The sequence below is a fragment of the Sceloporus occidentalis genome, unplaced genomic scaffold (genome assembly GCF_023333645.1).
Source record: "Sceloporus occidentalis isolate IW3139 unplaced genomic scaffold, rSceOcc1.0.p SCAF_5, whole genome shotgun sequence".
Taxonomy (NCBI): Eukaryota; Metazoa; Chordata; class Lepidosauria; order Squamata; family Phrynosomatidae; genus Sceloporus; species Sceloporus occidentalis.
The window spans coordinates 104,522,927-104,811,284 of record NW_028316985.1 but is presented as its reverse complement, the minus strand read 5'-3'; the positions used below and the strand labels follow the sequence as shown (position 1 = coordinate 104,811,284).

At 39.4% G+C, this 288,358-nt stretch overlaps 1 protein-coding gene across 2 annotated transcripts; it reads left to right on the top strand.

The window, feature by feature from the left end:
- Positions 1-67,463: 67,463 nt before the first annotated feature.
- On the top strand, positions 67,464-275,769 carry LOC149312619 (semaphorin-3E). 2 transcript variants are annotated; one of them, XM_089525013.1, is made up of 17 exons: positions 67,464-67,773; positions 176,223-176,383; positions 186,808-186,867; positions 193,457-193,576; positions 224,905-224,998; positions 233,052-233,171; positions 238,814-238,956; positions 241,660-241,774; positions 243,387-243,456; positions 246,100-246,244; positions 251,151-251,373; positions 254,454-254,545; positions 257,280-257,321; positions 262,806-262,972; positions 266,026-266,093; positions 271,461-271,600; positions 273,329-275,769. In XM_089525013.1, the coding sequence occupies exons 1-17, from the start codon at positions 67,662-67,664 to the stop codon at positions 273,782-273,784; spliced, it is 2,328 nt and encodes a 775-aa protein (XP_089381139.1). In that variant the 5' UTR covers positions 67,464-67,661; the 3' UTR covers positions 273,785-275,769. The 2 variants fall into 2 exon arrangements, with proteins under 2 accessions (XP_089381139.1, XP_089381138.1); XM_089525012.1 differs by having other exon boundaries at positions 233,052-233,180.
- The last annotated feature ends 12,589 nt before the right edge of the window (positions 275,770-288,358 follow it).

Genomic DNA, 288,358 nt, shown 5'->3' with positions numbered 1-288,358 from the left:
CATCAGCATACCGCATGTCGACGGATGATCTCACCCAGCAGCTTCATGTAAATGTTAAACATTCTGGGGGACAGAATGGCACCCCGAGGGACAGCAGATGTCAGCTCTCTTTTACGAGAGCAGCTGTCTCCCAGCATGACCATCTGGAAACTGCCTGAGAAGTAGGAATGGAACTACTGGAGCGCAGTTCCCCTGATACCTACCTCTCTCAGGCATTCCAGAAAGATACCATGGTCGATCATATTGAAGGCTGCTGAGATGTGCAAGGGTACCAGCAGGGTCACACTTCCCCCATCGATGCCCAGATGGAGATAATCGACTAAGGCAACCATGCCCTGAAACCAGTTTGAAATGGGTCTAAATAATCGGCTTCATCCAAGACAACCTGGAGCTGGTAGGCAACTGCCCTCTCAATCACTTTGCCCAAGAATAGTAAAAGGGAGACCAGCCTATAATTATTCCTCACCAGGGGATCCAGGGAGGGGTTTTTTAAAGCATTCTAACAACTGCCTGCTTTAATTTCGATCAAAATCTTCCCTCCCTGAGGAATGCATTAATTACAGGTTGTAATAATATTTTTGTTGTATCCCCTCCCTGGGCGATCAACCATGATGGGCAAGGATCGAGGGGGCATCCAGACTGGCCCTTATCTGAGAGACTTTATCCACAAAAAAGTCATTGAAGGCATCACAGCAGGCTTTAGTTGGTTCCAATAATAAGTTTAGGGTGGGAGGTAGTTGGATTAACTCTTTAACCATCCTAAACAACTCTGCTAGATGAGACTCTGCAGACGCAGTATGTGCAGCATAGAAAGAATTCTTTGCTACATCTATTGCCACTCAATCACAATGACTTTTCATGTGTACTAAAGGTCAAGTTCCCAGGAAAACAGGAATCATTTCCCCCAGGCATGTGTACATCCAAATAATCAAAACCTTCAAATCTGAAGTGCTTCTTCCTTCCCTCAAATAGTCTTCAATTCTTCTTGAAAATCAAGACAAAGGATATTTTTGCACCTAAAATAGTAAGTCAATCTCTCTCTGCCTACCCACTATCGTGATCCCAGCCAAACGTTTCAGTTCACTCATTTCAGCGATAGCCTGATCCAATCACTGCTTTTGTTTAAACCATCAACCAGCCCAGAATCCAATTGTTGATTCCTGGGACAAGTCATTTAGCCTTTGTTAGCTACCTGATCAGATAACCAATCACCAAGGGCTTGTTTCAAAAAATGGTTAAAAGAACACAAAAATGATTTCAAAATCTAACCTCTGTGCACACAGCAGGCATATACACCGACACTCTGTGCATGTTCTGTGGAACCCTCAGACCTCCCAGTTTGAGCCACTACAGCTTTCTACTGAATTATCTTTGGACAGGTAATTATAACCCTATAGCAACCCCCTACAAAGTCTACTATACCTCTTCCATATTTCCATTTCTATTAGCTCTGTATGCTATGTTTGTTTGAATCACTATCTCATGTATGTGATTGCACTCTGCATATTTTTTTCTAAATAAAAACCTTAATTTACTCTGAACCTGGAGTCCTCCCAGTTAATACAATTATATATTGGTTCACAATGATTCAAAGGTTATCTAAGCCTCTCACTAAGCTAATTTCCTCAACATGTGACATATCATTGACAGCTGGTTGGGACCCACAGCCACCCCATCCATTCTTTGAGTAACATTTTTTTCTCACTCACTCACTCATTCACTCACTCATACAACACAGAGAGAGAGGAGACTATTGTTGCTTGTCTTTTGTGTTATTACCATTTGATACTGTGATGACTGGGTATATAATCTTACTTGTAGTGACTATATGGAGTATAAAAACGTTACACCATAGTGATGGGAAAATTACAGCTTCAGAGCATATGCTATTAAGAATTCTAATACAATATTACAAAAGGTATTTTAAAAGTCAGGGAATAGTGTGGTTCTGTCACTGTTTTTAGCCCTATACCTCCTATTTAGACTTGCACAATGGAACTAGAGATGAAATTAAAGTTGATATTCATCCATAATGTGGTGTCAAAACCTATAAATCTGAACTGAGAATTTTATACCTTTTTTAAATCAAAACTACATAACTATTTAAATTCCTTTTTTAAAAATAGTAGTATATTGAAATTTCATTAGTGACTAAGTAGAAAAGTGTCTGTCTACTGAAACATACTACAGAAAATTAAAATAAACAAAATTCAGAATCTACTGAAGGACAATATCTTTATTACAGAGGCCTGCACAACATCACAATTTAACAGGAAGCCAAGATGTACTCAAGTTAAATGCAGTGTCCACAAGAAGGACATAACATATTATAAGCAAGATAACATGTACTTCATTTGGGGAGGCGTTAACAAATGTAATATTTTGATCATACCACATATTTCCCCTTATTCCATGCCCCACTGAATGTATTATTTTAACAGTGTTTTAGCCTATTGTGTGACATTTACTTAAAACACTGCTTTTGGGAATCACTTGGTGGATTATTGGTAAATTCTATATTCTGAAGGTATATTCAAACTTTTTAAAGCAACCCAAAATCATGAGAAATGTCAATGAAAAAAATCGAGTGACAAATTTGTTTTTAAAAATAATATTCTGAATTTTGAGAGTCTCAATGAGTCACACATCAATCATTTCAGGGAATTTTTGCAGTGAGAAAGAATACTACATCCAAGTGAACAAACACATTTCACTTACATATTGCTGTGTTTCATGTTTGTGTACAACTTACACCTTCACTGCTGGAAAAGTAAATAATATTGTTGCATTTAATATATGCCTCTAAATTTCCCCCTGTATTTAATTCTTCCTCCCAAAATGATAAAGCACTATAAATAAAGCAATTCAAAAATGAAAATTTTGCAAATTCCCACCTGACACCCAACACAAAATCAAGCATTCAAAATAAATAAGGAAAATGCAGTACTACATGTATCTACTCAGATATCAAGTTACATCATGGTCAAAGGGATTTAGGCCCAGCTTATGGATATAGGATTCCAGCCTCAGTTACTTTAGTTACTCAATTGAAAACGACTTTTTAATTTTTTCAGCAAGAACAAACAAACAATAAACTGGGAACCTGAATTTTGAGGGCTTTTAGAAAGTTAAATGTTATTTCAGTCCTGCCACAAGATCTAGAGACTGCCTTTCAGGTAGCATTCTTGAATCCTACCTACTTGAATTCCTTTTGTGTATTTTCAAGGCTAAAGCTGTTCTCCATCCCAGTGTTCTTTAAGAGTATTGTTTTCAAAATGTCAGACACAAATCTGCTGGGCATTTAAAAAATCAATATTAATAAACCCAATATGTATCTATGACTGCGAGCATCTCCCCAAACTGTATTAATTTGTATGCTGCGTATCAGTTTGATTTTGGTCATACCATGTATTTTTCCTTATCCTATACATTGTTGAATATATTATTTTATGCATGTGTTTCATTTTGATATATATTATTTGAACACACTGTATGCCAGAACAAAATTATATTCACAATATCACCTCGTAAATCTGTAAAAGCTGCAAATATTACCCAGTACATATGCAGAACCCATTTTCATTAGCAAAGCCACATTTTTACAAAGGGTAACCAGTGTAAACAATAATTTTCTTAGTGCCTGAACTGAAGATTTTTCTCAATATTTTGGAGGGAGGAAGAGGTGTTTCCCTAAATCCCCATCACAAGGCACAGCTCTTTATCAACATTTATCATGTCATTCTCTTATGATTAAAAATGCCATATTGCATTGCTATATTGAAAAAAAATGATATAAATTTAAATGTTTCATTAAGTGTACCATTTACAATATTGTTTATCATGTCTCATATCTGAAATATGGTATATTGATCATTGATCAGAAATTGTATATCATGCACTCTTGAAAGAGAATGATGATGTCATCAAGTTAACAAAGGCTAGTGAAATCCTACAGAATCATCAAACAGAACATTAAAAAGGCTGTATTTTTAATATGTATAATAACTTCTACCTGGCCACCATGTCTCCGATTCAGTGAGTGGTCATAGAAATTTACACTAAAAGCTAAAAACAATAACATACAATTCCACTCAAAACCAGAAGTGTTAAAATACGTAGCAACAAAACAGGGAAACTGCTTAGATCAATAAGCTGCCTTAACTAGTAAATACTGGATGGAGCAATCTAATTTTTGCTAGCCTCCAAAAGCCAATACCCAAGAGGGTTAACAACAACCACCACCTCCTCTTCCTTCCTAATATCCTACCTTCCCTCAAAAAAAATAGGATTATAGAGACTCCTTTCATTCCCTGGAATGAAAATTCCACAATTGAGGTGCCTCTGTATGAAATCAGTGATTCTCAGGCCTGTTACAGACTGCCAAAATAAAGCTGCTTTGGGTCTCTTTGGAGGTATGCTGTTTAAATGATGCATGGGTCCTAAGAGTCCGGAGGTCGCGCCAAAGCCACACTCCATTCCTAAGCACTGGAGTGCAGCTTTGGTGCAGCTTCCGGATTCTTAGGATGCATGCCTCATTTAAATAGCATACTTCCAAAGAGACCCGAAGCAGCTTTATTTTGGCAGTCTGTAACAGGCCTCAGACTAACTTGAGAGCCCATTTTACTGCTTATGTATGTGGATCAAGGTGTCAGGTAAAGTAAGGTTGCCAGCTTCTTAGTGGCACACCAGCTGCTGCCTTCCAGGAGTTCAGGTTTTGCAGGCCTCCTGCATGGGTGGAATTGGGCATTGAATTGGAAGTCAGTTTGGCTGAAGTGGGGGATACCTTGCTTGTAGAGATCTAAACAAGGAGGTTTCCTGCCCAGTCAACTGGAGAAGCTTAAAACTACCCCCATCATGCACACTGCCCATATGCAGGCTTGGATCATCTTTCTATTCTCCCTTGCCTCTGGTATTAGATGCAGTTTAGATAGGTTCAGATCAATGTTTTCTACACCGTGTTTTTTTTTTTTCTTTTGTCACTATTTGTGAGGCAACTTTTGATATAGACTGGATACAGTTTGGGAGGAAGAGACAAGGCCTATGTTCCGATGACCTCCAATTTCAAGGGCTCCTTGTGGAATTTTTGGACTAAAGATGGACAGTGTCAACCCCAGTTGCATCTAACAGGGAAATCACACAGTGCCTTGTGCCAATGTAAAATATCACAAATATTGTTCTATATTTCTCCCAGCAACTGGATCAGGAAAATGGGTTTTCATCAGTGAGCAAGCAGGTCATGACATGCATGGATCCATGCTCATGCTAGGCCAAGATTCTTCATCTGTAAATAGTAAGAGCTGGACAGCAACATGCTCTCTGTTTTTGTTTTTGTTTTTGTTTTATTTGTTTTATTTTGTTGGCTTGCTTTTTGGAATACCAAGTATTGACCAGCCTCATTGCTAAGTCTGAATAAATTTATTGGAAGATCGGTTATGCACCGTACCAGTCTTGATAGTACTAGGTATGTCATAGGTGCAGAAACAAACTCATCCAGTGAAATAAAAAGTTGTTTGCTCTAGGCATATCCCAGAAATCCCATGATAGGCAAACCAGCATGGAAAGTTCTGTGAAAGCAGATTACTGCCATTAATTACATTCTAATAGCAAAACATTTGAAAACTATTCTCTTTGTAGCTTTGTGAATTGCTCTTCTTCAGATATTCATGAATGTGGATATTTCAAAGTGGAGTTTTGGAGAGAACTAATGGGAAGCAGAAACATAATTGATTTGCATTTTTTCATTCTTTCTTCTTCTTGTTAACTGCTGTCAAGTTGACTTTGACTCATGGCGACTCTGTGCATGAGACATTTCCAAGACTTCCTGTCCTCTACCTGTCTGCTCAGGTCTTGCAGGCTCAGACCTGTGGTCTCTTTGATCGAGTATAACTATTTGGCATATGGTTTTCCTTTCTTTCTACTGCCTTTCACCTTTCCTGCCATCATTGCCTTTTCTAATTATTCATCTTTCTTCTTGCAAAGAATAAACTAATTGTAATTCTTTCGGGTGATTTTTTTTCTGTGTCTACTAAGAATTCAGTTCTGAAGTACTGCCAGTTGTTCTTAAACAAATAGACAAAAATGAGGAAAATTCTCCTGGTGGCAGAAGAATATCACTGTTATCAAGGTAGCTGTTGAAACAGAAAATTATGGAGATTCAGTTGTATGAATTAATAAGCATAACACTAATACATACAGATGATGCACTGCAGCTCCAAATTTAATAACTTGTCTAGAAGTCAGATCTTCTTTCCCACATGGGATTTCTGAGAAGCTGAAAGAATTCCTTTGCATGCATTACAGCAAGCCCATTTTGATTTGGTTTAGTCCACAATATTTTCATGCATATTTTAATCTTGGAAGGGACAAAAGCAAGCATAACTGACATTGTGATGTCAGTGCTGGCGTCTAGCTTAATCCTGAATATCTCCACTGAGATTGGGAGGAGTCGCTATGAAAGTTGCCCTCTTTGGGCCAGTTTACATATGCATGTTCATCACAGCTTAAAGTGATGACTTACATGTGGAAACAGGTCATCACACATCCAACACCATGAGACAGAACTGTCAGATTCCTCAGTGTTGCAAACATATTGGTGGAATCAGATCACTTCTTTATTTGCAAGACATCAAACTCTGCTGCGGCATCAACATTCCTTGCTATTCCTTCTCTCCTGCAAACAAAGTTTTAGCATATCCAAGAACAATTTTAGATGTGAGTGCTCACTGACAAAGAGTGATATAGCAGTCTGTCTCCAATATCAGCAGCCTACTCCAATGACCTTACTGAGTGATGGGAGGTAGTACTGTCCTCTGTGACTTTTGACTGAGTAAATTATCACATGGGGGCAAGTGTCCTTCTCCTGTCATCAAATTGTGTTAATCACACAGTTGGAGGGGGGGGAGAGATTATCACACATCCCCACACTTATCCTGTTCTTCTCCCATCCATAAACAGTAATGGACCTGTCATTTGGTATTAATGGAAACTCCCATTAATACCAAATGACATGTCCATTACTGTTTACGGATGGGAGAAGGACAGGATAAGTGCAGGGTGTGTGATAATCTTCCCCCTGATCATATGGTTAACATGATTTAATGATGGGAGAAGGTCACTTGCCTTCTCCATGTGATAATCCCCTGTAAAACAACCACTACTATAATTATCCATAGAGCTCTGATGTTATATTGTTCTGGACCAATTAAAAATGACCATTACCCAAGCTACATTATAAGCCTGAGACTGCTGTGCTGCTGGAGTCCTATCTGGAATAGAGTTTCAATTTGATTTTTAGCACAGTTTTGCAGAGGCTTAGCTAATTTGTGTAACTGGACATTCTTTGGGGACTTGACTATGAAGACTGTAAATCCAAAACACTGGTGTGCTATTTAGCTGCTGCTATTCATTATTATTAATATAGTGATGCTACAAGCAACATTTAGAGTGCTATCTTTTTGAAGCAATTAAGATTACACCTCATAAACCAGTTTTGAGGACAGGAGAGAACTATGCCAGCAATGCATCTTTGACTGAAGCAGCTGTTCTCCTTTTGTATGGTCACCATGGCTTTCAAACTGCAACTCCCTCTCATCACATGCATTTGATTTGTGAGGAGCTCCAAGCTTTGGGTATTTGTTTTTAATCACCTGACAGAGTAGAACATTATAGAAAAGAAGCAGAACTGAATTGGTGCAATGTCCACTGATATAGCCCCCAAATCACAACAATTGCTCCCTAATTTGTGGTATGGTTTGAACACATGGTGTAGTCAAAGTTGCAGAGGTGAGTATCTGATTCTGCATGATATTGATTGTTAGTTATGCCTATGGATATTCAGATGGAGGACTAATGTGTAGGTCTTTAACATTTAATAAATTCCTTAATTTTGAAACTTTCTTCTATCAAGAGATCATGTACTTATGTTGGGTTATAATAAAGCAAAAACTGTTATCACACATAGAATTAAAGATATTGACCTACAAACCCACAAAAGCAAAGCAATTCTCTATCCCATAATTGGGGGAACTAAAAGAGTTTCCATACAAAGTTATACTTTGATAACTTAAACATCCCCAAATTCAGAAGAGCATTTATTAATATCATTCCGTCAGCTGTAGTTGAAGGCAAATATAAAAAGATACCTTATCAGTCCAGACTATGCCCCTGCAGCTCTGAGGAGGTTGAGTCAATTGGACATGTTCATTTTTGTTGCCCCCTTTATCTAGAATCTCGTGCCATATATATATATATATATATATATATATATATATATATATATATTCCCTCTTTTACAACACCTACCTGGCAGAAAAGAGCAATTTTATGTACATTATCTTCTTTCAGACCACAAGGAACTGGTAACTATAAAAGTTGCCAAGTTCTTTGCAGCTGCAATTATCTGCCGTAAAAACTTTTTAATACAGATGAAGTAAGAAAGCTTTAGAGTTTGGCCATAATGAGCCATCATCTTGCTGTTTTTACATATTTTATCTTTATACCATTTTATATAAAATGTCACAGATATGGCATTGAAAAAGTTTGTTGATAATTGTATAACTATGCCAATGTTTTAATTTTTTTTCTTTTCCTAAATCTTGAAAAGGTTTTGTGGAATGAGGATGTGGTATCTGACTGTTGACTGTGCCAATGTTTTATAATACTTGACTATGCCAATGTCTTATAATAATGTGTGAATTTTGTGATGCTATGGGGGATGGGATTGTGGGCATTCTCCCCTCCTACTTGGATATATAGAAGATATAGATCTTCATTCGGAGTAGAATGTAGATATATTTGTGCTACGGCAGTACACCTGATGTTACATGTTTTATATGTTTGCCATATTTTGGTGCTGGCCATGTATCATAATAAATTCATTCATTCATTCATTCATTCATTCATTCATTCATTCATTAACATTTAATGAATTTAATCAATTATCATTGAAGCTAAAAATTTTCAGTGAGCTAGTAATAATGAGAAAAAATAGTAATAGTTTGGTGTATAACTCAAGTTCAAGTATGCTTGATTCTTAAGACTGTATTAAAGGATGGCCATTCCTTCCTTAGGGGTCATCCACACTGGCCAAATAAAATGGCTTCTAAGTGCTTTGAAGCCTGGTTGCTTAGACCACACACAAGGTGAAACAGGGTGGAAATCAACATAAAGCCACACTCCAGAGCTAAAAACTAGAGCAAAAAGATGTTGGGGTGTTCCAGTTCAAGGTGGGAAATGTGCATCATCTCACTGGAATATAAACAGTCCAGCACCAGTGGGGAACTGCAGCAAAGCAAAAAGACTAAAGTATATCAAACAGGGCATGTCACCAATATTGCAATGGATGTAATTACAACATGCACAAACCAGACACTCCAACAGAGGGGCATGAGGTGAAGGGGGCATGTATGGAGGTGCCTCAATGGTTGTGCTTTGACAATGTATCACTCGACACACTGATGCTCTGATGTACTGTACAGGTGGTGCATCGCACGTGTGATGGTGTGGGTAATCATAGCAGGTGTCCAATGGAATGGCATCTGGATGGGAAGAGGGAGTGAGGTGTTTGTGCAACAGTGCACAAGCATGGTGAAGAGATGACAAAATACAACAATTGTGCAGCACAGTTTGATGTTTCATGGTTGGACTGCCAGTGGGTGTTCGGCTTGCCTTTGTAGCAGGCTGTGTGTGGATAGCAGGGTTTTGACCCACTTTCAGAAAACCCAGGATTGAGCCATTTTTTCCTGCCTATCTACTCTAGCCCATAGTCATATTTATCAACATATGGCTTGGGTCCAGACCTACATGGCTTGGGTCCAGACCACTTGCAAGGACGCCTTCTTCCATACAGTCCACCCTGCACCCTTTGGTCCTCTGGAATGAATTAATTACAGTTTTTAAAAATCAAGATTTTCTTATGTGACCCAGAGGGCCTTTTCTACTACTGCTCTTAGACTATGGAATGACCTGTCAGAGGAGATCCTCCATATTACCACCTTGATGGCCTTTAAGATGGATCTCCTCCGGCAGGCCTTTCCTAATTAGTTACCTCCCCCTCTGAGCAAGTCACCTGTCTGCCCTGCAAATATAGACTATCCCACCCCTCTTTGTCTTTGATTATATTTGTTCTTATTTACTCTAGTTCCTTGATTGTAATTTTTAAATTGGGTTGGGGGAACTTGTTTTAATGGCAACTGATAGTTTATTGCGTTGTATGTTTTTAAGATTTTGTAACCCGCCTTGATTCCTTGAGAAAAGGTGGACTATAAATAAATCATATTATTATTATTATTATTATTATTATTATTATTATTATTATTATTTAACATAGGCTTAGTTCCAGACTATTTGAGAGACCGCATCTCCCCATATAAATCTGCTAGAGACAGAAGATCTTCAGGAGAAGGCTTTCTCTCAGTCCCACTACCATCACAGGCTCACCTGGAGAGGACACAAGAAAGAGCATTCCCAATGGCTGTTTCCTCCCTTTGGAACTTCCTTGCGAAGCAAAGCTGGCCCCCTCCCTACTAGCTTTCTGTCCGCAAGCAAAAATGGTTTTATTTAGGCAGGCATTTAATGTGTAATTATGAGGTGGCTTTTTTATATGGGGTGTTTGCTATATGGAGTGGGCATTGTGGTTTTATTGTGGTTTTAATGTTTATAATTTTATATAGTTTTAATGTGATGTTTCAGTTGCTTTATTGTAGTAAGTTTTTAAAGAGTTTTTATTTGGGTACCACCTTGGGTCCCTTTCAGGGAGAAAGGCTGCATAGAAATTCATTAATTAAATAGTTAGAACTTAGTTGGATCAGGCCAAATGTCTGTCTTGTACAATTTTCTGTTCCCACAGGTGCCTATGGAAATGTCACAGCAAGAGATGAAAGGAATCTCATCTTCCTATTGATGTTCCCTAACAGCACATATTCACAGGCATTCTGACTCTGATACTGGAGGTAGTATAAAGCTATTGTGACTTGTAGTAACTGATGGCCTTTGCCATAGTTCCTATAGTTATAGATACTATTCAATGCCATAAGAAACATGTCTACACAATGGCACACAGAATTTTCAACATAATCCATCAATTTCACGTTTAATAAGCTCTAACTTTATAAAAGTCATAAATATTTGCTATAATTCTGATAGGTAATTGATCCATATGCATTTACAAAATAAATACTGCAACCATCAATGTGTGTGTGTGTGTGTGTGTGTGTGTGTGTGTGTATCCCATTTCACTTTTTATTTTATTATAATCAAACAGTCCAACATATACATACACTACTGCCAACAAAACAACACCACTGAGACCAGTGAGCAGAACTCACTCATGGCTGTTGCTGGTGAATCAGGACATTTGTTATACCAGAAGCAGTGGCTGAAGAAAGTTCAGAAATTTCAGTGAAATCTAATTAGTAGCCCTAAAGGACAGTCTTGGGACTTATTATGCTTCCCCAGCATTACATTTGGCATATATGTCATGATTACCAAGATAAATTAAATGTTATTTTGGAGCAGTGTGTGCATGTGTATGAATATTTGTGTGCATATATGTGTAGAGATACAAGGCCTGAGTGGGGGAGTAAAAAATTAGGGGGAAAAATATTTTCCCTTTCTTTTTCCTGAAGCTTTTTTCCCCCAGTCTTTTTTTTTTTGGGGGGGGGGGGGAATTCTGGATCATGGAATATTTTCTTTAGAATGATAAATAAGGACAAATTGTCGCCATGTAGTTCATTCCCATTCACTATTTCTAAAAACTGTATAGCAGGTAGACTTTAATATACAACTGTACTGAATTTCCCATATCACTGTAATTCTTGCTGACTCTTCCTTTATACAGATATTTGCTTGGAGGCAAAATAATTTTCTTTGTTTTACTAATGTTGACTGTTTCTTTGGTTTTTACTGAGTTGGGTTTTTTTTTTGCCCATTCCTCAAAAATTGTCAAACCCAAGAGATTTTTTCCAGTTCAGCAATTCAGAGCTCGATAGATAGATAGATAGATGATAGATAGATAGATAGATAGATAGAATTGACTACTGCAGCTTCTCCTATGGATTACTGTGAATTGTCATTCTTATCTATAGAAAAAGAGTGAAATATTATGCTTGGAGAATTGTTCCACAAGAGGCAATATGAGCATTGTATTGGATGGCATAGGGTTAGTAAAAAATGGAAAGAAATTGAAAAATTGTCAAACACTATGTTCCCCAAGTGTCAGGAAACCATGACATGAAAGAACCTACTGTAGACTGATGAAAATATTTGTAGTTCAGAAGTTATTCTGAAAAGGGTTTACACATTTTGTGAAGACAGCATTTTCTGTGCAGAAAATAATATTCCTGTACAAATGTTATGTTCAGTGCAGAGAATGCTGTTTTCTGCCCCGCAAAAAGTGCAAATGTTGTGCTGAATAAGTGCTGAAATGTGTAGTCTTGCAGTGGGAAGTAAATTGTTTCATTTACCTATTGCTTCCTTCAAAAAATGAAATTGGCCAAGAATTAAATCCCTAGAGTGGCATAACAACAAGCAGACACCACACCACATACAGGAAGACTATCCCTCATATACCTTTCTGAAGGCAACGGACTGGGGAACAAGAACAATGTATTTTTAAATTCCCATTAACCGATCCCATTGACAGCCACTAAAAGATATAACTCATTATCAACATCACTTTATCTTAAATGCAGCTTCTTGCTTGGGAAGTAAGTATTCCTTAATCTTTATTTCTTTCTTAGGACTTGAAAGCCATGGTCTATTCAAGACTTGGGAAAGTGGAAGAGTAACGTCTGGAAAATTTAGACTAGTTTAGGCCTCTCTTCCTCTCTCTGTAGATACAGTGGACCCTTTCCATCCATGGAGGTTTGGTTCCACCCTCTCTCACAAATGGGAAAAATGCAGACAAGTCCACATTATTCAATGGGCAGTGGCATGCAAACATCTACATCAGTACATTTCCAATCTGCAGATCACTAGCCCACCAATATGGCATGACCACTGTATTTAAGAACTAGAAAAGACTTACTAACATCAGAGCCTAAAGTTAAAGCTACTCTTCCTCCTTTCCTCTCTGTCTTCAAAAAGTTGGCTCATAGGCTTTCTTAGAGGCTCAACAGACAGCCCCTTTAGAGTGGCCTGCAGCTGCCTCTTTCCTCGCGGGATTGGGGCTGCAGCAACTGCAGTGATCCCCATCTGATATTTTCATGGTGCAAAAAGAAGCCGCAAAAAGTGGCTTTTTGTGCCATGGAAAGGGTGCCTTTGCTACAGCAGCAGCACTTTCTAGCGCTCCTTTTGGCACGTGTCATCTGGATGCAGCACCAAAGGAGTGCTGTGATGCTACCCGCTGTGCGGTCAGGCACACGGTGTGATGCCAGCATTAGGGCAGTGTCAGGGTGCGCATCGTCTGGACACCACACCCCCACTCTCCTCCCAGGCCACTGTTTAGTGCTGGTCTGTTGAGACCCTTAGCCCACTGGAAAAGGTTTGAGAGATGCATTGAAGATTGCAGTAGGGAACAAATATCACCTCTCTCCAAATCCATAGAGAGAACCATTTGGATCCTAGCTGTGATCTCAGTCTCCACCATCCAATAAATCACTGCTATTCTGGAAAGAGGAAGGATTGGATCAGGCCACCTTCTTCATGGGAGAATAGGCATATAGGGTGGTATAATGAGTAGGTTTGGAGTGAAGTCTGGAATTCTCCATACTTACTGCCTCTTTCTATTAAATCTGAAGCCTTTTTACCTGTCCCAGTCTGGGCAAGCAGCCAAAGGGTGATTGCTACACAGTTGATATCCAGGAGCTAATGAGCAAGCCCAGTCACTGAATGGCTTACAAGGTAACACTTGCTTTGCTTTTGTAAATATAAGCCTTAAGACAGGTAAATGGCATCCAGAATCAACAAACACAGTTCAAGTCAACCTCATTATTCAGGAACACAATGGAGAGCCAGGTAGTTCAGATAATCTCCAACAACTCCTGGTGTGCAGGGCTGGGAATTTATAAATCAACAGCTCTATGCAACTGCTCTTTAATTAATTGTTGCTTCCTGTAAATTTTCTGAGACCTCCTCAAGCAATCTCTTTGTTGTCTCTACTTGGTGAAAATAGGTAGGGATAAATGGTCTTCTATATCTGAATTGGCAGGACTCTCTGCCAGAGCTGGTACTGAACATTGATCTATCTCTGAGATGTGTGGCTGTGGAACCTCCTCCTGCTCTGATTCAGCAGCAGGTACCAGCAAGTCCACTGCTTCAGTCTCTGAGTCAGAGTACATGTTGTGGAAGCAGGGCATGGCATTACCATTATAATTGTGTTGGAATGGATAAGCACCATAACAGGATGAAATTTGTGCAAAGAAAAACCCATGGGACACTGCAGCCATGTGTAAGAGCATTGGGCTGTAGACAAGTTAAGTTTCATTGGCTAAATGAAGCAACCACTCTGTCTCATGGACAGACAGTGGTAAATTATTGTACTTTTAGTACAGGTACCATAGAGCTTTGAGACAGTGCAATAGGTCTCATATAAAAAGAAAATGCTCAAAACACCTGCCATGTTCAATTCAGGTTCCAATAGTGAATAATCTTTAGGGAAATACTATCCATCCAAGAAAGGATATGCAGTAATAATATGTTTGTTTTTCCACATATAAACTTAAGAAAAGTGGGGGAAATGCCTAAGAAAGAAACTATACTGGGCTATACTGTTCCTCAGTTCCAAGATATGTTTTGGAACTGAGAGTAATATCTTTCTTCCAAATTGTTCAATGCATTGTGGTTCTCCAGGGAGCAGTTAGTCTTCTTTCATGTCATATTAAATTGGCAAGGCTGGAGTAAGTTTATCCATCACAGCTGCTACCAATAGAATTCTACTTTGTGCCCCTACTTTACAGGTAAGCACTTAAGTAGAAATTGCACATGTTTTACATGTTCAGGAAATATATTCTCCTAGCAATAGCCACTAAGGCAAAATTTATGTAAACAGGATGTCAGAAGGAGACTACTGGTCCCTGTGGATATCTTTGGTTTGGATTCTCAAATGTTGCAAGTTATGATAACATTCTAATAAGTATTTTGGAGTTACCATTTTCCACTTGGCAGAAGGACTACAATAGACCTTTCATATATTCTACTCATTATGTCTTATTAGAATCAGACTACTCAGCATAAATCTTAATTCAACCAGTATTAATAGGTACCCCTGTTGGGTAATGGCTCTTTACCAAGAGACCTCTAGGTTTTATTATATTTCTATGCCTGACATATTTCTACACTATGTTAATAAGCATACATGAATGCCCAAATAAATACACTGTGGAAAATACCAGATATTCTCTACTGCTTGAATAAATTAAGGCCTGATGTTAACTCAGCTGTTTCTGAAGTGATGGACCATGGTTCCATCACATGACATTGGAGTGAGCGGAGAAGTCTAAAGATTGAAAGCATGAGACTGTTGCTAAGATTACTAAATTTCTGGACAATACATGAAAAGTTGTTAAAAGACTATCTATGTGTTTGCAACATAATCTCAGCAACATGGAAAAGATAAGGGTGTTGTGTGACAATTTTCACAGGGAGTGGAGGCAGAGACCAAAAATGGAAGGGAGCAGAAAGGCTTTGGGGGGATGGGGAATTCATACGTTGTGGAGGAAAATACCTCCCTTGGATTGCTATTTAAATACAAAACGTTTTGTGAAACTTCCAAAAAAGCAAATCAATTTAAAATACAATGTTTTTCACTTGCAAAATAGTTGTGTAAACTAAAGAACAATTGCTCAGAAGTAAATACAATATTGTGCATTAATCCTACTGTTAATTATTTGATCTGTTAATAAAATCCAGTGCATTGTGATTTCTATGCAAACTCTTTTAGTTGATATTCCTTTCTCTGATGACAAATTAAGTGTCTTTATGGTGTCAGAGCCAGAGTTGTGTAATAGAACACTGGACTTTTATTCTGGAGACCAGGGTTCAAATCCCTACTCAGTCATGGAAACCCTAGGCTTGCCACACTCTCTCAGCCTTAGCGGAAGGCAAAGGCAAACCCTTTCTGAATAAATCTTGCTAAGAAAATCCCATAAGTTCACCTTAGACTTGCCATAAATTGGAAATGACTTGAAAGCACATAAAAACAAAAATGAAATATTCCATCAGTTCTGAGATTTAGAAATACAGTTGAGCATTTAGAATTAGCCATCCAAAGAAAAGGATATGGTATGCTCCTGCAAAACTTCAGTGCTTATGATTCCAAACTGGGTGAAGTTGTATGTGTATAAGGAAGCATTTCCATGAATGTAGATTTGTATGTTTCAAGATTCACCACTGCTGCATCTACAGCTCTGTGTGAAAAATCACCCATACCTTTGACACATGTAATGACACCATTGCTGTTCTTGTTCTATGGCCAAGGAGAGGTTTGAAACTTGATCTCAAGAGTCATAGTCCAGCACTCAAACCACACTGGCTCTCAATATTTCTCTGAGGCAGGGCAGAAAAAATGCCCTCACTCATCCCATTACACTCCTGGAAAAGACCATGTTGTAGAAGTTCCCATCCTGAAGAGAATAATGAACTCAAGTAGCCAGGGTCCAGAGTTCATAGTCAAGTTCTATAAAAAAAAGAGAGAGCAGGATCAAATATCTTCAGGAAGAATATATGGTACAGTGGGACCTTGGTATGATCGAACTTGCCATCTGTGGATTCGAGCATCCGCTGATGGCAAACACATGCTGTCATCAATGGTGGTACATGCACACAGCCATGTCATCATTGGGGACAATGGGGCAAGTTCTCCTCCCCTCCAAGGCTTCTACCCCAGGTCTGCCTTTTGGGGTGAAAGCTGCAGCCCCATTGGCTGGAGGGAGCTGGACCCAGCACCAGGTCTTGAATCTTGGAGCCTCCCCTCCACCTCCAGACCCAACACCCAGGACAGAACCTCCAGGCTCTTAGACCCAAGCTTCAGTGCCAGCTCTGTCTCCCTCCAACCAACGGGGCTCCAGCATCTGCCACTGAAACCAAGTCCAGGGCAGAAGCCTTGGTCTGGGAGAGAGGGAGGACTTCAGTCCCATTGTCCCCAATGGTGGCACAGCTGTGTGCACATGCCACCATTGGGGTCAGTGGGACTTGAGCATCAGTGGATTTTGGTATCTGTAGGGGGGTCCAGAAAGGATCCCCCGCACATACCAAGGGCTGACTGTATTTAGGACCACTATAATTACCATATTTTAAACTCACCTAAATCTATATTAATGTTATGGTTTTAGTATATATTTAAATGTTTTATTGTACAATCTTAATTTATATTCACTAGTCATTACCATGGAACCTCTTGGTTCAAGACTGGAATGATAAACATATAAGGACAAATTCAGACCAGTTAAAGTAAGTCCCAGGGAATTCCAGTGTGGTTAATGAGCACAGGCAAAGGGAGAGGTCATTATATCATAAAGAATTTTTGTTAAAATAAATTGAAGAACAGAACAGAAGTCCTTCTCAAATGAGTTCAAATGGAGTATGACTGTGGGAAAACAATGTAAATACAGTAAGGCATTTGGCAAAAATGAATGGAGGAGCATATGTGCTTTCTCATTATTTCAGAAATAGGAAACTAGGTGGGCAATCAGCCATATTATTAGATGCGAGTGCTGTGAGAGGATTCCCAAAAGAGAATATGAAAAGTGTCAATTGCAGAAAAACCATTAGAATGTATTGACTCAGTCTGGTGAAACTGTTGGATAGATATCTCTATTTATTTATTTATTTATTTATTTATTTATTTATTTAAAATTGTTATTTTTCCAGAATGAAGTGAGTCAAATACAAGTAACAAGAAATGCTCTAGGATTCAGTTCACCTGAAAGCTGAAGGGTTCCAATGTGGCTGCCATTGTTGATGATCAAAACTCCAAGCTGGATTAGATAGAGCTTTGGGCATATACTCACTTAATCAATATTAATTTGGTAACTCAACAATTATGTAAATCTTATTAATTCACGGGGTCTACTGTTGTTAGACTAACAGGTATATTATGCCTTAGTCTTACCCAGCAGAATTTACAAGCATATATTTTGGGACTATTGTTCTGCTCTTTTGAATGCTTAATGAAAAATCTGGACATGACACCATTATCCAATGATTTGATAGAAAGTCACTGATCTAAAAAGTAATCAGTCAATTATAATCATAAGAGTTGCAATTAATGGCACACTGTAATGAGATGTGGAACTGAGAGGGAATCTAAAACATATTCTCAAAGACTAACACCTACTATCCTTAGGTCCAGAACACACTGCATAAATAATCCATCTTGAGGCCACTTTAACTGCCCTGGCTCAATGCTATAGAATTCTGAGAACTGTAGTTTTGGGAGACATTTAGCCTTCTCTGTTAGAGCTCTGTTGCAACAATAAACTACAGTTCCCAAGATTCTCTAGCACTGAACCAGGGCAGTCTCAAACTGGATTATTTTTGCAGTCTCTTTTGGACCTTAGCAAAGCTCACCCAGGCCCTTTAATTAAGTCTACTTGAAGTGCATTGATTTTCTACATATCCTGCTCATGCCATGAAAATTATAGTTGCTCTGCACACTCAAACAAAAATGTGAATAATCTATTTTTAAGGGATTTTAATAATATCTTTTTCTTTAAAAAAATTAAAAATATATTTTATCCGGAAAGTTCTGAGATCAAAGGATTTTAAGACTATAAATTTACAGTTACTGTACTTCATTGGAACAAGCCTGGACATAGAGAGACTGGTTTGAAAAGTGTGATGTTGAACTTGTGAGAACAGCCATCAAACAGCTCATCTGCTCTGCCTTCCTTGATCAAAAAAAAAAGTAAGTGAAAATAAAACCAGCTACTCTTAATTGTGTGTGTGGTTTTTTAAAAAAAGTAGATATACCTACTTGCTATGTATAGCAATAATAATTTTTGAAATTCAAAGGCCCAAAAGACCGATAAATAGGTCCTTGATCAGATCAATCCTGAAACCTCCCTGGAAGCCAAGATGATCAAACTGAGATGATCAAAGTGTTGTAGTTCAGTCATATCATGAGAAGGCAGAAATCATCAGAAAAGACAAGGAAGGTTGGAAGGAAGTAGAAAGAGTGGAAGATCTCATGCAGGACCTGAGCAGAGCAGTGGAGGACAGGAGGGCTTGAAGGTGTTTCATCCATAGGCTCACCATGAGTCAGCGTTGACTCAAGGGCAGTTAATGATGACAATAATTAGACAAAGAGTGCCGTATAACCTCTGAAAGTGGCGTGTGTTTGAATTTAATGTTCCAAGATTTAATAGCACTTCAATCTATGCAACTATTTTCACAGAGAATACAGGGAGAAAAGAACTATACACACACACACACACACACACACACACACACACACCTTGAAGACTGGCATGTGCAATAAATAAATAAATATTAATATAAGACAATTTCATAATCAAAACAGAAAAAGAAATTTAAAATTCAGTGGTTTTCTTGGATAGATAGAATGATCAAAATTAAGTTTTGGGTTACATCGTTCATTAAATCTATGGGGACACACTTAGACATTGGTGTAGATATTCATATCACTTGTTGATGTTACTATCAATTATTTCACATTAGTAATTTGCACCAAGATAATACATACCTAAACCTGTGCAGTGAGGGTTGCAGTGGGGAAGATATATTTTTGACTGCCTTCTTGGATAGAGGCCAGAGGTTGTTTTGTGTGGCACAGAGCCTGTATGTGATGGGGCAGAAACAGATTTAAAGCCTGACAGCCCCTTCTCATGCTAGGGCCTTTGTCTTACTGTATCTCCATTACAATATTTTATTTGCAGTTCTCCATGTAGCTGGTATGGATAATGGGATAGCTGACACTCTTTCTCTCCAAAGATAGAGTACTTTAGACAACTAGCTCTGGAAGCAGCTGCCTATCCAGTTCCAATGTCTGTAGACCTGTGGAGTCTGTAAGGGGTGAGGTTGTATAAGCCATTGGCATCTCATTAGCCCCTAGCACCAGAAGTAGTTCTAAGAAGGCTGGTAAGAAATTTGATCAATTCAGCCTCTTGACCCATTCCAGCTGAATATATTTTTGCAGTTCTGCGTTTGTTTAGAAGAAAAGGTGTTGGCTTCACAGTTTATCAGGTCTTAGCTATCAGAAGTGGCTTTGCCTCTAAGGCTTTAGCAAATACATGGAAGAGATTCAGTCAGTTGGCTTCCTTCCTCTCAAAAATGAAAATTATTAGTTGTAATTATGAAAACCTCTGGGAAAGGGATACAGGGAAAACCATAACTAAGGACTGACCTTGATCATATAACACTATAGCAAGAATGTGGTCTCTATTGCCCTCAAGAAAAGCTTGCATAAGATTCAGTTTCATTGGTATTTAAACCCTTTGAAACAAATTTATAATCTTTAACAAGACAAATATTAGACTGTAGGATCAGATATTGTACATATTTTCTGGAATTTCCCATTGATACATGCCTTTTGGAAATAAATTTTGGAAATAATAAAATTGCTAGCTGATACAAGATACACTAAAATCTGTTTTTGCTTTAACAGTTACAATAGAATCTGATGAATATCCACTCAAATATAAGTCCTACCGAGATCATGATTGCAGCATTACAAATTTAGTTAGTAGGCAGTTAAACAATTAGGAATAGGCAGATGTATATATAAATACCCAAGTGTACACATTACTGCTGTTGTGTGACTTCAAGTCATTTTTGACTTATGACAACCCTAAGGTGAATCTATCATAGGGTTTTCTTGGCACATTTCTTCAGAGGTGATTTGCCATTGCAGTTTGACTTGCCCAGTGGGCATTTATGCTCAAGCAGGGAATCAAACCTTTAACTCCACCAGGGGAGCCCTGGTGGCACCGTGGTTAAATGCCTGTACTGCAGCCATTCACTCAAAACCACAAGGTTGTGAGTTCAAGACCAGCAAAAGGGCCCAAGCTCGACTCAGGCTTGCATCCTTCCGAGGTCGCTAAAATGAGTACCCAGACTGTTGGGGGCAAATTAGCTTACTTGCTAATTAGCTTACTTGCTGTTCACCGCTATGATCTTTGGAATAGCGGTATATAAATAAAACAAATTATTATTATTATTATTATTATTATTATTATTATTATTAAAGATGTAGTCCAACACTCAAACCACTACATCATGCAACAGAAGAATGTTGTACAAAAGCAGTGTACTGTAGTGCAACCAAATAATTTGGCAGTGTCTGTAAATACTATTACACACACAAAACAGAGAGAGAGAGAGAGAGAGACGCTACTTGCAGAAGGCTACAGAAAGGAGGAAGAGGGAAAGAAAGTCCCAGCATCACATGCATAGCATTAGCTTAGCCCTTCTGCCTTCTCATTTTGTATGATGTATCAGCAGCCATTCTATATAGTACAGAACTAACAGATCTAGAGAGAACTTTGCAATTATGTGATGCCACATCACTTTTGCTGCTCATATCCCTCAAAACCTACTCTTTCCCTGGTATGTAGCATAACCTCCTACTTCCCTTGCCCTATAGCAATTTAGCCTGAGCCTAAGCATGAAATAGTCACATTTTTAGTGCCCAATTATCACTGCTTTCACTCTCATTCTTTCTTCCTCTATTGTTTTCCATATGTGCAGTTTTCCACTGGGTCAAGGCAAGGACTTTCACACTTTCCTCTGCATTGCGGGAGACATGCCAGTGCTGCTGCACAAGTAACTAAATAATAATGTTATTATCTGATGTCACAGCTGATAAAAATATCACTGCTGTTATTAATATATTGCAATAACAACAGTCATCTCAGATCGATTAAGCAGGAATAGAGCTCCCTGATTTCTATGGACCTCATATTGAAGGCAGTGGCTTTTGGATTACAAAGAGAATTGGACAGAAATGCTACTTTTTCTGTGTGAACATTACTGTCAAGTTGTTTTTTTTATATGTTTGTCTATTTATTTGCTTTTTTGTGATTTCTGCATCTGCTTAGTAAAATAATTTTCTTAACAATAATGACCAAATAAAAGTAAAATAAAATAAAAATTGCAGTGGAATCGGTATCAACCATCTGTTCCTGTCTTTACTGGCAGGTGCTAATTGGCATAAACAAAGGGATTAGGTAATCAACCGTTAGCTCCGTCAAGCCAGGCACAATATTCATTTGCAAAAACAACGTTCTTTGAACTTTCCCAGTTGATTGAGAAATGGCGTTCTGCAGGATATCAAATGCTTAGAGCTTTGTACCAAGCCTTAAAAGCAAATCAACTTGCAAGAGTTGGAGACCAGATGAAGTGTGGAAGCTTGCCTTCATGATAAGCTTTGATTGGAAGTGAAAAGAATTTCAGTACTGTTCTATATTTCAAGCAGTTAATTTTTCTTTTAGCATTTCCTCGGCATGTTACTCCTAAAGGAGAGAAAATCCAGAAAATTAGAACTTATTCCAGCACAGGCTGGTCTGATCTTAAATGGCCATAGCTATCTTTTGGCTTCTTACCAGAACTTTAATTTCATTGCAAGGTTATATGATGCAATAAACCATAATGCTTATAGCTCAGACCTCTGCACTTTTATTTGGAAATAAGCTCCACTGATACATTTATTTCTTTTATTTCCCTTAAAATCTCTATCCAATATTTTGACATATAAAATGGGAGCTCAACACTCCATAAAATTAAATACATAAAATCTATTGCTTGGGTTTTAAGTTGCTCCTCTGTTCATTTTATATAGGGAGGGGGATGTTTTCCATCAACTCTCCCTTTTCCTGTACCTCTGCACTGCATCCCACCCCATTCCTCTGGAACAGGGGCAGAAGGCGAAGGTGCATAAAGAGCACTTAGCCTTTTCCATCAGAGTTCTGATGTCACAACAAACTACAGAACCCAGGAGTCCATAGGAATGAGCCATGGTAGTTAAGTCAAACAGGCATCATGACAGTTTAGCAAGTTTAAACAAGTGTGATGCAGTGGTTAGAACTGAATGAGGACTGAGGAGACTCAGGCTGCCTCCACACTGCAGAAATAATACAGTTTGACACTACTTTAATTGTTATGTCCCAATTCTATGTAATCCTGGGATCTGTCATTCTTCAGCCATGAAAAACTGTCAGTCACTTTTGCTCTGTTTCTCCTTTCAGTGTATCCCCCTTGCACAGTTTTGCTGTGAAGGTAAAATGTAGACCCTGTAAATACAAGATGCTCTTTTAGGAGAAGCCATCTTGTATATTCTGTGAATTCCTCAGGAAGACTTATTTGTCCCAAATGTTATCACTCTTTCAGCATCAGGTTAAGATATTGGTCCCAGACACTTCATTAGATATTACTATTTCATTAAAAGAAAAAGAAACAAAGAAACAAAGAAAGACCAGCCTTAAGCTGATTATTATTTTATGTTTTGTTGTTTTTGGAGGGAAAATTAACTTATATTGCACTTATATTCTTTGTATTATTTTTGTATTTAGCTGAAACATATTTTAATATAGTGAAATGTTTTGTGTGTATGTTTTAGAAAAAGATGTGACATCTCCCCCTTCTTCGCCAGCTCAAATCCAAAGGACATGAATCTTCCCATATTTAGGCTCAAGTATATAAATAAATATCTTTTATAAAAGGAAACCCCAACCTAGCAATACAAGTACAGACAACTCAAAGTACCAGCATCCTAGTGGCTGTTTTCTATTACCAAGGCCTACATAAGAAATAAAGTTGTAACTAGTCTTGGAAAAATACCTTGTAAACCTGATCTAGTTTTTCTCTTTCTGCAAGGAATTGTACACTATGGGAAAGACTGTCTCTCATGGCATCTTCCCTCTTAGATCCATTCACATTAGACAGTTAAGCACTTGAAATATGACGACCTCTGCTGAAGATGGCATGCATCGTATGAGCAAGTGAAAGTACTGCCAATATTGTGGGTGACATTTTTAGGTCCTGTGGTGACATTTCCTGAGTAGATGTATGGCCAGAATTGGTATCTGGGTTTATGGTAAGGTGTTGTACCCCGTGGCATCAATGGGGACAGGGTGCAGTGGGTACTGATTGCACCAGGTGACACCTTAAAGGGGGTGACACCACTGCTCCTCAAGCTACTACCTTTCGGCAGAAATGGGCTGTGCCATTCATCTGTTTTCCTTTAAAATGATTTAAGAGGCGGTGGGAGTAGGGTGAAGTGCAATGGGAGGAGAAAGGAGAGGCCCTAGATTTAAAAAAATAATAATCAAAATTTCACTCCATGCATCTGAGTAAGCAGTAAGATTATTGTACTACCCTCTTGGAGTGTTGCTATTCCACTTTAGCTGGTCTGGCTGCCTCCTTTTGTATTCTGGGGTTTTCAGTTTAGGGAGGGGCATTTAGAATATTCAGCCAGAGAACTTTCAGGCATCACTGAACTACAAAGCCCAGAATGCAACAGAAGGTAGCCCAGACAATTAAAGTGGAAAAGCAATACTTTAAGAGTGTACTGCAATAATCTATTGAAGTCTATGAAAGCTTATGCTAGCAACTTCTTTCTTTATCTCACTTAGGGCCTGTACACACACTTAGAGTGTGTACAAATAAGGCAAGACCTGCACCTAGGACAAATTTATTACAGAGCAGAGTGAATACAGAATACAGCTACATATACACATACAGTTCCCAACACAAACAGCCCCCAACCAAGATCACTCATGTTACAGACTATTCTGGACAATATAGGCAGAGTCAGGGCTCAGCATCCTGATGATGCTTGCCCTAATTCCACCCGCATGATGCCATGATGGCATACGCCACTCCAGATTGTGCGCATCATCATGTTGCACCTCCAGTGCTGCGCTCAAATGACACAGCACCGAAGGGGCAGCATAGAGCTGGGCCGCCATGGCTATGGCGCCTCATGCAGGGCACAAAAAAAAAAAAAAAAAAATTGTGGCTCTTTTTTGTGCCCCCCAGAAGCTGGATCAGGGTCATGCTGTGAGGTTGACATGGCCTCAATCCAGCCAGGAAAGGGGCTGCCTCCCCTTAGTCTTAAAGGCGCTACAAGATTCCTCTGCATGCTTTATAGACTGATCCAGCTATGTCTTTCAATTCTGCTATCAAGAAAATAAAGCTTATGGTTTCCTCTCCATGATGGGAAACTAAAGTGCATGTGTTACACTTATGCATTCTGAACCCATGTAACCAGATTTTGCTTTTGATTGAGGCAACAATGGAACAAATGAAATGAGTTTCTATACCATGGTCTGCTAGCTGAAAACATTTAATTAACTCAGAAGTTATTGTCTGTCTCCATAATATGTTGAGAACCTCAGACTGTTTATAGGCATGACCAGCAGCATTCCTACTTAAAACAGTGGAAGATGATCAGTGAAAAGTGAGAGATGACTAACCCAAGGAATTATTTTCCTAACCAAAAGTTAGAACATGACAATTGGAAATCCAGAGTGTGGCAGACCTACTGAATATCCTGGAGGTAAAATATGGAAATCTTTATTGTCATACTCTAGACATAAGAAAAAATGTGTGAGTTCTTGTTTAAAATTTATGAACATTGGCATTGTGTAACCAAGCAAAGATGACAGAGCAGCCTTAAAATTAATCTCTGAAATAACTGACTCTATCTTTCTCAACTTCATATGAGAACATCTGTGTGTTTTTTCCTTTAAATATTCTCCTGTAAACTCTTTAGTTATTTTTTCTTTCTTTCGTGAATACACTGAATCAATTCAATTGTCATATGGAGAGGGAGAAATGCATATAATCAAATGGCTTTTGAGGTAGAAACAATCAGGGAATAACATGGAGAAACAGGAATCAATTGCTAAAAAATTGTTGTACAGTAAAGATTATGTAGACACAAAGGAACACTTTTTGCCTCTTTTAATAAAAGGATTCATTTTCCTGACTGAAGGCTTAATTTTTCTAATGATTTTATAGAGCAATTAATGAAGAGACACTTTATATTTGTTATTTATAAGCCCTGGTTATTTGGTCTCATTTTAGTCTCCTTTCATTTTAGAACATTTTCTTCTGGTTTCAGTGAAGACTTGGGCTAGTAGAAGTGCATTTTTCATGGATGTAGAAGAAATGAAGAACATCTATAATGAGTCTCAATCCAGATTTTTTTCTGTAGTTGCAGACTAAACTAAAGAGGCCTTTCTGGTCATAGTGATTAAAGTATTCTGGGAGTTATAGTCCAAAAAGCTAACTTCCAAGCTCTGGTATTTGCTAATTATTTCTAAATCTGCCAGGCTCAAACTGATCAAAAGTATCATCTCAGTGAGCAACTCATTTTGACTTGAATCCATATAAGATTGCAATCCCCTTTCTCTTTCACCAAACTTTCAATATGCTTCCATATTCTATTTAGTTATTCTGCAACACTGAAAATTGCCTCTATCTGTGAACTGGATGGCTGACACTAATCAGCTCTGCTTTTTGTGAGGGGCTTATACCTCACTTCAGCAAAGGTGGAAAAAATGTCACCTCCTCTTTAACACATTGCATGACAGCTTCAAAACTGAATGCAGGTAACAAGATTTCAGGTTCTTCTGTTTTTCTTTTCTTTTCTTGAGCTTCTGCAGCCTGATCAACAGTTCTGCCCTCTGGATAGGAATCTGATCTTGTGCTGCAGCAGAGCAAGTAATATAAATCAAAACAAAAAAAAAGGTCATTCCTTGTGCATGATTAATTAATTTAGCATCTCTTGCCAGCAAGGAAGCAGTGGGAGGGAGGCTTGGCACACCCAACTAAATAACTGGAGAGCCTTCCAAATCTATGCCAAACCTTCAGGAAATAAGGTCAGAGTTTGAGCTCAGGCTTGAGGGCATGAAAACATTAACAAAGTAATAATTCTTCAGCTCTCTTCACGGTGACAGCCAATTACTAATTGGAGAAAGCAGGATGCAATACAACTTCCAGCGTTGGGTGTTTTGGGTTTTCCTCCTTATCACCTCCTTCTTGCAGGACTGGTACTATTGGCTGACAGTTCAAGTGTAGTATTTTATGTTGCTTTGTTTATTGTGTAAGAGACAGAATTTCAAACAGTACGTGCAGCAACACCTGAAGAAGAGCAGTCAGTGAATATTGCTTCCATTTCTTCATTGTTCTTGGTTTTAGCTGAAATGAATGGTGGGGATACTTTAACTCAAGCCTGCACAATTTGGAAGGACGTAGGGGCCGAAATTAAGATCGGCTAAAGTTGTTCGGGCCGCCAATAGTTTCGGTGAACTCAAGTAAAATGGAGGACATGACCAAATAAAAGCTAGAAGGATATAAATGTAAATCCATACTTCTTAGCTATGCTCATTCTGGAATCCCTCTTCCTGGACAGGAAGGCTGAGATGGGGGACATGTCTGGTAAAAGAAAGGAAAGTCTGGTCACCCTACTAAGGGGCAAGGCATCCCCTTCCTTCCTTCCTTCCTTCCTTCCTTCCTTCCTTCCTTCCTTCCTTCCACCCTCCCTCCCTCCCCCTTTCTTTCTTTCTTTCTTTCTTTCTTTTGTTCCTCCCCTGCTTCTTCCCTCCCTTCCTTCCTTCATTAATCCCTTGCTTCTTTCTTTCTTCCTTTCCCTCCCTCCCTCCCTCCCTCCCTCCCTCCCTCCCTCCCTCCCTCCCTCCTTTCTTTCTTTCTTTCTTTCTTTCTTTCTTTCTTTCCTCCCTCTCTTCCTGCCTTCCTTCTTCATTTCCTTGCTTGTTTCTTTTCTCCCTTTCACCTGTTTTCTTTCCCTGTTTCCTCCCTCCCTCCCTCCCTCCCTCCCTCCCTCCCTCCCTTCATTCTTTCCTCCTTTTCTTGCTTCTTTCTTTCCTCTCTCCCTTGCTTACCTCTTTGCTGTGGCAACAGTGTCCTTGCCAGCTTGCCGGTGGCAGCGGGGGCTGGGTGCAGGCCTGGAGAGGCCTAGCAGCTTGCCAACAACAGTTGGGGGAAGGCCCAGGCCCCGGAAGCCTTGTCAGTTTACCATCAAAGGTGGGGCAGCGTGCTCGTAGGGGACCAAGGAAGAGATAGAGGCCGTTTTTGCAGGGTGGCCTGGAAGAGGAGGCTGAGTGCCTCATTTTTGTGTGGGGAGGGTGAGGAAGAGATGGAGGCTGCTGCTGCCACGAATGCCTCCTCAGGGCCAAGCCACCTGGCTGAGATCTGCACAGCTCCTCTACTGCTGGCAGTAGAGAGGCCATGGAACAGAGGCCTCCCTCCTTGGCAGGGCTCAGCTGGCTGGCTGAGGCCCCATGTGGCAGGTGGCGGCCTTCATCTCCTCCTCGGCCCCAGCACCTGCCCACACCAACAGACCCTCTGGGCCTTGCCTGACCTCTCTTGCTCTGCTCTCTCTGTTGCTCTTTCTCTCTGATTATCTGCTCTGTCTCAATCTCTGCTCTTGTTCACTCTCTGCTCTCTCCCGCTCTCCATTCAAAAAGTTCCTCCTCCTCCTGGCCAATGAGCAGCCAGAAGCCTGCCCCATGCAGCAGCTTCCCAGCTGGAAAGTCTGAGGAAGACTTCTATTACTTCTGAGTCCTCCAAAGCCCCGCGTGATTGGAGCAGGACTCTGGGAGTTGGGACATCTTCCTCCTCCTCTTGCCCGGGGTCTCCAAAAATCCTTTGGGGGCCACATGTGGCCCCTGGGCCATGACTTGTGCACCCCTGCTTTAACTGAATATTTTCATCATGTAAGGGAGTGATAATTCCCTAACAGAGTTTGGACTGTCTGTGACTACAAATTGGTGGCTTCCATCTCTGTGGAGTGGTGAATATACTCCTGGCTTTAGTCAACTTTATATGAGCTATCTAAAGTGCTGAAATCTACGCCCAAACATAGCTTCAGAGCCATGGATGGCTTCATTTAGGATTTAGACTAAAACCCAGACAGAATTCACCATCCTTGTGACCTTAAAGCAAGCCGGTGCCACTGCTCTGCACAGGTATATCAATTTTATTGGCCTAGCTGTAGAAATTTATAGAGCTTCCTAGACTCTTGAATGCTGTAGTGTTCTTGTTTTCAGCAGACGTAGCTATGCCTGCTAACATGGCCCTATTGCCACTCTGCAATTGCAAGATGCATAGGACACTCAATACAATCACCCCTCGACATTTTTTCATGGATTCAGGGCTGCTGCCTGGTTATTCTGAAAGTTGTGAATAGTGAATGGCTAAATCAGAGATTTTAAAGACATCTCAGAGTGTCTTTAACCAAATACAGCCATGACTACATAATTGTGCCTACATGGATGTGACTAGGCATGCTTATCTGTCTACCATTTTCCCTTGTCAAGTAGCCAACTGGTCTTTTTAGGATTGTGAAAGGGCTAGTGAATTCATAACTGCTTTGTGGGGAGGGGTCATTTGAGGCATCCATGGCCAACTGTGGCACTCCAAGAGTAAAGCTGCTCAAATTCACATGGGGCTGGAGAAACAATATGAGATTGGAGAAAATCTAAGATAGCAAGTGGTTGAACTGCCCAGGATCATTTTCAGATGCTGTAGCTTGAGAATGTAGGCATGACACTTCAAGGATATCTAATTAGCACATTGTATCTAATTAAAATTATCTGGAGGGGATTGACTGTTTCAGTCCAAATAATGGTAAATGTTTCTGTGTTGGAAATAATGGTCTTGACCTGGTGTTCCTTCTCTTAAAGAGACTGTCCTTACATCAATAGGTTTAGACAAGCTATACAGTGGTATACATCCCCTTTTGGTACAAAAAGAATACAGCAGGTGATAGCTGATCTGCTACAGAGGGACTTGGGTAAAATTGAAGTTTTTTGACCCATTTTAATCTGGCTTCAGACCTGAGTTTGGAAATGAAGCACCTATGGTCACCCTGGTAGATTATCTGTACTCAGAAGAAGAAGAAAGGAAAAGTGGCACTTAGAATTCTTTGATAGCTCTTGACAGCTTTTGATATTATTGATGGTGAAAACCTCTTGGATAGGCTGGTGCTTCTACTCTTTCCTTGAGGACTACTTTCAGAGACTCATGCTGGAGCACTTCTGCATAGCTCTATAATGTAGGGTCTGCAGGGCCTCATCTTGTCTCTCATGCTCTTCAATTTTATTTAAAACTTCTGGGTAAGGTCACTTGAAGATTTGGAGAGGGGTCAAGATTTAGAGTCCCTGCATGTAGTCCTACCTCAGTCTAAGTGAGAGCCTTCTCAACTGTGGTACAGTTCTTCTTGAGTTTTGAATCTTTACAGATGTGTCAGGCGTCTTCAGTAACTGTTCAGGGATGTAGCCAAGGGGGGGGGGTCTTGGGGTCCAGACCCCCCCCCCCTTCCATTAGAAAAATGAATGGTGTGTGCTGCTGCGCCGCCACACCCAAGCCCCATTATAATGGTGGCACTTAGTCTGGACCCCCCCCCCTTCCTAAAATCCTAGCTATGTCCCTGAACTGTTCCATCTGTTACTTAAGATGTACCTCTCCCTCTGCAATCTGCACCCTCCCGCAGCTCCCTAATGACAGCATGCAGATAACAGGCCTTAAGAAAACCTGGAGTTTGCAAGTTTTGGGAAAACCCAGGATTTGCAGAAGATTCGAGTCTGCAAACATGGGTCTTAGGACTAGCAGTTTGATTTAGGCCCAAGTACGTACTTTATGTAAGCAATATGAATTGTGGGTGTGTTTTCCAAATCAGAATGAAAAAGCCAACAACTCGGATTAGTAACACATTGACATTATTTATGCATCAGTTTAAAAATTATTAACTATTCCATAGAATGTGATACAATAATTTATAGAATATTCCAATAACACAGTAAAATATAAAGTTATAATGTCACATTCATTTAAAGGAAAACATCTGTACACCAGAAACCTCAACTCTGTGTGAGAGCTAAAACTTTTCAGTGTGCTGGACCTAGGAGGGAAGCTGGAATTTTAGTTTATGGTGTGTCCTGGGGAAAAATTACAAATCTTGATGGTTCTTGTGGAAATTTACTGACTGCTTTGAAAGCTGGTGTTTTCAGCTTTCTCACTGTGAATTACTGCCAACACTGTGATTTGGTCCCATAATTAGTGCTAGTTCATAAGCAAGTATGATCTATTTTTAGAAAGTCTTTCATAGCTGGCTATTCAGACTTCTTTTTCAAGTTTTTTCTACATTCACACAAGCTCAGGCTTTTGTCTGACTGTTTCCTACCGAATAGTGGTTAATTTTTCCAAGGACTAAGCAACTTTGAATCTGACAAAACTCTCTCTCTCTCTCTCTCTCTCTCTCTCTCTATATATATATATATATATATATATATATATATATATATCACATTAGACGTTCTTGTGTAACCCTCCTCACATCAGAGCTATAGCAAACTCAACTATGAAAATCTATTATTATTATTATTATTATTATTAGACTGTTTCATATTTTTGATTCCTATTTCTGTTTTACCATTTCATAGCATTGTTGAGTGATAACATTCAAGTATTTAAATCTTTTATTAAAACTCAAACACCCTACTTCAGTTCTATTTTAGAACAAATACAGTGAATTAGAATATCAGTGAAAACGTCATTTGCATTCATGTACAGAAGCATGTCAAGTTATATTATTATTATTATTATTATTATTATTATTATTTGAAGGAGTCAATTTAATCAAACTGCTGTCTACCTTTATCTTCTCTATTTCCCACAATTTTAAGGTAGGACCTTTCTGTCTCTTTGACCACAGATAATAGTAGGCAGCGATGTCATGATTTAAACAGGGGATCTCACATCTGCCAATTGCATAGTACATTGTCGAGATCAACACTCATGTTGGTCCCACAAAATCTGTAAGCATTCATTAGGCAGTGTTATCAGTATTTTGTGGCATTACCACCAACTAGTCTGGAGTCTATCTACAGCTCCTTCTCTCCCATTCATGTGAGAACCAGCTATCTGATGAAACATATAATGCAGTTAGAGAAATATATACAATATATATAATATATTGGAGAAATGCATACCAAATTCATAGCAAGTTTCATGTAGAGCTTTTTATTTTTATTTTTTTAAAGCAAGCTGATGTAGAACCAGGGCAGAATGGACAGGCTTAAAAAGATCTGAAGCTTAAACAAAACAAAACAGACTTAGTCATTTTTCTGTAAAACAAGCCAACCAGTTTATTGTTGAGACATAACATTAAACTGTAGTTAAGTTAAAACAGAAGTGATTACTTCTGAGCTCCTTAGAGATATGCAGAGAAATGAACAGGGAAAAGGTATGTACATGGACCTGAAGCTTCTGCACATAACAATAAAACCATAGTTTAGTGTTACGTTCAAAGGAGGCCTTTCTTATGAGAGCTTACAAGTAATATACAATTGGTGATTATACAAATGTTTACCTCAGAGCCATAGGTTAAGCCCTTTGCCTGCTTTTTATGACAAGTGGGAATTCGTTCATTGTAAGAAAACTATGAGCTAGAAGAGATCCCAAAATAAAATATGTGGTTGCTTGCAAAGAAGTAGTCATGCTAGACTCTTGCAGCACAAAAAGGAGGAAGGAATGAGGTAAGAAATAGAGGACAGTCTCTGTGCAAGAGGATAAATGGGCATAAATCTGACATTAAAAATGGCAATACAAAAAAAAAAAAAAAATCCAACCCAACTTGGAGATCATTTCAGCCATCCTGGACACAGAGTAAGGGATTTACAGGTTGCAGTCCTTGAATGAGGAAATTACAAAGGAAGACTAGAAAGAGAAACTGTTGTACAGTCGGCCCTTCTTATACACGGATTTTTTATACACGGATTTAAGCATACACGGTTTGAAAATGTTCCAAAAAAGTATAAATTTACCTTGATTTTCCATTTTTTATAAGGGACACCATGTTGCTATGTCATTATATGTAATGAGACTTGAGCATACACGGATTTTGTTATACACGGGAGATCTTGGAACCAAACCCCAGCGTATAACAAGGGTCCACTGTATTGAATTATATTCACAAATGTCAACCCATTAGGAGATGTATGAACAAAGACAATGGCATGATGGCATACCACATATACTAATACAAGAATCCTCACTTCTGCATGTATAATAAAAGGAATCTTCTCCATGAGAGTTTTGAAACCCGGGAAACTGACTTTTGGTAAGCAGATGTATTGCTTTCACATATCAATACTAACTGACCACTGTAAATCTCTGAAAGACCTGTTTCACCATATGCACCATTGAACAGTTGGGATAATGGTTGTGACTTGTATCTTTATGTATCCTATGCTATTCTATCCCACTTCTGAGCTTTATACCTGAGGCCTTAATACCACTCAGTATTGAATCCAAAAAAGTGGGTCTATGTCCATGATAGCTAATGCAAAAATAAAAACCAGTTAGTCCCAAAGGTGCTGTCATATTTCTTTTGTTCTCCTGATGCCAAATGTATTCACTTGAAGCAATTCCCACTGAAAAGAATGGAAAAGAAATCTTCATATAGAACTGGAGTCAGTGCCTTACACAAAGTGTGGAGCACATGTGCATTTCATCCCACCTTCTCTTCAGTTTCTAATTCAAATTCAAATAAGATATTTTAACCCATGAAGCAGAACATTTTGCCACTTCTTAAAGTGGTGAGCTAGTCTTATTACTGTATATTTTAAATGTTAATATTTAATAATGGAATATTGCCACAGAATGAGCTTAAATTACTTTCTTTTTCCACTTAGAAGGCAATGGAGGAGTTCTGTACAACAGGAGTCTTGTTTCTAAAACATATTTTTGCCACAGTTCAGTGTGTAGTTAATTTGCACAAAACTGGAGGGAGGAAAGAAACTGTGAAGGAAATAGGTTTCAGTTTGGATGATATTTATGCTTAAAATTATAGTTCTGAAAGGTTTCAAGTACTGAATTTTATACTGCTGTGCAATGACTTATAGAGAAATGGGTGTCATTTATGAAATTTGTTTCCATGCCATGTTCTTGGATTTGAAATAACGCCAATGTTTTGGTTATTAGAACCCAATTTAGTTGGGAAAAAAGCTTTCACCCGATCACTTCCAGTACAATTAAGTTGTATTTAAAGAGATTAAATGTTTACTGCATTTTAACAACTTAAGTTGTCACAATCTGGCCAGAGTTAAATATTTTTACAGGGCAATCCAGTATCCATTTATTTGGGATTTGGCCCCATTGAACTTGCTGATTTATTTATGCATAGGCATGCAATAGGATCATTTTGTTGTTCATTGATTTGGGAGAGAAGAGATACAGTGAAATCCTAAGAATGTTTTTTTTGTTGTATGAAGATTCAGGTTGACTCCAAATTATTGTGACCCCATCCTTGGGGTTTGTTGGCAAGGTTACAAGGGAATGTGTAGGGGTATCTTGGCAAGATCCCAGAGCATGCTTTATTTGCATCCCAATTGGAGGTACCTTTGAAGAGTGTTCAGAAACTTCAGCTGGTCCAAAGAACTGCAGCAAGACTTTTAATTGGGTATTGGATACAAGGAACATACAACTCCCTTGCTTTAACAGCTCCACTGGCTGTCAGTCTGTGTCTAAGCAAATTTCAAAGTGATAATTATGACCTATATAACTTGGGTCCTAGCTACCCCAAGGACCATAGCTTCACATAGCTGCTTGCTCAAGCTCTAAGATCTTCAGGTCTATCCCAACAACTTCACAGTCCCATGTGGTGGGAACATGGCCCATGGATGCTTCCACATTTTGGAGCTTCTTTCCTAAAGGCTAGTATCGTTCTTGATTTGCTCCCCTTATTGCAGTAGGTGAAGACCTTGTTATTCAATAAAGCCTTTGGGAATTATTGTTTTACAAGAGGAGTGCTTTGTATAGTGCTGCATGGCTTTTATTCTTTGTTTCAAAGTAATATTTTAAACAGTTTTGATTTTGTTGTTAGTTTAATACTACAGTAATCTCAACTTTCTCTGCATATTTTAACCATATGTTTTTATTGTAATTTTCTCTCTTTTGCAAGCCACTTGAGTCAAAATGTGAGGGAAAGGTAGGTATAAATAAAGAAATGAATAAGTTATTCTGGTGAAATTTGCCATTGACTTACTTTTAGGCTGAGAGACTTGCACAAGGTCAACCAGTGCATTTATATGGATGAGCAAGTTTGAAGTCTGGTCTCTCAGAGACCTAGGCCAACACTCAGACCACTGCATCAACTGGGTTTACTCTGAATCAAATTCCATGAATCTTACCTAATAGTATCTGTGCATCAGCTAATGAGCCCTGGTGGCACAGTGGTTAAATGCCAGTCCTGCAGCTACAACAATTTAAGTTCAATCCTGGAGGGCTTCAAAGTTGACTTAGCCTTCCATGCATTCATAGGTTAGTAAGACGACTATCCAGTTTGTTGGTGGCAATTGGCTTACATGCTGTAAACTGTATACAGAGTGTTAGTTCTCTGATAAGCAGTATAGAAATGTACTTGCTATTGCTATCAGTTAAGAATCATAAAGTGTAGGTTATTCCAACTAGAACAAATTAGATTTAAAAAGATTAATGTGTCATGTTCAGTATAATTACAAACATCACAATGCTAACATGTTGCATAATTTTCAATACAGTCAGAAGTAATAATATCAAATTAATTAAGGATTTAATTCTCTTTTCAGATTTTCATCAGAAGCGGATTTAAACAGTTGTAATTATGTGGTTCTCACTTTTTTTGTGATGGTTCTTCCTGAACGCATGCCCATGGTTTTATCAAGCTCAGCATTTATCTTAATGAGATCATGTTCTAACAGAGCTAGGTGGAGCAGCTGCTACTAGTGTATGCTAATTGTCACACCTTTCTAGCCCTTGAATTGATGTGGTTCCTTGGTTGAAGGTATCTGGTGACTTCTCAAAAGATGCCTTTACAGTTATTGCTTTGGAAAACTGTATTCATTTCAAAGTCTTTAGAAAAAGATATAAAAATCAGGATCTTCTCTAAGACTGATCTCTTAAAGCTCCAGCTCAGCCAGAGGAAAAAAACATTGAAGCCAAGTATCAGAAGTAAACTTAACTAAGTTCAATGAAGCTTATAACAAAGTAAGGGGTGTCGGCAATTTATTCTCATTTGGCATTCTAATACATCCTTTCTACTTCCTCCAAACCAGGAGCAGGAAGATTTTGACCTCCAAGAAAATTGTTGGACTGAAGTCCTGTCATCCCTGAAACAACACACCAGGAACATCTGATGAACCACTAGCTCCATACACATGCACACCCTGCTGCCTTAAATCATGGCCTTTAAACTACACAGGAAATTGATAGGTGATGTTAAAATGAGTTTAAAATAAAACGGTAGCCATCATTGCCACAACTTCAAATGATGACAGTATTAATATACAATACTTTTTGTCTGCCTTATAAACACTTAGACATGCCTCAGTTTCTGATAGAAAATCCATATATGTGGGAGAGTACATCCATTAATGCATGTCAGTTCTCTGATCAGGCTCTACATTCTTTTGGATCAAATAGTTTAAGTCACAGCCTTCTGTATGCAAATAGCAATAGCAAGTACATTTCTATACTGCTTATCAGTGCACATAAGCACTCCCTAAGTGGTTTACAATTTATAAGCTAATTGCCCCCAACAAGCTGGCTACTCATGTTAACAACTTCGGAGGGATGCCAGGCTGAGTCGACCCTGAGCTCCTGGCTGGGATTGAACTCACAACCTTGTAGTTTGTGAATTAGTAGCTGCAGTACATGCATTTAACCACTGAACCACGAGGATTCCTATAGAGAAAAACATACATTGCTTGGAAGAATGTATATGCCATTTTGGACTTAAATAATGAAGAAGTCAATTTTTCAATACTAGGTTATCCAAAATTCAGGATAGCCCACTTCACAACTTTACCAGTTTGAAATTTATTTATTCAGTCATTCATTTGTTGAATCTCACCTTTCTGCTAATGTTGGGGTGCAGTGCATCTTACATAATATTAAAAATGTAATAAAACAGAATCAATTATGCACATGAAAGTATATAGTAATTCAAAACTGTCATTAAAACACTACATTCAAGGAGCAAAAATCCAGCATACCATTTACACACAGTCAGTTATTGATGGTAGGCCTGACAAGAAAGGTCTTTGCCTGTTGAGGAAGAACGTGGGATGGATGTTCCATAATCTGGCTGTGGCCACCACAGAAGTCCTCTGACTGAACCAATAAATTTGTTCAAATAATAATGGTGGGAAAAGTTTATGGTAGGGTACTAATATGGGACCAAAGTGCTACTTCTACTTCTACCTACACCAACTAACCATGGGATGGAGTATCCCTTTCCCGGAATTGATAGGGTTATCATCATAAGGGCAGGGGGAATGGATTTCCATGTTGCCAGAGAACAGGAGAATAAGCAGAGATGTATCCTGTAACTGTATGCATAGTAACCGACATCTGCAGTGGGATGTCCTGCTGCAGTATATCCAGGTATAACAAAGAAGTTGAACACATCTTAGCTAATTTCCCCAACCTTCTGATAACACAGAAATGGCTGTGTTGGAGGAGGTGCACTAGATTTTATGGGGAGAAGCACCAGGAGACATAGGGGTAGGTACAGAGAAGTAGAATCCCAATGCAGGATCTTGGCCAAACTAATAGAATAATATTAAGCAGGACAAGAACTACATAAGGATAATCATGAACTACTTTTCAAAAATGTAGACAGATCTTGTGGCACCTTTGAGACTAACTGAAAGAAAGAAATTGGCAGCATGAGTTTTCGTAGACTCCAGTCCACTTCCTCAGATGCATTTGATGGAGTGGAAGCCAGGGACAGACATATATAATTAAATGTGAATGGAAATGAAGTTGCAGGTACAATTTTAATGTTGGTTGTTAGTGCACAAAGACATAGAAAACTGGTCTTTGTACATGGGAATGAAGTGGCAGATCCAGTTTTGCAATGGGACTAGCCTGTGGTGAGGAAAATAGATGAATGTAGGGCACCCCCCATGAGGCTGGGGTCAGATAGTTCATGTAGTGTGTCAAGAAACCATTGTCTTTGCTCAGTCCATTACTGAGGGGCTGTAATTTGTGGATGAATCCCAGCTCTGCTGTTTCTCTTTCTAATAAATAAATAATAAATAAATAAGATTTTTATTTCTATCCCACTTTTTGTCAAGCAATCAAAGCAGCGTACAGCAAGTTTCTAATCTACCTTTGTAGTTCTTTTGTTCAATGACCATTGTTCTGAGGTCTGAGATGGTATGCCCAGGGAGACTGAAATGTTCTGCCACCGGTTTTTGTGTATTCCCATTCCTAATATCTGATTTATGTTCATTTATCCTCTGGCGCAGGGACTGGCCTGTTTGCCCAATGTAGAGTGCTGAAGGGCATTGGTGACACAGTATAGCATAGATCACTCTGGAGGATGACCACATGAAGTTTCCCCTAATATTGTAGGTGATACCATTAGGTCTTGTGGTGACATTTCCTGGGCAGAGTTGGCATCAATGTTCATTATTAAATAATAGTCAGAATATTTCAAAAGTCAAAAATGATTCATTACCTAACTTACTTAGGGCCTCTACAGGCTCCCTCTTTTTGCACCAGATGAGGGCTACGGCAACCTCATACCGCGGCCCTGGTCTGGCCTTTTGAGGGTGCCATAGCTGCAGCAGGATGGCTATATGGCACCCCTTTGGAGCTATATTATCTGGATGCAGCGCTAGAGGTGCACCATGTTGATGTGCACCATCTGGAGTGGTGCATGGCATCAGGGTGCCCTGGAGGGCAGAATTGAGTGTGTGTCATCAGGATGCTACCCCCTGACTCTGCCCCCAGGCTGGTCTTTCAGGCTGGTCTGTAAAGGCCCTTACATTGATTTCAAAATCAACAACAACAACCTCAGAGTATCCCGGTTAAGACAGCAAATAATCACATAATTAAATGGCAAATGATTTCTTTTGAAAAATAAGAAAGCACAAATTGTGTTAATTTTACACAATGAAGAAAATTTGGATTTTTTAATGTGGATACAAAACCTGATATATTTCTAAAACAGAATATAAGAAGGCATTAGTAATAACACATGTTATTATGGACCTATAAAAATATAAAACCACAAGAACTTTTTATAGGAGACTCAAAATCTTAACTGACAGGTTTCCAAAATTAGGAATAAGTTCAAAAGATGGTAGATCATATCATAGTGCCATGGAAAAAGTAAAATATTTTCATGTCCAAGCAGTCAATCAAGAGAGTTTGCTTCCATATCATTTGGAACATTCTAAGTTACAGTATGTGGGCTATGTCATATTCTGCTATAGGTAGAGAGTAAAGTTACACTTGGTTTTCTATGGGCCTGAACAGACAGGACAAAATGAAACTGCTTTGGGTCAGTTTGGAGGTATGCTATTTAAATGACACATGCATCTTAAGAGGCCAGAAGCTGCTCCAAAGCTGTGCTCCAGCCCTTAGGAATGAAGCATGGCTTTGCCGCATTTTCCAGCCTCTTAGGACACATGAAGCATTTAAACAACATACCTCCAAACTGACCCAAAGCAGCTTTATTTTGGCCTGTCTGTTCGGGCCCTTTGTTACTGTTCTTGCTGTTGTTGTGCATCTTCAAATTGACTCCAACCTCTAGCAACCACATCTCAGCATTTTCTTGAGAAGTTATGTGGGTGAGGGAGACTGTATTTTGGAAGGTAGGAGTATATCAAGGGCTGGAGATACTGGTCAAACTGTTACAGAGGGAACAAGGCAAATAGTGCAAGGAACCAACAGTGGAAGGAAAGAAACTTTACACAGGCAGCTAGTGGGGAGGACCCATGGTCTTCGATGTCTCTACACTAATGCACAAAGCATGGGAAATAAACAAGATGGGGTTGGACTGGATAGGACTTGTGATCTCTTTTAACTCTGTGATTCTGAGGCGCGTTACAGACGCGCCGAAGGGGCGTGCTAGGGTTAGGAAGGGGCGTGTTAGGGTTGAGAAGGGGTGTCCCTTCCGGATGCCCCACAACCCTAATACGGACTGAGTCCATACAAAATGGCGGCGCCCGTCCACACGGGGGCCGCCATTTTGACGTCACGGACATGTAGCATCCAGACGTCATGTGGCAGAAGTGACGCCGCGAGTGTGCGACTAGCGCCTTGCGGCGCCACTTCTGGATCGCAGAAAGAAGCGCCATTTCAGCGCTTCTTTCTTGCTGTGCCTGGGAACCACGTGGTTTGGCCGCTGTGGTTCCCGAACATAGCAAACGGCGGTGGCGGCAGAGTGCCCTTCTTGGGCGCTCTGTAACGTGCCTAAGTTTCATTTAAGGGAGGATTGCCATTGCCGTACGCAAAGCTTTGAGAGAATGTGGTTTGCCCAAGTTCACCCAGTGGTTTCCATAGCTGAGTGAGGAGTCAAACCCTGGTGTCCAAAAGCCCTAGTCCAAACCTCAAACCACTGCACCATGCTGATTCTCTGTTATTGTGGCATTATGAGGATTTTGCGTAAAATATCAGTGGCAGGCTATTATTGCTCTTTAATACCTGGAAATGTCACTTCAGCCATAAAGTGTACTGATTGATTGGGTGAGATAGAACAGAAAAACAGATCAGAATCACTTTGTCATTTATCTTGACAAAAATGGTGCAACCAAGATGTGTGTGGGCTACAGATAAAGCACATTGATTTGCAAAGTGTTAGCTGTCTTGCAAAGTTAGCAAGAAAGAAGTCCTTATTCTTCCAGGACAGCCTTTGTCACAAGAAAGGCATCAGATTGGGGAAGCATATGTTACCCATCCTCAGTCTGCTTGCAGACAGCTGAACCAGCTTTCAACCTCCTTAAGATAAGACACAGCATGTGAGAGAAACATCTTTTTCAGAGATGAGACAGCTTTTTTTCAGGTGCTCCAACTAACTGCTAACAACAGAATGACACCAATTAACTGATAAAGACCAAGGTCATGGTAACACTAAAAAGCTAGTTCCAGCTACTTTGTTCAGGTTCCAAAAGCTTCTTATTTGCAAACTTGTTCCAAAAGGTGGTGAACTTCTTCTTCAAAAAATTGTTAGTTAATAGTTGTCAAGAGGATAGAAAGGAAAAATGGCTAAAGAAATAATGTCACTTCCCAGTGAAAAGTATAGGCATTGGGGTAGACCGCCGCCCGCCCGCCCGCTTCCATCTGAGCTGCGGCCCAAGGGACTCCCTGTTGCCGCCGTGGCAGCATTTTTGAAAGGGGATGGGCCAGGTGAGAGCGGCCCCTCATAAGCCGGCTCGCCGGCCCCCCCGGAGATGACGCCGCCCTCCCGCCCGCCCGCCCACCCGCTTCCATCTGGGCTGCGGCCCAAGGGACTCCCTGCTGCCCCGGAGGACGCCGCTGCCTTTTTCCACCTGGCAGCGGCCCAGTGAGGACTCTTTGTTACCTCCGCGGCGGCGTTTTTGAAAGGGGAGAGGCCAGGTGAGAGTGGCCCCTCATAAGCCAGCTCGCCGGCCTTCCCGGAGATGACGCCGCCCACCCGCCTGCTTCCATCTGGGCTGCGGCCCAAGGGACTCCCTGCTGCCCCAGAGGACGCCGCTGCCTTTTTCCACCTGGCAGCGGCCCAGTGAGGACTCTTTGTTGCTGTCGTGGCGGCGTTTTTGAAAGGGGAGGGGCCAGGTGAGAGCGGCCCCTCATAAGCCGGCTCGCCGGCCTCCCTGGAGATGACGCCGCCCGCCCACCCGCTTCCATCTGGGCTGCGGCCCAAGGGACTCTCCTTTACCCCTATACCATCGGGGAGGAGCGCCAAGGACAATTGCCTGGCGCTGCCGTTGCGGCCTTTTTGGAGGGAGGGAATTTGAGAGGGGGGGTGCAGGTTTTATTGTCAGGGGATTGTTTTTCTGCATTGTATTATATTGTTTTTTCTGCATTGTATTATGTACTGTAATTATATATTGTTGGCATTGTATGGTATTGTGTACTGTTTTTCCGTGTGCATTGTTTGCTTTGTATTCTGAGATTCTGTTGTAAGCCGCCTTGATCACACTCCTGTGGAAAGGCGGGGTATAAATAAAACTATATATTATTATTATTATTAGACGTGTGTTTAGTTAATCACTAATATACAGAGAAAATCTAATTCAGTTATGTTTTATGTTTACATAAAAATAGGGGGGAAATAAGTTGAATTTCTGATTAAATTCAATTTAAATGCTTTCACTGAAACCTTTATCGGAATGAAACTGATAAATGTCATATAGGATTTCACTTTTCCTTTGCACAACTCTTCTTTTATTTTTTTATTTTTTGAACTTGGGAGTGTGAAAGAGCTGCATGAAAACCCCATTTCACACCTACTCCATCCAAATCCTGTTCTTGTTTTCCCATTCACCTTACTTTATAGTCTCATTGCCTTACCCTCTCCCTATTCCTCACTCTGCTTTAGCTTCCTGATTCACCTGTGGATGCCAGCAAAAGACCTAAGCTTAAAAACCTCAGGATTCAGGTTCCTGGGACAGATGAAAAGCCCCAGAATGGTGGCTGGTGTGGAAAATTGGAAAACTATCTAGATGCAAAGATGTCTATTCCTCTCCCAAACTAGTCTTATTACTAATTGGATTAAATTTTATTGGAATAACTAAATGATTATATTTAATTATAAGTGCATCGATTTTTAACTGTAAAGCATAGATATGTTTGTGAAGTTTTCCTACTGTACACATTTTCATATTTCCTTTTTTTCCAGACAGTATGACTATTTGACTGATAAACGCTTCATTTTTGGCATATCTTTTCCCATAATACACTTATTTCAATATGTATTTATTTTCCACTTTGGATATTATGTCTTGAAGTGCAAACTTTGTTAATTGCTCACTGAAATACAAACTGAACAAAATTCAGTACAACATTTCTTGAAAACACTATGAACAAGAACAATACAGATGACTAGCATCTAAACCTCTAAAAGGTTCACCAGTTGCATCTACAGATATTTTGAAGATTTAGCCTAATTCATCTAGCAGTATGATCTGTTTGTGCATACAAGCTAATTACTACATTTCTTCACCTACCTCATATACTAATAACAAGCAATTGTGCTGTTCTGGAAATTTAATGCAACATCATCAAATCTGGATGTTATTGTGTACCTTTAAGTTTTTTTCCAACTTATGACAACCCTAAGGCAAACATGTTGTGTGGTTTTCTTGACATAATTTATTCAGAGCAGATTTGCCTTTGCCTTCCTCTGATGTGGAGAGAGTGTGACTTGCCCGTGGTCAATAACTTTCAATAATTTTTTGTATATTGATACATGAAGCAGACATAAGGCTGACATGAAATTCCTTTGTGGTTGGTTGGGAAAATGAAATGGGAAAGCACATTTTGCCAGTTCTTATGGATGAGATTATGATGATAGTATCAGAAAGGGAAGATTGCTTTTCTAAAGCCTGTGGCAAAACAGCTCTTTTCTTTTTCATGGAGAGGTGGTGGAGAAGGAGATGAACCATCAAATAATGATATAGCTAGAAGACAGAAACCCAAATGGTGTGCAGTTCCTGCAAAGACCCAACCAATCAGCTAAGCAGTTCAAAGTATATCAAGCCATTAACAGAGATGGAGAGTTAGGATATGGTGAAAGATAAAAGGTTTCCATGTCCTTGTGGTGGCTATTTTATGAGCAACTGCAGAAGTTTTATTCCCTGAGGCTCCCAGCTCATCATCTTATAATTAATGGAATGCTAAATTCATTCAAAGATGACAAGCATAAAAAAACCCAGTCTTAATTGTTCTAAATGGGGTCAGAAATCCCTGTAAAATGAATGGTTGTAGCCAGTAGGGGGATACACCTCTAGCCTCCCCATTTCACACGAAATAAAATTTTATTCATAGAAAGAAATTCTAATTGTCTATAACTGACACAAATGTTTGTATTAAGAATTCAGAAGTAGTATCATGCTGCCATGCTAATAATTGGTCAGAAAAAAAGTCAGGGTGGATTTTACAGAAGCCTTCTGTAACAGACTTTTCACCACAGCAAAGTCTGGGCTAGCTATACACTCTTCAAGATCCCTCAGGGATTGAGCACTCTGGAACATATGCTAGGAATGGAGTCCCAGACAGGGATGGGAACAATATTCCAAAAATATTTTATTTAAAGGTTGGAGAATGTTTTTCTTGACTGTCAAGAAACTGATAAAGAGAATCATAGGGCTGGAACAGACTGGCAGTAAGCTCCAACTTGGGGGTGACAAGGGGGTGTGACATTTAGATGACACATGGCTCAATGCCATCCCCAAGCTGGTGTCACACTGCTCGCCTTCCCAGATGGCGGTCATTGTTGCACACTCTGGTGGTGTAGTGTTCAGGTATTGCATGCTGCAGGAGCGCTGTAAAGCTGCAGCAGCAATGGCGGAAAGAGCACCCTTTTGCCCTCTCAAAAAGGAGTGGCATTTTGCCACCCCTTTTTGAGTTGTCAAGTAGGTGGATTGGGGCCATGGTGTATGGTTGCTACAGCCCCAATTTGGTGCTCAAAGGGGTGGTGTCAAACCGCCCCTTTAAAACTATCTGTTTCAACAGGGTTCTTGGTTCAGGACCAATTCTTCATAGAAAATGCATGTGCTTTTCTTTTCTGCACAAAATGGCAGCATGTACGAGAAAACATTCTGCAGAATTTTTCTATGCAAAAATTAATATTTATGCATAGAAAATCCTATATTTCTGTGCAGGAAACTGCCAGTTTATAACAAGGGTTTTAAGGGAACCATATGAGGGAAAAGAAAAGGGCCTATTTGATTATTAAATATCTTAATTCCTTTTGTCTGTGTTTTATTCCCCAAATACTGAATACATAAACTCTTCAGTGAAGCACTGAGTACAATGTAGAATTTTCTACTTCCCGTTTCACTAATATTAAAATTTGTCCAATCAAATTTACTTCATGACAGCAATAGATTAGAATCTCCTGAATAGGTTCTCTTTTTAGAGGTTTATCATAGTAGTAGTTATGGTACTTGCACTGAGTCATAAATTTCTGCAGTGAAGTGAAACCACTTATTGACACGTAAATCAGGGTATTCCCCAGGGGGCTATATTTTGTCCATCTTTCTTTTTCTTCCTACACTTACCTCTATATTTTAGTTGATGGCCATGTGTTTTGTGTTAGGGACAGCAAAGGCATAGCAGACTAGAGTGTAGTCTGTGTTTTCCTGTTTTAGTCATGTGTTCCTTTGGTGTTTGGAAGAAAAAGACCACTTCAATACGAACACAAATGAGTCAGAAAATTGCAACTGAATTAAAATTTAAACAAAAGAAGTATTTTTTTCCCTGAAATAAAATTTGATATATTTTTAAATGCTTTGTGCTAGACTTAACCAAACTGTCTTGTCACTCTATTAGGAAAAGACTGGTCTCCCACAAAGGTATCAGTTGCCAGGCTGTAGGGCTGAACTGGGGCTGCATATTACAGGGTGTTTTTTCCTATTTGTGTCCTTTCCATTATTGTGCAATGTGTGCAGAGACAACTACAGCCAAACAGGCTACTGCCATATTTCAAACATAGGATCCAATTGGGGAGTTGCATCACAGAGACTGTACACAATGGGCAAAAATCAAGTTTATCATTGGAGTTAGGAGTTCAAACCATTCCAGCAACTATTTCTTTGTTGGCCTCATTGTCACATACCATATACCATACCCTCTCTTTTGATATCCCACTGCAATTCAAAATTAACAGTGCAAGTAATGGGGAGAAGGTACTACCAGTGAACTGACAGACTCACAGCATCTTGGAATGGGAGAGGATTCAAGTTTTCAGTAAGCTAAAACAAAATTATGAATTTTATTCAGCCACTGCCAGCCTGTGAAAGGTGGACATCTGAGGCCTGAAGAAATCTGTTTATTTAAAGAAGATGAGTTAGTGTTGTATCACATAGCCCCAAACAAGCAATTATTTTCCACCTGGCATCACCTGCCTTTGTTGGATCAGTGGTCTCTTGGTTTAGACAATTGCAGTTTTGTTTCATTGCCTCCAAAATATCAGGGTCTATTCACAATTGTAAAACTATACTTTAACTGTCATGGAACTATCCTATGAAATCATTTGTAATTTGGTGAGAGGTATTAGAGTTCTCTGCCTGATTTTAAACTGCAAATCCCAGGATTACATAGAATGCTCTCATGACAATTAAAAGTGGAATATAGCACTATAATTTTGTAGTGTGGAAGGACCTTCACACTGTTTTTCAATTTTCTGCATCTAGAGATCATCTGTAATACGTCTGGCCTTGGCACAGCTGTTGATGATCACTACAAAGTGGCATGCATTCCCCTATATTCTAGGCATAAGAGGAAAAATGTTTCACCATTAGGTCCATTCTGCGATTTGTATATACAAAGATATACAAATTGGTAGAAAAAGTTTCCTGATAGAAATGAGGAACCTCTATGGGGTGTCTAGGTTAGAATACAAAGGATTAATGTAACCTCCTTCTGACAGGGCTTCCTCTTTCACACCTCCATCCTTTAATCTCTGTCCAGTATTCAGCTGCCCGTATTGTCACATCCGCTCGCCGCTTTGACCATGTTTCTCCTCTTTTATCCTCCCTTCATTGGCTCCCCTTCCCCTTCCGCATCCGGTACAAGCTTTTGTTATTGACTTTCAAAGCCCTCCATGGATTGGCCCCTCCTTACTTATCTGACCTTCTTTCTCCTTACATTCCTACTCTCACCCTCCGCTCTTGTAGTCAAGGTCTCCTGTCACAGTGTAGGACTACCACTGCCCCCTCCCGAATTCGTCCCTTCTAGCTTTCTGCCCCTTACTCCTGGAACCTTCTTCCCCCACATGCACACCTCATCACTTCTCTACCCAGATTTCAAATCTAAGTTAAAGACTATATTGTTTAGAGAAGCATTCCCAGAGGCTAGCCCCTCTCTGACCCAGTAAGCCTCCTTTTAACTATCCATTAAGAAGCCAAGCCCTTCCTCCAGTCCATCTGCCTTGGTCCAGGCCTCAGAGGTGGAGAAGAACTGCTGGACCTGATCCCATTCCCCACCACCACTCCCTTCTCCTTTTGTGTCATGTCTTCTTAGATTGTAAGCCTGAGGGCAGGGAACCGTCTAACTAAAAGATTGTATGTACAGCGCTGTGTAAATTTACAGCGCTATATAAATAAAGGTTAATAATAATAATAATAATAATAATAATAATTAATAATAATAATAATTTGGCTTCAAAATGCTAAAAGGTTAACAAAAAGGAAGAAGTAGTTTTGCAAAAATCCAAGGGAACTAGACAGGAGCAAGCTGGCAAGTGTACAATTTTGTTGTCTCTTTGGCATTTTCTCTCATTTAATCAATTACTAACTTAGTTAACAACTTAATATAGAAATTCCAAGTTAAATCACTTTCTTGAATTGCAAGTAAATTTAATTTGTGTCTCTTTGTTAGAAAATTTCCAACTTAATTTATAACTAAAGTGATTTTAACTAGTTAGTTCCTATCTCTGGCTATCAGATGCAGTAGATTGTCTCTAAGCATAAACCTGAGCCCCATTCTTGCTGTTTGGGGGTCTTGAATAGTTTCCTATAACTGTGCTCAGAAGGGAAGCTTGTGTATTTCTTTTCACCCACACTCACTCACTCACTCTCTCTCTCACTATATATATATATATATATATATATATATATATATCTGAATACTTCCTTTCTACACAGCAATCCAATTTACAGAGCTATTGTTTGGCTCGTTGGTACTTAGAGCCCCAACAAAAGTCTGATGTGGCAACCAAGAAAAGTGTGCCTCAGAGACTATAATTGTACCAGATATTATGTCAATGAGATTCGCCAATTGATTTAGTGGCTTAATATCCCTCCTTTCTTCAAATGTGGATGCAAGGATCCAAGATTAAAATGAAATAAGGTACCGCTAAAAGACAATGACTACAAAAAATCTTTAATAACAGATATCCTATTAAAAGCAGCACCAATGTAAAACAGTTTAAACAGTTTAAAAGCACTTAAAACTTAACAATGAAAATAAAAATATGGCGTACACACACACACACACACGATAAAAATATTTTTTCTTGCCACATAATAAAGAGTGACCAGCCTAGCTTTGTTTGGCAGAGAGTCCCAGAGCGTGGAAGTAGCCTCTATTTTACAAACTTGTTATTCCTTTGTTGTGTGTATAAAGTTTATTAGGGATACATTCTGGTGAAATGTCATGATTTTCTCTAAATAAGTTACATACCTTACGTCATTTATCTCTTTTGCCTCTCTGTCACAGGTTATTGTGCAGGATCACCACCTATGAGGATTTTGATAATCTAGATTAGATCATTTTGTGATTTTTCTTTGAAATATCAGCCACATAACTATATTTCAACAACACAAAAATATATTTTATTCTCAATGTGCCAAGTATACCCTTTAGAAGACTGCAACCCTATATTCATTTTAAAAGAGCTAGGAGGCACCTGTGCCTTCTGGGGCTTTCTATTAAAGCTTGCCTTCAGCACCCCTGGAAATCAAATCCCTCCAAGTACCCAAATTATCCAACTATAAATTAAGCATTGAGAAAGAACAACTTTGGTGTTGCAACAGATCAGTAGAGGAACCAGAAATAGATGTCAGTCTCTTTCCACCCAATTGCACTATTGAAAGATGTGTAATTATCTCCCCAAGATGTGCGACTAGGTCTTTCTTTGCCAGCCCAACCAAATACCATTCAGTCTCTGTATCACATTATTTTGGCAAGTTATATTCAGTTTTTATTCTTCGGTTCTGTGTCTGATGCTGTGACACTGTGTGAGGATTTTTTAGGTAGGGAGAGCTGGACTTCAGTGCACCAATTGGTGGAACGTAGCTATTTTTGACAAAAACGAATGGAACAATATTCATCCATTGCTGCTAATGATGTGTTCTCAGCAGGGTGCAAACCAATTCCCTCAAGACAGAAGTGTTCAAATGTCTAGCAACTGAAACAGGAGGTACTTTTTCCTACTTCATCTTCACAAGGTCATAATTTAAAGGATTACTCACATGCTGTTTGATGTCTTGTCATATATCCTCCTGTGAGCAGCTGAAGTGCATGGATCACCACTAAACCAACCACTGGATTTTTAAAAGTAGTAGTTAAATGTCTGCCCAAGTAAATATACATCTAGCCAGCTGATGTCAAGGGTAAAATGTAACAGTAATAACAATGATCAGCAAAAATGTTTCTGGTAGAATGATCACCCAGGAGAGGCTCTTGCTTTCAAGTGATGCAGAAAAAAGAAACAACAAGTTGTACTCCCACAATATGTTCTGTCTGAGAGGAAATACACACTGTGTTTATAGTGAGATTCATGTGGCAGTGTTTTCAATCCACATAATAATGCATAGGGAATATGAATTTACACCTCAGTGGATTATTCTGGTTGAGTGCTCAAGAAACCATAGATTTAAAAGTGATTGCTGATTTTTATTGAACCATGGTGTGATATCCTTCTGTTTCCTCTGTGCATGGTAGGGCTGAGGGAAGGTGGAGTATTTACACACTCCTAGCCCTTCTTCCTCCACCGAGATGCCATCTTGGTGCACACCATTTACACGAGGCGCATCATGATGACGTCCCTCATGTGCAGTGCACAAATGGCACTGCGCATGAAGAGCATCATAATGATGTGCTGCAGCAGTTATGGTGCTCCTATGGCACAAAAAGAAGCCCCCTTTCAGGGCTTCTTTTTGCACCATGTGCAGGTTGCAGCATGTGGTTGCTGCAACCTGCTTCCTGGACAGAAAGAGATGGCGTCTCATCACCCCTTTCTGCCAATCTGTCGAGCCCCTATTTCATCAAAAAAACCCCAAATGTCTTACGGTATCTTAAAGCAGAAGTTTTCAGTCTGTAGTCCTCACAAATTTTGGACTACAGCTCCCAGAAATCCCAGCCAGCATAGCAGTGGTGAGACATTCTGGGAGATGAAGTGCAAAACAAAGATAGAGAAGCATGGAATTAAAGTCTAGTGAATGGATTGTGGCATGAGCTTCCATTAATTCCATGAAAGCTTTTTTTCCCCCCAGACATACTGAATGAAGCTTAATATTCCACTTTCAAGCCTGTAACCAATAAAAAAATTGAAAATTTTTCAAGATCAAAAGTGATCTTCCAAATTGGTCCTTGAACCTGAAGCCATTGCCTTCACCTGTTCTATACTGCTGGTCCTTTGACCAGAGTTTAAAAAATGAATGAGGCACATGTCCTTGCTATCTAAAATAAAATGATCAGATTTTTTTATTCTTTTCCCATTGTATTGTTAAAATGTTTGTGAATATGTTCTACCTTTAGTGAAAGAACAAAGCTGACTTAATCCTACCTCCACTCTTCTTTTAAAGCTCAGGTAGATGCGACAGTCAGGAGCACTTGTTATCAGCTTCGGCTGATACGCCAGCTGCGCCCCTTCCTGGAGCAGGGAGACCTTGAAACAGTTGTACATGCGCTGGTCACCTCTCGATTGGACTTCTGTAATGCGCTGTATATGGGGCTACCCTTGTGCCAAGTTCAGAAACTTCAACTTGTACAAAATATGGCAGCCAGGTTAATTACAGGTACTCGTCGTACCGACCACATAACACCGGTTTTGAAATCCCTTCACTGGCTGCCAATTAGTTTCCGGGCAAGGTACAAGGTATTGGTGATTACCTTCAAAGCCCTACATGGCTTGGGTCCAGAATACTTAAGAGACCGCCTACTTCCATACTGTCCGTCCCGCACTCTAAGGTCCTCGGGGAAGAATCTACTTCAGCCAATAAAATCTAGGCTAACTTCAGTCACCCAGAGGGCCTTTTCCATCGCAGCTCCGAAGCTATGGAATGACCTGCCGGAGGAGATCCGTGACATTTCTACTCTTACAGCCTTTAAGAAGGCTCTTAAAACGGATCTCTTCCGGCAAGCCTTCCCTACCTAGTTCTACTCCCCATTTACTGTGACTTATGTCACTCTGTCCACCAATTCTTCTCTTAAATTTAATGAGAAGAATTAAATTAAAATTAATTAAAATAAAATCCTTGCCTCAAGAAAAAGAGCCCTCCCTCCATGACATCATCATCAGACCTGGGAGGGAGTGAAAAAGAGAGGCCCAACTTCCATCAGGCCTAACTGTGAATGTACTCACTTCGCTCTCTGTAATTTTGTTGTATTTTATTTATTTATTGTATTTTATTTTATTATCTTTATTTTTACTGTTGTAACCCGCCTGGATTCCTTGTGATTGGGCGGGCTATAAATAAATCATTATTATTATTATTATTATATTATAAAGTGGAATTACCCTCACATTTTGTGTTGCGTAACTGGGAACATATTCCAGCAATATTACAAGATAGCCATTTTACATTATTTACTGTATTGCCAGCTTTATCAAAACCCCAGGAAGATATTCTTGGGTCAGATCCTGGCTTCCATGCAAGGGAGGCAGGGGGGCTCTTATATGAAAATATGCTGGTTATTTTCAGACTGTGATCCATACATTACACATAAAACAGCCTTATTTGCTAAAGCTGCAAAAAGTTTATATGCTACCTATCTGAAAGATATTGCTATAGTTTGTGCATGATATTTCTATGGATATATATATATGTATAAGCTTATGTATAGGTATGATTTTTTTTTTACTGGATATGACAGCAATAACACAAATACCACTGTTCTGATGATATCAAACAATGTTACCAAGTACTAGAAATCAAGTATAAAATGTCAACACATCAATGAACTCAGGAAATACTGAGTACTGACTTTAATTCTCACCTCTGTTAAGTGGTAATTACATGACCCTAGGCTAGCCACTACCTTCAACCTTGCCCTATCAACTAAAATTTGGGTCTAATAATTTGATATTTCTCAGTGGTTGTTGTAAGAATTACTACTTAATTAGTACATAATATGGTCATTTGAGCAAAGAGCTTTGTACATTTCAATGTTAGCATTAACCATTGTCAAACATATTAAAACCCATTGTAGGAAGTCTGCCAAAGTTACCTTTGTGGTATTTCACCCTGTAAAAGCATGCATTCACCTTCCTGGAAATCTTCAGAAGAGGCAGCTTACCTTAGAGATGTATATATTTCAAAACTGAAATCATAATTCATTGGCTGTCAAAGACAAATTCAACAGCAATTTGAAGAGCAAATTTGTTGTTGCGCTTCTTGACTACACACAACTGACAATAGTTAAATGATGTAGTAGTCAATCTTACAAAATGGTGAACAAGAGCTTAAAACAGGCTTGTAGTTCAGTTTTGACTGCGCCAACATTATACTACAACTGGGGCTGTTGTATAAGCCGTTCTAACTAAGCTCATGTTTGTCAGGACTTACCACCACAGATACAGCTTCACAATAAAACACAAAGCACTTTATAGCAAGGAAATGACAGGAGAGAGCAGGGTGTGATAGTAGTGTGACATAAGCAAGACTCCTGGAACCAGAAATGGTACAGTGGACTTTTGTTATACGCTGGGCTTTGGTTCCAAGATCCCCCATGGATAACAAAATCTGTGGATGCTCAAGTCCCATTAAATATAATGACATAGCAAAATGGTATCCAAAGTTGGATATTTGAAATTTATACTTTTTTTTAACATTTTCAAACTGTGGATGCTTGAATCGGAGTATAAAAAATCTGTGTATAAGAAGGGCCGACTGTACTTGAGCATCAGAATGCTTTCTATCAGTTTCTTTCCTATAACTCAGAAATTCTCCAGCTACGGATATGGGCACACAAGGGGGGTGAAATGTTCCTTGAGGCAAAAAGCTGCCAGATTGCACCAACTATTCTGTCTATTTAGAGTCAAGAGGTTCCCTGTGACATTCACTACCCCATCCAACTCTAACAGTCTATTGACAGTAGGAAAAAAAGGAAGATCACAACTCAGGTGGACTGACTGAAGCACAGAAGATACAAACTTGAGTGTAACTGTTAATAAAAGGAGTCCTGGTTGGTCTTTAATTCATAGGATTGCCATTAGTCAATGTTGATTTGACAGCAATTAACGATAACAACAAGGGCTTCCAAGTTTAGTACAAAGGGGAGGAAGGCAGTGCTCCAAGTATCAGAAGTTTGTGAAACACTGATTTTTTGATCAGTTATTGTGTTATTTATAATGGCTATCCTTGAAAACTTTCTATTTGCTGCCTGAATAAAATGTGTAGGATTCAGTGCCATCCTTCTTTATTAGTTTCAGTTATTTTCATCCCATCCTTCAGTCACAATATACTTTACCCTCTACGTTTCCTTTTTTTAAAAATCACATCAAGGTGTCAGTAAGCTTTGCCATGTATAGGAAGGCACATCTCCGTCATGGCTGCAAATGTGTTGGCACGTGCCACTATATCTTTGGGGCCAATTATAGTTAATAATAGGTGTAAAACCTGCTCCTTTTTCATGTCAGTCTCAGGAGCATCCCATTAGTTATTTGAGCAAGAGGGGAATATCTTATTTCTAATTGTGGAGTGTGTGTCTCTCCTTGCTAATTTTTATCTCTCCAAGATTTTGGCTGTTTTTATAAAGGTCCATAGGGATTACTGAATAGTTTTAGTTTGTCCATATGAGATTTTTCCTTTCATTTTTCCCCTATCAAAAAGCAGATGTAAAATTTTATGTGCATTATGGCAATGTGGCAACAAAAATTGTTAACCAGTTTCAGTACTTATGGATATTTCAATACTTGGCTCACTGACAACAATTCAGTATAACTAGATTCACACTCTACAGATTTCTGAAACACTCCAAAATCTAGATCATTTTTCATGGGTGGCTGAGACAGTGACATCTTTGCTTTCTAATCTTTATTGTGCCAGACTTTGTTTCATGCCCAAATTTATTAAAAATATTATGCAAAAAATTACCTTCAGGATATGTGTATAAGATGTCTTTGAAACTTAAATGAATGTCATGTTTAGACTTGGGTTTTACCTCCAAGGTATCTCATTATGTATATGCAAATGTTCCAGAAACCCCCCCCCCCCCCACATACAAATTCCAAAATCCAAAGCACTTCTGGTCCCAAGCATTTCAAATAACAAAGACTCTGCCTGCATTCCATCTCTGCTCCCTCATATTGTTTAGTTTATACAAATGTTTACACATGTAGACATGTTCATGCAAGCACACACATAAACACAGAATAAACCAGAATCAGATATAAATTTCTAGGATAATTATTCAGAGGCAGCAGAAAAACAATATCCGTGTTGGAGAAATTATCTGGTGGATTATCAGATAAAGGTGTATTTATGAAAAAGAGATGTTTTTATAGTTGCTGGCAAAAGTATCTGCTCCTACAGCCATTTTAATTAATGCATTCTTTCACTGATTAATGAACCTCTGTAGTATTTTAGTATGTTTCGCAAAACTGATTAATCACATTTCTTTTTAAATCGTTGTTAATCTGTGTGATACGTTTTTTGCCTCTCTTCTTGGTGTCTAAGCAAAAAAGGCTGGTTAGCTATTATGCAATAAACTGTACTGAACTGAAGAGAGATGAGGGCTAAATTGAGAACTGCAACTTATATACTGGCACTGAATGATGTTATACAGAAAACTAGATACTGCCTAAAAACATCTACCTATGAAAAACTCTGCATTACTGGGAGAAATTGGGCAACCACAAAGAGTTCCAGAAGATCATGGTTCAGCAACTGATGTCAACTAGATTTAGGAAAGGAGTGCTTGATGGACTTCGGATGTTGCACTTAGAAACTGACACAGTGAATTCCACAAAGCCATGGGATGGAAGCAGAATGGCTGAGGAAATGTAGATGCCCGAGGGGAATCCTTAATATCAACAGTACTTAACTGGGAAAGCTTGACTTGCCTTCCCCAGCACTCTGCAGCAAATGGGAGAAACAGTGCATGACATAATGCAACAAACAAAAATAAAAGTCTAACCTCTGTGGTGAGTCTGGCAAATCGTAGGGAAAGAAATACAGAACACAGAAATGTAGCAATCTTGCTGTGTCGGCCAGTCGTTAATTTTAAAAGTTTTACGGCTTTGGCTACCTTTTCCCACCGCTGCTGTGGCCCAGAGATTGATGGTATTTGTTTGTGTATAAAAACCACACTGTGATATATAGTATGCACTCCTGCCTCTGTGAACTGCTTTAGTGCTTGATTATGTAAACCTTCCTGTCAGGGATCTTGATAGTGTATCAGTGGCACTGTAAGTAATGTAAAGAAATGGTTTATATGAATGCTTACAGAGTATGAAGTGGTGGTGTGTGAAAACCATCAATTACATTATTTTTATACCACACTCAAGATGGAATATTTGTATTTATTAAAGATATATACTCTTCTGACTTTTACATGTAGAATTGTAACTGTTACCTAGGAGTATTTTTAAAAATATTAATTTTAAAATTGGAGCTTTCAAGATATCTGTCTGTGGCCTTTAATTGCTATTTGCTTGTTACTTGTTAGAATTTAAACACCAGTTTTAATTTCAATTATCAGGAAGATTTAGATGATTTTAAAAGATATAGATCATTTAAAATAAAGCATTTAAAAATTAAGCTAAAAGCAATTGATACAGCAAGCAGATAAAGCAAAACAAGATGAAGATGTCAAGCTAAACTGAATAAATAAACGACTATAGTAATGAGGGGAAAGACACCAGCTGAAATTTTATGGAGACCCAACAATGTTGGGATGTCATCACTGAAACTATAATTTCCATGATGGCTACTTGCTGTACCTCAAACAGTAGAAGATCCTGAGATAAGAATTTGATTCAATACATTTTTGTTGTAATTATTTTATTGTTATTTTTTATTTTGTTGTCAGCTACCCAGGGAACTATTTGGCTGAAGGACTTCACAGAAATAATTCAAACAAATGCAGACAAAAAATAGGACACTGGAAATATACATAATACAAAACCCACATACTGTTGGATATTATTATTATGGGATCAGAAAGGATAAAAAAGTTAGGTACATTTAAATATTATTGCACAGACAACAGACTGGTTAGATCATCCTTTTGTAGATGATGATACATATATAATTATACATCAAAAATATGGATTTGCATTAAGTCTTCTTTGTATTTGTCCATGTGTCCCACTTATCAGCAAGTAGGGGGGGCTAAAAACAGTGATAAATGTAAACAGCAAATGTTGCATTTTTGTTTGATTTTGCTAGGAAACAAGATGACTACCAAATAAAAAATGAACTACTGATCATAAAATGAGACAACATAATTCTCCTATATCCTTCTTTATCTTCTTCTTCTATAATTATGTCTTCATTTTTAACTAATGGTTAGGATTGCAATAATTATGTATTTGAAATGTTTTTGTAACTCAAACTACAAAAAAAAAAAAAAGACCTTAAACAACTTAAAAACAAAATATATAGGAAATAAAAAACCTGAAGCAATTTTTAATCAAACATTTGAACCAGAACCCCATGTTAGAAAGGGGATTGTCAGGCTAATGAGAAGGTGGGCTTGGATGAAAAGACCATAGGAATAAATCATAAAATCATAGAGTTGGAAGAGACCACAAGGGCCCTCCAGTCCAACCCCATTCTGCCATGCGGGAAATCTCAATCAAAGCTTCCCCGACAGATGACCATCCAGCCTCTGCTTAAAGACCTCCAAGGAAGGAGACTTCACTACCCTCCGGGGGAGTTTGTTCCACTGTTGAACAGCCCTTACTGTCAGGAAGTTCCTCCTAATGTTGAGGTGGAATCTCTTTTCCTGGAGCTTGCATCCATTGTTCTGGGTCCTGTTCTTTGGAGCAGCAGAAAACAAGCTTGCTCTCTCCTCAATATGACATCTCTTTAAATAATTCAACAGGGCGATCATATAACCTCTTAACCTTCTCTTATCCAGGCTTAACAGCTCCAGCACCCTAATCTGTTCCTTATAGGGCATGGTTTCAAGAACCTTTACCATTTTAGTCACCCTTCTTTGGACATGCTCCAATTTCTCATCATCCTTTTTGAATTGTGGTTGATGGCATAAAAAGACACACTTTATTGGTTAAAGCTGTTGAAGCCTTGATGAAGCATAAGGCATAGAGCCCAGCATTGGATAACCCACCTGCCATCTGATGACAACCACCCTCAGCCTTTCTGTTGGGGAAGAGCCATGGAATGGTGGTAACTGAGATCCACAAATGCAAAAGGCACTGCAGAACTCTTGCTGCCAGGGATGATACATAAGCCCTCAAACTGAGCCTCCCCAAATGTCTTGACTGCCAAGATGCCCCATTGGGATCAGCAAAGCTGGAAAATTGGCACACAAACATTCATTTTCCTACACAATGAATCCAGCCTTATGCCCAAAACACCACTCCAAAGTTGTGACAAGAATCAAGCACAGACATAACAAAATAAGCAACCTAGTACAGGATGTTATTACAGTAGAATCTACATATTCAGTGAAAGTTAAGGGAGGGAGGGCAAGGGTACCCACTAAAGAAAGACTGTCTGGAATCCTAATTTATATTTGTGCCTCCAGCCAGCCAAGCAACCTCTAGATTGGCCTATTCCACTATTTTCAGGCCTCTTATGCTTGCTGCAGGACTCCCTGGGGAGAACACATGAGGTCAGGTATAGACAATTGTGGTTCCTTTCTTCTCTGCCCATCTGCAATGAAGAAGAACTCCAGACATGTCAGGAGCCCACATTTCTCCCGGGAATGTAAGTGAGTTTACAACAGACATGTTTCTTTAAAATATTATTAAGTCTTACAATGACCAGTTCTTAAGCTTAAAAGCTTTGCAGTGTCACATCATGTTTTTATTTGGTTTAAGACAAAGAATTTGCAATAACTTTATGTTGAAAACAGAGTCAAGATATAAATATATAACGTAAGTAAAAAGATACAATAAATCTATTATTAATCATAAAAAACATACAGTCCAAAGTTAAAAATAGCAGTAAGGCTGAAGTGAGGCATAAAGACATAACTGAAGGAAAGTAGATGGTCAAAGGTTTTGGCAGGTCTTCATAAAGATAGAGGCATTTCTCCCTCTTATGTAACTGAGACTGATAACATTGATAACAACTATTTCTTTCCTGGAAACTCTTTATGAACCATCAGCCAATGGCTTGTGAACCAATACTGCTTCATGGACCACCATTTTGAATAGCACTAGAATGCGTGATTATCAGAAAAAAAGAAGTGGCCTGTGCAATTGATAGGTAAGCTATAATGATGCTTGTTATAGTGAAATTAGTAGATTTATTTATTTGTTGGTTTATATTTTATATATATATCCCACCTATCTCCTAATATGGGACCCAGAGAGGCTCACAAGCAGGTTAAAACACACTACAACTAAAAACCTGATTGATACAAAGGTTGAAAACAATTAAATTAGCTTTCATGTTAAAACCCCTATAATTTAAAACACTATAAAATATTTTAAAACCCAACAAGAAAGGTAAAAATGCCATACAACCACCATTCAAAATCCATTCTGTAAAACCAATTAGTTGCCTAAAGCTTGATTGAATAGAAAGGTCTTTTTCTGCCAGTTAAAGGAGAGCAGAGAAGAGAAGAGACCAGCCTAGCCTCTTGTGGAAGGGAACTCCACAGCCTGAGAAGTCCCTGAGGCACATATCCTCAGGAGACAGACCTGTGACTATGGCCAATCCATTAGAAATCTCTATTTCCAGGATCTTAAGATTCAGGCCAGCTTGTGTAGGGAGATACCATTTTAGAGAGATTCAACATATTAAAATAATATGAAAGCCTTCAACTTCATATTAAAATAATTGTTTATATCTTTTCAGCTTGCTAGTGTCCCTAAGGTGATGTAGGACAGATGAGACCGTTCTTTCAAAATAAACCAAAAAATTATTTTAAAAAAAAGATCTACACAGCTAAAACAATCCCAAAAGCCATTCTTGTTTTTAAGGAGCACAGGCCATAAGACTTGCCTGCCATCAGCTTAAAAGCGAAAGAGCCAGGCTGACTTCCCTTGGGAGGGAGTTTTACAGTCACCGTGGTGCTACGCTGAACATCCTGTCTCGGGTGACCTAGGAATGCATCTACACTGTAGAAATAATGCAGTTTTACACCACTTTAAGTGCTGTAGCTTCATCCTATGGAATCCCGAGACTTGCAGTTTTACAAGGTGTTTAGCCTTTTCTGCCAAAGAGTTCTGGTGCCTCAAAAAAATGAAATCCAAGAATGTTGTATGGTGGAGCTATGGCAGTCAAAGTGGTGTCAAATTGTATTAATTTTTGCTAATTTTTGCACCCTTAGACTCTCATCTTGGTAGGAAGCACAGCAGGGTATCCTTTGAGGATCCCATATTCCAGGCAAGTTCATGTGGGAGCAGGTGATCTAATACTTTTACAGCAAGGTAGGAATAATGTGGCCCTCTAGATGCTGTTCAGCTGAATCTCTCATTAGCTGTAGCCAGCAAATCCAGGAGTGAAGAATGCTGGGCTTTACAGCACAAAGATATCTGGAGAATTGGGTGATTCATACTCCTGCTTTTGAGGGTGATCAGCGCAACAGGTTTATTTCTATAGGGTGACCAATACAAGGGCTGTTTCTTGACTTAATACTGTAACAGAGAGAAATAATGGTGCAGGGAACATAAGGTAATATTGAGCCCGTACAGCAGCCGAAATAAAGCTGCTTTGGGTCACTTTGAGGTATGCTGTTTAAATGATGCATGCCCCCCTTTTCACTTTTTGTAGGATTATTCTTTGCTGGATCATTTCATTCACATATTATAAGATAAAAACACCAAAGCAAGTTGTGAAAAAATCCACCTGTATGTAATGGGGCAAATCTGAGGTCATTTTTGGAATCAGAAAGTCAAAATTTCTATAAAACCAACATACATTTTTTAAAAAAAAGGTTTTATGTCTCTCGTTTTTTCAGGCCTGTATAATGACAATCAGGAGCAATATCTTTTCAGACCTATCTCTGCAAACATAAGGTAAACCACTTTTAAGATGGAAGGAAAGTCTGGAATTGTCAGGGTTTCAGCTCATCTGCATTAATAACAACTGTGTACAAATTCTTGTCTGTTTATTTGGGAGACTGTCATTATATGCAGGCTATAAAGATGGCTGTTTATTAGATGTACCTCAGGAAATTGAAAACACCTCTGAGATTCCTAGTATATTCTGTCATGTTTTCTCCAGTGTCCTCTCCTTTGAAGACGTAAGAATATAGCAACAGCACTTCAGGCAAAACCCAAAGGCCATTCTGCTGTTATTCTTTTTCCAAACCTGAAATCATCCACTTCTCTTCTGGTTGCTACTCATCTGAGTCTCTGGATTTTGATGCCAATTAAAATTTAACAGAGATCCACTGTTGCTTGAGTTTTCCTATCACACGCAGGAGAGTTTATTTAGCCTTGGCTGTAGCGGACTCCCAAGGGGAGCCAGTGAGCACTGTACAGCTTTCATCCCTTGCTGGACACTTCAGAGACTGGATTTTACAGTTGCTGAGAGCACATCTCGCTGAGATAGTATTTTAACTTCTTCGTTCTGACTTGAGGTAAATTGTTAGCCATGAGGAATATGATTTAGTCACCAACAACCTTGCCTCCAGAGCCTCATTTGTGATACACTACCTACTGATGTGGCATCACTGGGAGGGAAGAGCCATGGAAGAAAGGAGCTATATTGTGAAGTAAGACTGATAAGCTCCTCCATACATTTTGCTCTTTAATTTTCTTGAAAAACTTCTGCTGAAATGGGAAAAAAAATATTGGATACTCCAGGACAGATCTGCACTGTGATTCACCAAACTTGATATTCAATGTACCAACAGCCTCTGTTTTCCAGTGCTACTGCCAGGCACCTCTTTGTAGAAAACTAGTTCAAAGGTGTTTGGGGTATTAAGAAAAAAGAACATTGTTAGTTCAAATTCTTAAAGTGACCATGATCTGCAACTGTTACAGAAAGACTAGAGTTTGAGAAAGCTAAACGTTTGGACCACAGGTGCCAGAATCATCCAGATCCATACTGAATGAGAGCTGGGAGTTCAAAAGGGTATATTTTCTAAGTTCTATGTAGGGGCTACAGGATAGGAAGCTGTCTTACCAAAAGCTAAGCAGTGATCCATCTAGCTCAATGATATCCACATTGGTTGGCAGTGGCTCCCTCCATCTCAGACACAGGTTTGTTTGTTTTTTCCTACTCTGCCTGGAGATATCAGAGATTAAACCTAGGCCCTAAATACCATAAATAAAGGCACCAGATCCTGTCTGATCTTCGAAGCTAAGCAGAGACAGACTTGTTTAATACTAGGATGGGAGACCTGCAATGAATACCAGGTGCTGTATGCTATATTATAGAGGCAGGAACTAGCAAATCACCTCTGAGCATTCCTTGCCTAAGAATACCCTATGAAAAGTTAATGGGGGTCACCATAAGTTGGCAAGCAACTTGACGGTACACATATTCAATATGAAAACTTATACTTTATCAAAGCCCTTCAGGTAATTCAACTCTTTCCCATGCCACTTAGTTGCAACATATGCATGAGAAAATGAACAGCAGCAACAAAATGCAGAGGGCTTTAAAAAAAGACAACAGTTAAAACTGTTCAAGCAAGTAGTAAGTAATAAGCTAGCTCTGTGGAAAGCAGATGTCTATGGCAGGAAGCATGATAGTTTAGCAAAGAGATCTAGAATTAATTGTCTTTCATGGAAAGCTGGGCAGTCAGAAAAGTGGCAGTTAGGAGGCCATAAATCTGAACAGCTGCATCTTGAAAGAATGTCTTGAAGGGAACAGGAGGCAAATTTGATGTCATGCACACATGGGAAATGGGATATGGAATTCAAGCCTTTTTCTTATACCCCTTATTCATGATCTGTCTTAGGAATACTCACAGTTTGCAGTGTTGCCCCATCTTTACCATACAACCTAAATATGGATCTGAGTAGCCTCAGTGAATGAAGCCCTTTATATCACACTGTTGCAATTCATGTGGGGAAACATGAACTTTTTAAAAACAGAAGAAGAAGAAGAAGAAGAAGAAGAAGAAGAAGAAGAAGAAGAAGAAGACATTACCAGCTTGATAGCCGTCTGATGCCACTTTAGTTCTTTTCCCTACCCACATCATTGTCTGTTTGAATGTTAGTTCCTGACATTTGCTCTCTTTGTCAAACTCTTAAAAGCTAAGGAGCCCTCTAACTTCTGTTTGTTCAGAAGGTGACATTCAGAACTGATCCAGCCCTCTGAGCAGTTGAACGTTATGTGACAATGTAAATGCAAACACAATCCAGGATCATGTTGAAATGGACAGAGAAAAACAACAACAACAAAACTGGGAAGCACAGATTCACAACGGAAGAATGAAATGAGATGAAGTCCCATTTGCTATATGATGGTCAAAAACTTTTATTTTAAAAAAAAGCCCAATGCTATTCTTCAGCCTTCAAGTTGTTTCTGGCTTATTGCAAACCTAAGGCAAAGCTATCATGGGGTTTTCTTAGCAAGGCTTGTTCAGAGGAGGTTTGCCATTGCCTTCCCCTAAGGCTGAGAGAGTGTGACATGTCCACAGTCAGCAGTGGGTTTCATGGCTGAATGGGGATTCGATCCCTGGTCTCCAGAGTCCTACACTCAAACCACAATGCCATGCTAGGGCAAAATAAAACTTGTTGAAAATGTCAGGATGAGGAGAAAATGTGATGTCTAAGCATGATAGAACATGGGAAAGTGTGTGTGTGTGTGTGTGTGTGTGTGTGCATTTTTGTGTTTTAAAATTACATCTCCCACACATACTCAACTAGTATGCTGAGTGTCCCAAGCTCAGAATGGTATATGAACGAGTCCCAGTTGACAGGTACTATGGAGGATGGCTTGTGTCTGTTGAGGTCACCAGGAGACATGAGGTATGAAAACCAAATTTTATCATACCAGGTGTTGTAGGCTATATTTCAGAGCAAGGAATTGACAAAACCATGTTTGGATAGTTGTTGCTTAAAAAAAACCTATGAAATCCATGGGGTCGCCATGAATTGATTTCAGTAAGGCCTTTGACAAGGTTTCCCATGATATTCTTGTAAACAAGCTTGTAAAATGTGGGCTAAACAAGGCAACTGTTAACGTGGATTTGTAACTAGTTGACCGGCTGAACCCAAAGGGTGCTCAACAATGGCACCTTTTCATCCTGGAGAGAAGTGACTAGTGGGGTCCCACAGGGCTCTGTCCTTGGCCCAGTGTTATTCAACATCTTTATCAATGACTTGGAGGAAAAAATTGGGGGAATAATTATCAAATTTGCAGATGACACCAAATTAGGAGGAATAGCTAATACTCCAGAGGACAGGATCAAAATTCAAAATGACCTGAATAGACTTGAAAGCTGGGCCAAAGCTAACAAAATGAAATTCAACAGGGAGAAATGTAAGGTACTGCACTTAGGGCGGAAAAATAAAATGCACAGATATAGGATGGGGAATACCTGGCTGACTGAAACTACATGTGAAAGGAATCTGGGAGTCCAAGTAGACCACAAGTTGAACACGAGTCAACAGTGGGATGAGGCATCTAAAAAGGCCAATGCAATTTTAGGCTGCATCAATAAAAGTATAGTGTCTAGATCAAGGGAAATAATAGTGCCACTCTATTCTGCTTTGGTCAGGCCCCACCTGGAATACTGTGTCCAGTTCTGGGCACCACAATTTAAAAAGGATGTTGAGAAACTGGAGTCTGTCCAAAGGAGGGCGACAAAAATGGTGAAAGGTCTGGAAACCATGCCCTACGAGGAACAACTTGGGGAGCTGGGGATGTTTAGCCTGGAGAAGAGAAGGTTAAGAGGTGATATGATAGCCCTGTTTAAATATTTGAAGGGATGTCATATTGAGGAGGGAGCAAGCTTGTTTTCTGCTGCTCCAGAGAACAGGACCCGGAACAATGGATGCAAGCTACAGGAAGAGATTCCACCTCAACATTAGGAAGAACTTTTTGACAGTAAGGGCTGTTCGACAGTGGAACACACTCCCTCGGAGTGTGGTGGAGTCTCCTTCTTTGGAGGTCTTTAAACAGAGGTTAGATGGCCATCTGTCGGGGATGCTTTGATTTGGATTTCCTGCATGGCAGGGGGTTGGACTGGATGGCCCTTGCAGTCTCTTCCAACTCTATGATTCTATGATCAGTTGTCACGTGGCTTGTAGGTATACAAACACACCTGCCCTCTGGGATGTAGCTATGTGGAGGAGGCAAAATGGGGGTGTTGCTCCCCATAAGAATACCCCCCCCCATTTATTTCAATCTAAATATCTAACACCGAAGAAAGTGAAACACTGAAAATCATTCACACCAGAGGTAGGCAACCTGCGGCCCGCGGGCCAGATGTGGCCCGGCAAGGCCTTGGGACCAGCCCCAGCCCGGTCCTGCCGCCAATTGCCGCCAGAGCCTTTGGCATGTCGCACGAGGAGCAAGGGGGGCAATTGTCTATAGAAGCCTCAGAAACATGCATTTATCTTAACATTTTTTTAAAAAATCAGCAATTTTTTTCACGTGTCCGCCATTTTTTTATTTAAAAAGTGTCCTCCGTTTGAAAATTTTGTCCTACATTTGTCCCAGTTTATTTAATTTTTAAAAAATTATTTAATTATTTATTTTTGGCTCCCCCCCCCCCCCCCAGTTGTCTGAAGGACAGCAACCCGGCCCCTGGCTCAAAAAGGTTGCCTACCCCTGATTCACACCTACTATTTTTATATTTCAGAGCCAGTGTGGTGCAATAGTTTGTGATGGACTAGGGCACTAGGAGACCAGGGTTCAAATCTTCATTTGGCCAAGGAAGCCCACTGTCTGACCTTAGGCAAGTCACACTGTCTCAGCCTCAAAGGAAGGCCATGGCAAACCCTCTCTGAACAAATTCCGCCAAGAAAACCCTTTAGGGTCACTGTCAGAAATGACTTGAAGGCACACAACATCATCTCTTCTTGCATTTGCTGTGTTTGTATCCTCTTGAGAACAATGCCTGCCCCATTTTTTTCCTATGGCTAAACTATATTTCTAAATATTCAGCTGGAATTTTAAGTTAACAGCAATGTTAGAAATCTGGGGAGCAGAGAAAAATCTCTCTGGGCAGGGGGCAGGATTTAATTTGGGGGACAAGGCCCTCCTACCCGAATTGTCTGGAGTGTTGAACCCTTCTTCTTTTATGACCTAAGATCCAATACAATTGGAACCATACGAAGTCCTTGGGGGCTTGACTTGGGAGTGAATTTGCAGGAGGAGGGGGGATTATATACCACAGATGAAACCTTTCACTAACCTCATCTTCTAGGACTATAATTGTCTAATCAATAGGAGTGCATTTTAATCAAAGGAAGAAGCATTTAAATCAGTGGGTCCGGCAATTATTTTATTAGCCTCTGTCGGCCTGCTTGGACTGGAGGTCTGATATGAAAAGACAGCCATTCCTCCATCACTGTGTGGCGAGTTGGTCTAAATGGGGTCTCCTGCAGCTTGATACATGAAAGGCAACTCTACCCATTTTGGGTGAGATACACAGGGTTCGACTCCCAGCTCGGCCATGAAACCCACTGGGTGACCTTGGACAAGTCACAGGGTCTCAGCCCCAGTGGAAGGCAATCACAAGCCCCCCACTGAACAAATCTGGCCAAGAAAACCCCATGGTAAGTTCACCTTAGGGTCGTCATTTGTCAGAAACAACTTGGAAGGCACACAACACACACCAAACGGGCTATTTAAAATTAAGGACTAGCAATGGAAAGTTCGAGGGGCTATTCTTTATCTAATCTGTCTGTCTAAATACACAACACACACACACACACTTTCACACTCCTTCATCCGGGTAGGAGAGAGATTCGCCAAGACCTCAAACTGTGAATCAGAGCAATTTGCTCTGTCTGGGAGTGAAAGAGAATCCAAACCGGGCTTCGAAAACCTCTTCCTGCTGCTACACACATCCCTTCCAGGGATATTTTATGTGTGTGTGTGTGTGTGTGTGTAATTCTCAGTGCTAGTCCAATATGTGTAATGTTCAAAGCTAATCCAATGCGCAAACCACTATGCCACACTGGCTCTCTATATGTGTGTGCATGTGTGTAATTATATATATATATATATATATCACACACACACATATTGAGAGCCAGTGTGGTGTAATGACTGGAGCATTGAACTAACATTGAGCATTATATACACACACACACAATATGTATATACTATGCCACATTGGCTCCAATAGGTGTATGTGTGTGTGCGCGCACACACACACACACACACACACACACCTATTGAGAGCCAGGGTGGCATAGCGGTTTGAGCATTGGACTTGGACTCTAGAGCCCCAGGTTCAACTTCCAGCTTGGCCATGAAATCCACTGGGAGATCTTAGGCGAGTCACAGTCTCTCAGCCTCAGGGGAAGGCAATGGCAACCCCCTCCCAAGAAACCTAGCCAAGAGAACCCCAGAATAGGCTTCTAATAAGTTGGAAATGAGTCGAAGGCACACAACACAGAGACACCACGAATGGGCTGTTTCAAATCAAAGACTGGTAGTAGTGATGGATAGACGGAGGGCCTATTCTTTATCTAATCTGCCTGTCTAAACAAACACATGCACAGAGTCACACTCTTTCATCCCAGTAGGAGAGTGATTCTTCTCCAGGGTCTCAAATGGCAACTCTGAGCAACTCTCTGACTATTCTCTGACTTGGGAGTGAAAGGGAAGCCAAACTGGGCTTTGAAAACCTATCCCTCTGGTGCATATATCCTTTCCAGGGATATTAAAATATCTGTCTGTCTGTCTGTCTGTCTGTCTGTCTGTCTACCTAACTTCCTATCTATCTATCTATCTATCTATCTATCTATCTATCTATCTATCATCTATCTATCATCTATCTGTCTGTCTATCTATCTATCTATCTATCTATCTACCTTCCTTCTTTCCTTCCTATCTATCTATCTATCTATCTACCTACCTATCATCTGTCTATCTATCTATCTATCTATCTATCTATCTATCTATCTATCTATCTATCTATCATCTGTCTGTCTGTCTTCTATCCACCTACCTAGCAGAACCTAGCTATCCACCTAGCTATCCACCTATCTACCTACCTACTAAGAGAGAGAGAGAGAGAGAGAGAGTTGTAGTGGTTTGAGTGTTGGACTATGCCCCTGGAGGCCAGGGTTCGATGCCCAGCTGGGCGATGAAGCCCGCTGACTGGGTGACCTTGGCTGAGTCACACTCTCTCAGCCTCAGAGGAAGGCAATGGCACGCACAGCAACCACAAGATAAATTGGAAAGGAGGAGGAGGAGGAGGCGTCGAGGAAGCCGGACCTGGGACGCCTCAGGGTTGCTGGGCTCTTCCCCCCCAGATCCTCCTCAGAGGGGAGGCAGAAGGGGAATTGGAGGGAACTGGGGAGGGGGGCTCTTTGGCAAGTCCCAGCCAGGCAAAAGCTGCCTTCTGGGGAGGACCTCCTCCTCCTCCTCCCTTCCCTCCTCTTCCCTCCCCTCTGACTGACTTGCTTCGGAATTGAATTGCTGGGGGGGGGGGAATTGGCCGCCTGCTCCTCCTCTCCCTCGCCGGCTTTGCTGCAGGAAGACAGCAGCCCTCCTTCCCTGCCTGCCTCCCTCCCTGAAGGCAGCGCTGCCTCCTCTCCTCTTCCCCTGGCAGGGAGTGCTTCCCCGCGGAACGTGGCAGGGCTCCTTCCCTGCCCTCCAGGGAGCTCCCTCGCCTGCCTCGCTAAGGAAGGAAGCAAGCAGGCGCCCAGAGTCCCAAAGAGTGGAAAGTGGAACTTGGCAGGCTTTGGCTCTCTCAGCTGGAGAGGCGCCCTTCCCACCAGAGAAGGACATCGTCCCAGGGGCTGGAGGACAGCCATGGCAGCCCAGGACCACTTCCTCCTGGCCTTGTCCGGGGTTTTCCTACACTTGTGGACTGGAGGGCACGCCAGCGACACCAGCCAGCCCAGGTTACGCCTCTCACATAAAGGTAAGCCTGCTCCTCCACCCATCCACCCACCCATCCATCCATCCATCCATCCATCATCTCTCTCTCATCTATCTGCCATCTATCTATCTATCATCCAACAATCATCTATCTATCTATCTATCTATCTATCTATCTATCCATCCATCCATCTATCTTGCACCTAACCCTAAATGCCACTTCCCTGGAAAGCTGTTATGGTGCCTTCCTTCTCTTTCTTCTTTGGCAAGAGTTGGCTTCAGTAAACAATTTAGGGTCCCATTTGGGGGCCTCTCACATAAAGGTAAGCCTGCTCCTTGATCTATCTATCTATCTATCTATCTATCTATCTATCTATCTATCTATCTATCTATCTGTCCATCCATCCCTCTCTCCATTCATCCATCTATCTATCTATCTATCTACCTACCTATCTATGCATCAATCCATCCATCTATCTCTTGAGGTGTCCCTTGAAAGATGCTCTCCCTCCGCCTCACCCTAAATGCCACTTCTCTGGAAAGCTTTTATGGTGCCTACCTTCTCCTCCTTCTTTGGGAAGAGTTGGCTTCAATAGACCCTTTGGGGTCCCACGTGTGTTTGAGCCTTGCCAGCTGGGAACTTCGGAAACAAAACAATTGCTCCTTCTTTCTCCCTAGCCAGGCATGTCTTCAAGGGACAAGTTAATATGCAAAGAGATTGACAAAGTACAATTAAAGAGGATCTTTAACAAGCAGAACTGATACCTGTTTAGAGATGCCCGTTTGCATCAGATGCCCATCAGATTACCTAATCTTTGTGTCAAAAGTTGCTTTCTGCACAGATAGCTTAACACTGGCAATCCAATCCCTAAAAGCCGTAGGTACCCAGCAACAACTGGTGCCCTCCAGATGTGTGTTTTGGTTGCATCTCTCTCATCCTCCTTGTCCACTACGTTGGGAGGGATGCAGCTTGGGGCAACCATCAGAGTTGAATGCACCAATGCATGTCATTTGTGTGGGTTAAGCTTTCCGCCTGGTAAAGTGCAGACTCAGCCTGAATATCGAACTGAACTGTGCATCTCTCCAAAACAAGCACCCTGCATTGGTGTATAAACTGTACTGGAAGGTTAGCCTGTGGAAGATTCATGAGGAATCCCATTTTCCCTGTGTACTTCTCTAATGGAGGGATGGAGTGGTGTGTGAATCCCTAAGCAGCCAAATGAATCATTTCCCCAAAGGAACAAGTGTCATCACACTGTAATTAAACCGACAAGCTGCCAATAAGCCCTCTGCTTCCAACTCTATCGCCTAAAGTAAAATGTTGTCTGGATAGGAAACATTTCTCGTTCTCCGTGGAGCTGTTTTTGCCACTTTTCTTTTTTAAGGATGGAAAGGAACCCCCACATCTTTGCCTCACTCAAAGTTTTAAAATTGTGTCTGTTCATATATATTCGGTTAATGCCAGAAAAGCTTCCTGTACATAAGAGTCTTGCAGTTTTGTTACTGACTGTGTCTTTTAGTCAGCAAGAATTAAAAATCATAATTGTAAGCTGTTCTGAGAGCCTTTAGGGCTGAAGGGCGGGATATAAATACCATAAATAAGTTCATTTAATGGTTTGTAACTGCAGCATGAGCCTTACGTTGAAATGATATACACTGGCACCACTGAACTCTGTGGGACTTAACTTCTGAGTAAACACATATACAGTGGGGTCCATCCTGACTTACGGCATACACAGAGACAACAGAAGGTGCATAAATGACAAAATAACACACAAACATACATGCCTGTCCTTTGTATGCTTACCTGGAAGAAAGTGCCACTATGTACACTTGGAAGTGTTGTGTATATGTGGCTGCAGCCCAGTCTTGTGTGTAGATGCTTAAGACCGAGTGCAGCTGAGTTCAGTGGGGCTCATATAAAACTCCGCATAGAGAGGTTACAATCATAAGCATTACTTGGGGCTCAGCGTAAGCTCAATGTGACTCCATGGAACTTGCAATTATGTATAAAATTAGATTGTTTGGGCTTCAATACTATATACATTTGGCTGGGAGTAAATCTCACAGGATTAAGTGAGTCGTATTTCTAAGGAAAAGATTGCTGTAGCTTTTGCAAACCGTTTACTCTAGAGTTGGTAGCTGGACTGTAGTGAGGAAAGGGCAGTCTTGGTGAAGATTGCTGCATTACTCTACAGCTGTTTCATACGATTCTTCCTTCAGTTTGCTCAGTGGGGTATCTTGTAAGTGGAGACTATTATTGGCAGTCCTGAAGCTGAATAGCATACTTTCGTCGTGATGTGGAATTCCCACTTCAAGAACAGGCATGCAGGTAAAAGATGGGATGGGTTGGGGGTGAAGGATCAGCTCCATCAACTAACTTGGTCATAATTACACAGACAAGTTGTTTAAAGTGCTAAGAAGGAATTGATGCTGGATAAAGCTGTGATGCTACTTACCTGGGAACTGAATGGGACTTCTTTTGGAATAAACATGCCAAATAATGCCCTGCAAGTCAGTGGTAGTCCCTGGACTTGGACCAATCCACGAACCATCAATTGCTGGTCCCTGGAGAGTTTCCAGGGAAACAAAAAGAAACAATTGTAGCCAACAAGCACAACCTGGCAGAGTGGGTAAAAAATATCACTCCCTCATGTCAGAGAGCTGGACTGGCATTTTCGCAAGGAAACCTCAGTACTGTATTCAAATATAAGAGTATTGTAACAGCCAGAGGCATGTGGAAATATTCCCCTAGAGATTACTTTTTAAGAATAGGGGGAACTGCTGGTTATAAAGGGGTGTGGAAGGGGAAAGATGGAAAGAAAAAGAAGCTGGTCCAGTCTGCTTTGTCTAAGGGTTTCTGCTAAAACAATAATTTTGGTCAGGCTTGATTTTATTGGCCATGAACGTGTGTTAAAGCTTTCTCTTACGTGTGCATTATGTTCTTGGCATTTGGGTTCTAAACATCAGGGCCAATAAATGTGCCTGCAGCAGTGCTGGTGGAACATTCCAGAAGTGCCCACTTCAGATGTCTTGAAATTTCATTCTGGCCCATAAGTGAAGGCAATGCAAACGAGCAGGTATTGCATTAAGGGTATTAAGTCATTGATTGGCCTTCCTGAAAGGAAATGGCTTGGTTGACATTCCCCCTACCTCATGCTACAAACACACACACACACACACACACACACACACTTGGTATCTCTGTGGTTACAGGGATTTTAAATTACCCTAGCAACTATTAACAAGCAATTGTGCTTGCTGGGAATAATTGCTGCAATCAGACACACACATAAAAATCCGATTGATCTCAAGTACATTTGCAGTCCTTTATGTGTATACATAATCTATCTATACATACAGTACTGCATACAGTATGCATACAGTACTGCAGCAATCCTAACATGCTGTAGCCATTTCCCATAAAATAGACATCCTAATGCAATACTGACCCTTTTCTTGATGGCAATGAAAGCAGGATGGGGGGAGAAGGGTGGGCTGGTCCAACCTTTTGTATTTCTCCACAGCACTGTATTAGTTGACAGTTTTGGCTGGCTTCCCATTAGAATGTTGCTGGCTTCTGTATTGACTCGCTGGCATATATGGTTTTCCACTGGTTAAAAATTTCACAGTGTTTTACTTCAAAAAGTTCCAGGAAAGCCACAACACATCACAATTCTGGCAGTATTTTTAACATCCAAAATAATTCTCTTCTAGAACAACAATACAAGCCAATTGGCATTTTTCCAGTTTTTTCCCCAGCATTGAAAAATTATCCACAGGGGTAAAGTCCTGCTTTCCTATATATTTTTAGTGTTTAGCTTTAGGATTTAGCAGAATACATCTATACAATAACACTTGTGCTTTAGTATTGTTTGGGGGGGGGGGGGGGTGAGAGCTTAGAGCAATTTGTATGAGTGGCCCAAGCAATTAGATGGAGCATACATGTCTCTAACCTTGGAACACTGTTTCCCATTACCCAGTCCAAAAAAGTGTAGCATTCAGCCACAAGAACAATAGACACATGCTCTGTGTGCTATTCAAACATATATAGCCGGATCAGCCTCATCTCAGTTGCGCAGACTAGGAAAAGTGACTGTGATGTAACTGCAAAATAACATGGAAAGGGCAGCATACCCCTTTCAGCAAAGACAGAGACTTTGCATCATATTGCCATTTTGTTGCAGTTAGTAACATTCAGGGTGTAGCTATGTGGGGGATCAGGAGGGATAAAAGAGGGAACTAAGAATCTGCCCTTGCAAGTGAAATTTTCCTTCTGTCCCCATACTTTTAGCATTGCAAAGAAAGAGAGAAACATTGAAAATCATTCAAACTTAGAATTCATATGTCTATTTATTTTTTATTCACTTGGTAAATGTGCCTGTCCCTTTTCTTTGGATGCCTAACCTGAATTTCCAAATGCCCAATTGACATTTTCCATTACTACAGTGCTAGAAATTTTGGGACTGAAGGAAAATATCAGTTGGAAGTGCAGACATTTTATTTGGGAAGGTAATACCCTCCTCATTTTACCTCCCCTGTCACCTACTCCCTGGCAACACTACATTTCTAAACACTATACTAACATATTGAGTGCAGCATTAATATTGGTACTTAATATTTAACAAATATGAAAGCTTTGAGAGTTCTTTTTATGCAGTGAGCAGCCATGGAAGCCAGTTTCTCTAAGCATGACGTACCACTCTCTGTCACATCACAGGATGGTTGTTCTCAATGAGCAATTTCTGCATCAGATGTTCTGTGTTGAATTGATATGGGAATGCTATTCATCAAAGAGGAACCTCTTTCTTCTTGAGGGTCAAATTCAGTTTCAGAGTATTTCTCAGGGACCACATTCCATTTACAACCAAGGGCAGAACTTTGGCATCAAAAATGCCAGTACATTTTAGCTTAAAGCACTTTTTTATTGTTAAGAACTAAGTACTAGGACAGGCATTTCAGCTGTTTATAAGGGGAGGAGGGACCTGTACCAAAACCAGGGAAACTTCAAAGCAGTGGTGCCATAGGGAATAAATTTGGTCATCTGGGAACCCCAGAAAGTCCGGCTTGGGTCCCCTGTTTGAGGTTGTTCACCTCTGCTCTGTGTGCTAGTCTAGGCTAATATCTAGTGTTGTGAGCCCCATGCAAAACAAAACAAAACAAAAAAACTCCATTAAGGGTCACAGTAGTGTCTTTCCAAATATGTAGAAGGCATATACAGTCGGCCCTTGCCTTACGTGGGGGATCCGTTCCGGACTCCCCCCCCCCAGCGTAAGGCAAATTCCGCCTATGCTCAAGCCCCATTAGAAACAATGGGGTTCATGCGCGGTGATGTGCGGGGCACCATGGGCACGCACGCCCATTCATTTGAATGGGACGCACCGCTCCTTGAGCCCCGCATGCTCCCCACGGCTTGAGTGTGTACGTTCAAGACCACGTAAAGTGCGCCCGTGTATAACGCGGGCGCACTGTACCAAGGATGCTAAGTGCAAGGGATGCTTAAAGAGAAGATATTCTAGTTGTCAGATTCTCCCTGGCATACCCTCCTCCTACTAGAGGAGCCCAGAACTGAGATACGAGTGGCTCATTCTCTGCAGTCAGCCATAGTGTTGAGCCACGTCACAGCTCTGATCTGTGTTGCAGAAAACACATTTGAATGGGCTCCTGCTTGATAATGCTACTATAGACTGGGCCTCAGCATGTGCCATTTTGCTAGAATTTTAACTGGCATGGCTCTGTCTTATGGAATCCTGTGACCTGTAGTTTCATGTATTTATAATTCTTTGTCAGAGAGCACTGGTGTCTTATCAACCTACAAATCCCAGGATTCTGTAGGGTGGAGCCATGGCAGCTAAAATGGTATCAAACTTCTATAATTCTGCAGTGTGGTTGCACCCTCAGTTCCAACTACTGTGGTGTGGTCTAGAATTGGCATGACCCAACCTTAAACTCTATGTGAAATTGCCTGAATGAATATTTAGATGGATATTCATGTGTGTAGATGTTAACAGCCTACCTTTTGTATTGTGGCACTTTACACAAAATTCATAGAAGAACAGTTATGATGATTTTTGCCTTAAACCAAATACTCTTCATATCTACCCAACCCTATTTGCAGTGCACTATCAGGACAATGTTTAATGTCCAGCATCTACAACAGGCCTCAGGGACAAGCATTTGCTTTTAGTGGCAGCTTGGCTTACTGGAACAGTAAACTGTAATATCTTTTTTCTGTGAAATGTGGATAGTTGGGATCCAGGTTACTTAACTTAGATTTTATAGAGAGATCTTGTGGCACATTTGAGACTAAATGAAAAAAAGAAATTGCCAGCATGAGCTTTCATAGACTTCAGTCTACTTCCTCAGATGCTTCCTCGGTTATATTTTGTAATATTCAAATGCTTCTTTTAGGATGTTTCACCCATCCATGTATTTAATGGCCCTATCAATCCACATTGCTCCTGAAAATGAATATGTAACTGTTTAGAATGAATAGGTTTTAATCTGTACAGGCTGAATCTGCCTTATCTGAAATGCTTGGGACCAAAAATGCTTTGGGTTTGGGGTTTTGTTTTTGGTTTTTGAATTTTTTGATCATTTGCTTATACATAATGAGAAATCTCTGGAAATGGGATCCTTGCCCCATCTCCAACACTGAAATTTGACAGTAATTTTATACATGATATTTTAATAAGGTTTTTAAAAAACAAAGCTTTTGTACACTAAACCATCAGAAAGCACAGTTGTCACTATCTCAGGTATCCATATGGACCATTTTGAAATTCAGACTCTTTCGGATTTCAGAATTCCCGAGAAGGGAGACTCGGCTGTCTAAGAAACAGTAATGAAGGGAGAGTTTATACAAAACAGGCTTAAAATAATTTCTTCCACACTGTTGTAACAACTTTTTCTTTCAAAAGATTTGCCTTGCTGGTGTCTTATAATTTGTTCCAAGGACTAGTTTAGTTGATAATGGACTTTGAAGTATTACTTCTCACTAAACTACAGTTGTAACATGTAACTTGGCAAAAAGCACTGTTTCATCTTGCTTCTCACATATAATGAGTGGCATAAAGTTAGTGAGGTAAGAAAAGAGGTCATATCCATTTCTTGTTAGTTACCTGCCCAGTCCTTCAGAATGCATTTGTAAATATTAGCATTTTTGCACACAGTGGTAGGTTGCATTTCTCCATGACTCCTTCCCTGGTAGTTGCTTTAGGTGATATCAAAGATAAATTGACAATACTGAATGGACAAGCACAAACTTGTTAGGAACAGTACAACTGGCACCTACTGCCTATTTCCAGACAAACAGGATACCAACAAATGCAGACTTTCAAGATACAAAATTATCATATGAATGGCAATAACTTCAAGGCTCATTTGGTGCAGTGGAATGTTCTTTAAGAGGCCACAAAAAGTATGACAATTCCCGATGAGCGCTCCTCCCCTCACTCACTGCTTCCTACTAGCCCTGCTAGTAGCACCTCACAAACTTAGGTCTGCCTACCACCAGTCTGACTTACCACTATGCTGCCACTCTCAGATACCTTGGCGTACCTTTGTTTCTAAATCATGGAGACAGAGTAAGACTGTCCACTGTCAACCAGAGGGCCTTCTCTATTGCTGGTCCGAGGCTATGGAATGACCTGCTGGAGATGATCTGCCACATTACCACCTTAGTGGCCTTCAAAAAGGTCATCAAGAAGGATCTCTTCCAATAGGCCCTTCCAAATTAGCCTCCCCTCCCTGAGCACAATAGCATCTTCTCCCTCCTACTATAGAGTCCTTTCCTCTTCTCCCCAATTCTGTTGATTTGATCATTATAACTTTTTATATTGTAATTTATTTAATTTTGTTTTATAATTTGGGATAGGAGATTGGGAGGGGGATAAATTTTAATTGGATTTGATATGTAACACATTGTTTTTACATGTTGTAACCCGCCTTGATTCCTCATGAAAAGGTGGGCTATAAATAAGTCATATTATTATTATTATTATTATTATTATTATTATTATTATTATTTTCTGCACATATAAGGATTAAACAGTGTAGGCGGTCAGAGCATGCACACAAAACCATCCAACCTTCCTTGGGTTCATCAGGTTATTCTATGTTGTATCATCCTATTCCCCTCCCCTGATTCTACTCCATGATATACTTCAGTTTCTTTGTGAACAAGATTTTAAGTATCCATAAGGTACCAACAATTTATATATAAATTCTGAAAATCAAATCTTGATTTTGCATTATATATAAGGAACACCATTTTACTATGTCAATATATTTAATGGGACTTGAGCTTCCATGGATTTTGGTATCCTGGGGGGTGGGGGTGGGGGGTCCTGGAACTAAAGCCCAGTGGATACCAAGGACCCACTATATATGTGAAAGTTCATCCCTTATACTGAGTATCTGGACTAGGGATGTCAATATTTGACTTTCATCATCACAAATGAAGATGAATAATTTCCTGTTATCTCCCTGCTACAGACCCTCCCCTCCCAATATTTCTGTGCAGTTCTTGCCTGGTATTAACATACCCCAAAGTGTCTCAGGAAATTCTTCTGCACAAAAATATGCATGGGGTTATTTGTGTGAGAAGCACAGCTTTGCTTTGTTTTTGTTTTGTTTTTGGTGTGTAGTCACTTTTTCCAGGTAGTCACTCTAGGATGTGTGAATACTTGGTGAAAATGGCATAAAATTCTCATCATTTTGTTATTTTTTCCAACTGGGTTCCATAACTATTTGGACAACCATCTTTCATTTAGGAAATGAAGAATTTAATATTCTTTCCACATGGACCTGCATGGATCCCTCCTCCTTTGGTGGCTGAAATGTTCTAGTAAGGCTAACATGAAAATGAAATATACTGATCTCAGCTTCATTTACATGAAATTTGGGGGCAAACAGCAACCTTGTTTGGGGGGAAATAGTTTTGTAAAGTGGACTCTGAGCCATGCTGAGGTTATACCATTTCTGTCTGTTCTTTTTCAACAGTGTAATCTGAAATCTTAGGATCAATTCACATGGGCAATTCATATCCCTTCATGGGGCTTAGATTTGCCCTCTTCTGGTACTAGTATAGTGTGTAAGCTATGTACAAGGTGGATGCTTTGATTGTGGATGCTTTGATTGTGATTTCCTGTATGGCAGGGGGTTGGACTGGATGGTCCTTGTGGTCTCTTCCAACTCTACAATTCTATGATTCTATGATTCTGTGATTCTATGGAGAAGTAGGGCCAAGCACAGTAGTTTCTTTTGTTTTCATCTCCCCTGTCATCATGCTCACTGGCCTTCATGCCCTTGCTGCCACATGTAGAGGACAACCGTCTGTAGTAAGAAGCCTCTTATACCCATGGTGGCTTGTCATGTGAGTTAGAACTCCAGAAAATCAGAGTTCAAGCTCTCTGGGGGAGCTTCTGTGAGCAGAACCGATTCCCTATTACAGACCATTTCTCTTTACCCTTTGAAGGTGACAGGAATGACTAGGGGTGAAGGGAGCTAACACCTTCATTACTGGCATGTAGATCCTGCAGACTGAAAATTCCTACATTAGAAAGGGGAGAAAGGAAGCTTGCCTAGGGGGCTGTGAATACTTGAGTGAGGCCATTGACATCCACCCATTAAGGTGGCAAAGAAACCAAATGCAGTAGCTCTGAAGGAAGTATCTTCCATATCTCTCAGGGAAAATCCATTGCAACCACTTTGTACTTTCTAGCTAATTACAGTTAAAATGAAACAAATGTGATCATTTCCTTTTGACTTCTTGAAAAAGTTAAATGTTAGAATCTTTAAATTTTTCACTAGGGCCTGAAAACCACTCAGAATGCCCTCAGCATCCCTCTTATTCCTTGTTAGGCTGGTGTTGTGGATCTCGCTCTGCTCTGGCAATCTGATTGCTAGTGATAATTTTTATGCAGCTTAATTATTCACCCAGGGAGACAATTGTACATTTATATTAAGCTGTAACAGTGACAGTTCACTTAAAAAGACTGTACCTGAAGATGTAGAACCAGTAAACAAATATGGAGAACTTTGGGCTAAGTGTGCATACTCTTTAGGCTGCATATTTGAGAGTTTGGAGAGGTGTTTACTGTATCACAACTAGAGATTGTGTGGAATGTGAGAGCAAACATGAATGATAACCAAAACTCTTGAGTGTTTCAAGGAGACCACATAGCAAGCAGTCTGTGGCATTTTCTATCTTTCTCTTGCTCACTAAATTGTAGGATCCTCTAAGAATGTGCTTTGAAGGTGGCTGTCTTTTTTCCTATACTGGCAGCGTAACCCAGATACACAGACAGGCAGAGACAAACTTAATGCCAATGATGAAACCAAAATTACATTCCTATTTAATACTTCAGACACTTTTTCAATTTCAGCAGAATTGCAAGATTTGGACTAAGATATTCTTGGTATAAGGGGTACCGAGGTACAGGGATTAAATGCCTCTACTGCAGCCACTCACTCAGAAACTATAAGGTTGGGAGTTCAAGACCAGCCAGGGGCTCAGGCTCGACTCAGGCTTGCATCCTTCCGAGGTCGCTAAAATAAGTACCCAGCTTGTTGGGGAAAATTAGTGTTCAGTTGTAAACTGCTTAGAGACTGCTTAGACAGTATGAAGTGGTATATACAGTAAATGAAGCTGCTATTGCTACTGCTACTGTTTCCAGACCTCAGCTGGTTTAAAGGATGACTACCAGAAACTTGGGAAGGCTGTGAATACTGCATATCCACAGCTTCTCCCAACCCCTACCCCAAATCTCTCCTTCTCCAGTGTTAGGTCTGCCAGTGTTGATGAGTAATATGAGATTCCTATGGTAGCTGGATATTGGGTTATGAGATTGGAACTTTCCTCCTAAGCAGAGAACTTGAAAGAGAGGAGTCTTCCCACTCAAAGTGGAAAGTGCAGAATGTCTTCTGATTTCTGGGTGCGCCTTTGGGACCATATGATTGTATTTATATTTATTGTAATCTGTTCCTTTATATCCATGAGAAAGTATATTCATGTGCATTCTGGAAATTCAAGATATACTGTATATTAGAGATGTAAATCTTTACTTATTTTATTTTTGCATTTAAGAAATATCAAAATTAGGCCTAGCCTATCTCAAAGCATGTATCTCTCCATATAAGCTTGTTTCATACAACCATCCTCCCACACTATCTGGTGAAGACACTGGAGAAAGGTTTCTCGGTGATTGCTCCCTAGATTATGGAACATCTGCCACAGGTAACCTGGGTGGACCCCTTTTCTGTTCCCATTTTTGCAGGCAAATGCCTTCCTATTTCAATAGGTCTTCAGCTTTTAACTAGTTATGATAGAGGTGTGCAAGGGGTGTGCTTTTTTTAATGCTTGTTGGCATAAATACGCAAAAAGCACCAGATCCCATTTAATCTTGGAATCTAAGCAGGATCAGACCTACTTAGTACTTGGATGGGAGACTGCCAATGTTTTGTCCAAAACAATTCTTTGCAATTTTTTTTCATACAACACCCTTCATCCTTCCACAATTTTTGTGAAAATTTTGTGAAGATCTTCTTCTCAAGGGCAAAAAAAAAATTGAGAATATTCTTTACATTCCTGCTCTATACAATATATTCATCTTGTTTTATTTATAGTATGTTGCTGTGTTAAGTTAAGCTAAGTGCTTTGGAAACTAACAGCCTGTACAGACCAATGTTATACACTGGCCACAGGGCAGAGTGGTGGCATGGCATTCACACGACGCATGCCCCAATGCTCCCTAACACTGCCATCATGCCGTGCACCTGACTGCACAGCAGTCAGCATTACGGTGCTCCTTTGGTGCTGTGTCCAGATGATGCAGCACCAAAAGGAGCACAAGAAGGTGCTGCAGCTGCGGCAAAGGCACCCTTTCAATAGCACAAATAGGAGCAGCTTTTTGTGGCTCTTTTTTGCACTATGGAAATGCCAGATCAGGGCCAAGGCATGTAGTTGCTGTGGCCCAATCAAGCACTGAAAGAGATGGACTGTTTAGCCACTAAGAAATAGACACATATTCCCCTCCCACCCCCTGAGCCATCAACAGAAAAACACTGTTCCCCTTAACAAAACCTCTGAGAGTGAAGCTCCTTTCAAAAAGTGTTTTAAAGCCTGCCCACCCCCACCCCCACCCCCACCCCCTACATTTCCTCATTATCCTTTTCCAGCTGGAAGGTTTGTTTTAGAAACATTTTCTTAGGATAGTGGTTCTCAACCTTCCTAATGCCGTAACCCTTTAATATAGTTCCTCATGTTGTGGAGATCCCCCAGCCATAAAATTATTTTCATTGCTATATGCAAATATGTGTTTTCTGATGGTCTTAGGTGACCCCTGTGAAAGGGTCATTCGACCCCCAAAGGGGTCCCGACCCACAGGTTGGGAACCACTGGCTTAGGAGGATAGTGAAATAAGACTGAAGAGCAACAGACTTAAGTGCTGAGTTGCAACAGTAGATCTGTGGTAAATAATGTGTGAAAGCTTGACTTGGGAAAGACTGCGATTCTGCTCTAGTTGATCCTAGTGAAAATGTGTGTATCTACTTACAAGAGACAAGGTAAACTAAAGCTGCATCCAGAATTCCCAAATGAACATGTGTGAACAGTAAAACACAGAGAAAAGAGGAGAACAGATAAGTCTGCCTCACCACCTTACATGGTACAAAACGTAGATCTGTAAGTCTGGCCATCAAAATACAAACTGCAAGGAATGTGAAAGCTGGTGAAAGAAAAAGCCATTCTTTTGATATATTTTGGAGGAAGACTTGAACCAATCTCTAGAAGGTTCAAAATATTTTTGCATACATATGCAAGGCTGATCTGGTTGTTTAATTTCTCATGTGCATATTGTTAATTTTGAAGAAAATGTTTGCTGAAACATGTTGAATTCCTCTTCTTTTTTGAAGCAATGAACTTTTCCATATTCTTTCCATGTTATTTCTGTCTTTGCTACAAAATTTGCTGTTAAAGAAATGATGGCCAGGAACATGTCTACTTTGTTAACTCAGAATATCTGTACTAACCTAAAAATTTTAAACCTACCAACATGCCACTAGATTTGATGAGCTGACTCAAGCCCACTCACTGGTGGAATCATTTTTTTAAAAGCAAAGAACTTAATTTTTCAAGCCAATCTGAGAATCACAAAATAAACTAATCTCTATTACTCTATGTCATTTCTTCCCAATCTGCTAAACACCCTCTGCAACTTTTCCAATAGGCCACTTGACCCTTGTAGTGGTGCAACCCAGAGGAAGGAAGACACAGATTTCCTTGTTGCCAGATATCTCAGCATTACCCTTGATCATCTGCTCAAAAGGTCTCGAAAGGGAAGAGGTGCATTTTGAGTACTGGGTAACTGAAAGGGGAGAAAGAATTCTTTTCTGGCTCAGATTCTGATCTGAGCTGATGAAGAATTTTAAGATTCATGAAAGTTAATTCCCAACATTAAATCTATTCAGTCCCAGTGAGGACATCAGCAAAGAAAACAAGTTCTAGTTAGAAAACAAGTACCTTAACACTTCTCATGGTTATATTAAGTATGCTGTATGACAACTGAATTCCCTTCCCTGTCATCTCACTGCTATCTAAGCTAAGTACAAAATAAGCAGTGCATTATTGTTGTTGTTGTTGTTGTTTAAAAAAAACAACAACCGTGGTCGTATTTTCGTAGGCTTGGAGTGGAGTGGCCTTTAGGATACTAGTAGTGCATTCAGGACTGTTGTTTTCCTGTTTATGAAAAATGGCAATAATGTTGTTTTTAACTGTGCCTTGTTAGTAACAGCTTCTGTGGGTTTTCTGCAGCAGGACTTGAAATGGTTTGAAGTTCTTTGGCATGAAGAAGATAGCAAGGTGCATTTGCTTCATTCAGTATGCTATTTTATTTTACATTTCCGTCAGAGAACTGAGTATCATTCTTAGTTAGAAAACATGAATGGGCTGGATATGGCTGTTTCTATTCTCTTATCTCTGCTTTCAAAGTGACAACACCATCTGTTGGAGGCTTTATGGTACAATTTCGTTGGAAACAAAAAGTTTGACTTAATGTAGAATTAATATTCTCAAGGTGATTTACTGTATGTTATTCAGCAACATGCATCTGTTTTCAACCTTCCTGAGAAACCTTGGGTCAATGAATATTATAGAACGTTGCATTTGGGGATACTTAGTGTTATTAAATCTAGTGTCCTGGTTCTTTTCATGCTGCCAGACAAAGATGATGAAACTGCAGTGTGCAGTCAGCACTAATTAGGAAATCCTCATTTTTTAAGAAACATGGATCCCTGGGAGAGGAAAGACAAAACAAGTACAAAAGAGAAAAAGCTGGAAAATCATAGAGGAAGGAAAGGAGGAGGAAGACTATGAGAGTAGATAGAAGTTTAAATCAGGGGAAAGAGAATGAGAGACAGAAAAGAGAAACCAGGAAGGAAAGAAAATAGATGTAGCCAGGAGAACTGGGGAGTGTGGAGGAAAAATGAATGAGGCGCATGCACGTGGCCGTGCCGCCACACTGCTGTGCCACTGCCACCACGTGCACGAGTCCCATTCAAGTGTATGGGGCTCGAGCATATGCACATTTTGGCTTATGCGGGGGGGGGGGGGTCCAGAACGGACCCCCCGCATAAGCCAAGGGCCCACTGTATGTTTAAAATTTGTGACAAAACAAATATAATTGAAATATATAAAATGTTTAGTGTGTGTGTGTGTGTGTGTGTGTGTGTGTGTGTATCTTATAAAATATTATATATGTGTGTGTGTATGTGCGTGTGTGTAAAATATGTATCAAAACTTTACAGCCAAAGTAAACAAGCTTTAGATATCCCTCTTACTCCTGGGGCTATGACTCGCATTTAACACCTCATACAGTTTGGGCCAGAAGGCCATCCTTAAATCATTAATGTTTATGGGACGTGGTCCTTCGGGTTTCGGCTTCAGAAAAAAAGAACTTCACAACACTCTTCTGTTATCTTTTTTAGTATCTTCTAGCAGATATATAAGATACCATTCTGAAGCTCTACCTGGGAAATTCAAAGAGGTGTAACTAGTCATAAGTATGGAAAAGACTATAGGGCTGATAGGAACATGAGGATAGCCACAGTTTTGGATAAAGAATGCTTGGAGGTAAGAGAGATGAAATTGGAAAATCAGCTCATTGACCCATTTGTTATCTGCAGAAAATTCAGAGGAAAATATCATAGATGGAGGAACAAAAATGGCAACATATTGACACTGTTTGGCTATGCCTACCTGTATACACCGTTACTGATCATTGTTATGTTAGCTTTAAAAGAAAAATAAGATTTAAAATAAACTGCTGAAAAATGCAGCAGTCTCCCACGCCCAGTGTACCCTCAAACCTTGAAAAAAGCTGAATTTGAAACCAGAAGGAATGCAGTGGCATTTCCAGTTGTCCTGTGTGTGGGTCTCTAGGGTGGTGGTGGTGCAGGCATAAAAATGGTCCCCACCGCTGTTGGAGAGAGAGATTACATACTTATACTGAGTATTTGTAACCTTGTAGATGTGCAGTCATTGACCCCATATTACTTCTTTAAAAAATGTAAGAAAGGATGCTGTGATGAAAAGCATCTGTCCTGATTGATACTGACACCATTACTGGTACTGAGAAGAGGTGACTCCCATCCCATCCTATCCTATTTTCTGGTTAGTTGTTTGGAAAAGAGGAAGCCAGCAGGATCCTGGATAACAATCCTGAGAGTGGCACTATTATTTCTGGAGCATACATGCTGCAGTTTGTACTATATACATGTTGGGATAGAGCATGAAGTTCTTTGTGAACTATCCCAAAGTCTTCTACCATATACTTAGGGGATGTACTTATATAATGATTTAAAAGAAAAAGCTTTACCTTGTTAGAAAAAGTGCACCAGCCAACTGTTTGGTAGAATTAAAAAAAGAAAAGAAAACCTTTTAAATTGTTTTCATGGACATCATGAAGTAAAACTGGAACAAGGGTATTTGCCTTGAGCTGACAGTTTCTCAAGCGCGAATGACTGTGACTTAGAGTGAAAAGAAAGAATGCTGAAACACTCTTCTGTGTGCCTGAGACATTGGTTTTGCCCTTGGGTCTAGATAGTTTCAGAGGTCATCCAAGTGGCAATAGTGCAACCAGACCTTTGCACAATTTCACTAAAGAAAGTGTTAAGTTTGTGCATCTCTTGGTGTTTCTGAAATGACCTCAGACCATTTCTTAAATCATATGCTTATATACATTCTTGTATACATTGTATACATATGAAGAGGGTATCTAAATAAGCAGGTTTGTCAATAATTACAGGTTCTTATAGTCTCTTTGTAACATGCACATGAATAAATGTGCAGGGCTGTCAAACATCTCTGCAGTGTAGGCAAAATTCTCACAACAGCCAGAGGAAATGTAGCTGTAAAAGTCTTGATGTAGGTGTTCTGTGGGCTATGTTCTAAATATATGTACATGAAATTATAGTCTGTATGCCTTTCCCTCTCGTCTGAAATGTGTCCCTTGTAAGACACAGCTGGATTTATTGTTTATGGATCTGCATCTTAGTGCCATACCTTCCAATATCTCACAGATGAAAACCAGGACACATGTGGACAAGCAACATCAGAGTGTGGTCAAGGCAGCAAAATGTATTAAATGAGGAAAAACAGACAGGCTAGGAGAGACTGTACCCATTTTCCTTTGCCTGAGCTTACTGGTAAGGGCAAGATTCTACTTCTCCTTTCCTTCCTCTGCCACTGCACTAATTGAGTGTAAACTACTTTTGCATTTTCAACTTGGTTTGCAGCAATTGGAAAAGCAAAGTTAGGGCAAACTAGACACATATGAATGTATCCCAGGCATTGGAGGAGGAGGTGGGAGGGGCTTGCATGCAGATCGCAAATAACCAAATTTGAAAATGCCACGTCCATGAATGTGAAGGGCCGACTGTACCACTAATGTAAAAGGGCAAGGTTTCCTGTGTCAGCACATAGATTTGTACCTCAGATGGAACATTGTGCCAAATGCACCGCAAGACCTATCCTACATATTCCTTCCTAGTCTAAGAGGTCAACAAGGGAGCCTTTTCTACTTGGAGAGATCTAGAGAGAATCTTCTTGGTTATTGTACTAAGTCCTGTATTTTGGAGTTAAACTGTAACTTGATTAATTGAAAGAGCTGACCCTAGGACTGGCTACCTGATTTAGTTATTGAGATATATGTTTCCTCTAAGTTCTTGTTGTTACTTTGTTGGTGGTGATGTTGTTTTTACTGTTTCCTTATGGTTCTGTTGATGGATATATGATTATAAATTCCATTTGTAAAGACTGTGTAAGCTACAGCCACCTTAGAATCTCTGTTGATGGATGATAAAACATTCTTATATAAATATTATTTTATAAATATAATTTTAATAATATACTAAATTTAATAACTATCATTAGGCCCAGCTAAAATGTACTCCTTGCATTTCAAGCAAGCATTGGAGCAGAATCTGCATTGTAACCCATGATGTCAGTATCAAATTCTGGCATGATACTAGATTATTAAACTGAACATTATATCTGTGTCTTCTGCATTTATGTGCTGTGATTTATTTAATGGGCCAGATGCATATGGTTTGTAGGCTATTATAGTTCCTTAACTTATGTTTCCTTCCTGTTGGTTTTTGATAGCTATGTTTGTGTTGTAACTATCTTACAGTCAAAGAAGAGGTATAATGATGTGTACAACCAATCTAAGCTTAACATAGTGTGAATTATTGACCTTCAAGGCCAAGAGTAAGCTGAAGTATCACACAACTGGAAACTGCAGTCTGCTTCAGGGAGGAAAGATAATTCACTGAATAATGTATTTGTTAAGAATTATTAGCTCAGCATCATAATAAACTCCCTTCCTGTGGGTTGTAGTATATGTGTTTGGTTCTATGCCAGTACTCTGAGGGATGGGGAGATATGGTCCTCACTGGGCTTATGGGCTCCAGCAAAACAGCAGCTGTTGAGGAAAAGAAATTTCACAGTATATGTATGATCCTTATGAAATCACATTGCTTGCATTCTTCAGAGTTTCATCAACACAGGAGCAGCAAAATGTCCAAGCTATAAGGTCTACTGAGTGAAGCTTCTGAACATCATCAGCTTTTAGGCTCTCTCCTACCCTCGTTTCCCAGATTCTCTAAGAAAATTAAAATTTACTAATAGATGTAGAAGGGACTTAAATGAAACACTTTCATATAGTAAGAATTATTTTTGGCAAAGCAGCTGAATGTGGTAGTTCTGCAAGGCCATGAACTAATATTTGGAAGAAAGGCTTATAGAATCCCAAGTCTTTCTAAATGGCATCCGCTCCAAACTTCCTTCTCTTCTGTTTATTTTGTTTCTATCTACAGGCCTATTGGCTTCAAGCTGTGAAGCAATTAAACTTCTATTGGAAGTCAAACAGGAGGCTTCTTAATGATTCTAAATTTGCTTTATATGGATGAGGAATAGCAATTGTTCATGGTAATGTGCAACAGATTTATTTACAGGCTTGCTGCTAAAATAGAGGGAGGCAGCTGTAAATCAATTTGACTTGTGGCTTGTGAAAATGAGATGGAAAAGCCCGTAGTCAACTTCCCAATGAGTCAAGCAACCAAGCAGAACCAATTCTATAATGTCACGATCTTTCATTTTTGAGGCTTCTGAAGGAGTATGTTAATAGAAAGTGGATTGGTGATTTGGGCTGTTAGTCATTCTGTCCTCTTTACCACCTTTTCCCTTTGTTATATGTTTAAAAATGTCTATCCAGACCATCTATATATAACTTAGCTAAGTGCTCACTGCTATTGCTAAACCAGTGATACCCAAAGTGGGTGATATGTCCCACCAGGGGCAGTAGAAAGATCTAGAGGTGGTGAGCAGAAAAGGTGGTGACAGGGGAATGGTGAGGGAGAAAGAGTGTGGCAAGGGGGCTTCGGTCAAAGTATTGGTGCACAAGAAAGACAAAGGGAACCAGTGGTCTGTAGGACCATAGTGGGGATGAAGGTTGCTTGAAACTTCTTTTCAGGGTCCCTTGAAACCATCACACAACTTCACTGATTGCTTTGTGTGGTGGTGTCTCCCACTTTCTGCCTCCCCTCATGAGCTCACTCCCTCAGTTACATATTTCACTATTGGCATTTGGGAAGCTCTTGCAAGGTTTGGGTGTGGGGCATCACTTCTGTGTATTGGAGCATCCCCATTTTGGAACAGACAGACTGACTGGAGCAAGGAGCTCATGGTGATGTGGGAGAAATGGTGGCAAAAAAAGATTTCAAATTTGAGACCCTGCTCAAGCTTTGCTTGGACTTTTCTGGCAGGTTGGAGCTGCAATGCTGCTCCTGTTTTCATTCATTGGGCATGATGAGAGAAGAGGTGGCAGAAGAAACAATGATGTTTTGGGGGGTACCTGAAGCTTTGTGGGGAAGGCATATCTCTGAGAAAGGAGAGGGAGGAGTATCCAGCATTAATTCTTGGAAAGAGTCCTTCAACCTTGGAGTGGCTTCTGTAGTTAAAATCTCTCCCTTTCCCCATCTGCACCAGTCTCCACACCAGAGCATGTAGCTTCTGTAAACCTCCTACACATATACCAACTGTGCTTTTCTCCACTCTGACAAAGGACTGGGAGTCCTTCCTTGCCAGGGAGAAGTGTCTCTTTTTTCGTTCAGTCATCTGGTGAGCAGCAACCAAGAGGCTTCTCACCTGTATTGGCCCATGCTGCAAGTCTGGCATGGGCAAGAGGCTTCTTGGTCACTGCTCAGCCAGCTGTTTGGTTGCTGCTCCCAAGGTGACTAGGAGCAAAGGGAGCAGGGACTAAGACTGGTTGTTTTGAATTTGCAGTAGAACAGTGGACCTAATATCAAGAAATATAAGCTGATTGGAAGAGGCGGGTGTGCTAGGTTTCTTGTCCAAGAGGAAATGGTGTGGTAGTCCAAAAAAGTTTGGGGGAACACTGTACTAAACAATATGGTATTGCCAAAGGTGATGCTGCCAACATCTATTTGGGGAGGAGGGAGCAGTAGTACCCAATCCTCCTTGCTCCAAAGTCACTGATGCCACTGTCAAAATCAACCATGAAAGTAATCTGGACTAAGAGTATCCTTCTCATATCATGGGATGGAGCTATAGAGACACTTTGGGCACCACTTGAGAAGACAAATAGTGAATGTGGAATTCCCAGTGTTATACTCAATATCTGATCAGCGATATTGGCAAGATTCCCCACTTCACTGTGCATGTACCAGCAACTGGGAAGGTAGGCAGTGGATGGAATACTCCTGTTACTATTGATCAGTGACAAAAGATAGCAGTGGAATTCCAATGGAAGTGAGTTTTCCATTCTCTGCACAGAGAAGATGCAAGTGGATATCAGGGAAGGGAGATGGGCCAGATAAAGTCAGCAGAGGAGAAGGGCTTGAAGCAGAACCTGGCCCCATATCATTGTCCCCTGTTTTACTATTTTTCCACTATATACTGTCTATAGTTATGCATTTTTGGTATGTATATTGTAGTCAAGTATACTTGTGGCTTTTCTATGTGGCTGCAGCATAAACCCAAAGAGAGATTAGGTAGAAATGATTAAATTTATGCATTCATGAGGTTACTTGTAAAGTGAAACATGTGAGTATAAAACTATTCATGCTTTTACAGCTTATAAGCAATTGCTTCTCAGTATTGTAGACTTTACTTGCAGCTGTCATTTATAATTAAGCTGATAGTTTCAGTGTGGGTGGGTGGATAAGGCAAGAGTAAAAACACATAAAATAGCTTATTTTATTTATCATGCATCAGTAAACCTGGCTGAGAATAGGATGATACTCAGAAGGGGAACAGATTACAATAGCAGAGAAGATAAAAATGTAATAAAGCTAGCAGTGTTGTGTTTAGAAATGTAGTTTAGCTCACAAATTCCTCTTGCAACCAACCTCAATAGGTCTGTATTTGAGTTGTGATTACATATGTATGTAGTCCATCAGTATTTCCTCTTATCTCTCTACTCTTCTCAAATCTCTCACACCTTCCATTTACAAGTAAATCTCATTTGATAACCTGAAAGGCTACAAATGTGGCATGGGACAAGTTTAGCTCCTGGGTTTCTTGTAGTCCAACCCCATTTCTGCATTCCTCAAGGACACCCCCAAAGCCCTTAGGTGAAGGTAAAGTTTCCCTTTTGACATGATTATTGTCTCCAACTGTAGGGGCTGGTGCTCATCTCCGTAACTAAGCCAAGGGAGCCAGTGTTGTCAAAGATACTGCAGATGACTGCATGGAATGCTTTTACCATCCCACCAAAGTGGTACCTATTTATCCACTTGCACTTTTACATGCTTTCAAACTGCTAGGCTGGCAGAAGCCAGGACTAGTAATGAGAGCTCACTCTATCATGTAATGCTTAGATCTTGAACTGCCAACCTGCCAGTCTTGTGGACTTTAGAGTCAACATCTTAACGGCTGAGCTACTACATCCCAAAGCCCCTATCTCACATTTTTATTTTAAAAATAAAAGTAGTTTTCTACCTCTAAATAAAGCTAGATAAACAAAACTATCCAAAATGGAGTAGTTTACTTCTCTTATCCCCCACAACCTATAACCTCCCAGCTGATAATAAACCAAGAACTAAGCCAGAAATGTTGTTGTCACTTTCAGGTTGAGGCAGGGCCATAGGGACAACCATTGGTATTCCTCCTGGCATAGTTGCTCTCTGAATTGTCAGTACTGCATCATGGGAAATATATTTAACTTCATATATTTAACTAGCATGCAAAGAGAACTTGGTTACAATAAATATAATGAGGTCTATAGGCCCTTTCATGCTATACAATTACAGTATCATGATTCCACTTTAACTGTCATAGATGTATCCTATACAATCATGTGATTTGTAGTTTGGTGAGGTACCAGAAGTCTCTGGCTGAGAATTCTAAGTACCCCTTCCTAAACTGTAACTATTAAGATTCCATGTTCAGTTGCAGCTTGTGACTTTCATGTCAGTGTGGCAGTAAATCCATTCAGTTCAAACTTGAAAGGAACTATCCGTGGTGCTTGAACTATTTTGAGGATTATGTTCAGAAGCTTTGATAGTTCCTTTAAAGTCTACATGAAAACCAAAGTTAATTCTCCATCCCCTAACTTTGAAGCCATCAGCCGCCATTCTATATGCCACAAGCCTGTGTTGAAGTTGGTTCTTCTCTATCCAGCATTTAGAATGATTTCAGCCATCCTATCTTCTTGGTTTTCTTGGCCCTTGCAATTGTGTTTTTGTAGAACTATGAACAAGAGTCAGTGTGGTGTAGTGGTTTGACTGTTGGATTACAGCTCTGGAGATCTGGGTTCAATGTTCCCTTGGCCATAGAGACCCACTGAGTGACACACTCTCAGCCCCAGAAAATCCCATATCAGGTGCACCTTAGGGTTGCCATGTCAGAAAAGACTTGAGGGCACAACAACAAAGAACCATAAACAATAATTATCAAGTAGTATGTGTATTTGTAATTCCCACCCAGGGTTATGGGAGTTAGAATTTAATACGGATCTTCATTTAAATTCCTCAAATGTTTATTTCTATAGCCCCCTGCCCCTGTCCACCCCAGAACTCAGACCAAGGAGAAAAGGAGGTGGCAGGATCAGCATCCTTTCTCCCAGTGTCCATTTCCCAGGAATAAAAGGACTGGGATGGGACTCTCCAGCTTTCCTTGTAGGAAAATAAGACTATGTTCACTTCTGCTGTAGGGTTGTCCCAATCAGCAAAAATTGAAAATAAATTCCCTACAGGTAATGCTTGGACATGTGAATTCTTTATTTTGTCTATGGCAATTGCATGATTGGAGCTGCATACCTTTGCCACCCCTCCCTTCTCCTGTCCCTAGGTGAGATTCGTGGGCTTGTGAGGTAGACAAGGGGATGGTTTTTTTGGTTTGAATGTCTGTGAGTGTTTTGTGCATACTTAGATCACACTTAAAGAAGCAATCTCCTTTCATGTCAAACAGAGAGATGGTCACACACTGTTTTGTTTTGTCTTTCTTAAAATTTTCCTTAATTTCTCATCCCAGACTGGAATTGCATTTTTGGAAGAATTACAGATTCCTACATTAATTGTCATATTTTGGTAAACAGATGAAAGGTCTACTTTGTCTTGAAAGCAATTCAACAAATAAGGATTCTACAAAATTCCCTAGTTTATCCTTAGAGCAGAGAAATGTTTAAGAATGATGAATTCTAGGGATGAGAAGGAGGTTCACTGGAGTAGAGATATTATTGAAGTTTCTGCTTTACATTTACTGGAATTCTTCAAGAGAATCCATCTTGTAAATATATATATACTTGCAGGGCTGGCAGAGAATTCTGGAGAAATAAAATACATGTAAAAACCATGACATTTTAAAGATGCCATTTTTAGTAGAAAATGTAGAGCTGAAAAATACAAACACATAATTTACTCAGTATACCTACAGCTGATATGAGATAGGAGCTAGGTGTAGAATATAGGATCCATTTTTCTGCAGGATTCTCTGGACCCTCTTCTCTAGTCCTTAAGGTGAGGGAGAGAAAATATCAGAATGAGAAAATTGTTTTGAAAGGTGTGCAAATATATACTTTAAAAAAAATCATTTGAATGGCATACTCTGGGAAACTGTGATTGATGTTTAAGGTATCATTATATCAGCAGGGGTTTTCCCTTGTAACATCACCAGGGCCCCACTCATGTCACATCTCAAAGGGTCATCTCTAGGCCTCATATTTCAGTCCCAATATCTCAGGACTTGGGATAATCTTGCCTTGGCAACCTAATTGGCAACTTTGGTCATGCCTTCAGAATAGGAAGAGGAGAAGAAAAAAGTATGTGTGGAAGGGAATGAGTAAATGTTATTGAAACTAAGAAGGGAGGGAGGTGTGCTCACCACAGGGAGATGAAAAATACTGCTAAGAGGAAATTGCATATTTTCCATAAGAGATTCAGCAGCCTTCATCCAAAACTGAGACTGTCAGCTATCCCGTTTCATTCTTGCCATGCCATAATTTTTGCCACAAGTTGCAAAGAAAGTCATGTTCACTAGAGAAATGTCAATAGAAATAGAAGAGTCTCAAAGCAATGCCCTTGAAATATCTGCCACATGGCAAATGTCTTATGTAAATAAGGTCTGGTAATCCCATGGAACAGAATCTCTGGAAATAGGTCTTGTCTGGGTCATGTTGGATGATTCAGATTTGCTGCTGTTTACCATGGTGTGGGATTAACCATGAATATAAGGCTCTCTGTTTCAAAGCACAAGGATACATGTGTTGTGCTAATGATACTTGTTTGTACTTGATGGAAAACTGGATGCAATTATTTGTCTTATTACAGCTGTGTAGAAAATCTCAGCAAGATTTTGAGAGGTCGCTGTCCTGTATATCGTATTGTTAGTTTTGGACAGGGCCAGTTCTGAATGCAAGGAATCACTATTGGCACTCATTCTTGGTGCCACTGCCAGCATCTAGGGTTGCTTTGAGTATTTAGAAGGGAGAGTTTGCAATGTAGATATCCTTATCTGATTATGAACATGCATTTCCAAGGCATATAGGGCCCTACTTCCTTCCCTTTCTCCTTACTTCTTTGGGCCTATAAATTCTACCCATTCTCTAGTGCCATATTATTTCCTCCTGGGAAGGAAAGCAGGTAGTATTCCATTTGTAGTCCCAGTGTAGATTTGGAAAAGTTACTTTTTGGACTATAACTTTCAGAATCCCACAGTTAAACAAACCTAACATTACCAAATTCTGGTCCCAGTATCTTTGTGGAGAGGTAACACTAATCATATCTGTTAGTGCTATGGAGAAAACCCTCTGATGTTCAGATTAGTAAATTCTGCTTATGTATCTGTACATATCTCTATTTCTCTCTGTGTGTATCTTTCATCACAATAATATTTTTAATTTAAAAAACCTGCTTAAAATAATTCAGATCTGTTCCAAGGATTGGTGGGAGTGGGATTAATGGCATCTAAAATACTAAGTAGTCAGCATTATTCACATCTAGTATTTCCTTCAAAATAACACAAACCTTCCGAATTTGATCTTGGACAATAGAGGTGTATTTGGACTAAATGTCAATTCAAGTCTTCTGATTGCTCCAAAAATGTTAAATCTGTTTGCATCCTTATTATATGCACATTGTACATGCCCATTTATTCAAACATTATGGACACTATACACATGGATTCCCACTTCAGTGCACACGTGTGTGTGCATGCATGTGCGAGCGTACACACACACACACACACACACACATTCACATCCCTGGCTATGGCCTGCAAAGTTTTCTGAGGCGATGAGGTGAGGAACATTTGCTTGATCAAATGTTGACTCCATTACCCCATATGCTACTGTGTGTATCTGATTAAACAGAGGATAGGTCTGCACTAACACCTCAATCAGTTCTTTAAACATTATACAGTTAATCAGATACTGCTAACTGATTCTTAAATAAATTTCTGAATTTCCAAAGCATGGGTCAAGCATAAAACTTCCTCTTATTAGGTCTACTTGGAAAAGAGTTGTTAATATCATATTTCTAAAAATCCCACCATACTATATATGCGAGTGCTAAATTTATATTCAGTGAGTTAGCCACCCACTATTCTGAGTTTATTAGTTCTCTTTGCCTCTTTGATCTCTTTCAGGACTACTCTCACTCAATATCCGATTTCCCTAGTTGGACAAGTACACTATTATGCCTTTATTCTCTGCCTTGGGATTTATACCCAGATATTTTCCACTGCTTTACAAGGCCCTTTTCATTATATGTATAAGCCCAGACTGAATATTACTGGAGACTATCAAGGTAAGCAAGGAAAATTTCATAATTCAAGAACTAACAGTCATTTCACTTTAACTACCCTCCTATGCACACTCACATAGAAACTTACAGAAATACAAGGTATACAAGTCAAAATTTCCATCATTTTCACGGACAGTATTCGCATTGAAGTAGAGGCAGGTCTTTAGCAAACCACTCAACAGCTTATCTGCTGCCATCCCACACAACATCAGCCTATTCCTTGGTCCATTCTATTTGGATAGGTCGACATCTTACAGAAAAACATGATTGCTTTAAAATGTATTTGCTTACATTTTCATTCATTCTGTTTCTTTAAATCAAGTAACAGTAAGCCTTGGGAAAGCCTAGACTCTACCCCCCCCCCCCCAACCCCCTTGACATGGTCAGGAAACCTGGTCCTTTTAAATCAGTCTTTGAAAACTTTGCTGGGGCTAGTTTTGAGTTTTTAAAGGACCATTCCTAAATACAGTTAAAGACAATTCAAAGTGCTGTCAATGATCTGACTTGAATCCAGGTTATCTGAAAGATTTCATCTCACTGTGTGAACGTGCCTTTGGAGATTATCACATGGGGATAAGAAACAAGAGAAAAGTGCTGTGGTCTCATCATGTCTGCATGATTGCTAGAAAATTTTCACATGGCGTCGTACACATACTATACTTGTCCTGCCATATGAGCATTTTGCTAGTGCAACTTTTCATTAACAGCAAAAGAGCGTTAATGGCTTGTCAATAGTGCTTCATTAGTGCTATCGCAAACATGTGAAAGGCAATCCTATTTCAATAGCACCACTGAGAAACCTTCCGGAAATAAATTGAATCTCCCAGTCCCCCAGTGTGCCATTTGGCAGAATCACTTCCTGTGTCACATTTATGAGTCACAGGAGAGTTCCTCAGTGGTGAGAAATTACCCATTTTTTCTCTTTGATCACAACCCCTTCTTTCGGCATGTGGAATGTAAAAGCACTATTTTATCATTCGTGAATTGTTATTGTGACACCGTGTGAAAGTAAGTGTTGGAATTTCACCATTGTATCTTTCTTGCTAAATAACGTTAGAATAGCATTATTAAAGTGTAAATAGTCCTCATGTGAAAATCGTTGTATTCTTGAGATCTCCATGCGTGACCCTCCTCTCTGTCCCACCACCCTCAGAGGTACACTTAGTGGAAATGCAGGAGATGGCCATCTTGGTGGCTGCTCTAGAACTCCCTTCCTAGAGTTGACCCTGCGATCCTTCCATAGGCATGTGAAGGTCTCTTTGTTTCAGCAGTTCTTTGGGGACTGATTTTTCAGGGGGAAAGGGCCTTTTAGAATGTCATGTACTGTTTGTTGTTTTCTTTTTAATAGGCATATTTTTAACTGTATTTAGTTCAGTTTTTGGTTTAATTATGTTTTTAACATTTTACAATGCATTTTTAGCTGTATCTGTTTTATCCTTTTTAAACCACCTTAAGTCCCAGACTTGGAAAAATACAATATGTTATTGTTCCAAATTTTATTTCTCTGAGATCCATATGGACCCAAATGTATAGGAAGAGGAGGTCCCATATGAGCTGAGAGCATTCTTCAGAGGTAGGGAAGACGATGGGGCAGCTGGAGAACACCCAGCCACAGCCAACAGGAGGGAAAGGTGTGCTGCTGGGTTAGGGTGAGAAAATGCAGAGATGATTCAAGTGTAGATATACATTTAAATTGCATCGTTTTACATGGTTCACTCCATCATTGTCTACATTCTTTTAAATACTTCAAACCAGGCTTTAATGATGCTTTCTTCCAGTTCAAACATTCTCTGTGCCTTTGTCACAATTGATTCCTTCCAAGTGACATCTCCCAAGTATTAAAAAAAGAGCCTTTCCCAATTCCTTTGCCACATATGCCCTCCCTGTTCCCTCGCCAGCTATTCTGGTAGTGAAAAGGAGACAGATGACAGGGAGCTGCTATCATTTCCTTCAGTCATATTGCTTAAGAAGCTAAAAATCAGTGGGCCAATCAACTGCTTCTTGGAAAAAATGGAATTCACTCACACAGAAATAAGCAGGATTGTATCACTGAAATGCTTGAAATGAAAGGTTTGCCTAAACCAAATGCTATTTGCTAGGTGCACTGGATTAGCTTTGCTATCAGAAGAGATAGATGCAGGGATGGGAAGAGAAACTGTCAACTCTGCAAGACAGGAATACCTGTCTGTCAACATTGCTATACACCTTTCAGCTGCCGTCTTCTCCTCCTCCTTTTTTCCCCCAGGAGTGTTAATTATATTTTTTCATTATTTTCATTGCAGTTTAGATTTAAATTGACTGATATTTCACTTTCTCCCTCAGTTTTAATGTTCAGATTGGACATTTCCTGAATTTATAACATTAGAACTATATCTATTTGTTGTCAACACCTCTCTTTTTTGGTTTCCTTAAAAAAAAGTTTCAGTCTTGTTGCACTTTACAGAACTGACAGGTTGTTGTTGTTTTTTTCCAGAGGAGGCAGGGATGAGCTTTTGTGACTTAAAGCCTATTAGATATGTTTGCCTAAAGCCATTATGACAAAATAGAGAATGTCCACTAGCATGATGGGACCTTCTTCCTCTTAACATCTGTCTCTGTCTCACTCTCTGAGAGTTTGTGTGTGTGTGCAAGCGCACATGCACATGCACGCACACACACACACACACACACAGAGAGAGAGTGTATGGATTATCCCCTCCTCATTCTAAATAATTATTTCCATCTGCAGAATGACCTTTTTGGCTCCTGCCCATATAGTGTTAGGTTTAGTTGGCAGTTGCAGGTATGTAGAGGAAAGAAGAATGTAAAAAGTGAGCCAAAAAAACCCATGGAATGCAAAGGGTGTGGCATTAAGAAGGGGAATGTGCAGAAGAATCTAACTTCATAGGTTCAGATTTATCATAATAATAACAACAACATTTATGTCTTTCCTCCAAAACTGGGGCTCCAAGTAACTTACAAATTGAAATGATTGCAGTTCAATTAAAAATATACACATGGTTGACACTGATGTAGAGTTAAATTATTAATTTAAAACATGCAAACCAAAAGGGTAAAAGTCTCTGCCCTACTTGAGTAAATTATTCAATGAAACACAAAACAAAACACAATCAAATCAAATCAAATCATATTTTGGCTAAAGCCAAAAGCCCCATTCATGTACTACCTACACAGACAGTCTGATTAAAAACAGACAGTGGGAGATGCTACCCTGTCCTGTCTGAGGTACTTACACATTGCTATGATTATCTGCAAGATAAAAACTCATATATCTTTCTCTGAAGATGCCAGCCATAGATGCTGGCGAAAGGTCAAAAATAAACTTTTCCAGAACACTGCCACATAGCCTGAAAACCCAACAAAAACTATGCTCATATATACAGTATGCTTCTGCATATTCAAGATCTTGATGAAATCAGGAATCTTAATTGTATATCCTCCATTGTCCCATTTTGACTAATTCTTTGTCATCCCACCTTCTGAGCTGCTTTTAAAATGTCCCAGATACTCTCTTCTTATCCCACTTTCCCCCTTTGTCCTCAGGCTTCTGCAAATGGAATCCAAAGCACAAAAATAATTTTCATTAAATTAATTTAACAGGGGGTAGGATACAGGATACAGAATCTTTCAGACTTCAGCAAAAACAAATTCCTATAAGCCTCTTCTAGTATGTGTTTTTGTCCTTATGAATAATGTTTGCTATCTTGATCACATTCTGATACTGTTTGGCCACACATGTCCCAGTTTTCATCTGTGAAATGTTGAAAGGTATGTAATTGTTAGAAACCTGCACATGGGTCCCTACCACCAGCACAGAAAATCACCCTAATATATATAGGACAGTAGATGGGGCTAGGCAATATGCTTAACGACAGGTGGAGCAAGGATTGTGCCTCCTGCTGCCCATGACTCACATGTCTATTTCACATTAATGTTGGTAACGTCTTTCAAGTCGATTTTTACTTATGGTGATCCTATTCTCAAGCTCAGGTCTTGGAGATTCACGGCCTATGCCCTCCTTCATTATCCATCTGATAAGTACTTCGTCTCTTTCTACTGCCTTCCTCCTTTCCCGCCCTGATTGCCTTTTCTAGTTATTCACGACTTTTCATGCTGTGCCTGAAGGTCAGCAGCCTCAGTTTAGTCATTCTGTTTTCTAGGGAGTGTTCAGGCTTAATTTGTTCCAGGACCCACTAGTTAAAGCTATCAGTCATTCCAGAAACCTATTGACCATTCCATGGGAAGATTATCAGGTTTTTGTTACACTGCGACATAGCAACAAATATCCCTTGAGGCTGTGAAATAGGATATAAATATCTGCCTCAACTTTAACCTCATATGTGCACAGAGGATTTATCTCACCTTTGGTTGAAATGCCCCTTTGATTTCACTGATCTTGTGGAAGAGGCATCTTGTTCTTCCTTTTTTGTTGTTGGCTTCTGTTTCTCTGCAGTAAAACGGGTGGTGGCCAGCCCGTGTTGGGGGGTCAATATGAAATCTGACAGTATTTCAGTCAAATTCCAGACTGAACTAACATGTGAGTGCCAAGACAGGTTTTTTATAGAGTCTTCACTCAGTTGGGTGGATTTTCCACCCAATGGGATTCCCACCTAGTTGATAATTTTAACTTCAGAGTAATAAAGGGAATATTTTTGGTTGATGTCAATGACACTGATTTAATCAAGCAGTAATAAGATTAGGAAACCGCATGGAGTTTGGATAGAAGCCAGGTTATGGAAAGTACAATGAGTGCTAGCAGAAATATTGGCTTAATGGTTTAGGCTGACCAACACTTGTCTGTGACCTTCAAGAAAAAATGCACACCACAGGGGGTGGGCGGAAGCCACAATATTCACAGTCATAAAGTTGCAAGAGCTCTTTCCACATGTCTTTGGGTTTGTGATCAGTTGGAAGTCCACTTAAAGGTCATCTGACTTTTCCAGGTTCATGATTATGGCCTCTCTGTAACTGCTATTGCAATAAAATGCAACAAAATATTTGTACCCCAAAATAATGTAGGGTATGTAGAGGTACTAACGTGTTTACAGTAGTACTTGTACAGCCATTTTCCACCACTGTGTATGTGAATTACATCAAATTGGAAATTGAAAAAAAATGTTTATTTATTTCATTTGTATGCTACCTTTCTCTCAGAGTGGGATCCAAAGTGGCTCCCAAAAAAAGTTAATCTAAAAAAATTAACAATAAATTTTCTTAAATTAAAATAAAAAATCCCTAATTGGTTGAAATTCATTATATGGAACTTCAAAACATGATTAAAATCTCTCCCCCCCCTCCCCACACCTCTCTCTGTGCTGTGTGCATTCATATCACTTCTAACTTATGGTGGCCCTAAAGTGAAGCTATCAGCCACCTTGAATCACATTTTGGGAGACAGGCAGGATATAAATCCCTTAAATAAAAAAAAAATGTGTTTTCTTAAGCAATATTTTTTTTTCCAGAGGGGTTTTTGCTATTGCATTTGTTATAGGATGAGAGGTTGTGACTTGCCCAAGGTGACCAGTGGATTTCTATGGCTGAGCAAGAATTCAAACCCTGGTCTTCCAGAGTTCTAGTCCAGCACCCAGACCACCACACCATGTACTTACTGGGTTTATTTTATGCTTAACTCAATTCAGACAGAAAGATCAGCAAACCAAGTGTCCCCTTCAGCTCAGTGCCTTCAGCAAGTGTTCATCTTGATCGCTGCCAAGGGCAGCTTTGTCAGGAGAATTTTATTATGCCCCTCCCAGCATACGGTCAGAACAGCTTCATATTATCTGTTCAGAGAAATCATGTTAGATAACAGAGGCAACAATAACAGGGAAAACCCTGCCACTGATTCGTTCTCCTTTATTCATGAGGCCCAGTGTTAGGGTTTTCCTTCTGGTCCTAAAACATGGTGGGAATGTGAACTTTGAAAGATCCTCCAAAGTGATGTGCTCTTTGTATACCTTTTTTCTGACCAGTCCTATGACCTTTAGACCCCAGTTTATCCATGTAAATTTGATTCCGGTGGCATAATTGTAGACTACAACATAGCTATGCTGGTATATACTACACTATGTAAAAAGTAGATGGGGTCTTTGCCTCCCAAAAATAACTTTTTGAAGTTTTCTTAATTGTAATCAGGAGCACCACTTTCAAAACCAAATGTTTTACTTTCTATGCCACTGTAGTACAGTATCTTGAGTGATGAGAGAGCTGCTGGGTTGTTTTCTTCTGTATTTTGGCATCAGCACTGCAGATCTTTTGCTCTTATCATTTTAGCTGTAGGTGAAATGTAGCTGTGATACTGAAGGCTAGTTACTGAAGCTGAAAGCCACGTTGCTTCATCAGTCTCAGTTGCTTTTGTGTAGCTTACTTCAGGAGTTTAATATTATCTTGTCTCCAGACTTCTACCCCAGGCACAATGTAGTTATTGTTTCTCATGTATGAGGCTAAGCAAAATATGCAATATATGTTTGTACTGCTTCCCTAAACATGCATGTTGAGATTTGTTGTACAGGAATCACTGGAATATGTTTTAGGAAGAAGTTGTCATAGTTATAGATGTTCTTTAGGCTGTGTTAGGGCAATTGTGCTGGAGTCTGCCAGAGATATATATCTCTGGTTGCAGAAATACTTTCTTCTGTTTGACAACTGTGTCTTATATTGGAAGAATGTAATCCTGTTTGCACATCTCTGCTGCAGCAAAGATTGTGGACCAGAACTGGATATACTTATGACTCAGAATGAGAACCCTGAAGCATCACAGATAGGTCTAGCTTGAGAAATAGCCCCCGAGGCAACCTTTTCTGTAGAACATCTTTGAGTAAAGAAGGTGAAGAACTCCAAAGTAACACATTTCCCCTTCCAAATACCAAGGATTCTTTGCCAGAAATTCCCTTCAGTATACTAGTCCTAGAGACAGCAGGACACATGCTCATTATACCAGCAGGCACACATCGGAAACATCTTGATGCAGCGCCAGAGAAGCACTGTGATGCTGTGCACAATGTGGTGCAGTGTGCCGCATCACACCGGCCTGGAGGCAGAGTCGGGGCATGTGTTGTATGGATGCCATTTCCTGACTCCATCCCCAAGCTAGTCTTAATAGCCGATCTGTACAGCCTCTAAGTTAGGAACAAGAGAGCCAATTTATTTGATTCATTCTTGGCCTTTTCACTCCATACAAATGCACACCTTCCATGATCAGATTGTACAGAGTTATCTAAGAAGACCTATACGTATAATTCTATAATTATTTGATCTCAGAAGCACTTACTGTGTATATTGATGTATAAGTCTTGAAATTTTACTCAAAAATTTACTCCCAAAACATGAGTCAACTGTACTTTTCACTCTTTCTTAAATAAAGAAACCATTCCCTGGTGAAAAGCAAGAGTATAATCTATCCTGGAAGCACTGACCCTCCTGCCCACCTTTATTCTCTCATCCATCCAGCCTTTAGTATGAGCACAATTATAAATAATAATAATAATAATAATAATAATAATAATACATTTTATTTGTATTTTCCCACTTCTCCCGATGGATCGAAGCAAGATTACAATCAGGGTATATAATACAACAATACAGCTACAAATGCAATTATAAACAATTCCAGTAACAATTATTAAAAACAAAGTATAAAAACACTTATCTGTCTAAAAACATGCAATATACAATCCTAATTAGTATCTTGAGGTAGGCTCCTGTTTGGGAATGATATTCTATTATAGAGAGTCAGGGGGTATGCGAATTGGAAGAGGTGAGTTTTCAACGCTTTCTTGAAGGCATCCAGGGTAGATATAAGTCAGATCTCTTCCGGAAGATTGTTCCAGTGCATAGGGACCATGGCAGTAAATGCTCTTTGGTGAGTAGTTGTTAGTCTCACCTTGGGATGCTTGAGTAGATACTTCCCAGTTGTTCTGAGAGTGCGGGGCAGATTGTGTAGGGAGAGGCATTCCCTCAAGTAACTCAGGCCCAAGCCATGTAGGGCTTTAAAGGTAATAACCAACACTTTGTATTGGGCCTGGAAGCAAATTGGCAGCCAGTGAAGAGATTTTAATACAGGTGTTATGTGGTCTGACCTTGAGGTTCCAGCGACCAATCTAGCTGCAGCATTTTGGACTAGCTGAAGCTTCCGAACTTGGTACAAAGGTAGCCCCATGTAGAGCGCATTACAGAAATCTAAGTGAGAGATTACCAGTGCGTGTACTGCAGTTTCAAGGTCCTTTCAGTCTAGGCAGGGATGCAGTTGTCGTATCAGCCAAAGCTGGTACCAAGCACTCCTAGCCATCGCATCCACTTGATATGATAACTGTAGAGATGAGTCCAGGAGTACTCCCAAACTATGAACTTTGTCCTTTAGGGGAAGTGTGACCCCGTCCAGGACCAGATGGCAAATTTCCCTGGCTGGACTTGGGGTGTCTATCATGAGTACCTCTGTTTTCTCTGGATTCAACTTGAGTTTGTTTTCCCTCATCCAGCCGATTACTGACCCCAAGCAGGCATCCAGAGGAGAGATGCCTTCCTTAGTCACTGTGTCAGGCGGAGACATGGAGAGATAGATCTGGGTGTCATCAGCATACTGATAACACTGTGCAATTATGCCTGCCTGAAGTTTGTAAGTTCTTTGGCGTTGTTTGCTCCATCCTTCAGTTCCTTGGTTATATGCCTCCAGCTTTTACTATTGACTTATATATGGGTCATATCAAAATCTATAATTTTGGCCCCAAAACCTGCCCTCAACTTATACATGAGGTTGACTTATAGTTAAGTTTGGGCCCGAACAGAAAGGCCAAAATAAAACTGCTTCAGGTCACTTTGGAGGTATGCTGTTTAAATGACACATGTATCTTATGAGTCCAGAAGTTAGGACTGGAGTGTGGCTTTGGCACAGCTTCTGGCTCTTAGGAAGTCTCCTTCCTTAGAGGTCTTTAAACAGAGGCTGGATGGCCATCTGTCGGGGATTTCATTGAGAGTTCCTGCATGGCAGGGGGTTGGACTGGATGGCCCTTGCGGTCTCTTCCACCTCTATGATTCTATAAAACAGCATACCTCCAAAGTGACCCGAAGCAATTTAATTTTGGCCTGTCTGTTTGGGCCCTTTATATGGCATATTAGTTCAAAGGCTAACCATGAGATTAGTGGTTTATTCATGTTTATTGTTTTGAGTTCTTCAAGACATTTTCAACATTTGGTGATTCAAAGTCTCTAGAGCCCTAGTCAAACTGCTACACTGTTTATTTACCCTGGTCAAATTCAGTAGGCACAGCTATTCCTCGCACTGAAAGAACCATCTTTTACCCACCTCCCGTGTAGCTGTGAAAGATGTGCAACCTATCAGGGGTTTAAAAACAGAAAAGAAGATAGAGGGCAGCAGTAACTCAGCACCAGAAATATGTATTAACTTAATCTCTGCTAGGGTCTGAAAGCTATGGAGCCTGGATAGGCAAATCTGTCAGCTTTGCCTTCGCCCAGGTTGAGTTATATTAAACATTTCAGGTTCTTTCTTTTGTGTCATGAAGAAATATAAAAATCTGAAGGAGATGTTTGTATTTATAAAATGAAATGAATCAAATCCTCACAGATCCCAGAGATCAATATGAAGGGAGCATTGCTCAGTTCATACCTGGGCAGCACTACCATGGAACTACCATTAGTGAGAACCAGTATCTCTATGGACAATATACCAGTTATCATTTTTAGCAGTTTATTCTTTTCCAGAATGAACTATTCGGTCATATGGTGATTCCCCCACATATATGTGATGACTCTGCCACTGTTATTGGTTTTTAATAGTTATGTAATTTTAAATCTTATATTGTTTAATCTTTTTTTAGGGGGAGGATCCTTTGTATATGTGGATGTATTATTTTAACTGTTGTAAGCCGCTTTAATTGTTTTAACAAAAAGTGGGGTATAAATAAAAGTTTTATTTATTTATTATATATGTATTAACTGATGAATTCCCACAATCATGGTGCAGGATGAGGGCCAAAGAAGCAGGTGGCCACATATAGGTTCCTGCAATGATGCCTACAATAGAGTCGATCCAGTAGTGGGGCATTCATGGCCCTCACTGCAGAGGCACTTGCTAGAACCTCCACAAATACAAACTGGCCTATTGAGGATTTTGGGGGTTTTGGACCAAAGACTGTGATAGTTTCATAGCAACTAATCCCATTGCTTTAACGAGGCATGTTCGGCTATTTTAATAAGTTGAGTTTTCCCAACTCCTGTTTCAGTAATGCTGTGGAAGCCACTCAGCAACTTGACAAGCTGCTATAATGGCATTGCAGAAAAATCTTTGGATGAATAGCTTTTGTAGTCCACCATGTTGAGAAAATGCATTACCTCCTCTACCCTCCCCCATTTGGTAATGAGATTTCCCTCCTCCCAGAACACCTCCAGTGAACAGCAGGCTTCACACTTCCAATTTTCTCATCAGTTTTATCAGTGAGCATCCTGCAGGGTGTTAAAGCTTGGTGCATGAGTAGCGATTGGTGTTCACCATGGGTATTTGAGATTGATATGGCCATAATGTTTCTGTTTTCCAGGAAGTACAAGCACATCGTCTTCATTTTTTTCTTAATTAAATTAGGAACTGTATCCTTCATTCCACTAAGGATTCATCTGAGATCCCTTAATATTTCTCAGATCCAAGACACTCATGTGGCAGATGATTTGTTCAAATCTTGGGGATCCATTTCATTGCATGTTACTATTTATTTATCTATTTATTTACTCTGCAGCTATAAAACAACTGGTTTGGGTCATTGGGAAAGAATAAATAATTCAGCACATGCTGGGGAACATGTTCACAAAGTAAAGTACTTCAAGGATTCTTTGGTTTTTCTTCCCCTTGTATGTTTTAAAAATATAATCTACTAATTTTTCTACATCTTAAATGCCTTTCAAATGAGAAAATAAAAATAGCATAAAGGAGGTAGAAATGTCACATATCTTTGCTTTAGGCCAGTTTACACATCAAGTCCTATAGTGAAATAGCAATTTAGAAAAATAAGATTTTTTAAAAGGCTTCCAGAAGATTCTGAGGAAACCTTAAGAAGTGCAGAGAATATTCAGATTTTTAAAAAATCTTGTCATATAATGGATAAGAGGAGACATGAGGGAAACTTTGTTTGTACGTCCCTATATAGTTATAATAATCATTTCAGCTTTTGCTAAATATGTATGCACAACAAATCACATTCTTAAGATTTTTTTAAAAAATACTAGACTACACACACTATCAAAGCTATGTCTTGTAACTGTTTTCAACATGAAAGATTCTATAACTAGTATCTGGTACCTCATTCAAAATGTACACAAACATGCAAAAACACAGTAAAAAAAGCCCCACTTAAAATAGGTTTTCTGCTTTTCCGTTGAAGTGACTGAATACCTTGTAGCTATGGATATAATTCTAGAGTTTCCTTTCTTATTTTCAGATGACAAGAAGCGGTTTCCACTTTAAAACTTCTACATTCTCTCTCTGTCTGAGTACAGGGATGGGGTGGGAGAAAGAAATGCCCTTTCTGATTCCTATTCAGCCATGGAAGTTTCTGCATGGCCTTCAGCAATTTATTATCTTCTCTGCCTAATCTACCTCACAGGATGATTGTACAGCTAAAATGTCACTCTTGGATTCTTTGTGGAAATGCTGAAAATGAATGAACAGATGCTCTGGCCATTCTCCTCCTGAGAAACCATGATAAAATTATAGACTCAGCATTTAACTTGGACTGGGTTGATCCAAAGAAAATATTAGATGGGAATGTACATTTGTTTGTATTGCTATTTATTGTGTTGTTATCTAAATAAATGAACCAGCACAGCGTAGTGGTTTGAGCATTGGATATGGAAACCATGATTATTATTCCTGCTCAGCAGTGGAAATTCACTGGGGGACGTTGGGCACATGGCATTCTCTCAGCCTCAGAGAAAGGCAAAAGCAACTCTCTTCATGAAAAGTCTTGCCAAGAAAACCCTGTGATAGCCTTAGGATCTCCGTAAGTCAGCAGTGACTTGAAGGCACACAACAACAACAACAACAGCTTAAATAAATAATTGTTTCAATCCTTGCTAATCTTTTTTCCTCTTGATAAATAAATATTGCCGAAATATTGCCACATTGCTAGTAATAGTCTACAATTAGTATGTCTTGGAATGTTCAATAATTTATTTATTTATTTATTTATTTATTTAGGTATTATATCCCGCCCTTCAGCCCTAATGGCTATCAGGGCTGCTTACATTTATTATTATTTTTAACCAGACAGTTCCCTGCCCGCAGGTTTACAATCTAAAAGACACGACACAAAAGGAGAAGGGAATGGTGAGGGGGTAGGGGATCAGGTCCAGCATTCTTCTCTCCCTCTGAGGCCTGGACCAAGGCAGATGGACCGGAGGGAGGGCTCTGCTTCTTCCAGGCAGGCCTGGTGGAGCTCGCCTGCCTCTCTCTCCCAGATGGTGGCTGAAGGGAGGGCTGGTCCTCTTCGAGGAAGGCAGTTGGAGCTCACCTGCCTCTCTCTTCCAGATGGTGGCTGAAGGGAGGGCTGGTCAGAATAAGGGTCAGAACAGAAGGCCCGTAAAAGACACCTGAAGGGCATCATCACAGCATGATGTTTAAATGCTGCATGCTGTGATGGCACCCTGAAGCCGCCCAGAACCCAGGAGGCCACCCAGACATGGGTGGCTTCAAGATGCTCTAGTGGTGCAGCATTTATATATTGCACATCAAACCATGGTGGGGGAGGAAAAGTTGGCTTTTTGCTGTCTGAAAAGGTGGATTGGGGCTGAGTCATGTGTTTGCCATGGCCCCAATCTGTTTTCAGGGCTATCCTTCCCCCTCCCCCTACGTTAGCAATCCTATATGTACTTACATGAGGGTGTTTTGGTATGAATATTCTATGTAAAATAGTCAAGTATAGGACTGTATTGTAAATATAGCTATGTTTAGCATAGATGTTTCTAGTCTTTTCTGACAGAATTTCAGTATAAACATTTTTAGGCCAAATCTTAATGATGGACTGGGTAGACAAGGGTAGCACTTGATCTATATTATTTCAGTGGTGGAATATCATGGATTACAGAATGGGAGAGGGACTTCAACCTTCCCCACCTCCATGCCTGTGAAATGATCTGTCAAGCTGAACTATTAAGATTGCTATGAAGTTGAGCCCCTTCAGGAATTATCAGTCAGAAGTGTACTAAATCATCGAGTACACATGCACACATATTAAGAAAGATATTGCAGTTAAGCCATGCCATGAATAAGAAATACTGAATTTCATCTATCCTGTTCACATTCACTTGGGAATATGCTTCACTGGGCACATGGAGGAGATTTTGAAGGCTTCTACTTTGGAAACAAAACAACCAGTGCCGGCTGTAGTGGACAGTCCAGAGCTAAACAAACCACTGGCCTAGAAACATAAGGTAGCCTATTTTCCTTAATGTGCAAGGATGGGGAAGCAAAGGTAGAAAGAGATGAGATTAATAATAAGTGGGGTTAGGCTGGAGAATGATGATAGCAAGGCAGCATACAAATTGAGGATAGAATAAGATCTATTACCATACTAGGTCTTCAGAGAAGCTTTATTTCATTCCATGTTCTTGATAACTGGGATCCCAAAGATGTTTGCCAAACCATAATGGTTTCCTGAACTGTAAGCAATAAGACACCCACTCCTGTTAAAATGTGTTTTAGGGTTAAGAAATAACTGATGGAGGATATCTGAAGCTGTTTTAATATCTGCATAATTTTGATCCACTGAAGAAAAATATTGTGGTTTCTTTCTAGAAGCTCTGCTATATGTTGCCTAATGGTTCTTATACTGTAATGGAAAATACTATTTTAGAAGGTGCTGGCCCTGCAAAATTTGATGGGAGGGGATAAATGTATCACTTTGCTTAAGTTGCCTTTTAGTCTGGAGGAAAGGTAAGAAGTGAACTGGGATGAAAACAAATGCCATTTAAACAGACTAGGTGTCTGTGATGGCAGCATTGATTATGGAAAGGTGGAGTCCTGTTGGAGATAAAAGTGGTATAGTTTCCTTGACGGCATTTAGACTGACCCCACAGTTGGTGTAACACAACGGGGACAGGAATAAGGCCTCACATGTGGTAGAGGTGGGCATCAAGGAAAGCAGAGAATACTGGGAAAGCTTCACATTTGGTGGGTTAAGGGCAAAGACTTCCACATTGGCAGGAATGCCTGAGAGGAATTCTTATAGTAAGTGGTATCAGAATCATAGAATAATTGAATAATAGAGTTGGAAGAGACCACAAGGGCCATCCAGTCCGATCCCCTGCCATGTAGGAACTGTCAAGTCAAAGAATCCATGATAGATGGCCATCCAGCCTCTGTTTAGAGACCTTCAATGAAGGAGACACCTCTACACTCCAAGGGAGTGTGTTCCACTGTCAAACAGTGCTTATTGTCAGGAAGTTCCTCCTAATGTTGAAGTGGAATCTCATATCCTGGAGCTTGCATCCATTGCTCCGGGTCCTAGTCTCTGGAGCAGCAGAAAACAAGATAGCTCCCTCCTCATTATGACATCCCTTCAAATTAGTCGGACATAAGCAGAGATATTCACATTTGGTATGTACAGTGATGTGATTAAGAGTGGAATACTCACATAAAGAGATGAAAACCCACATTCGGTGGTCACAGGGGAGGGATATAAAGTGAAATCTGGACTATTTTTTTCTGGACCATCTTTTAAGGACAGGCCCACACAGAGTCCCTTGCAGTAGCCCATCTTGAGGTTATCAATACCTGCACCAATATAGATTTAAGTCCCTAGTCCTAAAACACTAGCCAAAAGGTCCTCACACAAATTCCTATTCCAACTCATAATCATGGAAGGCAGGATTATTACTATGATGTCAAGCATGGGTTGGGCAAGCTGGTCTCTACAGTCAAAAGGAAAACATCTGATAGGCCTGGAGGCATGATGGCTGTGTCAAATATCTTTGATTTTAACTGAAATGAATTAAAAGAAGAACACTAAAGTTAGGAAAGTCCAAGTCATTGTATTCCTCATCATCATATAAGGATGTGAGAGTTGGAGAAAGCTGACAGAAGGAAAATCAAACCATTTGAAATATGGTGGCAGAGAAGAGGGATGAGGATACTGTGGGTATTCAAAATGATGAACAAATTAGTTCTAGAACAGATCAGGTCTAAGCTCACACTGAAACTCTCACTGAAAGCCAGGTTGATTGAACTGAGATTGTCATACTTCAGACAGATCACAAGAAGACATCATTCATTAGAAAATATTAGAAATTAGAAAATAATGCTGGGAAAAGTGGAGAGTAGTAGAAAGAGGAGATGAGTGCATACTAGATTCATAGACTCAACTAAGGAATCCATAGCCCTGGGCCTGTATGACCTGAGCAGAGTGGTTGAGGATAGGGGGTCTTGGAGGTGTCTCACTCATGGGATCACCATGAATCAAGGCCAACTTGAGGGCAGATGATAACAATTGCAAATTCATTATGAGTATCTAGGGATTAAACGGTGGTTGTTCCATGTCAGTAGAGCTGTGAATCTGCTCTCAGTTTGAGTCTATATGTTTGGAGCTAACCAAAGTGCTGAAACATGGAGACATGGTGAGCACCTTGGATACATCCTCCAAAGTTAAGACTGAAATCCAGTGCAGATCCCTCCCCCCCCCAAAAAAAAAAAAAAACATGTCAGCCATCATACCCTATTGGTTCTATGTTGTACATTATCAGTTTAGTAGATAAAATCTACATTTAAGTGAAATCTGATTGTGGCTCAAGTACCAGCCACCCCAGCGTTCAAGAGAAGAAGGAAGAATGGTTATGCAAAGATAGACTAGGGGAAAAAAAGAATGGAAAGTAAGGAGAAATACTGTGGGGGAAAAACACTACTCTGGGTATAATGTTTAGGTACTTGGTAATTAATGACTTTTATTAAGAAAAGCTCATTGAACAGTATCTTCAAATGCTGGGGACTTCGTATTCATTTTTATCACCTGTGTATTAATAAAAAGATAGCTAAAAACATGCTGATTTTAAATTGTTAAGGTTTAATTGCTGTTTTATAGAGAGGGTGGGATTGGGGATATGGGATTGTATGGAAGTTTTAACCTGTAAACTGCCTCGATTGTCACTGACAGAGAGGCGGGATATAAATAAATTTATTGCTGTTGTTGTTGTTGTTGTTGTTATTGGCTACAAATGCCAAACTACACACTAAGTTTGACTTTGCAGCCCTTACTTCATAATCTACCCATAATAATGCCATTAGGTTGAATTGCTTGAATTTAACTACTTTTATACCAATGAGTTCTAGCCATCAAGTATCGTTAAATTAATTTGATTGCTATTCTTGTGATAGTTTGGCTCTCATGCCTCTGAGCAAGTATGTGAAACAAAGCATTATCAAAGTTTGCCTGGATTTATGAGTGATTGTTTTTAGATTTCAGAATCTTGAGAATGAACTATCTCTACTCCATTTTAGTTGTGCTTGGTTCCAGCACAATACCTCAGGGGTCAAACAAGACACAAGAAAAGAGATCTGTAATCATGGATTCCTAAAGTGTTTCAAAAAATTCTCTAGCAGCCACAGGCTTACGAGTATGAAGCAACCTTAGACTACAGTGCTTGAAGAAGGGAGTTAAACATGTTTTCATTGTGTGATTCTCCTGATTATAATCACCCACCCACCCGACTGGTATTCCCCCTGTGAAAATAAACAGATACCATTTATGTATCTGTATGTTCTAGCCTTCCCAGTAGAAAGAACAGCTAGACAGAATGTTTGAAAGAGTGGCAATGAAAGAGTGGAGGGCAGAACAGGATTACAGTGGTAGCAGGAAGATCAGTTGGCACCTACATGCATATAGCTCTATGACTATACCCTTTTCTCCTTGTGATGGGGAACCTTAGGAAAGCTGGTTTCTTACATGTGTAGAGAGTCCTACATGCTTACAATTCTGTGTGTTCATCAACTGTTCAGACCTTCAAAATGGGCGGTGGGTACACGAAATGAGACTCCACTCCACCCTGCAACATGAAATGAAACAATGTCTGAAAGAAATTGGGCTGTCAACAAATTCTTCAATTTCAGATTGCCTATTGTGTATAAATTCAAGACATCTTATAAATGTGCTACATATCTGTTCATGGTTGATAAGGGATACATATTGAAAGAAGAAAGGCACCAAATTTTTTTTATAAACAGAAATTGGCATAGCATAAATAAGCAGTAAAATCTTGAAGAAACCACATTAACCCAAATAAGTGTATCAGAGACCAGCGCTTGGACAGCATGTTTAAAAGATCCCAACTCTGATCAAAAGACACTGGTCATCTAGGGCAAATTATAAACATATTACTGAAGGTATTTATTCTCATCTATTTAATTCCATGCAAAACTTATTCTTCTTCTCATTTCCTGATGACAGTTTCCATTTTGTTTTTGTTTTTTACTAAGCAAGGATACAGAAAATCTTTTTTGTCTTTATCATCTACTGTTAAGTTATGTAAATTCTCTCTGGTCATTATTTTTGTTTTCTTAATATTCTACTTTGGCCTTTTGTTCCTTAAATTCCATCAATAGTAATTTGATGTCTTGGGCCTGTTACAGACTGCCAAAATAAAGCTGCTTCGGGTCTCTTTGGAGGTACGCTGTTTAAATGATGCGTGCATCCTAAGAATCCGGAAGCTGCACCAAAGCTAGACTCCAGAGCTTAGGAATGGAGTGTGGCTTTGGTACGACCAATAGCATACCTCCAAAGAGACCCAAAGCAGCTTTATTTTGGCAGTCTGTAACAGGCCATAGTCATTTTCTAAGGCCCCATACAGACAGGCCAAAATAAAGCTGCTTCGAATCACTTTGGAGGTATGCTGTTTCAATGATGCATGCCTCCTAAGAGTCCGGAAGCTGCGGCAAATCTGCACTCTATGCCTTAGGACTGGATCGTGGCTTTGGCATGGCTTCCGGACTCTTAGTATGCATGCATCATTGAAACAACATACCTCCAAATTGACCTGAAGCAGCTTTATTTTGGCCTGTCTGTATGGGGCCAAAGCTTCTGACAGTGAAGCTCCTTTTCACAAAGGATTTTTAGGCCCCCTGTTCTCCCTTCCTCCTATGCTTACCAATGTATTCTGTTTTGGTATGTAGTAATATTTTTTTCCTGGCTGTCCCTGTTCTCATCTGGCTCTCAGGTGGGACCATCAGCTTGGTTTACTGATGTGTTCCCTTGAAGACTTATTGATATTATTCAGGCAGCCATTGCATTATATCCCCTGTCTGCTTTTACTACATCTCTCCTCAATATCAATGCCACCTTGTTTCTTCCCAGATTTTGTTTTAGGACACTGTGTAATTATCTCAAAATGTCCCATTCACATTCACTTTGGTTCACTTGCACCAAATACTACAATATTTATGGGTTCAATTTCTGTTTTTACAATGTCTTGCTTCCTCAATTTATGCGTCTCACATGCCATGTTCCTATTACATGTCTTGTTCAGCTTTGGACTTTATTTTCAAAGTTGATCATATTAGCAGCTGACCATCCCTTCAGCTTGTCAAGTTGTATTACTAGGCACTGTGCTGTCAAACTTGTTTTCTGCACTTTCCCAGCAGCTGGTTGAGTGCCTTCTGACCAGGCAGTCTCATTTTCAGAACCAGGTTTTGCATTTTTGGATTGTGTCATCATAGGGTTTTCATGGGAAAAGACATTCAGAAGCAGTTACTGGGGGCTCATTCTGCACAAAGAGCCAATGCAGAGATTCTCTATCACTGTCACAAACACACGGACACCACAACAGCTGCTGCTGAAAAGTTGTTTGGTATATTTAGTTTGGATTTACAGAAAAGCCTTATCTGATATGGGAGACTCTACCAGCAGCAGCACTATCGTCAGCTTAGCCACTTGCCCCATGGGGGCATTCAGTCCATATGACCACAGAAAGATAGTGCCACATTAGTCCAAATCATTCCAGTGGCAGCTTATCCTAGGATGCTGTCCCACATAAGACAAACAAACAGACCCTGATGTACACAGAAAACTAATATATCAGGATTTTAAGCAATTCTTTCTGCTATGTTATCTCAACACAACAATGAAGTTCTTTTTAAGGAGTAGCATTCAAATATGCAATTCTGTCCCTGCATCTGAAAATGTTATGGTTCATAAGATACTGCACAGTTCAATTAACCCTTGGATTTCCTTCAAGGGAATACAAAAGCTGCATTGTTTCTTAAATCGAAGAAAGCTGAACAATAAGCAGGAAAATGTTAAGGGATGTAGTGAGGTTCCCTTTGATTATTTGTAACAGTTAATTACTATTTCATTCATCTACTTGAGTATGGAAAACTTGCAGAATGTACACAGTTTATTTTAACCCAGATGTACCTAATTATCCAATTTATAGAAAAGTGGTCTCAAAGGGACATCCTGGAACCTGTAGCCCAAAGTCTGTTCTCATTTTGATTGTGATGTTCTTAGAAAATTTTACTTAAATATGTGGAGATGTACAATGATGATATCAATGTCAGACTTCAAGTACAAAGTTGATTTTGTATTCTGAAAGCCAAACATAAAAAAGTTCAATCCAACCGTATTGCAAACATATACAAAATATTTCTGAACAACTTGGATTCTTTGATTGTTGCCTATCTCCAGAAAATTTAAAGTCACCTTCAGTCCTGCCTCACAAAACTGTATTTGCCATGAAGCATTTAGTTTAACCTTATCCCCTAGCTCTTGTTCCCAACAGTAGTAAAGCCTAGAAGCTAAATTAAATGAAGCACACAATTTTAGAAATGTACCAGTCTCTTTCCTACTAAAACCAGTTGTAAGGAGCCTGGTGGAACAAATTACTCTCTCTCTCTCTCTCTCTCTCTCTCTCCTCTTTCTCTGTGTTTTCAATGGATAAATGACATTATGATAGTTGTATTGGGAAACCTGTCCCCTTGCCAAGGTCCGAACCATATTTTTACATTTTATTTCTTTCAAAATGTATACTATGGAAATTAAGAAAGAAAATTCTAAACATAGCATATAATAATAAAAGATAAAAAAGATAAAGCAAAAAATGCAGCAACAACTCAGAAGATTAATAATACATGGCATCCAACATAATCAAATCAAAGCCTCGAACAAACAAATCTGTTTTATAAAACAACAAGAAAAATATAACCATGTAACAGTTTTAACACAGCACACTTAAGACAAGAGAAATAGTTTATAATTTTGTTTCATAAATGACCAAGGTGTTTAAAGGAATTGAAAAGCCTTTTTTATATATAAGAAAGATACTGCGGAGATAAACAAACCATGCTTAACAAGTAGCACTGTAAGTATTTGTAACCAAAGCTGCAATCTTATTGTCACCAAAATGTGTCCAAGGAAACAGTCATTTCCTTGACATCTCACAACTGATGGAAGCTGGTGGATTCAAAGAAAACAGACCCAGTCAAGATACTGAAAACAGTACACAGTTATTCTTACACTGATCAACTTCAAATAATTAGGTCCATATACATGGTACTCCACAGAAGCCATGAATGCCATAATGCTTGGAATTTGGGAAGATCTTGATCATAATCTGATATAAGGCATTGTTAAGGCACACTTCAGCCTTTTACCTTGCTGTATCTACTGGGCCTAAGATCCTATTTAATACTGGCACAGCATATATAAATACTGCTTTCACAGTAGTGCTAGGTTGCATTGTTGTGGCAGTGACTGTATAACAAGAACCTCAAGATTTCCTGTTGTGCCACTGTTCAAAGTTAGGAGCATGAACAATTTGGAGCATAAATACACTTTCATGTACTCAGGAAGAAGTAAAATGTATTGCATAACCTTCCAGAAGTGGTAGAATGGGTTGTGCAGTTTGGAATAGCAGCCTTCTGTAGGGATGGAGAAAGGGCAACCACTGGCACAATGGGAGTTGTGCCACTGTAATAACAAAATAGGATCCCGGCAGAACCAGAGCAGAATTAAAGAGCCCCTGAGCATAAGCTGAGCCCTGGAATTTGTTTTCAGCATCAGAACTGAAAGTTGTTCACAGTTCTTTCAAACAAGAGTTTAATGTAGCAAAAGAGATAATAAAAATGTGTAAATGTGAGTGTTTCAGAGCCACTGAATTCTCTGGATGTTTTTGAAGGGGAAAATGTGATAATAAATACTATTTTTAAAAGTTTATAAATATTCTGTGAGGTGCTGTACAATTTAAAAGTAAATGCTAGTTCTTGCTAACCAAGCAAAGAAAAGGAAATAACTGTGATATCTCTATAAAAAGAGTTCTGTGCTCAAGCATTCCGTATGCCTTCTCAGTCCTGGCAGCTCAGCTACTTACTTTGTACACACCTTGGGGCTAGTCCTGGAGGTAAAATAATTTAGAGAGAATCACTCAGTGTTGTCCTTGAGACAAAAAAGCCCCCTCAGGCAAAGGGAAAGTTATTTTAAATAAAGCAAGCCCTGTTCACGTGAAATCCCTCATTAGTATGAGCAACACACCAAATCCATTAACATAGCTTTCAGAGTGAGAAAGTTGTTATCACAAAACCTCAGGGGGCATTTAGGATTGCTGAACTAAATCTCTTTCAGGAACATCCAAACTCATTTGGATGCTGCTATTTCCAGTTATCCTTCTTACTTGAATAATGAAAAAGGACAAGATACTTTTAAAATAAATTAAAAGTAAAAATATGGCATTGCGTCCAACTTCCTTCTCCTTCAATATAAAACTTTCTACCATGTACAAAAGGAAGCCACGCTAGATAGAATCAATTTCAGAGAGGTGCTTGAGTAATCTCAATATCCAAGGGGTAAAAATGATGTGCTTGTTATGAGTAAAGAACTGAAAAAGAAGCCTTTTAAAGAGTAGAAGAGGAATGCTCATTTCTGCTTTCTGAATAACCCTCTGTCTGTCCCACTTTAAATTTGCTCATCTTTTAAAAAGAGGAGTGGTAGATCACTGAGTAAACAGATCAGTAAGGGATTTTAAGTCACAGTAACATGTCTTTTCTAACATACTGAATTAAGCTACTAAAATGAAGTAAAATGTCTGGTAAACAACAATAAACTTACATTTGCATTATCTCTATTGTTTCACAGTTTTGAAAGGACAAAGATTTCTGTTCTCATTTGAGGGAGTCCAAGAAAGGAATTACTCCTGCATGCTTATCCTGTTCCGATGTGAAAGAAGGATAGGATGAGGTCTAAGGATGGTCTTCTCCTTAGAATCTGACCATCTCTAGAACTAACTTATTCATTCTTTAAGGATAAGTTGACTTCTCTTTGACTTCTTAGGCCTCTTTGACCATAGGCCTAAAACAACTGAGGGGGGCATGATAAAATTCCTTGTGGGGCAAGCAAGGCCATTTTGAGCACAAAAATGGGGGGAGTTATTTCAGATGTTGCAGAGTGCAAGGAATGCACCCTGGTCCGTAAGCAAGTTCTGGTGCATCATCAAACTACAAATCCCAGGATTCTCTCAGACAGAGTAATGGCAGTTGAAATATTGTCAAACTGCTTTATTTTTGCAGTGAAGGTACTTCCAATTTTCTTCACGAACTCAAACAGCCACCAGGTGGGTTCTTGACTGTTGTGAGTTTCTTTCTGTTGGCAGGCCAAGCATAATTAGTGTATCACAGTTTTCCAACTCAACTCTGGATGGAAATCTGATTTTAACAATATGGGAAGGAAAACTGTTCTGGTGTGTATACAAAATGTAGTGAACTCTGATGTCTCTAGGCTCCTCTTTGCAAAGTAAACTAAACCAGAGGTATAAATAGCAAGTGTGCCTTTATGAAAACAGGGGATGAATTCTAAAAAGTAGATTTAATGTCAGAAATTACTAGTATGTAAGCTTCAAAATCTATAGCTGAAATAAAGCACCATATTTCAATCGCAGAACATATATATACACACACACAGGTGAATGCTATGATTGACTTTGGCTTTATAATCATCTTAGCATTTTTGCATGACAACTCATCCCTACCCCAAATCTCCTTTTTCTTGTGCTGCAGAGCAAGGGATTAAGCTGGAGGTTTAGAAGTCAACCTGAACTTCATCGAGCCCTTAATGTATGCATTAAAATATGTGGCAGATTAATCTGACATGGGGTGGGAGTGAATACAGCCTCCTTAATTACTGTATTGGAAAGGATAAGCTTGATTTGACTCCTTGTAACACTGCCTACTCTCATGTTTTAGCTGTCTTACCCAGGAAAATTCCTAGTTTCCATTCTGGTAAACTCTTGATTGATTGATAGCGCTTGCTCCATGTCAGTAGAAATTGTTGTGCATATGCTTTAAGGCCTAGTGCAATATAGGGCAGTCTTTAGGCTGAACTAAACTTTGTCTATGCATGAGGACAGTCTTTTATTTATAACACATCTGCCGAAGTACTCAATGCAATTTACAGTTTAAAATAGCCATGTACAACCTAAAGGATGCAGTACTTTCACACTACACTATTATAGTTCAGTGATATCCCTTTAACTATCATTTTTCAATCCCATGGAATCCTGGGAAATTATAGTTTCATGCAGTATTTAGAATTCTGTGCTAGAGAGGTCTAGTATCTCCCTAAACTACCATTCTCAGGAGTCCATAAAATGGAAACCATGGCAGTTAAAGTAGAATCAAAGTGCTATAACTGTATAGTGTGAAAGGGCCCCATGAAGAAATCAAACAGATATAAATTAATAACTTATGAAAAGCCACTACACTTCCTAGGCCAATAGTTAATTGAGTTAACAGTTTTAATTTTCAAAATGTGTGTCTGTGTGTTTGTGCTTTAAATCTGGCAGGAGATAAACTGACATGTTGGAAATAAGCATAAATGTAATACACCATATCAGGCTTTTGTATAATGGATTTCTGCTGCATGTATCTCTTACAGAGAGAGGGAGACAGCAATATTCTTGTTCACTTTTGCTCAGCAAACAGTTTCTGGAGGCTGTCAAAATGATTTGCAAGGAAGGTCCATGTCTGCTTTAAAGAGATTTCAGAGGGGAATTCCCAGTTGTCAGCTGCCTTGTGGGGCTCCAAGAATCTAAAATACAGAGGATTGAAAGTACAGGTGAGGATTAACAGAAGAATATTTTATAGTTGCATTTCGTCAGAAAGACAAGACCCAGTCTGTGCTACTGATTGCTATTCTTTGAGGGTAGACACTTATCATTTTGCTTGTCTCTCCTAGCAAACTCTTATTACAGGTAATAGTTTCCATTGTAACTGGAATTTAGCTGACACTGGGCTAGTCATTGAGATCCAGCTGCATATTAATTTTCTTGGCTTTACGTTATCTTTGATGTAACTCCATGATGTACCTAGATAGCAATGTGTTAAAAAAAGCTTGGCAAAAATACAATGCAGTATTTTTTAAAAGAAAAAACTGTAGTCTAAGTATATACACTAAGTATACACATTTATTTAGAAGTTAGTGTAATAAATTATTTGCATCATATTATTTGCTTTAGTCCCATTCTTTATATATTGGCTCTGATTGAACTGCAAGCCTAAGACATGGGTTCTCTGATATATAGTTCAGTGAGGAAAGGATGCCACTCTGTTTTCCTTTCCAGAGAGCTGCTTCACAACGCTATCTGTTTCATAGAGCTAAATGCATGTACCATATATACTTGACTACAAGTTGACCTCATGTATAAGTTGAGGACAAGTTTTGGAGCCAGAATTATGTGTTTTGATATGAACCTAGATAAGTGGGGGAGGGGTGTAAAACTTTCAACTGAGCTACATTTTAAATGGAATATCTATGAGAAAAGGAAAAAGGGGGGAAATCATCAAAGAGGAAATAGCAAGCACGTAGGGGTAAAGTCAGAAAAGCTAAAGTGCAGAATGAACTCAGGCTCGCTAGAGATGTTAAGAACAATAAAAAGGGCTTTTTTTATATGTCCGCAACAAAAAGGAAGAATAAGGAAAATGGTAGGGCCACTGCGTGGAGAAGATGACAAAATGCTAACAGGGGTCAGAGAAAAAGCAGAATTACTCAACACCTTGTTTGCCTCAGTGTTCTCAGAAAAGAAAAAGGGTGCTTAACCTGGGGATAATGGAGCAGAGGACAGAATAGGGGAAGCACAGAATAAGCAAAGAGATAGTAGAGGAATATTTTGTTAATCTAAATGAATGTAAGTCTCCAGGACCAGACGAACTACATCCAAGGGTATTAAAAGAACTGGCAAATGTAATATCGGAACCACTGGCAATAATCTTTGAGAACTCCTGGAGAACAGGAGAAGTCCCAGCAGACTGGAAGAGGGCAAAGGTTGTCCCCATCTTCAAAAAGGGGGAGAAAGAAGATCCCGACAATTATCGTCCAGTTGTTCTGACATCTGTACCAGGAAAGATTCTGGAGCAGATCATTAAACAGAGAGCCTGTGAACATCTAGAAACAATGCCATAATCACAAAAAGTCAACATGGGTTTCAGAAAAACAAGTCATGTCAGACAAATCTAATCTCTCTCTCTCTCTCTCTCTCTCTCTCTCTCTCTCTCTCTCTCTCTCTCTCTTTTTTTTTTTTTTTTTTTTTTTTTTTTTTTTTTTTGGGTGGGGGGGATAAAATAACCAGCTTGGTAGATGAAGGGAATGCTGTGGATATAGTATATATATAAAGGTTTCCCATGACATTCTTGCTAACAAGCTTGTAAAATGTGGGCTAGACAAGGTAACTGTTACATGGATTTGTAATTGGCTGACTGACCGAACCCAAAGGGTGCTCAACAATGGCTCTTTTTCATCCTGGAGAGAAGTGACCAGTGGGGTCCCACAGGGCTCTGGCCTGGTCCCAGTGCTATTCAACATCTTTATCAATGACTTGGATGACAGAATTGGGGGTATATTTATCAGATTTGCAGATGACACCAAATTAGGAGGAATAGCTAATACCCCAGGGGACAGGATCAAAATTCAAAATGACCTGAATAGACTAGAAAGCTGGGCCAAAGCCAAGAAAATGAAATTTAGCAGGGAGAAATGTAAGGTACTGCACTTAGGGTGGAAAAATTAAATGCACAGATATAGGATGGGGGACACCTGGCAGAAGGAGTCTACATGTGAAAGGGATCTTAGAAGTCCAAGTAGACCATAAATTGAACATGAGTCAACAGTGCAATGTGGCAACTAAAAAGGCCATTACAATTTTAGGCTGCATCAGTAAAAGTATAGTGTCTAAATTAAGAGAAGTAATAATGCCACTGTAATCTGCTTTGGTCAGGCTTCACCTGCAATATTGTGTCCAGTTCTGGGCACCACAATTCAAAAAGGACATTGAGAAACTGGAGCGTGTCCAAAGAAGGCGACTAATATGGTGAAGAGTCTGGAAACCATGCCCTATCAGGAATGACTTAGGAAGCTGGGGATATTTAGCCTGGTGAAGAGAAGGTTAAGAGGTGATATGATAGCCCTGTTTAAATATTTGAAGAGATGTCATATTGAGGAGGGAGCAAGCTTGTTTTCTGCTGGTTCAGAGACTAGGACCCAGAACAATGGATGCAACCTGCAGGAAAAGAGATTCCACCTCAGCATTAATGTAATAATAAAATAATTTTTTTATTTATATTTTCCCACCTCTCCTGGGTGGATTGAGGTGGGATTACAACCTAATATAAAAATACAAATACAAGCACAACACTACATACATAAAGCATTAGCAATTAAAAACAACATTAGGAGGAACTTCCTGACAGTAAGGACAGTGAAGCACACTCCCTCGGAGTGTAGTGGAGTCTCCTTCCCTGGAGGTCTTTAAACAGAGGCTGAATGGCCATCTCTTGGGAATGCTTTGATTGTGATTTTCTGCATGGCAGGGAGTTGGACTGGATGGCCCTTGCAGTCCCTTCCAACTCTATGGTTCTATGGTTCTGCATCCATGGATTCAACCATCCACAACTTTAAAATGTTCTATTCCCCCCCCCCCCAAAAAATTTTTTTTTGATGTTCACATTTTATATAAGGGATACCACGTTACTGTACCATTTTATATAATGGGATTTGATTATCCATGGATGTAGGTGGGTCCTAGACCCAACCCCAGCAGATACCATGGGGGCCACTATACCTGTCACTTTGTTATACAGTGCACAATGCACAGAGGAAGTATACACACTGGAAGATAACTTGCGGTGCATTATTACACATCTACAGTGGTTCTTTAAGGTGAACCATCATCAGCTGGAGGCACTCAGTCCACATTGCCCAAAAGAGACATTCTGCATATGTAGAAAAGCTATTGCCCCTCTATGTGGCTAACCAGATCCTGATCTGAGTTTCTACTTGGTTATATTGATTATATGATACACAACATACCAATGATACTTTCCTTCTGGCAATTAATGTTATTTTTTATGCTCCAGAATTATATGGGCTTGGTTACTGGTAGACACTATAAATCTAAACATTAAATGTTTCAATTTCTTAGATAGCTGACTCTTACAGGGAAATCTGCTATTCCCAAATTTCCACAGTGTCTGTTATACTTCCTGTCAAAACCAAATATTGCAGCACTCATTCTGCATAAAATCTGCAGCAGAAGTCTCTGGAAATCTCTCAAGGGTTGGGAGGAATATTGATTTGCTAAAATCAATGGGAAATCCTCTCTTCCTGGCTTTAGTGGGTTTTGATGATCTTGTCTTTCTTCCTCCAGTAAGTAACATTTACATTTGCAGCTGCTTCGGATAATATGATACTGAGATCTAACCATTCTGGAAACCAGCTACCAGGGTCAGTCTGCTTTTATGACCCCTAATTGATCCTGTCTTAAAGCATTTCAGCATTTCTCAGAAGTGTAATTCTGTTTCTTTTCAGTGGGCTTGAAAAGGGATAATGTTAGGAGTTTGTCGTTAATTCAATTATTTTCCTCTTATGAAAATGTTGACAGAATTTCCTACTGCTGGGAGAGAAGGAAAAGTGCTCTGATTGTTAAAACATGATTGGCAGTCCAGACACAACTTCTCAACTGCGGTCTGATATTCAAACATTTTCAGCTCTTTCACTATATATCCTTTGTGACAAACCACTAAGCAATACATTTAAGCCATTATTCCAGTGAATTGATTTTCAACAGCAATTAATGAATAATTTGTTGGATAATGGCCTGACGGAAAGCAGAGACTAGTCAATGCCTACTTCGGTGAAACAGAATAAAATTTATAGGGCTTGTCATCATCCTAAATGTCATGGCAGGTTCTTCAATCATGCAAGTTCTTCACAGGTTTCCAAGGAGCTCCAAAAGTAGGAAACAGGTTCTCTCTTGTATACATTTTTTTTGTAAATAAAAAATTGAAACTTTTGGAAATGATGGAATGTTGCCTGAACCCATAAACCTTTTAAAGCTTTTTCTTTTGACAGCAATTGTAAAGGCTTTGACTTTTAAGGGTTGCATCAGACTTTTTGGCAAGAATTATGAACTGCCCTTAAGCAAAACATCTTAGTAATCGGTGATAAAGTAGTAATAGTCAGTGCAGTAAAGCAAGTGTAGCATGCAGGCTGCTAAATTTGAAGAAAAGAAATCTGAGTGGAGAACTCAGATTGAAATTATGCCTTGCCATAAAGTATACTGGGCAGTCTTGGGTCTGACATACCCCATGCCCCCTTCTAGATTATTCTAGCTGAATGTGCTGTGTAATGGTAAGAAGCAACAAACTGGAATAATCCAAAAAATACGGGGGGGGGGGGGGAGAGAGAGAGACAGAGAGAGACAGAGAGAGAGAGAGAGAGAGAGAGAGACTGGCTTTCCAGATATGGAAAATGAATTCCATTCACTAAAACTGCCCAATGCATTTAGCCATTATATTGGGGGGGGGGGGGGGGGCGGGGAGGAGGTCAGGGACAATGGATTAAACAATGCCTGCAGACATCCCTGGCAATTGGTTTCCAACTCCATTTCCACACTTGCTACTTAATAACATTTGGAAATTGATTGTTCATAATCTCTGTAGGCACTATTAATCTATTGCCTCAGAGCAATATAAATAATTGCTTCAAACACATTGGGCATGTTCAACTCATATAACTCATTTTCTGCATCTTCAGATTGAAGTCTCAAGTTTCTCATTGTATTGCATAGAGAAGTCAGAGTCTGGAAAGCTATTTCTGAAAAGTTCATTATGGCCTAAAACACACATTTAGATGATGCACGCTCTCAAAGTAGCTGGAAGCCATGCTGAGGCCATATTTACAGGGCAAGAGCTAGACATGTTAGGAGCAGATTAAATCTGTTCCTGCCAGTGACTGGCTTGGGACTGCAGGTCACCAGAGCTCTGCCGTGATTGCGGCTGTCATAATCGGGGCCAGAGCAACCAGAGGCTGCTCCTTCTAGGCTGTCTGCTTTAGCCCTATGTAACTTATTTCAAAGTCTCTCCAAAGTTTGCAACAACAAAAAATAGTAATTCACTAAATTACGTGTGATGTTTATCACTTTTAACTTTTTTGGAGGTATGAATAGGATAGATAGTAGAATGGCATAAAATCTGAAAAATTCAACTCAAAATTTTCCTGATGTGCCCTAAAATCCCCTCAAATGTAACAACAAAGATAACACAAAACATTGCTTCTTCTTTTTCAGTATTACCCTGGTCCAAAACACACTGCAGAAATAGTCTAGTTTGATACAACTTTAAACACCCTAGTTCAGTGCTGTGGAATCCTGGGAATTGTTGTTTATTGTGGCACCAGAGCTCTCTGACAGAGAAGGCTAAATGTCTCACAAAACTACAGTTCCTAGAATTCCCTAGCATTGAGCCAGGGCAGTAAAAGTGGCCTCAAACTTACATTATTTCTGCAGTGTGTTTTAGACCCTTGTTACTTCTCATAAATACCCTCCAACAGCCCCACTTTGGCAGGGATAATGCCAATTAATCCCATCCCACTTTTCAGTAGTTTTTAAAATCTCAGAATTTCTCTTCCTGCTCCATATCCCCTTTGTCCTCCTCTTACTTCACTTTTAATCTGGGAAATATTAGATGGTATCGCACTAAGATGCAGATCCATAAACAATAAGCCCAGCTGTGTCTTGCAAGTGACACATTTCAAATGAGTGGGGAAGGCACGTAGACTATGCTTTATCATACTTTGATGTTGCTTCATCACACATATCTTAATTTTCATCTGTAAAATGTTGGGAGGTATGCCCATATTACCAAAGGAAAGAAAGAGAGAGAGAGACAGAGAGAGAGAGAGAGAGAGAGAGAGAGAGTAAGTGTCAGCCTGAGCAGAGCTGTTGATGAAAAAATATCTTGAAGGCCTCTCATTCATAGGGACACCATAAGTTAGTTGGCCTTTTGATATTGCCACTGCTGCCAAAAGAAGTGCTGGTCATTTTTGCTTTTGCAAAGGGGTAAATCTCATGATGGTTTACATTTTTTTTTTGATGTATTGTATTGATGTGTCAGTACTCTATTTTACATGGGATACAAGAAAATTTGCAAATGTTTTCTATATGCCTAGTGTATGCCCTAAGTATTCCTCCAATCAGATTCAATTTAAAGTCAACTAGAGTTGCCATATATATTACATGTCTATTTGCCAATTTTTGTTCAACACATTTAGATATCAGACTTATTGCTTTAACAATTCAACTGTAGTGCCAATGTTTTATTAAGCAAGGATACCAGCTATATTCCTATACTGATATCTGCTTTTAATTATAGTACCTACCTTGGCCAGTTCTTGCATGTGTTTTAATAGCTGAAAATTCGTTTCATTGGTGAAGGGAAAAAGACATGTCTACTAATTGGAACCTAAGAGATTTTAAGGAAGTTTATGTATTAGGAAGAAAATGTTGAGCTTTCCCAAACTGCAGGTTATATATCCACCAGTATATTTAATGGTTGAGTGCATGTTTTTATTGGCTTGTTACTTAATCCATTAAATAACCTGATGGTATCTTTTCATAACGTTAACAATCCAGGAGAGGGAGAAAGAGGTTTAATGATACTGCAGTTTGAGTATAAAGCTGGGATTTAAAAACTGACGTGTATGTCAGTAAGAAGAAATTGCCTTTCTGGGATCTAAGAGGAGGGCTATTATATAATATCTCAGAGTAATAGTTCTTTACAACAGGTACAAAGTATTCTAGCAAGTTGTAAAGCCAAATCCTTCTATTTAATTCATCTGGCTATGCACTTTTCTCTTTAAAAAGATGTTTACAGATGATAACTTGGATGGTGTTTAATTTGCATAATAATCACAATTATGCCATATTAAATATGGTAGTTTCTTAACCCTACTTTTAATCCTGGAGAATTTGAACCAGAAAAACGGGTTATAAGTACTATACCTTCTTTTCTCTTAAATAGAAAGACAATAAGGAAGCTTTAGACTAAAATAGCTGCCCCTTGAAATGTACAATTATTATTCTGTCTCCATCAGAGACATTTTAATCTCCCATACTTGAGTCTGTATCAGTGTTATGTTCTGAGTTTGTACTTTTCCATAAATATGCAATATTTCACCTATCCATTTTAAGTAAGATGTCTAATTATGCATGCCTGAAAAAGAGGACAAAAAAGATAGACTTCTACATATAGTCTGTGTATGGTAATTTAAGTATATGGGTGCAGACCAAGAAAGAGTGACTGTAATTTAAATAAAAGTACATCTCCTGCATGGCAGGGGTTGGGACTGGATGGCCCATGTGGCTTCTTCCAAATCTATGATTCTATGATAGCGATGGAGACTGTGTGACTAGTTGTCCATGTTCTAACTGTTTGATGGACAACTTCAAGGGCCCAGTTTTCAGCTCTTATGGTTTGTTGTCTTAAAACAGGCTCTTCAAAGAGGGGACAGTCCTCTCACAGCCATTCAGGCAGGTGACTCTTCTCTATAAAGCAGAACGCCTGGCCATCCTCGTTTTCAAAGTAGCATTTGTTCAAACTTCTTGTACTCTTTGCAGCTCTTGGATACAATAATTTCAAGAGCATCTAGAATCCCATTGTGGGAGAAAGGTGGGATATAAATCCTGGAAATAAATACATCAAAATAAATAAATTGATCCAGCTTTTCAGTGCAGTAGGGATTCCAGGCATACACTCCTACCAGTTGGTTTGGAATTAATATGCCCTGTAGAGGTGTGGGTTACTCACAATCCCTTCCTTAATTATATTTAGTTACATAGGCTAGACATATGCTGCACCCATCTTTGACCCTTTTTTGGCTATCTCTGGCTCACCAGCTGTGTTGATGTTAATGCTGAGTTGTAAGACCAGCATATGGGTGTAAGCAAGCTCATATGTTTGATCCTCTGTCTACTAAATTGTTTGTGAGCACAATTCAAAATGCTAGTTATGACCTACAAACTTATATATGACTTAGAAACCATATCTCCACAACATGAGCCTGCCCATGTTCTGAAATCTTCAGGGGAGACTTTTCTGTTTCATGAACCTCACAGGTACAACTGATGGGAACAGAAAGGGAGAGAGTCTTCTCGATGTTTGGTCCAAGGCTTTGAAATGCCCTTCCTAAAGAGGTTAGACTGGTACCCTTCCTTGTAGCCTTTCATAAGCACATGAAGACTTTTTTGTTTAGAGGACTTATTGCACAGGGGGAAAGGGCCTTTTATAATGTGCTGTATTGTGTGTATTCCCCCCCCCCTTTTTTTAATGTGCATGATTTCAATCGCTTGTAATTCTACTGGTAGTTTCATTATATTTTAGGTGTTACATGATGTGTACTTTTGGCTGTATGTGCTTTAAGAATTCTAAGCTGACTTGAGTTCCAGTTCTAGGGAAAAAGTAAATTCTTCTTCTTCTTCATCATCATCATCATCATCATCATCATCATCATCATCATCATCTAAAAATTTCCTTGCATATTCAAAGGTAGTATGATGTATAGTATGATATTTTATTGTTTCTCACTGTTTCTCAATCTGTCAACCCCATGAATTTCATAGGGTTTTCTTAAACAAGACATACTGAAGAGGTGGTTTTGCCAGTTCCTTCCTCTGAAATACAGTGGTACCTCGGTATCCACAGACGTGCCATCCACGGATTTGAGCGGATTTGTAGACAGCAAACCTGCACAGTCCCCAACGGTGGCACACATGTTCATCCATTAGGAACAATGCGACTGAAGTTCTCCCTCCCTACCCCTTCCTTCCTTATTGCATTCCTTGCTTGCTTTGGCCAGACTGCCTGCCTGCCTGCCTGCCTGCCTCCTTTCTCCCCCTCCAAGGCTTTTGCCCTGGGCTTGGCTTTGGGGGCGGATGCTGTAGTCCCATCGGCCAGAAGCAGGGCCGGGGCTTGGGACTGTGAGCCTGGAGTTTCTGTCCTGAGTGTTGGGCCTGGGGGTGGGGGAATACAAGTTCCAAGCCCCAGTGCTGACGCTGATGTTTATCACACTATACTCTTATAGTGCTACTATTCCACTTTGACTGCTCTAGCTGCCTCCTGTTGCATTCTGGTATTGGCAGTTTTAAGGAGGGGTAGTGGCACATTTCTAAACAATGATATAGTCCCTCTCTCCTTCCTGCACTCCCTCCACCCCCATGTTTGCTTTCAGAGTCACCCAAAAAAAATTGAGTCCAGTAGACCTCCTCTAGAAAAACTGAACAAAACAATTTACCTGGAAAAAGTGTTTGTATAATTTAATTTAGGACTTTACATTCTGTTATATAATATGTATGATGTATTCCTGGGTCCTGGAGTTATCTGCATTCTGAAATAAAACATTATGTTGTGAAATATAGAAAAATCTGTTACTTAAACAACTTTATATTGAATATAATGAGTTGCTTAGCTTTCTTGCCTTTAAAACATGCAGCCATTTCAAGAACTGGTGTCACCTGGTGCAATAACTCATAGTGTCACACATACCCTATTGAACACCACCCCTACCAGACCAAAGAGAATCATTAGTAATGCTTTTTGTACTAAAGCTACATCTTAATAATTCTGTATATCTCTGAATGTAATGCCGATAGTTGTGACCTAAACAACTCCTAAACAATGTCTTTGTCATCTTAACTCCTGAACCTGGAGGCTTCTGTTTCCCATCCACACAGGAGCTTCATGAGTGGAGTGCAGGAGGAATCCAGGGATTATTCCTCTTTTGAACTCCCAAAGCAGGAGGCTGGTGTGTCAATGGGAGACAGCAGTCTCAAGCTTCTGAAACAGGAAGCAGGACTGACACAACAGTCTTTTGCTTAAGGAGTTAAGAGGATGAAGCATTTCTGGATTCCTTCTGCACTCCACTCCTGATGCTGGAGGCTCTTGTGTTAATGGCAGAAAACAGCCTTCTTCACACTCACTCACTCTATGAGGCTCCTGCTTGCTTCTCCCTCTATCATGGATGGGGCCAGATCATACCAGGAGTTTGGAGGAACCCATAAAGTTCTACCATGTCTCCTCCTTTTCTCCCAGAGGGTTTTTAAGCTCACTGGGTGGAGAAAGGAGAGGCCACATTTGCCTCACTATCTGGTCCCATCTTCTCTTCTGTTGAGCTCCTCGTATCTTGAAAGGTAAGTTAATGCTATGCCCTATTTCTTCCAAAAGGCACACATTTTGGGAGCAATACTGGCATTAATAGGGTGATTTTCAGGTGTCACCCACTATGGCCCACACCCCGTGCCCCTTAGTGATTCCACTGCCACAAGGCTGGCATAGGATAGAGGCTTCTCATTCACTGATCTGCCAACTACTTGGTTGCTGCTCCCAGGGTGACTGGGTGGCAAAGGGAGCAGTGACCAAGATTGATTGTTTTGAATGTGCAGTAGGACTGTAGACCTAATATCAAGAAATACACATGGGGGGGGGGGGAGTGCTAGGGTTGTTGCTCAAGAGGAAAGAGGGCAGTAGCCCAAAAATGTTTGGAGATCACTGATATAGTCTGTGGGCCTTTACGCACAGACCAAAATGCCCATGTTCTCCTGGCCTCAAGTCATTTTGTTTAGATGATGCAGGCCATTAGGCCTGAGCAGGGATCAGTCAGTCTGGACACCTACTCTGAAGTCCTGGAACAATCCCAGTCCAAAGGGGCTATGATCTACTTCAGCCAGCAAACCAGATGGTCCTGTGTGCCCCATACCTGCCACACCTATTGCATCCATCCTGAAATCTGCTGCAGTCTCAGATTTCGGAAGGGCACACCTGTACACATAGGTATAGCTGTTTATGGACCACAAAGGGGGGCTTCAGGATGGATGCAACAGTGGTGGAAGGTACAGGGTGTGGGGCAGCACCAAACCCATGGTGTGGTGGTGGGTAGGTGTATAAACATCTGCCCATTGCTTCTTTGGCTCAGTGATTGACTTGAATCAGAACCAGGGGTAGGTTTGGCCATCTGCTCAGGCCCTGTGACATGCAAGATAACAAAAGAGGTAACATGAGAGAGCCACAATTCTCTTGTTTTAACTCTTCACTTAATCATTTCTGCAATGGTGAGATGTCTGAGCTCTAGATACATAGACAGGTAACATGATTCACCATTGGGAAGACTGCTGTCATAATGGATATTTCTCTTGTTAGCCTTGCCTAATCTGATACTTTGTTCTACATTTCTACAGTTTCCATAATTCCCAAGAACAATAGCCATTGGCCACCTTGGGCACACATGATGGGACCAACACATCTGGAGGACAGTTGGCTGGGAAAGTTGTTTGCTCTATATCCCCTAGGACCTGTTTTTGAAAGAGATAAAAATATAGAAAATCTCAGATCTGATTAATGCAATAGAAGTGGATATCTGCTTTTCTGTCATAAATCTAATAGGATGGTGTGCTCCAATATAAGATACACGTTTGGTGCATACCAACAACTGGTAGGAAAATAGATAGAGTCTCCAAGCACAGCAGTCATGCCTTGGCACAGTTTAAAACCACCTGTATCAACTCAGCATTGAATTCAGTGTCCTTAAGGGCATGTTACAATTTTCTGGATGAAATCCAAACTGTAGGAAGTTAAATCATGAGCCAATAAATTATTTTGTAAGAGGGTTGTCTCTGCTTCATTTTGAATGTCTTTGCGTTAAGAAAAGGAATAGGGGATTTTATTCACTTCATTGTATTGCATGTTGTCAAATATTTTTCCTTCTAAATCAGTTTTTGCATTCAGATCCTTTTACCTATCATGATGTTTAAAAGCTTGGTCTTCTTCTCCAGCTAGAAAGAAAGCAGGTTCCCTTCCTCCTCAATGCCATAGCTGGAGTTAATATGTGAAATGACCCCAACCCCATTTACTGGGAATAATAACTGGAAAAGGAAAAGACTGGGTCATAAGATAAACTTTAATTGCCAATAGACCTGCCAAGCAAGTAATGTTCATCTCAGTTTTTAAGAGATTCCTGTGTAAAGGTTTAAAGCTAATTGGGGTTTAAAGTTGGGTTAAGTTTATGCTTTTAGTTTTGTTCAGGGAAATGACACAAGAGTGGCAAAATCATCATTTCTGCTCTTGTGGTTAGTGATTTCTTATGGATATCCTTGTGCAAGGTGAGGCAAATGCTGATTTTCAAAGGAAGGATTCTGTTTTAATGCATTTGTTACAAAAAAAATTATAACATTTCACTTTGGTGAGGTCCAAATTTGCACCCTCTTCAAATCTGATGAAAAGAAAACCACACCAGCATAGTTATATTGCAGTCTCCTGCAAGAGAATGCCTCTATATTTAGTCATCTGTTCTTTCAAGGGCTGCCACACTATAGGAATATAGTGACCTGGCTCCAAAGGTTTCTCAAAACATGGAATTGAAGAAGTATCTTTTCAATAAAGAGCCAATCTCTTGTAGAAGGTACACTTCATGTGTCAAATATGCTTCTATGGCAGTGGCATATGCATGACTGTGAAACAAGTAGTGGAGATCACTTGCCACTGCTGTTCTGAGGTTCTGGATGACTCAATATGCATGTGGAAAAGTGTCAAACTGCTTATACTATGTTCTGTGGCACAAACACTGTGACACCATGGGATACTTACACAAATATTTATTTTTGTAGTGGGTAGCAAATGGATCTCAAGTAGAATCGATCTCTCCCATTAAGCAAAATGAAAGGCATCACCTGAATACTTTCTAGCAGTGAAGATGGTTGCTCCACTGGAGCAGGAAGGATGTTTGGAATTACCACTGTTGTTCACAAGAGCTGTAGGGCAGAAGGGCATATGGTGGTAGGAATATACTGATGATAGATCAAAAGAGAATGTAATAGGATAAGCATGCTTCCCAGAGATCCTTCCAGGAATGTGGGTATGAATGCTCATCCATGCCATCACTCTATAATCCCCCTTCCTTAGAACACTGGTACATAACCAGGTTTTGCCCCATTGTCAAGTGGGAGACTCACCCACCCAACTACTTTTCTCTGATGGCAGAACAATGGGTCTTTTTATCCCACTGCTGCCAACAATTATGTGACAGTAACAACATGGCACTGCCAAAATTTCTTAAAACCCTTTACCGCTTTTCATTGTGTACCACTGCTGCAACCAATATTGTGAAGGTGATGGCCACTATCCCACCAACGATTCACTGCAAGACTCGAACTAGGGACTTCTCTCCTGCACTATAACGCTCTTTAGATGCCAGCTCGTTAAGTTTCAATACCCCCCCCCCCCGGGGTTTGGCACAAATTATTCTTTGACAGCCACACACCCACTATCTAATGTGTCCCAAACTTAAAAGACTTTTCTCAATGTTGATAGCGTTTTTAATGGGTTTCTGAAATCACTTCAGACAGTTTCTTACTGAAACAAAGTAATAAATTTATTTACAAGTCAGGCTGAAAACAGTATCTGTTTTAGTGGATGTTGCTCACACTGGATACTGTGTATAAATATTTTATTAGTTACATAGATTAACACTTTCTTTAGCTTGTCTTTGTAATTCTTTCTTTATAGCTATATATATATGTTCCCTTACAGACAAAGGGGCTGTACAATATACAGCCCTTAAGGGCCAGTGGGATACTGCCCCTTTCTTAGCCAGATTGGAGCCGTGACCCCTATCCGGCCTTTCAACGATGCAGAAAGGAGCTGCAAAAAATGGCTCCTTTTTACACCCTCGAAAGGGTGCCATAGCTGCATTGCTGTGGCTATATGACACTCCTTCACTGCTGTGTTGTATGGACACAGTGCCAAAGAAGCTCCATGATGTCACGTGCTGCGTGAAGCGGCGTGCAGCATAAGGGCACCCTGGGGGACAGAGTCAGGCATACGTTGTGAGGATGCTACAGCCCGACTCCTTCCCCATGCTGGCCTTAATGGATGGTGTGTATAGGGCCTAAGTTCCCACAGAACTTTTATTAAACTTTTGTCTTGTATAACCCTTCTTGTTACCTGTGACTCCTCTAGTTATCAAACACTATGTGTCCCACAGGACACTACAACAATATAATTAAGGATGCTCTTTGTCCTTTTCTTGGATACCTGAAACCTTTCCAACTGTCCCTCACAGCGGCCTAACCTAGCTTCAATGCCACTTCACCCCTCAGGGAACATAAACATCAACAACCCTTTCAAACCTGCCCTTCCCTCTTATATACTCACTCCTGGGAGCAGCCCCCATCTTTTCCTGCATTCACTTTCATTGGCTAGTGCCAAGGTTCTAATCTGTCTGTTGTCTCCACACCCATCTTCTCCAAGGCTGGAGGGAAATTCAAAAGCAACCACCTTCTCACCAAGTCATCATCTTTATGCCCCTTCAGGACAATACAGGAAAAAGTGGATGCCAAGACACCTCATTTCTCTGTGACTCTTTTTGGGACATGTTGACCCCTTTCCTGGGTGGGTTATAAGATCAGTACAACTGCATATCAGTCTCCTGAAAGGCTTTTCCATTACTTTGCATTTTCCAATGAACTTTTTGTGCTTATTCTTTCCCCTCTCTGCTTCTCTCTCTCTCTTCCTCCTGGATTTATGAGGAGTATTCAGGGAGATAGTAGCAGTCAAGCATTGTGACCTCTTGGGTCTGTATGGGGTGTTGCCATCTTTGCATACCCTCTCAGAGTTTTTCTACTGTGCTATCTTTTATCCTCTTCCTTTTCCCTGTCCCTTGCCAGGTGTATTTTAGACACCTCCAAACTCCTGGCTATTCACCTTCCATTTCTGTTCATCTTGGTGATGCTACTTGGATCTTTCACCATTCTCAGAGGTGGCAAACATGTTTTCAGATTATAGCTACCAGAATGGCTTATTCAGTATGGCCAAAGATTCTGGGGTTGTAGTCCAAACAACTAAATTTTCTGAGCTCTGTTCCCTGGATTGAAAGGAACCAATTTTTTGTCTGCCACTACTACTGCTATGGTCTGTTCTTGCAACCTTGATGCCATTCACACCCCTTGGAAACCAAACAGCATTTATTTCTGTTTACCATAGCAGTGGCAACTGCAGCTCTGTGTGCTTTGGCATGCTCACCACCTTAAATAGACTGCAAGACTTGTATTGGCATCACATACCTCTTCTGTCTAAGAGAAGAAAAGAAAATTTACCATTACCTCTCTTAATGCAAGAAGGGAGGGAAGCACTTAGATGCTGACATGGATAATCAATCAATAATGTCATGGACTGCATCAGTGACCCATGTATGGCACAATGCCATCTCTGTTTCACCATTCTCTTCTACTCAGAATTTATCAGGCCATGTCTGAATTGCAGTACATACCTCTGCAGAAGAAAACCACTCAATCATCTATTCATTTAACTTATTACTTCTGCATTAATTTAGAAGCATCCATAATTTGTTGCATTTCCCCAATTCAACAATAGTTCCAATGATGACTGGTCTTAAAAACAAAACATGGCCACTGTAGCCTAACCTGCCAAATACAGTTGATTGTAGATGCTACTCCGGATCATTTTCTGTTTTACTAATTGACAGCCATTTCACTATAAGTGAGTGGTCTGGACCAATGAAATCCTCTTTCTAAAAAGTGGTTCTAAATAGAATTTTGGATGCCACTGAAGTAACCAGCCATCAGTAAGCCATCTGGGATTCATTTCAATCCATATTATGGAGTTTATTATTTTTAAGTACAGTTTTACAGTAAAGGAAACAAAGGCATAAGAAGTACTCATGAGCACAAGGAAATAATTATATTTTTCTTTAAGAAGCAATTTCTAAACTTTATTTTCAGAGCAGCATCCTTTTGGCATATTGACATCTTTTGTTTGGAAAACGGTACAAGCTGAAGCACAAATAAAACCAAATGTGGTTTGTCCAAAATCATCTTTATGTGATAATTGTGAGATTTATTATCCCAGATGAATAGCCAACTTTTAAACCTTATAGAGAGTTCTTTGTTTTGTACATCAGATGATTTCAGATAGACTCCTTCTCTACAAGACATGAGGATGCTACAGAATTAACATATGAGGACTATTATATCAGAAGGGCAAATGTTAATCAGGTATGTGTGAGATCACAGGCCCTTTCACACTACACAGTGATAGCACTATGATTCAACTTTAGGAAGAACCATGTAGAATTCTGAGCCAGAGAGCTCTTCTAGTGCCTTCCCAAACTATAAACCCAAAGGTTCTGTAGCCTTGGCAGTTGGTGGAATCAAAGTACAGTACACCCTTTCTTTATGTGGGGATCTGTTCCGTACTCCCCCACGTAAAGCAAATTCTAACTATGCTCGAGCCCCACTTAAATGAATGGGGCTTGTGCATGTGGCAGTGTGGTGGTGCGGCGGCACACGTGCACCATGGGCGTGCACCCCATTGTTCCCTTTCCCAAGAGGCGCCACCACTTCTCCCACGTGGCTTTCAGCATATGCTGAAAGTTGTGTATGACACGGGTGCACTGTACTAAAAATGCATAATGTACAAGGACCCCAGGACAATCAGTTTTTACATATCATGGTTTCTTGAATTCCTGTGTGATCAGAACAGCTCCCATTTTGGAGGAAAGGTGGGATACAAGTGCAATAAATAGATAAAATAACTAAATAAGACCTTCATGTTCAGGAATAATATACACAGAGCTTAAGAAGTTACTTATAAAAGTTTATTAATTCCTGTAATTTATTAATTATTTTTATAATATTTTTAAAAGTTTTTTATCATGGCCTTTTCCTAGCACAATAAATGATGATTTAAAAATTATTACAGTACTTTCAAAAATAATTCATAGCTATTAAAATGCTTTTAAAAATAACTGGTTGCATTACTTTTTGATTTATTTGGTCCTTTTATTTACTTTTTAAAAATAATTTTTTTACATCAAAACATTTTAATTTTTAAGGTGTAATACTAGAACTTTTTAAAATTCTATGTTTTTTAAGTATTGTATCTACGTTCTTATACTTATGTGTTGGTTTTAAACTGTACTGTTTTAAATTTGTTGTTAGCCCTATTGATTCCCTATAAGGCAAGATAAAAATAAATAAATTATTCCTATTATTATTATTATTATTATTATTATTGCTACTATTAATTATTTTTCCAGGATTGGCAACAGAATATCATAAAACTTGAACAATTACACTTAAGTGCCTCTTCAAACATCCTTTTACTATACCTAGAAAAAGAAACTTTACTTATTATACCAACTCATTTTAATATTTGCAATACAAATCCATCAACAGTGAGTTTAACAATGGAATAATGGTTTCCTGGTATATTACACATGTTATAGCACTGTCTAACTCCCCAGCCTCATGAGGGCTGTCTTGACCAGTTCGTCACATCTCTTTTCTGGTTCCCACACTACATTCCAATGCTCCAACCACTATTCATATGGTTACATACATACTTTTGGCAACATGCTTCCTCTTGCCCCCCCCCCCCCTCCATGATTGCAGCTAAAACTAAATTTGCCACTCCATCATTGTATCTACAAGTTTTGCAATTCTTTCACTATTCACACATACAACCAGGTCATTCATAGCTATTAAAGTTCTGTTCCTAGGCACTTTACTCCATGGATCTGATGAAATAGGCTTACGTCTATGACAGCTTTTGCTACCAATTTCTTTCTCTTATGCCCAAAATACACAGGCTAAAAGAAGTGACTTCTGACTACTTTGGGGTGTGTGGTGTTTACATGACACACATCCTCAAAATAGCTGGAAGCCACCCTGATGCCCAAAGTTACTACAAAAAGGAGTCAGTTTAAACATGGATTCCTTGTAGCTAGGGACTGCAGGTGATGGCCCACTTTTGGCTCACTTTTAGAGTGGGCTGTGCTTTGGGGGCAGACCCATTCCAATACTGGAAGCCAAGTAAGGTGAGTCCTGTTTTGTACTTGGAATAGAGACCATCAGTGAATACAAGGTTCAGATGGGGGAAACTGGCAAAATCAACTCTGAGTATTCCTTGTCTATGAAAACCCTATGAAACTCAAGGTGAAAGGCAATTAGAAGCAGGCACACACATGCACACACACCTATACACTTAGTGGGTGGGAGTAACCGAGAACTAAAACAGACCATATTTACACAACTTCATATTTTCTTCTATATAACCTTCCCCTGCCTTAATTTTTTTTTTTTGGGGGGGGGGGGCATGTGAGCATATGCTAGAAATTAGGGAAACTTTTTTAAAAAAAAGTCAGAATCATCCAAATCTTCTCTGTCTTGCAAGCAAACAAAAAACAAAACCCTTTCATAGGTAAAAAGAGCCATTCTCTCATATACCAGGCAGCCAGTGAACATAAACACAATTCCCTGAGTAGTCCTCTGACACTGAAACATATGTGTCCCTCATGCAAAGTACTCAAGTCACATCTCAAACAACTGCAGCACTGACAGCCTCCTGGACTCACAGCAAAGGTTTTAACTGTGCTGTAATGAAGAGGCTGAACTTGGCTCGGCCCATGGCAGCATGGTGTCAGAGATGGTGCTTGAAGTCCTGTGAATGATGTGCCTGGGAGACCTATATATTCAGACGGCAGCTAAGGTTTTTGGGTGTCAGGAAGCAATTCATGTCTATAATACTGTATTAGTGTTAGATTAATATAGAGTGTTACGTTAACTCTGGCTGCCTTCTGAAATGTAAAAGCAGTACGTAATGACAGCAGATTATATTAGAAGCATGGAACACTAAAGAGTTTAGATTTATGAACTCTTAATTCCCCAGGAGGAATTATATTCCCAGTTTAATTTTGTCACCCCAGCAGATGGAAATGAAATAAGAGTATTTTCTTAAGTGCTAAGCATTTCCCTTGTGTTTCTTTGCATTTCATGCTTATTAAGCCAATATCAAGGCAGAAAATAGCAAAATCTTTTAGCTAACTGGTGTGCCAGGTATATATTTCTTTCAAAATAGCTCACACATTTTTGTGTAGTTTGAAAAAATCTCCCAGGACTTGGAAGCATTACTTTTTTTAGACTGCAATGGCTAGAATTTTTGTTGTTGTTAACTGCCTTTGAGTCAACCTCGACCCATGGTGACCCTATGTATGCCTTCAAGGCCTCCAAGTCACTGTATCCTCAACCTCCCTACTTAGCGCCTGCAGGTTCATGGCTGTGGCTTCTTTGATTGAATGTATCTGTCTGGGATGCGGCCTTGCTCATTTCTTATTGCCCTTCATTTTACCAAGCATTATAGTCATTTCTAGTGAGTCCTTCTCATGATATGGCCAAAATATCACAAGCCCACTTTAGTCACCTTTGCTTCCAGGGAGAGTTCAGGCCTGATCTGCACTAGGACACATCCATTGGTCTTTTTAGCAGTCCACAGTATTCTCAAAACTCTTCTCCAGCATCACATCTCAAATGAGTTGATTCTCTCCTCCCCTCCATCAGCTTTCTTAACTGTCCAGCTGTCATGATGATACATAAAAATGGGAAATACTACGGCATGGGCAATGCTGACTTCAGTATTTAATTATATATTTTTACACTTCAAGATCTTGTATATTTTCATCATAGCTGCCCTTCAAAACCCTATTCTTCTAATGTCTTGACTGAAGTCTCTGCTCTGATTGATAACTGAGCCCAAGTATGGAAAATCTTGGACTATTTCTATCTCTTCACCTTCTACTTTAAAAAATATGTAGCTTGTCTGTGGTCATAATTTTTGTTTTCTTGATGTTCAGCTGTAAACCTACCTTTGCTCTTTTTGCCTTGACCTTCTTTAATAATCTTTCCATATCTCTGATATTTTCTGCTAGTATTATGGTGTCATCTGCAGATCTTAAATTGTTGATGTTCCTTCTTCCAATTTTCATGCCTACCTCTTCTGTGTCTAATCCTGCTCTGTGTATTATGTTCTCAGCATACAAATGAAATAGATAGGGTGATAGAATGCAGCTTTGCTTGACCTCCTTTCCAATGGCAAACCATTTTGTCTCTCCATATTATGTCCTAACAGGAGCTTAAAATATAAGTTATGCATCAGGGCAACCTTGTAGTGCATACATAGGCGGGATACATACCGCCATTTAGTACGTATAGAATACGTACTAGGGTTAGGAAGGGGCGGTGCTTCCGCACCCCCCTAACCCTAGTACGTATCCTATACGTACAAGATGGCGGTGCCCCTTCCACATGGGCGCCGCCATCTTTGCGTATCGGACGCTGAGCGTCCATACGCATTGCGCCGCTTCTGACGTAGCGAGCGCGCCCCTGGCGCCTCGCTACATCGCAAACGCGACGGTAAAAGAAGCTCCATTTTGGAGCTTCTTTTTCGGTCCGCGCGGGAGTCAGGCCGTCTGAAGGCTCCGGCTCCCCTGCGGACCTACTGGCGGCAGCAGCAGACCGCCGCAAAGCGGCGGTCTGTACCCCGCCATAGTTTCTCATGGTCTGTACTTTGCTTTGCTATAGTTTATAAAACATAGGCTGATCTGCTTTTAAAACTCCTTAATACATTCCATTATCCAGTGTATGTTTGCTATATGATCCCTTGTGCCTTTTCCTTTCCTGAACCCTGCTTGGACATCTGGCAGTTCTTGGTCTGTATATAATTCTTTGCTGTAGAATTTTAAACATCACCTTGCCTTCATGAGAAATTAATTAATTATGATTACTGCAGTTCCTGGTGTCTCCTTTCTTGGGGACTAGAGTATATACTGAACATTTCCAGTCTGTGATCCATTGTTTTCTTTCCCAAATGTGTTGGCATATTTTAGTTAAAACTAGCTTGGAGCAGCTCTATTGGTATGCCATCAGTTCCTGATTATTTATTTCTCTCATGTGTTCTGAGTGATTAAACAATACATGCCTCCAAAGTGGCTGGAAACCATAAGGAAGCTGTGCTGTGGTCCTTAAAACTGGAGCAAAAAGGAGCCAGGATAATCTGACTCCTGGCAGTTCTGATCAGCCTTTGCATTCATGGCTCACCTTGGGAGTGGGTCATGCAGACCATGGTGTTCTGAATCGCTTTCAGCTGGAGCAAACTCAAGCAACTCTTTCATGCCCATCTGCTCCAACCCTTTGTCTTTCCTGGCCTGGCCTCATGTTAAGCAGATGCACCTGGCATATCCCAGTGGGGCAATCATATGTCCCACTTTGCAGTCTTCTATTGGAAAGCATCTTTCATTTGATAGATTTAGTAATCATAAGAAGATGGAATCTTTTTTAAAAATAGTAATTACTAGGATAGCTAATGAGCCTACACAAGCCACCTAACTATGGCAAAATGTCTTGTATGTCTATTTTAATTATAGTGAATATTTCCATACTTATATCTGTATATCTAAATTAGCATGTGCACATTTTATACAATTCTTCTTTCAAATGATCTTTCCTGCTTTTTGGCAATGTATTCAGTGGCCACTCTGTGTCCCCCATTTTCCCATGCATATCTTCAGCATTCTAAGTGCCACATTCTATGCCTGTGCATTGCTTTGGCATAGCCACAAGTCCATAACCTCAAAAACATAATTTCAGCAAAAACAAGTAGGCAGCAGAACAAAGAGACTTTTTTTTAATGGACAGACTCGAGATCTGCTGTGTAGCAGTAGAAAATATTTTTCTGAACAATACATATTTCAAAATCCACCATGTGCAATCAGCAGGTCTCTAAACCGTAACAGAGTGAGTCTGCCCTTTTCAGCATAACTAAACAGAGAAAGAGCAGAGCTCATGCTGATATATCACATTTTCATGCAAACAATGGTTAGGCACAAACAGTAGGGAGGTCTGTTCGTATATTTATCTAGGCTATGAGGTGTATTTTAATACATGTAATTCAGGAGAGGTGTTAGATCCTCTGTTTGTTTTTCTTTCTATCTTGATATTTAATGTCTTTTAATTCCTAGAGGTATTTTTGTAGCTTCTGATGGATCTCTAGCTAAGAACTGTACTGCAGGGAGTGCCTTTTTCAGTGCCTACATTTTTTCCCATTTGACTCACAGAATGGCTTGTGTTTATACACAGTTTCCAGGGTAGGAATAATAATATACCATCCAAGAATACTTGTTACACCATTAGACATGATAGTTTTCAATATGCAGTATTCTTTGAACTTCAGCGCGAACAGTATAAAACACATAGCTCACACAGTGAAGGGCAAAGCATGGGGCAGATGGCAACAATGCACAATCGTTTTAGTGTGACTAACATGGTTTTCACTGATGGTATTTATTTAAAAATAAATTTTTTAACAACATTTACTGAAATACTTGAAAATGTAGGGCCTGAACAGACAGGGCAAAATAAAGCTGCTTTGGGTCACTTTGGAGATATACTGTTTGAATGCTGCATATGTCTCAAGAGGGCAGAAGCTGCACTAAAGTCAGGCTCCAGTCCTAAGGACTGGAGCACAGCTTTGGCGCAGCTTCTGGCCTCTTAAGACGTGTGTGTCATTTAAACAGCATACCTCCAAAATGACCCAAAGCACCTTTATTTTGGCCTGTCTGTTCGGGCCTGTAGTTACCTTAGTTACTGTGCATTAGTTGTAAGTACATCCATCAGCATCCAGCATTATCAGGACTGGGACCCTATGGCCCTTAAGATATTGGTGAATGGCTATTCCCATCATCCCTCACCATTAGCTATGCTTGCTGATACTCATGGAAACTGGGGTCTAGCAAGATCTGGAGGGCCACAGTTTTCCTAAACCTACATATGATCTAGCTACAAGGTATTGTTGGAGAAAAAAGGCAACTTGAAAAATATATAAATAAACCTCAGAGCTAAATTCAGTTTAGTTCCAACATGAGCTGACTTGTTGAAATCAATTGGACTTAAATAAGAGCTGACAAATAAGTTCAATTCATTTCAACGAATCTCCCCCAGTTGGGACTAGTGGATGTAATTCTGTCTGACACTTATGTGTTATATAGCACCATAACTACATTGCTACATAATGAATCCCAGCCCGACTCACTTAATCAATCATCACTTACCAGGCAGCAGCCACTGGGATTGTCAGGGTTCTGTTCTCCTTTTGCTCAGGAAGTGGAAGGCTGATGGTCCCATCTGATCCCATGAGCTATCTCCAGTGTGACAGGCAGAAACAGCACCTTTGATGCAATCATGGATTGCCCTCTCATAGCATAGCACAAGGGAGTGGGAATGGCAGCCAGCTATTTCCCAGATGGCAAGGGAATGGCCCCCTATTGATCTCAGTAGCTGCTTCTGAGTAAGTGCAGATTGGGGGATTTTCATGGTCCTTGCATACCCCCTAATTGAGGGGCTATGTAGGGATCATGAATAAGTAACAGTGACATGTGTGTAACTCCACAATATGCATTTGTAACTGTGATACAAGATTCTGGCCAACATTGGATGTAGGTCTCAATAAACTGTCTAATCACTGTTTTATTTTTGTACAGAGCTATATAAAATAATAATAATAATAATAATAATAATAATAATAATAATAATAATAATAGCAGCAGCAGCATTTGGTGCAGTATCTATAGCTCATGCTGTTGGCACCCCTTTCAGTAATTTCAGGCTTATAAGGAAGAAGAAATTAGCACTAAAATTTAGATCTGCCTAGGTAGTAGCTTAAAGGTAAAAGATGTTGCAATAAATAAATTAGAAAAAAATGAAGGCAATTTAACTTTAAATTAATTGCTTCTCCAAATCTGGTTATTCTGGATTATACCATAAACAGAACCATTCCATAAATGTCTAATCATAACTGAACATATAAAACTGAGATTTACATCCTATATACACATTCCCCAAGGATTTGTTTCTGAGCAAACACTTCTAGGAGTGTATTGTCATTGTTGTTAGGTATAGGTTTTTTTTTTAAAGATCCTGTACAGCATATTTTCGACTATATAGCTCTTGGATTCTATGATTCAATGGAATTAGAATCCACTTCTGGTCAGTAACTGGACTATAATATTTCTCTTTCCTTAATCATCCCTCCCTCCCGCTGTCTAAACCAGTCCAATCCATATATACTCTCTCTGTTTCCATCCAAACCATTCTTCATCTTCATTTCTTTGAGTGCCTCCCAACCTTTCCTTTCTCTACGCATCCATCCATCCATCCATCTATCCATCCATCCATCCCTTCTCTCCATCAAATCCTTTTCTCCAGTCATTCTTTCTCTCTGCCCATCACACTTCCTTCTGCTTTGTATTTATCCATCCATGCCCATTCTTCTTTTAAACCTGCTCACGGTTTCTCTATCTTTCCCTATCCCAGCCATCTTTTTATGAACTACACTATGATGGGCAACAGTTCTAGAGATACAAATATTTCTCCTCTGGCTGCAGGGATTTAAAAGCAGAGCTCCAAATGAATGATAGATAGGCAGCACCTTAAGATAAAAGACATGGAAAGTTTACAGTACAGTTGAAGAACTGGAATTTCAGCCACTTCCAGGATTTGCTATGTTGTAATAGTTTTCATGGGACATGGGACCTGAGTCTGCCCTTGGTTAACACTCCACATATAACTAACCTGTATCTGGGTCAGTGTTATTGGATCTGACCCAATCATATGTTTGTTGTCAAAGAGCTGTTGAAGAGCCATTCACATACTTTCAGTGCATACTTTTGAATGAAGTGAATATTCTGTTTAGCTATAGAATAACATTTCATATTGCTTAATTCAGAAAATGTGTGATATGATTCTGGGATTGAAAGGCTCAGGAGCCTAAATGATGCTAGAACTCTGCTTTGTAGAGGGGATAAAGTTACTTGGAATCTAATGGCAAGTCTCATGGTACTTTGTAGTAGATATGTGAGGTATTCCAATGCCCAATCATTTAATAACATAAATAACAAAAATATTCCCCACCCTAAATCAGTCTCCTGAAATCTAGAAATTTTGAAATGAGGATCCAGGAAGGATTTTATTGTTGAAGCAGTAAGTGATTTAAGCAATTTTCTTCTTGCTGTGAAAAAGTCTTCAAAAACTGTAGTTTTGAAAGACAATTTTCAGTTTGGGGCTTATCTTGCACATGGGAGAACATTGCACAGAAAATAGTACTTTGTGCCAGGAAACAGCATTCTCCTGGGGATGCAGTGCAGTTTTCTAGATGCACAAAAACCCATGTGCAAATTTTGCACAGAGTAAATCCAGCGCTGCATCTACATTGCACAAATAATGCAGTTTGACACTGCTTTAACTGCTATGGCTTAATGCTAGGGCATTCTGGGATTTGTAGTTTTGTGAGATATTTCACCTTCCCTGTGAGATTGCTCTGGTGCCACAACAAACAACAATGGTGTCAGACTGCATTAATTCTTCAGTGTGGCAGCAGCCCCAGTCAAGGATTCTCATCAGAATTTCCCAACACTCAATACATGTTGTGACCATTCTTCCAATATTTTGAATATTCTTTCTGTCCCTAGTTTGAATATATTAAATGTACCTACATTCATGAATCTCTATACTTGTTTTATTGTCAGTGCCATAATTATTCATCCTGTCTTTCTGCAATTAAATATAAAGCATTTTAGAAAATAAATTTTATCCAAAAACTGGAAAAAAAAACAATTAATAACCAGACATTATTACTCCAGAAACTGTTTACACCTTCTTTTCACTGATTTGAGATTTGCCTTGCATAAAACTTACTGATCTGCTTGTTAATTTTCTACATTTGGGAATCATACCCCAGGTTGGGCAGTAGAAGCTTAAGGCAATTTATGAGTGATATCTGTATAATGTTATCTTCAAGTTTTGCATAAAACTTAATTTCTTTCATGCTTTATTTTTATTTTGTTGACTATACAGCATATTACCTGCCTCACATAACTATAATTATTGATTAACACAAGCTCTGAAGTATACCTTGTAGGTTAAAACATTTCCATTGTGCATAGATTAGAGTCTTATTTTACTCATGTAATGTGATGATAATGTGTATCTTATTTATGTTTTTAAGTATTTGCCATCATTTTGTACTAGATGTTTTTCTTCTATGCCATTTTGTTATCTCCTTACCCATTTTAATTGTTATATTTGGAGAAGGTTGATTCCTTTTTTTGCCCAAATACAGACACATTAGAAAGTAGAATGTTGTGGAGCTTTAGAAAGTGATTGCACTCATAAATCCTCTTCCTGAAAGCATACAACTCTACTCCCCCAGTCCTGCCTAATGTCAAGATAAAAGAATTGTGAAATTGTGGATTTAGGAAATGAAAATATAAATGAACATAATATATAAAAAAATAATTACTTCTCACATGGTGCGGATGTCAAAAATGTACATGTAGGTTTCACAGACATCACAATCCATGATTCCCAATGTCTGCTGTGAGGAAAGACCCTTTTCAAACAAATGAACTTAAGGTTCATAAGCATGGAAATGGACCCCCATGGAAGCATGGAAATGGAACAATCTGATCTAGTCATTGCTCTGAAATGCACTCCAACTCTTTTCCTCCTTCTCAGGATGCTCAAATCATATTTGATTTTTGACATAATTTATGTTACTTAGGTTTCCAACATTAGTCAATGTATTATAGAAATAACATCATTTGAGCTTTTGGAGCAGGGAGGGAATCCATTTGTCAAGCTTTGACACATTGGCTACTTTGCAAAAAAAAAAAAAGTGAAGGGTCCTCTCAGTTGTAGCTCGCCAAACAAACATATAAATGAAAACCAAAGCAGTTGTGCCACCCTGATATATGTGTGATTAATGAGAGGCAGGCTAAATTTATTAATCTTCACGCTTTTTTATTACCTCACAGATGAAATTTGCAGCTAGCTGTTGCTTTGATGAAAATTTTTGTCTCATATCTAGAAGAGGGGAGTTCATCAGACTTCACATTATTCATCATTTCTGTTGTACATCCACCCCAGGCCTTCATCTTTTCAACCACAGGTTATTTCCTAGTACCAAAATACTCTGTTATTGCATTGCACATACAATCAGTTGTGATATCCATCTTTCTCTCTGCTGGGAAATTTGCATTCCACATGTTGCAGGAGGTGTGATGCAAGGGTTTCATTTTTCAAATAAAAGAAAGGCGTTAATCATCGTGGTTTCCTCTACAGAGCACTCTCCTGCCTTTGAGCTGACACACATATGGCACCACAGTTCCAACAGAGAAAAGCAAGCTTGCTGTGTGTCTGGAATCTGAAAGCTTTGCTGACAAGTGTGTTCCAGCATTCAGTAGCAGATAAATGGCTCTAGTCTACACTCCTGGAAGAGATTAGGGAGAACTCTGTGGATGTTGAACAAATTACGTGACACCAGAAGGTGAACAAGCCTCAAGTTAGCTATTGCTCCTTAAAGGTTGCCCACTGAAACAATATCCTAATTTATAGTCTTCCCCTTATGTTACCAAAGTATACCCATTAAAGAAAATACATTGAAAATAAAAACAAGAAAGCTAAATAAAAAGCACAGACAACATAGAAATCAAAACCTCCTCATACAAAATGTTTGCATGGTTATCACTGCTCCCAGTATTCTTTATTTTTCTGGCAGTCACCCAGCCAGCCTTTCTAGGACAGGAGTGGGAATCATGCCCCCACCAACATTGTTGGACTATAGTTCCCAGCAGGCTTAGGATAGGCAATAGTGAGGAATGCTGGGAGTTGCAGTCCAACAGAATCTGGATGATGCATCATTCTCATTCTTCTTCTAGGATATTTAAAAGAGGTAATGAGCTGGGATGGGTAAGTGGATGGACACAAAGAGGGGTGGGTGGAAAAGGAGATATGAAAATGTGAGAGAAACAGAGTAAGAAGAAAAAATGCTTTTAAAAGATGAGTGAAGGATGAAAGAGAGTTGGATGTGGACAAAGGGATCAAGGGAGAGAGGAGGGGAATATAGTCCTGAAGTGCAAACATGTTAACAACTTTTACTGTCTCAACCCTGTGCTGAAGTTGCTTGGTCATGTGTGTCTTTTGTTTCATGCGTGAAATATTGGTACATGTGTGAACATGCTTAGTATTGTTTACTGTGACATATGCTTCCTGGAAAGCTAGATAAAGATTGTCAAAAAGAGGGGGTCTATGAAATCCTTTATGAAGTCCTCAACATTGCTGATGAACTGTATCACATACTATGGAAGGACTGAGGAACCTCTGGCCCTATAGATAGTGTTGAACTACAACTGTCATCATTCTTGACCATGCCCAGTGGGGGACATTTTTCTGTATGGGACAAAGAAGAAAATGAACCCAGCTTTACCTGTTCTACATACAAAAGACGGTTGTACTAACAAATAGCTCCTCAACACTGGTGACAGGACTGGGTTCCTCCACTGAATTTTCATGAAGCAGTTCAACGTAGCTAAAGAGAGAAAGGCAGGGGACAGGCCATTATGCACCACAGCTCTGTACTACAACAGAAAGGAAAGCCAAGGGGCACAGGAGGAACAAGTAAAAGTGCTACTTCTGCAGCCCACCCAAACCATAGTGCAGAAGGTGTGGGACTGGCTAAAATTACTACTGATAAATGTGAATTGACTCCAACTAGTGATATTTTTTGGAAATGAAATATAGGAGCAATTAATTATCTAAGACAGAGCATAGAAAGTTATTGTATAGTGTAATTCATTCCTGTTGCCTACTGTTAATATTTAAACATTTAATATATTGGTGTTATTTACTTTTCCCTTACTCTGTGTTACATGTGGAAAAAGGATAGATAAGAAAATAGCATAAATCTTGAAAATGCCCTGTTAAATGCCTACAACTGTAATTTTTAAAGTAACTAAAAATATTACTAACATAAATTAACTCTACTTCCATTTGACATTACTTTTGAGATTAAACTTTGTAGTGCAGTTTTTGACCAGAAAATAAGTTACTTCTTACAGGTTGCTAAATTGCTTGTAACTAGCTCATTCCAAGCTATGGTTTAAGGTTGCTTTCACTTTATTCACATATCTTTATCCTACCCAAAGATATATAACAAATTATTGCTAAATTCACTATGGGCACTATTTTGACAGTTCTGATAAGATTGCAGTGACATAAGGGAGGCCTATACTTTCTTCTAACACAGAAGACAGTTTTGCATACCTTCTTTATGCTTTCACAGTTTATGTGCATTTCATCAGCTAAAATTTTATCAGAAGCATTCAGCAATCCTAATTAAAGTAAAAAATAGCAAGTAATTCACAATACATTATCTTGCCCAATGGTCGTATATGAGGACCAGGACAGGACATTTTAATCATGAGATGGAACTATGTACATGCAAATACATTTAGGCTCTGTGTATGATATTGTAATTTGAAAGTATAATTTTAATTGTGCTGGTTGTTTATGTCACACCTATTACCATTACATTTAGGAAGTACAAAAAACATTACTAAGCATGTGAAGTCAAAGGCTTTCATGGCCAGCATCCATAGTTTTTAGTGGGTTTTTCGAGCTATGTGGCCATGTTCTAGAAGAGTTTCTTCCTGATGTTTCGTCAGCATCTGTGGCTGGCATCTTTCACAAACATGTGGATAATTTCAACCGGAAAGAAGAAACCCTTAAAGTGAACAAAATTTGTCTACCAGTCCTGAAGAATAGCAAAATGAGGTCTCAGCAAATGCAAATGGGAAAACCCACAAAAAACTATTACTAAGGATTATGTGTGGTGTGGTATAGGAAGAGGTCAATGGGGTTGTCATGAGTTACCACACCGGATGACACCAACCCTAGTGATGCCACTGCCAGAAGCTAAACCCCTAGAACAAGGCCTACAACCAACAAAATATATTGGGACACAAAATGTCCTGCTGCAATTTATAGGTGGCACACTACAATGCAGAACTAAGAGAATCAGCTTTTCAGTAGGTTCATCTTATCCTATCCCATAGAAAATGCATTTTTGTTTCAAATTGGTGGGAGGATTGCATTTGCCATTTGAAATGTCAAACCCTAATCCTCACCTTAATGCTAATACTCACCTGAACTCTCAAGGCACTGAAATTCTCACTAGGGTCAAAATATACCCCACAAGTCACATGGAGCAAGTTTTTTTAAAAGTCCTGGTGCATGAGGTTTAAGATGCATTTAATTTTAATTTTAATATATCCATATTCCTGATTTATTGCAGCAGGAATGTTCTCATCTACAGATTTACAACTGCCTAATTTCAGCTAACAAGAAAAGACAAGTCAGATATTTTCATTTAAATCTGCATTTATAATATATTCTTGTGGGCAAATTCTTCCTTTAAGGAAACCACTTTTAATAGGCACTTGAGCCTGGGTGTTCCTTAGTCTAAAAGCATATCAGTTACTCTTCATCCCAGTGGTATTCCAAGCATTAAATTCAATTATAGGCAATAAAAGGAAAACCCAATGTTAATACATGCAAGATAAGTACAATTGGGATCCTATAGTGATTTCTTCAATTGTATTAAAACTAACTTCACAGCTTTAAAAATAAACACATTTTTTGTTTCTTTTCAAAAGGAAGGGTACATATGTATGTATTTAATTCATATCTTGCTTTTCTTCCAGCACAGGAGTCAAGACTGTGTACAATATTTTAGTAGTACAATTAAAAAACTCTTATTACAAAATTTTAAACACAAACTAAATTCAAATGTAAACATATATGTTTTTAAAAAGATATTAGAAAAAAAATACTGCTTTCAGTGCCCATTTGGAAGCTCCATCTGATGAAATATACTGAAAACCAGATGTCTTCTTGAATAAAATGCTGGCAGAAAGACAGAAGGGAGGTGGCCAACCAGACCATTCTTCATGGCAAGGGCTTGGACTGAATGCCCCTTGTGGTTTCTTCCAACTCTATGGTGCGTTACAGACCGCTGAAAAGCGGCGGCCTGTACCCGCCCCTTTCCCCAGGGTATCGGGGCCTCAGTGGCTAGAACGGCAGCCGCTGAGGCCCTGATCTGCCGCTTTCCAGGCCGCGGGAAAGCAGCAAAAGGCCGCTTCCCCCAGCCTGGAAAGGTTTGTCCTTGGGGCTTCAAGCCCCAAGGACACCCTGCAGCAGCGGGGAGGAGGAGAAAGGGGCCTCTTGGCCCCTTTCTCCCTTGCGTTGCTGGGTGCATCCGTCTGAAGGCTGCGCCCAGCGACGCAAAGCAGCGCCGCAAACCAGGAAGGAGCTCCGAAACGGAGCTCCTTCCTGCTCCGCGCACAGGGCGCACTAAGCACCCTCGCACGGAGAGACGACGTCACCTCCACGTCGCCCCGTATAGAGGCAGCGCAGTTGTGACATCGTCATGGTGGCCCCCATGTAGATGGGGCGCCGCCATTTTGTACGGACTCAGTCCGTACTAGGGTTAGGGGGGTGCGGAAGCACCGCACCTTCCTAACCCTAGTACAGACTGACTCCGTACTAAAAGGCCTGTCTGATTCTATGATTCTATTATTCTATGACCTCAAGGCAAAGGGAATTCCATAACTTGGGAGCAGCCACCAAAAAGGCTCTCTCATGTCTTCACCAGGGATGGTGATGAGATTGAGAGAAAATCTTCTCCCACATATCTTAGACCAGGGACAGACTCATATACAAAGACAGAGTTAATCAAATAGTCTGGACCCAAGCCATGTAGGGCTTTAAAGGTCATAGCCAAGAGTTTGAATTCTATCCAGATTGATCATTTTGTGGTACTGATTCCTCATTTTACAAATCTGATAATAACCTAGAATTCAACCTGTTTGCTCTTTCAGTTTTTGCTGCTGTAAGTAGTCTGTGGTTTTGGGTGCAGTTATCACTTAGTTGGCATTTGTCCTGGCGACAGCATTTGAGTGGGCAGAGTCCCACATAAATCTACATGGAATATAGAAGGAGTTCTGAAACACCTGTTTACTCCGATGCCATTATAGAAGATGAGTTTTTAATGACTTTTTAATTTTAATTAATTTTCTTGGTAAATTTTTGTTAAGAATAACTGTAAACATTTGTGTCAGAGCCTTCACTACTACAAGCACAGCAAATTGTAGACTGGAAATGTTTTACTTGTGTTTTAAAATGAAATATTTCCAGTCTACAGTTTGCTGTGCTTGAAGCAGTAAAGTCTCTGACACAATTGTTTACAGTTCAAATGTTTTATAGTTCCACAATTACTTACGGTCTCTGTTCCCTCCCCATTCGTTCTCCCCTAAACAAATCTCATGTCCGGTCTTCGGTATGAAATGCCTTCTCCTACCCTAGACACACTTTTATATTTGAACAGCCAAGTTCATGCCCTGTGCTGCCATTTGGAGCAACCAGTCTGGCCACTCAGCAACACACACACACACACACTGCCACCAATACTCTCTCTTTCTGGCGGTGGCAGCAGTGTATTAACATTTGGACAGAAAGCAGAAAAGGCAGACTAAGGATCAGAACAGACAAACTGTTAAAGACACCTTTTGGGCATCTTGGGTGCATCTTGGGAGCATGATGTTTACACGCCACACTCTCCCAAGACTCCAGGAAGCCAACCGGAAGCCAGCTGGCTGCCAGACTTGGTGGCTTCAAAACACTGTGGTTTACATGCCACATTCTGCCAGAGTGTATTGAAGCCACCCTGGGTCTTTCCCAGTCCAAATAGGAGTGGATCTTTTCTGCTCCTGTTTGGGCTGGGTTCAAGGTGGATTAAGAATGTGGCGTATGTTTGTTGCAGCCCCAATCCATCTTCGACGGGGGCAGCGTCAAGGTAACCCTTCCTACCAGTCTGTTCTAGCCTTAACTTGGGCCCGTTACACACGGGCTAAAAGGTACGCGCGGAGCACGTACTAGGCTTAAGGCGGGGCGGTGCTTCCGCACCGCCCTAACCCTAGTGCGCGCTGCGCGCACACAAAATGGCAGCGTCCGTTCCACAGGGCCGCCGCCATTGATACGTCATGACCGCGCCGCCTCCAAACGAGGCAGCGCGGTTGTGACGTATTGGGGTCGCGGCAGGGCGCCTAGGGCGCCCTTTCTGTGACCCCGGAAGGAGCTCCGTTTCGGAGCTCTTTCCTGGTTTGGTCCGCTGGGAGCAGCCTTCACACGGCTGCGCCCAGCAGACCAAAGGAGAAAGGGACCAAACGGCCCCTTTCTCCTTCTCCCTGCAGCCTGGAAAGTTGTGGGTAAAAGGTATGAGGTAGTAAAAAAAAAATTAGGAAGAGAACTAGAAAGTAACTGAAAGTAGCTAAATCTTTCTGTATTTCCTGGGCCTGATAGTTCTGTTTTCACCTCTATGGATTCATAGAGTTGGAAGAGACTGCAAGGGCCATCTAGTATAACCACATATCATGCAGGAATACATAATAAAAGCACTCCTGGGATGTGCACCTGGGAAGCAGGAGGAGCCTTAGAATACGAGCTTCACAGGCAGTTAATCCACAGAGCTTCAAAGGAAGTTAATCTATTACCAGGGGAATGGAGCTGTGCTGGGCAGCCTCCAAGGTTCTCTTTCACATGCAGAGAAGGAACAGCCTTCTCTCAGCATCAATACACTGATAGTGACTTGTCCTCCATCAGTGATTTATTGGCTCTATGGAGCTTATTTCATGAACTTTAAAAGTGTTTCAAGCCTCCTGGGCTGGAGCTGTGACACAGGATGGAGGCAAGGATTATTGCATGCTAAATCGCCACCAAATCTCCACTTGCCATTAGCCCTGGGTCACAGCCATGCTCCGCCAGCACTTTTTAGAAACCAGAAAGCTTCCAGCTTCTAAAAAGTGCTGGAAGATTGTGGCTGGGACCTGGCTTGGACCTAGTCTGGTGGCAGGTGGTGATTAGGTGGCGATTTAGCATGTGATAATCTCTGCCTCTGTCCTGCATCCCAGCACCAGCCCAAGAGGCTTGGAATGCTTTTAAAATTCATGTGATATGCTCCTTAGTTGCTCCACATAATGTTTTTACTTGCTGTAATATACTATTTCCAAACTCTGTATAAAGGACATCCTGAGACCTGGAAAATTGCACTGCTATCTCTCTGTAATTTCTTGATATCTGTATTACCTGCATTGGGAAATGGATACCGTGTTTCAAGGGGCATTTTGAACTTGAGAGAAGAAATTTGGCCCATGAAATGCAGTGTCTGGCTCAGAATAGTTGTTGGGTTTTTGGTCAGTGTCTCCATAGTTCCTCTGCTTGTGCTTATGGTCTACTGCTTTAAGTAAAGATTATGAGTCTTGCTTTCACTACTCCAGTGAAAACAAAGGTATAGCGGGGCCTTGATGTCTACTGGGGTTTGGTTCCAGGACACACACACACACCCCGCTTTGATAGCAAAATCCATGAATGCTCAAATGTAATTTTATACAATGGCATAGTAAAATGGTGTCCCTTATATAAAAACCAAGCTTTGTTTTTTGGAATTGTTGTTGATGCTGTTGTTAGGCATATTAGGAATATACAATACTTAACAGTAGTATCCTTCTTCAGGTAGGTGATTGAAACATCTTTTCAAATGGTGCCTCTAACACTAAAATATGGGTTTATTTCTTTATTTCATTTATAACCTGCTCTCCACCAAGTTACAGAACAATAAAACTGTCCTGCCTGCCAACCATTCATCCATTTGCCAGTTCAAATATTCTCTGGTGCATAGGGACTGTACTCCTGCTTGGACCAGAGATGAAAGTACAAGTTTATGTCCAAGAAGAACATGTGGAGTGTGCACAAAACTCCATTTGATTTGGACCCCACTTACACTTTGCTTGCCAAGACAGAATTTCTTCCATTACTGGAGTGTAGATGAGTGGACACTACTGTGGGAGATTGTGGTTTTGCATGTTGTTGAGCATGATTTTCTTGAATGGAGAACATCTGGTTCCTAATATTGACATTTTTTTAAAGCAATGTTACACTAAAGATACATCAAAAGGTTTTTCAATCAAACTTGTTTCAGCCTTTTATTATAGTTGATCTCAGTGGTGGAATACCCTCTCCAGAAATGTCATTCTGTGAATTAGCAAAGTTTTTTTTATTTTTTTATTTTCTCAGGCTCTTTAAATCTTTAATTTTTCCATCTTTAAATCTCCAATTTTCTAGTAGTGTGCTGTGGTTGTATAGTATTGTAAAAATTATTCCTTCTGTTACTGATACTAGTTTATTAAAGTAATGATATTTTAATCTCTGGTTCCTTTGTTCTACTGCTCTAGCATTTTTTAAAATTTAATTTGTTTAATTGTTTACATGTCACAAACCCAAGTGAGTGTGGTGCAGTGGTTTGAGTGCTGGACTATGACTCTAGAGACCAGGGTTCAAATTCCCACTCAGCCCACTGGGTGAACTTGAGCAAGGCACACTCTCTCAGTCTTGAAGGAAGACAAAGACAAGCCCTCTCTGAACAAATCTTGCCAAGAAAACCCAGTTTTAGGTTCATCTTAGGGTCATCATAAGTAAGAAATGACTTGAAGGCACACCAGATTAACAACAAATGTCACATAGATAATTTATTATTAGGTATTAGGAACCTCCTGAGAGTAAGAGCTGTTTGACAGTGGAACACACTCCCTCAGAGAGTGGTGGTGTCTCCTTCTTTGGAGGTCTTTAAACAGAAGATGGATGGCCATCTGCCAGGGGGGGTTTGATTCTGTGTTCCTGCATTGCAGAATAGGGTTGGACTGGATGGCCCTTGTAGTCTCTTCCGATTGTATGTTTCTACTTGATAAATAAAACAGCAAAAAATCTCTTTATGTGTGTGTGCACTCTGTGTTCTTTACTTTCCTGTCTTCCTTCCTTCCTTCCTGCTTGCCTTCTCTTCCCCCTCACTCTCTCTTTTATACACTCACACAGAGAGAGAGAGAGAATTTTATAAAACTCTGACAAAAAGAATTCATTTTCATCATCTCTTCCAGTTTAAAATAAACATTTAATGTAAAAGAGATTTCTTCCATGCTTTTACTGGAATAGAGTTCAGAACGTGCTATTCTGAGAGGCCTTAGCAATGTGGTTTTTGCTTATAGCAGATAATATGAATAAACATATAAATGTCAGCATTGAACTGTCCCTCAGTACAGAATGTGGAGAATTTAGGAGGAGGAAAAGAGGAAAATGAGATACTTTTTAGATCATATTTTTCCAGGCCACATTAAAGGACTTTATTCTTACAGTGTTCCAGTCTTTTAACAACAGGGCAATCCTATACATGTTTAGTTGGTAGTAACATCCTGTAATTCGACAGGTGACTTGAGCGCATACACAAACAGACACGTGATCCATTATGTCCAATGGAACATACACCCAGATAAGAACCTCTCTCCAGTTCTAAGAGGTGGGCAAATTTGTGGCCCATAGCACCCCTATGTGCACCCCTTGGGACACACACACACACCGAAGACCTCTGCAGTCCTCATTCCCACCAACTCTTTCTAAAATGTGGGGACTGACTTGTGAGCAATTGTCTGTCCCCCAAATTAACCAAAACTGCCTAAGATTGCAGCATTTTTCTTCTTCTGACTCTGCAAAGCCCCACATATCACCCCAAAACACCTTTTAAAAGGAGAGGGAAATGTCCCAGGGTGAGCAAAAATGATGGTCAGGGGTGACATCACATCACTTGCTGGTGTGGCCCACTGGACAGGCACTGAGAGGTAAAATGGCCCCCACCCTAAGTGCAGTTGCTCACTTCCTTTATAATTAAATGTCTAGTAAATTGAATTATTATTTCTGGAACCTTGTTACTAAGTTGAAAAATCATTAAGAAAATGTCCATGCAGAATGACATGTTAACAGAGTTGTGACCAAACATGTATAAAGCAGTGCATTGTCTGCCAAAATTGATGGGAGTGAACCTCAAGTGACAGGTTCTGAGCATTTCAGAGTAAAATTGACGTCACTTCCAAAAGAAAATGTGTAAGAAAAGAAACTACGGTACTTCCTCCTGGTTCATGGACTTGGGATCTGCGGTCTTCATTACTCATGGAGAACAAGCTGGGGGGGGAGACAAAATGGTGTGCACACCCACACTGTGTGCACAGGGTCACATACAGGAGTGGGCAACCATTGAAATCAATGGGACCCCAATATCGGCAATTTTTCTGATTTGCAGGGGAGGGGGGTCTGAACAGATCCCCCATGAATCAGAAGGGACAAGTGTAGTAACTTGCAGTCCTAGGCACAGTTATTGGAAAAATTATACTAGTGAAAATGCACATCGCAATTAGCTAGGTTCATCTAAAAGTCAGGAACAGCTTTTTAAAAACTTGTTTTTTGACTGGCTTTATGCAGCAACTATAAATCCGAGTGCTTGATGGATGTCACAATAAAAAAGTGTATCCACGCTGCACGCTTACAGGAGTTTGATACCACTCCATCCTATGGTATCCTAGCTTTTGTAGCTTGGTTAGGTACAGAGAATTCCCAATTGCACTCCCCCTCAAGTACAGTGCTTTCTGGCATAGAGTTCTATATAACTCACTAAACTACAAATCCCAGGATTCCATTAGACAGTGCCAAGTGTTATAATGGTACAGTGTGGTGGTTAGGCCAAACCATGGATGAAATATCCATCATCTGTTTTGCCCTGCTCCTTCTTGTAAAACTGGTTTAGTCTGGTATTCTGTTGGTTAGTTCCAACAAGAGTAGACCCATTGAATCAGTTATTGAATGGTGAGTCAGCATCTGGGTCAATCCCACTGATTCAATGTCTCCACTGTAGTTAGGGCTAACAATAGAATCTGGGTCTTAGAGAGATGTTTGAGCAATCCCAATTTCTAATCTCATTATGAGACACACAGTAGTGGCATGGTGTCTATCTGATATAGATACCTGGAACTGTGCCTAAACATGCATGTTAAAGTGCCTCCATATTTTTTTTAAGAAAGGGGACTTAAGCACCAGTGGAAGGTGCTTAATCTATTTTTTAACAATTTCTTATCCACTTTAGTTACTCACTTAATAAAGCTGCCTGTTCCTCTTAAGATCTTTATTTGAAGTAGCAAATAAATTTGCTATTTGAAAAGGAAATGAGAAACAAAATCCCTTCAACTATGCAGAGGTATATTGTCCCAAGGAATACAGCCAGTGACCCACAGTCATGTCCCTGTAAGACATCTTAAGAAATCCATCACAGTGTATCATAGCAAATACATATGAAAACAATCTTGACAGCTCCTTTACAATAGGAATTGTTCTTGAAAATAATTACAGGAGTTCTGTCTCAAGAAATATCCATTAAAATAAAACACTGCAAATGTTTTCCCTATGTGCACAAGAACAGTTTTTAATGCACCATCTTAATATAAATTTACCACTTTTGGTTCCACGATAAGGTAAACACTTAGGCCCCATACAGACAGGCCAAAATAAAGCTGCTTCAGGTCACTTTGGAGGTATGCTGTTTAAATGATACATGTGTACTAAGAGTCTGGAAGCCATACCAAAGCCACAGTCCAGTCCTAAGGACTGGAGTGCAGCTTTGGTGCAACCTCCAGACTCTTAGTACGCATGCATAATTTAAACAGCATACCTCCAAAGTGACCCGAAACAGCATTATTTTGGCCTGTCTGTATGGGGCCTTAGACATGAACAATAATGTGAGTCTTTCAAAGATCATAGTGGTTTCTTACTGTCAAGATTGCTCCACCAGCAATAAACCAACATACACATGGGAAGTAAGTAATCACATAGAGGTCCACCTGAAGTAAGGGGGATGGTTCTTGGTGTGCGGACACCTGGATAGGCCAAATTGGACCTGATCAAGCTGTCCACATTGCCAAAAAAAATAAAAATAAAATAAATCTAGAAGTATTCTGGGATTTCTTCTGATTTGCTTGCGTTGGAGCAAAGTTAGGTTAAGAGCTGAAAACATGCATCCTCCCCAGAAGTAGCAGTAGAAAGCAATACACTTCAGCCTTCATACCATTTTTACAGTTACAACTGATCTGAGAGAACAATATAAAATAATGTTTCAGATGCTGAACCCGGAATAGGGAGACCCAAACTCAAACCTCTGCTTGGTCATAAAAATTATCATCTGCATTTGTCACCTAACAAACCTACCTTACAGGCTTCTCCATTGCTTCTGGCACTCTACTACTCACACTGCTTACTCTACCATCCCTGCTGCTCCTTCTCTCCTTTCACATGGAACCCTCATAGTGCATCTCCCCTTCACTTTTCATGTGCCATTTTCACATTGCTAACTCTCCCTTTCCTCCCACTTCCTCCTTTTTTTTCACCTTGTACCCTCACAGTGCTCTCCTCCCTCCTATCTTATTGCACACTGATGCTTTCACCACTCACCTTCCATTCTGCCCCCCCCCCCTGCTTCTTGCACTCTTTCACTCACTGTCTCTTCCCTCCTACTTTCTCCCTCACCTCACCACATGCCCTGCATGGCCTACTGTTCTTTCTCTCATGCCTAACTGGCAGGGGTGGATTTGTTTCTTGCAAAACAATTCCACAGAATAGTAGCACCACATTTTACCCCATATCTTGCCTCCTGAGAATGATAATGATTTCTTTTTCTTCTTTTTTTTTAAAAAGGAAAATTAATAAAAAAATTAAAAATTAAAAAAATTAAAAAAGAAAATTTGGAATATAGTCCAGGTGATAGTCCAAACAGACATTGTTTGGCATGTCTAGAATGGCATGCCTAGAATCCAGGTAAACCCCAGTAAACCAGGGATAAAACCAGGGATAAAACCAGCCCTAAAAGTCAGTCTTTTAATAGTTTACCTGTCTCTCATCTTTTACTGTAATACTATCATATCATTAAATATTCTCTTCTCAAGGTGGGTGTATTTGTATAGAAAGGCCTCACACACTGTTTTAGACATTCCTTCACAGCCATAATTTAAAAGTCTGTTTCCTCTAGTCCTTAATTATGCTGAATTATAATGTGATTTTACAGGCTAGACCATTCAGGTATGCGAGTGGTTCTAAAAATGTGTCATGCTTAACAATTCTATTATTAAATCTAAGACAGAAGACATCTCAGTCTCACAAAAGATCACCCACCCATCAAATCCAATGGCCTTTTGCAAATCTAAACTTTAATGTATACTTATACTGGCACAATTAGGGATGGCACAAATATTGAGATGAGATAGCTTGAAATGAGAACTCTTCTTGTTCAAATACCTGTCTTTGGTTTGAGAGAGATCCAGACTTAAATCCCCATTTATTGCATTCTGTAGAAGCAACATGGAAAAAAGAAGCAGAAGGTTTTTCTGTATTTTTTTTTAGTATTCACAGACTGCACAAGCACATTTTCTGAAAATTATGATTATTGTTATATGATTTCATGGACTTCTGAAATTCATGAGCACTAAGGGTGCATCTTCACTGGTTGCTTAATCCGGGGCCAGTCTGGATCATGTATTCGTATTTGTTGTGTCAACTTTTGCACAGACTGCACAAGCACATTTTCTGAAAGTTATGATTATTGCTCTGTGGTTTCATGAATTCTGAAATTCATGAGCACTGAGGGTACATCTATACTGGCCACTTAATCCAGGGCCTGTCCAGAGCATTATGTCCCAGACTGGCCCCAGACTGACGAATATGCCAACCACATGCACCGGGATAAATATAGTGTGGCACAATGTTATTGTACACACTGGCCAAGTGGGGCTGTCACCACCGCATTGGCCCCACTGGCTTGTCCTCTTTCCAAGTGGCCACCGCTGCTTCTTCATGGGTAAGAGTTCTATGTAAAGCCAGCCTGGTGTGCCTCTGCTTCTACTGAGGATGGAAACAGACATCGTGATGAATGATCAACAAGAAGTCTGGGCACACATTTCTGTCCTCAGCAGTAGCAATGGAATGAGGCCAGGCTTAGCTTATGCCTGCCAGGAAGTGGCAGCTTTGAAAACCCACAATTCCCAGCACTGCTCAGCAAGGGGAAAGGAGATAGCATGGTTCAAGGTCCTTGGACAACTTGATTGGGTTGAATCAGTTGTCCAATGTCCCATGGGAGTTAGATGTGAAATTTATTTCCTCTTCTATACTTCCCTTAAGGTGCTAGAAAAGTGTAATGATACAAGTTTCAGAAATGCTGAGAAAATGTATGACAGCCAATATGAAACATTGCTCAGATTTAGGAGAGACTGATCTCTCTTAGAAGTCAGGCTGTTAAGATAAATGAGACATGTGTTTATGGTAATAAAAAGAGGTCAGGAAATTAGTCTTGCTGACCTGGGAATCTGTAGTCCCCAAAAAGTAACATTTCAAAGCACTTAATTATGACCTGTTAAGATGGAGCAGCCAAGCATGAAAGGAGCAAGTGCAGAGCTCCCTTACTCCACAGTTGTTCTTTTTCCGTGTTGTGTGTGTGTGTGTGTGTGTGTGTGTGTGTGTGTGTGTGTGTGTTGAGAGGAAGGTCTTGGGCAGCATTTGTTAATTGTGGCAAGACTCTCTAAGAGCTGCACTAACTGCAAAATATAAAAAGCAAACCTAGAAGCAGTTAGATGTCCATTTCTACTTTTGAAAGACAGATAGTTTATGTGTTCTAAAGTGCAAGGAAGTCTGAAAAGGATCAGTTGTTGCCCCTTGAAATTCAAGAGCTGCAGTTCCCCCTCCCCTTATCTAAGAGGACAGCAGAAGAGGCCAAGTGGTTTACCAACTGTATAGTTAGTACACTTGGTTTCCACTGTAACTGTCATGGTTCCAGCCTATGGAATTTTAGGATTTGTACTTTGGTAAGGTACCAGATATTCTCTAGTGTACTCCTCTGAATTCTTCTGAATATTAGCCTCTGTCAGAAAAAATTAAGTAATTCACAAAACTGCATATCCCATGATTCTATAGGCTAGAACCATGACAGTTAAAGAAGTCTTAAAGCACTATGATTGTGTTGTGTAGGTACGTTGCTGAACTACATTATATTTCTGGTTTATAGAAAGTGGCATGTGTCTTTTGTAAGGTGGCCTAGCTTGAGCTTCCTATGGATAATCTGCTTGATATTTTGCTTAAATACATGTTAGCTGGGCATTGTACTTCAGCAGGTAATGTTTCCAAACTCTACATCTCTATGTATCACTTTCATCTTTACACCTTTTCTGCTTCTATTTCCCCTCTCTTCCACCAGGCACCCATATATACAAATACTTCCTATTCAGTAACAGCATTAGTCACCTCATACCTTGGTATCAGAGGCCAAGAAATTAGCTTCTGCCCCTTTTCTAAAACAAACAAATCAGTAATGTTTTGCCTGAGCTTTTCACCTTTGGATTATGATGAGAATCTGTTGCCTGAGGCCACTGACTTTGCCTGCTTCATGCTACTGTTAACCTCATACTTCTGCTCTTTTATATACACCACTCAGTTTTGGATGTCATATCTTTGTTGTCTTTTCTACTCAGCTGACACTTTCTGTTCTGGGAGCCAACACTCCTAGGGTGATGTGCAACAGTGAATGAATGTGTTCAACCACATAATGCAAAATTATTAAACTATAAGTGGACGATATAATGCCTTTACCTGGCTTGTGAAAATGTCAAGAAAGCAAAATCTATACATATAGACTGAGAAGATTTGTGTGTATTTGAATTTCCTGATGATTCTCTCCAGAAAAAAAATGGGAAGAAAGTGGAATTTGGGACATTGCATAGCAATATAGTAATTTGTATCAACTGTCACATTCTGCAGGCTTCTGGAGATAGGAAACATGTGGCCTTATCCCATGCAAATCAGGAAATCCCTGCAGATTGGAATGAGTAGGGCTTTGCCAATTCTTACGCCATCTGAAGATCTACTCTTTCACTATTACAGTGAACTGTATTTTGTCTCACGTTAGAAGAACCAGTTCAAATGATGATGATAACTTTCTCATTCCTGTATCATTTATTCTCTGACACGTTACTCATCGTGGTTGTTTTGAACTCTCTGAGCTGAAGTTTAACTGCATGCTTTATGAGCACTAATACTGCAGCAAAAGCATGTACATTGGAAAGAGGGGGCAGAAATATTCATGTTACTTATTGTGATGCCAATTTGTCAAGGAAGATAGAATGAAATTTTGTCTGGCCCTTTTTTCCTTTGCACCATTCCTGTCCATGCCTCAGTCCCCTGTCACTACAATGAGGGTTTTGTATTGTTACATCTTAAGATATTTTAGGGATCAAGATAGCTTTACATGAAGCTGTCAGTCCCATGCCATGGTAGCCTGGACATTGCAGCTTTCTGGGGATTGTTTCCTGTGTCCATTTTTTACTTCTAAAGGAAATTCAATTTAACCGTCATTCTGAATACCATCTCTTCCCTGCCCTCCAACTTATTTGGCATCTTCATTTGAAAGGAAAGAAGCAGATTCTTTTCTGTCAAAACACTGTAAAAATAATTCCATTCTGTCTCAACTGGTAATAAGCATGCACTGACTGGTACACCTTAATAAACCGGCATCCCTAAGGACCTGTCTGTCTGCGCTTGATCAGAAGAGCGTGTGGCTTTATTCAAACCATATGTACTTTCTAAAACATAATGAGATGCATAATCAGTGTTTGCAGCTATTAAATGTGCATTTGATTTGATATATATTACACAGTATTCTTAACCATACTGTTACTGAACAGAAACAGCCCTGTTTTGTTCCACACTCCCCTAAATGCAAGTTAGTTTCTGGTACCTTTGATAGAAACAGCTTCTTAGTGAAAACAATGGATCTTTGGCATAAGATGTTATAAGTAATCGCCTAGAACAAGTACCTTTCTCTGTCTTTATTTTTATCATGAGGGTGTCACAAAAATATGTTTCAAAGGTAATGAGTATGTAAAAAAGTTGCCTTCATAGTTAATGAACAACGTTTTGCTGTTACTTTCAAATTTATTTTCAAGGCCATTTTTACAATCAGTGTGAAAAGAATATTTCAATTTTTATGCCATTGTCTCATCAACCACCAATCTTTTTTTAAGGAAATGGAAGATTAGTAATATTTGAAGTAATGTAGCAAGTTACTTTTACAGACAGTACAGCGCAGGCAATATCTAAATAACCACTGCTGAGTGATTTTGCTATCCCTGAGCAGACAGATCTGCTGCTCATTCACTACGTGAATTTCCTATCCCAAAATGGTCAGTTGCAAATCACACCTGACTATGAAGGCTATTTTTTTTGTGTAATCCTCCATCCCAGTCCTGTTTGAAACCTTAATAAAATTTTGCAGAAGGCTACTTATTTTGGTTCCTGGTTTTTAAAAAAGACATTTGAATGCCTGAAACAGGCTGAGGGAATTTTATATAGATGGTACATTATGTGACTCATGCTGCATCTACACTGCAGAGTTAATGTGCTTTGACACCACTTTAGTTGCCATTTTTGAATGCTATGGAATTCTAGGATTTGTGAGATTTAGCTTTCTCTTTCAGAGAGCTCTAGTGCCACAATAAAAATACAGTACAGGTCCCAGGATTCTATAGGATGGAGTCATTTTTATTCATTTTTTATTTAGAGTACTTATACTCTGCTTTTCTGTCACAGAGGTGCATTACAGACCGCCCTAAAGCGAGCGGTCTGCCGCTGCCGCCATTCGCTGCGGAGGGAAGCCCCAGCAGCCAGACTGCGAGGCTTCCGGCCGCAGCAAAAAAGGAGCACCGAAATGGCGCTCCTTTTCAAAACACGGAAGTGGCACCGCGAGGGGCGAAGCGTGCCCTCGCGGCATCACTTCCGGTGTGTCACATCTGGACGCTGTGCGTCCAAGACGGAAAAATGGCAGCGCCCATGTGGATGGGCACTGCCATTTAGGACGTGCTCCGTGCGTGTTGGGAACAGGGCCGGTTAGGAAGGGGCAACCCTTCCTAACCCTAGGACTCGTGGAGTGCATCCTAAATGGTGGTCTGTAACCCGCCAAAATCTCACAGAGCAGCTGTCATTCAAACGTCATTAGTGCTTCATTGTGACAGCAGCCATAGAAGTTTCTGGAGGCTCAACTATTTTAGAAAGCATTGGATCTATCAGAGCAGGGCTTGGGCTATTGGAGTCCACATGAAGCCCAGGGACAGAGAAACGATGAATTAGTTTTCAGTCATTTAAATGAAAACAAATTATGTTTTGAAACTAACTTTCCAAGCTCTGGAGAAAAATATACTGTCATGAGTCTGAAATGTCATTTTACAAGAGATAGCAGAGAGGCTGAGCATGCTAGGTAATAGATTCTAAAGTAACATTAAATTGTCTTAAAAGAATATAGTAATTTCATTGGAATGCCACATCTAAAGGATGCTGAAGTCTACATCTTTAAATCAGGCCAAAGGTCTTTTGATGTTTCAGATAGATAAGATTATTTATTTATTGATGTTTCAGATAGATAAGATTATTTATTTATTTATTTATTTAGTTAGTTAGTTAGTCCCATCAGTCTGCAAGGCACTTTATATGAGTAGTTTACAATTGTTAATCTGACAGTTGTCTGCTCTCAGGTTTACAATGAAACATGATATAAATCACAAGGAAAGAGGGAGAGGTACCAGTTGATCAGGGAATAACATACAGTAGATGCTGGCTGCTCTTTTGTCCCTCCAAGGGCATGCCAGTGGCAGTTGGGATGGAGGAAGGCCTTTCATAACTGATAGAAGTGTACCTCCCGGTTGGAACTAAATAAAAATAAAATACAAGTGCTAAGCCATTGTCTCTTAAAAGGTCAGTAGCTTGTGGTACAACTTGGGGCTCCTTTCTGTGTTCTAGGGATTTCAGGTATGAGTGGTTGGTTAGAGGAGACTGCAGGGCTCTAATGATATTCAAAAGTCAGTAGTCCAACCTCTCCTTGAAAACTCCCAAACTTAACCTGTTGAACAATTTTCCTCCCATGTTCTAACAAGAAGCCTCTCTCAAAATGACTACTTTTCTGCTGTGACTCTACTGATAGCATGCTGTTTAAAAAAAAGTCCATCCAGGCCCCTTTTACACTATGCCAGCAGTACTCAAATGTTTTACCCTTGGGAGCCTCCCTTTACATCTATATGAATGAATAAAAATATTTTATTTAGTGTGTGTATTTTGATTTGCACATTCTTGTCTATTTGTATTTTAACATTTTATAAAGAAATAACATTGTTAAATTTAGAATAGTTTTATTTAAGTAAATTCACTATTTAACTCAACTCATCTGTTAATGTTATACATAAGAAAGTTTGAAAAGAAGGGGGAGAGGAGGAGGAGAAGGTCAGAGGAGAAGGGCCTCTAAGTCTCACACCCTTCTTGAGTGACTCTCACAGCCCTCTGGGGATCCTGCCCCACCATTTGACAACCGCTGAACTACACAATAATAGCACTATGATTCCACTTTAACTGCTTTGGTTCCATCATAAGGAATTCTGGGAATGGCAATTGAGGGAGGGGTGTTTAGAATTCTCAGCCAGGGCACTCCAGTGTCTCTGACCAGACTGCAAGTCCTGGAATTGCATAATGACATTAATAATAATAATAATAAATTTTATTTATATCTCCTGCTTCTCCCTTCGGATCGAAGCAGGATTACAACAGTAAAAACATCATAAAATACATATAAAAACATCAATCAAAAATAAAAAGGGGAAGAGTTGTTACAGTATTGTTCACAGTCATAAGAATCGAGTCATTATATTCAGATGTTCAAAATCAGATTAGAGGAGATCTGTTGGATAGGCCCGCTGGAAGAGATCCGTCTTCAATGCCCTCTTGAAGGCTTCCAAAGAAGACATAAGATGGATCTCTTCTGGTAAGTTGTTCCAGTGTAACTAAGCTGCTGGTCAGCCAACTGAGCTCTAACCACTATGACTTCACTGCTGTGATTGAAATCTGCCAGATTGTTTTCTTTACCAAGCTCCTTCCACCCAAGTAGGTTGTGTGTTCTAACAGTGAATGAGCCACCACAGCTCTTATGAAAGAACAAGTGAGCATACTACAATCTAGCAAGGCAAGTGACCATCTAGGCAGGTGTGGATGAGAGCTGCGAACCAATCTGTCTGAAGGTAGGGTTGCCAGGTCAAGACTAATCCAGGCCTGAGATTTTAGTGCCCAAACCTCAGACATAGGGATGAACTCTTGTGGCATCAAAGGAGACTGGCCATAATGATGTAACAAATGGCTACTCTAGTTATGTCATTAACTATGACACCTTAAGCATCAACCACAGTTGGAAGAGTGTGCCATTCAACTAATGCTAATTTAAAACGAACAAGATCTAACAAGTGAGGATAATAAACATACTCTCACATTTCAAGACAGTGTTCTCTCCCTGATATTTATCCACATTGTCTTGAGGTCTGGAGGCTGAGCCCTGAGATTTGGCATCCCTACCTGAAGGGCATCGGTCTAGGGACAACTGACAAGATAGCTAAAAGTATAAAATACATAGGGAAAGTCATTATTCATGTTGCAGAAAGGGTGCCTGCAACAGTATACTAAAAATTATTTGAACTACATGCAACACTGAGAACATATTTGCTTTTCAAATGGGAAGGGATGTTTTTACCACACTGGGACTATCATGGTACTAGGATTTATTGTGTGTGGCAGATTTATACATGGGCTGTAATACATATCCCCACCCCACCCCACACTGAAAGTTTTATTGTTATTTTACTGTGTCTTGTGGGTGATACGTCCTACTTGCAGTATTGAAAGGTAGTTAGAGTAAGCCTTGGACAGTCACAAAATGAGGTCACACGGTAATTGAGTTCTTCTTCCAGTGTTTTTAAAGCTTGCTTGAGTATTTCAGTTTTTTGAAGAAAACAAATCCACATAAACATTAATCAGAAAAGATTATTTGGCAGAAGACAAAGCTTGTCCCTGACTTTAAGACTGTGACAGTGGAGACAGCAGGACAGTACACAGCAGGTTAATTTGTACATTTGTGTTTATTACTAGATAATTTGCAGCATTACGTGATTGCTTATTTATGTGTGTTGTGTTGTTTAAGTGTTGGACTAGAACTCTGGAAGACTAAGGTTTGAATCCTTGCTCAGTTATGGAAACCCACTAAATGACTTTGGGCAACCCACACTCCCTCAAAGGAAGGCAACGGTACCCCTCCCCAGTACAAATCATGCAAAGAAATCCATGTGATAGGTTTGTGTTAGAGTGGCCATAAGTTGGAAATGGAATAAAGGAACAAAACAATGACAACAACAACAGTTATTACAGAAAAAAAAAATACTTACAGCTTTCTTATATCACTTCAAATACCTAGGTTTCCAGTGGTGCCACTTCACATGACAATGTATGAATAATCAGGTTCAGCACATTCTGTGAATGGAGTCCTCAGATTTCCAGTCTGTTTCTTGTCCTCAGGGAGAAAAGGAAGAATCTCAGGGTGAGAGGACTATCTAGAAAAGTGTGTGTATAATTTGTTAAACTTGGGATCTCTCTGCATGGGCCAAATAAAATGTCCTTCCCATGTCCTCTGGACAGGGAATCTGGATGACACAGGATCCAATCCTCAGGTCTGCTGCAAACAGTCTGGATGACTTCAGGACCAAACTTGGCATGTAATACCCTTGTAACAGATTTTAAAAATTTACTCTTTGCTCCGGGTCTTTCTGGAGCACTCTATTGCAATGGGGGAATGTCTGTTTGCACACATGTCCCACTGTGCTGCCCGGCACAGGTCATGTGTCATTTGATTGTTGCTGGGTGCCTCATACTGACCTCAGAATGAATGATATGCTGTAGTGGCAGCCACAGCAGGTGGAGAAGGTCAGGGTAGCTTTGGCACCTCGATAATCTGGACTGCTCTTGAAGTATTCTGGCCTGTGGAGCCACCACCATGGTCCTTTTTATTTGAATGATATACTCTGTGTTGCTATTGTTGATATTTAATGACATTATCTGGGCCATCATTACGTATCACCATTGTGACCTCGCCCTTTCAGTGTAATCAGGGCCTGCCTGCTGTGACTGTAATGTTTTGGACTTTTCAGGGGGGTGCTCTTTCATTTATTAGATATTAAGATAATATAGGCATGGGACAGACCAACCAGAAAGGATGACCTGCCGGCGGCCTAATTTCCTCCAGAGGGAAGCTGCAGCTGCCAAACCACACGGCTTCCCTGCGGAGGAAAAAGAACCCAGAAAAAATGGGTTCTTTTTGAACCACAGAGGTGGTATAACAAGTGTGCCACTGGCACATTTGTCATGTAAGCACCATGCAGCAACGTGCGAATGCCGCACGGGGCTTACGTAACAATGGCAGTGCCTGTGTACACAGGGCACCGCCATTGTTATGCCATGTGTATGTACTAGGATTAGGGACTAGAATCGGTGCTGGTACGCAACTTGTTGGTGGTATGTACCACACCATAGTTATGTATGCACTGTGTATTAGATGTTACACAGTAAGGATCTGTCTGGAGGAGGTAAGAGAAAGCTGGGAAAGAGTGGCAATTGGTAGAATGTCTGAGGGGATTTGGAAAAATCTAGGATAACAGTGAAATGGGATAGAAGAGTTGCATCTGTCAAGATTAGTTAGTTAGAGTGGTGTTTAGGAGTTTGAGCGGCGAGGAGAGTGGGTCAGGGTTAGTTATATCCTAAAAGAAAGACTGAAAGATACGTGATTTAGGGGTCAAACAGATGGGCCAAATAAAACAATTTCCACCTGCTTTGAAGGCAGGGCATTTAGATGACACACACCTCCAAAGCGGGCAGAAGCCATATTGAAGCCACACTCGGGGGCGAAAAACAGGAGAAAAAGAAGCCAGGATATTCTGACTTAGCCCAAAATATGCATACCTTTGACCCAGCATAGAAACACATCAACATTGAAGATGATGGTCTTCTTTTTCTTGATCCTGGAAGGAAAGGAGAATGTTCACATTTGACCATTTTCATGAGTGTTTTTTGTGCACTTTTGTAAAAATGCACACTACTGGAATATGTGATAACTGTAGCCTTGTTTCTGTTGTGATCAGTAAGCCTGTTCATATGTATATGTCCTTGACTTGAAAAATGGAAATGGACAGAAAGAGCAAAAGGAAAGAGGAATTTGGTGCAACTGGAATTTTGGCAATAGCAAGGTATTCCAACATCCCTACTTCATATGTTCTGTATAAGACAATGCCCCAAATTATAATTTTTGTTTTTCTAATGTATTTCAGTTAGACATGCTCAGTTCAGCTTCATAGCATACATCACACATATATTGCTGTAAGTGAGAGTGTCTGTCCACATAACCTTAGCGTTTTGGCAGAAGAATCAGATTTATTTCAAATTAACCAAAAACATCTTTAACCATTAGCCTTTTTACATTTGTAGATTTGGTTAACATTTTAATGGAATTTTCTTCCAAAACTGAAGGAAGACTGAAAATGGATATGTGAGAACTTATTTGTTTGAATATTACATTAGGGTTTCTATTAGATTATAATTACCAGTGTATTATTGAATTAGTTGATTTGAATGTATAGTTTATTTGTTTGGAGAGGAGCATGTCCCTCAGGCTAAACTGTAAAAAAACCCTGTGCAAATTGCTTAATGTTCATGATGAATCCCCCCTCAACCCCCGTGCCTTGTATGGAAACACCAGTCTTTTGGTGGAAAGCGGGGAGGGGAAGCAAGCGCCATAATTCTTTGTGATCATGAACTCTGGTTTCAGTTGGATTATGCTAAGAATCCCTGCCATAGATCTTGGCAGGTTTGTTATGTTTCATATTTCCATTGTTAAGATCTAAAAACAGATCAGTTTCAATGACACCAGCTGAATTTGATATGTGTTCACAACGGAGCATAAACCAAGTACTTATAGGAGATGACAGAGGAAAAATTAGAAGAATAATACAGAGTCATACAGAGCTCTTTAAAGATCTAGAGAGGCTGCAACCAATTTTACAGTGTAGATGTGGCCTATGTTTTTACTGCCTTTGGGTTCTGTGCCATAATAGCAACCAGATTCCACAGCAAAAGGATATAATAAAGTGTACATGGCTTGTCTTCAGGATGGCTTTATCAAAAAACCTTGTCCATACACATAAAAACACACACACGTATTAGTGCATGAATAAATTTTTGAGATTCATAAACCACTTAACCTCTCTTGAGTACAATAATGAGCCCATTTAATTTCAGATGTTGTCTTGTCTTTATAAATTACAATTTACTTTGAATCTCTGATTTATGGCACGGGACCATTTGAAAAGAAGGCATACTTTTGAACAATTCTGCACTCATTTGAACAGGATAGTTTGAGGTACCCTTCTCATTTTCTGGCAGAATCTGCAATTGCTCTAGCTGCCATTTAGCCCATTTAGTAATATAATAATACTTATATTCTAAGTATCATATAATTTATAACAGACAAGGGAAATGTGAGAGTAGGCAATCATTCAGGAATTTGCCTGCAGTCCAATTAAGATGCTGCTTGTGTGTCTTGGTCCTGTCCAATGCTATTTTGTCAATGGTCCAAAACACACTGAAGAAAATTCCAGTTTGAGATCACTTTGACTGTCCTGGTTTAGTGCTAGGGAATCCTCAGAATTGTAATTTATTGTGGCACCAGAGCTCTCTGTCCGAAAGCTAAATGTCTCACAAAACTACAGTTCCTAGAATTCCATAGCATTGAGTCAGAGAATTAAAGCATTCTCAAACTAGGTTATTTCTGCAGTGTGTTTTGGACCAAAGTTTGAAAAGAAGCATCATGTAAAATGGTGCTGTGTTTGCTTTTTATGCCATTTCTGGTAATATTTTAGATAGTGTTACACTGACAGGAAGCCCTGAAGCTCAATGGTAGATGGCATATTTTGCATGTATTCCTGGCATCTACAAATAGAGATGAGGTTAACTTGTCTCTTTAACAGCAGAATCCATTGCCATTCATTGTAGTTAGTGCTGATCTAGTAGAATTACTTCATATAAGGGTACTTGCTATCACAACCAGCATTACTACCTGGCATCTTTGGATATCCTGGCAGGGCCCATCACTGACACCTACCCCTGGGACCTTTAAAACATGTTTTCTGGCCCAGGCAACCTGCTGTTCCTTGCAGTTTCGTGCAATGTCCCCAGTGTAATTTTGCTGTGAAGCATGATAGAAAATTAAAATGGCATCCCAGATCCCTGAGCCATTTGGCAGAACTGCTGCTCACCACTGCTGTCAGGTAGGCTTCCCAGGACCCACCAGTTACAGAGGTATCCCATCAAATGATCCCAAATGAGGCAATACTGATCCTATGATGTGATAAATAATCCCATCAATGTGCCTAACCACACTGCACTTTTTTTACAAACCCTGCTAAAACAGTCTGGGATTGGATCACATCATACTTTATAATTTTCAGACTCAGCAAAGAGCATTTTAACTAGGCTTCCATAAAAAGAATCTTAATAGGCATTGCAGATTCCTCTCTCTTTATAGTATCTGACTAGGGCAGCAACCAACAATACATCTAGTAGCCTAGGCAGCCAGTAACAGCCCATGCTATTCATATTGCTGTAGTGCCTACAGCAGTCACCGTATGGATTGCTATGCTGAGTCTGTTTCCTTTCTGCCAGCCATAATGCTGGCTTCCAACAATTTGGAATGGGAGCAGGAAGACTCGGATTCTACTATATGCAACAAGATACGTGTCCTGTATTAGTCCAGATGGGTGAGTGGAGGAGAACATTTCTTCAACAATGAGCATGAAGTAGCCAGTTTGTGATAAGATTTTATTCTTCCTTTGCCAACCCTGATCTCTATGAAAATTGTGAGACAGTTGCTGGTAAAAGTTTCTGTTGGTGCCAATGAGATTTTTGTTCCTCGTGCTAGTTGGAATGTAAGAGGCAGCATTCATAGAGATTATGGCTAGGGATAGCAGGGTAATACCCACAACTTAGAATGTTACTTTATGAAGCTGAACCACCATTCAGTGATGGAGGGCTTCATCATTTCTTTGTATTCAGTCATTTGAAAAATAACTTTCTAAGCTCTGGGCTAAAACCTATTCTTCCCACATGTTGCGATCCCCATAAAAAATCACTCAAGACTCTAACAATTAAATAAACAGAAAATTCTGGTGTGGTTGGGAGTGGCACACATAGCATCACATGTATTTAGGGCTCTAAAGTCTGATGATGTCATTCCACAATGTGAATACTTATAGTGTTAATATACTGTAAACAGCCATGAATCACTGTAATTATGCCTTTTGCCCTGGCAATGCCTTAGCAACTACACAGCATACTTCAATGCTTAAGATCCAAAGCAGGCCTGCATACCTTTTGACTCTGGCTCCTCTTCTGTTGTCCTCAGGCTGAAGGAGAAGAATCTCAGGGTAAGCACTGCCATGGAAAATGTGTGTGTGTGTGTGTGTGTGTGTGTGTGTGTGTGTGTGTGTGTGTAGTGCTCATTTGTTAGCCATATTTGAATGGCATATTCAGTGCATCTGTGGTTGATGCTTAAAGTACAGTTAGCCCTTTGTACCCACAGATTCTTTGTCTAAAAATTCAGCCAACCACAGCTTATACACACACACACACACACACACACACACACAAAAGCAAACCATGGTTTTTCTATTTCAGATAAGATACATCATTTGACAGTGGTCCCTTCCCTTATGCGGGGGATCCATTCCAGACCGCCCCCTCATGTAAGGGAAATTCTGCAGATGCTCAAGCCCCATTAAAGATAATGGGACTTGTGCCTATGACAGCATGTAGTGTGTGTGCCACAGGCACATGCTCCATTATTTTTCTTGGCACATGGCACCGCTTCTTCCGGCGTGGCTTCGCCCATGTATGACGCATGCACACTGTACTACACCACTGTATATAATGGAACTTGATCTTCCATTATATACAATGGTATCCCCAGGTCCTGGATCTTAATTTATCAGGCTTTATAGCATCACTAGGGTCTAGCCCCTGTAACAGGCAAGGTGTCCTTCTTGGGTCTCAAGAACTAACTTGGTAACCCTATATCAGATCAACAACAACACATTTTATTGATTAGTCAACTGATCGTATCAATAGAAGAGAAAATACAAAATACATAATACAAAATCTAAATGTTAGAATATCCAAATGCATACAAGGATAAAAAAATGATCATGCCTAAAAACCCATATAAAATTAACTAAAAAGTTAAAACAAATATAAGTAAAAGTTAAAAAAATATTATGTAAAACAAACTACAGTATATCAGATCAAGCAAGCCAACAACCAGTGACCAGTGGTGCTACCTCAGAACAGGGATATTGTCCAGCCACTAGATGTCATTGGCAGACCAACTTTGGTTTGCTGAGTATGCAGGCATACTCTAAAGTTCTAGAACCCACACATTTCCATTATCATTTTAGTATTGTTCTTTGTTTAACTGCTGAAAGTAGCACATGTCTCAGTAGTTCAACATCAGCCATGGAATGTATTGGTAAATCCACACCAAGGGACAATGCTGAGCATTTGAGCTACTAAGAAATGGATTTTGCCAAGGTCACCTGATGGAGACATGGCTGAGAGAAACTGTACCAAGATTTATGCTAATGTTCTGGAGCTGACATGTTATCTCAGCTACAGTCAATACATACTAAACAAAACCAGGGACATTTGAAGTAGAAAGGGCACCAGAGGAAACAGTTCATAAAACTGAAATCAGGATTACCCCCAATAGTCAAGGACACTTGAGAGTTAAGCCACTCTGTTCTTGGGAGCTATTCAAACTAAGTGGCCACTTCACTAAGACCATAGAGAGGCAACAGTAGAGAGATGTATAAGAGGGCTGTGTTTAAGTTAGTCATAGCATTGGAAACAGAGGCTTTGTAGTTGTATCCTGAGCTTAATAGACTCATGGAATCTGCATTAGAAACTTTATCAAGTATTGCCTCTTCCAACTAAAGTTTCTTAAATACTGCCTTGCAATTATGTCTCTTGGCAGAAGCACAACTTCCCATTCATTGAGGAAAGAATAACAAATCCATATGAATCACCATCTTACTTGTTAAGAATGCCAGAAAGATTTGAGATTTTTTCCGCTTACATATAGATCCCAATGTTACAGTTAAGTGTCCAGAACAAGTAATGGATTTGAAAATTGATTTATGTGAGGGTGGAAGGAAGCTGTTCGTTGGTGTGTACAGTGTCATGCTGTGAAGGCATTTATGTAACAGTGACTCAGGTTTGTTGTGTTTTTGAATGAGAATGATGTACAGTAAAGCCTGGGCTTTCCTTTTGAATGGAACATGAGGTGCAATTAAGCCCATAGCATATTATCTGTATAATAAAAATTCAGACATTGTGAATATTGTCTTTTAGTGAAAACCATATCACAACCTTTGCAGATACATGTATAAAAACAATCAATACCATTTTGTAGACAAAATACATTTTAAAAAATACAATGCAGAGTTCTATGTATTTGAAGCACATATTGACATGCTATAATTCCCGTCATTCTAGTATTTCTGTTTTCTGTGATGTGCTCAACATTTTATAAGTAATTTTCTAATATGACTCATTTTATTTTAGACAAGATTCAAAAGACACAAGCTACAGAACGAATTTAAGCCTTTAAAGACTTTATGTAACCAAATCCAATGAGATGTCAGTGCAATTATCTTTTACCTTATCAGAATAGATCATTGATCATCTTTATTCCCACAACTTTTTTTGCCATCTTTCCCACTTTTTTTTCCACTTGACTACTTTGCTCATAAATTATAATAATGATTTTAAAAGGTGGGGATGTTCTGAACTTATTTTCCCTCCAGGTACCAAGAAATCAAGACAAATTATATTCCTTGGTCGTTTGCCAATATCCTGACAAATATTCTGGGGCTTAAGAACTACAGGAAATCCATCTGACAGTCCTTTACTAAATTGATAGTTGAAGACATAAGATGCCGTTTAGATGGTCTACTCACATTACATGTTCTTTGTAGATTATTACATTATACAGTTTAGTATATTATTGCCAGAGACATATGGTAACCTGGGCAGTTGCTCCATAAAGAAGTCTTGAAAGGGGTTCCTTGAATGTTCAGCAGGTTCAAAATGCCAGTCATCAGTGTCCCACATCTGGAAAGCATATTTACTGGAAAAAATCTTCATATAATTAAGTGTGATTGAAGAAGACTTCAGAGACTTCATAAAAGGTGTGAAGCAGGTCTGTTTGGCCCAAAAGATGTATTGCATAAAACCTATCAATCTCTTTGGCCTTGATAAATTTTTTTTATAACTTGGTATCATTTGTTATCACACATGTGTATTGTTTTTGTGTGACATCATTTTGACTCCAACTTATGGCAACTTATGGAATACAGCTTTTTTGTCAACCTCAGGCCAGTATACCATGCTAACTCCCACATTTATTCAGAGGAGGTCCAGCACTGCCTTCCTTTGAAGTTGAGAGAGTGTGACTCACCCAAAATAACCATCAGTCTCCATAGTTGATCAGACATTCAGAACTTGATTTTCCAGAATCCTAATCCAGCCCTCAGACCATCCCACACTAACTCTCACATGTATGTTTGTTTGCTTTTTCCTCCAGTTTTTAAACCCATTCCATTCTCCAATTTATTCTTTGATTTACTCCAGTTTATGAGAACTGGAATTTTTATTTTTGTTTTTATAGGGCGGAGTAACTGAGAGAGGGATCACAAGGCAACTGTAATAAATACAGCTAGAAAGTATTATGTAAAAGGAAAAGGTAATTGTCCAATAGAAATAGGTTAGAAGTTCTTAGCACAGTGATGCTCAGAACTACAGGATATCGAATATGAATTTCCCCACTTTAGAAATCTGGGGCCTTTATGAGGCACCCAATTGTACCAAAGCTCACAACATGTTTGCAGCTGCTGCCCACTAGCCTTCTCTGACATTTTCGGCCTTCTTGAGTCACAGACGTGAAAAATCTCTTAATCCTTATTCAGGTATCCTGAGTCCATATGTGGTAAATGTGTAAGGAGTGTGTGTTCCCTGTTGCAGTTTCCACTTCCTCTCCACTTGCTCAGAGCAACATTTGGAATAAGAAGACCTACTTATCAGTGGACACTCTCCAAATGATCAGGGATGCTGATAATGGTGGTGTTTTTTAAAATTCCTTTCAAAATTATGTCCAGTGTGGAATATACTTTTCTCCAAGCACATTGTCAATATTTTTTATTAAGCTATACACCACAGTCCTGACCTCTGAACTATTTTCAAGTTGTGCTGATATTGTCTCTATACTAAGAAGAAACCTGAGATCATTCTATCTAATATATATGTGTGTGTGTGTGTGTGTGTGTGTGTGAGAGAGAGAGAGAGAGAGAGAGAGAGAGAGAGAAGTTACAAGTGTTTCCAGGCTCCAGACTTAATTCATCAGACACAAACCCTGAGCACCAGGTTATGCCTTTTCAGATTTACTGAGCAGACTATCCAGCCCTCAACATCAGTGGCTCTGAAATATACATGATTCTGATAACTGTTCAAGGCTGCAAAGAATAGTACCAGCTTCTTCATGAAGTAGTGTGAGATGGCCACCATAGGGAGCAGATTTAGAGTATCATGAAGAGGTAGGAAATTATGAGCTATTCGTTTATTAAGATTTTGTGAGGTGTTTACACCAAGAAAGGAAAAAGAAGGGCTTGAATTATCTTTTGCATCAGAATCCAAAATAACATAACTAACTTAGAGTACTGTGTACCTAAAGTTGGGGAGGGGGGGCATTTGGCATGCTACCTCAGGCACAAAGTGTCTTGAACTAATGATTCTAAAGAACTTAACATATGGACTTCTTTTAATTTTTTGTATTAGAAAGATTTTGATCAAAGTAGTATTGGGGTGCATCTACACTGTAGAAATAATGCAGTTTTACACAACCGTAACTGCTGTAGTTCCATCTTATGGAATCCTTGGATCTGTAATTTTACAAGGTCTTTAGACTTCTCTGCCAAAGAGTGCTGGTGTCTCGTAAAACTACAAATCCCTAGATTCTGTAAGATGGCATCACAAGTTAATGTGGTGTCAAATTGCATTATTTCTACAGTGCAGCTGCACCCTCAGAGACAATTACAAGAGGAGCAGACATGTTTCGCAACCCTTAAAGATGAATGCATATATTCTGACATCTTTGCTGGTGTCAGTAATTGTTCTATTATAACTGAAATGGAATATATAATCAGAGAAACTGTCAATTCAGTTCTGAAGTGGTGGCATATAAATTGTACTCAGAATCCATCCATCCAGAATCCACCCAATTTACACTTCTCAGAATTCTTAGAATTCCATGACTTAAAAAGAGTGTGCATCTAGTCTTAAGAGGGTCAGATCAACATATACCAAGATAATGCAAATATACAATCCTAGAAAATAGAGAAGTAGAGAGAATTTTCCATTCATTTATTTTTTTTCTGGTAAAGTTATTTTTTTTTATATAAAAACAACTTTCTCTGTCATGAAATACAAGAAGGAGGTGGCCCAATATGTCTATGACATATTGAGCAAAAGGATTAAATTGAAAAGAACTACGCCCAACCTTCCTTGCAAGCTGAAGAGATTTGAAAATGATCCCCACATGTTCCACCAAGTTAAAAGTAGAGAAGATCTTAATTTCCCAGAACCATTTCCCTAATTCCCCAGGAGAAGGTGAACATGGCGTCATGAACATAAGGCTGTTCAATATTTATAATGCGTACTCTGGTTGTATTTCAGAGCTCTGGGATTTGAACAGAACATCAGTCTTTCACAGCCCGTCTGGATACCTTGGTCTTCATGTAATGCTTCTGGACGAATATCAAGATCGACTCTTTGTGGGAGGAAAAAACCTGGTGTATTCTCTCAGCTTAGACCGAGTCAGTGAGAAGTACAGAGAGGTACTGTAACAATGCCTACACTCCCCTCTAATAGCAAAAACATTCTTCATAGCAATTTTCCATGAGGAAGAAGAAGACTATTAACAAATGTTAGAAATGCAATAGAAGGGACATAGTCCACTGGGAGTATAATTTAAGAAATGTCATTTCAAAATGTCTGTTTTAACTGATTTTGTGCAGGTTTTGTTTTGTTTCTAGATTAAATTCCTAGCCTTTATCATGAATATGAAGGTCACATAGAAGCAAAGTAATTGAAATGTATATGTGTGTGTTTGTGTGTATATATTTATTTTTCATTTGTCTTTTACATTTGATGTCATTTTCAGCATACTGAGTTTTGCAAGGATTTATTTGCTTCTATTTTGTCATGTCTCTGCATTGATTATTCTGGGAGATATAGTCCTACCTCAAAAAATAAATCGTTGCTTTGTGTTAGAGGTGGAGATTGATTTGGCCAGTAGCTCCACTCTCAGAAGACAATAGCAAGATCTTCCTATACCAAACTGGTACAGTAACATTTTAAATGAAATGGTTCCTATCCATGCCCAGTGTCTTGAATTAATTCCATTCTTCTTTGAAATTTCAGTGCCTCTCTGTCTGAGACTTCTATCTTAGTTTGAAAAATGCCAAATCTTATATGACCCAAGTAATGGTGATGGAAGAAATTTAACTTATTTTGTGAACTGTCTTTGTTTTTTGTTTGTTTGTTTGTTTGTTGTTGTTGTTGTTTTAAAAAAAGCAAGGCTAATGAATATGTGGCCATCCAGTTTGTAACCAGCATAGTGAGGTGTGATGGAAATTGTGATCTAACAACATTTGGAGAGCTACACATTCCCCCAGCCTTGTAAAACTAGTTCATTTATAAAAGTCATCCATATTGGGGAAATGTAGATATTCCTACAGGACCACTGTTAGACCTATATCAAATTCACAGGGAGTCAAAAAATGATTGACTTCCAAAATATGGTTTCTGAGTGTTTCTCTGTGGATGACCATTCACCATCTTAAGCTGAACATGGATAAAACAGAGATCTTGGCTTTTCAGCCAGAAAACCCAGTTCCCTCTCTTTCATGCCTTTCACTGTGGTTTATAGGGTTACATAATGGTTCTGTCTTGGTTATCAGTAACCTTGAAGTCCTGCTGGATCATTGTTTGTTCTTACGTCCCTTTATCGGAGCAAATGCAAAGGCATTTAACTTCCATCTTTTGAACATCTGTAGGAACAATGGATTTTAACCATCAGGACTATCCACTTGTTTGCCCAAGCTTGGGTTATTTCTCACCTAAACTATTGTAATAGCCTACTGGTAGGTTTGCCTTCCTGCTCTCTCACTTCTCTGGTCTTAATCCAGAACATTGCTGATTGAGTTGTTTTAAATTTCTCCAAATATTCATCTCTCTCTTCCCCTCGTAGATTCTTCTATTGGTTACCAGTTCAGGTCAGGGCTCATTAGAAGCCTTTGGTCCTGGTATTAAAAGCCCTGCACTTGAACCTCCCTCATTATCTGGCAGTTCACCTAGCATGGTAGGTATCATCTAGGAATTTAGCATCAACAAAGGATTATTGGCAGTTCCATCAACATGCATGGCTCTATCAAGGCTGTGAGCCTTTCAGGATCTGGCTCCACATTTGTGGAACAATCTTCCTTTGCACCACCAGCTCGAAGAGGATCTTACTTGCTTTTGTAACGGGTTGAAGATCTTCCTCTTTGATTCAACAGATTAAGTTGCTAAGTGTGCCTAAGGTGGCAGAGATGGGTACCAACTGATATGGATTTTGTTTTTAGTACATTTGTATACAGTGCTACCTCGGGTTACGAAATTAATTCGTTCCGCGGCGCCGTTCGTAACCCGATACATTTCGCAACCCGAAAAGGCTTTCCGTTAGCGCTGGAAAGCCGCTAGCCGCGCTTCGCATTTAAATTTCGCGCCGAAATGAATTTCGTAACCCGAAAAATCTTTCGTTACCCGGAACAGTTTTTTCCAATCTAACTTTTTCGTACCCCGGAAATTTCGTAACGCGATCAATTCGTATCCCGGGGTACCACTGTATTATTATTGTTGTTATTGTTGTTGTTGTTGTTGTTAGGGACTTATTGGTTCTTCAAAGTGGCATTAATTGTCATCATGCTAACTTTAGTAGAGGAAATGTACTGAGTTCCATTTTGGATACACAGAGAAAGTGACAGTGATACCTTGCCCTGCCATTTTTCCATCTATTGTAACAGTAGATGGAGTATGCCATAGTTCCTTCTTCCAGGATAGTTGATAAAATTGTGAATTATAAACAATCTAATGCCTAGCCCTCTGTCTAACTCCTAGTCCACAACTGGGGTGTGGGGACAGACAAAGGAACTGTAATGATAGTTGCCAGCATTGGTACATATCAAAGTTAAACAGTGGGACTGTCTTTTTCAGGGAGGTAAACATATTCCCTTACAGATGGTATTTGGGTTAGAACCATTTCCAAAAAGCCTACTGCGATGTGATGAATTCAGTATCCATTCCAAAAACAATTAAAACAATCCAGTATGGCAAGTGTATGGTAGTACTCCCCACTTCCATTTCTAGCAAATAAAAAAGATCCCAGAATGCATATAAATAAAGACACTGAATTCCTTCTTAAGAATTTCATACTTCCACTGTTTCCTGTTTTGTTTTCTTTCCAGAATCACCCCCCAGTACACAGAGACACATATGGATGAACAATATGTAGGGCAGGCTTCCCAACAGGCCTCAGGCTTGGAACATGTTACAATCCTTGTCAGGCACCATCCCTTATTGCAGCTATCCCCAACCTGCTGACAGCCAGATGTACTGGAGAACAACTTCTATCATCTTCACCCAGCATGTCCAGTGGCCATTGTGACTGAAAGGAGTTGAGATCCAACACATCTGGAAAACACAAGGCTGGGGAAGGCTGCCATAGAGGGTAGCAGGAAAATGTAAAATGGAATTTGATTCTGGTAGCTTACATAAGAAGATGCACAACAGATGTTCTGTACCTTATAAGATAAAATGTTTGCATGTCATGATTTTTGTTCTCATCTTCTGACTGATGAGATTTTCAATTAGGATTGTGTATAGGTTAAATCACATGCGATTTATTCGTCATCCTTTCACTGATTCATTGATTAAATCTCAATGCCATTTCCATTTATAGCAGTCTCAGTACAACAGCTGTTGTAGGAAAGTGCAAGACATGTACTACCTATCTATTCTAAATAAAATATAGCATTTTATGATTTTAAAGGCTATTTTATTTTTATTTTATTTTAAATAAAAAATAAAATGGCCTTTTAAATTAAAAAGATAAAATAAAAAAAACACATTTAAAAGGCTGTTTTACATACCATCCTTTCAATTAAAGACAGAACTAAAGTAGTACAAAAACAACAATAAAAACACAGTCACGCTGAAGTATTCTTACATTTCTGCATCTCACTTATGGGTGGCAAAACTAGGAAATGGCAATTTTTAGAGAGTAGTGTTAATGCCTGCAGTGTTTTGCTGAGATTTTTAAAGCACTTTTCTTTAAAAAATGTAAAAGTGGGATTAATAAAGATATAAATATAATTCTAATCTGATCTAGTCATAATAAAAGTCTAGTTTTCCCCTCTCCTAAATGTAACAGATAAATAGTATTAACTCCTGTAATGGTGGATCATGAATCCCTTTTAATTTTACATCTTGTGTGGAAAAAAAAAAGAGTATGGTTTTTGGACTCAATTGCTGCGTTTAGGTTTCTTCAACATGGACTGTGAAGTGAGTTTTTATTGAGGAAGCTTGGCTTCAACCTGACACGTGGGCCTGATTTACAAACACATTTAAACAAGGAGAAACGATTGTCCACAGATATATAGTCTTCCATCATTAAACAATTCACTAATAACTTAGAAATCTCACCAAGAAGGAACATATTAGAAATCTCCAAGGATGAAGCAACAGACTGGGTGGATATAAAATGCACTTAGTTTTCATGAGGTAGCAACATGAAAATAACTTAATTGGCAAAGAATGTGAAGCAGCTGCTCTCTCTGGACCTTACACTTTATGGCTATTTCTCCAATTCCTCAAAGTTCACTTAGTTCAAGGAACACATTTAAATTATTTAAGAGGATCCACACTCTGCCAGGCAGTCTCCTGTGTGTGAATGTGTGTGTGAATATACATGTATGCTTTTTTCCATTCACATGTACAAAAAACGCCTTGTACATTCTCCAGTGTTTGGGGAATTCAAATTCTGTTTTATTTTTTCTGTTAGTTGTATCCCTCTATTCATCCAAGGATCTCAGTCATATCCAGAGGGCTCTTTCATTTAGGATAGAGGAAGATTTTGTTCACTCCAATACACTAATTTGAGTTATAATAGAAAGCTGGAGCTGGTTATAATAGATAAAGCTTTTCTTTCCAAAATGATTGGGACTTCCTGCGAAGATTTATAGAGGATCCGGGAGTCATGGCAGCTTGTATATGCATAATTCTTGTATGAGTAATTCATTTCTTATGGTCAACATTATATATATAAAAATCTCCCTGTTTATCCTTTTCTCCAAATCAGGTAACAAACTTGGTAGCAACATAATTTTCTCATTCTCAGTAGTACCATACCGGAAAACAGATATTTTTGTTTAAGAGTGTCAAAAGGCAAAGCTAGGCAGTAAGATACAGGGCTTCCTCCAAAAACTTCTTTCCCATATTGTATTCTTCAGTTACCCTAATGGTTCCATGAAGCCCATGGGGGGAGGTTCTGTGTAGCCATTAGCCTCCTTCCAGAACCCCAAAACAAAACTATTGAAAGCTTTCGCCCAGTCAAAACTGCTTTCTTATAGCTCAAAAACAAACAAACAAATAAACAAACAAACCAAACTTCAGTAGTGGTTTGGTTTTGCATTTATGTGTTGTTTCAGGGAATAACACAAAACAGCAAAAAGTCTAGCTTGAAAGTAAATGGAAATGTTCAGAACATAGTTTCCATTAAGTCCCTTCAGCCCTAAATGTGTCCCCATCCCAGACAAATGCTACATACAGCCTACTAAACCTGGGCTGCACTGCTTAATTTCTGCAATGCGGCAGCAAAAATAAGGTGAATTTTTCTTCCAAAACAAAGGAGGGATACAGGCTGGCAGCTCCATGCTGTCCGTCTTTTACTTCTCATTGGTGCCATGCCAACTGCACCACGAAGCACCAACAAGTTCCCTAAAAAGAAGCCACCTAGAGCTTCTAGTGAGCACTGTTTGGGCATGCTGATGCCTGTTCATCATCATCGCAGGCCCCATGTTGGTGGGGATGCGGCAAGATGGCGCATGGGTGAAGCAAGTCTGTATCGGGCCAAAGTTGACAGAAATGTTAAAGAAAAAATGAGGCCTTTCCCCCCAGCTACTGCAAGAATGTCAAATTTGATTTATTTATTTATTTATTTATTTATTTATTTATTTATTTATTTTTGTTTAAACAGTTCTATCCTGCCTTTTATCCAAAGATCTCAGGGCAGCTTACAATAGCATAAAGTTAAAACAATAAATACTTATAAAAGTTTAAATGAACAAAAATATATTCAACAGTTTTTCAATTTAAAAGCAACCAGTTTAAAATGGGTTAAAGCAATCTTGAATGATATAAAACTATAAAACATGTGCAGCCTGTATAAAATCAGTTTGGCCTGAAAGCTTTTTTGAGTAGATAGAAGCAGAACCACTCTAAAGCAGTTCTTCCTATTCCTATCTTTTAGAGCTGGTCCAGTAAGATGTCATAATCAATGGTATCAAAAGTTTCTGAGAGATCCAGGAGGATCAACAGGGTAGCAATCCCATTAGTCTTTCCCCCAGGGTAGGTTGTCAGTCAGAGCAACCAAGACTGACTTGGTAACCATACCCTATCTTGAAGCCAGGCTGAAATAGGTCTAAATAATGTTTCCCCCAAGAACATCTGAAGTTGTTCAGCCACCACACATTCAAGCACTTTGACCAAATACAGGATATTAGTGATAGAGTGGTAGTTATCACATACATCTTGACTCAGGGAGGTCCTCTTCAGGAGAGGGTGCATTACAGCCTCCTTCAAGGCAGCAGGTGCCATCCTCTGATATAGTAAGGCATTTACCATGCCTTGGACCCACCCAGTCAATCCATGTCTGCTAGATCCTAAGAGCAAGATGGGCAAGACTACAGGCAGTGGGACAGTTCTACTCAAGTGTCTTATCCACATCATCAGGCTGCAACAACTGAAACTGATCCCAGAAATATTGAACAGATAGCACAATGGATACCTCCCTAAACTCTGCAATAAATGTGGCATCAAGTTCTGTCTGAATATGAACAGCTTTCTGCTCAAAGTGTCTAGACAATTTATCACATCAGACAATTGAGGGTTCTAATCCTGGCCTCTCTGAGTATGACTCCAGTAGGCTCTTCACCACTCAGAAAAGCTCTGCAGGAGAGTGTCCTGAACACAAAATGGATTGGCTTCTGGATGAGAGTAATAGAATCCTTATAAATGAGAGCAACTCTCTCTCCCTTGCCACCCAGTCTAGCTGATGCTGCACTAAGCATCCAGATGGACAGAGCTGGGATAAGCTGACATTACCAAGCTCGTCCACTCAGGTCTCCATGACACATAGCAGGCCAGCCCATTTATCCACAACCAGATCAGGGATGTTGCTTGTTTTATTGCAGAGTGACCTGGCATTTAGCAGCAGAAGCAGACCAGAGCAGAGCAGAGGACAGGCTGATAGGGCAGTTTGGATCTTGAGGGATGGGAGGAGCAGGGACGTAGCCAGGAGTTTAGGAAGGGGGTGGGGGTTCCAGACTAAATGCCACCATTATATTGGGGCTTGGGAGGGGCGGCACAGCAGCACGCACCATTCATTTTTCTAATGGAAGGGGGGGTCCGGACCCCAAGAACCCCCCCCCAGCTACGTCCCTGGGAGGAGGGGGGGTGGATTGAAACATAGGATAGATAAACATGGGATTTCAAACAGATATCCCCTATTTCCCTTATCTGACCTGCCCAAACTCCAGCATTATACCTCTCTCTTTCCAAGATTATGTCAGTAGAGGTACCCTGTAACCTGCCCCCCTCCCTTGAGTCCCACATGCACATGTACAGACAAAAAAAACCCTAAGAAATTTTGATGGCACAGTGCAGCCCCTGCTGGATCTGAGAAAGTAGGGCAATTCCAAACCCATCTTCCAACCCAGGAAGCTCCCCACCCCTGCAAGTAAAGGAATTAGTTGATGCTATGAACATGCTTTACAGAAGGGCTACAAAGAATGTACATCTAGCCCACTATAATTTTTCTTCTTCTTCTTCTTTTATCAATTAGCCTCACTGTCTCAGCAGATGAACAAAAAGGGGGGATGAAATGGTTAGGCCAGTTAAGTATGTCCATCTAAAAGGAGTAAGGTGGTTGCACATTCAGCTAAAATGAAATGAGAGGGCACCCAATCCCACTTAAAGCACTGATCTTTGGCAACTATTCCACAGACATATTTTAAATCTGCCCTCTGCTATCATTGCCGTATAACCCCCAAGCCATAAATTGCTTACATTCTTCATATGTTTTTGAAGGTGAAACAAATGTGGTGCATACAGAAAAATTGCTAGTGATGAAATTTGCAAAATGTTTCATGCACTGAGTCATGGACATGACAGCTATTGAATAATTCTGTTCAAATGAAAGGTCACACACAAAGGCCAATAAAGTGTGTGATAGTTTAATGTCATTCCAGCTCCGGTACTCTTGAGAAATCATTGAGCAATAGTGATTTCCAGCTTGCCAAAAGGTTGTCATCCTGGCAAGTGCCCAATACCAAGTCAAGGATGTAGTCATCCTGAGGAATTCACAAACAGTATACAACACCAAGGAAAAATCACACATGGAAGGCTAAAGGCCACCATTTACAATCAATTAGTTTCTGGCTTTGGGTGCAGTACAAATGCAGCTTACATTATCTGTGTGGAAAATACTCAGCAATTAAGCATTTGTAATCAAGAAAAGAGAAAGCATTGTGAAAGGGCTATAAATTAGCATATGTGCTGTCTGTGCATATATGCAAAAGAATTTTGGCCAAGTTGTTTTCCGCAGGAACAAGATAGATTTGTTCATGGTAAGAGCTATTTGTTGGCTCAGTAACCTGCTGATGCAAAGCTATGTGTTTGCAAGTTCTTGAACTTCATACTCTTTTTCCATCCCTTGTGAAAGGATGGCAGAATTTGGCTCTTTTGTACACAGACCACCCAGACATAAAAAATATAAAATAACCCATTATCCATTTCAGTATGAATTATGAATATTCTGCTATCAGAGTTCATTATACATTTGGTACCTACACAACACAGGTATGCCTTAGTTAACAAAGTGAGTGTGTTCCTGGCTACCAGGTCTTTAACAGAAAATTTGGTACTGAGGCAAAAATAACATGGAAAGACTAAGGAGACATTCTTATCTCATAAAAAAGAGTAGTTCAATATGTTTCAACAAACTTTTTATTGAAAACTAACAATGTGTACATGTGAAAGGAAACTACTAGGCCAGGCAAGAGTAGCATAAGTAGACAATAAATAAAATTTGAAATTTCTACAGACCACTTGAAGGCTTCTTCCAAAATGCATCTAGGAATGGATTTTTCTTTCACCAGTCTCTCCTTCTCTTACAATTTCTGTTTTGCTGGCCAAATGTACTCATCTTGTTTTTTACATGAGAGAGCAATTCAGGCTTATCGGCTCTCCCCTTTTCTTTGTTTTGTTATTCACGCATGTTTAGTAAGGGATTCTGGAGACAGCTGTTCTTTACATTGCCTGTTGTAAGCAGGCAGCAAAGCTACAGTCAGCTCAGTTGGAAAAGAATCCCATTTTTCCTAGCTCAAGCTTAGTTGCATTATTTCCTAGAAACACCTTGTTGCAACCAGACACTGAGTGGTTCTTTTCTTCAGCCCTTCCTCAACATCCTCCCCCACCAATGCTTCTATAAAAAAAAAACTTCCAGCTGGACATAGAATGATTGGAAAAATAGATTAAAGCTAGATGGGTTTTAAAAACTGTAAAAAGGAGCATTTTGTTAACTGAGGGGGCTATACAGACCGGCCCAAGGGGGTGTTCTGCAGCCACACCGCAGCCTCTATCCAGCCTCTGGAGGGCACAAAAAGGAGGTGCAAAAAGCAGCTTTGTCTTGTAACCTCCAAAGGGTGCCATAGCTGCTTTATGATGCCCTTTCTGCGTTGCATCATGTAGCCATGATGGTGTGCACCATGTGGACCAGCACAAGCCAAAATGGCACCCTGTGGATGTAGTTAGGGCACCCAACATGAGGATGGTGCACCATGGTTCCTCCCACAGGCCGGCACAAAATGCTGGTCTGTATAGGCCCTAAGTTATGGTTCTGTAAGATTTATAATTGTGAGTTTCAGCAGCATCCCTGATCCTACGGTAAACCACATGACACTTTACATTATCTATGCAAAAGTATTACTACCAGTTGCATCTGGTTATAACCTATGACTGTTAACAGGCAGTTTTCATGTTCAGAGGTATTTATTCATTAAATTAGCATGTGCTAGTAACAAAAAAGGGAAGGCTATCACCTTCTTCTTGTGAGCTTCCAGAACAAGATAACTGGCTTAGATGAAAAGACAATGTTGGACTATTAGGAAATGGACAAGCTAACCACATTTGGCAATAAGTATGTTGATAAATGAAGTTGATGTATATTGAAAATGTTTGCGATAAAGCACAGTTTTAAGTTGTAATCAAATATTGAATAATCAAGTGTTCAGAAAGCAGCAAATATTCTTGATCTGAAATACTGAGGTATCTAGGAATTTTAAAAAAATAATAATTGTCTGTCACATAATCTTTGGAGCTTATCCCATGGCTTACTACATCAATTTTTCACTTTTCAGGCTTGTATTCAATTATTAGTCTCAATTAGAGCAGGGCCACTTAATCAGTGGAACTTACATTACTGATGATCTATCACATTCACATTGATACTGTGTCTATTATAGCTGGGTTAACACTGGGGTGTAGAGGAAAGGAACTGTGTGGCTGCTAGCAGTTGCAGTCCCATAACATGAGGAGTGTTGCATGATTCTCACTCCTGATTCAGGTCACAGTCAGTTCAGTTCACAACAGGGGCTGCTTGGTACAGTAAATGAAAAGTCATGTATCACCTTGCTAAATTCACAAGGCCAGTATAAAATTACAGTTCCTTTAGCACCTGTCTGAGACTTGTCACAAGAAGTGATGAGAGTACTCAGTCTTATGTGCAGTGTATATATACACTCAAAATCAAAACGTGAATTATCATTGAATGAGAGTAATATTTTATTTATATATTGATATTGGTGCCATCTGAAATTTAAAATTATCTTCTTGAAGTAAGCTTCTTATATAGTCTGTTAACTGGTTACTTATTTTATTGCAGATTCATTGGCCAAGTACATCCCTGCAAGCAGAAGAATGCACTATCAAAGGAAGATATGCTGTAAGTATTAACTATAGAATGTCTTTGTTATTCTTTAGCAAGCAATAGAAATAGCAAGTACATCTCTATACTGCTTATCAGTGTACTTAAATACTTCCTAAGTGGTTTATAATATATATGTCAATTGCCCCCAACAAGCTTGGTACTCATTTTAGCAACCTCGGAAGGATACCAGGCTGAGTCAACCCTGAGCCCCTGGCTGGTATCGAATTCATAAATTTGTGATTTGTTAGTGAGTGGCTGCAGTACAAGCATTTAACCACTGCCTCACCAGGGCTTTTACTTTGTTAAGAGGACTGTCAGTATAGTTCAAACGGGGGATGATCAGAGATCTCCTTATTGTCTCAACCTTCTTCTCAGGTGGTTTGAAGAAAATCTGATGTATTTAAACATGTATATTTTTTTAGCACACATGACGGGTCAGTTTTTCAGGTCTTTCCTTCTTTCTTTCAATTAAAGAAGGCTCTGGCTGCTTTTCATTGTTTGTTTTTCTTTACAAAAAGCAGGTTAATACATAAGATGGAAGCAAGTGCTTGCCAGATATGGCCCTGGGGTTTCAACAAATGATGCCCAGGATCTGGGCCAACTACAGCTAGAAAGGAAGTGTACTCTACATACGCTCAGAGGCATGCTCCACCACGACGTGTAGTCTATTCACATGTGTGTACATAAACACATGCCATAGTGAGTGCCCACTATTCTATATACCTTTCACACTCCTGGATAGATCCTATGGATTCCTGCTACCTCTCTCTCCTGCACACTGCTTCAAATTTTGATTTTGCCTCTCCCTTTTCTTTTCTCTTTCTAACTTTCTCTCTCTCCCCCTGTAATGTATGCCAGTTGACTCTTCTTGTCTTTTAAAAATGAGTAAAGAGTGTAGTGTTCCTGCATCATACTAAGAGAGACAATCCCAAAAGTTTTGAGATCCAGTATATTATTTTACTGCAGGCTCCTTGGCAGCCAGAGAAAAGTAAAGAAAGAAACCCCTTCTGCCTTATAAAAAATAAAGCCAACCCCCCTCCCTCCCTCTTTCTAATTCTCTCCCTCTCCCTCTCTCTTACACACACATTATAGAGAGAGCATATCTTCCTTTCAACCTGCAAAACTACTTCTCCCTGTGAAGTTCATGTCAAATTCTGCATGCACATGTGAACTGAGGTTTCTGTTTGGGCTGGAGATGGGATTGGACTGATCCCCAATCCCTTCATGAGTTCTTGATAAGTTTGAGCCACAGAACTTTCCGGGATGATATTAAGCTCCATGTGCTTTTAATAGCATGCACCCAAATACAACAGGCGCAGCACTTCACTGATAGGAAGGCAAGTGTTGGAGGAAGCTCTGCCTGATGAATTCTGCTTGTTATGCAGCTGAGGTTTGAACTCAGAGGTCTTGTGTGGAGAGGGGTAGCCCAGCTCCTCCAGTGTCTTTGTTATTAAGTCTTGAGGAAGAGGAGGAGGAGGAGGAGGAGATGATGATGATGATGATGATGATGATGATGATGATGATGATGATGATGATATTATAGCAGCAGCAGCAACACACACAATAAATACTTTTTCATTATATTTTCATTATATTGAAACATAACCCAGTCTTCACCTCTTATCACAGGCTGAATTAGTTTGCACAGATAGGATTCTCAGAACTCAGGACCTGGCCCCAAATCTCAGGACCTGGTCTCTTTTCTCCAGTTCCCAATGTTAAAGGGAAGAAAATCTCAGGAGAAGAGCACTGCCTTAAAATGTGTGTGTGTGTGTGCACGCGCGCGCGCGCGTGTATGCAGGTTGAGGCATCTATTTGAACTGGTGGGGGACAGGAAGATTTTTATTTGAATGTGTGTGTGTGTGTGTGCGTGCGTGTTAATTTGACTGACATCTCTGTGCAAGTGCTTAATGTAGCACACTTTGTGCCATCACCAGAACGTGGCCCTTGGACCCCTTGTAATGTCACACTGTACCTTTGCAAAAGGTCATTCCAAGGATTTTGGCTCTGAGATATTCCCCGCTTGACAACCTGAGTCTGTTGCTACACTGAAGAATTAGTGCAGTTTGAAACTATTTTAACTATCATGGCTCAGTGCTAAGGATCCATGGGAGTTTTTTGTGGCACCAGAGCTCTCTAGCAGAGAAGGCTAAATATCTTACAAAATTACAGATCCCAAAACCCATCCATTAATTCTGTAGTTTAGATGCAACATGAGTTACAGAGCTTTAGAGGGAAATGGACTTTACCAGCTGTCCCTTAAACTGTGTTATCTTAACAATAGTATAATAGTAAAGAAATGTTTACCCCAGCTTTAATATTCCTGTAATAAGCAGAGGAAAAATATTGTTCATGTTTTCTACTGAGCTGGCACAGAGTGATATTATCAGCTACTTCAACAGAGAGTATAGGCTGTTGAGAAACTGGAGTGTGTTCAAAGTATGGCTACCAAAAAGGTTAAGGGTCTAGAAACCGTGCCTTATGTGGAGAGACTTAGGGAGCTGGATATGTTTAGCCTTGAGACAAGACAGTTAAGAGGTAATAGGATAGCCTTGTTTAAATATTTGAAGGGATGTCATATTGGGGATGGAGCAAGCTTATTTTCTGCTGCTCCAGAGAATAGGATCCAGAACCATTGATTCAAGCTACAGGAAAAGAGATTCCACCTCAACATTAGGAGGAACTCCCTCGGAGGGTGGTGGAGTCTCTTTCTTTAGAGGTCTTTAAACAGAGGCTAGATGGCCATTTGTCAGGGATGCTTTGATCGTAATTTCCTGCATGGCAGGGGGTTGGATGGTCTTTGTGGTCTATTCCAACTCTATGATTCTATGATTGTATGATACAGCCTTGACATGGCCATATAAATGTATGTAAATAGTTGCCCCATCCTTTTCATGTTCTTCTTTGTAGTCTCTGTTACTCACTCAAATGGCCACTCTGTGGCTGGGCAGTGCTTCATTCAGAACCTTTAGAGCTGGATAGAGAACTTTGGTCCTGGTCTCACCCACCTCCAGGCAGCCTTACACCTCAGTTCCCACCTAGAAACCTCAATTCCCTTCTTTCTGCTGCTGTAGCAGCTTTTTAGGAACACTTCAGAGCTTTCACATTCATTTTCCAACATGTACAACTTTGGCCTGTTTTTTACTATTTGAGTTATCTCCATCTTTCATGTCTTGGAACGGTGCCTCTCTGTTTCCTCCCTTCATTGCTATCTCACAACCATTTCAGCCTACTTTTCAGGATGTTGGTAAACTCTTGTGTTTCCATCACCACCTGATAAAGAAACTTCTAAGAGGCTAAAGAAACCTTCACAGACCTAATTGTGAGACCTACTTCACCATGGCAATTAGACCATGCCCTTTGCCAGCTTGCAACCTTTGAACAGCTCTTGACTTGCAACCTTCATCTTCATATTTAGAAAACTGCCTTCCCAAGAGCTTTAACATCGCCACAGCAGGGAGGTGAATTGCATGTACTCAGGGCTGGCTCACTTTATTTACAATTTCTCCAACACAAGGTAATCCTTCACCCTGATATCTCCTTTTCCCCCAAGGGACTTTTAGCCTTTCATTTGAATTAAGATTGTTCTTCTGACTTTGATGCAAAATTCTTCAATAGATTTGAACAAGTCCTACCCATTTTCAGGTGGCTCTTGCCTTTGTTATACAGGAAGGTTCCATCTTATACTTCCTCCCAGTTATTCATCTGTTACTTTTCCCATTGGAAAAGATTGTCTGTTTTGAACCAACATTTTTGAAAATGGGTATCTTCTGCCATCTCTCTGGCTTCTTAATTGGCCAGGAAACAGCCCCCCTATATGCATTCTTAGCCACTCCATTACAACAGTGGCTGCATCCTTGGCCTCTTTGCAGTGGATTCCCTTGGTAGATATTTGCAGAGAAGCTGTCTGGTCATATCCCGTTATCTTTGTTTCTCACTACCGGATTTATGCTTTGTTTCTCACTACTTGAGCTGATGCTGCCTTTGGCAGAGCTGTCCTACTTTCCTCTCTAGCATGGCCTTTGGCTTTCCCCTGCAGCCTACCTGAGTGCACCACACTCCCTCTTCCTTTGGTGAGTAGCTTACTAATCTCCCTTTGCGTGTGTCACAAAGACCGTGAAGAAGAAGGACAGGTTGCTTACCTGTAACTGTATTTCTTTGAGTGGTCCTTTGTGAACTCACACATGGCCCTTGCAGTCTCTTCCAACTCTATGGCCTGTTACAGACTGCCAAAATAAAGCTGCTTCGGGTCTCTTTGGAGGTATGCTATTTAAATGATGCATGGGTCCTAAGAGTCCGGAGGTCGTGCCAAAGCCACACTCCATTCCTAAGCACTGGAGTGCAGCTTTGGTGCAGTTTCCGGATTCTTAGGATGCATGCATCATTTAAACAGCATACCTCCAAAGAGACCTGAAGCAGCTTTATTTTGGCAGTCTGTAACAGGCCTATGATTCTATAATTTTATGATCCTTCCTATCCTTTCCTCATTGCATCCTGCTTTTCCTCCATTTCATTGGTGCCACATGTGGAGTCTACAGAACTGAGATCTCTAGGTGGGAACAAAGCCTTAAGGCTGCCTGAAAGTGGGTGGTTTCAGGGCCAGTATATTCTATCTCGCTCTAAAGGTGTTGAATCACTGCAGAGCCACAGATAACCCATTTGTGTGAGTTCACAGGTGACCACTCGCAAAACTTCAGTTACAGATAAGCAACCTTTTCATTCATTGAAATCCATGCCAACTTCACCCAGTTAAGCTATTTGTAAAGATCTTTTTAAAGTTCAGATTTCAATTTTCAATAACAGAAGGAGTTCTGTTACCATAGTGAGGATGTGATATAATAAATATTAAGATTGTAGAGTCATTTTCTCTACAGCCTATCATTTGCCTTTTAAAAATCAATTGTCCTTTTAAAAAAAAGGCATTCCTTTTCATTTCCTTGCCTTTTCCTTTCATGCCAGTTCTATAGAAATTGATTTACATGGCTCAAAGAATGCTCGTTTTAAAATTCTTTAAAAATTCAACACTCCCCAATTCATTGGCTTGACTTGAAGTTTTAAGTTACTGGAATCCTAGAAAAATGGGGACTGAAGGAAAATTCCTTTGAGTGCAGAATTGTTATTTCAGAGGGCAGCATTTTCCCTCAGCTGTAGCCACATTCCTTTTTCATCCCACCATGTTTATTCTCCTGTCTACCTCTTCACTTTGAGACTGTACCCACTGACTATTCCTGGGCATATGGAAATATCTAAGCCTCAACTTCATTGCATTTTATGAATCTTAGGCATGTTACAGATGCGCCGAAGGGGCGTACTAGGGTTAGGAAGGGGCGTGTTAGGGTTGAGAAGATGCCCCTCAACCCTAATACAGACCAAGTCCGTACAAAATGGCGGCACCTGTCCACATGGGGGCCGCCATTTTGACTCCGCGGATGCATAGCATCTGGATGTCGCATGGCGGAAGTGATGCTGTGAGTGCGCGACTAGTGCCTCGTGGCGCCACTTCACGGTCCCAGAAAGAAGCGCCATTTCGGCGCTTCTTTCTTGCTGTGCCTGGGAACCACATGGTTTGACCGCTGCAGTTCCCAGATGTAGCAAGCCGCAGCGGCGGCAGAGCACCCTTCTTAGGCGCTCTGTAACACGCCTTATATCCATATCCTTCCCATCCTAGTTTCATAGGAAATGCAAGACTCTCTTCCTCCTGTACTGAAACATGTACACATTTTTCCTAGTGTGTGCATTTATTTATACATTTTAAGTATTGTATGCAATTCCCCTATTAACTATTTTTGCATTTTTTTAAAAAAAAGTCATTTCACATTTTAAAAGGCCTATATTGTTTTGCATGTATTGTATGTACTTGTGTATAAGTCTAGAAATTTTAGTCAAAAAATTGGCCCAAAAAACCTGAGTTGACTTATCCATAGGTCAATGTAAGTACTGTACTTTTATTTAAAAAGGAACTGTCCCCTGGTGAAAAGCAAGAGTATAATCTGTCCTGGAAGCACTGACCCTCCTCTATTTTCTCATCCATCCAGGTTTAGTGTGAGCAGAAACAGTTATGCCTGTGGAATTTTATACATTCTTTGGCATTGTTTTCCTTTGTTTCATCCTTTAGATCCTTTGTTACATGCAGCTAAGTTTTACCCTCAACATATCCACGGGTCATATCAAAATCCATAATTTATACCCCCATACCTACCCTTGACTTATACATGAGGTCGACTTATAGTTGAGTATATATGGTAGTCTGTTTCTCTGAAACACCCTATAAGCCTGACAAACGTTTAGATTTTCCAGATTAGGTGCATTTCTTTGGTGAGTCTTGGAAGCTGTAAAAATGATGCTTTCATTGACAGTGTGAAATGCAACAGAATCTTTTTCCTCCAAAATAAGTTCCTACTCCCATTATTTTTATTTCCTTCTTGCTGTGAAAATGGAACTGTGCAAGTTATCCTCTTTTCAAAGACTTCAATGTGTAGTTCACTAAAGGATAATATGCTATGTATAAAGTTCAGCTTTGATAATGTCACTGAGATCAAAAGGGGGATAGTTTTTAAAATACTGTTCAGTCCCACTTAATGACATTTCTTACCTGTCACCACAGGAGGAGTGTGCCAATTACATCCGTGCTCTACATCGATACAACCGAACACACCTGCTGGCTTGTGGCACAGGAGCCTTTGATCCCGTCTGTGCTTTTATACGAGTTGGCCATCAATCAGAGGTAAGAAGTACTCCCTAAAAATATCTTTAAGATCCAAAACACTTAATATCCTTGAGAAATCCTGTGAGAACATAGGCAGGTGGATAGTCTAACATGAGTGTACAAATGATTATTCTGCTCTTCATTGTGATCTCTGATCCTAATCAGCCATGTGGTGTTTAGCAATTAGGTATGTAATGGAAGCATACACAACATTTTCAATAAATAAAATAAAAATTGGGTAATTTTCTCCATTTATGACTACTAATCTACCATGCCAAATTCACTACAAAAGACTACAAGAAAGAACACAGAGCAAAAGCATTTGTGTGATTACTGTCTTCTCATGGAAACAATGATGATGCATCTGATTCTCATCTAGCAAGTCTCAAGTGGCAGAAAGACAGCATGCCTAGAGGTCCAGAAACAAAATCATATGAAAAATGTTTGGATGAATTGGTCCACTTACCCTGGTGGCAGGAAGACTAAAGGGAGACACGGCACTGGCCTTCAAATGTCTGAAAGTCTGTCATGCACAGCATGGAGCAGAATTATTATTTTTGTATTCCAGGAGAACAGACTTGAACCAGTGGGTGCAGATTTGACTAAACATTATTCCCACTCACCCCCAAAAAACTCCATCTTCCTTAACAATAACAACCATTCAAGAGGGTAACAAATTGCCTCAGGAGCTGGTGGGAACTTGTTTGCTGGAGGTATTTAAGCAGTCATTTGTCCAATATACTTTAGTTAAGGGATGGACAACTATGGTCCTCTAGAGGTTGTTTCAGTTTTTATCAGCTCTATCCAGAATACTTAATGATTTAAAAATATCTGTAGAGTGCTGTTGTTTATGAGTAGATGACTTCCAAGGTGCCTTCCAAATCTATGATGTATATAGGGTTGGGCAGCTGCAGAGGAGGCAATGTTAATTTGACCCTGCACCCCCTGGGAGGATGGACCAGTATGCCTGACATAACTGGAAGGTACCCCATGTAATTTTTCCATTTTGTTTGTGAGTAATTTGTGATTCATTGAGGGCAAGGTTGCCTTTTGGAGGTGAGGGAGCAAAACTGCTATGTTTTGCAGTTGTTTCCCACCATTTTGGGGGCTGAGGGTGAAAAATCATGGGTTGGGATGCTTCTGAAGGGCTTCAGGGGCTGCATTTTGCCCATCTCAATATACGCTGTGAGCTATGGGGGATGGGGCAAAGCAAATACGGGTCCCTGCATTCTTTACATCCAGGTTTTTTGAATTTTTGTCATCTGTAAATCATACTTAAGATAGCATCATCAAGACCATCTCAGGTTTAATTAGTGAATAAATAACTGACCACTATAACCATCAACCATTTGAAGATAATTAGTCTCTTAAAAATTACTGGGCCTGATAGCGTATATTTAATATGAGACCCTAGATCACACCTTCATCACCACTATGTTGTTGTTTGTTGTTGGTTTGTTTTTTGTAGCAAAGGTCTCCATCCCAGTTGTTAGGAATAGAATGAGTTGCTGAATCTTTCCATTTGAGAAACAAAAGAGCCTCCTATTTAAATATATTACAATACAGGCAGCTCAGCTGCTGCATTAGGGTCAGTAAAAAGGGTGATCTGACCCTAAGTGCTGTGGGAAGCCTGTGTCTCATGCACTGAGCTGGGATGGGTTGTGTCTTATTTTTTTTTATTTAGTGCAAAAAAATAGGGTGCATCTGGTATATTGTGTGACTGATAAACTCCTAAGTTTGTGCCCTAAAGCAGAGAGTTCGAGTTTTCATGTAGTCATAGACTTAGAGTCAAACTACTCAACTATGAAACAATGTCTGACGGGAGGAATGGTCTGGGCTAGCCCCACTTCAGGGAAATTTTAGGAAAAAATTGTTTGGAAAAGGTTTAAACCCTTTCATGATGATCCAAATCAAGTCTGGGACTCACATGCCTATATTACAGTAGAAAAAGTGATATTTTGCTGCATGCTGTATGATTAATAAAATATTAAAGTACAGGATTAATATAAATATTAAACTGTATGTTTTTGGATCTGATTTGATATGAATAGATCCCACTTCTAGTGAAGCAATCACTTGATTCACTGAATCCTGCTCTCACATGGAAATGCTTGCTAAGAAGTTGGCAAATGGAAATACAAGTCTATTAAGGCAGGCAATATAACCCTTCCTTTCTTCTTCACATGTTATGTCTCTGTCTGTTTATCTTCTTTTTCTGCCCAATATACACACATACACTCAATGACATAATTGTATAAATAATCAATTAAAAAACATATTTTGGAAGATTGCCGAGGAAATGATAAGCATCATGTGGAAAGTTAGCGTGTCACCCCCTCTGTCAGAGGTATCAGATGGCATTTCTCTATAATTTTGCATCACAGTTTCCATCACATTATACATTCCTGATTTCTTCCCTTCACTAATATGTAAAATTTATTTCAGGATATAAGGGGGAAGGAGACTGAAAAACCACAAACAAAATAATCTGTTTACCTTTCTATTAACATTTCTGCATGCCAAATTTATCCTTCGGTACTATAAACTGACATAAACTGTCAGATAGCTTATTCATGTTGCTTGATGCAAATCCAGTTAATTAATTAATAAGGTTTATACCCCACTTTTCTGCCAAAAATATTCATGGCATCACTAACAATACAAACATGTGGATTTTTTAAATAAAAAAGTAAGATATAATAGGAAATCCAATCTGTTACAATTACAATAAAAACTATAAGTCTTTTTAACCTAGACACAGTTAAACCTTTTTCACCAGACCAGTTCACATGCCAAAGACCTACCTGCTTAAAAATGCATTTTCTATGGGCAGAAATGCATTTTCTATGGGCAGAAACAGAGAAGGCACTCTTGCATCTTCAACGAAGAAGGGCCTTCATATAGTCATTATACATTTGCACATTTATTTAAATGTTCATTAGGATAATATAATAAATTTAGTTCATATTCTGTTGACATTTTGGCAAGGAAGGGAAGTTACCACACAAAATCATCTGAGGTGTACTCACACATGCTTCTGGAAAATGGAGAAACTGAATGGAAAACATGACAAATGAACCAGACTGTATTAAATTTGTTTTAATGTGGCATTTCTCCAATCCTGTGATTTTGATTACGAGTTCCACATTCCCCCCATCCTTCTTGACATCTTTCCCTGTTTACCACAATATGTTGAAATTTGACCTGTAATTTCTAGGTATTACTTAGCATTATCACAATTAGCAAGTCCAGCATTTATTTATTTATTTATTTATTTATTTATTTATTTATTTATTTATTTATTTATTTAACATTCTCTCAGAATTGGGATGCAAAATGGCACACAGCATGATTAAGAAACACTGGGATGCAAGGTGGCACCAAAGATGATAAAAGAACAGCTATAATTATAAACCAAGCTGTAGTATTAAAACATAGCTAAACAGATTATCATATTAAAACAACAACCAAATTCAAAACAACTTGCAAACATATCTGAGTTTTAAAAAAAGAAAAGAGCACTACTCATCATTCATGCTTGTTTCAGCATGCCAGCCAGTTGTCCAAAGTTTTCTTGAATAAGTAGATTTTTGCCTGGCAGCAGAACAACAGGGAAGGAAATTTTGTAACCTGAGAGCAGCCACTTTTGTGTTCTCACCTATCTGTGTGAATGGTGAAATTCAGAGGAGGACTTAAAATATGGTCAAGGACGTATTCAGAAATAGGATCTTTCAGGGTGTAGCCATATTGCAGAATTAAACATTTTGACACCACTGCTTCTATGACTCTATCTTACAGAATCCTGGGATTTGTAGTTTAGCAAGGCACCAGAGCTCTCTGACAGACCAGGCTGAATACTTCACCATACCACATATTCCAAAATTCTGTAGGATAGAGTCATGGCAGTTCAGGCAATATCAAACTGCTTTAACTCTGGTGTGGATAAACCCTCAGAGAGACTAGGACTAAGCCATAAAGGCATTTACAGTTCATAACCAGCATTTTGATTTGTGCCTCAAACAGACAGTAGAACTATTGTTTCTCAGTGCAGCTCTTTGGACTGTCTTAAAGTTTCAAAGCACTTTCCAAGGGCAGCCCCGTGTTATTTCTTTTACAGTAATCCAAACAGGGTATTACAAAGGTATGTGGCACTATGACCAGATCAGAAATGGTTACAGTGCTAACACACTAATTTCAGTTTTGCAGACAAACTCCCAATCCCCACCAGAATTCAGACCTGTAGGTTAATAACTGAATCTGTTCTCCTAGAGACTGGCAAATATGAGTTTTTGAGAAAATATAATCCCATTCAGACCAGATTGTCTCACTATTGCCTAATCTGACATTTGAGAGACAAGAAGTACCTCTTTCTGAAATCCCTCCTTTGGATTCAGGGAAGACTTTTTCAGCAAATGTCTTACTGCTGCTTCTTGTAAACATACAGAAACCCTGTCTTGTTCCAAGAAGTACTTAATACTTTCTTTACATATTATCCTAGCCCTTTGGTAAGTGCTTTTAAAAGCAAGGAGAAGTAGGGGTTCAATACTCACATGCTGTTAACCGCCTTGATCTCCGGAAAGGCGGTATATAAATAAAAATTTTATTATTATTATATTATTATCTCTAAGGATCCTCTCCAAAACTTTGGGACATACAAATTTAAGGATATCCACTAGAAAACCATGGATAAAGTTATAGCCACTGGACTTATATCAACTGAATTTTCCAAATTACAGCAGAGCAGAGTTATTTTGTCCATAAGGTGTGGTGTGAATTGTTTACAATGAGCTGTTGTGCAGACTGTATCCTTGTCTCATGAACACAACAAAATTCCACTAGGCAACTCCATGCAGACACAGAGGTGTCAGAGAAGAGTAACTTCTGCTTTACAGAAAACATATTTGACTGGCATGTAATCTATATTCAGCTGAATCCCTCAGTCAAGGTAGCTTTAGATTCATGTTTCATAACCATCAGTTACCACATGTTTCATAACCATCAGTTCCCCAGAAACCTATGGGAAACATTTGGTTAGACTTCACAGGAAGTGATGCATTGACGTCATTGTTCCACTGCCCCATCCGTTTCTCCATTTCATATGTTAACCAGAGCTTTGGCATCATTATTGCTAGAGTGACAGAAAACTTCCCAGGAGCTGTCAGGAAACCATTCAGATACATCAATATGCTTGTAGTGATGTTTTAAAACAGCCATGACAGCCACTGTGGTCCAGAGGATAGACTTTTGTTATCCAGGAAACTCAAGTTGAAATTTCCTTTCTGCCTCTGAATCATCAGTGCCTTTAACAAATCATGTTCTTCCATCTCTGTTCAATGTATTGGTGACCCATGGTAGTTTGGATCAGTTTAAATACAGCTAGAGATAGGCATACCCATTTTGCTCCTCCTGAGACTCATATTGGTACGTGAAGCAATGTCATCTCAGACTTTTCCAAGATCTATAGTGAGTCTCAGTGAAGACAAAAAAAGTGCAAAAAAAAAAAAAAAAAAAGAAAAAGAAAAAGAAAGAAAGAAAGAAAGAAAGAAAAGAAAAGAAAAGAAAAAAGCATGTGCATCTTTGGAAAATGTGCATGACTAAAAATGTGTATATTTGAACAAATGAGTACCAATGTCCTTTAGTCACTGGGACAAATTATATTAAAATCTGTACATTAGGGAAGACCTTTAGCAAAAAGCATGTGATTTTCAAAGTGAGAAGAAGGGGTGGGGTGGGGACTCATAAGCTGACATAGAACTGGTACAAAAGGAGATTGCCAGAGTGCTCATGAGATACATGAAACAGATGAAATGTTCATATGTCAGTACAGCATCTAGATATCAAAAGTCTTGCCACACTGCCACAGGAAAGACGGGATTAGTGTGGTTCTGGTAAGAAATAGGTAATTAAAGGCTTGTCATGGTGAGCCAAGGAAGTGATGAACTGAGATTGCCATATCTATTAGCTGTCCAGGACATCATCACAATTATTATCATCAAGCGCAATCACCACAAAACCCTATTAATTACCGTTTTTAAATAACTGAATTATGTTGCTTAGCTCATGCTTTCTCAGTGCTGAATTAGAAGTGGGTACAGTATCTTCTACAGAAACCAGTCTTAGTTTTAATTTAAGATCAATTTATTTTATGAACATTAAGATATAGTGGTGGGAAGCTAAACAGAAGTTATTATCTGTTCAGTCACAGAACAAAAGCTTAGAAAACATGTGCAGTTGTAAAAAGTGTATTTTCCATTTACAAATGCTGTCTAAACACGCTGGAATGTTTGTCAGAATAGTTTGCATTTTATTATAAACATTCAATCAAAGTGTGCATATACATGCACACACATGCCATAATTCTCAACCCTGAAAAAAAGAAGTATTATCAAGTGATTTCCCAGGGAAGCATTCAGATTGAATAGCATCTGCTATTTCCTAGAGTACTGGAAGTCTCCTACTAATTGCACAAAGCACAGTTCTTGAGTGATATTTACATTAATGTAAAAACATTGTATATACATCATCTATATTTTTCATCAAATGTTCCACTTGTTTTGAAACTGTGGTTTCAGTTGGAGACATTACTGTAGGAATGGCATCCATGTTTATGCATGCTCAGTTAGCCTGATGAAATTTTCTCGCTGAGTTTTTTAAAAATACTTCAGTTTCTTACCTCACAGACTCAATTTAAGGCTACAAACAGAGCTGTTACCTTACTCGTTTTTGTAACTTGTCACCAATAATAAAGATTTTTATAGATAAACTGCAGCCAGTAGATCTATTCACACATGATCAGATTTAACAAATATTTCCATATGTTGGCATTTTCCAAGTTCTTGAAAGATGGGACACTGTGGCAATAAGACAGTCCATAACAGAGATACATGGATAACCCAATACAGCACGAACTTCCAAAATATCCCATTGAAATTTCTTCATGGGCAACAATTACTGGCACTGAGGGACATGTTGGTTATCACTAAGAATTTGTACTGGTCTTATACTGAATCTTTTTTTTTCTTTGCACAAAATCCCTTCAATATCCCATGATCTTTGTATGTGCATGTAGTGGATGGGCATGGCAAGCTGTGCCAAAGTTCTTCAGGGTTTACACATTTTGTAATAACGACTCACAGCCTGAGAAATATGATACTTGAGGGAAGAGATGAGGAAAATAAAATCTAGCTCTCATATAATATTTAAAACTCAATATTAATTGGTGGAATGGTCAGTTTGTGAGCTGTCATATAGCAGTTAATCCCAAACAAGACAGTGAAGAGAGTCTTAACTGTCTCATCTTTCTGCAGACGCACCCAGGTGGAATGGTTACCAATAGAATATGTTTGGGATTACTTGAAACATGGACTAATCCTCTATAATTAAATTCTCTGGAAATTATTCTGGGTTTTTTACCCCCTTCTGATAGCTTATTTGGGTAAAAAGACTTTCTTTTACTTCTTATCTCATCAGCCCTTCAGTTCTCAAAGTAAGGGAGCAATCTGTGGTATTAAAATATTAAGTTTCATTATTGAGACAAAGGTGGAATATAAATGAATAAACAACAGCAGCAGCTTTGGGGTAATTCTTTTAACTATTTAGTGTATTTTTGTTGTTAGCTTCATAATATATGGTGTGGACTTTCTGACCAAGTGACCTTCAATTTGTCTGTAACAAACAGCAACTTTCTGCAGTATGTAATAGTGCAATTCAACAACAGCTCAATCACAGAGTGTTTTCACCTGTCGGTTTTCACTCTTAGCACTGAGTAAACATGGTTAGGATCAAGCTGTAAATATTGTCAAGGCTAGGAAGAGATAGACTGCATTTCTAATGGAACTGTGCATGTAGAAGGATTTTGCCATTATTAAGATCTAAACCCCAGTGAGAGCTGTTATAGATTTTTAATTTGCTGTTTCTGTTCTCTGCCTTTTAATGCAGCATGCAAATGGATTCGCTTAACTGTTTCAGTGCTATGAGCACACTGGCACATTTCCCCAGCTTTCACAAGGGAACTGGGAAATTGATTCAGCTGTCACAGGACCTGGAATGTGGAATGTCCATGGACAATATATATCAGGCATTAAAAGTGACAAGTTGAAAAACTCCTTATTAATTGTCCTCATAAGCAAATTTACATTGTGGGCACCCCTCTGCATATTATCTGACAAGTAAAGGAAATATGGATAAATGAATATTGTTATATTAATAAGACATCTGTTAGGTTGGATTAGTTATATTAGTCAGCCATGAAACTGTGTGACAAAAGTATTGAAAAATGTGCTTTACCTTGTGGTAGGTCATAAAACAATTGCTCAGATCCACCAACTGAGAGGAGAGAATAATTCTTCTATTTAAAAAAAATGGTTCTGTGGCATTCTAAGTACTAACATATTTTATATGTCTAAAAACAAGAGACGGACATCATGGAGCCCTCCACTGAACTGCAACTCCCAACAGCCCTAGCCAACATAGTCAATGGTGAGAAATGTTGGGAGTTGCAGTCGAACTACACTGGGAGGGATTCAAAGGTATAGCTGTGTTAGTCTGTAGAATCAGTACACAGAGAGGTCTTGTAGCACCTTTGAAACTAACTGGAAGAAAGAAATTAGCAGCATGAGCTTTTGTAGACTTCAGTCTACTTTCTCAGATGCATTTGGGGAAGTAGAATGAAGTGTACAAAAGCTCATGCTGCCAATTTCTTCCTTTCAGTTAATTTCAAAGGTGCTACAAGATCTCTCTACGTACTACATTTGGAGTGCTGCATGATTTCTATTCCAAACCGATAAAGGTACATGGATTAGTCACCTAAGTGGGTACGCAATCAGAGCTTGGAAAAACTATCCAGTTTTCAGAATCCTCCAGGAAACTTGGCCCGTGGCCATGCTAGTTAGTGGATTCTGAAATTTGTAGTCAGGAAGGGGACGTTTTTCAAGCTTTTCTATGCATATAAATGCCAGACAATGTGAGAAGAAGAATATATGTGTTTTAACAATGCATCAAAATGCTAAGCAATACAGAAGAGTCAGTGGGTGCAAGACCCAGTAAATGCTTTGGCAACTGATTTCCAAGAAGTAGCCACTGTCGATGAACAGTAAAATCAGGAACCAAACACCTACTATCTAAGTTGAACAAGTTCAAGTTCATTGCGTTTGATTTGCTCATGGACCCCAATTCTACATCTTCATGACTGAGACTCCATTTAAAATGTTTTACGTAGAGAACGCTTCAGGAGAATAAAATTCTCCTCATTGGTTCCCATGGATTGACATTTTATTGTTGAAGTTTTTGATGTTGCGGTTCTAAACAAGCAACTGGCTCCTCTATTTACTGGATACACCCTGCTAGTAAATGAAAATGAATCTTGAAACTTTCACAAGAACAGCTTGTGAAGCTTCAATAAGTGGGGCATTCAATTTCATTGTTTAAAGTGTGACCTTACAGTGCTAATCCTGCACATGTTCACTCAGTTTAAATTGCAGTTTAGTTCAGTGAGATTTATTCTTGTGATATACTTCTATGTGATAGTTTAAACTCTAAACTAACAGTGAGTACAGATTTCAGCAACACTCATGCAAAATGTGATATCAACATTTATCTTTCCAAAAATTAAAGTATGTATTAATCAAGATGCTGATTCAGATTTTTATTTTTTTATTTAAACCCCATGAATGAATGAATTACTTTATTTCAGCCAACAGGCCATTAACAGCAAAATATCTATAAAACTTATGCATAAAACTTATAAAACGTATAAAAAGAAATTAAAACATTTAAATCACTAAAATGGATAGACTTGTTAAATTCATATTATGTTTTACATATGCCTTCCTTCTTCAATGGCTAAGCAAAATCTCATTTTGACTTGAAATGTACATAATGTTGACATTCCATAGATTTTATTATAGCAGCATGCAAACAATGTTTTTTCAAGATTTCTCCTGAATTTCAAAACTGTCTAAAAACTTGGATGAAAAGCTGTGTAGATTACTGTGTAGGATTTCTACAAACATAAAACACCCGTAAAACAAATGAAAGTGTTGGTTAAATGCATGGATCTGTCAGGCGTACCCCTTTTGGTTTCAGGCAACATGTGCATGACTCCTTGTGAGCTGCATCCAGGATGGTGGATTTGATTAAGAGATGTTGAAAGCAAGAAAATCTCTGGATTAACAGGAATATTGATGCAGCTGTTCCTTTAGAATTGCTGGACTTGACCTTTCCAAGGACGATTCTTAGTAATACTTCCTGAACAAACTTCTGTGGGGAATATCAGGTTGTGCATGTGCATGTGTGTGTGTGTGTTGTGTGCCTTCAAGTCATTTGTGACATATGGCGACCCTAAGGTGAACCTACCATGGGGTTTTATTGGCAAAATTTGTTCAGAGGAGGTTTACCCTTTGCTTTCCCTGAGGCTGAGACAGTGTGACATGCCCAAGGCCACCCAGTAGGTTTCATGGCTGAGTGGGGAATCAGACCCTGGTCTCCAGAGTCATAGTTGAACATTCAAACCAATACATCACACTGGCTCCCAAAAGTCAAGTACCATTCCTTTAAAGAAAGAGATTTTGTATGAGGCAAAGAAATACGTTGATAACAAGGAAAGGTATGGATTCATCTGTCTATGCTTCTCTACATTCTGTCAGTATGACAATTTCCCCAGCATGGGGAACATCCATTATCTTAAGCTGTAAATAGCAAGGCTACTATTACCCCACTCCACCCCACCCATTATGCTAAGTGAGACAATTGCCTAGGGTAGCAGTTTGCTACAAAATGCAGCCCCCCTCTCTTTCTCTTTCTCACATCCAAATGCACAAACTAGTTGAGCCCCTAGTACTGCAGTTCCAAAGAGTTTGTTGACTCCTGGATTCCAGTATCAGTTGTAAACCTGCTTTTGCATTTTCTTCCTTGACTTTCTTCAGTAGCAGACCTATGTACAGCACATTATATAATCCAAACAGTACATAACCAAGACATTTGTCACCATGGCTGAATCAAGCATCTCCAGTAAAAGGCAGAATGCCTCAGTTTGAGGAAGGACCCTTCTTTGCATCATAACAAAACAAATTAAAAATGCAGATAGTAGGACAAAATAAATGCATACATTTAGATAAAATATATTTATAAATGCTTCATTCTAAGAAAGAGCATTCACAAATATATATTTAAATATAGTTTTACTCATGAATTTTCATACTGATTATTTAAAATTCACATTTATATAGAAAGTGAGTGTAGCAGGCTTGTCAAGACAGAACACATACAAAATTGGTCCCGATCAGACATACTCTAATCCATAATTTCATCTCAGCCTCCAGTGAGGAGTAGTAATAGAAACTCAATTAATTAATTAATTCTCCAACCTGTTCACAGTTTGCAGACTGAAACATGACATCTATGTGTATACCTCTAAATGGAATAAGCCAAGTAGATGCATTAGCCATTTGTGCGCTTGCATGATAAGAAGCCAAAGGCCATATCAATTGGTATGGTGTTCACTAGATTTCAAATTTCAAAATTTAAATTTCAATTGTTTGACTTTGAGACCATCAATAGGAAAAGAAGTTATAGTATTGACTTATAAGTACATATGCTTCTGCTTTTACAGCCAAAGGACACAACACCAACATCCACTGTCATGTCTAAACAGTTGCAGTATTCATTCTGAAGTTTCATTTCATCCATCCCTTTTATTATTATGCTACTTGAATTAAAAAAAAAAAACTAGAGAAATACATGTTTCCTGATTTTCCTTATCTAAAGTGATTAAAACTTGCAAGTACAGATGAAAGGATTTAGCCTTGTTGCTGTGGTGGTTTTAATACGTGACTTAAGGTCCTTGGATACCACAGTTTGAACCTCCCTGCTCAGCCATAGAAACCAGTTGGATGACCTTGGCCAAGTCACATTCTTTCAATAGCAAACCCCTGAATAAATCTTGCCAAAAAGATTGGAAGACAGTGTTGCCATATGTTGGAGTTGACTTGAAGTTACATAACAACAACAAGGATTCTTGTAGGCTGCCACAGTTTCATTCTTTACAGGTGCAGTTTGGTGAGGATCTCCATGTGATATTTTTAATGTGGATCAGAGCCAAAGGAAGCTGACTTATACAGAGTTATGCTATTTGTCATTCTAGCCTAGCATTAGTTCTGAGAGAGATAGTAGCTGTCTTGGGGGGGGGGGGGGTATATTTAGGTTTTTCACCACCTTACTGTGCTATCTGATCCTTTTAACTGGAGGTGCCAGGGAGTGAAACTGGAATCTTCTTGTATTAGCTCTCTACCAGTGACCTTTTAATTATCATGACCTTATGGAGATTTTGCCCATTATCGAAGATGGAATTAGCTCTGTAAAGTTCTGCATGCCAGCTTACTATAGCACCAGTTTAAATGCATGGAATCGTGTCATACCTTCACACCTGTCTAATGCTACCTGGACAGAACTATGAGATCTAAATCATTGCTGCAACCTTCAAAATGTGTGGATAAATACAAAATAAACCCCACAATGTGGCGGCAAACTTTTCTTTACTGCTCATTTGTTCTCTATTATGTCCAAGAGATGTGGCAGAATTACCTGCTTTCTACATAAATCATTGTCCAGGACATGCTTGTTTCTAATTATCAGGTTGTTTGTGTTTGGTAAGTTTCTTAAATGTAAAGAATACAGGACAAGAGAATGTGCTGATTAGAAGGAAGCATTTCCAGAACAACAATTTGTCTAGAAAGCAGATAGTTCTTCAACACTCTTGGACAGAATGAGGAATCGCATCCAGTTCACTGATTCAAGCCCAAGAAAAGTTTGAAAGGAAGCCCCCAGATACAGTTTGGGATTATTCAGACAGACTGTGGATTTGCAGGAGATGCTGTTGCCTTGTGTTATTTATTTATATGCTTATTTACTTCTCATGAGACATTAGCAGTTTGGGAATTATTATGCTAGTTTTCCTGTGGCACCAATTTAAATGCATGAAATTGTCCCCTAATTTCACAGTTGTTCATAATTCATTAAATGGGTTCACATAAAGTATAAATTAAGGATAGGAATGTAGCAAGCAGACCATTTCAATAATATCTAGCATTGCCTATTTGATTATATAGCGGGGTTTGCTTGATAAACAATCAGAAGGGCTAATTGGTGGCTTTCTGGCTAGTTGGTTTCTTGAGCAGACAATGACATAGTCAGACCCACATGTACTGTGTCTCTGGTAAGAATTTGTTACACTTTTTATCTCATGGGGAGCTGACTTCTGTTTGATCAGTGAAACCAGATGTTCTCCCTCTCTAAGGCCCGGCAAGTTGGGCTGCAGGGATGAGGTCATTAGGAAATGTATCCAGAAGAAATAATTGCACAGGACCACATTTGTTTGGATTGCAAAATGATATGTCAAAAATGATAGCTTTGAATAACAAAAATAAATATTTGTACTATCACAGCTCACAACTGAACAGAATAGATGTGAGTGGGTTATGTGTATGATAAGCCACTATGACCATATGCACAGGCAAAAGAGAATGTGAAAAAATACTATGTGAACTTTTATCAATCTCACCTTGACTGAGGTCTTTAAACTAAGAGTAGCTCTATAGGGTTTTTGCCTCTATTAAAAATCACGAGTATATGCACAGACGTCTCACTAAGGGCCCGAACAGACAGGCCAAAATAAAGCTGCTTTGGGCCACTTTGGAGGTATGCTGTTTAAATGATGTATGTGTCCTAAGAAGCTGGAGCACAGGACTGGAGCACAGCTTTGGCACTGCTTCTGGCATCTTAAGATGCATGTGTTATTTAAACAGCATACCTCCAAAGTGTCCTGAAGCAGCTTTATTTTGGCCTGTCTGTTCGGTCCCATAGTGTGATGAGATTTGCTTCATTAAGTCTAAGTTGCCAGTGGGGGGGGGGGGGGGGGACAGAAGAGGGTTCTTGTGTACAACTACATTGTGGGCTTTGATGTTTGTGTAGAAGAGGGAGTTTCAATAGGTATGTTATTTTTACTCAGTTGCATCACTAGCAATACCTACCTACAAAAATAAACCCTGAAATAAGACATTCAGTAGAGTGGGTTGGAAATGGCCTTGGATCCACTGGCTAGTAAGCTACCTCTATGTAAAGTTCACCAGTTTTCAATCCGCCACCCCAATTAAGCATTTTCATCTTGACTGCAACTTGACAGTCACATTTAATGAGATGTAACTCTCAAGTGTTGCACAAAGTTGATGGGTATCTGAAGAAAGATGAAACAAACACATGTAGGTTCCATTGATATGATGTGCTTCAGAATTTTTACACAGAGGCAATTCAACAGTGATTAATGAAATGCAGATGAAATGAATCCACTTGACCCTAAATATATTTACTCAGAAGCAGTCACAAGCTGGGTACTCATTTTAGAGACCTCAGAAGGATGCCAGGTTGAGTTGACCATGGAGCCCCTGGGTGGTTTCTAACTCATAAATTTCTGGTTGTAAGTGAGTGGGTGCAGTACCGGCATTTAACCACTGCACCACCAGATCTTCTTGAGAGAGCACTTTAGTGGCCTCTTAAATTTTAGATAGAGGTAGCTTCCTAGCCAGTGGATCCAAGGCCATTTCCAAGCCACTCTACAGAATGTCTTAGTTCAGGGCTTATCTTTTGCTAAAATCACAGATCTACACCTAAGGAGCTTTCTGCAGGCACATTGAACGAACCTGTAAAGCATCATGCAAATTGATGGCACTATATAAATAAACAGGAACAACAACAACAACAACAACAACAACAACAACAACAACAACAACAATAGTAAGGACATAGGTTTGGAAGGGCCTGGAATCCATGCCCTGTGAGGAGAGACTTAGGGAGCTGGATATGTTTAACCAGGAAAAGAGATAGTTAAGGGATGATATGATAGCCCTGTTTAAATATTTGAAGAGATGTCATATTGAGGATGGACCAAGCTTGTTTTCTGCTGCTCCAGAGAACAGGACACAAAACAATGAATGCAAGCTAAAAGAAAAGAGATTCCACCTAAACATTAGGAGGAACATCCTGAGAGTAAGAGCTGTTTGACAGTGGGACACACTCCCGCAGAGTGTGGTGGAGACTCCTTCTTTGGAGGTCTTTAAACAGAGGCTGGATGGCCATCTGTTGGGGATGCTTTGATTATGCTTTCTGCATGGCAGAGGTTTGGATTGGATGGCCCTTGAGGTCTCTTCCAGCACAATGATTCTATCTTGCTATTGATGTCTTTAATGTCTGCGTCCTTCATTCTCTTTGCAGACTAAAGTCATATTTCCATATTTATTCCTTCTCTGTATTTTAATATGGAAAATTATAAATGTGATACTTGCCTTTCTTTCCTCATCAATAATTTCACAATTAGTACTCATTGCCTGTCATATACATTTTAGTGAGCTTGCAAATTAACATTAACATGATTTTTTTTTTTTGCTAATTATCTTTTAAATTAATTGAAATTCTATTCTTCCTTTTTTAAAAAAATAAAATAAAATTAGCTTTACCTCTTCATATGCTCCGGTGACACTTCACTTTCCCCCGGTGTTTGATTAATCACTGCCTATGAAAAAGTGAATAAATAAATAATAGCTTGGTTTTGTATCCTCTTGGCTTTTGTATCACAAGTTCCATACTGTTCGTCCTGTTTCACAAATAACCTTCTACCTTGTGATGATTCCCACTGAGCTTCATGATCTAGTTATGCTGCAAAGTGCTAGGCAACCAGAGCAAAATACTGAGGAATCTGTATTTAATAATATTTGAGAATGAATCCTGAAGTACTTCAGATTAATTAATCATTATTATGAAGAGCCTCTTCACCTTTCTTCTTTCGTGCCTCAAAAAGGTCAACCCCTAGGTGTGCCATCTTTTTGTTCTCTTGATTTTCATTTAGTAATCCATGTAAAATTATGATTACATCTCAAATATTAACAAAATTAGGAAATTTGCTATAGCTCACCTTCTATCTTGAATGCATGAGTTCTAGTCATAAACGTAACTGTTATTTAGCATCATTATTGTTTTATGCTGCTTTGCCCTGCATTATATTGTCAAACTGCAGAAATCACTGTCACCAGAAAAATGTAGAGTTTGTGTACCAAACTAGTGTCCTTTTGCAAAAATGCGTGATTTTTATACCAAAAAAACACCCCACACATTTGTTTGTTTTTAAAAGAAAACTGCCCTGGTTGGTTGTTGACTAACCCAGGGTAAAATCCTAGTGGATAAAATCCGAAGTGCCTCAAGACGTAGATACATGAATGGCTTTCCCTATACCAACCTACCTATACATTACATTAATCTATTGGTACCTTTCTGGGAGTGTGCTATCCTTCCAGTGGATTGCTCTTGTTCCAGGGATTAACTAAGGAGCAGAGTTTTTCAGCCATGGCATGTTAGTTATGGAATGTACTCCTCAGGGAGGTTGACCTAGGGCCAGTATTACTGGCCTAAATGTAATTGTTAGCCTCAAGTAAAGTAAACATATCACACATTGAGTCAACAGAACTTACACAAGTGATGACTTATCAAGTTCTTACTGATTCAGTGGGTGTTGGGACTAACAATTGGACTTATGCCATTTTCCTTTACATTCCAAGTATCTCAGATATGATAGATCTGTGAGCTTTTATCTGCAATTTTAATGGTGAGAATGGTTCTGTGGATTTACTGGGGTTGCATATTTTACCAAGGAGGTTTTTTAAAATCTGACTAGAATCACTGTTTGGTTAAGGGAAATATATAAACAGAGTAAACCAACCAATAAACAAACCAGTATATATCTCCCATCCTTAACAAATCCAGTACCAATATCCATCTGTTCTAAGCACCGTCTTATTAAAAACAAGAATCTGCTGAAAGGTAATGTGAAGAAATCTCACTAAATTACTTGTTTTCATTGAGAAGGGTTTTCTCAACACAAGTCATCCTGTCAAGAGTTAGTCAACTTCTGTGAGAGTACTTATTTACATCATAATAATTATACACTATCTGCTTTTCTCCCCATCATGGTTTCCATAATCCGTGTAAAAATTTTATACATAAAACGTTGGCTCCATAAAGCAAAGTACACATGTATGGAGTAAGCACAGAAACACTAGCTGATGGATTAAAAAGACTAAAACAATAATCTGATCTTTAGAAGTCAATGCAGTAAGGCAGCAGCTATCATAGTTTAGCTACACAACTTGTATAACGTGTGCACTTTGCATAGTTTATGTACTGTGTACAAAAACCATTCCACAAATTCAAAGAATTACAGAATATATCTTGTGGCTAAGGCAAATCCCTTCCCCATACTCTGCTTTCTTGCTCCTGAACATGATAATGAAGAAGAATGGATTTATATCAGTGGTTTAGTCTTACATTCTCACTACACACCTGATTAAACATTGGTACAGATTTCCCATGAATAGGACTGCACCTCATCAGGAGCTCTGTAACTGCATTCTGTGTAATACAGTTACAAAGCTCTCTTCAGATTTTTACATTCAACACAAAAAAGTCTGTGACACTGTTGGATGCATGAAAACATCTAAGGCCTGTTACAGACTGCCAAAATAAAGCTGCTTCGGGTCTCTTTGGAGGTATGCTATTTAAACGATGCATGGGTCCTAAGAGTCCGGAGGTTGCGCCAAAGCCACACTCCATTCCTAAGCACCGGAGTGCAGCTTTGGTGCAGCTTCCAGATTCTTAGGATGCATGCATCATTTAAACAGCATACCTCCAAAGAGACCCGAAGCAGCTTTATTTTGGCAGTCTGTAACAGGCCAAAGAGTGGAGCCTATGTGCATGTCTGTGTCTGCACCACCCATTTAGCCTCCACATGTTCAGGCAAACACCAGAATATGGTGATCCAGAAGTTCCAGTTCCAGTGCTCCTTTGTTCAGTAAGACCCTACTGGGAGAGGGGAAGGAAACTCTGCTCCAATTGGGGCAATTCTATCTTGCTATAGCAGGTTCCACTCCATCCTTTATTGTTCAACTGGACTGATTCTCCATAGAAGTTTGTTCAGAATGAACAGGGAGTGGGGTGGGATCTGAAAAGGGATGTAACAGAAAAGAAATTTTCCTTCCATGATCCTCAAATTGACTAACCTTGAGTTCCAAGCCATAGCCACTAAGGAATTATTGCTGGAGTGAAGATCCAAGATTATGGTCAGCAGACCTACTTAATATTCAAAAGCTGCTTCTTTCAACAGAGACATGAGGATGATTCATACACTTCAGCATGAGTGATACCAATGATCTGTCCTGCAAAGATGGTACTCCATGCAGAACCTGTGTTTTCTGGCAGCTCCATTCCATATGGGTTGGATAAAATGCATCCAGCGTCTCACAACTGAGGCTGTCAGAATGCACTCCTCTGGAGACAATATGGGTGTATTATTATTATTATTATTATTATTATCCCACCTTTTCCTGAAAAATGGGATGCAGAGCAGCAAACATGACTAAAAATTGTACAATTAAAAACATAGAAAAGTGTTACATTAAAACAGAATTAAATTATTACAATATTAAAACAGATTGCATATAAAAGAATAAAATATAGTTTAAAAGATAAACGTGTTTAAATACTTTAAAAGAATACAACATCCGGCCCAATCTTTAAAAGCCTTCTGCTTTAAAAGCCTTTCTGACCTCCCTGGGTGCAGTTGGCACAGAAATTATAAATATACAAAATATACTGGGCCTCCAGGTTCAAAGCTGAATCCAGGAGTACCCCCAAATTGCAAACACACATATATAGGGGGAGTGTAACCCCACCTAACACAGTCTGTATCCTTGTTCCCCGATCTGCCTTCTGTCTTGTCTAGATTATGTTTTAATTTGTTTGCCCTCATCCAGTCTTTTACTGGGGAGAGACACTGGTTTAGGACTAGGGCAGCCTCTTTGGATTGATAGCACTACACCCCAAAACTCTGGACGACATTTCCCAATGGTTTCATGTATATACTAAATAGCATAAGGGACAAAATGGAACTGTGAGGAACCCCAAAGACCAATGGTCATGAGGTTGAGCAGGAGTCTGCTAGCACCATCTTCTGGCTTTTCCCATCCAGGAAGGAATGGAATTACTGTAAAACAGTACCTCCAAGTCCCATCCCAGACAGGTAGCCCAGAAAGATACCATAGTCAATGTCTTCGAAAGCCACTGAGAGGTCCAGCAGAACTAACAGGGACACATTCCCCCTGTCCAGTTCCCCGTGTATGTCATCCACCAAGGCGGCCAAGGCTTTCTTTGTTCCATAACCAAGCCTGTAACCAAATTGAAATGGATCCAAATAATCCATTTAATCCAGAAATCCCTGCAGTTCGGAAGCCACCATGCATTCCAATACCTTGACCAAAAATGGTACATTGGACATTAGCTGATAATTATATAAACAGGCCAGATAGTGGCTGGCTGAGTGTCCTGTCCTTTAGGCCGACAGGACGGTAGCTGTTAAAACGGTACAATGCATAGCCATGCAGGTGATAAAAGCCAGAATGGTCGATGCAGATAACAGGTCATTGTCTCTGTCCAGTAGGACAAGCCTTTGCTCTCTATACCCAGTGCAAGAGTAAAGTGCAAGTATAAAGAGCAGTGCCTACTGAGTCAGGGCCTCAATCCTGCAAAGAGTGCAGTCTACTGAGAGTGTTTACATGCATATCATAGAATGGACATAAATATAACCACTTCTACCACTCTAAGCAAAATGGAAGCAACCATGAAATGAGACGTGCTTTTCACTTGCACTGACATGGAAGTGATTTAAAACATCCTTAGAATATTTAACATATGTCAATCTATTTAAAATAGTGTCATGAATAATACATATTTTAATTTTCTGTGAACTGACCAGAAGAATAATGCATTACAAATCAGAGATAAATCTCCCAGTTATTGGAAGCTTCACTTATTGTTCAGTGTTTGTTTTTGTTAAATTGGGTTTAGATTTAATAGAAGCAACATTGTTGTCTCAAATTAGCAGGGGAGAGTGCATACAGAAAAAAAGCTTACATAAGCACAAAAAGCACATTTGAAGATAACACCTTTCTACACTCTTCATTTATTTACCTCTATGATTATTTGAATCCCACATCTTTGTTCTCCAGGGTCCTCAAAGAAGCTTAAAATTACCCATAATAATAAAAATAGCAGTCACAACATGACATAGAAAAATAGCTTATTCAAAACAGGAGTTGAAATATAGCAATTAAACTAAACCATAGCAGCACACAAAAATACTGGAAACAAAGAACACTAAAATAGAATAGTTTTAAGTCTAGTCTAACTAGAGGCAAGAGCACCCTGCCCAAAATAATAATAATAATAATAATAATAATAATAATAATAATAGTTATTATTATTATTATTTATATCCCGTATCTCTCAAAAGGATTGAGGTGGGTTTCAACACAAAAATGCACCATAAAATACAAAATAGGCACTTTACAGACTGCCCAAAAAGGGTGGTCTGCCGATGCCTCCGTTTCCACTGCCAGGAAGCCTCAGCCTCCAAACGGGGAAGGTTTTCAGCGGCGGAAAAAGAAGCTGCAAAAAGTGACTTCTTTTTGCGGTGTGGTAATGATGCCGCAAGGCGCCAATGGTGCACTTGTGGCATCATTTCTGCACCACGATGCGGATGCTAAGCGTCCGCGATGTCAGAATGGCGGCGTCCCTGTGTATAGGGCGCTGCCATTTTGTACATACTAGGTACGTACTAGGGTTAGGGCGTCCGGAAGGGACGCTCTTTCGTAACCCTAGTAGGTACCTAGTACGTACTTTTTGCCCGTGCGGAACGGGCCATAGATACATACTTAAAATTTACATAATCCCCTTATTCCCCTATTTAGAACTAAAAAAACCAATTATAAAATGCATATTAAAATCAGTTAAAACAGACATATTTGAGCAAGACTTCTAGGGCAGTCGACAGCCAATCCATATCAGTTGACTGGGAGGATCATTCAGAGAAGGCCTGCCAGAAGAGATCCATCTTGACAGCCTTTTCAAAGGCGTCAAGAGTGGTGATATGTTGGATCTCCTTCGGCAGGCCATTCCATAATTTACGTAGGAGCAGCAGATGAAAAGGCCCTCTCGGTTACTGGAGTAAGCTTGGTCTTCCTTGGCTGCAGTAGGTTTTTCCCAGAGGACCTGAGAGTGTGGGGTGGATTGTATGGAGGAAGGTGCTCCCGCAATGAATCTGGACCCAAGCCATGAAGGGCTTTAAACGGTGTGCCTGGAAACTAATAGGCAGCCAATGAAGATATTTTAAAATTGGTGTTATGTGGTTGTCTCTAGATTTTCCAGCGACCAGTCTGGTGACCATTTTAAAGATACAAAATCTTTAAAATAATAAAACATCAGGTTATTTCTCTCCTTCCACAGATATCTGTGCAGCATCCTGTTCAATATTTTTGAGATTGTAAAATGGATTTACATTTCTGTAACTTCTAGTATTCACATTAATGATTGTCAATGACTGTATAACCCAAAATCCCAGAGGGTTTTCAAGTCACTGCAACTGAGGCACTGGGAAACAATGACTGCACTGCTGACCTGGTCATGGGGCACATTGAGACAAGCAGCCATGGAGGACACCAAGGGGTCTCCCTAGCTGCCTGTCTCAATACATACTGCAACTGGGACAGCTCAGATGTCAGTAGTTTCGCAGTGCTTCAACATACAGCACCTCAGAAAGCTTTCAGTTTGGGCTGTGTCTGGCTTAAGAGGTATGTTTTGGAGGCAGGGATAGCATCATCAGAAGTAGGTATCATGACCGAGCTTTGTCATCATAGTTACTACATGTCACATTCAGGATCTCGGACCTCTGTGTGTAATTCATTCTACATTTTATATGTATTTTTCTCATTGACCCATATATATTTGTGACCATTTTTCAAATATATTTGTTTTTAAAGAAAGGCATTTTTCAAATGTACATGTAGTTTTGTGTACATTTGTCTTCCCTGAAATGCACTGCAAACTTCAAAAGTGTACAGGTTTCAAGAGCAAGGTAAAAATTTGTTCCATTGCTATTTTCAGGAGGAGTAAAATGTGTGTATTTGTAGAGAAATGAAGACCCAAGAAGTTTCTTTTTCATGCCTATTTAGGATGAAATCTAAATGTTACTTAATTCATCAGGTTTGTAATGTAAAGAACATGGGTGTGAAATGAAATATGGGTAAGATCCAAAGAACAAAATGAAGAAATATAAATGATGGAAAATATCCTGTTTTAGGGGGGGGGGGGGGGAATCCTCCATCTTGATCTCATAGATGTTCTGTTTACTGTAGATTACCTAAAACATATTCTTGAATTCTTTTCTTGAATATATTCTGTATTATATTGGGGAAAATTATGTTTGCCACTTTGCTCTCATTTGCAGAGATGATCTTAAGTATATTCTGCAGAAGCTTTATTGCAGATTGGTGTATCAGTTGATCTCTGACTTATACACAATATTTTTGAACCTGAAAAACCACAGAACATGGCAGTAAATCAGCATAAAATTTACTGTTTTGTTTTAATCCAAAAACAGACCTGTGACCTCATGAAGCCAAATGTTCCAGCTCTTCATAAAAGGATGTAGAGTTATATTGTAGGAGTGCAGTTATTGTAAGGAGAATACTATAGTTAAGGGTTTAACAACATGCTGAACATCTCTTTTGCCTCCTTCATTGAAATCAGCAACAGTCAGAATTAATTCACTTGGAAGTCTTGAATGCAGCAACATATTGCAGTGAGTGAATTGGTCACAGGAAGAACCATCATTGAATTAGGCCTGGGCTCTGTGATTCACAATTTTTGGTTTCTATCATGATATGATTTCATTTATGCCTGCCAAATTGCTTAGTAACAGAATAGTCGCACCTTCAAGGAACAAGCAGAGCATGAAAACATAATGGCAGTGTTCATACTCATTTAAGACTTCTTAGGTTTCTTTAGTCATAGACTCCATAAATCAAATTTGGCTGCTTTTGCTTTTTCAACCAAGGTATATTGAGAGGGAATAATCTCTTGTTCCTCCTCTCTGTGTTCTCACAAGACTTCCAACCTAACAATTGGAAAGAAACTGAGACATGACTAATAGCACTGAAACACTATGTAAGATCATGCACCACCTATTTTTCCCCTCACATTCTCACAAATGACATTTTCACAATTGGCAAAAGAATGGCTAAAATTACAGTTGATATTAAAAGATAAAAGTTTTATTGAGAGATTGGTATCGCATGGAATTTTGCACACACAGTCACTCAATCTGTGTTGAAAAACTCCAGTTCTAGGAACTTCAGAGCATCCTGCCCTGAAAAGCTGTGAAGAAAAAACTACAGGAAAAAAAACAGTAAATGTTGAAATTTCACAGACCATTTCCCCAATGAATATGTGTATCTGCAAACATTTATGAAGAATATGCTTTGCTTTCTGTCAAAGTGGGTAAAATCTGCTGAGAAAACATCTCTGGATTCCAGTGAAATATAAATTGTGGTCTACCTTAACTTGAAAGGATGCTTGAAAAGTTTAAACCACATTATTCAATCAGAAAATACAGCTGTGCAAACATAGATAACAAAAGACAGTGCAAACTTTACCTATAAGATCGAACTCTTTATGGTATAAATGGAATAAATTTGATTTTAAAAGAGTCAAACTTAATATCAATAAAAATAGTTCCATACATGGAAATGGTTTAATCAACCAAGTTTTTAGTTTTGAATATGAATGTAGTGAAACCCTGTGAAATTCACACACACAAACAATATATGGAATATGCAAGGGAAAGTGATCTCTTTATTCATTTAGCTGCTTTTCTGTTAATTAATTAAATCAATGTACATTTTAGGTAAATAATAAAATGCTCTTGAGATACTTGAAACCAGTAGCATTTTAAAAATAGCAGAGGAAAAAGTGCTGTACTCCAGCATGCAAAAAAATCCTACCTGGTGCTGAATAAATCACTGAAATTATGTGCAAAACAGGTTTGAAAATGATAACTTCTCAAAGTGTGATTTCCATAGCAGGGATATAATAACATGAAATCTCTACTCTGTGCACAGAAACACAAAGAGAGAAATTTTTAATTATTTTATGAAGAAGGTTACATGGAACATTGTATCAGCTGCTGACCTGAGTAGGCAGGTATAGGACACTTCGAAATTTGTTATTGAAATATATTATGAAGTTTATGTGACTGGAACTGACTTTCGGAAGAGATAGTTTAAATATTTGTAATCCTGCTTTAAAACAGAATAACTAGGGATATACCTGATCCTTAATTCCTACAACGTGCAGAATCTGGCTTCATTCTGGCTATGGCTGCATCTGCACTGCACACTTTGCTGTGGTACCACAATAAACTACAGTTCTCAGGATTCCACAGCAATGAGCCATGTCAGTTGAAGTGGTGTCAATCGGATTATTTCTGCAGCGTGGATACAGCCAATGAAGTTTTCAAGGATAATCTGTTGGCATGCGTAGAATAGACTCAAGGCCCAAACAGACAGCCTGAAAAAGTCAGCTTCTGCACAGCTTGGGGTTGTGCCAATAGGGGCAGACGACATGCCGAAGCTGTGTCTGATGAAAAAAGGAAACCTGATGAAAAAAGCAGTTTTTCCCCACTCCAATTTGGGTTCATGGCGGAGGGTGCCCTTGGGACCATGGCATGTGATTGCTGTGGTCCCGAGGCATTTTGGGGTGGCTTCAAGCCCCACATTTGTGCTGATTTGTTTTCCTCCCCTGCCAACCTAAGGTTTAGATTGCTATTGCCAGATCTTTTGATTTTTTTTTACCCACAGTGGGTTTTTTGTTTATCTAAGACGCGCTACAGACTGTCCTTAAAGGATGGTCTGGCGACGGTGCCGTCTGTGCCACTGGCAAGCCACAGTGAATATACCGCGTGGCTTGGCAGCGGCAAGAAAAAAAAGCAGCAAAAAACGGCTTCTTTTTGCGGTGCGCCAATGACGCCACTCGCGACATCACATGTGTAAACAGGGCACCGCCATTTTGTACGTACTCCGTTCGTACTCAGGTTGCAGGCGTCTAAAAGAGACACCCCCCCAAGCAACCATAGTATGTATGGAGTACATACTTGGGTGTCTGTCTGTAGTGCGCCTAACATACACCCATTTCTTCCAGTCTTTTGGCTTATTTGTATGGGTCTTAGTTTGAACTAGAAGTCTGAGGCTGGCCCCAAACCCAAGAGAGGCTCAACAGAAAATTCTATCTTGATTTATTCTGTAGACACATTAGAAACAGGTTCTCCTTTACACAATTTCCAGGCACTTTCTCTTTCTTCCTCAGTCACATACATACACTCACACCCTTCAGGCTTCAACACCCTGAAACAAAAGTAGGAACCTCCACAGAAAAAATGTGGGATTCAGTGAGTGTTGCATTGAATGTTTTGTCTAAACCTGATGTTGAATATAAATGTACAAAAGTATAATGTTCCCAGTCTCACCCTATATAATTCATTTTTCATTTCCAGCTACCTATTTTAGTTTAATTTAGCTTTAAATTGTCTCAGTGTCAGTAAGGAGTACTGGTTTAAAATTTCGTACGATCATAAAGAGAAAGAGAATGTTATATATTACCATCACTTTTCTCTCCGGCATGAGATTTCTTTCCCAATCTTTCTGTCCTGATTGATCAAAGCCTTTACTGTTAAGAGAGTACAACCTGAACAGCTAATAATAATTTACTGGTCAAGAAGCAATCATTTATATAAACCATGCTTCCACATGGAGTTGTGCCAAAAATCAAACAAAAAGCCAGTTAAGGCACATAGTCCATGAAATAGCTACTGGAAATCATATGCAACTATTATCATTTTGGTTTTCTCAGAGCTGGGTGACTGCACGTTAAAGAAAAAGCCAGGAAGTATGATTCTGATTATGCACAGTATCATTTGGCACAATTACCTGGCATTAGTGTAAAGGTTTGCTTGGAGTAAAAATGTTATTGTTCTTTTAAATACCTTTGCCCTTTCTCGCTTTGCTGCCCTTTATCCCTACAACTGCATCCTATAACATCTGCCAAATGTCAGGAGTTTTTTCCTCCCTTCAAAATGTTTTTTGAAAGCTTTCTCTTCCATTTAGTCTTTGGCATAATCTTCCCGCATTCAAACAAACTCCAAGTATTTATGACTCTATTTATACATATTCATTCCCAGGTGCTTATTTCTCTTTTTTTCCTACCCTTCTTTATAATAATAATAATAATAATAATATTTATTTGTATACCGCCCTCTGGCAAACCAATCCGGGCGGTTAACAGCAGTAAAATGTAAAATATGACAATTAAAAACACTTTATCCCTCCCCCCTTAAGACAGTATTAAACAGTATAACATATTAAAACACAATATCAATGCATAAAAACAACAATTAAAAACTAAAAACCCTGATATCCCTCTATTGATCCTCAACCATCACTAAGATGGGGCCACGGGAGGAATGAGGGAATCAGGGAACCTGGGCCGGGATGGTTAATCTGGAAAGGCCTGTCGGAAGAGATCCGTCTTGACCGCTTTTTTAAAGCTGTCTAATGATGTTATCTGACGGATCTCATCCGGCAGGTCGTTCCAGAGTTTGGGGGCGACAGCAGAGAACGCCCTCTGGGAGGTCGCCGCAAGCCTAGATTTTAAAGGCTGTAGTAAGTTCTTCCCAGAGGACCGGAGAGCGCGGGGAGGATTGTACGGGAGGAGGCCGTCCCTGAGATAGCTTGGACCCAAGCCATTTATTGTCTGTTTTGCCTTTATCACCTCAAGGCAGGGACTTAGGGGCAGTATAAACTGGCAGTACAGGAGCCTGGGTGGAACAGTGGTTAAATGCCTGTACTGCAACCACTCACTCAGAAACCATAACATTGCGAGTTCAATACCAGTAAAAGGGCTCAAACTCAACTCAGGCTTGCATCCTTCCGAGGTCACTAAAATGAGTATCCAGATTGTTGAGGGCAATTAGCTTACACTTTGTAAACTGCTTAGGGAATGCTTAAGTGCACTGATAAGCGGTATATTGCTATTGCTAACTAGGGCTGAGTGTCCACACATCCCCAGCCCTAGTTTTGCCATTCAGCTGCCATCATGGCGTGCACCCGTCCATACGATGCACACCATGATGGTTTCTGTGGTGCTCTGTGACCAAACAGTGCTGGCCAGAAGGACCGTCATCATGGCACGTGAGCACACTAATGTTGCCTCTTCCAGGAAGCTGCTCAGAGCAGCTTCTTTGGGGGCATGGATCAGTGCTGCAGCATGTGGCTGCTGAAGCACCAATCCGAGGCATACAGGGACAGCATTTAGCCACCCGTCTGTATAGCTCCATCTCTTTTTTGCATACATTTTACAATTACCCAAAGATCATGTAAAATTGTAAAGGAGAAGGGGGGAGAAAGAAAAGGAGAGGATATTCACAAATTACTTGCCCAAAATGTATAACAATGAACATTTCTTTCTCACTTGGTTAGCAAATATGAACTTTGTGTCCTTATTTAATGAAGGTTCTTTAATGTTACACATTTATATCACTTTGATTCCACTTCAACTGTCGTGGTCCAATCCTATGGATTCTTGGGATTTGCAGTTTAAGAATGGCCATTTAGAATTTGCTGCCTTGGAGCTCTAGTGCCTCAGCAAGTTACAAACCCCAGGATTCCATAGGATGATGTCATGGTAGTTAAAGTGGAATCATAATGTTATAATTTTATAGTGTGAAAGGTCCCCAGAGTCTGATTCTCAGGATAAAATTTTTGCGTGCAAAGAAATGTATATGACAAGGGAAAATGCACAACACAGAATAACGGTATCCTCATAACTGAGCACAAATAGTTTTGTTACAGTAGTGCCTGTATAGAAGATGTGGTTCATGTAATCTTTGAAGTCTTCATCATACACACTTTCCCCCCATATACAGAGGTTAATTCTTTATAGGAAAGAATGTCACATTTGAGGAGATGCTATTTGACTGATATAGAAGGAATGATGGACGAAGACAAACATATGTCTTGAAGAGCTAAGCTGCAGGGCAAGCAAACCTTCGGTTTAGAGGATTTTCTCTCTGATTCACAAATAGACTAGCAAAAACCATTCAGCCGTGCACCACTGTAAATTGGAAGAAAAATATTTAGAGCCTCTCTGATGGGAAAACTGCATGCTTCCTTCATGGATTTGAAGATAGCTTTTGATTTTACCCCAAGGGTCATGTTTTGCCAGAAACCTGGAAATTGTTTCTCTTTAAAAAAGACTGTTCTGCCTTATAAAGTCTCTGATAATATAACTAAAATGTGCTACTTGACATCAGCTCATTGAATCTACTTCTGAAACTAGAGGGGAATATTAGGGCTATATTCTTGCCCCTCTTCTATTGCACCTACACTTGAATTATGCAGCATTTGTCTTATCAGATGCCTGACAGACATGTCCCACAACTTGAAAATAAATGTTCTGCTTTATTCTATCACATTATAGGCCAGGATTCAAACTGTTAAGTTTGTTTTCTCTCTACCAAAAATGATTATGGCCTAAAACTATTATTCAAATATATAGACATGTTAGTCTATAGAATCAGTATGTAGAGAGCTTGTAGCATCTTTAAGACTCATTGAAAGAAAGAAGTTGGCAGCATGAGCGTTTGTAGACTTCATTCTACTTTCTCAGATGCTGAAGTCTACAAAAGTTCATGCTGCTAATGTCTTTCAGTTAGTCTCAAAGGTGCTACAGGATCTCTCTAAAACAATTGTTGTTGTTGGTGGTGATGGTGGTGGTGTTTCTTACTCACCTCTCCTTGTGGATTGATGTGGGGAACAACAATTAACAGACAAACAACATCAGTTAAAAACACATCATTTAAACCCCACATCAAGTTAAAAGGACATAGAACTCAAACAGACAGCCCAAAAGGGTCACCGTCAGGCCCTATTGGGGATGGAGTGTGCACATGATGCATGCCTCAAGTGCAGCCAGAAGCTTCCCCAGGTTCAGCTTTTTTTCCAAAGAGCCAGCTCAAAACTGGCCCCAAAAAGGAACAGAAAAATCCAAATTGAGGCCAAGTGCATGTGGCTGCTATGGACTCAATGCAAATGGGCCCCACATGGTCCTGGGCAGCCCTTTTGGACTGTCTGTTTGAAGCCAAATAAGATGTACACATATTAAAACAATCCACATTTAAAATTCATCATTTAAAATTCACAATTTAAAAAACAATCTGGATAAGCCTGCCAGAAGAGACTGGTCTTTAATGGTCTTCTAAATTCAGACAGCATATTCAGCTGTCTTCCGGCAGGTCATTCTGCAGTCTAGAGGCAGCTGAAGAAAATGTCCTCTGGCTAACAGTTGCCAATCTCTTCCTGGCTGACTGGAATAAATGTCTGTCGGAGGACCTACATGTAAGGGGCAAATTATATGGAAGGCAGTGATCCTGTAGGTAACCTAGACCCAAACTAAGTACTGCTTTAAAGGTAATAACTAAAACTTTGTACCTTGCCCAGAAACTAATTGGCAGTCAGTGAAGTGATTTTAATATTGGTGTAATATGATCACTCCTGGAAATCCCAATAATCAATCTGGCTGTCATAACTACCAACCTGAGATCCTAGGATGGAGGAAGCTTGTTTTCTGGTGCTCCAGAGACAAAGACCTAGAACAATGGATTCAAACAACAGGATAAAAAATTCCACCTAATTGTTAGGAAGAACTTCCTGACAGTAGGAGCTGTTTGACAGTGGAATACATTTCCTCAGTGTGGTGGAATCTCCTTCTTTGGAGGTTTTTAAAGAGGCTGGATGGCCATCTGTTGGGGGTGCTTTGATTTGTGTTCATGCAATCTATAAACCAATTTACCAGGCATTAACCACACCAGGAGAAGAAGGTCCATTTTGCTGCTGAACAGGGCCTGGTTGGATGATGTTTCCACTTGCCTCCCACTAACAAGTGAGGCTGTGATGTGGAAAAGCAACAAGAATCCTCATTCTGGTTGTTTCAACCCCACTTGGTGATGGGACAGGGTGGAAATATAATCCAGTTGTGTCCTAATAGCCAGTAGAGTGGACCTCCATCTTACAGTGTAGCTGTTGTCTGGCAAAGTAGGTTTTATGGAACCAGTTAGTAATGCGACAGTAGTGCCACAGTTGGGACTACATAGGGATCCATAAGTGTGATACTGAATTCGAGTCAGTTCTCTCTCTCTCTCTCTCTCTCTCTCTCTCTCTCTCTCTCTCTCTCTCCAAATGAAATTTCCATTGTCCTCAACTACTTTCTGACAATTTCTGGCATTAGCTGAAACATTTTCTTTTCACTCTAATTTCTAAGAAATGCTAAAACAACACATTACCTTCTCCATCCTTCTTTTCTTCCTTGTTCCCTTTCTTTTCCCGGGCTATGATATTATAATATTTCAGTAAAATAGCCCTCTAGCACTATAACTCCATAACTCTTTTTTCAAATAAAAGAGAAGAAAAATTACTCTTCAAACAATAGGACCATCTTAGCAAACTATGATCAGGTTTTTTTTCTTTTAAAAAAAACACCCTGAAGAACCTTAGTGCAAATCCAAGAAATTTCTATGAAAAGGGCCCCAAAAGAAACAAGTGAATGCATAGATGACAAAACCCAGCAAAACTCAAGGGGCTATGTGGTGAGAAGTCATGCTTTTAAACCCCTCTGGAAGAACCCTCACTCCATTATTTCTATACAAGTGAAAAAGATCAGGTAGAATCTGAGCTCCAGATCTGTGCCTTTGGCATCCCATTGGCACTTTTGAACATTTGGCCAGGGGGAGAGGATCATGCCTAAGATTTAGAATTCAAGTCATAGTTGTGTTAGTCTGGAAAATCAGTATGCAAAGGGATCTTATAGCATCCACACTGTATTTCTTCAGCTTATGCCCCGAATGCTATTAACTTCTCTCTTTCACTTAGTTTGAAAGGTGATACAAGATCCCTTTGTGTGCCTAGGACTAAGGCCCTAGGAGTAAGGTCTAAGACTAAGGCCAGTACAAACGGGTGGGAATCACCATCCTGGTGCCGATTCTAGGGTTCAGGAACACACAGCAACTGCACGCTCCCAAACTCTAGCTTGTATGGATGCCGCCATCATGGCGGCCTCCCGTCTACACAGAGGCCACCATGATGACACAAGCATTGTGCAGCATCTGCACGTCACGGTGCCGCGCTCACATCATTGATGCGGGAGGACGCTTCATGGTTTGGCTGGTGTGGCGTCCCTTGGGAGCAAAAACAGGTGCCTCCAGCTCGCCTTTTTGGAGCAGTCTATTGAGCCCCTTAATTCGTTTAAATTTGTTGCAATTTGTTTTTATGAACAACTCATCCTTATAATGTTTTTTGTCCTCTATTTTAAAGGATCATCTGTTTCATCTAGAAGCTCACAGACTTGAGAGAGGACGCGGCCGATGCCCATTTGACCCCAGTTCCTCCTTCATCTCCACTTTATTTGGTAATGACTTGACATATAACAGAAACAGTCTTTTTGATTTTCCTTCTTCAATTCTCTATGGAGTTTGCAGTACTCATTTGCAACCTTTGATGTGCCAATTCTGTTTTTGCTTACGTTGGTGTTACATTTAGCGCTCATTGTGTCACCAGACTAAATGCATCACAGAGGTAGCTATATTTAATTTTGCTGCCTTCATAAGTTTACATCTAATTGTACAAGATGGGGGAGCTTTTTTTTTAATGTACATTGTACACAGAGTAATAACTGACTATGTATAACAGTCCTGGGTTCTTGTATGTTTTGGGTTGATGTTCATTTTGAGTAGGGACAGAGATGAACACAGCCCTGCTCAGCCTGCCCCTGGACTCAGCAGCCTGTGTTTCTCTATATACAATCCTAACTTTGAACAAAAAAGAGCAAAGGACAGAATGCATACAAAATCTGTATGTGTCTACTGTGCCTGGAACTTTGATTCTTTCCTAAAGTACTTGTATTTGTTTCTATTCTTGCGGGCTATCTGAAATGTGCTTGTATCAATAGGCAAGACTGACCTCTTTACACATTTCCCTTCAGGTTTGACTTTCTTTTGCCCAGTAAAAGGTACAGAGGCAATGCAATTTGAAAAATTTACCATGAACCAACTACAGTGGAGTTCTGTCATCATAGTTATGTATGCAATGCAGGTTCTCTGCCTATGGATCATAATATTGTTGTTGCTATTGTTGTGTGTGTTCCAAGTTATTTCTGACTTATGGCAAACCTAAGGCAACCCTATCACAGGGTTTTCTGGTGCTGAGAGTGTGTGACTCACCCAAGGTCACTCAGTGGATTGCCATGGCAGAAATTCCAGACTGCTAAGCACAACTTAGTTTTATTGACTAACAGCAATGTATTAACATTCACACATACAGGTACACAAGAACTAATGAAATTAAAGGTAATAGTTTGTAGCAAGGTTGAGAGAAGGCAATTTCTTACCAGTCCAGAAACAAAGTTCCAATCAGGATGATGGAAGTGACAGTGGCTCAGCAAGGCTGTCTGCAATATGAGGTGGGGTGGGCAGCCTGTGTTGAGGGGTCAATCTGAAATCTGGCAGCATCTCAGCTCAATCTCAGACTGAGCCAATGTATCAGTGCCAAGGCAGGCTTTTTATAGAGTCTAGGGATCTCAGAACAATAGGATTCCCAGCTGGTTGATGGTTTTAACTTCAGAGTTACAAAAGGAATATTTTTGGTTGATGGCAGTAACACTGATTTAATGAAGCAGTGAAAAGATTAAGACAACCCCCAGGGAATAGGATGGGGTGTTAGCAGAAAGATTGGCTTAATGCTTTAGGTTAACAAACCTTTGTCACGTTCAAGAGGAAATACACACAGTTGGAGTGGTGGTGGTGGTGGAAAGCAGCTGTACTTACACCCATTAATTTACATGGGTCCTTTACATAGACCCCAGTGTGACCACTCATGAGAAGTTCACTTAAATTTCATCATGATCTGTCTAGGTTCATGCTTATGGTATCTCTGTATCTGGGAGCATACTATATATACACTCTGTATACTATAGATATATAAATACATATATATAGATACAGATGCAAAACTGTCCTGGAAAGGAAAGGATATAATGATAACAGCATGGCTTTTGAAAAATGTTGCATCTATTTTTAAAAAATGTTTTTCAAAGCCAGTTTTAGTCACTCTGCCCCCAAGCTCAGCAGCGTCTGTTGCCACACATCCAATCCTAATTCTTCTTTTTTATTGTTGTTTGATTTAAATTTTTTGTGAGTTAAAAACATTTCTCTGTCTCCTGATCTTATACTAAAAAGAGCCAGTGAGGAATCTTTCTGTTTCTGAATGGGAAAACTTATAATAAGCTCTGAGTTATAATGAAGGAGCAAAACAGATCTTCAACCATGGATAATTGTACATGAAATGCTAAATGATTAGATATATTTCAGAAAGAATTTTTTGACCCATGTATCTGAAACAAATGAATTCTCCTGTCTGCTTTCAATAAAGCAAAGTTCTGCTTGGTAATAGAGCTTATTGGCAGGTTGACAGAGACCACAGTATCTTGTGTGTAGATCACAGATACTGCGGTTTGCAGAGACCATAGTATCTTTAGAAAGAAGAATAATTTTCTTGAGGAACGAAGTTTTTGATCTGTAATGTACAGTAGTCACACTCTTATCTGCATTATTTCTAATCCTGATCTTTTCCACTTCTGTGGTTAAGGTACTACTTATTCCCACCACTGACTGTAGCTCTCATGCCTGTATCTTGATGGACCTATGTTAAGGTTAGATTTTGACATGTTGAATAGTTCCTAGAGAAGATTCACCTGCCCATGTACATGAAAACCACCAGCCATCACTGGTAGTGTTTAAAAGTCCTGATTAACAGGTTTAGTCCCCACAATTTCTAATTTAGAGATCAGAAATCATGATGCTCAGAGACAGCACAACAGTATATTGATTTTTCCTGCAGAAATAGTTTCACATTAGTCATAAAAGCCAAAAAGACCAACTTATATGGCTTTTGTTATTAGCTGTTGTTAAATCAACAGATATTTTCAGAGCTGCAGTAATGCAGGGATGTGAGAACCTGATTTCGGAGATCCTAGTCCATGAACAGTAGAGCAGATGGGAAAAGGCATTCAGTGTCATTATAGACACGTTGTTTTTGCTGCAAATTGCTGTCAAATCTACTTTGACATATGGTGACATTCTGAATCAGAGGCATCCAAATCAACCTATCATCAACAGCCCTGCCCAGGTCTTGCAGACCCAGACCCTTGGCTTCCTTGATTAAATCTATTTATCTGTAATGTAGTCTTCCTCTCTTCCTAATGCCTTCTACCTTACCAAGCACTATTGTCTTTTCTATGGAGTTACATCTTCCCATGATATATCCAAAGTATGACAGCCTCAGTTTAGTCATTTTGACTCCTAGATTCAAGTTTGATTTGCTCTAGGACCATTTATTTGTCTTTTTGGCAATCCACTATATCCATAAAACTCTTTCCCAGCACCACATTTCAAAGGAGTTGATTTTGTTCCTGTACTTTCATAGATAAATAACAGTACATTCTATGTCACTTCATTGTAGCATAAATATGTTCCAGCAGAGTTATGTTATGCAGCCCCTACACTGAACACTGACATAACACAACATGTGAGTATCAATGGTCAATGCACTTGGCTGACAACCCATTGAGGAATTGCAGTGCACCATGCACAAAGACAAAACATAGATACATTCACATGCTGTTCTCTATACCACAAGCACAACTCCACTTACAGTGCCATCAGCTGGAGATGACTCTTGAACCTAGTAAAAACAGACAAACAACAAAATGAGTAGAGGAACTTAAACCTGCATATATCACAAGCAAAATGACATATGTGTATGTATATTTTATTAACAAAGATCTACCTACCCTATACTTTTACATTTTATGTAAATTTCTTTTGCACTTTGTAGATATGATCACTTTTTAACTTGTATCAATTTTATGAATAACCTAAATATCTAAAATATAAATAACCAATAATTAAATAATAAAGTGTTTAAATTTAAGAATCTCAAACTGGCTGAAATCAGCTCTGTTGTCTTCCATTAATGGAATCCACTATTGGATTAAATAATCAACTTTCTCAATCTGAGAGTGACGGCAAACCTCCTCAGAATAAATCTTATGAAGAGAACCCTATGAAAAGACAGTTGATTTGAAGACACTTAACAATAAGAAACATTGCATGCAACCCAAAATGTTAATGGAATTTAAAAATTGCCAGTACTCTACTTTCAATTTTTCCCCATATATTCCAATTTTTTTAAAAGATATGTCCCAGTCAAGAACATAGTCTTTTATCTCATGTGGCTTCAGTAGAAAGGTTAAGCCTAATCTCTGGTGTATTCTGTTGAAATCAGAGATGGATCTGAAGTATTTAACTTTATATTATGTCCTATGTTTTCTGTATTATATATGTAGTTCAATATCTAAAGCAGGGCTTCTTTCATATCTATCAAGAAAAATGTTTGATTCCAACAATATTCACAGGTTATATCTCAAATCTGACTATAAATAATAGCAGCATCTCAAACTGAAGACAAGTTCTCTTCAGTAAGAATGGCCCTTTCTGTGTTTAAAGTGAAAATGCCTTTGCAAATGCTCAAATACCCCCAGGGTGCTGGATGTACCGAGTTCTAGATACCACTTGGCTCTCGATCAGAGAATACTTCCTTGAAGAAATTATATTTATCCACTGAACAAAATTTCAAAAATGCAGCTTTGGAATTCATCTCATCACTTATACATAGTCTTCAATCTGCCAGCACTGTCTAATCTGAGAAAACAAAACAATGCAGAGCACATATGTGCACAAATTCCTTATACAAGTTGCAGTTCACATAATATTTAATGTCTAGTTAAATGTCAGAATTCAGTCAGGACTGCCGACAATCCCCAGTCAATTTTTTTGTGAATGACAGTTCCCAGTGAATGTTGACAGTTACCTTAACACGTACTGTCATGTGTCTGAAAAGCAGGGAAAGAAAGAACTATTTCCAAATGGTACAAAATCAATCTGGGATTGTTTTCATTTACATAAGAATGTGCATGTGCAATATGCATACATAATCCAAGATGTATGTGTGTATGTGCACCAGTACTTTGAAACTCTTGAAAAGGGTTGTTTGCATCAATAAACTCTGCTATATCTCCAGATCTATCATATGGACTAAAAGTCCAAGTGAGCCTCTAGATATTTAGTTCCAAGCAAGTATTAATAGGATTATTCATTTGAGGGATCTGAACACTTCATTGAAATCAATGTAGCCTAAATAGACTTACCTTAGTCAACATGTGTATTGGCATCTATAAACAAATTTCTGCATCTAAGGCTGCATCCACACTGCAGAAATAATCCAGTTGACAACACTTTAACTGCCATGGCTCAGTGCTATGCAATTCTGGGAATTGTAGTTTGTTGTGTCACCAGAGTTCTCAGACAAAAAAGGCTAAATGTCTTCCAAAACTACAGATCTCAGAATTCCATAGCATTGAGCCATGGCTGTTAAAATGGTGTCAAATTAGATTAGGTTGGGTAATAGGCTATTATTGTGATTAGACAAAAATGGTTCATCGTTGTTCTTCATCTTTCTTTCTTTCTTTTTTGGCTTCACACATAACACTGACCTAAAAACAACAGTCAATAATACAAATAAGTAGGATGTAACAACCAAACAAACAACCTGCAACTAGTGGCTCCTATTCCAGTGATGTAGTGAATCCAGGTTTAAACCCAGATTTTAAAAGATCTGTCCAAGGTGCTGAAGCTTATTTACAGCATAGAGTCAACATCTTGGATAGCTTCTTAAAAGTTTGGCCTGAAACCTGGAATATATGTATTGCCCCACTGACATGGAGGCCACCACAGTTTTGGCTATATATGCAACGACATTCACTCCACAATTAAGAAGCACATGAAATGATTGCTCCGGTATTTGGAGAGCCTCACATTTCAGTGCCATCCCATATATTGTCTCTAAGAAGTTATTTTTCAAATCCTTGCTAATATGTTCTTTTACTTCAGTAGCACATGGATTGCAAAGCACTATGTTTCTCAGTTAAGCAAAACCTAAGGCAATACTCCACTTGGGCTGATCTCTGAGCTTGCTGTAGCTATAGCTGCTATAGTTTCTATACTTCTTCACACTATAGAAAACCACTATTTAGTCTTATAGCACCATTAATTTCAAATACACCACTTAAACCAAAATGAATTCCTCATTTTTATGCAAACAGCAAATATGAATGGCAAATCCTTCAGAAAATACAATAGCACTCATGAATATTGAGAATATAGTTTTTTTAAAAATGGCTAAAGATAGTTAATTGTGTCAGATATGTTAAATTTGCTTAAGGATAAGTTTGAAACTTAGTTTGTGGGATTTTTGGTAAAAGACCAATAAAATATCCACAAAGTTTCATTTGGAAAGGCAAAGAGTTGATTTTATTTCCCTGTGTAAGCACTTGCTTCATTTTCTTTTGTGGTATACAAGTGCCATCTTGTGTTGAATAAATGAAATACACTTTGAAAAGCAAGTACCACTATGATTTGAAAAGTAGATTGGTCCATGAAACAAAACTCCAAATACCTTTATTAGAACCATCCTTTATTAATTAATTTATTTAATATCCCTTAATTTAAAGGCAGCTTGGTGATGCCGTGGTTAAATGCTAGTACTACAGCCACAACATTGTAAATTCAATCCTAGAGGAGGGCTCCTAGGTCCACTCAGCCTTTCAACCCTGTGTAGGTCAGTAAAATGAGTACCCACCTTGTTGGGGGCAATTGGCTTACACATTGTAAACTGCTAAAGGAGTGCTAGTTCACTGATAATTAGTATAGAAATGTACTTGCTATTGCTACTTCTATATCCTATCTTTCTCCCAAGATGGGATTCAAGGAAGCTTACAATCATATTTACCATCATACTTTAAAAGAGCAATCAAAAATATTAGTTTACAAAAGTTAAAAAGAATGTAAAAACATGAATAAAATCAGGTAAAAATATTTGAAACATTTATAATGTCCAATAAAATATTTTTAAAAAATGCATCACACCACTTAACGGACACACACACACATGACTGCTCTATAATTAAAATTGAAAGGTTTTCCTGAATAATAATAATAATAATAATAATAATAATAATAATAATATCTTCACCTGCTGGCAGAATGAGAGGGGAACAAAAGACTAGCCTGAGAGTAGCCACAGAGAAGGCCCTCTCCTGAGTCCTCACCAAATGCACCTGGGAAGGTGCTGGGACTGAGCTAAATCCCTTGAGCTCATTTGTGTTAGGAGAAATGGTCTTTCAGATAGTTTGGACCAAGCCATGTAGGGCTTCAAAGGTTGAAAACAACATTTTGAATTGTGCCCAAGAACAGACCAGTAGCCAGTGAAGTAGCCTGTAACCATGCTTGGTCAACCGCCTAGCTGCATGCAACAAACTATAGTTGGTCTTCCTTATCCATGGACTCTGCATCTACAGATTCCACCATCCACAGCTTGAAAATATCCCGTGCCACAATAAATACATAAATAAACCCAATAAGCAAATCTTGATTTTGCCATTTTTCTAATAAGGGATACCATTTTACTATGCCATTGTTTGTAGTGAGAATTGAGCATCCATGGTATGGGGGATCCTGCACCCAAACCCCAGCAGATGCCAAAGGCCCACTGTACTGTGTTTTCCAGAATTTTTCATCAGGCTAGTGGAATTCCCCAACAACATCCTAGAAATAAAAGCTGGTTCATACTTGACAGGAGATTGCCAACAGATATGAGCTACTATAGACTATATTTCAGAGGAAGGAAATGGCAAAAATGCCTATTTCATAAACCTATGAAATTCATGTGGTCTCCGTAAAGGGACAGGTGACTTGAGTACACATACATTCATGCACAAGAAACAGAAAAGTCCAAAATTTAGGCTTCTTACAAAATCACTTCAGTTGCCTCCAGTCCATTTACATGGAGTGTTGTATGTTGAGCCACGCATAGCTCTCCATTTCTGACACTTGCAAAATGCATAGTATGTTTAGTCTTCTTCCTTTCGATTGTCTGCATATTTTAGGCAAGGGGTGTATAAACACCAAAAGTAAGTAGACTTGGTTTTATCCTCAGCTCTGATGACAAATTAAAGCTTGAATGCTGCTCCTTGGGGGAAGAGAAGTCCCTGAACATAACAATACAGCTGATGGCATGGGGAAATCTATGTTGAACTTTTCTTCCTGACATACTAGCTTTCTACATACATGGAGATTCTTTTTTGAGGGAAAAGGCTGTTGGGGAACATTCAAGTATGTATTGCTGCAGTGATCCCAGTTCATGAAAAGGTTTACTAACTTTGATGCTGCTTGTGTAAAATGACTCTTGTTCATACTAAGCAGAAGTTGTCAAATGCTAACTCTGTGATTAAGTGTGTTGTTTAAGCATGGCACTCCTCTGTGCTTATTATTGATACATCTGTTCTTCAGGTGGAGAATTGTTTGCTGGGCTGTACAGTGACTATTGGGGAAGAGATGCAGCAATCTTCCGCACAATGGGCCGCATTGCACACATCCGGACTGAACCAGATGATGACCGACTGCTGAAAGGTACAAGGGGTCCGTAAGACATCTTCATTAAAAATGAAACTACTATTTTTGCCAAGTTAGAGAGCAGATATTTGTTGTTGTTTGACCATCAAGTCCAGTTTGGGAGAGAGCTAGCATTAGGCTTCATTGGCCATTTGAACATTGGACTACAACTCTGGAGGCCAGGGTTCGAATCCTCGCTCTGCCAAAGAAACCTAGTTTTGAACTTGAGCAGGTCACATTCTCTCAGCCTCAGAGGACAAATCTTGCCAAGCACCTCCCTTGATAGGTTCACTTTAGGGTTGCCATAATTTGGAAGAGACACAACAGCAGACACTTCAAATTATGACAACCTAAAAAAGATAAGCCTGCAAGAGTCCCAGTCATTAATAGCCCTGCTCAGATCTTGCAAACTCAGGGCCAAGGCTTCCTTGATGGAAGCAATCCACCTGTATTGTTGCCTTCCTATTTTACTATTGCCTTTCATTTTGTCAGACATTATCATCTTTCCCAGTGAATCCTGTTTTATCATTTTGGCTTCTAGGAGGAGTCCAAGCTTAATGTGCTCCTACACCCTTTTGTCTTTTTTTCATCTGCAGAACTCTCCTCCAAAACTACATTATTATTTTTTCCTGTCAGCTTTCTTCATGGTCTAGCTGTCACCTCAATACATAGAAATTGGAAGTGCTGTGGCACTGATGATTCTGACTTTGGTATTTAATGATATGTCTTTACGCTTGAGGATCTTACCTAGTTTCTTCAATACCTGCCTTTCCAGTTCACAGTTTTCTTGTGATATCTTTGACCGTCTCCATTTTGATTAATGACTGAACCATGGTACAGAAACTCTTCCACAATTTCAATCTTTGCCCCACACTTTACGTATATCCTCTCTGATCATTATTTTTGTTTTCTTTATATTCACCTATGAAGTCATTCAAAGTTTTTGCTGTTTTTTGTTGGCAATATGTTGTCATCTGCATATCTTAATCAATTGATGTTTCCCTTTCCATCAAATTTCCACACATCCTTTCTCCATGTCTAACCACACTTTCCATATGATATGTGCATAGAGTATGGATGTGAAGAAGGATTGCCAAAGCTTGGATCATGCTTGGTCTGCTATAAGACCTCTTTATTCATGTTTTTGGCAGTCTCCAACTTTCTATAATTGAACTTAAAACTTCAGTTGAGTATTTCGAAATGTATGTTTTTCATCCGGGGAAAAGTGAAGGCAAAGTTACCAAAGGAATGCATACTCACAAGTGTTCCAAGTGTAAATGATTTTTGTGTCTCACTCTTTGCAATGCTAGAAATTTAGAGACTGAAGGCAAATTATTATTTGAATGGACACCTTGCCCACTGCCCCCCACCCACCGCCCCCCCACCCCCCACCCCCCGCTTGTAGTTTTGTCCCAATATCCCCAGAGCTCTCTTCCAGAACAACATTTCAAATGAGTTGATTCTCATGGCTGATTTCATTGACCAGGTTTTACAACTATTCAATGAAACTGGAGATACTATGACATGAATGGTTCTGACTTTGGTGTTTAAGTATATATCTTTGCATTTGAGGATCTTATCTAATTCCGTCATGGCTGGCTTTTCAAATATTAGTCTTCGTCTAGTTTCTTTATGACAATCTCCATGTTGATTAGTGACTGAGCCAAAGTATAGAGAATCTTGACTATTACTGAGTCTTCATTACCAATTTTAAATTTGTACAAATCATCTGTGGTCATTTTTATTGTTCCCTTAATAGTCTACTGTGCCCTGCTTTTGAACTTTGTTCCTTCATTTCCATTCTCAGACATTCCAGGTCCTTTCTATTTTCTTCAAGTAATATGGGGTCTATGCATATCTTAAATTGCTGGTGTTCCTTCTTCAGATGTATACACCTCAGTTGTCCAGCTATAATCCTGTTTTCTCTATTATTATGTTTGATGTATAAATTAATAGAGTGATAAGATGCAATGTCATCTGTTCCCCCCTTTTTGAGCAAACCATAGTTTTTCGTGATACCTATTAAAGCCTACCAAAGGCTATGCTATAATCCATAAAGCACAGGCTGTTTTCTTCTGAAATTCTCCATGATTCAGCATATGTTAGCAATATGATCTCCAGGTCCTCTTCCTCTTTTGAACCCAGCTTAGAGTTCTGATATTTCTTGTTTTATATATGGTAAAAGTCTTTCTTATAAAATCTTGAACATCACTTTGCTTGCATGGGATATCAATACAACACTCAGATGATTTCTACAATCCTTCATGTCCCTTTTACTGAGGATTGAATGTAGAGTGTTTCCACTCTGCGGGCCACTGCTTTGTGTCCCATATTTGTTGCCATATTATGGTTAGAATCAGAATGGATTTCATCTCTATGTCTTGAAACAACTCTGTTGGTATTCCATCTGATCCTTGCAATTTATTTCTTCCAAGTACTTTTAGGGCCTCTTATATGTCACTTTCTAACATTTTGGGTTCTTCTTTAAAAAAACAATCTACCATCCTTTCACTTGCTTCCGTCTTCTAATTTTATTCAGATCATATAATGTGTCCCCCTGTTGATCAAACAGCATCCCTTTTCTTGGTTTGAAATTTCTTTTAATTTGTCAGATCATGTTCTGGGTTTCTCACATACGTAAGTCCACTTCCCAAGGAACAACTTTGGTAAAGGATTCTATTTTATATGTGCAGTTCCCAGGGACGCTACTAAGACAATCTGTGGAGTTGTTGTTTTTCTTGGAAATTCACATAATTACATAGGAGCTAAGTTAAAAGGGGGTATTTAGGTTACTTTGAGGGTGTTTAGGTTAGCACAGAAGTTATGTGTTTCATTAATGCCAGTATGTCACATGGCTCATTATCCTTTCCTGTAGTGCTAGATAATTCTACAGAGGTGGATGTATATTCACAGCTATTACAAATATAAACTTTAGCATTTGGTTTGCCATGATAAATTCAAATTGATGTTTTCACATGGTTCTGGCTTGATAACAAAAGCAACAAAAGAGTTTCAACCTGCACCTCCCCGTATTACTACAAACATCCAGGGCTTACTCCCAGTGCCAAGTCCATATAGATCAATGGCTCTGATTCTTGTTTAGTATAGAGCCGCAGATGGTTCCATCAATTCCATGCCAAGTTTCAGGTAAATATAAATTAAAATTAATGAACCCCAGAGAGTGAGGTTGGGAAAAGATCTTAGTTCTTTTCTGTGCGTATGAAAAAAATATTGATATGGAAGTTGAACCTACACAAATATTTTCAAATCTGATGTTCTCCATATGTTCTGAGAAGATTCACTCACATGAAACCATTTAAGTATGTCTTTTTTTATCTCCTTAGAGACTGTGGTTGTAAAGCTCTGCTGTTCCATTCCTGTTTACCAGGAATCTTATGTTGCAAATGCATATATGTTTGTACTTTAGGCAGGACTTTAGGGACACTGTTTCACTCAAAATTCATAAAACTGATGCAGTAATTCAAGAAAAAAATATGTTCTCAACTTCACCAAACCACTCTGCCACTTCATTAGCATGTTTACTTTTAAGTAGATGCTATTAAACTCAGTGGGGATGAACTTTTCATTAGACAGCCATAGTACCATACTATTAACCACCCATTTTCCTCCTGGCCTTTTGGTTTGCTGTTATCTGAAACATGTTAGACTTTATACCAGATATCCTTATTTTAAAAAGAAGAAACACAAATGCAAAGTTATATTTCAATTACAGCCTGTTATTATGAAAGCTACTTAACACTGCATTTCTTCAATAAATTTAGTTGCTGGAGGAACAATCCTCTCACCTGTTCTTTGTATATATTCAACTACTGTCACTTATAATAATCAAACAGCTTCATTTATATACCGCTTCATACTGAACTAGCAGTGTCTAAGCGGTTTACAGCTGTAAGCTAATGCAGTCCTCAATAAGTATTAAAGTTATTAAAGGAGGCAGCTATTTTGATCTTCCTTCAAATTATTTAAGAAAAAATCAAAAAGTGTTTTGAAGGGAAAAGAAAATGGAGAACATTCCAGTTTTTTCTCCGTGAAAGAATTTTGAATTTCTAGGTGTTTGAATTGGTTGAGAAATTATCCTTTCCATTTGGTACAAACCCAAGTTAAGACTATCTTTCATCCCAATTAAACCCAGATGGCTTCAAAAAATAGGGCAGCACATTGATAGAAAACATGGTTTCCAAAGTCTGTAGCTATGTTTAAATAGGAAGTTAGAAGGTATACATAAAGACTCTCTCTAGCACTGCTCTCACTCAGAAAGCAGAGAGAATCTGTTTACCTGTTCACTGCTGAGCAACCTATATCAAGCTGCAGACCCAGTGCTACAATACCATATTTGCCTGTGTATGACATGTACACCATATTATAATATATGTTGTCATTCAGTCTAAAATTATTTCCCCTTTGTGGGAGCCAGCCCTTACCCCATCACCACAATTTGGGCTTGCAATTTTTATTTATTTGTTTTACTGCTGTGCTGCTTTTTAGCTCCTAGGTGATTGGAAAGTTTAATTTTAAGTCTGCAGTTTTGTTAATTCTTTAAGACAATGCCCTGCATGCCAGCTTTTGGTTGCAGGTGAGGTCTTTTATTTAGTTCTAAGTTTGTGCAAAGAAAGGCGAAAGCTGAAGCAGCTCTTCCTTGAGATTTTCTGTGCCAGTACACCCTGTTCCCCTTCCTACATACTTCTACTTCTAAATCCTGGGCCTTTACTCATGCACAACTAGATAAGAATAAAACTGAAACCAGAGATTTAAATAGCTATAGTATTTAGGTTCAAAACAGCTAACACCATAGATTGTTGACTATGATGTCAGCATCATACTAAATCTGATACATCTGCTGCTAGTTTTAGTCCCAACTTTGAAGGTCCCAAGATGATAGCAAAAATGAACTGAACAAAATGCTCAGCTATCTGCACTGGCAAAATAAATTATGTGCAACAGTTTCCAAGGCAGAGATGATCGTGTTGTGCTTGCACCAATCTGCCTAATAATAATAATAATAATAATAATAATAATAATAATAATAATAAATACCCTGATCTTCAGCTAAAAGGCTATCAGAGCAGCTTACAAATTGTTAATTAGACATTATAGCTGTTAAAAGTTAGAAAATTGTCAGAAAGAAGAAGTGACAACCCTAATTAAAGACCAAAAACATGCTTGAATATGCAGTGATTCAAAGCCAGGATTTCAACATAGCTAAGCACCCCAAATCCTCTGCCTAGATGGTTGAATTGAATCAATTTTACATGCACATTCATTTTTTTAAAATCTAAAATTGTTTCCGTCAAATTTGCTCATACGGGAAAATTATTATCAGAAAAACAAACCAATTGAAATTCTCATTTCCCTATCAAGAGATGTTTCAGTGTTGGGATAGACAGACTGATATATTGCCCTATCGCTTCTATAGTCTATTAATATTCATGATGTTGGCTTGAGCTAAGGGAATTAGTAGTCCAAAACAAGGTCCGGACAGACCCTGGTTGCCTACTTTTGCCCAACCAATGCCTGCATCTTACTATTTCAAAGCTGAAAATTAAGCATGTTCATGGCATGCATGTGTATGCTTGAATGCTCAGAGTTTCTTGAATAAATTTGATCATTTTCTGTTCTTTTCCTTTCTTTGTCTCATAAAGAACCTAAATTTGTTAGCTCCTTTCTGATTCCTGACAATGAAGACCAGGAAGATAACAAGGTGTACTTCTTCTTTACGGAAAAAGCATTGGAGGCGGAGACAGGAGCTCATGCTATCTATTCCAGAGTGGGAAGAGTGTGTGCAGTAAGAAACTCCTTTTGATGACCCTTTTACTTACAGTATGCTACTTAGTTTGTTGTCTGCAACTTTGGAAACATGCTAAAAGTGAAAGAAAAACAGTAGCAAAAATCCAAGCCTCAGTCCCTAGGCACCCATATCAAACAGACAAACATCTACTGATGTAGCCATGGCCACCCACCAAACTGTGGTTCTGGCATAGCTCAGTTATGGTCTGCAGAGCTCATATATTGAGTGGCATCAAATAAAACTTGAGTAGAGGCATAAAGGGAAGCATGAGAAAGCGGTATGGAAAGAAAGAGCTGCTTGAATGAAAGGTTGCATGTTAAAATTTGGTCTGTTCCTTATCTGAGTTCTGAAATGGCTATGTTCCCAAAGGGAGGAGATATTAAATCCCAAAATCTCAGCACTAAGCATGACAGAAGAAACCAAAAAGCCTTGCTTGGTTTGGTGTGGTGCTTTTTAAAATCTAATCCATATTACGTTTTTCTTAGAAGAGCAATATATTTTCATGGAACTTACTTTATATACTCAGAATTAGGGCTTTATAACATTATTCCATACATGTTTCCTGAAATGTTTGTGTCCTTGAGATTAAATGGGAGCTTTTTGTGTATGTGAGATGAAAGTCTCAATAACCTCAATAAAAGCTCCATCCAGCCATTTTCCCCTGTTTGAATCAACAAATGAAAAGAGGAGTGTTTTGCTCTGTTTGAAAACATTGTCACTTTCCTCTTATGCCAAGTGACAAGTTTGAAAAGAAAAAAATCCTTTTTACATGGAGACTCTCCATTTAAGTGAGGACACTGGAAAATAAGTGGTTTTGCTCACATGGAGACACTCTACATGAGCAGAAACCTCTTTTTAGTCTTGTCCTTTTCCAAGGAAAATAATAATGGAGTGCTATCCTTTTTGCATATCAATACAAACTAGATCAGTAATATCTGTACCAGATTTCAGTGGGAGGTGTTTCAGTGTATTTCTGTGGCAAACCTTTAGAACTGGTCATTTCAGAGCTCACCTCAGAGCTCCATCCATTTGGGTATAATGTGATAAGAACACTTCTATGTGTATTTCCTCCTTCGAAGTGGAGCCATTTCTTTTGCAAATTGTTAGTTTTTCTTTTCTTCCAAGTTTTACCTGCATTTACCCAAAGCAATCATTCTCTTTAAACTTACTGCACTCACACCATATGCTCTGACATGAGTTCAGTAAAGTAATTGGGTTCTGGAATAAACAAATGTGAGGCTTCTTTCCTAATCTCGCTGAGCTAATGCTAAGGTGATTAATAAAAGAAAAAATTTAGCTGGCTAATGTATTTGGCTCATTGAGTTGCCAAAACTGAGTAATCATTTTAAAGGGATTAATAATATGCAGACACTTAAAACAAGTTTATGGTCATGATTTTAATTAAAAATATGTAACAAACCACAACTTTTAATGAGAATGTTGATAACTCTCTGTCCTGGATAGACTGTAGGTTTAGGAATAATAATCTGCATAAGCTATTTATGGTTTCAAGTTGATAATTCAATGACAAATAACAGTTTCATACTCAAGGTCCTAGAACCAGTCTAGGTAATAAATCACTTCTTGACAAAAGCATAGAACCACTATACATGATGACCATAATAATACATAGAGAATCTTGCTGTGTAGAGTCTGATCCCATAAAAGATCTCCATAGTTAAAAATGTATGCTGATAGTAAGAGAGCTCTTTGTGTACCTTTGATGAAATAAACTATTCTACACATTGTGTGGGTAAGAGTTACTGTATAGAAGCAGTTTCATAAGTCCTCACATGATGCTTCTGATGCATAAAAGAGAGCATAACTGCAATGGTGATTGTGCTCAGTGGCAACATATGAACTGAGGGAACAAAGGGGCACCAAACTCCAAAGTGATCAGAAAAGCAACCTCTCCTACTCATTCCAACAGCCACTTGTACCTTTTGTCTACTAATGTGAGTCAATCCTTTTAAGGACTTGTAGCATCTGAGATCCATTTGGGCTGTGATGCTCAGTAGGCAGTTTGAAAAGCACTGTATCTCTGTGTCCTCTTACCCTTACTTTTGTGTCACGTCTGAAGAGGAACTATCTTGCTTTCTCATGTCATGAATCAGAGGTCTTCCTTTTTTTTAAAGGAGGATGTTATAGTCTCTCTTCAGTCATGAGGGAACAAGAAACAATTCTTGCCTGTCCTTTCAAGATGTTAGGAAAGCAATGATTGCTGAAGCTTTGCACCATCTCCTTATTCAAATTCAAAAGTAAACTTCTTGGACAATGTTTAAATTGAATCAGTATACATTTTTATTCCAAAGTTCTTTTGACCAAAAAAATTGGTGATATAGGAAACTCATAAATTAGATAACTGTCAATAGTTGTCTTCCTCTGCCACTAGAATAGATCAGGATTATCATAAAGGGTGATTAAAACTTATTTCTCCTACTCCATATAATTGTTCATGGAACAAAACGTACAATTTCTAATAAGATCATTTGCCCCATATGTCAGAAGCTATAATAAGGGTTAGTTTTCAAAAGGAGAATTTTACCTTAAGAACAGTGTATAAAAATCCTTCTCATTTTATGGTTCTGGTCCAGATTTTCTCCCCCTAGCTGCTAATAAAGCAGTAGGCAATAGGGACCCTCTAAGGCACAACATCTTGATCCTTAGCTTTTGTTCTCTTTCTTTTTCCTTCATCTCCAGAATGATATGGGCGGACAAAGGGTGCTGGTGAATAAATGGACAACTTTTCTCAAAACAAGATTGATCTGTTCTGTGCCAGGGATGAATGGCATTGACACACATTTTGATGAGCTGGGTGAGTTTCATGCTTGATAAAGACATTAGCCAGTGGTGAACTTGGAGTCCAGAAGTGCTTGGTATTCTATGAACTGGTTCATACCTTATCATAAACCGCAGGAGAGAAAAAGTCAGCCCTGCAGATATTGTAAGACTGCAACTCTTTGAGTACTCATCACCTTTGGATATGCTCTCTTGGGCTGATGACAATTGGACCCCTACAACTTGTTCCAGATTTCCCACTTATTAATTGAAATCATGCACATGGCCCTTCAGTAGGCTGCAATGTAACTCTTGGAACAACATTGACATCCTAAGCCCACAGTTACCCAACCAAACCCCATTTTACCACCAAAAATAAGCCACTGGGGGAAAAAAAGCTTTAAGACAGTTAAAAATGCTGTTTCAGGGATTGCTCTGAGTAGTCACATACAGGTACACAAAAAGGCAACTCCCAAATGGCCCAAAAGGCAAAAAGTAGTGTCCAGAAATGACCATAATGTGACAACAACAGCAGCCCCCCCCCCTCCAAAAAAATATATCTGTGGTCACAGTGGTGCACCATAGCTCCTGGAATTCTAAAGGATCTGAAAAACAGGTAATGTATAACTCTGGGGTTTGGAGTATGGCTCTGCTTATCATGATAGAAACACATTGAAGTAAATCTTGAGCTTGCACAGGTCTCTTTTTGCTTCTCTTCCTCTAGCATAGATGCATTAAGTGGATTGGAAGGTTCTGCTCCCATTTTTGATTATAGTTGTTGTTTTGCCCAGTCCTAGCAAACTGTGGTTAAGCTTAACTAATTTATCTGAAACAAATCCATTTCATACAATATTATTGGCTATAAAGTTGCTTTGTTTAACTAACTGTAGGCAAAATTAACTTTACTGTAAGGCTCAATCACAGCAGTAAACTGTGTTTATTGAACTTTTCATGGCCCCAACAGAAAATGGGGAGCAAAGTGTGAGTCCATAAGCTTGTCTACACTTCCCAGAATACTCTGGAATGCCTCCAAAATATTCTAGCCCCCACATTTCCCATGAATTTTCCCCTTATGTGCTGAAGATGTTGGGTGACTGTGGTCCCCAAGAGCTTGCCAGTGATGCTGATAAGTGCACAGGTAGCATCCAGCCTCGTTCTGACCTCAAGCAAGCCCAGAACAACACATATTTGCAGAGCAACTTGTTGAGAGACTGGCAGCAACTCCCCCCGCCCCCAACCATTGCTATGTTTTGCTCCAAATTTTCTGGAAGACCTGGACTAAAAGGTAAGTTTTTAAAATGTGCGACAAGGGATGGAAAACCTGAATTAAATCTGGATATTGTGTAAACATCTCAGTCCTGATTTGGGGTTTGGAGATTCTGTGGTGTAAACACTATGCAACCAGCCCCGTGGGAATTCAGGATGTGAGGCTAATGTCGACATACTCTTATGGCTCACTATGGCTTCCCATCATGAGAAACCTATAGTGTTTGCTTTGTAGGTAGCAAAAGCAGCCACTGAACCAATTTCCATTCAGAATTAGAGATTGTTAACCAATACTTCATAATTTATATGTTTATATTATTGACATTCTATATTATTTATATGTAATTTACATTATATTAATTAATATTTATTCCACTTTGCAGAAGATATATTTTTGCTCCAGACACGAGATAACAAAAACCCAGTGATATTTGGACTTTTCAACACTACAAGGTAAGAAATCATGATATGATGGCACTCAATGAAAGGTAGATACATTTTCTGAAATCTGATTTTCCAAAAGAACTACAGTCTGCCCTGCACATATGCAGGGGTTAGGGGGCACAAGTGGAAGTGGAAAAACTAAAAATATGTGCAGGAAAGTGGGTGGGGTGTGTGCACACACTTCTCTACTCCCACACATGCATGCCTCTCCTGCCTTCCCCAATGCTTTGGCTGGCTTCCCTCAACCAAAGGGGAAAGGTGGGAGGTCCGGTCATGTGCCCTTCCTGGCTGCTTCCTCCCTCCTGGACTTTTTTTGCTCAAGGGAATAAGCCCAGAAGGGTGGAGGAGGAAGAGGAGCACACACATGCCCCTCCCAGCCATGCAGTGGACAAACTCGTGAATAATCAAATCCACAAATGTTAAACTTGCAAAAGTGGAGGGCTGAGTGTAGTTCAGATATAGGAGAAAACTGTAACTGGCAGTCCTTGTCTTGTTTGTTTGTTGTTTGTTTGTTTTATTGCATTTATATGCTGCCTTTCTCCTGGTTTTGGACTCTAGGCACCTACAATAAAAGAAATGAAACTTTGGCGGGTTATAGACCGCTGCTTTGAGGCGGTCTGCCGCCGCCGCCGCTTGCTCCATGTGGGAGCTGTAGCAGCCACACCATGCGGCTCCCACGCGGAGCAAAAAAGGAGCTCCAAAATGGAGCTCCTTCTTGCGGCGCCTCTGACGTCGCGAGGCGCCGCTGGCGCATTCGCGACGTCATAGGCACCGCGACACGTTCGGACGCTATGCGTCCGATACGTAAAGATGGCGCTGGCCGTGTGGAACGGCCGGCGCCATATTGTACAGACAAAGTCCATATTAGACCCAGGGGCGTCTAGAAGAGACGCCCCTTTTTAAAAATGGGACGTCCTGCGGACGTCCCAAGTGCCGGTGTGTAACCGGCCAAAATTAGCTAAAAAAAAACCCCACAACCCAGTAATATTAAAGCACAATTTAAAAATTGCCATTTTTACAGTATAAATTAAAACAATATAAAATCATTAAAAAACACACACAGAGAAATTAAAACTAGACTATCCACCACCACCATAAGAAAGCTCCTTTCAAGCAGTTATTTATTAACTTGAGCTAAAAGGTCTTTGCCTGTCGGTGAAAGGAGAGTGGCGAGGGGGGCAGCCTAAGCTCCCAAGAGAAGGAATTATCGTATGCTGAATCTCACTGATTTTATAATCCCATTTTCCCAGTGGATGTGCAGAGAGGAAAGGTCAGGAAGATTCCACATTATAGATGAGAGCAATTTTCAGGCTGGTTCTAATGTTCATTTTTACATATAATTGACATTAGATAGTTTGTACAAACCTGATTTGAGTGGCAATCGTATACATAATTCTTTGGATTTAATTCCGGTTGAATTTAAGGAGCATTCCTTCTGAGTAGACCTGCACAGACTTTCACTCCCTTTCTTCTTTAATGCAAATATATTTTAGAGCAGGAGTAGACAATTATGATTGTTCAGGGAACAGTTTCCTATACTTGGGACACTGCCAAAACTGAAAAAGCAAAAGTGAAAATGGTTGGAAGTCAACTTTGCAATTGAAAACCAAAGAGAGAAAGAGATTGAGAGATATTGAGAAAGAGAGAGAAAGAGAGAGATTATGTTACACAATGCAAGAGACTCAGTAATTTACTCAAAAGGTGATTGTTCAATTTTGGAGTTTTCGAAGAGAGGTGATTCACACTCTTTTTTGGACCAGAAATGAGTTTACTGGGGAGTCTAGGTGCAGAGACTACAAAGAACCAACATGGGGAACTTTATGCAGCTCCTGGTTACATATTATATTAATCACATAATGTCAGCAATCTGGGTCTGCCTCGTGACAATTCAGTGACAATTCCCCTGCTAACCACATGCACAGGAAAATTGATACATTTAGATACTTTTGCCCCATGCTTCTTATAATCTCATCTATTGATCTCCATATCCTCCTTTCTTACCTCTACATCTCTATATTTTTCAAGCAAATAACATTGTCTGTAATCTGGGAGGAGTAGGCAATATTACCTGCTAGAGTTAGAAGGAGCCCTGGTGGTGCAGTGCTTAAATCATAACATTGTAAGTTTGATCCTAGAGGAGGGCTCCAGGATTCACTCAGCCTTCCATCCTTTTGTAGGTTGGGTACCCAGCTTGTTGGGGGCAATTGGCTTACACACTGTAAACCACTTAGCAAGTGCTAGTTCACTGATAAACAGTATCAAAATGTACTTGCTGGTGGTACTGCTACACATTTTTGTACTTCTCTTTTGAGACTAAAAAGTCATGGTAACACTTAGGAAGAGGCAAAAAGACCCAAAGAATAACTGCATTCAGATTTGTGTTGGACCAAATCAGGTCAATTTGCTTAAAATGCAATTTAATGAATTCATGAAGAACACCTATCCAAATCAGCTAATATTTTTGATTCATAACAAGAGAAAATGCACGTTATCTGTGTTGTCAATTAAAGCTGTATGTTTATGCACACCTATTTTTCTTTGAGGTTTTCCATATTTCTATGCCATGCTTTGTTTCAGCAGCTAATTCAACTGCCCAGTTATATTGCATTTAGACTTTTTGTTTTATGATCTTTCATAACTTCTATTTTGTAGCAATATATTTCGAGGATATGCTATATGTGTCTATCACATGGCTAGTATTCGGGCAGCTTTCAATGGACCATACGCTCATAAAGAAGGACCTGAATATCATTGGTCTGTGTATGAAGGGAAAGTACCATATCCAAGACCTGGATCGGTATGTCCAAGATCCATAATAATTTTGTTTATTGTTATTATGAAATAGAACATTGTTTTTTCTATTTTCTGAAAATAGAAAACAGGGAAATCCTGATGATAATGGGGAATGAGGAACAGCTGAGAGGATTAGTGCCCATCACACTATTTTTGAGTAATCATCCTCATATAAGCAAATGGCTGTCATTCACTATGCTAAGGAAAATGTGGAATCCAATTTAGAGTAGTGAATTGCATCCATTACTCTATATGACTGTGGTGAAGGCAAAATGTGGCTCTTATCAATGTAGTCACTACTGACAGAAATAACACATGTGGAGAATGTTCTTGATTTGGTCCAGAAATGAGGATTCTTTTGGAAAAGGCAGAGGAGTGCAGTGCTACTTTGGTGTCACATTCCACAAAGGACTTGAAAAATATTTTTTTGGACTATGCTTCAGACTCCTTGTTGTTACGTTGGTTAAGGGTTTCTGAGAGCTGAGATCCAAAAAGCAACTTTTTCCCAATTCTGCATTGAAATTTCATTAAGGAGCAGTACTGTTACCTTCTTCAGTCATACTCTTCCAATTTGGCTAAGTGGAAACTGAATGCACATGGGCAGAAAAATTGGCATTAATTAAATTTGATCCCAAAAACTGGGGAAAAAATTCTATAGGAAATCCTTACTAGAGTCCAGAAAACTTTCTTCTGTTGCTTTCATCATCTCTCTCGTCAGTCATCTTAATTGTTTGATTCCCAGTGTGGTGCAACACCACAAAGCAAATCCAGAGGACAATTAAATACCCTGTCCCATATGCTGATGGCCTAGTTACTGTCTAACTGTTCCTTTTAAAAAATCTCCTTTTAAATCTAAATATTATATCCTCAAATCCTCCTTGAGTTGGAACTTTTCAACAGGATTTGGCATTGCTATTTCATCAGCTGTGGCAGCTCATGGAAAAGCAGACCTTTCAGCTTCTGCAGAAAGCCCCATGATTTGCTTTTTATGACAAGCAGCCGTTGAAAATTCCACTGCTGGCTGATTAGAAAATTCACTTCAAAACCAAACCGGAGCAAAGAGTTCATGCTAGCCAAGACCCAAGAAAAAGAAAATAAACACTGCCCGATTTGACAAGTGCAGGAGTTTATTAGTGTCAATTACAGCCCTGCCACAAGTTGAGACTGAATGTTTCCAGTAAACATAAAGAGTATTTTATTTCACATTATTGATTGAAAATCCAATTTAAATGGGGAGCGCCTGCTACTGTGGTTGTGCTTGAAATGTTTCTAAAAACCGCACTCTTTCCAAGATCCAAGGAGGAAATAAATGATTACTAAAATATTTCCAGCAGAATCCTAAATGGTTCCAATTAAAGAGCATGAAGCAAGATTTGAACAGAAGAATCCATAACAAGTTAGGAAACTTCATCCTTTACTTGCATTAAAGTATTTAAAACTTCCTTTTCAGGAAAACAGTGTATCTATTTTAACAGTAGCAGGATGTATCTCCATACATACATACCTGGGTGTGCCCTATTGTAAACAATGGAGCATTTCTGAATTGCCATGTCTAGGGTTGTACTGTAATTGAATGTCACTCTAGGGGCCCATTCCCACTATGGTTTAAACCAGATCTTGTCAAATCATGATCCAGTTTAAACCACTATGGTGCCCACTTGGGAATCAATTTGGAATCAATTCCTAACCCACATCAAAAGGGAGCTGAGTTTTCCCGCTCCTTTTTGGGCTGAATCGATTTATTTGACAATAATCGATTCAGCCCAAAAAGGAGAACCCAGAGCAGATTGGAATCCACCCTGGCAGCCCCTCTCTGCCCTGGTCGTGCTTCCCTCCATCCATCCATCCTCCCGGCCATACCTCCTTCCTTTCTTCCTTCCTTCCCTTCCTCCTTCCTTCCTTCCCTCCTTCCTCTCCTCCTCCTCCTCCTCCTCCTTTCCTCCATACCTCCTGCCTGGGAGCCCAGCGGTGGCAGTGGCGGTGGAGAAGGCTGCTGACCAGGGCTCATTGAACATGCCTCTATCCTGGACGTCATTGGAGGATGGATGGAGGCATGCTGGATGGAGGCACATCCAATGAGCTGCAGCCCGCAGCCTTCTCTGCTGCCGCCACTGCCACGGTCCCCAGGCAGGGGGGAAGGAATAGGAGAGGAAGGAGGGAAGGAAGGAAGGAGGGAGGGAGGGAGGGAAGAGATATGGCTGGGAGGACGAAGCCTCTCTTGCCATCTCAAAAAAAAAAAAAAAAAAAAGCCTGTCAAAACAGGCATGTTGATTCCTGAACGGAATCCTGAAATCAGCGCAAACATAGTGGGAACCACCGTGTTTGCTGAACCAATTTCAGGATTCGGTTCAGGAATCGAATCTACAGGTAAATGGGAATGGGCCCTAGATGAAAACACCTAATTCTGATATATTTGGTACCTGGCTGAAATCTTGATGGTTGGTGTTGCTACATCAGTCAAGGTGGTGGATGTAGTGCTGGTGTAAAAACTATATGAATGCTCCAGTGGCAGAGGAAGACATAGAAAACAGTCTGCATCACCATCTGGAGAGGAAGTTGCTGCCTCCTGATTAGTTTATCATCACAATACCTGACTGTTGATTATTTTCAGCTATTTCTAAGGCCCTCATTCAAAAGGGGTTGCTAAGTTTAAAAATGAACCTAGTATTTCAGTGTGGTAATGTTGGGAGCCTATTAACAAGAGTTCTAGCTTTAAAAAAAGAGTATTAGTCTAGACTTTTCTTAAGGGCAAGAGTAGGGATTATAGAATTAATAACAGGATCACAATATTTGGAGTGAAAATAAATATGCTGGCAAGCCACTGTAACAGCAACTGCTCTAATACTTTGAATGCTTAAACAGATTTAACACTACACCTCTCTTTGGCCCATAAACCGATCATCACATCCCCTCTCTCAAATTGTACTTAATTGTCTTAACTCCCTTCCGACTTGCATTCTCTCATATTTCTATAAAACTACCTATATTCTACTGTTGCCCTCTTATCCATTATCTTATAAGGTTCAATGACTAGGCCCCAGAAGATTGTACAGAGTATGTGTATAACAAAGTTAACATGTGAACTCTGTAAGTTAAAATGGAGAAAAAGTATTTTTGATATCTGCTAGCATGTTACACTTTTGCTATGGCAAATCTGTTACAAGATCTTTATACCTACTACAAACCTAGAAACCACAGAAAAAGAGATTCCACCTAAACCTTAGGAAGAACTTCCTGACAGTAAGAGCTGTTCTACAGTGGAACATGCTCCCTCACAAGGTGGTGGAGTCTCCTTCTCTTTAAACAGAGGCTGGATGCCCATTTTTGGGGGGTGCTTAGATCATGAGTTCCTCCATGGCAGGGTTTTGGACTGGATGGCCCTTGTGGTTTCTTCCAACTCTATGATTCTATCTACCACAACAGACTCTTTCTTAGTCGCATTCCCCGACTAAGTTGTCCTATGGACCTCCTTCCTCCTCACTGGCAAGAGGACCGGCTAACTCGGGGCTTTTCTGTTTTTTATTGTAATGTTTTTTAATGGTGTGTAATGTTTTCAAAATGTTGTAAACCGCCCTGATCTGAGGAAGGGCGGTATATAAATAAAATTTTTATTATTATTTATTAAAAATGCACTACAAATCAGGAAAAGAACTGACAGAGTATAACTCCACAAAGTATGTAAGAACTGAAAAACTAGACAGTACTTGTCAAACTGCTGGAGGTCACTTGTCAGACTTAAGCTCCTGTAAATGTCTTACCCTTTCTAACTCAAAATCAGCAAAGACCATATCCTCAAAGCTAACTTTTCTTTCCTGTCAAGTTTTGGTTCAAATCACGAAGCTATTTTCTGGATACTAGATATAGAACATTCCCTTCTGCATTTTGTGGTTATGACAATGGAATGCAAGTTATTCAACTTATCCTTAACATAATTATTTCATATAATGTTTTCTTTCTGGTAAAGAGAAAGACTTTCTCTAGGATTAGTTTCCATTGAGTTAGTGAGGAAACAGAAGTGGTGCTACTGCCTGTGATATTTCTTAGAAAAGTCACATTTAAAGGAAACTAATTGAGAATAATCATGATTTGCGAAAGTGACAATCATGTCCTGGAGTCTCCAGGTTCAGCAATTGCTTAATTTCCTACAATTTATCCAGTTTCTGTACTTACCAACTTCCATACTGATCGCAAATGTTCACATATCCCACTTAATTGTTTTAATACTAGAAAATCAATGTCTTCTATTTACTTTTCTAAACCATGATTTTTACTACAAAGGGTATAGGCTTGCCTTAATAACTCTATTCAAGAGTAGTGTCCGGACGGAAAACACTTCCAGTAGAAACCTGAACTGTGCAAAAAGATGACAGGGTCCAGGCCCCAAAATTCCCACTCCCTTTGAGCACGGCAGGGTGGGGACTCCCACATCAGTAACAGTGAATTCACTCCAGATTAAAACTGACCTTTTAAAGGAGCTGTCCAGTGCACTAGACCTTGGCATCTTGGAATGCTCCTTTAACGTTCACATCAAATTACAGCAAATTTATCATGAAACCCCTCAGTTGCTGCCGCTGTTAAATAGGAAAGTCTGAAGGCTTATTTTGTGCATCTCTTTTCAGTGCACATCTTTCTTAACAACTGGGAGTCTACAAGCATCCACTTGTAGTACAAGTGGATGCCTGTAGACTATCAGAACTTTCTGCTTACCACAAAAATAGTGAATACATTAATGGGGAGGTTAGCATTGGACTAGTGTATATGGCCCCATGCACCCTGAGTTGATATTTCCTGTTCAAGGATAATACTGGTACAGAGATACTATTACAAAAGGCAGAGAAATCATACATTATTAATTTATTTTTTTCAAGGCCATAAGTATGTTAAACACTTATTTATTTTGTGTTTTGCAGTGTGCTAGCAAAGTGAATGGAGGTCTGTATGGGAGCACCAAAGACTACCCAGATGAAGCTATCCGTTTTGCTAGAAGCCATCCCTTGATGTATCAGCCTATTAAGCCTGTTCATAAGAGACCAGTTCTTGTGAAGACAGATGGAAAATACAAACTCAAACAAATAGCAGTAGACAGAGTAGAAGCAGAAGATGGACAATATGATGTCTTATTTATTGGAACAGGTAAATGACAAAGAAAGAGAGATTAAAGGCATTTTCCTCCTCCTCTTCCTTTCTGATTTAGGTCTAATCTAGACTGAAGAAATAAGACAGTTCGACACCATTTTAACTGTCATGGCTCCACCCCACGGAATCCTGGAATTTTTAATTTGTTGTAGCACCAGAGCTGTTTGACAGAGAAGGCTAAATATCTAAGGATTTCATACAGTTGGCCCTCCATATCCACAGATTCTTTATCCATGGCTTCAACCATCCACTGCTTGGAATTAAAAATAAATTCCAAACAGCAAACCTTAAATTTGTCATTTTATATAAGGGACACCATTTTACTATGGCACTGTGTTTAACAGGATTTGAACATCCATGCATTTTGGTATCCGGGTGGGGTCCTGGCACCAAACCCCAGTGGACACCAAGAGCTCACTGTATCATTGAGTCATAGCAGTTAAAACAGTGCCAAACTACATTCATTTTGCAGTGCAAATTAGTTTGAGCACTTGAAGAACTTTTGCATGTTCTCCCTTGGACTGCCTGTATTTAGGCCTTACAAGATGCCTTCAAACTGGTGCCAACTTTCTGCTTCCTACCAGCCAGTGCTTACTTGCAGTCTTTTTCCCTGTCATTCTCATAGCCCACTAGTCCAGATGTCTTTCCTTGGGATGGGCAGTACCATAACTGCATTCTCATGGCAATGCAGTAGCTGGCTCCCTTTGGATTCCTTTTCTCAATTTTACTTCCCCCCCCCCCTCAACTTTGCCCTATGTGACACTCCCAGGTTGGGGCATTTCTTTATATTTATTCTAGAACTCATCTCTTGCGAAGATACTTCTGCTAAAATAAGCTCAGTGACATAGGGCCCGAACAGACAGACCAAACTAAAGCTGCTTCGGGTCACTTTGGAGGTATACTGTTTAAATGATGCATGTGTCCTAAGAGGCTGGAAGCTGTGCCAAAGCCATGCTCCCGACCTAAGGACTGGAGTACAGCTTTGGCACAGCTTCTGACCTCTTAAAATGTGCATGTCATTTAAATGGCATACCTCCAAAGTGACCCGAAGCAGCTTTATTTTTGGCCTGTCTGTTCATGCCCACAGTTCATGAACTTTGAGGTTCACTGTTTCTCAACCATCTTAGAGCTGGGTGTAATGTCTGTTGCATTCAGATATTATCTGTATAATCTGTAAACCAGAAAAATCCCCAGTTCAAAAAGAGGGATGGAAGAAATATTTTAAAAATTCAAAGATCAAAGGACTTTTTTTTTCAAGTGTCAAGAAACCCTGACAAGAGGGATGCTGGACTGACAAGAACCTTTGCACTGCAGGATTTATTGTACCTCCCACCCCCCAAAAACTCACACATGGTTGTTTTGCACAGAAAACAGCATTGTCAACAGCAATTTTTTTTTTGAAGGAATAAAACCTGAACTGCAAATCAACTGCTCCATAGCTATACTCGCTGTAATGAAATACCCACGTGTATCACACATAGTAGTGTGGGAGAGAGAAGTCATGGCTGCTGCCTTCCCAGCTTTAGCAGATTTAAGGGGTATAACCAATGGAGGATATAATAAGTATTTGTAAATTTGGTTATCCTTGATGAGAAAGGGTTTCTCAGGATGTGTTGAAATATTATAACAGTGTGGACATATTTTTCACATTTGGGATTTTTTTGCAGAAACTTTGTCTCCATGATGAAGCATTGCATTTTTTTTTTTTTTTTTGCAAAATCCAAACTTTTACACAAAATACAGTGAGCGTTGTGCAAAAACATTTTTGCAAAATATCGTGGATGAGCACCTGAATCATCAGTTGTAACTATGATAACAGAGCTCCATGTCATAGTTACATCTCACTATGCCACCCTCCAAATTCCTACTTTTTCAGTGTGGCAGCAACCCATCCAAAGGGTTTCCCAGGTGCTGCAGCTTGGGGTGTGATGAAATGTTGGCTGCAACACTCTCCTAGTAGCCAGGTTCACCAAGAACAAGCAGTTGAAGAGATCTCTCAGGGTCCTCCACAATTGCTTGTCTCAATGTGCCCCATGACCAGGAGAGTACTGCAGATATCATTACCCCACGCCCCAATCTGCTATGTCTTGGAAACTCTTTGGTTGGGGTGCTGCCAAGCTGAAAAAGTATGCTTTGGTGTTATGTTCCATTATTAATAATAATAATTAATAATAATTTGTTTTATTTATATACCGCTATTCCAAAGATCATAGCGGTGAACAGCAAGTAAGCTAATTAGCAAGTAAGCTAATTTGCCCCCAACAGTCTGGGTACTCATTTTAGCGACCTCAGAAGGATGCAAGCCTGAGTCGAGCTTGGGCCCTTTTGCTGGTCTTGAACTCGCAACCTTGTGGTTTTGAGTGAATGGCTGCAGTACAGGCATTTAACCATTGCGCCACCAGGGCTCTTTAACTACTGTAAGTATGAATTCCCAGCCAATGATCCAGCCTAAAAATAAAAAAATACACAAAAGCTCTCATAATCTCATTCTGCATGAAGGGGAGGAAAAGTCTTCCTTCCTGCATGTTAGAATGCCTCTAATCCAGGAATGTAAGAACTTCCAGTGCCATATTTAATCCAATGTCCAGGATGCAAACAGGCCCTAGGCCAGTCTACATTCTCTTCACTGAACTCTTGTATACATGCATCCAATTATTTGCATGAGAGCCAGTGCTTTAAACTAAAAATTGGAAGTCACAAGTTCAGACTCATCCAAGAATCTTGCTACGTGCCCTTATAGTATATACAGCTAAGATACTATTCAGGGTTGTGATGAGGGTAAAATGGGAGGGGAAGAACTTGTATATTACAGTGTGCTCCTGTGCTAGGTAATCCAGAAGAGCTGGATAAAAATGCACCTTGAACAACTGAAGCTAACCGAGTATCTTTATCTTCAGCCATCTTAAGTCATTTATGTTTTCATATTTTAGACTGAAGGGAAGATAGATTTATTTGTCTTACACATTTTGTTTAGAGATAGCAGTTTTTAAAAAAAATGCTCATGCCTGACTGACAAATAAAAAATGGTTACCAGTACTAAGTTCTCTTTTATTATTGCTGTTGTTTTAAATTCACAGATAATGGGATTGTACTGAAAGTCATTACAATTTACAACCAAGAGACAGAATCGATGGAAGAAGTGATTCTTGAAGAGCTGCAAGTGTTCAAAGTAAGGTATTTTTTTCTCTCTGCCTTGTAACATTCATCTAAGAACAAAGAGTGCCATCCTGCATACATTTGAGGTAGCATAAAACTGAGGAAAATAGATTTTCTGCACACTTAAATGTACAGAGAATTTACAGCCATGACTATATTTTGCAAGACCTTGAATATGGGATGGAGGGGACTGGCAAAAAGCAGTAAAGGAAACCCCGTTTTCAATATATTCTTAATTTGGCTGATACATGAATTAATTAACTCAAATAACTTCCAAGTAGGCCCATGATAAACAGATTATTTTTCCATTTCTTTTGTACTTGAAATTTGATAATTTGATGTTGAATATGAGCCCTCTGATTCAAATACAATTCCTGATTAAGATTGTTAAGAGTTTAATTCTTCAAAAAATGCCAATGGTCCTTTAAAAATCATTGATTCCACTGTGTTCTCATTTCCCATTAGTTGCTAACAATCAAAGGGCAACCTTTCTAGTCCCTACTCATCCACATGCTTTATTCGTCTTCCTAGTGGCTTTTATTTCTTCAGAGATCCCTGTCAGCACTGCATGTGGAGAATGAATGCTGTCTACCAGTTAACTATCTTATGTCCAAGTTGATTTACAGACTCATTTCCCATAGTACTCAAGTCCCATAGCTCAACAGCTATGGTAGTATTTGTTATTTCCGACATCCAAATAATGCTAACCCAGTTGCTGAGGCAAACCTAAAGCATGGAATGTAGATATGACTCTTGAATAATCTAGTAGAGTACTGATAGAAAGCAAATGTGAGCATCCCTCCTGCACCTCTGCTCTTGCTTTCTCCTAGACTGCCTTTTAATTTTACATTTAAAAATGCCACGGTGCAATTGTGACAGCAGGAAAGACAATGTCCAGCTTTCAGGTACCATATGGCTCCTGAATATCAGGCTTTAAGGATTTACAGCATTATGGACAAGCTGACCACATATTCCTGTAATGATAGTGAATGCTCTTTAAACAGCTGAAGGTGGTTGCTTCCTTATCACTGAGATGGTAAATCCAGATTAAGGTATAGTCTAAACTTTAAACAAGCTATCAAAGATGCTGCAGGAAGAGTTCTCTGCCTTGCGTCAATTCATTTAAAAATCAGTTGAAAGCCAAGATGATTCACTACCCCACTGACACAGAAACCAATAGCTCTCTCTTAGAAAGGAAATTGATGACCAAACACAAAATAATGAGACCAGACAGAAGACACTAGATTAAACTAGAGCCGCATTATTTGACCTAAAACCTATTTAAACTAAACCTGGAGATAAGCAACAAAAGTGAGGTGGGGGGCAACCTGACATGGGTCCAACCGAGGTCCAGGTGTCATCCTGTGACCACTTCCCCAGCCTTCTCTTGGGTGAAACACCTGTTCCCGAGGGCAATCCAATATCATTGGTTTCTCCTCCGGTGGCTGTATACTGGAAGGTAAACTGAGGGCAACCCCCCAAGCCCCCCCAGCTTGTGGGGGAGGTTCCATATGCAGCCCCTTCACCAAAAGAGTGCCAAGGTGTACATCGCAGTCTGATATTTGGTATTTCCATGCAAATCTTCAAAGACAAAGGGTAGGTACAGCCATAAGAAATCTTTGTCTCCACATCCTCACAATCTATGGCCTGGCACCCTTTCTGGCTTCTGGTTATGGAGTCCATCAAACTGGGCTTTTCCTGGAGCATTTTCCAGATGCTCAGGCTCAGGCTCACAAAATATTAGAAACAAAACAAAATAAAATTTGATGATCCAAAATGTATCACTAGAGTGTTGGGAGGATGACAATAAACCAGCACTGATGAGAACCTTTGCAGGTCAGGACTGATACTGTACAAAATTCGCATATAGTTTTGTTGCACAAGAGAAAACTCCTCCAAGTAAATGTTTCTTTTCTGCATAAATCATGTGAAATTTGTGAGTCACAAAATGGGAATAATCTTCTAAAACTGTACAGTTTTCAGAGACTTTCTTGGAGTAGGAATAAAACTGCTAAAATTACTCATCATTTCGTTTTGGAATGAAATGAGTAAATTATTTCATGCCAAGGCCTTTCTGTCTTTAAAGCAATTTTAAAGTAAGAAAATTTTCTTTAAAGGAAGTAGGAAAAAAGTGACTTTCAGCTGAATTAAATTTGTTTCAAATTACTGCTGCTTCCTTTTTTTTTTTTTGAAAGCAGATTATTTATTATACTTGCATACCAGATGCAGGTTTTCCATGGCAGAGGGGGAAAAAAGCTATCCACCACTCTTCTCTCTTTGAAGACACACCTAAACTGAAGTACAAAGTAGACATAGCACATAGAAGCTCCTATGCATGTCCATCCAATTCCTGGTATTCTTTGTTCTAAAAAATAAGTGTGTTTAAGAAGGCTATTGCATGCATGCAGCAGGCTCATGTATAGATTCCAAATGGAGCAGCTCCATCACACATTCTTTAAATGTATTGGGAGGGAGGGAGGGAGGGAGGGAGGGAGGGAGGGAGGGAAGGGAGCATTAGACAATCCTTTACCAGATGTAGTTTTTTTACTGCCCAGTAAATGGCTGACTAGGAGCTTTAAGAAACAAGAGATTGATATTTCATGTGCGTGCATATTGAGCAATATGTGCAGAGCAAATACAAGTAACTCTTTTGTCTCCCCACTCTCCACCCACCTGCACTCAAATATGCATCTGTTTCACAGATATGATATAGTTCCTAGATCAAAGAAACATTTCTTTCCATCTAGGTGCCAGTTCCTGTTATATCTATGGAAATTTCTTCCAAAAGGGTGAGTGTTGTTCTTTGTGAAACATAACATGATTCCATGATGGAGTATGATCATGTATGACTATATGCGTACATTGGAACTGATATTGATTTGTGTCTGGTGCAGTTCTGGGGAACATATGACGTCTGGGTGTTGGGCTCCAACTCCCATCAGCCCCTGACAGCCTGGTCAATGGCAAGGGATGATGGTAGCGGTCAAACAGGTACAAAACAAGAAAGCTTTGAGGCCTAGTCCTCATTGAAGGCATAAACCCTTTCAGGACATTTCTGCATAAGGCTTTTAAACCATGATTTCTCTGGGAAAGAAGCATTTTTGATGATACTGATCACACAATGTGATCTCTGACACATAGCTGCCCTGTCCTCACCCATTTGTGATGGAAACCCGTAAATGACCTAGCAATTGCACAAGTCCCCAGGTGCAAAATGTCACTCCTGAGGCAGTTGCAATATCACAAAACATGTGGTGTCCCTGTCCCATCCACTCCCACCCGGCTATTCCCAAATCCCCTGATAACTTTTCTTTGTTTTTTTTCCTGTTTATTTTCTTTCTTTACTTTACTTTTAAAAGTAAAACCATAGCTGAGCTCTGGAATTGTGTAGGGAAGGGAAAAAATATCAACCCCCCCCCCCCCAAGGCATGCTGGTTTGGGTATCAGACAGGGAGACTGGGTTAAGGGAGCGGTCAGGAAGAGAGTGTGATGTGGGCAGCAGCCCTGGTCTTGCAGATGAGAAGAGGTATTCTGATGGTTGCTCTACAAGTGGTATGTCGCCATTTTATTATCAATTGGGAGGCCACTGCAAGAACAGGGCTTGTGTGGAAGAACCCTCAGATTGCAAGTGCTGGTGCACATGGGAAGATATTCCTAAAAACATTTTTCAGTATAGCAAACAAGTATCAAGTAGACGTCTGACCTATCTTTTTCTGCATATGCAAATATATGTCTATGTTTTCTTCCTATAGAGGAGCATTCAGTTAGATGAGCTCATTTGTCAGGAAAAAGACGATACTTTGTCTGAAAATACGCAAAGAAAGCTTTGCAAGTTGGAATGAATGACAGAGCCAGTCAGGGGAGTTTGCCATCACAGCTTTGAAAACTGTTCATGGGAAATGAATGAACATCTGATAAAGTGATACTGCTGAACTTCTAGGCATCCTACCCACTGCAGTATCTTCAGCTTACTCTGGCTTCAGCTTGTTCTCTAGTTGCTTGCTTCTCGGCTGGAATATTCTTCAGTTCTTGGGAAGCCTTTCACACCACACAGTTATAATAATAATAATAATAATAATAATAATAATAATATGATTTATTTGTATACCGCTTTTCCTACGATCAAAGCGGTTTACAGCATACATAGGCATATACAACAACAAAGCAAGTAACAAAGTTCAATACAACCATAACAGTAATGCAAAATACAATATTACAATAATACAGATAAAACACAGTTAATAAAAATAAAAAACCCATAGTACTAGCTGATACATGCATACACATACATCCAATATCCAACTCTCCCCCCCCCCAGCACACAACACAGTAGCAGAGAAGGATACAAACAATCAATCACTACAACTGTACAGCTAGCAGGAACCCAACCCATCTACCTCCAAGATGTTACACAACTGCAGAGTTGCGCAGACGCCGAGATGTTAATGTCCGTAGGCGGCATCTCTGGGACGGTGCGCAGTTGCGCAAGCAGATACCCGAATAGCACCGTGAATCCATTTGAACTGCCAAAGGTGCATCCTATGGAATCCTGCTACTTATAGTTTGGTGAAAATTAGAAGGGCTCCCTGCTTGAGAGTCCTAAAGGCCCCTCCCTAAACTTGAAATCCCAAGATTCCATAGGATGTTGCCATAGCAGTTAAAATGGAACCACAGTGCTATAGTGTGGAACGGTCCAATAAATAAAATTAGTCTCTAAATACTTTGCACCCTTGTGGCACAGTGGTTAAATGCTGGTACTGCAGCCAAAACGTTATAAGTTCAATCCTGCAGACCTCCAGGTTGACTCTGCCTTCCATCTTTTCGTAGGTTGATAAAATGAGTACCCAGCTTCTTGGGAGCAATTGGCTAACACACCGTAAACTAGAGAGTGCATAGCACTATAAAGTGATATAGAAATATAAGTGTTATTGCTAAGTGCTATTGCTAAATATTTTCTTTGGGAGCATTTGCCTTGTCAGGTAGCATCTCTTTTTTTGCCAATACTTTTTTTCCTTACCACCTCCAATTTTTTTTCCTGGTGCTTATATGCCTGCTGTTTTTTTCCTTTCATTATACAACGTGTGAGCATGCCATAAAATTACTTTGCTACAAAATATGTAGTGTGACTAAATATGCCATATAAAATAAATTTTCATGAGGTGATGTCTGGAATTTTAAATATCAACACACACTCATGCTCTCCTTCCCAATGGAACATTCAAATACATTATTCTCAACCTTCTCACCCATCACTATCACACGGATGGTTTCAAGCTGTTTCAAATGTTCAGAGCCATATTACTAGCAATTGCAAAATAAACAAGCAATCATCCCAGTCCATGAGTAAAATGGAGACTTGATGAAAATGCAGTTGTTGATGGGTTTAGCATGATTCACTGAAGAAACATGAGGGCTCAAGCACTTTCAAGCAAAATGAGGAGATTCAATAGACTATCTGCCTAATACATTGCTATTCCCACCTCATCTCACTTCTCTGGGCTCTGAAAATTTTCAGGAGCCCAACAGTATGTGTGCGCCTCCAAGTTGCCTGTCAACTTATGGTAACCCTATGCATTTCAGAGAGTTTTTGTAGGCAAGGAATACTCAGAGGTGGTTTTGCCAGTACATTAACCCTAGGGTTATTTGTAGCCTGGAAGCAACACATTAAATGTAATGTAATGCCATTACTCATCCCCTTTTGCTCTATTGTTTAAACATTTTACAAAGATAAGGCAAAGATTAGTGGACTTGTTTGTTTGTAGTTTTCAAAACAACTAGTGTTTATTCATTAATGTAAAAATATTAGTTTGGAAGAATTGGTCATTACTATTGATTTTTGTTATTTATATAGTGTTGATAGTAGCCATTGTGTTGTGATAATTGCTATGGTAACAAAATCACAAGGTACTCAAGAAAGTTAACCATCCACATGTAATGTTATAGTTTATAATAACAATTCCAAGCTATGCTTTTCTTTCCTTTGGAGATGTAGGTCACAAGAGCCTTATTGGCATTTGTAATATTTTTGTTTATTTGCAAATATCAGGAAGGATATGTATAATTAGAGACCTAGATTCCAAAGTCTGCTGTTCCTCCACACAAAATAGTAAGGGAGACAGATAGCATCCCAAAGTCTGTCTTATTGTTGTTATCTCAAGTCAACCTTGAGTCATGACAAACCTGTGGACAAGACACTTCCAAGAACTCCTGTCTTCCACTTCTCTACTCAGTTCCTGCAAGCTCATGCCCATGTTCGCCCTGTTTGAGTCCATCCATCTGGCATGCAGTCTTCCTCTCCTTATTCTCCCCCTACTTTCCCTAGTATCATTGTCTTTTCCAGTCATCAATGCCTTCTCATTATATGGTCAAAGTACGTCAGTCTCAGTTTAGTCATCTTGGCTTCTAAGGAGTTCTATGGCTCGATCTTTTCCAAGACAGTATCCTAAGTGCTCTTCTCCAGCACCATATTTCACATGAGTTGATTTTCCTTCTGTCTACTTCCTTTGTTATCCAGCTCTCACATCCATACATCCATACATGGTGATGAGGAATACTATGGCTCGGACAATTCTATCTTTTGTGCTCTGTTGCCTATCTTTACCCTTCAGGAATCCCTCTAATTCTTTCATAGCTGCCAACCCCATTCCTAATCTTCTTATTCTTGACTGCAGTCACCACTCTAATCTGTATTTGGTCCTAGGTACAGGAATTTTTTTAACTATTTCGATTTTCTTGTTGTCCAGCTTGCATTGATGTATCTCTTCTGTGGTCATAATTTTTGTTTTCTTTATGTTCAGCATTAATCCTTTCTTTGCACTTTCCTCTTTAACCTTCCTTAGTAACCTTTCCAAGTCTGTGATGTCTTCTGCTATTATTATGGTGTCATCCGCGTACCTTAGGTTGTTGATATTCCTTCCTCCTATCTTCACTCCTCCTTCTTCTGATTCTAGATCTGCTTGTCTTATGATGATTTTGGCATATAAGTTGAACAAGTAGGGTGATAGAATGCAGCCTTGTCTGACCCCTTTGCCATTGAGAACCACAGTGTTTCTCCAAATTCATTTCTGACAGTGGCCTCTTGTCCTTGGTCCAGATTTCTCATCAGGACTATCAAATATGGTGGCACTCCCATATCTTGAAGTGTGTTCCAAAGCTTTTCATGATCGATACAGTTGAATGCTTTGCTGTAGTCAATAAAACACATCCTGATTTTTTTAAACTTACTTTTAATTTAAAATTTCCAGAACTCAGTTCTCTCTGTGTACCTTAGTCTGCCTCAAACCTGCTCCACACACTGCTGCCTGAAGTGGGCCCCTTATTTTGCCTTATTGGAGTGTTAGCCCTGCATATCCAGAACACTCCTCAAAAATAGCCCTGTATCTATTGGAAACTATTGGAAAACTATTTGAAACTCTTCTTGGTCTCCACCTCCCTCTTGCAAACCCACACCTTTAAAGTTAGCTTTCTGGTTGAGGAAAGTAATACGACTCTAAGACAAACTGATTCCTTAAATGAGCAAAGTTTCTCAGTCATGTTCTACCACCCCTAAGTGACCTTAGACAAGTCACATTCTCTCAACCTCAGAGGATGGGAATGACAAGCCTCCTCGGAACAAATCTTGCCAACAAAACCCCATGATAGGTTCGTCATAGGGCCACCATAGGTCAGAAATAACTTGAAATCACACAGTAAGAACATGGATGGATGGATAGATAGATAGATAGATAGATAGATAGATAGATTCATGTTTCCTACTGTTAGATGGGTGAGTCTGTCAAGTTTGATATAATCAATATCCTCTTTTTTCTACCACAAAGTTCATTCTTTCTTAGATGTGCATCAGACAGCAAACTGCCTCAAGAAATTTGTATATATTTTCATTGGCATTTTCATTGACATTTTTCAAAATGAACATATTATCAGTATGCATTTCTTAAATGTATGCATTTTATATATATTTTAAAGCACTTTAAACAGACACATTTTTATCCGCACATTCCAAATGTATGAGAAACAAAATTGTATACATCTCTCTCTCAATATGCTAGAAATGAATGCTTTTCACCCCTGAGATGTGTTTCCAAGAAGGGGTGAAATCAGTATTTCCACATTAAGATATGAACGGAACAAGTTCTCATGCAAATTTCTTGCCTACTCTTACCACTTTGATGGAAGTAGTGGGTTATATATGAGGTGTGGCAAGATACACAAGGAGACTTGCTTAACAGAGCCCTACAACTGGTTTGAAATATTGGTGTGTTTTTCCCCTACAGCAACAAATTTATGTTGGTGCAGAATCTGCTGTTGCCCAATTAAAGTTCCATCAGTGTGACATGTATGGGACAGCCTGCGCTGACTGCTGCCTAGCAAGAGATCCTTACTGTGCTTGGGATGGGATCTCCTGTTCCAGATATTACCCAACAGGAACACAAGCGAAGAGGTGAGAATCCTCCTAACTTGCATGGAAAACTATATGGCCCACTACTTTTTCTGCATGGGACTGAACTGATTTAACTTTTTACAGAATAAAAAAGTATCAACCTCTCTGAAGGCCTGCAATCAGAGGCTTGACAGCCACATATTACAGATGTTCTGGGTCCTCCACTGAACAGGGGATGCCTACAAGATCCCCTCCAATTTTATTATTCTAAATCAGTTACATAAGAAAATTGAATTAAACATGTAAAGATACAGTGCTTTACTGAATATTTGATTTTGATCTTCTTGGTTGTACAGTCAGATGTGCTGCATTGATTTTTCCCCCTCTTGTTTTCTTTTAAACATCTTTCAGGATAAGCACAGTGAATAATAAATGTTTAAAGTGTGTTTGCTCACATAAAGAAAAAACACAGTGTTGCCAATGTGCACTGGCTCTCTTGAAATTTCTTTAGGCATTGAACCATGTAGTAGTTCTGACTGTAGAAGAATGAAAATCAAAAACAAATATTCGTTGCAGAGTGGAAAACACCAGGATAGAAAAAGAGAACAAGTTCTCTTGAGCCCACCTTCAAATCTAGAAACTGAAGGCCAAGTACATCCAAAAAGCATCATAGAGGAAAGCAGCTATATAGCATAGTATCCTTATAATGTTTTATAGATCCTCTCCTTCTGTTGTGATATGTGGAAAGACGTGAGTAAAATTCATTTTTTTTAACCTGAGTAAGTCCTAGAGATGAAGGAAGATTAGAAAAGATGCTGTTTTGAAAACAACTTACCAATGTAATCACTTCGCTTACATGTTTGTCATCACTGTTTGCTTTGTGTTGTCAAGTCAGCTCTAACTTATGACAACCCTGTGAATGAAAGTCCTCCAGGAGGCCCTGTTACCAACAGCCCTGTTCAAATCTCACAAACCTGGGGCAGGTGTGGTTTTCTAGATTGAATTAATCCACCTGTAATGTAGTCTTATTCTTTTACAAGAGAAGCATTATCATCCTTTTCAATGAGTCGTGCCATATCCAACTTAGTCATTTTGACTTCTAGTGAGGATTCAGGCTGATTTTGCTTCTCAGATCCAATTATTGTTCTTCCTGTCAGTCCACAGTATATATAGAACTCTTCTCCAGAACCACATCTCAAGTGAGTTAATTTTTCCCTCAGCAGCTCTCTTCATGCTCCATACATAGAAACTGGAAATAATATGGCATGGATGATTCAATGATATATCCTTACATTTAGGTATCTTACCTAGTCTTTTTTTTCATAGCTGCCCATCCAAGTGTTAGTTTTCTTCAGATTTCTTTTGTCTATAGTCTCTATTTTTAGGTATAGAAATTTTAACAGTTTCAGTCATTATCGCACACTTTAAAAACTATGTAGGTCCTCTGTGATCATTAATTTTATTTTCTTAACATTCAGCTGTAACCCTGCTCTTTGCACTTTCTTCATTACCTTTCATCAAGTCTTTGCTATCTTCTGCTAGTAACATGGTGTCATCTGCCTATCACACCTCCTTCCTCCAAGTCAAATCTTGCTTTCCATATGAAGTATACATCTGGGGGGGGGGGGGGGGGCTGAAAAAGGATTTCCTAAACATTTCTGCATTTGTTGTCACATTCTGTAAGCATGATTCATGAAAATGCTTCTTACAGAATAACTTCAGGTTATTCCTATATTTAAAGCAAACAGAATTTGGCTCTTGCACATGGAAGTGATTTAATAATGGATTTTAGCAAATGTCAAATTGTTCCCCATTGTATGTGCATTAATTGGATAGTATGGTTTTTTTTTATTTCAGATTAGATGCTCATTTAATCATACTTTTTATGTAAAATGAATCCAGTGTGCAGGTTGATGACATGGCCAACACTTTCATGACAATATTGCTTTCAGCAATGAGTCCGTCCTTCCTTCAAACCCAGCAATGAGTAACAGCTTTCTTGAATAAAAAAATATGTTGGTTTAGTTCTTTAAAAAGAAAGAGTGTGTTGTGCGCACAGTAGGTTACTTCAGTTCAGCCCATTTGTTCTTCACCACCACAGGATATTTTTTTTTCTCAACTTAACCTACTTGGATGTGAAAGTAACAACAATAAGACTTGTAAAGTACTTTACACTTGTACTGAAGGCTGAGAACTTAGAACAGCCATTTTTAATTTATCAGTTTCCCCCAAAAAATCAATGAAAAATAGTTACACATATCTATCTGATAAGATTATTAACTTAGTCTGAAGCCACAGAGAGCAATTGTATCTTGCAGAATGTACTGTATACTACATTGCCACTAAAGACATCAATTGATTTTACATAAGGATACCACATAGTCCATAAATTTAAGAGTGTCCTTGCAAATGTTCTGAGGACCTTAGATGGACAGTTCCCTCCATTAAGTGAATCATAACCTAGGTCTTATCAAGAGGGCATACCTGTGCTTGGGTTACATAATTCAAAATATGTGGAGAGATATGTCACATGTGAGAGTTTATCATCATTGTTGTTGTCATTGTCATTATCATCAACAAACTACAACAACAAGAGCCTGTCTCTGTACATAAATGAAAGTATTTAAAAACCACACATTTTTTGAAGGCTATGCATAATTCAGAACTCATCTGCACAAATGATGAACATTATTGTTTTGTGCAGAAAACAGCATTTGCTTAGAAAATAATATTTCAGTACAAAAACATTAATGCCTGGGTAGAAAATGCTGTTTTCTGTGCAAACCATCCACATGCAAATTTTGCAGAGAATAAATGCTGACCTGCAAAAATTCTTGTCAGTCTAGGGTTCTTCTCATAAGGTTTGCTCAACACACATAAAACATGTTTTTTAAAAAAACAGTTTTTGAATATTATGGAATATTCTTCCTATCCCATACTTTAAATTCTAAAAATGAATTCTAAAACAAAATCCAGCTGCTTTCCTTCCTGATAACACCTAGAACAAAATCTTTAGGTGTGGTAGCTTCCCATTGGCGAAGGCTGCTGATATAGGCAAGATACAACAGAAACTTGAATATCTAAATTTTTTAAATTATTTCTCTTTTCCTTAGACGTTTCCGAAGACAAGATGTCCGTCACGGAAATGCAGCCCAGCAGTGCTTTGGCCAGCAGTTTCTTGGTAATTTTCACACTATACATTTGCATGCTACACTAAGATGTTTGTGTCTGTATTTGTGTGAATGGTGTGTCTGTACATGAGTTAATACAATGTGAAAAGGAAGTATTCCTACGCGGGGAGGGGGGAGGAGGAGCATTTGAGAGGGAATGGCTAGCAACTTTGGTGTTGGTTCTGCCCACTGCTGGCATGCAGCTTTCAACATCTGGCCCTGGACCAGTTTAGCCTGAAAATGGCTCCCTGCTTCTGTTTACGTGATTAAATACCTGGAGTCTAAGAGTATATATATTTTAAGAAGAAGAATCCACAGACATGTTAAACATTTTAATAAAATCTCACTAGACTAACTGGGCATTCCTGTAGATTTATCTTCTGGAGTTATGTTAAATAAAATAAGCTGAAAAATCAAGGATCCAAGGGATTGTTTTAGTATAAATATATCTCTTGCAGTATCTTTCAGACTATTCTTTTTGTATTATTCCAGGCATAAAAGACTAAGGGCCTGGACAGACTGGCACTTTGTGCCGGCCTGAGCATGAACTAGGGTTGCATGGGTGCTGAGCTTTTACATGCTCAGAAACCCTACCGCACACCCCGGGCACCATCTTGGTGCATGCTCATCCAGATGGCATGAGCCATGATGATGTTGTGTGCAGCGTCCAAATGGTGCTGTGCACAAGGGGTGTCATAAGGCCGTGCTGCAACCCTTATTGTGCCCCTTCTATTTGCACCAGGTTGGGGGCATGACATACAGCTGCTGTGTCCCCAACCCAGAGCTACCAGGGGTGGCGCAGAGCTGCCCATGAACGGGCTGTTGGTACAGCCCCTATGTTGTAATGAGAAACTTTTCTGTGGAATAACCTGGCTATATGATGTAACTTTGTACCCTGACAATTGTCTACAATGGCTGCTTGTGTCCCATCTGTTTAGCCACTTTTGGAGCCTCAAAGTTGAGAAATAGGGTACGTGCATATGCATATGTGTGCACACACACATCAGTTCAGCCAATTAATTCCTCCTAACTTGGCTTGGCTATAAAGTCTTCCAGGTTTGATCTTTTACTTTGTTTAGGCAGAAACTAACTTCAGGCTTTGTTGTTACATCAGCCTGCTAGCAACTGTATCAGTATCTCTGCCTAGATAGTACCTTACCGCACAGGGGCTCCTGTAACGGAATGAGAACAGAATGGAAGGGGACAGGAACAAATGGGGAACGAGTGGGGGATGCATTTTACTACACACAGAAGTCCCTCACTCGTTCTGTTCCCTTGTCTTCTCTCTTGAGAACAGTTCTCAAAAATTGCCTCCACTGGGATGGATTGGGAACAGAAGGGAAGGGAACAGAACGAGTGAGGGACTTCTGTGTGCAGTAAAATGCACCCCCCCCCCCACTCGTTCCATTCCCTTTCATTCTGGGGAGCCTTCCGTTCCATTCTCATTCCGTTTCAGGGAGCCTGTGCGGTAAGGTCCTTGGTCTACCTTCCTGTCTGCTGCTTTCTTACAGCTTGGCAGTATTACGTTCTAGATAACAAATTACCTGTAACTACAGTAACTCCGTTTTGGAATACCTATGGCATACCTAAGCCATCTTGTAATGCATTTTACTCCTTTTGTAGTATCCTTGTCCACCAGCAAAAGTGAAAACTTTGCAGTGCTTTTATCAGTAGGTTCCCTTGCCCCCCACACATGGTTAAAAGGCTTAGTATAAAAACTTTATTTTTTCCTAAATCCAATAGTTACATGTAGGGCAGTTATCTTTAACACTGGGGCTCCGGGTGGGTGGGAGAGAATTAAAACCCACTTGCTTCTATCCAGTGGAACCCCTACAGAATGTCAGCTGTGTCATTCAGATAGCAGCAATCATTTTATGGATCTGTCCCAATTAATTTAAAGATCATGGTCCCACCCCCAACTCTGCTAGATAATTTTGCTAAAAACAAAAGACTTTGATTGAATAATCCTGTCCTGAAGGCCAGATTAGAATTTGGAAGGGAAATACTCCACAACATAAATGTTTTCTACATTTGTTCTGTGATGTGTGGAAATTCCATAGTGTTTGAGTTTTAGCACAATTCTCTGAAGCGTTTGATGCTAGGGAATATGTAGCATATTGTCAGATTTAATTATAAAATGCCCTGGATGTCTAGATATGCTTTAAAGTCACTCAAAGGACCTTTGGATGACAGCGCAGTAGATTCATTTTTCAAAATGCTTTTTTCTCCATTAAACATCTTTCCAAAAGATGATCACAAAATGGGGACAAAAAAAATCACTCTGCCCTTCTGTTATTGTTCAAAACATAGATTAACAATACAATCACCAATCCGATACAAAAAAGCCATATAAGAGAGACCTGTTCAGGAAGGAAATTACTATTTAATGGGCCATATGTTTTGTAATTTGCAAAGAAGTGCAAGATCTTTTAGCAAGTGTGTGCATTTTGTAAAGATCAGCAGATGAATAATTTTTGGGCAAAGAATAACAGTTTATTGAGTGGCAATCATTCAAGTGTTGATCCATCAGATCTTTAATGCTGAAGCTTGTTATTTAGCACTTGTCCTATGGACTGCATTTATCTCATGTGTATGAAAGTTCAACTAGGCTCTTAGCCTGGATAAAAAGAGAACAGATGATGTTAAATTTCAGTCTTAGAGCAGTGGTACCAAAACTTTTTTCCCCAAGAGTTTTGGACTTCAACTCCCAGAAGCCCCAGGCAGTTGGACCAACCATCAGAAATTCTTAGAACTGAAGTCCAAAATATCTGAAGGAACAAAGTTTGGGAACAACTGTCTTATAGGATGGAGCCTTTTGCTGCATCTGCACTACAGAAATGATCCAGTTTGACACCACCTTAACTGCCATGGCTTAGTGCTATGAAATTTTGGGAACTGTAGTTTGTTGTGGCACCAGAACTTGGCTCTAATTCAAACTACAAAACAAACTACAGTTCCCAGAGTTCCATAGCATTAAGCCATAACAGTTAAAGTGGCATCAAACTGGATTATTTATACAGTTTGGATGCAGCCTCAGTCCTACTTAATAAGGGCAAAGACCATCAGAGCTAGGATTTTGAGACAGGATTTAATGAGAATTTAGATGAATCACTTGAATTATTCAGTGGAAGTACAGCTCAGTATTCTGGAGTAAGGAACATCTGTTATGCTCAACAGTATTATTGTATTATATTTTTCAGTAAGTGGAGGAAATATTAGATGTCACTTAGTTTTAAATAATGGACAAGACCAGTTTCAATCCTAAAAACCATGATAAGCTCCCACATGATCATGTCTAGTGTTATCTAATGACATGGGTAGTGTGCTGCCATCATGTTGTGAATCATCATGCTTCCCTTTAATGTTCTTGTTAGGTGCTACTAGCTGAATGGGAAATCTCAACATTATTGTAAAGTCCAATGTGATAACTGTGTCTAATTTTTGTGACACAAGATGGGTCGAGATTTCAAAAAAGAGATAGAATTTTCTGCATCAATAGGTGTGATAGATTTATCACAATAGATAGATGATAGATAGATAGATAGATAGATAGATAGATAGATAGATAGATAGATAGCCTTGCAATCATATATGGTCAGTCTTGTAGGACTGAGGTTTAATTTCAGAAGATATAATCAGTCAAATCATTTTATTATACAGTAGATGTGAAATGGTTAGAATTATGTGAGCCAGCATGACATAGTGGTTTGAGCGTTGGACTATGACTTTGGAGACCAGGGTTCAATTCCCAGCCTGGCCATGAAGCCTACTGAGTGATCAGCAGTAAGTGACATGCTCTCAGCCTCAGGGGAAGGCAAAGGCCAGGGACATAGCCGGGGAGGGCGGGCGGGGGCCAGACCCCCCCTTCCATTAGATACAATGAATGGTGTGTGCCCCATTATAATGGTGACATTTAGTCTGGAACCCCACCCCACCCCTTCCTAAAATCCTGGCTACATTCCTGCAAAAGCAAACCTCCTCTGAACAAACCTTGCCGAGAAAACCCCATGATAGGTTTGCCTTAGGGTCACCATAAGTGAAGAATGACTTGAAGGCACCCAACAACAACAAATGTTCATACAATAATGGTTGTACTCTTAATGGTTGTACTTTTTCCAGGGATGTACAGAGTAATGAGAAAATCTGCCTGCCCCAAATGGCATTTTCCTTCAATGCCTATTTACCTGCCTTTATTTGTGACTTCTTTACCTTTGCCCCTTTATCTACCACTACTGCCTATGACACTGTAGCCACACCAGTATAGTGTCACCACTATACTGGATTCCAGCCAACATCTAGTCATTTTGATCTAAATGAGTTTTCCCCCCTTGTGGAGTTAAGGGGGGGAAACCAAAACAAATATGGTGACTTTAAAAAAACTTGCAGTAATTATTTAAGCAGTGTTGACATATTTAAAGTTACTTTATTATTTTAAGAATATAAAATGTATTACACACAACTTGATTTGGTGAAACAACTTGATTTGGTGTATCCATTCTACAGAAGTAAAGCAGTTTTGACACCTTCTTTAACTGCCGTGTGCCCAGATGTACATCTGTGGCATGGAGAAAAGGAATGCTCAATGGTTCTGAGAAGTACCTGGTATGCATCAGAAGTGGCAGAGGCACATTGGCACACTCTTACCAGTCCCTGGATGCCCATCTTTGCGATTAACTAACAGGATTTTGTTGTGTTTCTGCAATGTAGCTAGAGATTCATAAAGTCATGCAATGTAGATTTCAGTGTAGAATTTCAGTCTTTAATGTTCTTTCTTTCTTTAGTATTTTCTTAAGTTCTTTATTTTCTAACACTGATCAGAAGCACCATGAAATACTTTGAGAAGCTCATAACAAACATTCATATATCACACATATGTAATATTTCCAAATTCCAGATTTGTGTGAGTTTAAAAGTTTAAACCCTCTGTGCTTACTCTAATGAAGCTTAATCTGAAGAACCTTAGAAATACAATGAAATGCCATTAATTTGCTCTGTGAAGGATACAGTCATGTCACCATTATTAAATTTTCAAGTATCTCACAACCTGAATGTCAAGATCCATATGTTAAAAACCTAATATTTGAAGGAAATGTTTGCAAGTCCTGCTTTGTTAGCACCTTTGCCAAGAACAATGGGAAAGGTTGCTCTCAATAACCTGAGCAACTTCAGATTTTTTCTTTAAAGCCAATGGTGACATGCTGTGGCCTTGGAAATGATGGCAATTAAAAATGTTCAGAAAACTAGTCCAGTGGTGATTGTTACATTTAATTATTATGAAGGTTATTTGTATAGAAATGAAATCCACATATTTTCCTAGTGATTTGGAGAAAGCTCAGTGTGACTGAGAGAGGCTTGTCTATGTGTGTTTGCCTTTACAGGGGAAGTCCTAGATAAGACTGAGGAGCGGCTGGTGTATGGAATAGAATACAACAGCACTCTGCTTGAATGTATCCCTAGAACTTTGCAAGCAAAAGTGATCTGGTTTGTCCAGAGAGCACATGAAGCCCGTAAAGAAGAGGTATTTTCTCATTGAACACAAAGAAAAGCCTATCTTGTCCAGGATTTCAATTTAATTTTTTTGCATACTTCTGTAACAATTCCTTCCCTTCAGTCTCATACAATGCACACGATAAACATAACTCTCATATCATCACCACCACCACCATCACTGTAATGTTGTTCTTCTGTGGCACTTTTAAATAAAAAAAGGAACACTCATTCTGTAAAGTATTATATGTTGAAAGAAGGTATAAGAAACATTATGCAGCCTGTAGATTCAGTATTCTAAAATTATATATAGCCATGTTGTTTTGTTATTATTTATTTATTTATATCCAGTCTATCTCCTGGTATAGGTATAGATTTGTTATATTAAAATGTCACAGAATCTTTCCTTTTAGGGCCAGTTCACATGCTTGAGCATAAAAAATATGTAGCCATAATAGATTTACTTCCCTTCCTCAGAATCTGCCTCAGAAATTACCTAAGATCATCATGCGCCCAAAAAGGTGGTCTCCAGTACATTTTGATGGATGCAGGAGCCTTCTCCTTTTCACACAAGCTAATATAGAGCCTATACAGACAGGCTGAAATAAAGCTGCTTCAAGTCACTTGGGAGGTATGGTGTTTAAATGATGCATGCGTCCTAAGAGGCCAGAAGCCGCACCAAAGCCACATTCCAACCCTAAGGAATGGAGCACAGCTTCTGGTCTCTTAAGATGTGTATGTCATTTAAACAGCATACCTCCAAAGTGACCCGAAGCAGCTTTATTTTGGCTTGTCTGTATGGGCCCATAGTTACATCCTCTCTATTGACTTGTGCTGAGAAAGCAGTTCCATCAGGGGCCCCATCTAAAAGAGAAGACAAAGATTTTTCTCTTGCTGAGGATCAGTGGACTTTCCCCACACTGCAGTTTGTCTCCTCCATACAAGCTAGTGGAGCAGCTTCAGCAAAACAAACAAACAGCTAATCTCCAGCTCCACTTTTAGTTTAAAGCTGGAGAATAATTCAGTAAATAACAAGACTCATTTCTTTTTTGAAGAAAAGGTTTTCATGATCAACCTAAGTTCTTCTTCAAACATGGTTCATTAGAGCTTCACTAGCATCAGTAAATCTCCCTCACACATATAAGTAATGCAAGACACAAGTGAGCCATGCCTATGCCATGCTATACTTTGAAAACACTCTCCAGTCTTTTATAGAGCTTTCACTTTGCTGCAGTTCTAACACAAATTTGCTGCAATGATGTTTAATTTCAATAGAAAGCTTAATTCTCTCTAATTAAAGTTAGCTCTCTTTAATTAAAATTAGTGACACCGTGAAGTGCTTAACATTTGGCTGGATTCTGGCCCAAGATATTTGAAACTGGAAGTGCTTAATAATGTTTAGAAGATTTACATTTTCGACCCACAAATGCCACTTGATGTACTTTCCATTACCTTCTCCAGGCATCATCATCATCATCATCATCATCATCATCATCATCATCATCATAATTTATATCCCACCTCTCCAATATAATCAAGGCGTCATCCACTTGGCACCATATAATTTTGTGATCCTGTCAATATTTAATTCTTGTTAGACTAATTCACTTCTCTTATATTCATTTCTCTGATTCCGCCAATCAATCATTCATTGGTCACTATGATTATGTATATGCATGAGGGTGGTATTTTACAGTCCCATTGTATTCCTCCCTTATTTTCACTGTATAATATAATTTTCTCTTTGTCTTATATGTAGGTGAAGACTGATGATCGGGTTCTCAAAGTGGACCTTGGGCTCTTATTTTTACGGCTTCACAGGATGGATGCTGGAACATATTTCTGCCAGACAGTGGAACATAGTATCATCCATACAATAAGAAAAATTACACTTGAGGTTGTGGAAGAGGAGCGTGTAGATGACATGTTTAACAAAGACTATGAGGAGGATCATGTCTCTCAGAAGATGCCATGTCCTGTACAGAGTAGCATTCCCCATGGCTCAAGGCCATGGTACAAAGAATTTCTGCAGCTTATAGGTTATAGCAATTTCCAGAGAGTAGAGGAATACTGTGAAAAAGTGTGGTGCACAGATAAGAAAAGGAAAAAGCTGAAGATGTCTCCATCCAAGTGGAAGTACGCCAATCCACAAGAGAAGAAGGCACGCATCAAACCTGACCATTACCGTGTTCCCAGGCACACTGCTGACTCTTGATAGGGAGAGAAATCCCCAGTGATTCAAGAGAGCATTTGTTTTTGTTTGGACCTAAGGAAAGGGAATTTGGTCTTGGATTTGGTCATTAATACAAGTTTATATATATCTGAAATGTTGAGACTGGAAATGAACAAAGGTGTTTTTAGTAAGTTATAGACTTGGCATTTGTTTAGATGCGTTTTAAAAAAAATCTGCTTAATGCAGATTTTTGTAGATATTAATGCTTAATATCATTCCATATTAAGTTTTCATTTAAGAACAACCTAACAATCATCCTGTTCAACCTTTAGACCAAGTAGTCAAGCATGGACCATGCTTCTGATGTATATTCTAGTGTGCTGTGGGGATATTTAAGTGAACTCAAATGCTGATAATTTGATAAGCAAAGCAACAATGTATTGTATAATTTCTTTTTTTATTTCACAAATGTCTTGCTGATTTTTAACGTGTCAAACCCTGTGTGGCCCTTCCTGGACTCCTTAGAATCCCAGTTTTCATTTCTAAACAGCATGTTTATATTCTAATTGTTGCAGAAAATAGTTTGAATATGTGACGACAGCAACAGCTAAGAGCAGAAATGGTGAAGACTCATAAATAAATTGTTCTGATTATAAATGTGTTCTATTTGTCAAAAACAAATAGTAAACAAAATTAATAATTGAATATAATATGGTAAAGGTGAACCATGACCACCTTTCATTGAAATCAATGGAATTAGATTTTTGTTGTTGTTGTTATCCACCCTTGAGTCGATCTCAACCCATGTCAACCCTGCAGATGAGACATCTCCAAGACTCTGTATGCTCCACTGTTCTGCTCAGGTCCTGCAAATTCATACCCATAATCTTCTTAAGAGAATCCATCCATCCATGTGACCTTCCTCTCTTTCTGCTTCCCCTATCCTAAGGTAATATTCCTTTTGAGTTGAAAGATGTAAGTATTTTGAACATATGTGTAACGAATTTCAGAGAGATTTCTGGTTTGATCTGTTCTAGGACTATTCATTTGACCTCTTGGCAGTCCATGATAACCTCAGCACTCTTCTCCAGCACCGCATCTCAAATGAATTAATTCCCTTCCTATCCGCTTCCTTAACTGTCCATCTCTCACATCCATACATGGTAACAGGGAATACAATGGCTTGTATGAGTCTAACGTTCGTGCTCAGTTGTATGTCTTTACATTTTAAGATATTTTCTAGTACTTTCCTAGCTGCCCTCCCCATTCTTAGTTTTATGATTTCTTGACTGCAGTATTTTGAAATTTAATTGTGATTAATCCAGTAATGGGGTACTGATTCATTTCAGATGAATTGGGCCCCAAATATTTATTTTTTCTTCATCTGTGTATCAAGGATTATTTAAAAAGTGACTTGAGTTTCCTTTTTAAAAAAAAAAAAAAAGATAATAACTTCATGAAAAGAATATTCTTACTCAGAGCAAGTTCTCTGTGCCCAACAAATGTAATGTACAATTTGCCATGTTTATGATAATGATATGCAAATTAAAGGGATAATCCATTCCCTTGTCACTGTATTTATTTTGAAATGTCAGAGCCCTCTCCCACTTATTTATACACAGGGGAACACCACCCTTAGCACAATCCCCCACCAGCCCCCAGCAGAAACCTGAGTTCAAGACAGGATTGGTTTTGCTTAAGCATTAAAACTGAGTTTACGATAGAGCTGGCACACCATGGATGCTTTTAATATACAGTACACATATCATCAGAACCACTTCCAGCCCATCATCAAAGCCATCACTATGGTTAAATGTCCAACAAAAATAATAATTTCCATATTTGGAATATTGTTTCCATTTATACCAGAACAGCAGCCACGGAACATATGTTGATTGCTCAAAATGTTGACCATTTTTGTGTAAGATGTCAGAATGTAGCTACACTTGGAGCAAACTGTTTGGAATCCATAAGATTAATAATGGTGCCCTCTTGTGGGAAGAAAGAACATTTCATTTTTTGTTATATATGTCCTTCAAATCAGCATAACATGATAGAGCAGTGCTCTAGTAAAACTACTTGTTTTTGTAAATATAAAGCAACACCTCTCATCCTTGACAAGTTTCCCACTTCATTGGAACATAACTAATTCAAATTGTTTTAACATATTCTTCTTCAGTCATTTTCTTTTCCTTTTCTGCTCACAGTTTTTAATCTCATTTACCCTAGCTATGATTTAATCTTATTTTCCCCCCTCTGAGGTAGTTTAATTATTAAGAGTACTTTCTGCTGATGCATTTGTTCTGAACGTCAATAATGTAGTCTTATGCATGTCTCATCAGAGGTAAGTCCCCTTGATTTCAATGGCTTCCAGGTCATTGTCAGAACTGCAGCCTTATTTTCTGATTTAACCTAATATTGAGAGGTGAGTGATTAACTTTCTTATTTTGTGAATGGGGAAAATTATGTTCACTGTCTCATGGAAGGGCAGATTTGAACAAGGGCCTATATCTAATTTTGGGGCTGTATCTATACTGCAGAAATAATCCACTTTGACAGCACTTTAGCTGCCGTGACTCAATGGTACGGAATTCTAGGAATTGTAGTTTGTTGTGGCACTAGAGTTCCCTGAAAGAGAAGGCTAAATGTCTCACCAAACTATAAATCCCAGAATTATATAGCATTAGGCCATGAAATTTAAAGTAGTGTCAAACTGAATTATTTCTGCAGTACAGATACTGCCTGGGTCAGAATTCTTGCTTGGAGTGGGACCTGGCTCATTCGTACTAAACAAAGCCTATTTTTTACAGGTCTAGAAAATCTTCCATGTGATTGGTTCTGGTACCTAGCAATGGGCAAAACTGGCCAGGTTCCTTTTCTCTCACATTTTACTTTCACAAATGTTGGTAATTTTGATCAAAACAAACTGAAATTAAATTCTTACCCATAGCTAATGGGGATGGACAAATCTGTCGGTTTTTCTTTCCTGCCACATTTGAATTTTGCAAATGCTAGTAAATTCTAATCTACAAATACCTCTCTATTTGTGGTATAGCTCACTAACAGCTGGCCCAGCAGTTGCAGGAATGAAGTTCCTCTAGAAAAATAATTCTATTGCTGCACCTGAAAAGGTGTTTGTTGTTGTTGTTAACTGCCCTCGAGTTGACCTGGACCCATGGCAAACCTGGCAATAGGACATCTCCAAGACCCCTTATCTTCCACTGCTCTGCTTAAGACTTATAGATTAATGCTCAGGACCTCCCTAATTGAGTCCAGCTACCTGGTGTGCCATCTTTCTCTCTTTCTACTACCCTCTGCCTTTCCTAGCATTATTGCCTTTTGTAATGAGTTGTGCCTTCTCATGATGTGGCCAAAGTACAACAGCCCCAGCTTGATCATTTTGACTTCTAAGGGTGAGGCTTGATCTGTTCTAGGATCCATTTGTTTGTCTTTTTTGCAGTCCATGGTATCTTCCACACTCTTCTCCAGCACCAAATGGGTTGATTTTCTTCTTATCTGCTTTCTTCATTGTCCAGCTCTCACATTCACACATAGTGATGAGGAATATCATGGTGTTCTAACTTTAGTACTTTATCTTTAATCTTAAACTTGTCCAGTTCTTTCATCACTGCCCTTCCAATTCCTAGTCTTCTTCTTATCTCTCAACTACAGTATCCATTCTGATTAATGTTTGTTCCTGGTAAATATCAAACCTGTAAGAAAGCCCCTAATAAGATACTTAAGCAAATTTGAGGGTAGGATCATCACATAATTTACGTGGCATCTGGTGGCATCTGTGACATTGAGGCAATTGGATCTGCTTGGGAGATAATCTGAACTTTAAGTAAACTATCCAAGCCGATTAACCATTTCCCCTGAATAGGCTCAGCACCTTGGACAGGCCCCTTAAAGTTCCAACTAAAACTTAGAACTGATTTATAGATCCACTGACATGAACACTAGTAGCAGCCAATGAATAGTTTTGTTAATTTCGATTGTAAGATGCCATGCTTTCATCATAGAAGATTTTCAAACCTGGCAGAATCACTGGTATCTCGCCCCAGAAACATCCTTCAAACATGGAGGAAGCACATGTGTATGAACGCCTGGTGCTCTTCCTCAATTGTCATGGAATCGTCTCTCCCTCGAGCATCCCTAAATTGTTTCAAGGGGAGCAGATTTCCTCTGAACAGAAACTTTGCTTTCAGAGAAAATCAGCTCCCCTTGAGACGATTCTGGGATGCTAGAGGGAGCAACAATTCCATGACAATTAAGGAAGCACACCAGGCGTTCATACATGCACATTTCCTTCACATTTCAGGGATGTTTACCAGTGATTCTTCCAGGTTTGAAAATCTCCATAACAGCAGACACCTTTCTTAGGAAAGACTTTATAATTGAGAAGAAATAGTTTGCAGAAGAAATGGTGAAAACTTTAGGGAAGCAACATACGCATCTTCTTTGGGAAGGCGAGACTCTTGAGACCATGTCCTCTGGCTAACATATTTTATGGCATAAAGGCAGTCTGTAAATGTTAGTTTGCCAATTAAGAAACTTTTACTGAGATTATAATCACTTCCATTACTTTAATTGTTGATTCCCATTAATTGCAGTTGGCCATGTAAACACATCAGTGCTTCATGAGGTTCTTAAGAAGGCTGGGAAGGCTGCATGCCTGTGTGGGTAACTAGTTAGATCTTTTGTGGAAAACATTTACAGATAAGAAGTCGAAGGCTTTCATGGCTGACATCCATAGTTTTTTGTGGGTTTTTCGGGCTATGTGGCCATATTCTAGAAGAATTTATTCCTGACATTTCACCAGCATCTATGGCTGGCATCTTCAGAGAAAGATGCCAGCCACAGATGCTGGTAAAACATCAGAAATAAAGTCTTCTAGAATATGGCCACATAGCCCGAAAAACCCACAAAAAACTATTTACTGATGAGTTGGCTAAGGGGGTGTTAGTAATTGCTTCAGTCTTCTACCAATTCATATACTTCAGGAGGGAAAGACAGGAATGGAGTAGACATCATCAAAAGTTTCTCAAGGGGCTTATTTCTCTATCAGGCCAGCTGCTACCTAATAACACAATTCCTGTCCTGAAATAACAGCATTAAAAATTAAGTTTCTACTTGTTTTCTGTTCTAGTAAACAGAACTGAAAAATTCTATTCTTTGAAGTTCCGGTTTGTTTTTTCATTTTTGTTTTAAGTCTGTCACTGCTTTGTGCTGTTTCCAAAAGCATTTAACAATAAAACAATACAATCCTTTCAATCAAGGGTGGGCAAGTTTGTCCTTGTGAGCATTTTTGTGGCTCCCAGTACACCACAGTGCTTCAAAAACCTTTTTAATATAAATGTTTCAAAGCCTTTTTTACTCCCAGAAGCCTTGGGAGCATTTTTGGGGTGTCCCTTGTCATTTTAGGTCCAGCAGAGGCCTTTTGTTAAAAGAGGTCTCTTCTGAACCTAAAATGGCCCCATACCCTGAGAGGGTGTTTGAGACATTTTGAGGCAAAAGGTATGATTGTTAACAAACTAGTTGGCTGAACAGCAAGTGTATACTACAACACAAGTCACTAATGTGAGTGAAATGGAAAACCAGAAAAAGCGATAATCCCAAGGTAACATTTCGCCACTGACTCCATCAATCTTTGTTACTGCAATAGTTGATGCACAAAGATGTCTGTGAATATCTATGGGAAATGAGTTGGTCTGCACCCTTTGGGTTAATGTTAAGACTAGAATTTAGCTGTTGTTTTTTAAAAAAAAAAATTATATGTAGTACCTAGAGTTTAAACATCTTAAAAATATGAATTTACATTTCCACATGTTAACCCCAAAAGGTATTGTACAGTTTTAACTTTGTTATTTAAATGAAATGTGTATCTCATTAAAATATATATGTTAAATGTCCTATGAATACTGAACTTTGTCCTAGGCTGCTTGTATACTGTAGAATTAATGCAGTTTGACACTGCTTGAACTGTCATGGCTCCATGCTATGGCATTCTGGGATTTGTAGTTTTGTGAAATATTTAGTCTTCTCTGTCAGAGAATACTGGTGCCACAACAAACTTCAAATCCCAGGATTCCATAGAATGGAGTCATGACAATTAAAGCAATGTCACAATATATTAATTCTGCAGTGTAGCAGCAGTCTTAGAGTGGTAAGACTGGCAACTTGCTATCTTTGCACAGGCATGTAAAGACCTTATTGTTTCAGGAGGCCTTTTATCATGTGCAATATTTTACACATACATGCACACCCACACACACACACACACACACACACATTTTGTTTTTAATGGTAATATTTTTAACTGATAGTTTGAAATATGTTTATCTTTAGTATAATGTAATTTTTAAAGCTGTACCAGTGTTAATTTTTATAAGTTATCTTGAATCTTAAACTGGGAAAAGGGTGAAACATTGGATGATGATGATGATCATGATGATGATCATGATCATGATGATCATGATGATCATGATGATGAACATGATGATGATCATGATGATGATGATGATGATCATCATAATGGACAATCTTGGGAGAGAACAGATTTGAAGACAAGAGAGAAAAACTATAAACTATCAAGACCTCAGATTCAGCACCTCTGGGAAAATGAGTGCTCTGCGTGGAATTTTAAATGGACTGATAAAACATCTGAATAAAATTGCCACAGATAGGATCACAATAGCACAGTTGAAAAAAGCCACACTGCTTGAAACATGCCACATTTTCTGACAATGCCTCACTGATACCTAGATTCTTGGATAGAATTCATATCATTGGTGGGCCAAAGTTACAGTCTGTGACACCTGATAGACTGTGAAACTGATACATTAATAGTGCTGTAGTACTGGGAAGGGTATCAACATTTTTAAATCGTTTCTCTATTAAACAAAACACAATCTATTGTGAAGACTGGCAGTTAAAGAAGGAGTTGCACCCTGTCTTTTGACCCATACCCCACTCCATTTCACCCCTATTGCATACTGAGCTTTTCTGTCTTTCTAGAAGTATCGGTAGTGTCTCTCATTCAGGCAGAATGGAAGAAGGCAGAAAAGACAGGGTATTTTTTAATTTAAAAAAATTAAAATAACCCTCCAGGTAAACTGAATCTCTAGTGCAACTCATATTTTCAGTGTGTTTCTGCTCTCTCTCCCACTTCCTCCATTGTTGCTAGTTTCTTGGCTCCTTACTAGGTGCAAAGCATCTCATGAAAAAGGTCACATGTATAGTCACCAATGTGATCTTTCTTTCCCTCCCATTGCTCAAAATCAAAACATATCCAGTAATGCGTAACAGGCAGAAAGCTCTGAAAATTCAGTGAAAGACAACCCTATGTCGACAAAAATGTAACATGGCCCCACCAGATTACCTGACTGCACACATCGTGTTTCCCAATGCTCTGAGCCACTGATAGTCTTATCTTCCATGAATTTCTCTATTCCATTTCTAAAACCATGCAAAGTTCACTATATTTTGTAGGAAATAATTCTATAGTTTGGCTAAACATCATTGGAGTACCTGAAAAAGAGCTACCTTTTCCCCCTTGTCCAGAAAGTCCCACCATTTGAACACAAGTTCTAAGGTTACACAATAGGAGGAAAACCATGTTCACATCCACCTTCTCCCACACTATTAGTATTTTATCATTTCCCCTCAATCAATCTTTTTGTAGCTAAAGAGTTGCAAACATTGGTCTGAAATGTGTTATTCTCAATTAAAGACCCATTGGATTATTTAGGTGTCAACTCAAAATTCAAAGAATGATTCATTGGGTCTACTCTAGTTGGTACTTATGGTTCATGCCATATTAAGCATGGGTAATGTGGTAGTTGCTCTAGCCCAGGTGGTGAAAATCTGTCAATCTAATTCCCATTTGCTTTTGTCTGATATTTAATTCTCATTGCACTTCTCAACATTGCAACAATTTTCTCATTCCATTTTGATTCTGTATCATGTTGCACAAAGTCTGCAACATGTGGAAATTGATGCATATTTATTGTACATAGTTTCCAAAATATACACATTTTAATGTATTTTTCCATTGTGAGCATTTTATCCACATTTCCCTGAATGATTAAATCATGTTTGCATGTATTTCCAATTGCAGTTTCATGCACATTTTTCAAATGTATGCTCACCTTCCGTAAAAGTAACACAGCACAAGCCTTCCAACGTATGGATTTCTATGGCAAGATGTACTCAATTCTGTTCAAGTCTCAGGAGATGTGAGATGGGTTTTTTAAATACAGAAATGTGAACTGAATGAATGTCTTTTTCATCCACAGTTCCAGTGCCTTAATCATTTTACTTGCCCTTTTCTGCCCTTTTTCATCTTCCCAATATCCCTTTTTAAGGTGGAATTATTTGTACTGTACACAATATTCATAGTGTGGTTGAACCTTGGTTTTGTATATGGACATTATGGCACTGGTGGTTGTGTGTGTGTGTGTGTTTGTGTGTGTATTTTCCCCTTCATTTGACATTTTCATGGTGTAGCTGGGCTGACATTTCCATCAAGCTACTTACAACAATCTCATGTCCCCTTTCTTGAGCAATTTCCTGGAAACTTGACCAATCTCCTTCTCCAAGAACAAGTAATAGTGTTTACAGTTTTCGTCACGAACCGCACAGAGATTTTACCGGTCAGAAATATAAAAAAATAAATTGCTTGTGTATATTTCATAGCCATGATACAATTTTGACACTGATTTAATACATTTATTAATGTTTTCACATAACTGTAACATAGATGTTTAGAGAATCATCCTCTTATTGTACCATGGAAGCTTTTTTGGAACACAGGAGGTCTGCTCTTCAGACACAAAAAACACCTGCAAACATTTGTCTTGATCAGTTTTTTTGTGAAAGACCACATTAAATATTTCCCATTGGTACTCTCCATTGAACATGCAGAAAAAAGAGCCAGCATGGTGTAATAGTTTGAACACTGGACTACAACTCTGAAGACCAATGTTCAAATCCTCACTCAGCTAGAAAAACCCACTGGTTGACACTTAGCCTCACAGGAAGCAAAAGCAAACCCCCTCTGAATCAATATGGTCAGGAAAACTCCATGATACCTTGCTTTAGAGATGCCATGAGTTGGAAACTATTTGAAGGTACACAGTAACAACAAGACAAAACAGAAGCTCAGTGGGAAAATAGATTTCTTGGAGTTTTAAATGGCAAATTCCAAAGGCCACCCCTCACAATATAAAGACTTCTTGTGGGATTCACTGTTCTCATCTTGCACAGGGACCTGTGTGCTTCTCACCAGTATAAAGACAGGTTTCAAGCTTCAGTGTTCAGGGGGGTTTATTTCATTTTGTTTGTTTGTGGATTTTAGTGGGATTTCTTATCTTTTTTTTAATCAGTCTTCTTCTATTGCCTTTATTCTTTCCAGTCATCTCATGACACATGTAGTTGGATGAGTTTATTCTGATAGCCTGTGAAATATTTCCCCATAACATCATAAAACCACAGACTCAAAGATTGTAACGTTGTCCTCCCCCACCCCACCCCCACCCTTTGGCCCATATACTTAAAAAGAAAAGAAAAGTACTTCCTTGGTGATGAAACGTCTGTGTTTCAAAAGCTTGCACAAAGAATGTTATGCCTTTTTGATTGCTCTAATAAGCACTTAGAATATGGATTTCAAAATCTGTAATTGTCTGTCATGTGGGCTATGCAAGTGACAATGTCCTAGAAGGACTTCACTGTAGATGTACAACACAGAACGTAGATGCAATAGGTCTGCTCCTGTGTATATAAATACCACAAACATGAACTTGGGATAGTATATTGTCTCAAATCCTTGTAATTTAAAGGAAACCATTCAGGTTAGTTGAATTAAAAGGTCAGACAAAAGCAAATCTGACCCTCAGGTGAAATGACTTGGAACACTAGATTTTGTCCATATCTATTCACCTCAGTGTAAGAACTACACCGAGTAGCTCTTATATGATCATTTCTTTCTTTTGAAAATATAGAATTTGCTCTGTATCAGTGTTTTTAACCTGACTTTCAAGAAAATAAGGTGCTAATTTATTTTAGTACTCTCATTAGGAGGAGAAACTGTTCTTGCAATTTATCAGGGAGGAGGGAGCTCTCACAAATGCCATAGTTTTTGCAACTGAGTTAAAAATAGGATTTGGAAGACTGAGCAAATCAACATACTCTCTTATGAAATGATTGATTTATTTTTAGCAGGACAGAGAACTGACCAAAGCACTGATCTGAAGAAAAACAGGATGAAGAAATACTATCTATCAAATCTTAGCTTGAGACTGTGTTAACTGTCATTGAGAGTTACAATGGGCCTGAAATCTCCAGCTCAAAATCTTATGCATTGCCATCCTGCATGGACAGAGTCTTCCTCACATGCACAGCTAGTCAAAGTGTGGGGTTGCAACCATGTTCTTACATATGTGTGCACACAGTCATCACTGAATGTGAGATGACAGAACAGTCCCCATCCTCTTCATTTCTCCCCCACGACTTCTATTTTAGTCCTGGTCCATGGGTTTATACATCTGCCTACAACAATGAGTGATTTTAAAATTGGCAGGTATAAACTGTAAACAAATAATATCACAATAGCAAGTACATTTCTATACTACTTATCAGTGCACTTAAGCATTCCCTAAGAGGTTTACAATGTGTAAGCTAATTGCCCCCAACAAGCTGGGTACTCATTTTAGCGATTTATGGAAGGATGCAAGGCTGAGTCGACCCTGGAGCACTTCAAGATCAAACTGACAATCTTGTGGCTATGAGAGGCTGCAGAACGAAATTTAACCACTGTGCCAGCAGGACTCCTAAAATAAGGCAGTTTCCAGTTGCTTAGAAGGTGGCACATTTAGATAACGCACACCTTGAAAGCTACTAGAAACCAGATCGAAGCTGTGCTCCAGAGCTAAAAACCAGAGCAGAAAGAAGCCTGGATAGTCTGACTCAACGTAGAAAATGTGGATCTTCACACCTGCATATAAACACCTCAAGGTGAGTGTGGGACTGTGGCAAAACAAAGAAATGAAAGTGCAACAGCTCCAATGGATGTAATTGCTACATACACAAACCAGAAAGTCCAACAGAGGGACGTGGAGTGAAGGGGGCATTGTAGGGGCCCTCCATGATTGTGCTTTACCAATGTATCACTTGCACACCAATGCACCAATTCCCTATACTGGCAGAGCATTGCACATTCAACTGTGTGGCTGATCAAAGGAGCAGTCATACAATGGGATAGCATTTGGGCAGATGTGGGAAATACTTGGAGGTAGCAGTTAGTGGGTTTGTGCAATGATGAGCATGTATGGTGGGAAGCCAACTAAAAAATTGCCCAGTGTCATGGCTTGATGTCCTGCCATGTGGTCAGGCTGTATGTATTTTGCTCACCTTGGGAGTGGGCTGTGTGGGCAGTGAGATTTCAACCCGCTATTGGAAAAAGCAGGATTGAGCTGCTTTTTCCTGCCCATCTGTTCTGGCCCTGTATTTCTCTTACAGCAAAGCTGTTTTGCTACTTTTAGTTAGCACAGCCCCTATGTAAGGGCCAAACTACCTGTTACATGGGATTCCTTGCCATGTTATTTTCTAAATGAAATAGCTGGTACTACAGATTGCAGAAGGAAGGATGAAGACTGCATCACAGGTGGATTGATTCAGTCAAAGAAGCCAGATGTCTGAGTTTGCAAGACCTGACCAGGGCTGCCGTTGAGCAGGACTCACAGAAATCTCTCACTGATACAGCTGCCTTAAGTCCAAACCAGCCTGATGGTTCATAGAGCAAGGAAGAGAGTGCAAGCAGTAGAAAGGTAGTGAGCTGCTGCTGAATCCTGATGCCAACTTTTCCTTTCTACTCTCCCATGCTTCCAGCTCTTCAGAGTGGTTAAACAGTGTTTGTTTGCTACCTTGCAGGTAAGCTTCCTTACTTTCTTATTTCTCAAGAAAGACACCTAACACTTATTCCCTCAATGAGACTGAATGTACTTCTGTCAGTGGCTCAGGGCTTCAGTTTTATGTGTGTCATCTCTGGATGCTAAATAACAATTTTAGTCACAATTATGTGTCACCTGGAACAGATTCAAAAGGACAGAAATACATTTCCCATTCTTTTTAATTGCTTGACTGTATGAGTCAAGCATTCATATGCTGAAATGGCACACAGATTGCATTGCAACTTAACTGATATAGCAGAACTAATCTAGTGGAGGAAAATGTAATTAGCTTTTTAAAAAATCTAGTGAACAACTCTCCTTTTGAGACACCTCCTCTTATTTTACCTTCAGCTATAAAATCAAACATATTTCTGCCACCTCATGTCTCAAGGTCCAAAAAGTTAGAGATGCTTCTGAAAGCTGCACTGTCCAGATAAGAGCTACTGAAAGTGAGCTTTCTACATTTGTCACCTAGCAGGATGTTTGTAATGCCTGACAGGTCTCTGAATCTATTTCCACCCAAATTGCTGTTTTCTTTGAGATTTTAAAAGGGCCAGGGGTGGATCCAGTGAGAAATTGTTGCTGCAGATGAGGCTATGTTTCTCAGTTTGTAGCTGATTTGTACATATCTATGAATAGTCATAAATGCTGCCTTCCCCCTTCCCTTCTCTTTCTTGAATGACAGAAAGTAATTTACTTGGGTACAAATAGTAATATAATGGCAGACTGGCTTATGACACATCAAAAAAGAAGGTAATCACTGTTTAATAGTAGTATTTCAGAACCATGGGCATAATGATTCCATGGCTATTATTCAAAAACATAAATGCACATGGATGTGTGTGTGTATACACACACACACACACACACACACACACACACACACACACACACACTACAATACAGCAAGTTATCTTAGATCTCACTGCAGAAGCCTGTGCAAACGAACATTTGCACTTCAGCCTCCATTAATTTTTGCTTAAGATTAAACTCTACTGTGTATTGACACTATAGGGTAATCCAAATGTATGTTGGCAACAAAAATCCAGACCCTGTTTGACTACTGCAGACTGTAATGCTCCACCACTATACCTATGGTATCTGTCTGGACTCCTCTCTTCCCAATAGCAGCTAGATGGAGCCTAGGCAGGAAGAACAATCAAAGTTTGGTTTGTTTGTTTGTTTGCACAGCTGGAGAAGGGAAACAGCTTCTTCCTTCCCAGAGTTCTTTCATGCTCACTGGAGGTCCATGTAGGCAAAGATTGCTCCTTCTTCTGGCAACTGAGAGCATAGAGATGGGTATCAGAGCCTGGAAAGTTATTTTTAGGATGAATGAATATGATAACCTGCTCATATCTTCACAGTGAAAGGATGATGCTCTGCAGCCCAGAACATCATCCTACCACTTCTCAGTTATACATTTAGAAATATTTTTTTTTAGCTCAGTGGGACATGTATAGGCTCAGGAAAAAAAAAGGAAAAGCAGGCCCGAAACACACAGGTCAAAAGGACCAGCTTCAGGCCAATCCAGGGGTGTGGCATACAGATGACACACACCCCTGGATTGGGCCAAAGCTATGCTGCTGCCGCCTAAAGCAACCAGTGGCCACAAGCAAAAGGAGCACAAAAAAGTGCTCCTTGCAGCAGTCTGTTTGGGATTGCAGTGGCAGCCAGCCTCGGGACTGCAGTGTCTGATCACTGCAGTCCTGTGCTGAATGGGAAGTGACCGAAAATGGAGCGGCTAGAGGCCACTCCAAGCTGCCAGTGTGCTTCACCCTGCAGAAATATCCATTTCATACAGGACTTATTTTGAGGTCTGTCTGTCTGTGTAATGTTGATTCACATTAACTCTGACGTAGTAACCCAATCATATGGGTTTCCTGGCAAGATTTAGTCAAGATTAACTTGAAGGACTTGCCTTGCTCTAAGAGATACCCAGTAGGTCTCCATGGCCGAGCAGGAATTTGGACTCCAAGAGTCCTAGTCAAATACTGAAACCACTACACCACACTGGCTACACAAACAGAGACACACACACAGACACACTGCAAATACTAGAATCCTGCACCTATGTTGTCCAAACCTGCAAGAGCCCAAGAATGTATTGGCTGTGTACTCTGCAATTGCTGACTTTGAATGATTGTGCTAAAAATTTATAAATGGAGCCAATCATTTCACAGTGGGTAATAAAATACCTGACAGCCTGAAGTGTCCCATTGGGACCAAACAATGTAAAGTCTGAGTCATAAACCTCATACTCATGCTCACCTTTTCCTGAGAGGTAATTGGAGAACTACTGCTGAGCAAGAGTGGGTACAGTTTAGAGTTTTAGAAGTGTGAGTTAAGAGCTGGAAAACTTTGCCAGAGAGTCACTTACCAGATTTTCTTAGGTAGGGGCTGAAACAGACCAACCCTTATTTTGAGGATAAGATCCAGCACATTAAATAGCTTCTTTACAGGTTAGACTAAAGCTTGGAATGGATTCACTAATCCTCTGACCTAGAAACCATCAGATGGCTTAAACCTTAGAATTTTGGCTGGATCAAATGAAATATGCTGTCTTCACTGATTCTGCAACACTTTCTATTTGGGAGGCTTGACCAATAAAGAGCATTTGCCATATTCAGATGTTCTCTCTCAGGTGATTTCAGTCATGTGAAGGGAGAGC

Coding starts and splice junctions, on each gene's coding strand:
- LOC149312619 (XM_089525012.1), top strand. CDS start 67,662: ATGGCAGCCCAGGACCACTTCCTCCTGGCCTTGTCCGGGGTTTTCCTA. Junction 241,775..243,386: donor CACACATTTTGATGAGCTGG/GTGAGTTTCATG, acceptor TCCACTTTGCAG/AAGATATATTTTTGCTCCAG. Junction 266,094..271,460: donor CTTTGGCCAGCAGTTTCTTG/GTAATTTTCACA, acceptor TTGCCTTTACAG/GGGAAGTCCTAGATAAGACT.